Below are 238,902 nucleotides of genomic sequence, written 5' to 3'. Positions count from 1 at the left end.
AAACATGAATAAAAGCTGGATTCCAGAGGTAAGGCAGTAATCGATTGAGTTTGAGATTCAAGGTTCTGATGAGATTGCTGTAAATTGGAATCAAAGGAAAGGTCTCCACTAGATGCCAATCATGTGTAGCATGTGGTAAGAGTTACTGAAACCAGTTATTAAAGACCAGAGTCGCAGGAGTTCTTCTTGGTTAGAAGTGATGCTGTTTGCAGCGATCGTTTCCATTTGTGACACCACAGTTTGTGCAGCAACGCATGTCCACATGCAGTGGTAGCTGCACAGCATTCCATATTGGGATGACAAGAGAAAACTCAAATTATATCACAGGCAATGATCACCTCTAATAAAACAGACTCTGTGTCTCCCTGACATTTAATGGTATCAAAATAATTGAATCTCTCTGCATGAAAATCCTGGGTTGTCACCACTGATCAGTAAGTTAATATGGCTTCAAGGGCAGTTCAGACAGTGGGCATTCTGTGGTGAGTGACTGGCCTCCTGACCTAAAAACTGTCCTCCATCTACAAGGCCTAAGTCAGAACTGTAATGGAATACTCTCCACTTGCCTGGATAAGTACAGCTCCAATACGTAAGAAGCAGATTGCTTACCCATCCACCACCTTCAACATTCACCCTCTCTACCACTGGCATGGTGCGGATATGGTGTATACCATCTGCTGCATGAACTGCGCAACTTGTCAAAGATTCTTTGACAGCCTCCCAAATCTGCAATTCTACCAAGAAGTGCATAGGCAGCAGTTGCACGTATGCGCCGCCCCATGCAAATTCCCTAGTAAGTTGCATACCATGTGACCTGTAAATATTTTTGCTTTTTCATCATTGCTAGGTCAAAATCTTGGAACACCCCACCTAACGCAACTGTGGAATTATCTTCACGATATGGATTGCAATTGTTCATGAATGTGACTCACGATGACCTCAAAAACAACCTTTGCTAGCAATGTCAACATCCCACAACCATTGCTTAACAATTACAAAATACGCAGGTTGTTTGTTAAATTCCAGAAATTTTAAAAAGGATACATAAACAGAAATCTAATCTTAAAGTTTTTGTTTCAAATACTTATCCGGTCATTTCCAGCTTTGTTGACAATATCTGGTTAATTCTTCCCTTCTAAGTCAGAACACAATGTTAATTTTTTTTCCCCTGCACACTGACATTGTTGTTTTCACACGATATGGGTTTTATTCCTCAAGTTGACAAATGTTACTTATTGGAAGGAACAAATCACTCATTTTGGCCATTTATTGTACTTTCAAACGTCAAACATGCAGTTGCCTAACTCTCAAAATCAAAGTAATTACGATGTTCACACAGCAGCCCCTCTATACTTTAGTCTTTGTGCTATTTGTCCAATGTACCATTGGCTTGGTGGGAAATTTGCAGCTAAGTGGTAAAAGCACTGATCCATGTTAATCAATCCAAGTCCCATTCAATGAATCCAAACATGCCATTTTGGCTGGAGTCCCAGTTTTTCATTAAATCTGTCTATGTAAAATAAGTTCCAAAAGGAATAGTTCAAATGTCACAGCTTTAAGTTTCTCCTTTCTGTCAAAAATACTCTGGACCCTGGGGAGAAACTGTGACATACTGTCCTCACCATAAACATCCATCGCATCATATTGCACTGTAAGCTGTAGACCTGTTTCCATTCCTGCAGTGCCCCTTTGACATCACTAAGAGAATCATTATGGCCTTTTTGGTGCCAATGGCGTGACTGCTGATGAGGTGATCAATGGAGCTGCATTGTCAATGCTGGCTAGACATATTCTGAGGAATGCCATTGAGTCACCTCTCACCTTCAATGGCCCCTCTGCCAGCTTCCTGCTTAAGACATCAGCCATTGAGCATTCCCAGCTTCTTCGGCGCGGTCTGGAGCTTCAAGTTTTGTCAACCCAGATTCAATACCCATGGGATCAATGGCAACCACGTACAGGTAGCTATAAGAAAGGGATACAAGAGAAATTGCCAGGAGAGGGCGTTGACTAAGTTTCAGCCCAGCCACAGATCATCACAAGATGTGTGCTTGGGTTTGAGAGAGGGATCCTTGCTGGTTTTAGCCACCTCAGTCTCAGGGACTCTCCTTGACCAGAGCTGGGCTCAGCCGGAAGTGAAGTTGCAGGTAACACCGGAAGAAGATCAGCATGTGACGGCTGTGAGGGGGTCCGGGGATTTGCGGTTTCATTTTCTTCTGTTTTCAATTGAAAACATAAAGAAAAATACCTCCCAGAAGAGCCGTCGTTATCAGAGCGAGAGGTTGAAAGAGCCCACCGGTTGTTCGGTCGGTCGTCGGTAAGGCGCGGGGCCTAGTGCCTGCCGAGGCCTCGGGCTCGGCCCCTGCCACGAGTGATGGGGGAAAGAGGCGGATGGCGGGGCTTTGAGTTGCGCCGGAGCCGCTGGGCCGGATCCTGAGGCCTCGAGGTTCGTACTCATTTTCCTTCCAGCGGCGGACCGGGCGTTGAGAGACGGAGGCACTGGTCGCACCTCCCTCAGCGTCTTGTGGGAATGGCATCTTCCCGCACTGTTCAACCTGACAGTTAATGCCTTCTCCAGGCTGCTGCTGTTGCATGGTAAACTCCACTGCATTCCTCCCTTGTACACACGGTTCAGTACTGAGTTGGTCCATTGAATCGGCACAGGCTCTTCCAGTTAGTTTCTGCTCCCCAGGCTCCTCCCTCCACATGATTATAATGTTGCCTTTTCCAAATGTCTAATCAGTGTTCTTTGGAAAACTATTATCCAATCAGTTTCCCCAACCTTGTCAGGGATTAGGAAATCACCTGTTAACCATCGCTACTTGGAGCCATAAAATGCAACTTTCCATTTCTTTGGTTATAGCAATGCTAAGCTATCATCAATTCCTAACTTTCTCCCATCAGATTTAGAAGTACTGATCACCATCTTTCATCCCTTGCTTTTGGCTCTCTGCTTTCTGCACTGAAGCAAGAAATCAGTGTTTTTCTCAGATACATTCTGTGGGTTTTCCCTGTCACTCTCTTTCCCCCCCTCCCCATCCTTGTTTTTTTCTGCCCAATTACTGCGCATCGAGTCACGAGCCTGTTCTACCAAAAGAATTAACTGGGCTTTTCTACACTGGCCATATTTCTTTTCCTTCTCATAGTTTTCAGTTCAGTTCCTTGGCATTATTTTGAAGATCAGAAACCCCTTGCTGACCTTGGCCAATAGGAAACTTTCTACTAAAACCATTAAGAGAAGTTGCCTGGTTCTTTATCACTTCAGTCCTTTTGGACTTTCCTGTGATCATATTGGCTGCTACGCTTCTTACATTGTAATAAAGAAGGCATTTCAAAAGTCATTTGTGATTTGGAGCAGCCTTGGGGCTCTCAAAGGCATTTATATGATGGAATATTATTTATATCTAACTTGTCTAAACTGAGTACAAAATAAGCTGGACAATAATATTAGAAAGATGCAAGCAGAGGCCCTCAGTCAATCATCCATGTTGTACCATTCAGTTAAATCCTGGATGATGTACACATTTAATCTCATTGCTCAACATCTCTTAATATGCTTATTCACCAAAAATCCTTATCTCAAAGCTTTCAGTTACCCACTGATCTTGTTGGGGAGATGACTTCTGTATTTCAGCTATTTTTGTTGGAGTGCTTCTTGATTTCACTCCTGATTGGCTTAGACCCAATTTCAAGATAACTTCTCCTTGTTCTGAATGTAATCATAATCTCTCAGGTGCTGGCTGTCTTCAGATGTCAACTCTGTGGCTTCTAAAGGTGTGGAAGAATGTGTAGCCCCTCATTTGAATGTCCCGGAATATGAGAGCATCACTTCTGAGATTTGGCTTAATATCTTAGTGTTTTGGAACTGAATTCGATCATAAACAAGGATAAGGTCCATTTGTCTTTCATTCTTCAACGGCACTAAATCCTGGGAATTTTTTGATATATTTGTTAGCACTTTAGTTGATATCCACTATACTTTGTAGAGCTCAAGTCACATGCACAGCCCTGTTGTCACGTGCATTTCATTGTGCAGTGTTGGTTTAACAGCTTTGCTTTTATGTTTATTGTTGCGTTTGAATTCTTTATGTTTATGCAACAAAAGTGGTGCTGAGAGTGGACTGAAGTAGATGGAATCTAGCTTTGAAGGAAATTAGACAGGCTTCGCATTTGAAATGCTATCAATACTGGCACAGGACAGAATATTGACATAAAAGTTTATGATTTTTGAGGATAAAGTATTTCTACGTAAAGTATTTAACCTGCTTTAATCATTAAAGTAGCAGAAGTGAGCCAAATTGACTGAAGCTGTGTTGGATTGGAAGCATGAACAGTAATTTCACATGTTCCCAATTTGTTAGGGCTTGTTCATTCCACCAAAAGAATGATGATAATTCAATGAAGAAATTGAAAATGGAGGATTATTAAAACTTGGCAATTTTTTCCAATCAGTAAGTCAGGCATGGGCTCACTTTTCTTAAAAATTAGTAATATCAGGCATCAACAATCAAGCATCTTTGCTAACGGGTGACAAGTTACTTGACAGATGGGTGGCAGAGAAACAGCTGGGAAGCCGGTAGATAGGCTGCAAAAGCTTGGAGTAGATTTTTCACTACCTTTGAAGATATCTTAACACCACTATTTTTTAAAAGTTACTTAAGTTGCAGTTTATGCTTCCAACTTGCAAAAGTGTTTGTGAACTTTTAATATAGCATGTGCAATCCACAAATCTGTCAGATGTATGTTTCCATAGCAACACAGAAAGCTATGATCAAACAGCAAAAATGAGACACTTACTTAGTATTTTGTAAACAGATACAAGTTATACAGATGCAGAAAGCAAACCACCTTTCCAGCTGACCTAACTCACCTGAAGGTTGTGTGTCTGCTTTGTTCGCTAAACATTTGGGACATGAGGCATATCGTCCATGCAATTGTAATCCTATTTGTGTATGTTTCGAAATGTCACAATAGCGTATCAGAAATCAGGTCTGTCCATAGATGTCACATTTGATTAGTTTTTTTTCCTTGCCATTTTTCATTGTAAATTGATGTGACAGTATGCCCCTTGCGAGTAGTGTAGAACTGTAACCATTGCATGGTTTCATAGAATAAGCTGAATTATCCAATCGCATTATGCTTGTAGAAAAAAAACTTAGTTATGCAAAAGACACTTTTAAGCAATAATACAATTTTTCCCCATGCTGGCTGTGCATTTATTTGCAGGTCTATCCCTTATCAACAGTATTTAAAAACCTCAAAGATACAGTAAGAAATCAATTGTTTAAAATGCTTTGTTGTATGTTAATTTTCATTTCGGAACCAAGTATTAAGTATGTGTATTGACTTTTAACCTCAAGTCGATGCGCACTGCACTTCACCCGTTTAACGATGACTGCATAACTTGCTTATTTGTCTTTAAGCTGGACCATGGGAATGTACAGCACTCGAGACTGTTGTCTAGCTTGTATAGCAACAGTAATTTTTCACAGTAATTGTACCTCATCTCCGTTTAGTTTTTCAGGTTGTTAGCCATTTCTCAGCATCAGTAAATTCAGTGGCCATCCCATCTCTTTCTTACCATGTAATTAAATGCAATCATTTACTTGTAACTATCTAATTTTGTATCAATAAAGTTCCACATTTATTGACACACTGATAATATCCAAGGTAATTTTAAAAATCCAACTCTTACAAAGATGGTGTAGAACAGACTGTTCTCTTGCTGTTAATATATTTGAATGCTTTTATGAGGGTAGTGATAAACTTTGTTATAAATCTTAATGTTGTCCAGCTTGATGTAATTGCTTTATCTTCCTTATCTGTATGCTGCCCTTTAGCAAGAAATGCAAGAATTGGATTCGCTGCCATGCGCTTTCAAGACATCCAACCTCTGCTATCATCCTTGATCCTAGCCTCACGTCGCACAGTCTGATACAAAATCTTGGATATACCATCATGTTAACTCAACATTGAGAAGAAACTATTTTGCTCTTAACTGAAACTTTGCACGTTGGTCATTGCTTTCACTTCTAAATTTGGCTGCTGATTTAAAACTGATTGAGAGTGTACATCCTTGGTGGCCTTGTATCTAGATCATTGCAGAGATCACATACATCTACCTTTTGCTAATATATCCACCTACAAGTCTTCCTTACCCATATTCAGCTATTTTGCTGCCTTGTTCAGCTCCAGTGATTAATTTTCACATCTCTCAGATTTGAGGCAGAAATCATGTTAATTGGTTTCAAAGTCACTTTTCTGGGTTGAAGTCTATTCCAGCCTCGTTCTGCCTTAATTTTGCAACTTCCTTCACCCTGTTGGCGTAGCATCCCCATTCGGTCCATCGAAACCACACTGACTGTCTAAAGACGATCCCGCCCAGACCTCCAACTGCCACCCTCACCCTATCCCTGTAACCTTGCATTTCATATGGCTAATTCACTAGCTTGCACATCTCTGGATACAATGGGGCAACTTAGCATGGCCAATCCAACGAACCTGCACATCTTTGGATTGTGGGAGGAAATCCACGCCAACACCGAGACAGACACCCGAGGCTGGAATTGAACCTGAATTCCTGCTGCTGTGAGGCTGCAGAGCTAACTACTGAACAATCCTGCTGTCCCAATCAATTTTTGACGTAATTTCGTTTGCATTTTCTATTATCTGTTGATTTCACCGTCCGTGACATTGTCTTCAGCAACATTGTCCCTACTCCCTAGCATTCTACACTTCCACTTCTGTCTTTTTAACCTCATTTTCCGTGTGCAATTCTGTTCTTTTCCTCTAATTCTCTCCTAATTGTATATAATTGCTCACCACCCACCCCACCTTCTCTCTTGCATGGCACTTCGAAATGTTTTATGTGAATGATGACAAGGTAACATGGATTATTATAGCCCTGATTGCATGCAGCAAATCTTGGTGACTTTGAATTTAAAACAAACATTTGAAGGGCATGTATCTAGAAATCATGAAATAAAAAGGTGATATATTTCCGTCATCTAGTGCCAGACATTTGAATTTTATCTTTTCTTCTTTGGGCGCACTCAAACAAACTTCTTTTTTGGGTTAGCTGTTTTCATTGAATTTTAGGAAGTGTACACTATAAGATGTAAGTAATAAATTAATTTTGAAGAAAGTAAAGTAAAAATTTATATACCAACTCATATCTCCAATATTAAAAGTAGCACACAATAAATATATTCCCCACGAGCCAATGAAGTAAAATAAGTTCAGAAATATCTGCGCCTTTTGTTATTGGATATTGCAGTGACTGACCCCATTCTGTCAAGTGCTTCTGGTTGAGAGAATTTGTTTGTCTTAACCCAGTGATTGCAAGATTGATGTCTTGAATTGATGCTCTTATTTTGTACCTCTGGTGGCTTTGAAGCAGGTATTCGAGGCCAGATCTACTGATACAGTCAAGTAACCCTTCTTTATTTTCTTGCAGTAAGGACTAACAATGCCGGGGAAGCTGAAAGTCAGAATTGTGGCTGGCCGTCACTTGCCAGTTATGGACAGGGCCAGTGACCTAACGGATGCTTTTGTAGAGGTTTGTACAAATTACATAAAATTTCTTACATGATTAGCATTTAACAGTACCAAGCTATGAAGTGAGGAGTTACATGACAAGACGTGACCATTAATGTGGTGAATTGGCTGCCTTCCACTGTAGCAGATGCTAATAGGCAAACATCAATTGCAAGAGCAACACTGAGTAAAGAAAATAAAACAAAGTACTCAAGAAACAGCTTGGAGAACAAAAAGACTGTAGAGCACTACATTCTGTCCTATGAGCTGAGCAAGAGGCCCATCAGCAAGATGTTGGACATGGGTCAGTTGGTCTTGCATTCATCTCTTGAGCTAGGAGGCCTGGGCAATACTCCAGTGCAGTGCTGAGGGAGTTCTGCACAGTTGGAGAGGCTATAATTTAAATTGAGATGTTGGATCAGAGTCCTTTCTACCTCCTCTGGTGGGTGTGAAAATTCCCATGGCGCTACGGTAAAAGCGCAGACAGGCTTGGAGCTTATGACTTGCCCCTTTCCCAGAAGTTGGATCTGAACTGTGTCCAGCATTCCCAATGTCAAGTTAGATGCAAGTATCTTCCCAACTTCATTAGAATGTTAATGTAGAATTAAGTTGAATACCCTGCATATGATCAGGCCACACAGCCTAACAACTTTGTGTTGATGTTTATAATGTTCTGCACAAGTTTCATTCCATTCCATTAACCTCATCTCAGCTTTGCATGATTTTTTGTTTTACATTCCTTCTTTTCTCATTACTCATCCACTTTCCTTCTAAAAGCATCACTGCTATTGCCTTAATTTTTTGCCTGTGATGTTGAGACCCATATTCTAACTGATCTGAGCAACAAAATTTCTTAAGTCTCTTTTGAGTTTATTATTAACTATCTTGCATTAATGGTCCCAGATTTGGATTGTGCCTCAAATTGGGACATTCTCTTTGCATCTGTCTTTTCCAAACCATTCATGATTTTGAAGACCTCTGTCGAGGTGCCTTTACATTTACTGTTTTGACAGAGCAAAAACCCCACCTGGTTCAATCTTTCACACTATCTGCAAACTCTTGATTTTTGTGCTGTACAGCAAGGTCCTCTCGCTGTCATGCCAACCTTTCAGGAATTCACTTGTCTACATGATACTACTGTGCATAGCATTGTGTATGTGTTCGGTATTGTGTGTGCAATTGTGAAAATCACTGACTGCAATGTTCTCTGTTATTTAATTTTCTGAGAATGATGGGATTTTATTGTACTCCAAATGTGGCCTGACGTTGGCATCATAACTAACGTAATATCACTTCCTTTGATTACTGTAATCATTTTTTGAGTTCTATGCCTAGAAATCAATACCATTGCTTTCTTAATTTTATTTGCTTTGCTGACCTATGATGCTGCTTTTGATCACCTGGTACACCTGTAACCTGAAATTCCTTAGCTGTTCTCTATTCAGTTTATCATTTTCCGAGATGCAGGAGATACTTTGAGTTCAAGCAAACAACAGTATGAGTAACTAGGTGTAAAGAATCAGGGTCCACAGAAAATACAAAGCAATCCTCAGTGGGAAGAAGTAGAACAGAATCCTTCAACTTAGAGTAAAACCAAACAATTGGAGGGTGGCAAATGTTATCCCCTTGTTCAAGAAGGGGTTTAAGGATAACCCTGGGAATTACAGACCAGTCAGTCAGTCTTGTGTCGTGGGCAAATTATTGGAGGATCCTGAGAGATAATATTTGTGATTATTTGGAAAAGCATAGTTTGATTAGAGATAGTCAACATGTCTTTGTGAGGGCCAGGTCATGGCTTACAAGCCTTGTTGAATTCTCTGAGTATCTGACAAAACACATTTATGAAGGTCAAGCAGTGGATGTGGTGTATATGGATTTTAGCAAGGCATTTGATAAGGTTCCCCATGGCAGGCTCATTCAGAAAGTAAGGAGGAATGGGATTCAGAGAAATTTGCCTGTCTGGATACAGAATTGGTTGTCCAATGGAAGACAGAGTGTGGTAGTAGATGGAAAGTATTTAGCTTGGAGCTCAGTGACCAGTGGTGTTCCACAGGGATCTGTTCTGGGACCCCTGCTTTTTGTGATCTTTATAAATGACTTGGATGAGGAAGTGGAAGGATGGTTAATAAGTGTGATGATGGCACGAAGGTTGGTGGAGTTGTGGATAGTGTGGAGGGCTGCTGTAGGGTACACCGGGACATTAACAGGTTGTAGAGCTGGGCAAAGAAGTGGCAAATGGAATTCAACCCGGAAAAGTGTGAAGTGATTCATTTTGGAACATCAAATTTGAATGCAGAATACAGGGTTAATGGCAGCGTTCTTGACATTGTGGAGGAACAGAGGGGTCTTGGGGTCTATGTCCATAGACCCCTTAAAGTTGCCACCCAAGTTGATAAGATTGTTGAGAAGGCGTATGGTGTGTTGGCTTTCATCAGCAAGGGGATTGAGTTTAAGAGCCGTGAGTTATGCTGCAACTCTATAAATCCCTGGTTAGACCACACTTGGAATATCATGTTCAGTTCTGGCCGCCTCATTATAGGAAGGATGTGGAAGCTTTAGAGAGGGTGCAGAGAAGATTTATCAGGATGCTGCCTGGATTGGAGGGCAGGTCCTATGAGGGAAGGTTCAGGGAGCTAGGGCTTTTTCTCATTGGAGCAAAGAAGGATGAGAGGTGACGACACAAGTGTACAAGATGATATCGGCGTAGATAGAGTTGATAGTCAGAGACTTTTTCCCAAGGCGGAAATGACCATTTATGAGGGGGCATAATTTTAAGGTGATTGGAGGAAGTTATAGGGGATATGTCAGAGGTAGGTTCTTTACACAGTGGTGTAAAGTAGTGAGTAATGGGTGCGTGGAATGCTCTGCCAGCAGTGGTAGTAGAGTCAGATACTTTCGGGACATTTAAGCAACTCTTGGATAGGTACATGGATGATAGTAAAATGAAGGGTATGTAGGTTCATTGGATCTTAGTGTAGGATAATAGGTCGGCACAACATCGTGGGCTGAAGGGCCTGTACTGTTCTATAATGTTCTATGTCCTATGTTCTACGTTTGTGAGATCTGTATGCAAATTAGTCCTGCAAATCTTTACATCACAAGAATAATTGTAATTTTAATGAACTTCATTTATGTAAAATTCTTCATCATTTTCGAGGTTGTGGAAAATCCTATATAAAAGCTTTAGTGGTTCATTTGTTAGCGGTTATGCCTGCAAGTGGATAGAAAATGAGTGCCTAAGGATGAGACTGTGGTCCCAAGTCTTCCTCCTGCACTAATTAAATAAAATGTTTGACAGTAATGATATAAAAAATGTGTAATGCTCCTTGTAACCTTTGTTTTTTTGGCAGGTAAAATTTGGTAATACAACATTTAAGACTGATGTGTTCCCTAAATCACTCAACCCCCAGTGGAATTCAGAATGGTTTAAGTTTGAGGTAAGATTTCGAGCAACATCTGCCTTACCACAAAGTAAAGCAAAATAAAATTTGACTAGAAAAGTTAAAATCGTATGAAGTAGGAGCAGAATTGGGCAATTTGGCCCACCAAGTCTGCTCGTCCATTCAGTTAGATCATGGCTGATCTTTTCCTCCTCCGCTCCACTTCCTTGTATTTTCACCATATTTCGTGATTCCTTCACTGCTTAAAAGACTATTTCACAAGGAGAAACAATCTCTCAGACCCCTGACAATCTTGTATGTTTTATTCTGAGGAGGCCCAACTTGAGGATTTGACTCTGTTTCCCTCTTAGCAGATACTACCAGACCCGATGGGAATGAGAAAGAAAGTGTGCTAATCCTGCTGTTTTGAAAGATCTATCTGTCAGATTGTGACTGACTCATTAGAAAATCACAGGGCCATTTCTTATTGTTGACTCTTGTTTTCTGAAGGGATATGTTTGTCTTTATGAACTGAACTGGTGACACTGTGTCTGACTGGAGTCTTTTTAACTAAAGCAGATGCAGTGAACCAGATGTGATATACCAATTGTCAGTAAAATAAAATGTGATTGAGCATAGAGCCAAGCCATGAAAATATCGTACAATTGATTAGATGACAGCAGAGCTGCAGCTGCCATGAACAAGCTCGCCTGAGGTCAAGATTCATTTAAAATCAGGCGATAGCCTTTTTCAGGGAAAACAAGCAAATGTCCCAATGAATAGAGATTGTCAAACACAGTAGATGATAAATTTGTAATTTTTACCAGAGGTCAAAATGATCAGCTGTTGAAGATCGGGTAGTTTCAAGATTTGATCATACTGACTGTACAGAAAGGTGTTGAAGAAGCTGTGCCTCTGAGTAAAAGTTAGCTAGTTCCAGGACGTGAGTCATCTGAGCAACAACTGAAGGTTTGAAACTGGGCAGGCTGATCCTCTGACAAGTTCTTGTAAACCAGGTCACTTACAGTCCAAAAGTGTAAGTAGACTTATGGCGTATTACTATTATTCCAGTATTTTTGTAGCTTACCTTGCTTTAATGAAGAACAATTTGGGTAGAGCCTATGTTGAGACTGCATTGTTTATTGATATTCAGAGTAGGCACAACTGTACAGGGGAAGTAGGAATGAAAACCTACCTATAGACGTTCACTTTCTTTTTAAGCCCTGCACATTTGAGTTTCTGAATAGAAGAAAATAACAATGACAGGTTTCTGGAAAAACTTTACAGGGATTTGATTCGGCGCCTGTCCTGAATTATTAGATTTTCTTGAGTTTTCATGTAGTGCTGACTAGTCACTGATGCAAATGGAATGAAACTAATCATCTGTGAGGTGTTTTATGCATTAGACTGTAACAAAAGCAGATACTAGTGTTCTGCAACTCTGGTCTGGTCACTGCAAATTGGATATTGTGCTGTTTTATAGTGACTGTATTCTTCAATGAAATATGGAATCTGTTGTTCTGCTAACTAAAGCTGTGTCCCTTTGAGGCCATAATGTCTTAAGTGCTGTTTAAGCAGGTCCAAGATCAATTGGTATTAGGTAAAAGGGCACATTTCTTCCTTTTATTATGTGATTGTGAAGTTGCACAGTTATTGAAGAAGTTTTAGCATCTTATTCAAATGCATATCTTTGTTTTCCTCAAATTTTGTGCTGTTTCAGCAGAACAAAGAGAGTGTCGATCTTTTTCAGCTGTACTATACTATCTCATCTGACAGCTCTTGATAATAACACCATTGCGAAACTAGTTTCATTCAAAAGCCAATTACTTATTTTCATGGTGCTGCCTGTTGGTATTATTCACGTAATTTGATATTTCTTCTACCTCTGGATTAGTGTGCCTTTTCCCCTTCTCCTTCCAGTTCCCATTTTACTTCACCCTGTCTTCTTTGCTGATTGTTCTGCAAGCTCTCCTTTCCGTTGCTTTTCCTCCTGAATGGTCCAAGTTGTCTGCTAGCCATAGTAAACCCAATTGCACAGTGGTGCCTTGTCTTTCAAAAACTCTGAGCAAACACTCCTCTTGCTGATTCCTATAAATGGAAGAAGACATACATATCAGGTTGGGGATATATTCCCAGTCTTTTAAGGTTTAGCCATCTGCTCCCCATCCCTAACTACTTCACATCTGTTACAGGTGAGGTAATATCAAGGCCACTCCCTATCTAATGAATAAGAGGAGCTTATCGGATGTTATCATTTGTAATTAAGTTGTGGCTGTGAAGATGCTCACCTTCAACAGAGCAGCAAACCATTACATTCATAATATAATTCATTTATTGGATGGTATAATGCTCTGTCCTTACTGCAGACTTCTGATGAGCAGTGCCACGTATTACTAGAGTAACTTAACTATCGGAAAACCTAACCGAGCCATACGGTAACAACTAATTAACTGTTCCAATTTCATAACATCCCATAAACACACCTTTTGGCAAAAAAGTAAACTCAAACACAGATCCCTACAGGGAGGAGGGGACAACACCGAGAGAGAGATTTCAGAGAAAGCTAGAGGAATCCTTCACTAAAGCTTGAGACACTTCCGGACTCCAATATGTTGTGACTGCCACAGCTTTTAAAAAAAATGATGTCAGTTTTCCTGCTCCTCTGATGCTGCTTGGCCTGCTGTGTTCATCTAGCTCTACACCTTGTTATCTTAGAAAAACCTGAACTGGGGGATCTGGCCACTCGCCTTCTATTGTTAAACTGTTACTGAGTAGACTCTACGATCACATCTGCCTTTACACCCTTTCCTCAAGAAAACCAAGGACAGATTAACCTTTTTAAAGTGACAGCATTGTCACACGGATGCTCAGTTCAGTATGAGGGTATGAGAATGACAACAGTTTTGTAATTATCATCTTATAAACTTAGCTGAGTGAGCATTGCCTTCATTGCTCAGTCCTATGAGTGTAGGTTCTGAGGAAGGGTCACTGGACCCGAAACATTAACTCCCTTTCCTTCACACATGCTGCCAGACCTGCTGAACTTTTCCAGAAACTTTGCTTTTGTTCCTTTGAGTTTAGGCATTGGGAAGTCATGTTGAGGTTGCACAAGACATTGGTGAGGCCTTTTATGGAATACTGTGTCCAGTTCGGGTTGCCCAGTTACCCCCACAGGGATATTATTAAACTGGAAAGGGTTGAGAAGAGATTTACTAGGATTAGGTCGGGTATGGAAGGTTTGAGTTATAAAGAAAGACTTGGTAGGCTGGGAGATTTTTCACTGGAACGTTGGACGTTGAGAGGCAACCTAATAGAAGTTTATAAAATCATGAGGAGTGTAGATTGGATTAATGATCCAACTACAAGGCTTAAAAGATGTTTGGATAGGTAAATGAACAGGAACGGTTTGGAGGGATATGGGCCAGGAACAGGCAGGTGGGACTAGTTTATCTTAGGGTTACATTCAGCATGGACTGGTTGGACCGAAGAGTCTCTTTCTATGCTGTATGATTCTGACTCCAGTTTATGAATACTGCATAGAGTAGAATTCACTGTCCATTAAAATTGCGCATAGGATATGGTTAAATCTCTTCTGCAACTCAGTTATAAATATCCGGAAATGTGTTTACAGGTCGATGATGAAGACTTGCAAGATGAGCCACTACAGATCACAGTTCTGGATCATGATACCTACAGTGCTAATGATGCTATCGGAAAAGTATACATTGATATTGACCCGTTATTATCAAATGAAGCTGCAGCCATTCTATCTGGCTGGTTTCCAATCTATGATACTATTCATGGTGAGTATGATATTTCATGAATTATGATCTGAATTCCATTGGTGTTATATTTTTCTGACATGGCATTTTGATATTGTTCATCACAATATATATGATCATTAGCACAATATTTCTTAAGTGCCTGCATCATTTATATGTTCTCAGGGCAGACCTTCGTGGAGTCTCATTCCTCCTGGACTTGATTAGTGTGTATCTGTTCTCTGTCCTCTAGTATCAAAAGCAGTATTCTGTTTCAGATCATGTTTTGAAAACTTGTAAGCAAAATGTAACCAAACCCTGTTAGAATTCTGAATGGCCTGCTCCTGCACTATCTCTTATATTCTCAGGATAGTTTACACATAGAAAATAGCCTGCTAGAGCCAAAAGAGGCCCACAAAATAAGTCACTTAGCAACAGATTGTCCACATCCCTTTGGGATAGAGAATTCCACAGATTTACCACTCATTGGAGTGAGCAATTCCTCCTCTTCTTAACATTAAATAGCCTGTCCCTTATTTTGAGACCACATTCCTTGGTTTTAGACTTCACAGCCAGGGAAAACCCCCTACCAATTTTATCCTGTTGATTCCTAAATGTATTTTCTATGATTGAATGAGAGTGCCTGTTTAGAATTGATGTCTGATGAAGGGTCACTGGGCATGAAATGTTAACTTTTATTTCTCTACAGATGTGACCAAACCTGCTGAGTGTCTCCAGCACTGCAGTTTTTGTCTTGGATTGCTAGTTCAGTGGCATTACCACTCATTACAACCTCCCTAACTCAAGCCTTTTCTGAAAATGACCGGTCAGCTCCATCAATAAGACCTGATGACTTAACACTAATATACTTTGAACAATAGTAGGATGAGTAGTCTATTCGTTGCAACCTGACTTCCAATTATCATGGTCTGCACCCTGTGGGGATGAGCTGGGAAATAGGAAGGCTATTTCCTAACACCTGATTCTGTGTTACTTTGAAGTCATGCATCCTTTAACTCCACGTTACAGCAGCAAGTTTATTCACTACTACTGATAAAATGTTACATAATATCTTACTGCTTGCCAAATTGGCATTGCTCCCTGCTTTCAGCTCAACAGTAGGACCCCTGTTGTCTCCAAAGAATTCTATCCAGTGAAACCAATAAGGGAATATGCAAAGGAAGATTGAGAATCTTACATCCTAGACAATTCTGTCTTTTTTTTTTGTCTAAGCAAATAAGTCTACAAGCCACAATGATTTGGAGAATTTTGACTTTTCAAAGTGAGAAAATCTGACCACTTCAAGAATTGTAGAAGCACAAGATAGGCAAAGGCTACACAGTCCTTTGTCGTCTTCTATATTGTTCACTTTCCAGAATGTGGCTTTAATTCTGATACCTACTGTGTGAATGTTTGGAATTTGCAAGATCTGCAAAATAACCAAATGATGAAAGCTAAACTTGGAACCCGATTTTGAATGCAAATGTTGAATTATGTTTATTACTATGATGTATTGCATTTGACTTCTGCACATAAAATGTGTTGGAATGTTTTCTTAAATGTGGGAAATACCTTAGAGAATTTTATGGCTTGATGTTTCTTTCATAATGTACAACATGTGTATGCAATAAGTTCATATCTTACATGCAGCCTGTAGATTTTATACTCTGAAATTCTTTTGCATTTCCCCATGTGCTCTTCTTTTCCCCTTCATTGTTTATTGATTTTTACACCTTTTGGGCCATCATACATTTATTGAGAGTTTCACGGAGACTTGTTTCAGACCTCTAGCTACTACATCTGACTTTCAGGACTCTTCTTTCAGTAGTCACTTACCTCATAGGTAATTGCTGACATTAATTACCAGTTTATTGAGAATTTATGTAGTTTGCTCATAAAGACTTACTAATGTAACATGGTTTTAGAATGGCCAAAGTTATGTAACTCGCTACCTTTGCATTAAAGGTAAAATGAAGCTGTAATGAATGAAAGGGCCATTTGTTTGGCAGTTTTGAATTTTTTTTCTGCCATGGAACGTATGTGTCACTGAATGTGCCAGCATTTTTGCCAAACCAAATTGCCCTTGAGAACTGCCTCCTTGGACTGCTGCAGTTCGTTTAATATAAGTGAACCGGCCATGTTATTCGAGGGAAATCCAGGATTTTGAATCCATGACAGGAAGGAAATGGCGAAATGCTTCCAAGTCAGGTTGGTTAGTGACTTGGGGAAGAATTTGCAGACTGTGATGTTCCCGTGTATTTGCTGCCCTTGCCCTTCTTGATGTTAGTGATCGCGGCTTTGGGAAGTCCTGGCCAAGGAGCCTCAGCGACTATCTCCAGTGTAGCTTAATAATGGTGCCAGCTGCAGTTACTGAGCCTCACTGCTGGAGGGAGTGAATGTTTGTCAGTGTTATGCCAAATGGGCTGCCTTGTCTTAGATGGCGTCAAGCTTGCATGTTGTTGGAGTTGCATTCATCTAGGAAATTGGGCAGTATTCTATCACATGCCTGACATGCACTTTTATAGATTGCAGATAGGCTTTGGGAGTCAGGAGGTAATTTACTTGTTGCAGGATTCCTATTCTCTTGTCTTATCCAGTTTAGTTTCTAGTCAATGGTGGAACCCCCCCCCCCCCCCCCCCTTCTCCCCAGGCTTATTGATAGTTGGGAATTCAGCAATGGTAATGCCATTGAATGGCAAGGGAAGACAGTTGGCTTCTGTCTTGTTGGAAATGGTCATTGCCTGTCACTTGTGTAGCATGTGTGATTTGCCAGATATCAGCCTAAGCCTTGATGTTGTTCAGATATTGCTGCATTGGTACGTGGGCTGTTTCAGTATCCGAGTCGTTGTGAATGGTGCTGAACACTGTGCAAATGCCCCCATGTCAGACCTATGATGGACAGAATGTCATTGATGAAGTAGCTGAAGATGGTTGTACGTGGGACCTCCCGCTGGAGATTACTTGAAGCTGAGATCACGGACTTCCAGCAACCACAACAACCTTACTCTGTGCCAGGTTTGACTCCAACCAAGGGAGAGCTTACCCCCAGTTCCCATTGACTCTGTTTTGCTAGACTTTGTTCATGCCAGGTTAGGTCAATTACAGTCTGGATGTCAGGCGCAGGCACTCTCACCTTACCTTGGAATTAAGCTGTCTTGTCAGTATTTGTTGAAATCAAGGATCTAAAACGGCCCGAGGTTGACTAGCCCTCTTGAAACCCAAATTGAGCAGTGGTGAGCAGGTTATTGCTAAGCACATGTTTAAGTCTATTAACAAGAGGTGGACAGAAACATTGGGAAAGGTCATTGAGCCCCATGAGTCTGTTCCACTGGTCAATGAAATGATGGCTGATCCATGTTTTAACTTTATTTATTTGCATGAGGTCCTGTAGCACTCTACATCATTGCTAAACAGAAATCCTGTCAATCTCTGCTTTGAAGAATTCAGTTACTCCCTCTTCTCAAGTTTTTTTTTGTAGGGTGGATGGTGCGTTGGAAATTTGATGTTTATGAGCCTTTTTGCCTTTACATTTTATAAAAGAAGGCCTGCCTGTGAGTGATATCCAATATGTAGTATGTGTCACATTTAGAACATTTTGCAGTAGTATGTGCTGATTGTCATTTTGTTAGTTAACAATACTGAGGTATTGGTATCTTTCAATGTTGCTGACTTGCATCAGCTGCATGGAGCAAATGGGTTCTCATTTTTTTCCTGCAATTTAATCTAATGAAACAGTAATGAACTGAAAGTTAAAGAAGGTGACTCTCATAAGTATGTTGAAAACAAGGAAAATCTGAAATCTGGAAAAAACTAGGCTAAGATTTAGGACATGTTTGAGCTTCATTCACTTCTATTATGTTCAAAAATCCAACAACACTTGAAGCCAGGAGGCAATTTGTGAAGGTCAACCCATACTTGGCTCTATTGCCTTGTTGAGGTAGTCAAGTAAACGGGTCTATTTGTTTTGAAACAGGTATCCGAGGTGAAATTAACGTTATGGTGAAAGTGGATCTTTTCAATGATTTGAACCGCTTCAGACAATCATCGTGTGGGGTCAAGTTCTTCTGCAGTAAGTTGTTTATTTTTTAAATTTAAAAAATCCTGAATTGTTTTTGTTTCTGTAAATTTTGGCAATATACTGATTATCAGCTTAGTAAATTCTGCAAAGATTTTAATTAAATAAAGATGATGTGTCTTTGTGGTGCATAGAACACTTCTGCACTTTCTGCAGTAATTTTCAACATAAGTTCCTGCTATTTCTATCAATATTGTAGAACTCCTGAGTGCATTCTGTATTGTTGATGTTTTGAACTGTCATACCAATGTTATTGCTGAAGGTGTTTACTGCTAAGTTGTCAAGCTCTTTTCAATAGGCAGGTAGCTGCTGAGGTCTAGTTTGGGATGGCCAAAAGTCATTCCCTGTAAGATCCACACACAACCAATTGAGATAGAAACTTTAATCCTCTCAGACTGGATTGAAATCAGATCAGAAAATGGAAGTTTTCACATCATATTTTTACCCTAATGCTTTTTCAAAGCAACCTTTTAACCTTCCTTTGCAGAATAAGCTCTGAAGTCTATGTTTCTCCACAGCTACGTCCATTCCTAAATGCTATAAAGCAGTAACAATCCATGGGTTTGTTGAAGAATTGGTAGTGAATGAGGATCCAGAATATCAGTGGATTGATAGGATACGCACACCCAGGGCTTCGAATGAAGCCAGACAGAGGCTAATATCACTGATGTCAGGTAAAATAAAATCTGATTTTTGTGGAGAATATTTGTTGATATAAGTCTATTTGATGGTGTAATTTTAATTGGTAGTGAAAATGTGACTTTAGAAACTATGTATTGTGCTATGTGCAATATGTTCAGAAATGTTGCTATGGGGAAAAAATTGGTGTTGTTATTGAACCTACACACCAAAATTAGGGCCGTTATAGCTTGGAGTAACCAGCACCTGACACTTCACAAATCTGAGATAGTTGAACGTGTTACAATTTACAAATATTCTGAGCGGCCGATTTAGTTCGCTACATCCTGAGAGTGAAGTTTTTAGGTTGTCTACATTTTCAATAATACAATTTGTTGGATAGATACTTTGGAAATTTCCAAATTTTTCATATAGACTTGATCTGAATTTTAGGTGTCCTTCTAAGAAAGTGACAAACTCTGTAATAATCACGTCAAAATTGTACTGATCTATTCTCAACACATGCTAATTGATCTGTTTTGTAATTCCACCCTTTTGGATCTTATTTTAATTTCAGATTTCTAGAATTTTAAGTTTACTTAATTTGTAAAATTATGATTGTTAATTTTTGGCTGACTTGTTTATATATGTTTGCTTAACCATTGTTGACATGCGACAAAAGACTCGATGTATTCATACTGTGTAAATATGTGGAGCAGGATGCCTAATACTACTGAGAAACCACACTTATAAGTGAGAAAGTTAGTTCTGCATCTTTGTGAAAATTCCAAATTTATTAGTTTGAAATCATAAAACCCCAATTTGTCCTGTCTCCACTTGTTAAACAAGCAGGTTTCTTGCAAAGTGAGTCACAATGTCTTTGTGTTAAAGCAAAAATTCTCCACCATGATTGAGTTTCCAATTAGAGTTACCATTTCCTCAAAGTAAATCTTTTAACAGTGATTTGACAACGGCAAGTACTGCAGCACAGCTTTACCTGTAATGTTCCTTTAATTATGGCACTGTCTGTAATGTGCACTATAATTCATCAAATAATCTACATGCTTAGTTGAAAAATGTTTTTACACATTAGATTATTACTGACTATGGAATGCGATACCTAGTATTGCTGAGAAAGCGCACATTCATGCAGGAAAGTTGGCTGTGCACCTTCGTCAAAATTCCATGTATTTTATTCTAGCTGTTTGTTCTGACCTGAAATTGGAGAAAATCAGTACCAAAACTCATTATTTAATTTACACATCATTGCAGAAAATTTAAACTTTTAGAAATACCTGGGTTGTAGGCCAGTTTCTCAAAAGTTGCTTTACCTACAATGTCATCTTGATTTATATGCCACGGTGCTTGAACACGCAATAAAGTTTGTGTATTTGATCAAATCACCTTGAGTACCAATGAGTATTTAATATTAACAGGAGAACTCCAACGAAAAATTGGCCTAAAGGTACTTGAGATGGGAGGCAATGCCGTAGTGGGCTACCTGCAGTGTTTTGACTTGGAAGGTGAATCTGGTTTGGTTGTACGTGCTATTGGGACTGCATGTACACTCGATAAACTGAGTAATACAGCGACATCACTCCTACCTCCATGTAGTTCCCCATCTAAAGACCTGAAAGAGTAAGTATAAAGTTACAATTATCTGCAGTAGCTTTCTCTGCATTATTTCATATTATGTTGCAATCCAGTTTCATAAGCAGAATTAAGGAATGTGCAAAAGGATTTCTTGGAATTGCTAGTGCTCTAAAAGCACAATCGTTCAAGTGCATGACATAGAAAAAAGTTAAGCACAAGATTCAATGAATTATAAATTGAGACAAAGAAAGTATGTATAATCCCTCAAACCTCTGAGATTACAATGCTACACCTGAATCAGAATTTGCACCTTGTTTTGCACAGTATTTTGAAACTAAAATAATCGTTATGGTTTCATCATATATGTTGACTTTCCCATAGTTCTCTCATCCTGTGACTGAACATTTGCATAGAACATGTTATTTCAGCTGCATAATCAGAAATGCAAGCCTTCATTCAGTCCAATGTTTATATATCTATATATTTAGTATGTTTACTTAAATTACAGAAAAACACAGCCACAGTGTTGTTGTAACATTTTGACAGGCGTTTTCCACTGTCACTATGAATTCAAGTCACTGGTCTTGATAAGGATAAGGAGAAAATCTTTTGGGATTGAGAGCAGAAGAAATTTCTTCTCCCAGAGAGTTGAGCCTTTAGAATTCACTACATAGAGATTGATTGAGGTCAAAACATTGTCTTCAAGAAGGAGATAGATACAGCTCTGTGACGAAAGGCATTGAAGAATATTGAGGCGGTGGGAAGATGGAGGAAATGAGGCTATTGAGTTCATTAATCAGCCAAGGCCATATCCAATGGTGGAGCTGGCTTGTGGGTCGAATGGCCTCTTCCTTTCTTCTGTGTTCCTACGTAACCTATTGGTGGTGGAGCCATCACAGTTCTTGTGTCACAAGGTCCTGTCCATTACCAGCATTAATCACGTGCTACTAACCAAGCATGGATTGCGTCTTCTGCCTGTAGTCCAGGGGACTAACGTCAGTTGTATGGGTTTGCAGCATTTCATCATGCACTTTCCTGACATCCACTTATTTAACAAATAGTGGTTATTAGGTGACCAGGAAAAATGGGCAATCTGACTTTTCCTTTCCTGGCCCAGGGCTATAAAGTCAGTTCTGGCAACTGGAGACACGTATCTAAGCAAGCACAGATTAGGACTGTGGTTTTTCTGCCTTTATAAAAAGCTCTAAGCAAATACCACAACATTTCAAATTTCTACTATGTTTTATGACCAGTCAAGATTAGGCAAGTTCACTCTGTGTCATGGAATTGTAGTCCCATCCATCTACCCCTTCCGTCTGCACAGTGAAGGTCTGGTATGCTTAATTGTCGATGGGGAACTGAGTGCTAATTCTGCTCATACCTGAAAATTTATTAAATGTTATTTTTGTTCCAGTTAGCATGTATTCTTGAGGTCGGCAATGTATAGTGTATTCTGCCCTTCATAGAATTTGTAATTTTAATTTTAAGATATGTAAAAGAAGTGTCTGTAAATTTGAGTGCCATGTTTTGAAATTCTGTGCTACATTGGAGCATGGTGCTTGATATTTTGTTGTTCTAAGAAGTGGTGTATTTTGTTTAAAATAGACAAAGACATGACATCTGGCTTTGCTAACTACTTTGAAACTTCTAAAAGGAAACAGTTTTGGAATGGGAATTAGTAGATCTGTTGTATTTGGACTTCCGGAAGGTGTTCGACAAAACATTCTGTGAGGTACTAAGTCTTAAGACAACAGCCCACTGTGTTGAGGTAGTATATTGACATGGGTAGAAAATTGGCTAATGGGGAGGAAATAGCGATTGGGGAAAAAGGGGCTTGCAACCTCTAACCAGTGAGATTCCAGAGGAAACAGTCCTGGGACTGCAGCTGTTTACGCAATCAGTGACTTCGACGAAGGAAGTGGATGTACTGTAGCCAAATTTGCAGACTCTCGAAATTAGGGGCAAGGCAAGTTATGAGAGGAAACAAAACAGTTAACAGAGATTAAGTGAGCAAAAAGTTGGCAAATGAAACATACGTGGAAAATGTGAAGTTCATTTTCGAAGGGAGAACAGCCCTATGTCAATTAGCAAGTGCTGGCATTTGATTTGGAAATGAATGAAAATTATTGTGAATGCATCTGAGTGACAGTTACCAACAATCTTCTCTTGTTGTTCACCGCCTGTTAATTTAGCAAGTGGATATGTCTGAATGAGTGTTTGGAAGACCTAGCCACTAAAATATCCCATTTACTTCTGTAACGCTGCAAAATCGCTCTGACAAATGATTACAAAGAGTTTGTGGAAATTCCGAGAACGATATCAGTCTTGCGGATCAGAGAACAAGATAATTTATGAATGAGAGTTGTGGGTATTCTGGATGAGTGAAGGATTAGTTACCAAAATATGACTTGTTCCTTTTTATTGTGCCCAAAAGTAAGAGAAACAAGGTGGAAAAATGTCCTAGAAATGGAGGCTATGTTAAGATTATGGTCTTTTTAAAGAGCTGGATTAATGGAAGATTAAACTGAACTGTTTTAACTTCAGTAGTCCAGGAAATCCAGAAATTTTATTGCTGAATTGCAGAAATGAAAATGGAAATGTCAGTAAATATAGGACCTAGTAGAACCCTCAAACTACTTGAATTAGTATCTTAATTTCATACTGGTGTTAATGCATGTCATTTCTGACATCAAACAAGGTCTTGGATGAGGCAATTAAAACGACAATCCACAAATATCTTGCAGAAAGTTCAGAAATTTACTATGTGATGGTACTCCTGTTGTATACTTTATTATAAATTCATTTGAGATGTTTTCAGCCACTCTAAGATTCTCCTTGCTGATTGTCAGCTTTGTAAGGATGATAATATTCGTAATGTTGATTTGAGTCGAGCCAAAAACCCTGTGACAGGTCAAGGTTTAGTGCCAGGCTCATTTGGTATTAACTGAAGCCTTTTTGGAGTACCTACCAAGTTGCTCAAGACATCTGATTATGCTGCTGAAATTCATGAGTTCTTGATATTATCTTGGTCAGAATATAAAAGGAACATCAATATTGTAATTTCCAAGTGTGCTTCTAACTTCTGTGCAATACCATGTGCCCACAGACAATTTCCTTTAATTCGTTTTTGAAAAAAAGTGTGTACTTCAAGCTGCCAGTCAGATCTAGGCAACTTTTTCTCCAGAGCTGTTTTAGTGATGCCAGTGGATGAAAGTAAGGATTACGTGTACGTAGGTTGGCTATATTTGTTTTAAAATAATTTACGCCTTCTGAACAGCATAGCAGCTCTTCTCAAACTACCTGAGATAAAGTGGAGTGAAGTGACTTATTATGATTTGGGCAATGACGGTTAGGTCTCTGGCTTGCATAAAATTCCAGTTCTGTCAAAAGTTAAGAATTGCTAGGATGCAGGTGATTTTTTTCCTACTAATTCTGTAGCGAGCATAAATCTGCTGTTGGGAGTAGTCGTAGAGTCAGACAGCATGGAAACAGACCTTCAGCCCAACTCGTCCGTGCCGAAGAGGTTTCTTTAAGCTAAACTAGTTCCATTTGCCTGTGTTTGGCCCTTATCCCTCTAAACCTGCCCTATTTATGTACCTGCCCAAATGTCTTTTATTTGTTGTAACTGTACCTGCATCTACCACTTCATCTGGCAGTTTGTTCGATTATAGGCACCAATCCTCTGTGTGGAGAAAGTTGCCCCTCAAGTCCCTTCTAAAGCTTTCCCCTCTTGCCTTAAAAATATACCCTCTGGTTTTGAACTCCCCAATCCAAGGGATTAAAAAACCTTTACTATTCATTTGATAATTTTGTGATTTTTATAAACTGCAGTTAGTTTGCTCCTCAACCTCTTATGCTCCAGGGAATGAAGTCCAAGTTGACCCAGCCTGTTCTAACTCAAGCCCTCCATTCCTGGCAACGTTCTGCATCTTTTCCAGTTTAATAATACCCTTCCTATGGTGGGTTGATTGATCCAGGGACACAGGGTGTTCAAAAAACAGTGGCTACAGCTAGCCCCTCATGAGATTTGATGGCATTCAGTTTTTCAACTAGCTTCCACCATCACCACTACGTGCTTTCTGCTGAGGCGAGGACTGGACCAGGTGTTCTCTGGTTGAGGTGCTGGGTGAGGATCTTGTGCGGTCACGATCCATGACCAGGGTTCAAGGACAAACTGGAGATTCGCCTCGGGCCTGGAACGCTGAATTTCTCTGCTATACCCAACTCCATCCCTATCTCTCTGTCTACAGCCCCCTCCCCCTCCCCACCCATCCACTCATGTCTTATCTGGGCTACCTCTGTATCTCTGCCGCACCCGAGGACCTGTGCTTCTCTATCGATGTGTGTTTCTTCCTCTGTCCGTGTATCTCTATCTCTTTCCCTCTTCCGTTTCTCTGTCTCTCTCTTTTTCTCTCTCCCTTCCAGCTGGGGACTGTCAGTGATGAACAATAGGTAGTGTGCAACAGCAGGCTATGTAATAACAAGGCCTGGTGTGTGGGTAGGGGGCTGGGACAGGGTAGTGTTTAGGCTGTACAATTATTGAACTTGATATTGAGTCCGGAGAGCTGCTGTGCGCCCAAGTGGAAGATGAAGTGTTGTTCTTCCAACTCGTGCTGAGCATCGCTGGAACACTGCAGCAAGCCAGAGAGACAGATGTTGCCCAGGGAATGGGGTGGTGTGTTCAAGTGGCAGGCAACAGGTAGTTCAGGGTCTTTGTTTTTTGCGAGCAGAATGCAGATGTTCTGTGAAGCAGCCACCCAGTCTACGTTTTGTGACCACATTGTGAGCAGTGAATGCAGTAGACTAGATTCTGGGAAGTGCAGATGAATTGTTGCTTTGCCTGGAAGGTATGTTTGTGCACTTGGATACTGGGGAGGGAGGAGGGTAAATGTGTAACACCATAGCTGGTTGCAGGGGACCCTGCTGTCCTCTGGACTCAACATTTGAGTTCAGTAATTTAAGCATCTAAACTCCCTTGTCCTAGCCCTCTCCCCCACACACCAGGCCTTGTTATCATATAGAGATCAGAGATAATGGGAACTGCAGATGCTGGAGATTCCAAGATAATAAAATGTGAGGCTGGATGAACACAGCAGGCCAAGCAGCATCTCAGGAGCACAAAAGCTGACGTTTCGGGCCTAGACCCTTCATCAGAGAGGGGGATGGGGGGAGGGAACTGGAATAAATAGGGAGAGAGGGGGAGGCGGACCGAAGATGGAGAGTAAAGAAGATAGGTGGAGAGGGTGTAGGTGGGGAGGTAGGGAGGGGATAGGTCAGTCCAGGGAAGACGGACAGGTCAAGGAGGTGGGATGAGGTTAGTAGGTAGCTGGGGGTGCGGCTTGGGGTGGGAGGAAGGGATGGGTGAGAGGAAGAACCGGTTAGGGAGGCAGAGACAGGTTGGACTGGTTTTGGGATGCAGTGGGTGGGGGGGAAGAGCTGGGCTGGTTGCGTGGTGCAGTGGGGGGAGGGGATGAACTGGGCTGGTTTAGGGATGCAGTGGGGGAAGGGAATCCACAAACCTGCCTGCCCTGGTCGACCCATCGTCTCAGCCTGCTCCTGCCCCACCGAACTCATCTCCACCTATCTGGACTCCATTTTCTCCCCTTTGGTCCAGGAACTCCCCACCTATGTCCGTGACACCACCCACGCCCTCCACCTCCTCCAGGACTTCCAATTCCCTGGCCCCCAACACCTCATATTCACCATGGACGTCCAGTCCCTGTACACCTGCATTCCGCATGGAGATGGCCTCAAGGCCCTCCGCTTCTTCCTGTCCCGCAGGCCCGACCAGGCCCCCTCCACCGACACTCTCATCCGCCTAGCGGAACTCGTCCTCACACTCAACAACTTCTCTTTTGACTCCTCCCACTTCCTACAGACTAAGGGGGTGGCCATGGGCACCCGCATGGGCCCCAGCTATGCCTGCCTCTTTGTAGGTTACGTGGAACAGTCCATCTTCCGCACCTACACAGGCCCCAAACCCCACCTCTTCCTCCGGTACATTGATGACTGTATCGGCGCCGCCTTTTGCTCCCCAGAGGAGCTCAAACAGTTCATCCACTTCACCAACACCTTCCACCCCAACCTTCAGTTCACCTGGGCCATCTCCAGCACATCCCTCACCTTCCTGGACCTCTCAGTCTCCATCTCAGGCAACCAGCTTGTAACTGATGTCCATTTCAAGCCCACCGACTCCCACAGCTACCTAGAATACACCTCCTCCCACCCACCCTCCTGCAAAAATTCCATCCCCTATTCCCAATTCCTCCGCCTCCGCCGCATCTGCTCCCACGATAAGACATTCCACTCCCGCACATCCCAGATGTTCAAGTTCTTTAAGGACCGCAACTTCCCCCCCACGGTGATTGAGAACGCCCTTGACCGCGTCTCCCGCATTTCCCGCGACACATCCCTCACACCCCGCCCCTGCCACAACCGCCCCAAGAGGATCCCCCTCGTTCTCACACACCACCCTACCAACCTCCGGATACAACGCATCATCCTCCGACACTTCCGCCATTTACAATCCAACCCCACCACCCAAGACATTTTTTCCATCCCCACCCCTGTCTGCTTTCCGGAGAGACCACTCTCTCCGTGACTCCCTTGTTCGCTCCACACTGCCCTCCAACCCCACCACACCCGGCACCTTCCCCTGCAACCGCAGGAAATGCTACACTTGTCCCCACACCTCCTCCCTCACCCCCATCCCAGGCCCCAAGATGACATTCCACATTAAGCAGAGGTTCACCTGCACATCTGCCAATGTGGTATACTGCATCCACTGTACCCGGTGCGGCTTTCTCTACATTGGGGAAACCAAGCGGAGGCTTGGGGACCGCTTTGCAGAACACCTCCGCTCAGTTCGCAACAAACAACTGCACCTCCCAGTCGCAAACCATTTCCACTCCCCCTCCCATTCTCTTGATGACATGTCCATCATGGGCCTCCTGCACTGCCACAATGATGCCACCCGAAGGTTGCAGGAACAGCAACTCATATTCCGCCTGGGAACCCTGCAGCCATATGGTATCAATGTGGACTTCACCAGTTTCAAAATCTCCCCTTCCCCCACTGCATCCCTAAACCAGCCCAGTTCATCCCCTCCCCCCACTGCACCACACAACCAGCCCAGCTCTTCCCCCCCACCCACTGCATCCCAAAACCAGTCCAACCTGTCTCTGCCTCCCTAACCGGTTCTTCCTCTCACCCATCCCTTCCTCCCACCCCAAGCCGCACCCCCAGCTACCTACTAACCTCATCCCACCTCCTTGACCTGTCCGTCTTCCCTGGACTGACCTATCCCCTCCCTACCTCCCCACCTACACCCTCTCCACCTATCTTCTTTACTCTCCATCTTCGGTCCGCCTCCCCCTCTCTCCCTATTTATTCCAGTTCCCTCCCCCCATCCCCCTCTCTGATGAAGGGTCTAGGCCCGAAACGTCAGCTTTTGTGCTCCTGAGATGCTGCTTGCCCTGCTGTGTTCATCCAGCCTCACATTTTATTATCTTGTTATCATATAGCCTGCTTATCTTTAGTTAGCTATCGTTAGTCACTAACAGTCCCCATTAACAGCTATTCACCCTCCTACCCAGATCATCATCAACTCCTTTATCTACCCAACTGCTCTACTCTCTTTGGCTCTGTCCCCACCTATCATTTACTCTCTGTCCCCTTCCCCTCCCTCTGTTCAGCGTGAACCAACACTTTTTCCTAGCTATCGTCTTTTTTTTAGGAAGGGTCCCCGGACCCGAAACATTCATCCTGACTTTTTTTCTTCACAGTTGCTGCCAGACCTGCTGAGCTTTTCCAGCAAATTATTTTTATTCCTGATTTACAGCATCTACAGTTCTTTTGGTAACTATCAAAAGTGATACTTCTATCAGAAGGTTCATTGTTTAAAAAAAAGTCATTGCTAGCTTTTGAATTTAATATCTCATTTGGTTAATGGGACAGATGAGTTTACATCTGGTGGGGAACAAAAGTTATTTTGATTGTTTGTAAAACCATGGTCCCAAAGGTGAATAGGCAGTCACCATGAACCTTGTGTATAAATTGCCCATACTCAAACCATTTTAATAAAATGCATTATTTATAAATGTTTCTGAAATAGAAATCCCATATGCAATATCCATTCCATAAATCATTATGGAAAAGGAATGGTCTGCATTTGTCAAACATCTTCCTTGACCTTAGAATATTCCAATGGATGTAGTTTGGTTAAAAACACTAAATGACAGCAGAGCACAGCTGGTACAGTGTCCATTCCTAAGACTGTGAATACAAAGATCCAATGAAATATTACATTTCTATTCTTGACAAGTTGATAACTGGTGAACTAGTCAAAGGCGGAACCGAACCTTGGATTTCTCTTCCGTGAATGTCTGTTGATACAACATTGATTGTAAATTTTAAATCTGAGATTTATAGCTTTCTTTGTCAGATTTGTAGGTTATCCATAGGTATTCTGGGACAGAAGTGGGAATATGGAGTTCAGGAACGGAGCAGCCCTGATTTCATCGGTGTTCAGAGGAACTGAATGTCACTTATGTAAATTAATAATTCGGTGAAAGTATTAATGATCAAACTTGTCAAAAATATTATTAAAAATAAATTGGAAAGAGACATTTTGGAAGTATGACAGATATTTTTCGGTGAGGCTCTCATTTTATAAGTTCTTAATTTTCAAGGGTGAAATAGAGCCTTTTCACGATTAGTGATTTATTTTGAATAATGCCCTTTGCAATTATAGATCAATTCATCTTTTTGAATGTTGTCAACAAAGTGGAGGTATTTTAATTATATGGGAGGATGTGCCAGTGGTGCTTTTTCCTTGCATATGCCGTAACAGCTATCTCAGCAATATTGGCCAAGAAAATAGATGGGTTACTTGCCCTCATCATTGTTTCATAAAGTGAAATACTTGAAGAGAGCCATGCCAACAAAATGTCATCAGAAAAAGGAATAAACCTTTTTAATTTGCTCCCCTAGTGAATAAAGTTCTGCGGATCCCATCGCTGTAAAACTCTGAATTGTTTTTGCTGTTGCAGTGTCTTTATTTCCATATAACGCTAATGTTTGCATGGCCAATTCTAGAAGGCTGGAAAATTGTATGATGTGAAGTACTTTTAAACATGTACAGTTTGAGATCTTCAAGCTTTTGCAAATAATGATCTAAAAACCAGTTTGTAATCTTAAAACTGATTTGAATGTGTGTTAACCTTGAGTTTCACTGTCCATCTCCTCAGCTTTTCATGTCACGTTTGAACGGCTCTAATACGTGCATGCTGGTTATGTCTGCAGATATTTCCTATTGGGTAATTCCATTGTTTCTGGTAATCCTACTTGTATATTATCCCAAAAAGTGAAGATGCTTGCTTTATATCTTTACTCCCTCACATTTGTTTTTTTTTAACATTGACAGTTCTACAGTGTGTATTTTTTTTCTCCTGGCTCCTGCTTCTTTCTGTCAGGTCTCCTTTGGTGCATCAGCCAAGCCATGGATGCCGTTCGACTCACAACAGCCCAATTCACACTGCTACGGGCTCGAGACTAACTCAGAACTTCTCTGTATCTGTTCCTACACTCATCTACACTGGTATGAGACTGCACAGGCTGAGGAGATGGGGATAGACGGGCCACAGGCAGAGGGTTCAGTGAGTAATGCTAGGCAGGTAGTGTAGGGAGGTACCATAAATTTTCAAGCCCTTCTTGGTTTAACTGGTAGTCCAGCTTCCAGAACCAAGAAATATATTGATCAAATTTTAAGTAGATATCAGCGTAGCATTTCTAAAGATAAAGTACAGAGGAAGTTTTGGTTTCTAGTTTACCAGTAACTTGAATAAAACATGCAGAAGCTTCACTTAACAAATCTTTTTTGTTTTCATTTTTAGCTGTGATGCACTATTTTGGTGTTCCGGAATAAGGAAACATGAGTTTCAGTTCCGCATCTTCGAGCTTTCTTTTGTTATCTAGTTAAAATGCATTGTGTAATTTTAAAGTCATATTTCATGCTGTTTTATTTACACAATCATCTTGCTCAGGTTTCTAGTACATGGTTTGATTTGTGTTCCAGAATTTATAACCTGCTTCTTGTGTGTTGTTGACAAACCTGGGTAGCCATATGTTTCCCCACAATCTTCAGTGTATGGACAGCGGTTCTTTGCCTTTTGGCGTTGTCCCCAGCCTGCACGTAGAAGCAACTGCTGTCTCCCCTGTACTTGGATCATTCCATTATTGCTTAGATCCTTAACACAGGGTTACTGAATGTGTTTCCCGCTTCTTCTGGCAGGGTTCCCTTCAGTGAAGATCCCAACCCTGTTACTCATTCATCTGGACCCTCCACCCCACTGAAAAATCAAACCTATTCCTTTTCACCTTCCAAGTCCTACAGTCGACAGTCCTCCTCTTCTGACACAGATTTGAGTTTGACACCTAAAACTGGTAAGGCACCTCCACCCCGCTTCTTTTTTTTGTTGTAAATTTATGTTTCTTTGCACTTGAAACACCTCATTCTGTTTGACTAAACCTTATTCCTCTTGTTGAGCTAGAGAGCAGCAAACTGAATTGAATGAGGAATTATTTTTCATTAAGTCTTTCAATCACAATGAATGAATTCAGATGCTGTGGAAATTTAACTGTTTATGTTAGCTGGACACTTTTTTTTTAACATACAAAAGCTGAGCTAAAGTCTGTCTTCGGGAAAATGATTAAATTGGGTACTCTGTCTGGGTTGAAATAATTTTTCAGACCCCTTAATTTTCAGCTTGAATTGGCTGTAACTTGGCTTACAGACATCTAAAGATTTGAATTATAAATTGTCATTGTGTGTTCATCCTGTTCTATTCAGGTGTATGTGCTTTTTTTGAGTAAAAATGTCTGAGTCATGATCAACAACGTTCAGAAGGTAGTTCAAAAGATACCCAAAGTTTGTTTTGACTGAAGGACTGCTTCTAATTTCTGCATGTTGGAAACCTTTTGATATGTTTGAAATGGTAGTGGGTAAATGGAGTTCTAGAATTATTGTACATTGGTAGCAATAGGAATGTGCCCTTGTGAGATCATGGATGCAGCTACAGACATCGTGAATCTGCTAAAGTACACATATTTCATCTTTAACAGCATTTATTTAGTTTATTATAATTTTCTTAAGACAACAGCAAAAACTGAAACAGTTGGATTTTCCTTTAGCATTTGAGGATTTTTTTTTGTTTTGTTTTTGGTCCAACTAGAGAAACTTGGGCAGTAGTTTTGTCCATATTTTTTGTATGAAACTCTTCATCTAGGCTGTTTTGTTACTTTTCTGGGGTCAGAAGTTGAAGCATTAAAAGAAAATTGCTGGCAAGACTTTGCTGTAAAGGACAATGACAGACAAATGTTTTTGTTAGCATGCTGAAAATCAAAGCATTTTGATTGACTTGGAAAGGAGCAAGGAATTAAATACAACATGCCAAAAAAATGAGACAACCCAATTTTGGGAACTGCAACCTACACAAGAAAAAAGCAGATATTGTTAAATGATGAGAGAAGAACATTTGAAAAAAAAATAGGCCAACACCAAAGTCTGCTTCAACTTTATTAAGGGTAGAAATTGAAGAAAGAGTACAGAAGCCTGAAAATGCGGGTCCACTGTGAAAAATTGAAGTTCTGGAAGTATGTACCAAAGATAACCAGAACAGTGAAGTACATGAACAAGCCATTCTCCTACTTGTTTCACAGTTACCGGTTATTCCCTGACCAGCTTTCATATTTATTAGATCATCTTTATTATCTTCAACATGACTCCCATCACTGAGCACATTTTAATAATTCTGAACCCTTCTATTTTTTCTGGAGGAGTTGCTCCCCTCCATGGGGGAGATTTGTTCATTTATTTCATGCACTAAACTTCCACCTACCCTTACCTAGCAATTTGCTGTGTGATACTTGTCTTTTTACCTCCTCCTGTGCCTTTTCCCAGGCCCCAAATATTTATCTCCCGTCACACAGTAACCTGTGTCCAGTCATAGCCAAAGAGTCATCTGCAATGGCTTCTCTGTTCCTGATCTCATATTGTTAGCTCTTTGTCCCCTAAGGAACTAATCTTGGCCTCCATTATCAAAGCACAGCATTGATTTTCCACTATATGTTGATGCTGTTTAGTTCTATCCCTCCACCTTTCTTGATCCCCCTACAGTTTCTAAATTCTCAGGTTAATTGTCTGATATTTCACATTACTTGAGTGGAACTGTCCTCCAGCTAACCTTTTTGGAAAGACCAAAAACATTGTCTTTAGTCTTTGTGCTCGTCAAAATTCTGAAACTCCTTACCTAACAGTGGATGTTCCAACTGCAGCAATTCCCCACCGCCTTCTCGAGGGAGTTTGGAATAGGTATCAAGTGCTGCCTGGTCAGCGGTGCCCATGCCCTGTGATGTAATTTTTTTAATAAGTAGACATTGCAAACTGGATTCGGTGTGCATGTCAAGGCCATTGCTGAACAATCTTTTTTAAAGGATACTGCATTGTTACTGCCTTCTGTATCAATGAGAGTTGAATAGGTTGATTTTCCCACCCGAAAGACTATGAATGCACTGTTAGTTTTTACTTCAAAAAGTTATGAATACTGGAGACTTTTGGCATTCCACAGATATAAAATTAGGGTCTTTTGGTGTAGAAAAATTGTCCAGTGACACACACAAACTTGAAAAATTGCTACATACCCAGTTATGTCCAATTCAACAAGTTGACCTTTTTCAAGGGTTTCAGTCAGTGAAACAAATGCAGTAAAATTAAGCTGGAAGTCATTCAGGATTTTGCATTCTAAAGATTTCCATTTGTGTGAAGTTTAACATACGCATCGTAGAGAATCTAGGAATCTCTGACAGTTGTAATGAGGGCACACGCTGACAGTTTTGCTATTATTTTAACAGCAAAATATGGAACAATTAGTTTTTACTTTAGGAATAGCCATTTTTTTCTCCACTTTTATGAAAGACACTTTTTTTTAAAGGAATCCAGAGAATGGAATGAGCCAAATTTAGTCTGGACGTTTTCTTTATTGTGCTCACGTTTAAAATAGTTTGTTTGGATTTAAATGTCTACGTGGAATGTCTGTAGTAGTTTGTGAATTTAATATTCACATCCTTTTAGCTAGGTTGCAAGTTTGTTTATGGACACATTTTCAAACAAAAAGCTTGTCCAGAACTACAGATCAATAGTGTAATTAAACATAGGTTTTTGATTTTAAATGCATAAATCATTGGTAAGACAACAATTCTGCTTTAAGAAGGTGTGTTGCATCAGTGTTAAGCAATTATTTCTCGTGCTTTGGGAAGGGCTTTGTAGGTGGAGCAAAACGAAGAAAGAGGTGCTGGAGAAAGATTCTTCATTTTATGCACCCACTGGGATAATGTTATCCATGTATGGGTCAGCTATCCCAAGTATTTAATTGACAGGTGTTCCAAATTGTTTCAGTTAGTTTAAAATGTTATATCTGAACTGTAAGGAAACTTTTTTGCTAATATTTTCTTAAAAAGACCTAAGTTCTAAGAAATTTAAAATCCCAAAGGACTAAACTTTTTCAATTGTACAGAAAATGCTTCATGCCCTTTATAAGTGTATCATTTTATGTCAATATGTAAAAAAGCATTTGTTTTTATCAATTGATTGAATCAGCCTCTGAAGGTTTTCATTGGTTCTTTGTGTAATTTGTGTATATGTGTTTTTTTTTGCCACATGTATATTTAATTTGTTTTGCTTTTGTATGACTTCCCATTGTGATGTTTTCTTCATCTTCTGTGCATGATCTTCTGAATCTCCAACTTCTTTTCATTTTTTTCTGCAACCTTTCTCCAGCAGCACCTTCCCATGAGGGGCCTAGGATTTTCTTCTTTCCCAGTTCCCCTCCTCTCTCTTCCGGTTCCCCATTTCATAAAAGTACACATCTCCTTCGCTTGGAGGCTCTGCACAGCCTTACTCCTCCTCATTCTGGCTATGCGAGTCCAGTCTGTCTGAGGAAAACTGTGTCTTTCAATGAAGAGTTGCTTCTAACTGCCTCTGGTAGGATTGATTAATGTAAAGAAAAACTATTTTTCAGAAATCCAGTTTGCTCAGTGCCTAAGGTGTTTTTGGTTACTTTATATTAAAGCAAACAATCAGAAAAATGCAACTGAATTAAGGGGAAGAAAGCATGCTAAAATGAAAATTGTTTTGATGTTAATTGGCAAGTGAGAAGATATTTAAGAAAAACAAATCAAACTAATGTACATTTCTGTAAATGGCAAATTTAAACTTTTTTTTTTGCTCTGCACTTAAACAGTTACTAGTAACTCAAAAGCTTAGAAGTTATCTACAAATTTGCCCTAGCAATTTTCTGTCATAGAAATTGATAATGGAGATAAAATGGGGGAATTTGAACTAGGAATTGACTGAATCATGGCTATTAGTTATCGGGAATCACTTCATTCATTCATTGCATAGTTCATTAAATATTTGTCTTGTTGAATGTTCTGGTTTCTGTGTGCAGTTCAATGCTTATTTTATTCATTCGTTTATATTGTTAATTTCATTATATACTTACCTGCTGATCAAATTAAGGCTGATTTCCTTATAACTAAGATAACAAGGGGCAGAGCTGGATGAACACAGCAGGCCAAGTAGCATCAGGGGAGCAGGCAGGCAGACGTTTCTGAAGAAGCGTCTAGGCCTGAAACATCAGCCTTCCTGCTCCTCTGATGTTGCTTGGCCTGCTATGTTCATCCATCTCTGCACTTTGTTATCTCAGATTGTCCAGCATCTGCAGTTCCTACTATCTCTTGCTTAAAACTATGTTTCTTTACATAATTTTTAAGTAGTGTGTTTTAATTCTGTATTGTCCTTTCTTCAGTACAACCTCGCATGAGCTCATTTTTCTCTTGTAAAAAGAAATTTACAAAATTGTGTGCACTTTTGCTATGTATTGTTTACTCCTTTTTAAAGAAAATTAGCTTATGTGAACCAAAGGCCTATACAGAAGTATCGGTAAGTCTGCACTGTTTCCTTATCAAAGGCACAGCTAAAACTTTTAACACCAAATTTATATAAGGTTTTTTCATTTTTTTTTTCCCTGTCATTACAGTTTGAAAAATAATTTACGTAAAAGTGTATGTGAATTACAAGAAAGTGATTATTAAAGAAAATGATTTCAGTAGGAAAAAGTTACCATTGTAAAAGTCAGCAACACATTTTAAAATGAATACTAGGTTTTCCATTAAATTTTAGTTGGGACCAAGTCAAGTTCTAGGTGAATCAGGATTGAGGAGATTATTAGACGAGGATCTGAAATTCACATTTTGAAGAGTTGTATTATGTCGATATTTTTATATTTCTGTTTAAATTCCCATCTCCACGGATACAATAGAAGCTGCCTATATGAACTTAACACAGTGTAATTGCTTCTCCCTGCCAGTGATTCTGGAACACTTGCTGAAGGGTAGGATGTAGATATATGTATGCAAAGTTGTGTAAGCAGTTTCTGTTTATTAATATCTAAGCCCAGGAAAATTCAGTAGGTGCAAGCGTTTTAATATATAGGTAATGATTCACACAGAAACACTGTTTGGTTAATAGGTTGCATTGTAAATTTGTAATTAGAACATAAGCCATTTGAAGTTTCTCAATAAACCTTATATGAACATGGCTGTCAACTTCACTTAAGTATTGAATGTAAATACTTAAAATGGTCACAAGCTAACATTTTAAATTTAGAGCTGTTGAAGTGCATCATAAATTCTTCACTTTAAAATGTTTCGAGTGAAAGCATTTCTGGAGTTCAGAATTTGCTTGATTATACCTTACTATTTGAATACCTAACCACTGGTGTATAAAACAGATCTAAATATGTGTATATATTAATAGATGCATTTTAATAATAATGTAGTATTGATAATTAGACATAAATATGTACCTGAGATCTAAAAGATGCAAAAAATAGGCTTGTAAACTCCAGTGCATTCATAATATATATTTGAAGGTGCTTACATTATTTCCGGTTGTCTCAGGTACCAATTGATACCCCCTACACCTGTGTTTCCCAAACCATTTTTCCAGTCTAATCCCATTTTAACATGTACACATGCAGTAATTAGTGCCTTTTGCATCTTGACTCATGCCCACAGCCCCCTGCAAGTGCGCATGTTAGTGCATGCCCCCTTCCACTTGTGCACAATAATCAATCTCTTTCTTGCCCTCTTTCCCTTTTTCTATGTTACCTTCATTGATGTCAGCCCCACTACAGACAAATTGCTCCCTCTTTACACGCGTGCAAGGCACGTACCGTACACACGGCATAATCAGCCGCTCTGGCTGACTTGTGATGTACCTGCTATTACCAGGTTAAGGACCCTATGCTACAGTTACACAGAAGCAGAAACACAATAATTTTGAAGGCACCATTCACAATCACAGCTCAGCTCTATGAATGTTTTTCTCCCACTCCAAGCGCTTTGCCCAGTTGTTGCAGTGTCTCAGATTCCGAAGCTGAAAGTTGTGGGACCAAGTGGAAATAATTTTAGGATAACAGTTTGTTCAGGATTTCAGTTTTGGACAGCGGGATTACAGTGTGATTGGTATGTACTTGAAGCACACATGTTAATGTTTCAGATCAATTTAAGAATTAAAAGGACAAGAAAAAAGCAGATATGAAAAGAAATAAAGTTGGTGATTGAAGAAGGAGTAAGATGAATGAAAAATATCTCTCACATAGCTGAAATTTTTAAAAAATCAAAAAACAAAGCTCAGTATTCTCTTGAGGTTGTTGGCTTACTTGCTGAGCTAGATGGCCATCGTACAGTCGTTTTGTCGCCATGAATGGTAACATGATCAGTTCAGACTCTGTTAAGAACAGACTGGATCATGTAAATTCCAGGCGGAGTAGAACAACATCGCTTCATTGGAGGCTGCACTGATGATGTTACCTAGTATGGTGACAAAGCATCTGTATGATAACCAGCCAACTTGGCGAGCAAGCCAGCAGTCTCATCCACAACCCAAGCTGCAAACCTTCAGAAGGACATTTGTCAACATAGTTTTTCCAGACTATAGTGTGGAGGTGCCGGTGTTGGATTGGGTTTGGATAATGTCAAAAGTCACATGACACCATGGTTATAGTCTAACAGGTTTATTTGAAATCACAAGCTTTCGGGGAACTACCCCTTTTATCAGGTGAAGTCACTTCACTTGACAACTGGGCAGCGCTTTGAAAGCTTGTGATTTCAAATAAAAGCTGTTGGTCTATAACCTGGTGTCATGTGACTTTTAACATTCACTAGACTATAGTGCAGCTCTACCATTACACACAGCTGGTGGTAGTTTAACTTGAGGGTCACCACACCTCAGCGAGACCAGAAGTTGAGAAGGAGAGTCCTTCCTGGCAACCTCTGCCAGTGCGAGAACTGATCCCACTCGTGCTGCATCGCAGGATAGACATCCAGCTAACTGGGCCCCCAAATGTATATACAAGTCTTATACACGTTGATGTTTTGGGTGGAAGTCCCTCTTGAAGCAAAGTAGACATCTGGTCAATTTTCTTGATAATCACTTCTGTTGGGTATTTAACAGTATTTCCATGCTGATTCACTTTGATATCTGTTTGTTATTATAATATGCTTATGCACCTGTCTGATGATGTCTTAGGTATGGGAAGTGGGAGTGGTGGGAAAGATGGAGGTCCATTGAAAACACTCTATCGACAGCAAACTCAGTCTGCTTTTGAACACAGGGTAAGCATTCAGAATGACTTTTACTGGGATCTCATTGTACTTGGTTGCTCTGCAGATACTGTTTCTGAATTATATTGTAATTTATACACTTTTCTGACAAGATTTGACCTCCTTTTATTGTTTATTTTCCTTATTGAATTTAGGGATAAATATGCCTCTGTGCAGTTCCAAGGCTTAAGTAGAAATTGAATTGAAATGTAAAATACTGATGGCTATAGATTCCTCAAACTGGAGTCTGTGAGAGAAATGAAGACTGAGAGGGAACCTGACAGTGGTCTTTAAGATTATGGATTAAGATTAAGATAAATAAATATAGAGCAGACAGTTCCATTTTCATGTCAGGCCATTACTTGGAGCTATAACCTATAAGGTAGAAGACCACCTACTTTGGACCATGGGAAATAAAATTGTGTGCTCATTGGCTACTTCATAATACTGTGTCTAAGGTATGAATGCTTACAATGACATTTATTCAATGTAACCTGTAAGGATTAACTGAATGCGGGCCTTTTAAAATTATGAAGGGCTTTGATCAAGAATCCTTAAAGGCCATGAATATAGAATCCTTAAAGGCCATGAATATAAAATGGTTATTAAGAAATCCAATAGAACACCTCTATACACTAAGTTTACCTTGGGCAGAAGAGATTGATTGAAGATTCATTTAAGTATATCAGATTACAAGGGCCTTGATAGAGTAAATTGAGAGAACCTACTCTGAAGGGATATTTAGACTATGGGTAAGAAGAAGGAAATGTAAAAGGGGCTCAAGAGGCAGTATTTTCACCAAAAGTTTGATAGGCATTTGGGATTCACTTCTTGAAGTGGTTGTAAAGAAAGACTCATTATATTTGTAAATTGCTTAGATGTTCACTTGTTGTAAACTACAAGTCTATGGACTAAAATCCAGAAGTGGGTTTCAGCTGGGTGTTTTTTATTGGCTAAGACAAACGTAAATGGGCCAAATCAGCCAGTAAATTTCTGTGATTTACAAAGAGCAGTGAGAATGTGTAACTCTTGAGTAACAGAGAATCAAGGGGAAGTAGGGTAAAGAGTTGAGGGAGACCGAAATGGAATAATGTACTGATGGGGTAAGATGAAGACAGGTGGCAAAGGCAGTTAGAAGCACAAACTCTGTGGCATGGGCCATTTTAATGCAGTGGCCCATTTCTGTGGCTGTGAGGCCTTTTGATGTAATTCAGTGCATCAGTTGGCTTGTGGAGTCACTTTAGATAGTTAAATGGCCATCTTTGTTTTAATCATAGTTTAATCACCTACACTTTTAGGAATTGTGCCCTGTACTCGAAGATCTAACTCTGTTAGATCTATTTCAGGAAGAGCATGGTTCCTAACGTTAAACACTTGTGAATGGCTCTTCAAACTTTCTGTAAGTCTGAAAATGAACTGGCCTCTGCAATACCTTGTATTCTGTCATTTGGCCAATTTAACATCCATACAACTGTCCATTTCCATGTTTGTTTTCCATGAGCCATAGCTTTGATTGCAATTTTGGTTTTTTGTAGCACTTTATCAAATGGATTTTGGAAGTTCACTTACACTGCACCAAAAGTACTATCCTCCTCAACATACTTAATTTATTAAAAAACACAAGCAAACTTGTTAAACATTAGCCAATCAGTGCTGGCATTCCTTAATTAAACAACATTTGCCCAAGTGACAATTACTTTGTCTGAAATTGCTGAACTTGATAATGATCTGTAATGTTGGAACAAACTGGCATATGAGCTAACAATTGTTTCATTTTGCTATTTGAGTGTCTTTACACATTGATTGCAAGCACAGTTTTGAAAGAAGGAGACCTGACGTACTGGAATGCTGTTTCTCAGCAAGAACGAGTGTGTAATTTAACTCTTCAAACATAGACCTCTCTCTTTAAAAGCACAGACCTCTCCCTAGGTTTTTGCTGGCACATTTATACGTGTAACATTCATCCTTCCTTTCTTTTCTTTAATTATTCATGGGATGAGGGTGTTGTGGTCAGGCAGCATTGATTGCCCATCCTGAAATGCCTAGAGGGCAGTTAAAAGTCAATCTCATTGCTCTGGGTCTGCTCTGGGTCTGGAGACCGGGTAAGGACAGCAGTTTCCTTCCCTAAAGGATATTAGTGAATCAGATAGGTTTTTCTGACAATCTACAATAGATTCAGGGTCATCATTAGACTCCAGATGTTTTATTGAAATCAAATTCTACCAGCAGCCGTGGTAGGATTCGAACCCGGGTCCCCAGAACATTATTTGGGTCTCTGAGTTAACAGTCCAGCAATGATACCACTAGGCCATTGCCTCTCTGGTTGGGGCATTTAAAAGTAGGAAAGCAGTCTCAGGATGAGAAATAAACCATTTAGCGCTGAGATGAGAAATAATTTCTTCATTTGAAGGTGAACCTGTGAAAGCCTCTACCGCAGAAGCATGTAGAGGCCAAGTCACTGAATACATTCCAGAAAGTGGAAGATACATTTTCGATTTTTAAAGGCATCAAAGGGAATGGGAAGAAAGTGAGATTGTCATTTAAGGTAAAGGGTTAGCCGTTATCATGTTAAATAGCAGAGTGGGCTTGAAGGGTTGAACAGTTGTCTTCTCATATTTTCCATGTCAGAAGTCACATGACACCAAGCTATAGTTCAACAGGTTTATTTAAAATCACAACCTTTCAGAGCGCTGCTCCTGCGTCAGGTGGAACAGCATTCGGTGTAACAGCCATTTGGCCTAACAAGCCTAGGTTGGTAGTAATATTCCTAAAGAAGGGACTCTACATGAGTGACTTTTTGTTTTATCTACTTTTATTTTAGCTTTCAGCACATGTTTCCATTTTATTTTATCTCGTACTGACCTAATTTCCTTTTGAAAGTGTTAAGACTATTTGCCTCAAGTACTTTATGTGAGGGCAAGTTCCACATAGTGACTACTGTCTAAAGCCGCTTTTCCTTATTTCCCTGTTTGAAGTATTAGTGATTGTCTTGTATTTATGGCCCTAAGTTTTGGATTTTCTCACAATTGACTTTTTTTTCCACATCTCCAGTGATTTTAAAAGCCTCGAAGTACTCCCGCTGTAAGTCTTCCTCTTTTCAAGGAAACAGTTCAGTCTTGCATAATAATTCTGATCTCGCATTTTTTAGTAGCGTTCCTGTGCGTTCTTTTCACACTTTCTCCATTGTTTCTAAGTCCTTTTTGCAGTATAGAAGCCAAACTTTGCAGAGCATTCCTATTTTGGCTCACGCAAGGTCTTATGTAGGTTCAACAAACCTTACCTATTTCTTAATTTTGCACTGTTTAAAAAAAATAATAAATCCCAGCATTATATTACATTTTTAATTCCTTCATCTTGGTTCTGTGCACTGGATTTTGGGTGGAAGTGTGATGACTTGGCTATCATTTCAGTTTGCAAGTAGATTTACCATTTAATTTCTTTCTCTCTGCAAAGGAGTTCCCCTTCTTCACCCTTACAACTTTCCCACCTGGGTTTCTTGTTCACGTTGGAGGCGTAGTGAGTGCAAGATCTGTGAAGTTATTGGACCGAATTCATAATCCTGGTAAGTGTACTCATCAGATGTGTCTGTCTGTTGGGGAAAGAAAAAGAATTGCAAATTGTTTCAGTTTTATGGATTGAAAATGTATAAGGTTGCTTCGTATACAGCTTGTTCATAGGAAATGAGAGGAGGCAGACAATTAAAGTTACCTGTTAGCAGTTTTATATTGGCAAAATTCATGGAGAATTATTGACAAGCTGATTATTTTTGCACAGGGGATTTTCTTTAACAATGTTTTTATTAGCAAAGGTGCTGGTAATAAATACCCAGGATTCTTTGTCGTGGCACAAAAGTGAAATACTGCAGGTACTGAACATTTGACAGATTCTGGTGGTGGGGGGAGAGCAGGGTGCGAGCCGGGGAGCAAGAGAGTAAATTAACATTTAGGCTCTTGACTTTTCATGAGGTCTGAGGAATGACTGTTCTCATCATGAGACCTTCTGATCAATTTACTAGAGTTAAGGATGGTTTACTCTCCGAGACTGTAAAAACCAAGATGTTGTCTCAGTACCTTTTAAAAATGTTGGATTACATTTCAACTAGACATTGCAGATGTCTCTTTCATCAAATGGTTAGCCATATCTTGAAGGGATCAACAGTGTATGCTTACACTGGGCTTGGCATGTTTTTAAATGGCAGCGAATCATGGAATTATGCAGTACAGAAGGGGGCCATTCACCCTATCGAGTCTGTACTACCAAAAATATAATCTGTTATGCACTATTCCACTTTCCTGCAGTCAGATCATCGCCTTGATGTTACAATGCTTTTAAGTGTTCATCCAAGTACTTTTTTTTAAAATCGTTGTGAGGTTTACCACCTCAACTACCCTCCCAGGAAGTACACTCCAGACTCCTACCTCCACCCTCTGGGTGAAAAATCTTTCCTCAAATCCCTTCTAAACTTCTTGCCTTTCATTTAAAAAAAAAGTTCCCTTGATTTTGACCCTTTGACTAAGGAAACAGCAACTTTCTAAACACTTTGTCCATGCCTCTCAATCTTGTGCACCTCTTAGAGGCTCCACCACCCCCACTCGCTCCAATGAAAACTACCGGGGATTATTCAGCCTCTCTCCATCAGTGCAATACTCCACCCTGTGCAATAACCTGGTGAATCTCCTTTGCGCTCCCTCTTGTACATTCACATCCTTGCTATCATGTGGTGACCAGAGCTACACATAGTATTCCAGCTGTGGCCCAACTACAGTTCCGTACAGCTCCAGTATGACCTCCGTGTTCATGTAACCTGTGCCGTGACTGATAAAGACAAGTGTCCCATATCCTGCCTTAACTAACCTATTAACCTGGTCTGCCACCTTTTATGAATCTCTGCAGAAACCTCTCAAGATCCCTCTGTCTCCCTAAAGTTCCAGGTGTTCTTCCATTCACCGAGTACTGCCTTGTCTTTTTAATTTTTTATAAAGTGCATCTCTTCACATTTAGAACACAGAACATTACAGCACAGTACAGGCCCTTCGGCCCTCGATGTTGTGCCGACCTGTCATACCAATCTCAAGCCCATCTAACCTACGCTATTCCATGTACGTCCATATGCTTGTCCAATGCCGACTTAAATGTACCTAAAGTTGGCGAATCTACTACCGTTGCAGGCAAAGCGTTCCATTCCCTTACTACTCTCTGAGTAAAGAAACTACCTCTGACATCTGTCCTATATCTTTCACCCCTCAACTTAAAGCTATGCCCCCTCGTGCTCGCCGTCACCATCCTAGGAAAAAGGCTCTCCCTATCCACCCTATCAAACCCTCTGATTATTTTATATGTTTCAATTAAGTCACCTCTCAACCTTCTCTCTAATGAAAACAGCCTCAAGTCCATCAGCCTTTCCTCATAAGACCTTACCTCCATACCAGGCAACATCCTAGTAAATCTCCTCTGCACCCTTTCCAAAGCTTCCACATCCTTCTTATAATGCAGTGACCAGAACTGTACACAATACTCCAAGTGCGGCCGCACCAGAGTTTTGTACAGCTTCACCATAACCTCTTGGTTCCGGAACTCGATCCCTCTATTAGTAAAAGCTAAAACACTGTATGCCTTCTTAACAGCCCTGTCAACCTGGGTGGCAACTTTCAACGATCTGTGTACATGGACACCGAGATCTCTCTGCTCATCTACACTGCTAAGAATCTTACCATTAGCCCTGTACTTTACCTTCCGATGACTCCTACCAAAGTGCATCACCTCACACTTGTCTGCATTAAACTCCATTTGCCACCTCTCAGCCCAGCTCTGCAGCTTATCTATGTCTCTCTGCAACCTACAGCATCCTTCGTCCCTATCCACAACTCCACCGACCTTAGTGTCGTCTGCAAATTTACTAACCCATCCTTCTACGCCCTCATCCAGGTCATTTATAAAAATGACAAACAGCAGTGGACCCAACACTGACCCATGCGGTACACCACTAGTAACTGGTCTCTGGGATGAACATTTCCCATCAACTACCACCCTCTGTCGTCTTACAGCAAGCCAATTTCCGATCCAAACTGCTATATCTCCCACAATTCCATTGACAAACAGCTGAGGCAAGGCTCACTGGTCTATAATTACCAGGGTTGTCTCTACTCCCCTTCTTGAACAGGGGAACCACATTTGCTATCCTCCACTGATCTGGCACTATTCCTGTAGACAATGACGAGTTAAAGATCAATGCCAAAGGCTCGGCAATCTCCTCCCTGGCTTCCCAGAGGATCCAAGGATAAATCCCATCCGGCCCAGGGGACTTATCTATCTTCACCTTCTGAAGGATTTCTAATACCTCTTCCATGTGAACCTCAATCCCACCTAGTCTAGTAGCCTGTATCTCAGTATTCTCCTCGACAACATTGCCGTTTTCTAGAGTGAATACTGTTGAAAAATATTCATTTAGTGCTTCCCCTATCTCATCTGATTCCATACACAACTTACCACTACTATCCTTGATTGGCCCTAATCTTACTCACGTCATTCTTTTATTCCTTAAATACCTATAGAAAGCCTTAGTGTTTACCCTGATCCTATCCGCCAACAACTTCTCATGTCTCCTCTTGGCCCTTCTGAGCTCTCTCTTTAGGTTTTTCCTGGCTACTTGTAGCCCTCAAGTGCCCTAACTGAGCCTTCACATCTCATCCTAACAAGCCTTCTTCTTCCTCTTGACCAGAGATTCCACCTCCTTCGTAAACCACAGCTCCTGCACTCTACAGTTTCCTCCCTGCCTGACAGGTACATACTTATCTAGGACACACAGGAGCTTTTCCTTGAATAAGCTCCACATTTCTAATGTGTCCATCCCCTGCAGTTTCCTTCCCCATTCTATGCTCCCTAAATCTTGCCTAATCTCATCGTAATTGCCTTTCCCCCAGCTATAACTCTTGCCCAGTGGTATACACCTATCCCTTTCCATCACTAAAGTAAACATAACAGAATTGTGATCGCTATCACCAAAGTGCTCACCTATTTCCAAATCTAACACCTGGCCGGGCTCATTACCCGGTACCAAATCTAATGTGGCTTCGCCCCTTGTTGGCCTGTCTACATACTGTGTCAGGAAGCCCTTCTGCACACTCTGGACAAAAACTGACCCATCTATAGTACTCGAACTATAGTGTTCCCAGTCAATATCTGGAAAGTTGAAGTCCCCCATGACAACTACCCTGTCTCTCTCACTCCTATCGAGAATCATCTTTGCTATCCTTTCGTCTACATATTTGGAACTATTCGGAGGCCTATAGAAAACTCCCAGCAGGGTGACCTCTCCTTTCCTGTTTCTAACCTCAGCCCATACTACCTCAGTTGACGAGTCCCCAAACATCCTTTCTGCAACTGTAATACTGTCCTTGACCAACAATGCCACACCTCTGCCCCTTTTACCATCTTCTCTGTTCTTACTGAAACATCTAAATCCCGGAACCTACAACAACCATTCCTGTCCCTGCTCTATCCATGTCTCGGAAATGGCCACAACATCGAAGTCCCAGGTACTAACCCATGCTGCAAGTTCACCCACCTTATTCCGGACGCTCCTGGCATTAAAGTAGACACACTTCAATCCAACTTCTTGCTTGCCGGTGCCATCTTGCTTCCCTGAAACTTTATTTCAGACCACCCTACTCTCAACCTTTTCTATAGTCGAACTACAATTTTGGTGCTCATCCCCCTGCTGAATTAGTTTAAACCCACCCGAACAGCCTTAGCAAATTTACCCCCCCCGGGATATCGGTACCCCTCTGGTTCAGATGAAGACCATCTTGCTTGTAGAGGTCTCACCTACCCCAGAAAGAGCCCCAATTATCCAAGAATCCAAAACCCTCCCTCCTGCACCATCCCTGTAGCCACGTGTTCAACTCCTCTCTCTCCCTATTCCTCGCCTCACTAGCACGTGGCACGGGCAACAAACCAGAGACGACAACTCTGTTCGCCCTAGCTCTCAGCTTCCATCCTAGCTCCCTGAATTTCTGCCTTAAATCCCCGTCTCTCTTCCTACCTATGTTGTTGGTGCCAATGTGGACCACGACTTGGGGCTGCTCCCCCTCCCCTTAAGGATCCCAAAAACACGATCAGAGACATCACGCACCCTGGCAACTTGGAGGCAACACACCAACCGTGAGTCTCTCTCGTCCCCACAGAACCTCCTTTCTGTCCCCCTAACTATGGAGTCCCCAATGACTAATGCTCTGCTACTCTTACCCCTTCCCTTCTGAGCAGCAGGAACAGACTCTGTGCCAGAGACCCGTTCCCCACTGCTTTCCACTGGTAAGTCATGTCCCCCCAACAGTATCCAAAACGGTATACTTATTGTTGAGGGGAATGGCCGCAGGGGATCCCTGCACTGCCTGCCGGTTCCCTTTCCGTCCCCTGACCGTAACCCACCTGCCTTTTTCCTGTACTTGAGGAGTGACTACCTCCCTATAACTCATCTCAATAACCCCCTCTGCCTCCCGAATGATCCGAAGTTCATCCAGCTCCAGCTCCAGTTCCCTAACGTGGTTTTCAAGGAGCTGGAGTTGGGTGCACTTCCCGCAGATGTAGTCAGCAGGGACACTAGTGGTGACCCTTACCTCCCACATTCTGCAGGAGGAACATTCAACTGCCCTGACCTCCGTTCCCATTATTCTAAATTCCCTTAAATAAACAATAAAAAATAAACTTCTTACCTTACCAATCAGGCACACAGAACCTTTTTGTTTTGGTTTAGAGGAGGAGGAGGATGGGTGAGAGACATTACCCGGGTAGTGTTTCGGGTATTGCAACCACACAAATATATTACCTCACTCACTCACCAGTCCTGTGTCGGCTCCTGCTCAGCGCACCTCCGCCTATTCACGAGGTAAACTTTTTATAGATTCAAAAACAGTGACTCACTGGCTTCCCGACAGGCTCCTGCTCCAAGCTCCCGCTCACGCTGCTGCTGCAACCAGAAAATCCAGGGTTAAATTCCATCTGTCTATTTGACCAATCTGTTTTATATCCCCCTATAATCTTAACGATTTCCTCCTCACTGTCAATCATCCAGCCACTTTTTCTGTCATGCATAAACTTACTTATATTGCAAACCTGTTTCCACCTCACCCCCAATCCCCCCACTGCCACCACCGACTTGCTGAAATTGATATAAAGTACGTTAACTGCCTGTACCTTTGTCCAAACACTGAGTCATCTCGAAAATTTCTATAAATGTTAGTGGGCATGGCCTCCCTCTGACAAACCCAGGCTGACTATACCTGATCAAATCTTGCCTTTCGAAATTGTAATTCATTTTCTCTGTTAGTTTCCTTAGCACTAATGTTAGACTCACTGGTCTACCTCTGCCACCCTTCTTGTAAAGTGCAACTACACTAGATGTCCTTCAGTCCTCCTGCATCTCCTCCCCTGCAGTCAGAACAGTTTAAAAATGTGGGTCAGAACACTGCTTGGGTTAGTTTGAAGGAGTCTCACTTTCAACGTCTTCCCCTCACCTCAGGTGTGTTGACCCTCAGGTTAAACTACCACCAGTCACCTCTGTCTAATGAGAGAGCAGGCCTATGACCTGGTAAGACAGTGGTGACTTTACCTAAGCGATGTGAACCACAACCTTTCTCTTAACACTCTTCCCACTTCACAATGCCCTGCAGCTGCTCAGCGGCACCAGGGGGACAAGACACTATCCTGGAGTTGTGTATGACTGCAGAAACCCCTATCTGTTCCCCTAACAAATAAACCTCCTGTCACAATTACTCATGCTTTCTTATTCCTGTACAGTCGGGCCGCTTGTGATGCCAGAAGCCTGATTCTGCCTGCGCTCCCTTGAGGAACCAGCACTCTCCTTAACTGCCAGAACGGAAAACCAATTTGTGAACGGGACTCCCAAGGGCCTCCTGCACAGTCTGCCTGTTTCTCCTTGACCTCCTAGTCGTAGCCCATTCATTTCTTTGCTCTGGTGCCTTCAGCAGTGGTGTGATCATTTCTTTTAAGCGTGTTATCCATGTACCTCTCAGGCTTGTGGATGTATTTGCCCATTTCTTTCTTCTTTTCAGGTTTCTTTCAAAATTAGGAAATTTGAAACTACTGCTTTGCTCCAAGTATCAAATATTAGAATAATAAAATTTCACTTCGCAAATAGTGCTCTTCTCAATAAGGAACAAAAATTCAAAACTTGGTTCCTTCCACTTTTTCTTTGAGCATGAATATTATTAAACTTCAAAGCTATATATGTAAAGCATCTGGATCCATTTTTAAAATTATTTTTTGTGATTTGACTATCATCAGCAAGGCTGGCATTCATTGCCCATTACTAGTTATTTCTGAGAAGGTGTTGGTCAACTTGTTTTCGTACCAATGGGAGTTCCATGTGGTGAAGAAGCTCCCACAATGCTGATGGCATGAGAATTTCAATTGTCATGGTCTGATGCAGCTTTCGAGGGCAGTTCTGAGTCAACCATGATGATGTACACCTGGAGTCACATGTAGATTGCCCCAAATAAGGACAGCACTGTTTATTCTCAGAAGGCATTAGTGAACCTGTCAAATTTTTGAAACTGTCTGGCAACATCCTGGTCACTGATGCCAGTTCTCCATTTCCAATTTGTTTTATTAAGTGAATCCAAATTCGCAAACTTGGGACATGTATCCCCTGGATTAGTCTATGAAATGTCTGGATTACTTGACCAATTAATGTAACCAATATACCCATAAACTTTGCATTAAAACGACATAAATTTCGACCAGATTTGTAAGATTTTTTTTGTTGTTGAATGCTTGATTTAATCTCTGAAAAAGTACTTGCTGTGAAAGTAGTAATAGAATTTGAAATTAAGCAAATTAAAATCCTCTACTTCTGATATGTACAAAATAGTAAATTAATGATAGGAAAGAACTAATACAAAGGATTAAAATTTTTATTTTAACTTATTCACCTGAAATTCTAGCCTCATTAAGAGGGATGAATTGCTCATGTTATCTATTCCAAAACAATTCATTGCTGATTTCACTGCGAGTAACAATCGATGCAGTGTGGACTGTCAGTCTTGTATTTTTAGGCTAGGGGTGTCTTTTAAAATGGTTCTTAATTCCATTTTCAGGTTAATGAAACCTGTTTTCTTTGATTCTTCTGTGGAACGTTGTTGCTAATGCCAGCATCTGTTGCCCATCTGCTAATTGCCCTTGAACTAAGTGATTTGCTAGGCCAATTCACTTTTCTGTGGATCTGGAATCACATTTCATCCAGACCAGTTAAAGATGGTAGATTTCCTTTGTGAGTTTTTACAGCAGTCTGTGATAATTTCATCTAGACACAACCTTTATATTCCACATTTATTAATAAAATTTAAATTTCACAAGCTACTGTGGTGATATTTGAACCCTTGATCCCAGTTCATTCATCTGGGCTTTTGGATTACTACTCCAATGACATTGCCACGACACCACAACCTCCCCCATGTATAAGTGACACCATCCAAACTCAGCTGATTTTGGTTGGTTATCTATATTGATGTGTTGCTTGTGTGTTAAGAGGTGATTCCCTCTTCCGTGTTAAATTTTTTAATTTCTTCAATTGTATATTTTAGCAGTGGCTAACTAGGAATATTTGCATGTCGAGGTGTACAGGTCGTAGCATTTTATATGACTTTTCACAGAATTTCTTTTCACATTTCTACACTGTTTTCTATCAATACTTTTTTATATGGAATGGGATTTATGAGCAATGCCTACCTTTTTAGTGCAATAATGCTTTTATTGGGAGAGAAATAAAAGTGCAATGTTTTTAGTTTAAAATATTTTATGAAATCATCTTGAGAATCAGTCTACAACATCCTAATTCCATGGAGAAGGTAATATTGACTAGTCTTTGTATAGTCTAATGTCCTTCCCATTTATCAGTTTATTTGAATCCATTATTAATCTCCAAATAATATCTAAGAGTTTTATCTTCTGAGTGTCCCTCTGTTTGATGAAGGTGATTTTACTAATTTTGTGTTGGGATGACAAATTAGTAGGGTAACTGTTTTGGAAAGATATTTATATTGAAAATTAATGAAGATGTGCATTGATGTACACTCCCAATGAACATGAATATTTGCAACTAGTTTTCAGCCTTTTCTATTTTAACTTATAATGGCTAAAAGCTGGTACTAGATTGAAGTAGTATGGTCCTTACTCTCTCTGGCCTGTCTGGATGAATGAACTTCTATTAACTCTATTGTCTGTGTCTTTCCAGTTCCTGTGGAGTAGTGTTGTCCTTGTTGTGCTCTCTGTATTGCTTACTTCGATCTGCTCCTATAACTGATCTACTAACTTGCTGTTTTGAACTCAGCCTTTGTCGGAATTATGGGTAACACAAGATCTTACAAACTGCTAGACTGGAATAGTTTCAATGCAGGTATTTTATAAACTTCTTCAACGTTACACATACTGACCGAAATTATGGCAGCTCAGTGAAGTAACCTTCCATGGCTTTATCACCATAATTTTATAATCAGCCAAAGTAAATAATTTACAACATTTGAAAGCACTGACTATTGATGAAAGTAGTGATAACTAAATCAAATGTTCTGTGGTTGGTAGAACAAAATCAGTCTTAGGGCATAAATCTTTTATTTAAGATGCAAAGTTTGTTTAATTTCTTTAAACAGCAAAAGTCTAGCGGTTACCTAACAATAAGTTAGTTACACCAGGGACACCTTGCACACTTTTTTTCATATATGTTGTATAAGTTTTTTTTAAAGAAATTCATTTTGTGCATACTTCCTAAACTGCAAGCCCAAGCATAATCTGGCTTAATGTATTTAATAATTCTGAAATACACGACTTCGTTATTAGGCAGTTTTTAAAATACCGAAAGATTTCTTACATTTTAGTCAATTTAATGTACTACCCCACCTTTAATTCAGTTAATGCAGTGAAAGACATCAGGTTAGCTAGCAGAATGGAATCTTATGTCGAAGGATTAGGATTAATATATTAAGTGAAATTTTAAATGTACTTTTATTTCCATTTTAATACTTGTCCTTAGGGAATTTTACTGTTGGAGTATAGCTTGTTATTTGGTCTATCCATCTCTCCTATGTAGTATACTGACATTGTTCTCAAAAGCCCCCTAGAGCAATGACATTTAATATTGGTGAAATAACAGTTTTAAATAATAATTAATCTAGTTTACCATCTTGAATATTAAGAAACAACTAAAGGATTATTTATTCTATTTAAAAGATTGCATTTATTTAGGTGAGTCTTTTCCTATCTTTGTTTGTCATTGTGAATGTTAATAACAAGATGGAGCAATTATAATGGTGCCAAACTTTCTAACCTGATCAAATTAGTTGTTTTTTCTTTAATATAGTGTTTATTAAGAGGAGCGTTTTAGGATCTATGTCACTTGTGTTTTCAGCATCAGGTATTAGCTCAGTCTGATGCAGATGCATTGCAAGTATCTCTCTTACTGTACCCCTCATCCTCAGGACCAATGGAACAGTTACATTTATCTCCTTCATAAACCAATTGCTCTTGGGAATAAGGAGCAATTATGTACTGTTGGCCAAGCATTTGACCCCTTAGAGCGCAGTAGGGAGACATACATTCTGGACAACATTTAAACTAGGTTCCAGCATTAAAGACAACTATGTAATAATGTTAGATAACACGGTGTGAAGCTGGATGAACGCAGCAGGCCAAGCAGCATCAGAGAAGAGGGAAAGTTTGACATTTCAGGTCAAGACCCTTCTTCAGAAAATAATGTTCCCCTTTTCCTTTGGGGCAAATACTTCATTTTTGTTTCTTCAGCCTAAATCTCACTGTTTGATCTGAAATCAGGAACAGCTTGGAGAGATCAAGTTCAGTTAGAGTTGTTTTTAAAAATATCATTAGCTGTTATTACTGTCCTAGAGTTTTGATTGCACCTCTTTTGTAGTATTAAATCTCCAGCCAATTTCTGGGACAGACAGTTTAGTATAGGGGTCAAAGTGAGCTGAAAACGCCTGGTTCTTTCCCAGGTTCTTGTCTTTTTAATGTTGGCTTTGAACAGCAGCACGTGTATGCATCTTTGCTCTGACAAAAGTATCTCAGAAATTAGGCATCAGGTGGAACGAGTGATGATGACTCTTGTGCTTGTACTGAAGTGGCATAGTAAAGACTAAAAGGGAGCAGAAAATGCCATGATATGTAGGTATAGTTAAGACATGGATCAGCAATGACCTGGTTGAATGCGCAGTACGGGCTTTCATGGCTGAGTGACCTACTTTCACAGAAAATGGATTGGGACTAGTCCTTAAGTTTGTGTGGATCGTGGGTAACCTGTGTCTCAATTCTCTTTCTCTGACTTTGCTCCATATCTCTTACCTTTCAAAAATGTCACTTTCAAATTTTTCAGTTGATTGAGTTCCAACATCTCTTTGATGGAGAAAGTTCCAGATTTTTGCCTAGCGTTTGAGGGAAGAAGTGATTCATAACATTGCCTCTCAATGACTAACTGTAGTTTTAAGGTTATGCTCCTGAGTATTGGCCCTCCCACAAGAGTAAAGAAAACATACAAAAAGAAGGGGCAACATAGTTTAAAAGAAGATTAAGAAAAAAATGCAATGAAGCGAATTAGAGAGGAGAATGGAGCTAGGTGTAGAAAAATAAGAACTGAGATTCGGAAAGAAAGGAGGTTTACAACATTCATCAGCCATTCAAGCCAACTGGTCCATAAAGTTCAAAGCTTCACACCAGATTTGCTCTCCCCGTCTTCATTTAACCCTATCAAATGACATCCTTTCCTTTACACTTATGTTTTTAAGGTTTTGGAGTAGATCTGTAGCTCAGGTGTTGAGGTTGGTTGGCTCGCCGAGCTAGTTTGTTGTTCCGCAGATGTTTCGTTACCGTGCCTGGTAACATTCTCCGTGCAGCCTCTGATGAAACATCGGTGTGTTTTCCCGCCTGGTTTTTAAACTCTAGGGTCCGTTGGAATGGATTGCCTCACTTCGGGTTTCCACCGTAGTGGAGTGTCTATGGGGTCAAATTCAATGTGTTTATTAATAGCATGCTTTGTGGAGTGCCATACTTCCAGGAATTTTTGTGCTTGTCTCTGCCTAGCCTGTTCATGAACACCAACTGGCTACAAAAAGACACGACCAATACTTGCTCATCTCAATCCACTTGGACAAGGAGAGCCACGACTTTGACTGGGACAGCACCAAGATCCTAGCACAGGCAAGGCAGAGACAAGCACGAGAATTTCAGGAAGCCTGGCACTCCACGAAGTAGGCTATTAATAAACACATTGAACTCGACCCCATATACATTCCACTACAGAGGAAACCCAGATGTGAGGTAATCCATTCCAATGGACCCCAGAGTTTAAAAGCCACGCCGGAAAACACACCTACACTTCATTAGAGGCTGCACTGAGAATGTTACCAGGCACGGTAACGAAACGTCTACGGAACAACAAACCAGCTCGGCGAGCCAACCAACCTCAGCTTATGTTTTTATCTAGCTTCCCTTAATTGTACATGTGTTACTTCAATCCACTACTCTTTGCGGAAGCAGGTTCCATATTCTCATCACTTTCTCGGTAAAGAAGGGAATTTCTGTTGGATTTATTGGTATGTATCTTGTATTTATGTCCCTGGTTTGATCACCCCAAAAAAGTGAAGAAATCTCTGAGTTAGGAAAAAGATTACCTCTCAACCTCCTTTTCAGTCAAGAAAAAAATTCCAGCCCATTCAGAATTTCCTAATGGGTAGAACCTGTCAGCTCAGTACCATCCTTGTAATTTATTTTTGCACCTTCTTCAGTGTCCCATGACGTTGTTAACATAACGTAGAGACTAAAACTGTGCATATAACTCATAGTGGGATTTCAGCAAGATCTTTACAAGTGCAGAATGAATTTTCTGCTTTTCAGTTTTATCCCTGCAGAAAACCACCTGATGCTTTGAGCTTTTTTTTAATGACTTCCTGTATTACTGCCTTTAGTAATTTGTGTTTCTGTACCATTAGATCCTTCTGCGCTTAAACTCCAGTTAAGCTTAACTTTTAGAAGGCATAGATTCCTTACGCTCCCAACAAAATGCAGTAGTTCCTAGTTACCTGTATTTTATTGTCAAGACTGGGGTAGAATTGGGATATTGTTAGGAGTAGACCTAATTAAGAGGCTGTTTGAGCCATGTGACTATTTTGAGAACTGTTGAATGTGATGCTTTTGTTCAAATTTATTCAGATGACAATTGATCTGAGTGAACCTTCAGTGAAGATATATGTCGATTGCAATATCTCTATCATTATGGAAATAGTTTCTAACTACTTGAATATTGCCTTGTAAATGATATTTTTAAAAAGGATATTAAAGTTATTTCTGATATTCTAATTTGAGTATTTAAAGTACATGTTAAAAGTTTTTAAAGAAGTAAATTCTTTGTTGCGTACATTTGCTATGCTTTTATAAGGATGTCAAGATCATTACTTTGACCATTTCAGTGAGCTGCCATGGTTTTCTGTCTGTTTTGTCCCGTTCAGTGAAGCATGCCTCAACATGCATAGTATTTTTTGACTATTGTTCACTGAGACAGTTCCTGTTGTATTGCCATTTTTTTTAATTTTTACTTTTTTTGCTGCAGCAGATAATATTGCCAGCACTTGTGTATTGTTGAACTTTGCTTGGTGCTTAGCATCATGCGTCCTAAATTATTACCTCTTCAGCTTCAAGCTTATTTATGTGAATATGCATGCCCACTTGAAATTTTGTGGCTTGAACTGTGAAAAGGCTGCTGCTTCTGAAAACTCCCTCTTAAAATTGTACTTTTTCATTTTTCATCACAGGTGCACATTTTGTTTATTTGCATTTTAATCTTCCCTACAATTGTGTTTTTGTTGAAGACTAAAGTTTGCATCCAAATTCCTCACGCAATGAATCAACTAAGAATTTTCTCATGTTATCATACATTAAAATCTTTGCTCTTCAGTGTTACATAGCTTTGCAGACTGCTGAGTAAGGGAAAAAAATGTGAAGTAATCTTTGAGAAGGTTGCATAATTTAACTTTCATTTTGCTGTTTTAGGAATCTAATGGTTTAGAAAGTCTGTGATTGTCTATAAGTAATAAGCAAGGAGCAGATGATGTCAACTTAAATCTGATGAGTTGCAAAATACGATTGATAGTTTTTCTGCAGAAGTGCTACTCCACGTAGACTAACACTATTAAAGACTGCAATTGAGAAATTACAAGAACTGGCTTACAATTGGGAGTAACTAAATCTTTTGCTTTTTGGAATTAAAAATTACACTCAGGAATGCATGAATCAGTATGAAAGCGTGTTAATCTTTATGTAAAGGGAGTTAATATCAAATTTTCCCTGTAAGAGTTTTTGTCAAAAGCAATAAGCATTTTAAACATCTAATCTTGACGTTTTTAATATGTTTGAATATTTGTTGAGGGAAGGGATAAATGTACAATCATATCAGTTAATATGCTTTTTTAAGTTTGTTGACACAGAGGATTCAGCCTTGATTTTTCAACTTTTCTACATATTTCTTAAGTCACTTTACAGCCATTTTCTTGTCAGCCTTCCTTCATTCAGTGCAATGCATGTTTGTGCATCTGTACTAGAGCGGCCTCACCTTACCTTCTGGATTTGCTGGATTGAAGTTCAGTTGTAACATTGCCAAAGATTTTTACTATTGTCTTTTATTGGTCGTCTACAGTGCCTTCACTTGGAAAGTGGGCTAAAGAAGGCACTTCCCCAGGATGTACGCTAACATGCCAAACTCATTTTCCATATTACTGTACCTCACTTGGAAGACTACAAAAGCTGACTTCATGCTTGTAAAACACATTGGCAGGAATTATGGGTTTTTTTAAATAACTAAATTGTATTTGATATATAAAATCCTAATCATCAGCCAACAGAAGTTAGTTCTTTGTGAATTTTTTTAAAAAATTCATTTGTGGGATGTGGTATCAGTGGCTAGGCTAGCAGTTTTGTACACTGTAAATGTCTAGAGGCTCAAAAGTTAACCACATAACTTTGGGTCTCAAGTCATATGTAGGTTAGCTCAGTAAAGAGAGTTGATTTCCTTCCCTAAAGGACATGAGTAAACCAGACAACTTTTCTTTTCATAACAATCCACGAGGGTTACATGATCACCGTTAGACTAGCTTTGAGAGAGGTTTTTTTTAATTGAATTCAAATTTTACCATTTGCTTTGGTTAGTGTTACATGTTTAAGTGGAATCTTTAGACAAACAGTTTAACACCTATCGAATCAGGTAGACATAAAAGATCTCATGATACTATTTGAAGAAAAAAGGGCAATTCTCCTTACTGTGTACTTGCTCCTTAATCAGCATTGTGGATAAAAAATTTGATCATTGACCTCATTGTTTGCACAACTGCGATATGAAATGCTTTGGAAGGCTTTGAATTTGTGAAGGATGCTGAATAAATACAAGTTCTCCAATGCCTACTGTTTAATTTTAAAAGTTCTACTGTTTCATGTGAAACTCATGTATGAAGCTTTATTTAAACTTGTTGATGAACAAGAAGATAAAAATGTAATTTGGTACAAAAATTGAACCCTTTTTAGAAGGTTCAATTGTTGGAAAACAAAACCATTTTAATGCTTATTTCTCATGCTGTTCTTTAGATAATGATTGACACTTCTTCTGTCTAGGCAAAATTATCTGGATGTAGAAATAAGCAAAGTATCAGTGCAGCTAAGGTTTAAAAGTATTTACTTACACAAGCGTTTAACTTTACACACTTGGACTGAATCAAATTTATTGCATCCTAAGATTGTCAAAAAATAAGCAACTGGAACACTGCTGTAGGAAGCGTGTGTGAAGGCGTTGTTTCATTGGAGAGTGTTTAAATGTTAAATTTCATGCTGAATTTGAGTAATGTGCTTAAAATCCTTAAATGGTGAATATATTGTCTTTAATAAAAGATTATTGGTTTGTTTTATTTAAACCAAAAATGATTTGACAGATATGCCATGTGAAGACAATAAGAGACAGAGTTGGTAGGAACAGTGGTTGAGGAGTCTGGAACCATAGGATATAAACGTAAGCTTAATGAGATATGTTTTGCCTGAGATGGTCAGCCACGACCTAATTGAACAAATAAAACAGAAACCAGGGCTATATCTGGGAATAAGTTAGATTAGTGTTTAAAGCAAGGAGTGCACAGGAATAAGGAAATGACGTGGGAACATGGGGTTATGACTCCTCAGAAGTTCCTTCATTTGAGGAGAAATTAGGCATGCTGCTGATATAAAGGATAAACATTTATGCACATGTTTAGAACTGAACAATTAGTGTCTGTGTTGCCATTCCTGTGTATCCAGTAAACTTTGCAAACTCATCTCTAGGGATATTTCAGTATCATTTAAATGGAATTCAGTATTTTTCATTAACCGTTACGTACATTTTAAACATGTATGCTGGCAGTTTGGATGTAATATTATTAATTGTATTGCAATTGCTGGGCAAAAAATCCCAACTAGACAGTGTTTCTGAATGTGCAGTGATTAAATGGACATGCAGATCTAACAAAATAAACCTGTAGAGATTTGATTTGTTAAATTTATAGGATCATCATTATTAACACATTTCGAGTCCTTTGGCCATGTGGAGATATGAGAATTAGGACTGATGCCATTCTATAGATTTTAATGGGCTTACTTAAATGCATTTATTAAGTAATTTTTAAAAGTATTTCCCATTTAAACAGTCTTACATCACCATGAGATAACAAGGTGTAGAGCTGGGTGAACACAGCAGGCCAAGCAGCATTAGAGGGGCAGGAAAGCAGATGTCTCAGATCTCGACATTACTTCTGATGCTGCTTGGCCTGCTGTGTTCATCCAGCTGTGCACCTTGTTATAGCAGATTCTCCAGCATCTGCAGTTCCCACTATCACTAGAAATGTCATTGTTTATTGCCTGTCGCTCATTGTTCTTGAGAGGATGGTGATGAGCCGTCATCTTAAACCACTGCAACCTGTAGTAGGGGTTCTCCCAGAACTGAGAGTTCCAGGATTTTAACTTGACAGCAGCTAATTGTAGACTAAGAGAAAGCTTCAACTCCCTTTTTCTTTAAAAAAAATCAATTCATTGCCCATCAGTTGCCCTGAAAAGTTGATGGTGAACCTTCTTGAACTGTTAGCAATTTGGTACAGCTGAATGGTTTGCTCAGCCAGAAGACAGTTCCTAAGTTAGCCATAGTGTTTCGGCACTGATTGTCATGTGAATCAGACTAACTAATGACACTGGTTTCCTTCCCGTGTGTGTGTGTGTGAGTGAGTTTAGTGGCAGTGCAACACCTTTATAATCACTTTTGGTGATGCCAGCTTACCTCTAGTATCTTTCACCATGATACTTCTTTTAAATGAAGACTATATGTTCTTTTTGGGATGTGCAGTACAGATTGATGTATGTGCTTTTTAAGTTTTTAATGATCCGCAAATCTTGTTTTTAAAAAAAAACCCACCAAGGACGAGAAATATTTCTTCAGAGATTTTTGTGGTTATGTCATGTTGTACTAATAAACTTCCGTGGTCTATTGATATCTTCTTTTTGCTTCCCATTCTTTAGATGAACCTGAAACTCGTGATGCTTGGTGGGCGGAAATCCGACAGGAAATCAAGTCACATGGCAAAGCTCTTGGATGCCATGCAGTGGTTGGATACAGTGAATCAACCAGCATCTGGTGAGTGTAATTTTTCTGTTAAGTCTTTTGTATGTATCTTAGACATGATACAGGTGAATACAGTTACATGCAGTATATTTCTTCTAGTTTGCTATACGTATTTAGACACATCACAGCAACCAATTTTTTTCAGCGTTATTTGAAATATTAAAGTCAAAAACCCAGACTTTCAATGTGTGTATATATAGTTTCTGTATATACGAAAATGCATCTATAGATAGGCAAGTAATGGCACATTCACAAATGTTGTGCCTTTGTTTAACATTAGTTGCCTATTAAAAGAGAAGACCGGTTTCGTTGGGAGGAGAGGCAGGGTATTGTTTTATTTAAAATACTCTTCCTTTTTCAGTTTTCTGCTGAAGAAAATCTGTATGGTAAGACATAGTCGTGTCCTTTTACCATTGCTACCCTTGTCAAGGCGGATGTTTTGACCTGTTGCGTCCCTTTAACTTCCAGTTTGGTTTCATTCTGTATTGGGCCTAAGACAGACTATATAAGCGTATAAAAACAGCAAACAGAATCAAAAACCAGTTAAGGCTAAACAAATGGCTCTTTACTTAACTGCATGTAGTATTAGAAGCAAAAGAAATTGATTCATGGCATGGTCTTGTAGCTTTTACAGGGGCTATTGTTACAAGGACATCAAAGCTGAGAACTAAATATTCAGGGTAGTGAGACTTTTTGAAGGGATAGGAAAGGATGGGGAAGTTGCTTGCTTAGTATGAGATGGAATAAGTTCAGTTGCAAGAAATACAATTGGAAGGGATGATCTTGAATCGGAATGGGTGATGGTGAGAAATAAGTGGAAGAAGACGTGGCAGAGGTTGTCCATCAGCCCTCTAACAGCGGCTGTTCTGTAGGTTAGAGAATGAATCAAGAGGTAATACGTAATGCAAAAGAAAAAAGCCATACGTTAATCATGGTGACTTAGTGCATTTGAGAAAGCGAACTTCACAGAAGTAGCCATGAGGGAGAATTTTGTGGATCTGGACAGTGACAAGGCTGTTTTGGATTAATGACGTGTTATGAGGTCAATTTAAATAATGATCTTGAAGTAAAAGATCTTCTCGGGAGCAGTGACAATAGATGGTAGAATTTGGCATTCAGTTCGAGAGTGAGAAACTTAGGTCGGAAACAACCATGCTGAACTTAAGTAAGGATAATTATGTATGCATGAGTGTGCAGTTGGCTGGAGCGGACTGAGAAAGGAGTTTAGCAAAAGAAAAAGCCAAGTGTTTAAGAATATAGTTCATGACTCTGAGCAAAGATATATCCCTGTGAGGAAGATGATAACCAACCAGGGAGGTTAAGCATAATATCAAATTGAAAGAAAAAAACACAACATATCCAAGATTAGTCATAAACCATTGGTTTGGGAAAGTTTTAAAAGCCAGCAAAAGGTGATCAAAAAAAGGGAGAACATAAACTGGGGGTAAATTACTAGGCAATATGAAATTGAATACTAAAATGCTTCTTTAAATAAATAAGTTGGAAAAGAGAGGCCAAAGTGAGCATAGGCTCTGTAAAGAATGTGGCTGGGGAAATAATGGGAAACCAGGAAATACGGAACTGTTTGTTAAATACTTTGCATCAGTTTTCACCATAAAGGACACAAATGGCATTCTGACAGTACAAAATAATAGAACTAAAGCAGAGGGGATAAAAATAAAAATTATTAGGGAAGCTAATGAGGCTAAAGGCTGATAAGTCCCCTGGATCTGATGAGTTTAATTCTCAGATATTTTTAAAAAAAAATTCAGAGCTAGTGGATGATAGTAATCTTTGAAGAGTCCTTAGACTCTGAAAATGTCCCAGACAATTAGAAAAGTGCTAACTTAACTCCCCTACACAGAATTAGCAATAGTAGTGGTGGAGACCAGCAGTGTTGTGGATTTGGAGGTTGGTGGTCTTAGATCTGATGGTTTTGAGCTTTGATGTTTACACCGAGGTGAAATATAAATCCGATGTGAAATGCAAATCCAACGTTCAACCACAGAGTGACCATGGAAAAAAGATGGTGCCAAAGCTAATGAATGGCATTACTATAGCTGAGTCCCCCACAAGCCTTCGAATCCCAGAATATAGCCTTAACTAAAGGGTTATCAGGATCAGCTACATAAATACATGGGCTAAAAAATGCAGATCAAATACTGCATGTTTGCAGTAAGTCACCTCCCGACTCCCAAAACATTTTTCTTCCTGTCTACGTGGCACAAGTCAGAAGTGTCTTGTCTCTTCGTTTGTTTGGGTGAATGCAACTTATTGAATATCAGCTGTGACAAAGCAGCATGCTTGACTCATACTCTATCCATCACCTTAAATATTCACTCCGTCCACAGTGCCATATATTGAAGCACTATATGCCATCTAAAGTTCAGCTAAAGCAATTCGGCAGATTTGCTCGACAACACCTAAACCTGTGACCTCTACCATCTGGGAAGGCAGGGACAACGACCCATCATTGGAAATACATCACTGCTCCTTCATTATTTCTGTGTCCTGAAATGTAACTGAAATTCCCTCCCTAACAGCACATGGACTGCAATTACTTAGGAAGGCTGCTTGCAACTATCTTCCCAAAGGCATTGACGGTCGGGCAGTGACCGCTGACTTCACTCAGGATGCGTATGACTCGTGAACAAATAAGAAAACAATTGTTTCTACTCAGCCAGCACTGGAGATTGGACAAGCTATCTGATAAATCAGATAAGCAGAGGGGTCAAGAGATGTGTGGGTGCGGGAGAGTGAATGTCATCAGCTTACATGTGAAACTTGCCTTAGTTTTTGTTTCGGTCACTGAGTGGCAGCATTATGGTGGGAAGGAAAGAGGAGGCAAAAGTTTAAGTGCTTTAGGAGAGCCCTCAGAAGTAATGGTGCAGGAGCATAAAGAGAAACCAATGGAATTAGTTCTTTCAGCTATGTCTATATAGATATAAGTGAAGCTGGTGAAGTGCAGACCATCCCTGGCCGTAAGGTAGAGAAAAGGTGTTAGAGGAAAATGGTTGATCAAATTAAAGGTTATGGCAAGACCAGTATGAAGGATCGGTTTATCTTGGCCATGGTCACACAGAATATAGTTTGTGACTGTCCAGGAGTCATTTCAATACTGTACTGTAGAAAGATGGAAAACTTATTAGTGGGGTTTGGACGTGGAATTGCAGAAATGTTGGCACAGGTGTGCAAGGTGACGGTTTTATTGGCTTTGGAAGGGAAGGGGAGGCTCTGCATGGGGCAACATTAATTGCCTGTCCTTAGTTGCCATCGAGAAGTTGGAGATGAGCCTTCTTGAACCACTGCAGTCCACATAATAATAACATGTAGATGGTGTGCAGGCTTTGGAGAGTCAGGAGGTGACTTACTTGCTGCAATACCCCTACCCTCTGATCTGATCTGATCTTGCAGCCACTGTATTATGTAGTGAGTCCAGTTAAGTTTCTGGTCAGTGTAACCCAAGGTTGTTGTTAGTGGGGAATTCAGTGACTGTAACACCATTGAATGTCAAAGGGCAGTGGTTAGATTGTCTCTTATTGGAGATGGCCACTCCTGGTTTTTGTGTGGTATGAATGTTACTTGCCACTTGCCAGCCTAAAATTGGATATTACTCAGATCTTGTTGCGTTTAAAAATGGACTGCTCCAGTATATAAGGAGTCACGAATAGTGCTGAATGTTTTGCAATCATCAGTGAAAAGCCCTACTATGACCTAACGATGGAAGGAAGATCATTGATGAAGCGGCTGAAGGTGGCTGAACCGAGGACACTACCCTGACGAACCCCTGCAGCGATGTCCTGGAGCTGAGGTGACTGACCTCCAACAGCCACAACCATCTTCCTAAGTGCCAGTTATAACTCCAGTGGAGAGTTTGCCCCCTGATACCCATTGATCCCAATTTTGCTAGGGCTCCTGAATGTCACACTTGGTTGAAGGTGGCCTTCATGACAAGGGCTGTCACACTCACCTCCCCTCTGGAATCCAGCTGTTTTGTCCATGTTTGAATCAAGGCTATAATGAGAACAGGAGCTGAGTGGCCCTGGTAGAACCTAAACTGGGCATAATTGAGCAGTGCTGCTTGATAGCACCTTTGACAACACCTTCCATCTAGCGAGTTTTGAGAAGATTTGTAGCTCAGGTTGAGGTTCTGGATGTGAGTTTGCTCGCTGAGCTGGAAAGTTAGTTTTCAGACATTTCGTCACCATTTTAGGTAACATTATCAGTGAGCCTCCGACGAAGCGCAGGTGTTATGTCCCGCTTTCTATTTATCTGTTTAGGTTTCCTTGGGTTGGTGATGTCATTTCCTGTGTTGGTGATGTCATTTCTTGTTCTTTTTCTCTCTTTTTCTGGCTATAGAGCCAATCTACCATCCCCTGAGAAAAAGAACAGGAAATGATATCACCAATGCAGGAAATGACATCACCAACCCAAGGAAACCTAAACAGATAAATAGGAAGCGGGACATAACATCAGCGCTGCTTTGGAGGCTCACTGATGATGTTACCTAGAATGGTGACGAAATGTCTGAAAACTAACCTTCCAGCTCAGCAAGCAAGCTCATATCCAGACACCTTCCATCTCTTTACTGATGATCGAGAGTAGACTATTGAGGGAGTAATTGGCTGGATTTGATTTGTCCTGCGTTTTGTGTAGAGGACATACCTAGGCAATTTTCTCATTAGTTGGGTAGATGCCAGTATTGTAACTGTGTACGAACAGCTTGGCTAGGGGAGCGGCAAGATGTGGAGCACCAGGCGTCAGTACTATTGCCAGAAAATCGTCAGGACCCATAGACTTTGCAGTATCCGGTGTCCCCAACCATTTCTTGAAATCAGATGAAATGAATTGAATTAGCTGATAACTGGCATCTGTGATGCTTGGCACCACTGGAGAAGGCAGAGATGGATCATCTGCTTGCTCCTCTGGTCCAGGATTGCTGCGAATGCTTCTTCCTTTCTTTAAAAAAAAACAAAAGAACTGTGGATGCTGTAAATCAGGAACAAAAACAAAGTTGCTGGAAAAGCTCAGCAGGTTTGGGAGCATCTGTGGAGGAGAAAACACAGTTAACGTTTCGAGTCCAGTGACCCTTCTCAGAAATGATGGTTGCTGGGAAAACGTGGGTTTATTTGTGGAAAATAGGGAGCTCAGTGGGGTAGGGAGTAAACATAGGATAGAGCCCAAAGAGAGAGAGAGATGTTGGACAGACAAAGGAGTTGCTAACGATCAGCCTGGGAGGGTGAATAGTTGTGAATAGAGTGACTAATCACAGCGGGTGTGTAGTGGCAGGCTATGTGATAACAAGGCCTGGTGTGTGGGGTTGGGGAGCTGGGACATGGGAGATTTTAGGCCCTAAAATTATTGAACTCAATATTGAGTCTGGACGTCCCCAAGCGGAAAATGAGGTGTTGTTCCTCCAGCTTGCACTGGGCTTCACTGGAACACTGTAGCAAGCCGGAGACAGATGTTGGCCATGGAGCAAGGTGGTGCGTGGAAGTGACAAGCAACACGTAGTTCGGTGTCTTTTTTTGTGAGCAGAACGTAGATGTTCTGCGAAACCATTGCCAAGTTTATGCTTCGTTTCCCCCATGTAACGGAGACCATATTGTGAGCGGCGAATGCAATAGACTAGATTCTTGGAATTGCGGGTGAAGTGTTGCTTCACCTGGAAGGTATGTTTGGGCCCTTGGATACTGGGAAGGAAGGAGAGAGATGTTGCACCTTCGTCAGTTACAGGGGAAGGTGCCATAGAGCTGTGGGGAGGTATTGGGGGTGAAGGAAGTATGGACCAGCGTGTCCCGGAGGGAATGGTCCCTGCAGAAGGCGGACGAGGGGGCGGAGGGGATTATGTGTCTAGTGGCGGCATCCTTCATCCTTATGTTTTCTGCTCATGTATTGTCGTCTTCTGTCACTGAGGTGGAAATATTTTTGCAGCCTCCTCCTCCTCTTCCATTGAGTTGTTTAATTATCCACCAGCATTCATGATTGGATGTGACAAGACTGCAGAGCTCAGATTTGATCTGTTGGCTGTGGGCCGGGCCTGCTTAGCTGTCAATCACACGTGTCTAATGCTGTTTGGAGTACAAGTAGTCTTGTTTGGTAGCTTTACCAGGTTGACCTCTCCATCTTCAGATATGCCTGGTGCTGCTCCTGGCATGTCATCCTGCACTCTCCATTGAACCAGGGTTGCCCTTTGAATTGATTATGGTTGAATGAGGGATATGTGGAGCCTTTAGGTTGCAGATTGTGCTTGAGTACAATACAGCTACTATTGATAGCCCTCGGAGCCTCATGAATGCCCAATCTTGAGTTGCGCAATCTGTTCCAAGTCCCATTTAACATGGTAATAGTACCACACAACACAATGGAGAGTGTTCTCAATGTGAAGGTAGGAATTTGTCTCCAAGTGGACTAGGCTGTGGTCACTCCTGCTAATGTGGTTATGTACAAGTGTAGCTGGCAGATTGGTAAGGATGAGGCCTAGTATGTTTTATCCTCTTGCTGGTCCCCTCACCATCTGTCACAGACTCTGCCTAGCAGCAAATTTTTTAGGACCCATCCAGCCTGATCAATAGTCATTGTTAAACCCCAAGCAGAGCACATTTTGCTCTCTTCCTACCATCAGTACTTGTCAGGTAAGATGGTATGTAGTAACCAGCAGGAGTTTTCCTTGTCTATGTTTAACCTGAAGTCATGAGACTTCATGAGGTCCATAAGCAACTCCCACCTGATTGTATACTGCTGTGCTGCCATTTCTGTTTGGCCAGTCCTGCTGGTGAAACGAGACCTATCCAGGGATGGTGATAGTGTTATCATTGACATTGTCTGTTTGGCATGACTCCATGAGTATAACTGTGTCAGACTGTTATCTGACTAGTCTGTGAGACAGTTCACCCAGTTTTAATAACCCAGATGTTAGTAAGGAAGACTTTGCAGAGTTGACAGGTCTGTTTCTGCCACTGTCTTTGCCAATGCCTAGGTCGCTGTCAGGTGATCTGTCAGATTTCTGTTTGTTTTTTATTGTTGTTGCGAGTTTATAATGATTAAGACAACTAAGTATCTTACTAGGCCACTTCAGAGGGTATTTATGGGTCTGGAGTCACATGTAGGGCAGACCAGGCGAGGATGGCAGATTTCCTTCTCTGAAGGACTTTAGTGAATCACTTGGGTTTTTCTGATAGTTGATAGTGGTTTCATAGTCAGCATTAGAAATGTACAGCGCAGAAACAAACCTTTCGGTCTAATTCATGCATGCTGACCAGCTATCATCCATTACTCTCGTTCCATTTGCCAGCATTTGGCCCATATCTGTCAACCCTTTCCTATTCATATATGCGTCCAGATGCCTTATAAATGTTATAATTGTACCCATCACCTCTGTCAGCTTGTTGCATACAGAGGTGTCTGAAGAGGCCGCCCCATAGTTCGCTTCTAAATCTTGCCCTCCCACTTTCAACCTATGCCCTCTAGTTTTGGGCTCTCACACCCTGGGAAAAAGACCTAAGCTATTCACCTTATTCATAACCTCCATGACCTGTAAGGTTACCCCTCAGCGTCCGACTCTGCAGGAAAATAGCCTCAACCTATTCAGCCTCTCACGATAGCTCAAACCCTCCTACCCTAGTAACTTCCTTGTAAATCTTTTCTGAACCCTTTCAAGTTTCATAACATATTTCCTGTAGCATTAGATTCTTAAGTCTCTTTTTTTGTACTGAATTCTAATTCCACTGTCTGCCCTGATGGGATTCAAACCTGGGTCCCTGCAACATTAACTGTGTTTGTTTCTGGATTAATAGTCTCGTGACAATACCACTAAGGCCATCACCTCCCCATATTTTCAGGATGGCAGCAAAGTAGTGGGGTTCTGCGTGGGCTCCTGTGCCCAGGGCTTGTCTCCTGCCTTCAGCTTTTTTTTAAACTTGCTTTTCCTCTTTTTTTTTCTCTTTATTTTTCCCCCTTTTTCCTTTTTTTTTTCTTTCATGTTATTTGAAACCTTTTGCGTCAGGGTCATCAGTATCGGCATGGCAGTGAGAGTGGGCCATGTGCAGAGTTACAGCAGCGTCCCAGTGGTCTGAGCCAGCAGCAACAGCAGTAAGTTTGTGACACCTCTCAGCCGTCAGGGTCGGTGGCAGCAAGGCCACAACTCCTGCGGCCAATTGGAGGCGGCTGCAGCAGGGATCCAGAGGAGGTTCCCAAGAATGATCCCAGGAAATGAAGGGCTTCTTATATGAGAGTGGCTGAGGACTCTGAATCTGTACTGGATAGAGTTTAAAAAGAAGAGGGAGGATCTCATGGAAACTTACAGAATACTGAGAGGCCAGGATGGAGTGGACACTAAGAAAATGTTTCGATTTGTAGGAGAGATAAGGAGTCAAGGGCACAGCTTGAGGGTGAAGGAGCTACACTTTAGAACTGGGAAGAGGAAGAATTTTGTCAGTCATAGGGTAGTGAATCTGTGGAGCTCTTTGCCTCCACAGCCTTCTGCAGCAATATTTTTAAGTGCCTTTATGACCGTGATAGGTTTTTGATTAGTAAGGCAATCCAGAGTTATGTGGAGGAGGCAGGAGAATGGGGTTGAGAAACATATATCGCCCGTGTTTGAATGGCAGAGCAGGCTCGATGGGACAAATGGCCTAATTCTGCTCCTATATGTTGTGGTCTCATATCTAAAGGTAATTTTGCTATCTTTTTTCACCATAATTACACCATATGTGGTTAGCTATCCTTCTGTGTCTCACCATTTAAATCAGTGTTATAAGTATTCTGTATTTGAAACGGAGTTTTGTTTTTCTAGGCATTCTTTTGTTTGACGCAACACCCCAGTAATTTTCTGTTAATTTGTTTTCCACAGTGAGGAAGTCTGTATCTTGTCTGCTTCAGGCACTGCGGCTGTACTGAACCCAAAGATGCTTCAAGACTGCAGTATGGAAGGCTGCAGTGAACACAGGTTGTCAAGGCAGCCTAGCTTCTTTTCCACAGGGTCAGAGAAGGGAGAGTTTGATTTTTTTCTTCAGTGCCAGGATAGTGCTTCTATATTAGGGTAGGTTAAACTATTACAGTGAAGGGGGCAGGTCCAAACAATTCATTTCGTTCTACTAACAAAGTTTGAAATTTGGCATCGATTTGGCAAGAAATTGAAATGCTGTTGTTGTTACCTAACAGCTTGCATCAAGGTAACTCTAAAATACTAACAATATTTAATATTGCTCGCTGATTTGTCCATTCATTACTGGTGAACATGTTTTGTGTTTATTGTGATCTTGATCAAAAATTCAGAAAAGTCAAACTGAATTGTGATTTCAATGATGAATTAGCAAAGATCATGCATTTTATGTAAATAACTAATATGCTTGATTAAGCCCCTTTATTTCTGAATGTCCTACAGTAATAAGTCTATTTATCTTTTTAGCTAATTTAAAATAAAGCCAAGTGGCTTTCATTCAGAATCCAATCCTGTTATTACCACTTTGACTAGAATTGTTTCGGATGTATATACTACTGCACAAAGTGTGTTTTATTATTATGGATTGTCATAGTTGGGAATGCCTTGTATGTGGGTGAATAAAATTAACAGCTAATCTTTTCTTTTTAACTGCAGGAAGTTAGCAACAAGATGAAGGTGTATTTTTATTCAAAAGACATGAGAAATGGCTATATTGACTATTTTTAGAACTCTTAAAGAGCCTCTGCATGCTATTTTCCAAAGATTTACAAAAAAAATGTTCATTTATTTGAAGATTGAAGATTTCACTGGAATGTGTCTCCTTTATGCAGGTTGGATGACACGTCGTCCCAGGGCTGCAGTTTCTGTCACATTCCTTATGATGAGTTAAATATGCCTTTCCCTGCACATCTCACATATTGTTATGTTTGTCGGAAGCAGAAAGTTCCTGATGTTCTCTTCACCACAATTGAACCTCCCTTAGAAGCGGCAGTAACTGGAAAAGGCTGCTTAATTCAGGCTAGGTAATGCCCTCTTAGAGTTAAGGTCATTTTGCACTGCCAGTATTTTTGCATTTGATGCAATGATTAGGGTATGGTGATATCTGCTTATTTCGGTGACCTAGGCTGTGTCGTCAAAAGAAGAAAACTCAGGGTGAGGCCAATGCCACAGCAATAAGCAATCTGCTACCTTTTATGGAGTATGAGCTTCACACTCAGCTGATGAATAAACTTAAACTAAGAGGAATGAATGCACTGTTTGGCCTAAGGATTCAGATTACAGTTGGCGAAAATATGTTGATGGGTCTTGCTGTGAGTAAATGTTCCATTGAATCTGACAATACAGTGTTAACCCCCTAACATAAATCAACATTCACATGTTACACTCAATTTTTTTTTACTGTGTTTAAGCTTTGGTTATACTTGTAGGGAGTTTCAGAAACTGAAGTAAAAATCTGTTCATTTTCCTGTCACAAAACTGCAATTTTTATGCCATAGTCTAAAGCAAGTAAGTAGAAAGTCTGCATTGATTCAGGATTGTAAAAAGGTGGAGTAAATATAATAGTAAAATGCTGCAAGTGCTAGAAATATGGCAGTTGAACATAAAACAACAACCTGTGTTTATATAGTGCCTTTATTATAATGAAACATCCTAAGGTGCTTCACAGGAGTTGTTATATTTCACTGGCACAAGTTTTCAGTCCACTGGGAGATGCAGTGATGGAAGGGACTTCACTCTGACTAGTGCGAAGAATGATCCACATCCCATAAAAAGGGGGACCTCGCTGCAAGTCATGGGCATTCCTATTGCAACACGTTTTTTTATTTGGAGAAAGTGAATGGCGACCAAGGAGAAGTTGCTCAATGTAAGAGAAAGTTCAGCTAGCCAGAAGAGCTTGGTGGGTTTATCCTCCATTCAAGGAAGCAGTGGAGGAGATGCAGGGTCGTGAGAGTGGAAGGTGGAGATGTAGCTGGGTTTGAAGGTCTTGCTGCGCAGGAGCTGATGAGGGCTAGAAAGTGGTGAAAGATGTCAAGAGTTTTGTAAGGCAGGAAGAGATTTGAAGATATGAAGACAAAATGAAGTTGAGTTGAATCATAAGACTCCAGTGCCTGATGAGATATAAGAGTTTTTGGGAGATGAGTATGAGAAATGTTTTTACATGAAGGTGGTGGAATACACAACTTGTTATTAACTGTTGCAACAGAAACTGTAACATTGTTCAAGAGTCAGTGCGATAGGAAATAAAAGAATATAGAACAGAGAAAGCAAATGGAGCTAAAGCTATCAATATCAAAAATTAATTACTGTCTAAGTTGAAATTCAGTGTAAAAAAAAACTCTCAATCTGTAGTAAGTCTAAAATCTGTACTTATGGTTCATCAACATTTCCATTTAAAACCCCTATTCATATTTATAATTGAAAACGCTGTGTTTTTATTTTGATTTAATATTTTCCTTTGTGTCTTTGTTCTAGTCTGCAACTGGTGTATATTTGACTGCGTTGCCCTCTCCAGGTGGTATACAGATTGCAGGGAAGACTCCCAGTGACTCTTCTTATGAACAGCATATTTCAAATATGCAGAAAAAGATTAATGATATGATCATAAAGAACAGGGAAATCTATGAGATAAATCCTCCAGTAAGTACAAACATATTTGTGTGAGTAAATATGGACCAAAGCAAAATGGCTTTGACTTTGGTGGGAGCATGTTCCTTTTCGCTGAGATTGCTTTGTACTAATGCAGTGAGGAGAATAACTTTCACAGTCACTTATTTAAAGGTGAACATTTGTTTAGGAAATCTGTAATGACAAGAATCTTTAATTGTGAAATGAAACAATTACAAGCATTTAATGGAAATAGAAGATTCTAAGTCAGTAGTTCCATGCAACATCGTTGCTTGAAATTGAAAACCTTTGACCTGTTCAAGTTCTGAAATATGCAGATGTCTAAGAAGTGAAACAACAGTAAGAATCGCATCTTCCTGCCCAAGAGGTTGCAAGTTCATGCTCCGCAGTTGTAGATAATTGTCAGTTTGACCTTTTGAACCACGTGAGCCAGAGGAGAAGGAGGATGTCGTAGAGTTTGTCTCAGACCTTGGTGTAACATTTGTTGCTTCATGACCATAAAATTGCGTTGGCGCCAATTATGGATGAATAAATGAACCCTTTTACTACCACACCTAACCGAACCCCACCCTACCCAAACCCAGTTGGAGGGCTTCATGTAGAAAGAATGCCATCTGAGGAGTAAAGAGGGCAACTAGTAAAGAGGAGTGAAGTGATAGCAATTTAAAACTTGAGTCAAAATGTTCCACTTTTACACGGTATAAGCTAATTTAAAAAGTAGTATGAAAAATAACTTGAAGTACGCAAATACAATACAGCTGCAATATGTTGTTTTGGATTATTGTGTGTGTTTAGTAGAAACTGCATAACTAGATAGTATGCAGTTAGCATGCACTGCTTGTATGAAATACCCACAAAGTGTCACAAAAATCTGGGCTCTTTTGTCATGCTCCCCTCCCCCACAAGGCTACTAAAGACGGAAATCAGTTGAAAATGGAGGTTGATAGATTTTTGTTAGTTTTTGTGAGTATCCAGTGATACTCGGCAAAGATGAATAAATGAAAGTAAAGTGTAGATCAGCCGTAATCTAACTGAATAATAAAACAAACACAAGAAGTTGATTTGATCTACTCGTGTTCCTTGTGACTGCCAAGCCACATGTAAGCTTGTTACAAAATATTATGTTTCTAATTATAAGAGTAAGTGTTCTCAAGAAGAATAAAGAAGACTACACTTGCTGAAGTATTAATCAAATGTGATGGTGGATATTCTTATGGGGAGGCAGTCACAGTCACTAGACTAGTAATCCAGACCCCTGGACTAGTGTTATAGGTTTGAATCCCACTATGGCAGACGTGAAATTTGAATTCAACAAAAATCTGGAACTAAAAGTGCTAGTCTAATGGTGAGCGTATTACTACCATCATTTGATGTAAGCTCTCATCTGGTTCATCTAAAGACCTTTGAGGAAGAAAATCTGCCTTCCTTGCTTGGTTCGCCTACAGGTGACTTCAGACTCTCAGCAAAGTGGGTCACTCGTAATTGGGATTTGATATGGACAATAAATGCCTAGCTAGTGTCTCCAGCAACTCATGAGTGAATTGTTTTAGCGGTTTTAATTTTGGATACATTTATATTTTGTAATGCCTCATAAAAGGTATAGAAATAATGGCTGCAAATTTATATATTATCCAGTAGAATAGTTGGAGTAATAAATGGTGGAATGGAAAGATGACTAGTTTTACTTGTAAAAAGCAACATTTTTGTATTCAAGTTTCTACTTTATATGGATTGCACACAGCCAGAAATGTCACTGCATGGAGATGCATCTCTGCAATGTGACAAGATTTCTGATTGCAGCCTACAAATCATCTTTAAATTTGCAAAAGATTAACATCATGTACACTGGACTGAACGTGATGGATACCAAACTGACATCACTTGTAGAATTCCACTATTGATATACAGTAAGGGAATCAAGTGTTTCCTTGCTGACCCCAATGTTAGAACCTGTCTCCGAGGGCATTTAACACCAGGGAAGGGAGGTTGCTGAGTGTATCTGAAAAATTGTTTATCAAGCTCGTAAGTTTTGCCTTTTTTTTCCCTCAACACTTATTCCAAGTGGCAACATTTTTTGAAGGTTAGACAACTAAAGCATTGATCAGTCATTCTGTAGATTTTACATTGGTTCGGTGCAGTTTTCATATTACGCCAACAGTCTGCGGGATAACTATATTTGCGTCCAATAATTTAATGGAAACACCTGAAAGCACCTGTTTCTTAAATCAGTTTGGTTTCACACTAGTTTTAATGTAATGAAACCCACCAGGGTTGTGTCTGAAATAAGGAGAAATTGCTGGAAAACCTCAGCAGGCCTGGCAGCTCTGTGGAAAGAAAGAAGAGTTCTGAAGAAAGGTCACCGGACCCAAGATGTTCATGCTGCTTTCTCTCCACAGATGCTGCCAGACTTGCTGAGTTTTTCCAGCAATTTCTGTTTTTGTTTGTCATTTCCAGCATCTGCAGTTCTTTTGGCTTTTGTTTGCTTAAAGCTGTGACCGACATTACTTCCCTAATTTTATGCTTGGTGAGTTAAGTGCTCCCTATAGCTAGCAGGCTTTCATCATTCTCTGACTTTCAAAATGTAAAATTGTCCCCTTCCTTTCAGATTCATCGTGATACTAGTCATGAATTTCAGCACGTAATGTGCCGATTACACGGAGACATGCAAAATCCCCAGAGGATTAGGCCCATGTACTGCCACTTTCTTGCCGAACATGCTAAGAACTGCAGGTTTCCAAAATCCATTGCAAAATGCTTTCGGTTGCGAAATGGTCAATCCATTGGCACCTTCCAAAAATCAGCAACTATATCAATGAAATTGCCACTGCCAAATATCTGCGAAAAATATTTCTGCAAGGCATCATGTAAAGCTTGTGGAACACTGTAAAGATTTTGAAGTAAGCTAAATTAATGTGATCCCTGCAGCAAAATGACACGGCCAGCCAAAATTTAACTATTTTAAATATGTTCAAGAGTTGTAGGAAATATGACTCCGATAACCTGTTTAGTTAAGTGATTGGGAAAACCATACAAATCAACAAGACCTGAGGTTCATGTAAGGTATTCTAAGCTCTGACTGTGGCTGGGAGGTGAAGTTTGTCTCAAAACCTGTTGCTTAGGGAGGGCAAAGTAGCTAAGGTTCCCATTCCTGATTAATTTCCTGTGATCCTGGTGGAAGTTCATGGATATGGATGTTATTTGAAGGCAGGATCAGGTCAAGAGGTTGCGACCTCTTCATTGTTCCAATACCATTTAATGCATTCATAGCCTAGCTTAGCATGAGGTACTGGAGGGCGATTAAAGCCCTTGGAATTGTACCGCTGGAGTACGTAAGAGCTTTCGGTGGAGCAGAGGAGGAAATTATTAGTGAAATATTTTCATAGCAACCTTTATTTCCTGTCCGATACACTTTTGACAATAGGAGATCCTAGAGGAGCTGTTTGGATCCCCAATCCCAGAATCAAGGCAGCGTTCCAGGCTCTTTAGGTCCCAGTCAGAAAGTTCAGATGATGTTTCAGAACTGGATCTTTCACATGGAAAAAAGGATGCCTTTGTATTAGAGGTAAGGAAAACTTTATTAGCTAGAAATAATGGCTTTCCTTCAGAGTATGATGATAATCATCTGTAGATTTTTAAATTTGAACTATTCCACTGATGAAATCAATACTCTAAAAACACCACACCATGTATTTCCCCAAGATGAGACTTTAATAACCCTGGCCCTTAATATTAAAGCACTATATTCCGTTAATCAGAAGTAGAAGAATATAGCCATCGATTTTTATGGACCCCCTCGATCCTGTTCTACAACTCAGTAATATCATGGCCAATATTCCACATTAGTGTTACAATGCTGCGTGTCCTCCATATCCCTTGATTACCTGAGAGACTAAAAGAGTGTTTATCTCATCCTGAAATATTCCAACGGAGCAGACTGCCTCTACCATATGGGCAGGATAATTCAACAGATTTTCAGTCTTGTGAATGAAGACACTTCTCTTCCTCTCATTGCTAAATGGTTGCCTCCTTATCCTAGACTGAGCCTCCCTGACTGTCCCTTCATAGCTTTGGATGTTTCATTTGAAATCATCTCTCATTCATCTAAATTCCAGAGAGTACAGGCTCATTTTACTGAGCCCCCAGTCTCCGGGCACCCCTGTTACTCCAGGATTCAACCTGGTGACCTTCCCTGCAACTTGTTGTATTCTCCCAGAACTATGGAGACTAAAAGTGTTCACACTTTTCTAGGTGCCATCTCACCAGCAGCCCATACAATTGTGGTAGGCTTTATTTCAGTTCTTGCATTCCAATCCCTTTTCGATTCCAGTGTCATTTGGCTTCCTAATTGCCTGCTAACCTTTTTTGTGAATATAACAGTATCTGCCTAAGCAGCAACATTTGAAAGTTTCATGTCTTAAAAGTATTCTGCTTTTTGTTACAATCAGTTGAGGAGGGATCCCCTTTTATGCAACTCCTCAGTTGACTGCAGTGGGTATTGTTTTAACAAAAAGGAGATACTTGCTAATTCAGTGAGTGTTTATGGGCTGTGATCATACAATACACAGTTCGATTGTTTTCCTTGTGCATTTTTTTAAGAAAAGAGGATCATTTTATTGTATTTAATGTAGTTTTGAGTAGATCTGATCTTCTCTTCCTCTCTGGCACGTGTGCGCGCACACGCAAGCATGAACAAATAGATTGCCAATAGTTGGAGGATAAATTAAGCAATTCAGAGCCCAGTAGAATTAAGATTGTGTGGTACTCGAAGGTAGGTGGCTTGGCTGACTTCACACTGAACGTGGTAGCCCTGCTGCTTTCAACACTGAGCTGGTTTTTTTTTAAATGATTTATCTTTCTTCTGAAGACAGTAAGCACTAGATAGATTTTTGAAATACTTCAATCAATATAGCATCTGACTGATTAAAAAAAATCATTGGACGGGGTTCAAAACTAATAAGTTTGCTTGAGAGAAAGGGAATCTGTTCGAGGGCTTGCTTCTTCAATACGCCAGTTTCTTGTCCCATTCTGCAGAAGAAACAGTTGCACAAGCAATTGGTTGGCTTGACATGACCAAATCGTTCTAACTGACCAGTAAACATCTTGCTTTTGTGGATATTTTCCTCATCACCGCCCTGTTCAGGGATGTTAATACACACTTCTAGAGCGGATGAGACTTGAACCAAGGTTGCCTGTTTCAGAGGTGGGGATTCTACCATTGCGCCAGAAGAGCTACGATGTTCCTTTTGTAGCCAAAAACCCACTGCCCTAGTGATATGCCTAATGATTTGTCTCCACACTGTTAAATATTCAACTGATTGCCCAGATGCTTCACTAATGGCATGAAATTAGTCCTCATTCATAATCCATCAGAGCCATTGTTCTCTGTCCAGCCTTTCATATAAGGTGCCTGCATTTCAATCATCTTGAAATGTGAAGTTAACATTAATGCAAATGTGCAGCCACCTTTTCAATCCCGAATGACTGGAATGTGGCCTGTAGTTTGAAGAATTTCCCATGGGGTTTTCAAGTCAGTCAACATAACCATTTTAACATCTTCACATCACACAACTTTGTTTGAAAAAAAATCATACATTCATGTTCAAACAATCACTTGCCAATCTCATACTGCTGTAGCCCTGCTCTAAGTTCAAGTTTGTCATCACTCAAATGACATGGTTTTGACTGAGCCTCTTTTGATATTGGGGTCCGAGTTAGGAAGATGCTATTTTGAAAACCAGCTCCCTCTGATTTATTTTTCCTTCTAAATCCCTGTTGCATATCGTCTGGGAGTTTGGTCTTTGATATCTGGTGTTGGCACTCATGCAATTTTCTTTCTCAGTTTTGGGCTGCATGGAAATTCATGTTTAATACTCAAGCTTTTCAAGGAGCTTGAATTTCTCAGGCTACTATGGACAGAGCTTTTCCTTCAGTCCCTAACACTACACTTACTATGCAGAGTTTTGTTGCTGCATGGTTGTATTGCTTCTAAAAACTTTAGCCCTTTAATGACTGTGTCTAAAGCCCGAGGTTTAAAGTTCAGATTTCAGCACATTGCTAAATATTAATTTGCGGGCCAATGGATTGTAACTTGGTAACAAAGCCAAATACGTTCTCCTCCTGCAGCTTATATTCAGTGTGCTTTGAAACTGAATGACTGACTAGTTTTGGTTGGATTTAAATTTTAAACCTAATGATCTGATCCTTCAGTGGCTAGTTCCACACTGCATGTGTTTCCCTTAGTGTTGACAAGCACTGTTTGTCATGGGACACTTCTTTCCTTAGCACTTTACATTGAGAGAGGTCTGACTGGGAGAAAGCCTATGGCAGTCTGCTGTCCTCTATCACGGCACTTCAGATAAGCCAGGCATCTCGCGCTCTCTTTCTGCTCACTTGTTTAGGAACTTGCTTAGTCTATATTGAAGTTCTGGACAATTTGTTTTTTGCCTGCTACACTTCAGTTGCATTTCCAGTTGTTTTTATCTCAGTATGTTTGCGTTCCCCTGGGCTTGTCTTTGTAGAAGTTCTATCCTAGCCTCCTTAGCATCTGCTGGGTCCATCTTGTCTTCCTTAAATTTCACAGGCTCCGTTGCCTTCTGTGGATGTTCTTGAGCCCATTCAACCCTCTGGACCTATGCAGAAGTTTGCTTAGTTTCCCACAGCCTGAGAACTGCTTTGGATCCATTGAGAATGGCACCACACTACCAGCCACGTAATTAATAAACAGTCCATCATTGTATAGGCAAATTTGAAATCACGCTCCCCATTATTACCAGCCCCATCATTGCATTGTTCTGCAGTTAAATCTTTATTGATTAAAAACGTATACGCATTGTTTGGTGAGTCTTTTAACTAGTATTCATTCTGCTTTCAGCATTGGTTGCAAACAACTAGTGACTCTTAAGATTGCTGATCCCCTTTCCAGTTTTCTTTTTAGAAAATTAGGAGTCATTTATTCTCCTTTTGATCAAAATCCTGTTTAGGTACTCTGACCCTTGACTATGTTGAAATACAGGCTTACGACATCCATAACCAGAAACACTGTCTTGACCTCCAAGCTGTCTTGTGGGTCCTTTGACATGCCAACAGCTCTCCCTCATGTATCTACATTTGCTATGATGAAAACACAGTGGGCATTCCCCTATTCATTTAACAATTTTGGTACCTTTGAAAAGTTGGGGATTGATGTGACCTCCCTTTGTTACACCTCTTTCTCTTAAGTCAGTCTTAATTTCATCAACTGTCTCCTTTTGGTCCAGACCCTGTGAAAATAACCAAATCCCAATTTTCTTTGGCGTTATACGTCTGAGAGTTGATTCATAAATGTCTACTATGGTGGACTACCTGTCTGACTTTGGAGACTCTTTGTTCTTCACATGAGACTTTAAGGCAAAATTGGAAGTGTTTGACCTCCTCAAGGACATTCACATCTCTGAGGTTCCCATTGCTGGGAAACATCTCGAGTGCCCATTTCTACTGCTCAAAAGGAATTCGTTTAACTCATTCACACCCACTGTAAGCATTAAAGGCAGCTTTCGGGTAATTCAAAATTTTGGCAGTATGCCTCTGATTAACTTGTATGAATTCATGATAGCCTTTATAGTCATCTCATAGTTTGTTGAACTTGTTATGGATAATAAGTAATTAACCTAATGGCCTTTTCCTGTTAATCTGCTTTGTCATGGGAAGGTCCAATTTCCTAGCGTTCCCCTTTGTTTGCTTTGCAATTGAACCAAAATGCCCCAGGTTCCCCTCATTGAACTTTGAACTTTGATTTTTCTTGAGATAACTTTAAATTCGACATTTAATCCTCAGATGGCATTGTTTTCCTAACTGGAAAAACTGTCCTTACTAAGTATAATTGACCATTCCTGATCAGTTCAAGCCGTTGTAAATCCATGTCTCGTTTTTCCTCTGGATAGCTCATTCTTTCTCCTCTTGTTCCAGTCTGTCATTTGGTTTTGCAGTGAGTTCTCTTTTTCTGTCTCCCTCTACCCTTTTACATTTCTCTTTTATCTTTATTCTTTTGCTTGGAATTCTCACTCGGGTCTCTGCAGTTCCAGTGATTTTCTTTTGATGATGCAGCTTACCATTTCAGATTTCATACCAGCCTCCTTTTCATCAGGTTCAATTGCAAATTAGATGACCTCATGTTTTACAATTTTTTCTTTTGGTTTCCTAGCTTTTGGATAGCTATGCATTTCTAAATGCCTGACTATATTCCTTAATTCTTCAATGGATAAATTTTTAAAAACTGTATCAAGTTATTTCCTTCTCTTCTGGAAAATTACTGACTTCAAATATAGACTCTTCAAGTCCTCAAGCATTGCATACTCCAAGAAAACCTAGATAAAAATTTTAAATTGATAATTGGGATCATCTGATTTTTCTGCTGTGTTGATCACATGGATGCAGAGCCCCCAAATTTGCATTATGTCACATGAGCCACTGTCCCATGGCTACACTCGTTTTCTTTAAGGTTGCAGTTGTCAAATCGATGACTGTTTACACAGGGGGCAAAAGGAACCCACAGGCTTCCTTCAGTCTTTTTAAAAAAAACAATACTTTTAATGCAGATGACGACATCCAAGTACTTTTTTTCTTTTAAAAAATACTTTTATCTTTACCACAAACACAGATTACAGATAAGGAAGAAAAATTAAGCAATTTTAAACTCCATTAAACGTAGAGGGGCATACAGGTTAGTGACTTGGCTGGTTTCATGTTAAACCTGTTGCCTGCCATGTGAAGCAATTTAAAAATATTGCCATACATTTTATCTGATCTGGATACTGTGGCTGTCCATTGCATTCTTCTTAAAATTTTTGTCTCTGGTACCTATTTGGCCATGATCAGCTGACAGGGATTGAAACTTGAAAATTGCCCAGAGTGTGAGAGAGACAACCCATTTGTCTTTCTCCTTTAACATCTCAGTTGCTTGTCTCATTCTGCAAAGAATCCATTTGCTTCAAGCCCTTTGTGTATTTTTGACTAGTCATATAACTGTTTCCTGCCACTGACAAGTCATTCGAATATGGTCATGCTTAGTGTATTCTAGTTACTTGACTTAGATATTTAAATTATATCTGAGAACATTCCTTTCATAGCCGTAGTGCCATTTTCCAAGCAATTATGACTAAAGGTCTGTCTCACCCAGTTGTTTTGCTAAGGGCATTGGAAATTTTCCTTACTCATACTCTATCAAGGATGTTGTTCATGGTGTACTTTTACAAGCAGGTTGTCTATTTCAGTGGCATTAGGATGTGCAAGGTACAGTGATATAAACGAGTCATTGGTGAATGTAATCACAAATTGCTGATGCATAGCTTCTATTCTTATTAAAAATTAACTGAGGAGTTTCCAACCTGTAAATGCAAAAAGTATTATTAAAGATAAAGGATGGCCTCTTAACATTTCCATTCTTGCCACTAAAGTGAATAATCTCACATTTCTCCACACAGATAATCTCAATTTGTTTCCCATTCTCCTAAACTATCTGTATCTACTTGGAATCACTTTGTGTCTATCTCAGCTTGTATTCCCACCTAGCTTTGTAACACCAGCAAATAGAGAGATTATTTTTGGTCTCTTTGTCATTAACATACATTGTAATTAGCTATTGGCCCATTTTTGTGAAACCTTGCTCATTATTGCTTGCTTCACCTTGAAAGTGCCTCATTTTTCCCTCCTGTGCCTCCTATCCAATGCTACATTATCTCCAACTTCATGAGCCCTTAACCTAATATTAACCTTTGTGTGATCCCTTATCAAATTCATGATCCTTATAGAGATCAATAACTTTGACGAGAACGTGTGAACATCTAGTGACTAACTGGGGGGTCAATAAGATTTTGAGATTTTTACTGTAACGAGCAGATTAAAAACAACATGTAGGTAACCAATTGATCATAACCCAGCTGTATTTAACACTACAATAACTTTCCCCAGTTAACTTCCAAAACAATGGAAAACCTTCTGCCAAACTTACACGTTGTGGTGTCTGTTAAGTAGATTCTTCTACCTTTCCGAGCTGAGTAATTTCTAATTCCAGAACTCTGAAGATTATACTGGAGATTTCTTTCCTTTGGCTCAAGTTCATCATATCTCCCGGCCTTTTTCAAGATGTCCTGAATGTGATCCCTTAATTATGAATGTGACTTCCACTTTGTTCTGACTGACAAGCCTAAAGATTAGCATCTTCTCTGCCTCAGATCCAGGACTTGCTGCTGCTGTTTTCTTCTCTCTGCTGTCCCTCTGATTCTTGCAGCCTGACTCTATTCTGCCCGGTTCAGTCATATTTGGAAAAACCGTGCAATTTGAAACTACAATGTCTTTCCATGAACTCTTCCCTCTCATGACAGTGTGAATCACCATGGGGCATGTATCCACACAGTCTGATTAGCTACTTTAGAGAGACCAAGCGCCATTTATTTCTTTGTATTAAATGTACATTTCGAGAATAATCCTATACAAAACCTGACATTCCTGGCATCTTTGTATGAAACTTGGAGACGATGACAGTTTGCACAAAGCCAGTACAGATGCACTTGCCGTTCCCACAGGTGTGAACATTTTGCATTGTCTTAGTAAGTCTCCTGCCTTTCACCCATAAGACCACAAGACAGAGGAGCAGAAATTAGGCCATTCAGCCCACCGAGTCTGCTCTGCCATTCAGTCATGGCTGATAAGTTCCTCAACCCCATTCTCTTGCTTTCTGTCGGTAACCCTTCATAATCAACAAACTCTCTATCTTAGTCTTAAATGTACTCAATGACCTGGCCTCCACACCCTTCTGTGACAATGAATTCCATAGATTCACCACTCTCTGGCTGAAGTTCTTTCTCCTTATCTCCAATCTAAAAGATCATCTTTTACTCTAAGGCTGTGCCCTCGGGTCCTAGACTCTCCTACCGAGGAAAGCATCTTCCCAACGTCCACTTCCTCCAGGCCATTCAGTATTCTGTAAGTTTCAATTAGATCCCACCTCCCATCCATCTAAACTCCAATGAGTATAGTCAGAGTCCTCAGACTCCTCTTATTGCATCCACGTTTATTGTTGGGCAAAATTCTGAGTAGGCTTTCTGTTCATTCCTCCGTTTTACCTTTAAAAGCAACAGCCTCAAAACACCTCAGTTTTATAAAATATGTATTGATAACAAGGACCCCCCCCCCCCCCCCCCCAATGTAGCATCTTCCTGACACACACTGTCAGACTAATTAGCTTGTTTTATCTCTTCCCTTGTATTGAATAGTGGCGTTATAGTTGCTAACTTACAATTCATTGAGGACATCCTGGAATGGAATATTGTAACTGGTGTATTAATTAAATTTGCAGTTATTCCACTTACAGTCTTTGGCTTAGGGCATCTGCTGTGGGGATCTGTCAGATTTTACTACTTCAGGTTTCTCCATTGCTCTTGACCAGTAAATAATAATTACTTTAATTATCTCTGTCACTCTTTTTCAGGAAAATAGTTTGTGCCTTTGATCTGAAGCTAGGCACAGAATATTTGTGCAATGTCTCTGCCATTTCTTCTTTCCCCAAGATAATTTCTTCTTTCCTTGATATTCTCTTACAACGAATAGTTTTGCCATTGTCCTTTTTGAAGTATTTGGAACATCTTTCAATTGCTTTATATGTTACTGATTAGCTTGCTTTTGCGTGCTAAGTTTTCTCTTTATCAAGCTTTTCGTGACTTTTTGATAGCTTGTAGAACTCTTGCATTCCTCAGACTGAATACTGTCGTTTGCAAGATTGTAAACCTCTATTTTTAAAACTTACATTATCTTTACCTTTCTTGTAGTTCAGATGCATACTTTTTGTTGGGTTTTTGTTTGAAATGGAATATATTTTGTTGACCACTGATTTTTTTTTTAATTTTAATTTTACCCACACTTTATTTACCACCCTACTTTTTTGGATAAATGGTCAGTCAATTTGAGGCAACTCAGCCAATTACGTCATACCTAAGTCTAAGGCTCTTATCTGTGGTTGGAATATGTCATTTCCAAACTTCGGTTGTATTATAATCACTATTCCCCAGCAGACTTTATTATGAGACTATGAATTAGCCCTGTCTAACTGCATTATATTAGATCTGAAGTAGCTTTATTCCCAACTGGATCTACAACATATATTGTTCCAGGAAATTGTCCTGGAAGCACTCCACGAAGTAATCTTTCAGACCACCTTTGCCAATTTGATTGGTCCAGTCAAATGAAGATTGAAGTACCCCACAATAATTGCATCACCTTTGTTGCAAGTACTAATAATTTCTAGTTTGATGTTCTATCCAACAATATAAATATGGGAACCCAATGAGCTACACCCACCATTGTTTTCAGACCCGTTTTACTCCTAATTTCCACCCAGGCTGATTCTACTTCCTGATCATTTTTCACTGATGCCCTTATGTCATCCATTATTACCGGGATGACGACCCGTCCTTTTCTATTTGACCTTTTTGAAATATTGTGTGCCTAAGAGTTCATTTTCCAATTTTGGTCATCCTGTAATTTTTTTTCTGCTGAGGTGATTAGATCTAAACCACTTTTGATCTATTTGTCCTGCTAATTCAGCAGTCTTATCCTGAATTCTCTGTGCATTTAGATAAAGTCTCTTTTATTTTAATGTTCCTAACATGGACTTTATTTACTGATGCAATGCTACCAGTCAACTATGTGCCCCTTTTTGTCCCAAATTGCAATGCAGTTTTATTATCTTGGTGAAGAAGAAATTATTTTGGGAAATGAAGAAATGGCAGAGACATTGTACAAGTATTCTTTCCCAACTTCAGGTTGAAGACGCAAACTATTTTCCTGAAAAAATATGAGTGAGATAATTTAAAGTAATTACTATTTACTGGTCAAGAGCACTGGAGAAACCTGAAGGAGTAAAATCTGACAGATCCCCAGAGCAGATGCCCTAAGCCAAAGCATTTAACTGGAATAACTGCAAATTTAATTAATACACTAGTTACAATATTCCATTCCAGGATGGCCACAATGAATTGTAAGTTAGCAACTATAACGCCACTATTCAATACAAGGGAAGAGATAAAACAAGCTAATTAGTCTGACAGTGTGCGTCAGGAAGATGCTACATTGGTGGGGGGGTCCTTGTTACCAATACACATTTTATAACACTGAGGTGTTTTGAGGCTGTTGCTTTTAAAGGTAAAATGGAGGAATGAACAAAGAGCTTTTTTTCTGGCTTTAATTTTCACGTGACCTCCCCATGCTCCAAATTTAAAACCCTTTCTACGGCCCTAGTTACGTGATTTTGTTCGGGCACTGATCCCAGTCTGGTTTAAGTAGACTCATTCCAACAGAATACCTCACTCTTACTGAAGCACTTGACACCAGTGTCCTGTGAATCATCACTCTCCCTTCCCTTGCTTACTCTCTTTTCTGATTGACCCTATGTCAAGTGGTGACTAACTTGGGTAACAGTCCAGATGTTATTTCCTTTGAGGTCTGTGTTTTAATTTGGACTTGTCAAACTCTCTTACCCAGGAATCACATTCTGATTATACATGAACCTGAATAACTGGATTCTTCTCCACCCATTCCAACTTGTATCCAGCCACAGGGAGATTTTTTTTAATCCCTGACAGAAGGCAGTCATTCATTCCTCCATTTTACCTTTAAAAGCAACAGCCTCAAAACACCTCAGTGTCATAAAATGTGTATTGGTAACAAGGACCCGCCCCAATGTAGCATCTTCCAGACGAACAATGTCAGACTAATTAGCTTATAATTGCTTGTTTTATCTCTTCCATTTGGAACGGCTAGTCAATATTACAGAGAACAAAATCTAACCCACTGACTCTGTTTTCCCTACCACTGTCACATTTGTTTTAATTCCCCTCACTTGTTATCTTGATGTAGCAAGCCATTCACCCTGAAGTTCTTGCTCTCATTCACAAAAGTAGCAGGTACTTTATATCAATTGGTCACAATCCAAGAACTGAGGCTTCTCCATGACAGCTCGGATTCCCGCATATGCCTTACTCAGAGTCAACTAGCTCTCCCTGAACGTTGACCAATTCTAAAATCCTACTTAATAGAAGCTGTGACTACCGTTTGAAATGTGTCCAGGTAGCTCACTTCCTCCCTGGCAACTCCCATTGCCTCAAACTCCAGTTCAAAAACTCTGAGCTGAAATTACTAGAGCTACAGACATTTTCTGTACTCAAGGTTGTAGAAGATTGTGACATTTGTCCAAACCCACAGCTGTTAGTAATACAGCGTGCATTTGACTAGTTGGGTCTATCTGTACTTAATTAATTTCATTTGTTATTTGGCCCTGTTTTAATAAAGTAATAACAACGTACAGTCTTGTCATTTCGTAGTATAGAATTTGAGAGTTGCTGAAAAAAGACTCGTTTTGTTGAAGCTTTTTGTTATGTCCTGATCAGTGCAAATTGTGACACATATCAAAATTAAGGGGATATCATGTGTAATGTACAGGAGAAGAGTGCGGATTTGTTGGCAAATGGAGTCTGGTGTAGGCATTGCCGTGGTGAATGAGCCAGCTAACAACTGACAGTCAATGCCATACTTTGTTTATTGGTCAAGACGCAAGCCTGAGAAATCAGAAATAACCTGCCTGGTTTAAAATTAAAGCAAAGAGGGTTGAGGGGGTAGTTGGAAGGGATTAAAAAGGAGGGGTGAGGCCGTGAAGGGATTTGAAAATAAGTATATGAATTTTAACCTCAAGGTATAGCTTAAGTAGGATTCGGTGTAGGTCAATGAGCAGAGGGTGATAAGCGTACAGAGTGTGATACAAGTTAAGGCACAGTAGGGATTTAGATATGCTCAGGCAATGTAGGGTAGACTGTTAGGTGCTAGCCAGGATTATATTGTATCATTTAAGTTTAAAGTTTACTAAAGAGGATTCAGTAGTTGGTGAACTCAAGCAAAGTGGAGTAGCACAATATTACAGAGCAGGGAATAAATATTCTTCTGCAGACATGAGGTCAAAAGTTCATCTAACATTGTGAACCAGCTGATTCAGCATCAAACATTTTCCAATACTCAGGAGTGAAGTTTATAGCAGGATCAAAAACAATGGCATAGGTTGCCCTAGTATTTAATTAGAGGAAGTTCTGTTCACCCAACATAGATCTGGAACAAACAAAACCATAATTTTAGAGACAGTTGAAAGGGCTGTGAGAATTGGTATTGACATTCCACAGACCTAGATGAAGTTTTAAACAACACTGCACTGTTAGACCACTGAATCAGGTCAGGGTTATAATACAGAAGTGCGATCTAGGCCCGAAACATCAGCCTTTCCTGCTCTTCTAATGCCGCTTAGCCTGCTGTGTTCATCCAGCTCTACACCTTGTTATCTCAGGGTTATAATACAATTGCTCTCTATTTCAGATTGATGATGCTGATGCTGTTGAAGACATTCACTCATTGTTGACAGATACTCCCACACCGGCCGGTAAGCAAATAGAAAAGTATTAGCCGAACAAATTAGTTAACATTGCTTTTTATAACAAAAGCTTTTCTTTATCATTTTCTATTTCTCTGCCATTTCATTTCCTAATAGTCTTTTGCAATTGCTGAGAAAAGACATTTTTTCAAAATTTTTCATCTTGCACTCGTCAGGACAACTAGCAAGGTTCCTAGTGTAAAGGCAAAACAAATTTATACAATACAACAAATGTAGGAGAATAACTGATTGACAAGTGCACTGTGGTTGGCGCATACTGTGCTGTGGAGCACACACCAGTTATATGATGTCTAACAGTTACTCTGAAGCTTTCTTCCAATTTAAGCCAAGAAGGTTGGCACTGATTGGCCATAGCATTGCCCTGAGGATTGAAGGACAGTGGCTGACATGTGTTTTTTTTTTAAGTACGAACAGTGTTTATGTTCTTTATGACTGCAAAGAACAACACCCTGTATATAAGATAAATAGCTTCCTCTAGTTTAGTTTGGGAGTATTGTCGGCCTGGACCAGTTGGACTGAAGGTCTGTTTCTATTCTGTATGACTACACATCTCTGACTTTGACTTTTGACTACAACAAGCTCAACCTTGACAGTTGTAACATTTCTAGTCCATGTAAAAATTGGCCATAGTTCTAACACTAGCATCAAACTAGCACTGACATTCACTACTTCACTCATTTGTGTGATAAGCAGAATGGCTGAAGTAGCCTGGGCATTTTTCAGGACCTCATGGCAGCCTTAGGGTTGTTTGTGAGTTTTTGCAACATATAGCAAGAAATATTCAAACTAGGATAGCTGCTATCACACAGTCTTTTTAATATCTCCTCTTTGAGCATCAGGTTTACAGGGGGAGCCAGTGGTTTGGGACCTCTTTCTGATGTTGCCAATAAGGCCAAATCTTGCAGCACTTCCACTGTAGGGATAATATATATTGACTAATAAAGATGGGGCACTGTAGTAGTCAGTTATAGAGAATTGAAGTAAATTAATCAACTCGCAAAGCAAGGCAAGGGAACCCATTTGACTACTCCATTTCATAACTGAATTTGAACACAAGATAGAGCGCATTAAAATATCCAAGAAAATTCTTGCATGCTGCTGCTGATTCAAATATAGCAACTGTACTATCCACTCACCAGAAAAGAGCAATGGGTAGGAGTTTAGGTGTTGATAAGTGTGAGGTCATCCATTTTGATAGGAATAACAGGAAAATGGGCTATGTTTTAAATGGTAAAAAACTTTAGCACGCTGCTGTGCAGAGGGACTTGGGCGTCCTTGTGCATGAATTGCTAAAAGTAGGATTGCAGGTGCAGCAGGTAATTAAAAAGGCTATTGGAATTTTCTCTGCCATTGCTCGAGGGATGGAGTTTAAAAACAGGGAGGCTATGCTGCAGCTGTATAGGGTCCTGGTGAGGCCACACCTGGAGTATTGTGTGCAGTTTTGGTCTCCTTACTTCAGAAGAGATATACTAGCTCTGGAAGGGGCGCAGAGGAGATTCACTCGGTTGATTCCAGAGTTGAGAGTGTTGGATTACGAGGAGAGACCGAGTAGACTGGGATTATACGCATTGGATTTCAGAAGAATGAGGGGAGATCTTACAGAAACACAAGATTATGAAGGGAATAGATAAAGTAGAGGCAGGGAGGTTGTTTCCTCTAGCAGATGAAACGAGGACTAGAGGGCATTGCCTCAAAGTAAAGGGAAACAGATGTAGGACTGAGGTCAAGAGGAACTTCTTCTCCCAAAAGGTTGTGAATCTGTGGAATTTCCTGCCCAGTGAAGCGGTTGAAGCTACCTCGCTTAATGTGTTCAAGGCAAGGCTAGATAAATTTTTGAACAGCAAAGGAATTAAGGGGTATGGTGAGTGGGCAGGTAAGTGGAGCTGTGTCTCAGAAAGATCAGCCATGATCTTATTAAATGACAGGGCAAGCTTGGGGGGTCAGATGGCCTACTCCTGCTCCTAGTTCTTATGTTCTTACATTAATTCCATTGAAGATTGGGTTCCCTGAGAAACCGATGAAAATTGTTTGTGAGAACTGGGCCTGTAGGGGTTCCAAAGCAGCACCATTTCATTCAGGCATTCACAGTGTTGTTAAAATGTACTCAGCTGCACAAGATGATTGGCTAATAGGTTCAATATATTACTGATCCCCACAATGTATCTGGGTCGCCATGCTATATTGTTGCTGTGCAGTGCCTCTATCAATCAGAATCCATTTGTTAACCAGTCAGTGTTCACTTTTCATTCTTCTGAATGCCCTGATGGTTATAAGACAAAAACAAAGAACAAAGAAAGAGGAACAGGCCCTTCGGCCCTCCAACCCTGTGCCGATTTGAGATCCTGTCTAAGCCTGTCATCTATTTTCTAAGGGTCTGAATTCCTTCGTTCCCTGCCTATCCGTGTACCTGTCCAGATACATCTTAAAAGACACTATCGTGTCTGCGTCTACTACCTCCGCTGGTAACGTGTTCCAGGCACCCACCACCCTCTGCAAAAAGAACTTTCCACACATATCTCCCATAAACTTTCCTCCTCTCACTTTGAACTCATGACCCCTAGTAATTGAGTCCCCCACTCTGGGGGGGCGGGGGGGAGGGAGGAGAGGAGGCTTTTTGCTATCCACCTTGTCTATGCCCCTCATGATTTTGTAGACCTCAATCAGGTCCCCCCTCAATCTCTGTCTTTCTAATGAAAATAACCCTAATCTATTCAATCTTTCTTCATAGCTAGTACCCTCCATACCAGGCAACATCCTGGTGAACCTTTTCTGCACTCTCTCCAAAGTACCCACATCCATTTGGTAATGTGGTGACTAGAACTGTACACTGTTCTCTAAATGTGGCCGAACCAAAGTCTTATACAACTGCAACATGACCTGCCAACTCTTGTACTCAATACCCCGTCTTTTTCCCGCCCTTCTGTACAGCAGAATCAGCCACGGTGCCATGAACCTGGCTACTGGTGAGCCATCTCCCCCAACAGTATCCAGAACGGTTATACCTGTTCTGGAGGGAGATGACTGCAGGGGACACCTGCACTGCCTTCCTACTCTTTCTGTGCCTTTTGGTAACCCATTCCCTTTCTCCCTCAGCAATCCTAATCTGCACTGTGACCAATTCACTAAACATGCTATCCACAACCCCTCAGCATCACGTATTCTCCAAAGTGAGTCCATCCGCTGCTCCAGAGCCATCGTGATGTTTAGCAGGAGCTGCAGCTGTACACACTTCCCGCACGTGAATGAGTCAGGGAAATCAGCCGTGTCCCTGAGCAAGAGGAGCATAACATGGGTCTGAGATCTATCCTTGGACAAATTAATCCTTTACAAGCATTACTCAAGTCTTGTACAACAGACTTTTTTTAATACAAATATGGACAGAAAATGAAGGTTCGCTCAATGTTCCACATAAAGTTACCTGTCTTTGCTCAGCTGAGCCTTTTTAATTAGATTTGTACTTAGTATTCTTGACTTGAGTTTTATGTTTTGTTTATTTCATATTGACAGGCTTTTACAGTTGCAATACAGAAACTATGCCTGGGATCAACAATTGGACATCTGATTTACAGGTAAATCTATAAAGCATTTGAAATAACGAGGAGTGGGTGAAATTAGAATGTGTTCCTTCTTGTTTTGCTCATAATATGGGTGCCAATGACTTCGTTCTGGCACGGTTGGCAGTGACAGGCCTGTTTTACAGACCACTGCTGTCTAGGTGTGATGGCTATTAGTAAGTTTCACACAGGCCATCATAATTTAATTTTGAGAGATTGCATCTCAAAATCCTGCGCAGCTTCAGCTTCATTAGTTTTGGAGGTTGACAAGTCAAGTTAAAAAAACATAGATTACTTGTCTCCGAGAAGGCCACATCCACTTGCAAACTGTGTATCTGCAAGAAATTCTTAACTTGGCCAAAGTTTCTGTTTTATTGTCTGCGTTTTCCCCCTTGTGCCATGTTCTCCATTCTGTTGATTCTGTCCTCGTTTGTACATTGAAAATGAGCTGCATTGAGACTGCAAGTTATTTAACATGCTCACTCAAAACGGTGACTCTGGTGCCTAAGTTAGATGAATTAATAGTAAATATTTGATTTTATTTTAAAAGCCATCCTTTATCCTTCCAGGCTATTTGAGGTCGACTGGGCATTTTTCAGGACCTCAAGTGGTAAGAAATAATCTGACCGGAGTGGCTATCATCTCACTGGGTAGCTTTGATAGACCCTGTCGGGTTTACAGAGTGAGCAAATGGTTTGGGCTGTTTTTCTAAGGTTGTCAGTAAGGCTCATTTTATGGCATTTAGAATTCCAATGTGCCTGTTGACCAGTAGAGAGGCTATTGTGTTAGAAAGTAATAGAGAACCTGAGGGCAGATTGTTTGATGAGCACATCAAGGAAAGGGAGTTAATCTGACTGCTCAGCTGAATCGAGCACAAGACAGACCCTATTAAGATATCTCAGAAAATTTGTGCCTGCATCTAGGCATACAGAATAGGAGGAATATCTTAAATGTTGCTATTTGTAAACAAGAACAAAGTGAAGTTTTGGGACAACATGTTTTTTTGTAAGACATTTTGATAATTCAGCTGGTTGTAGGTACTATAAAAGGAATAATCTGTTATCCATCCTTAAAACAAAATTCCAACTGTTCCTCAAGGCTTTGTATATAGACCATTGCTTTGGTGTGAAAGGTGACAGTTTTGCGTTTGAACAATGTTTGGCCAGTCAACTGTCTACTGCTCTGTTAATGGACAGAATTAGTTTGGTAAATAAAAGCAGACACAGCTAGAAAATTAACTTGGAACACTGTTTGTGATTTTATGCAGTAAGAGCGGCGGATAACCTGCACAATCCAGCTAAATGGTCAGCTCGCACCACGCAGTGGATGGATTTTTTTTAAAGAGTAAACTTGTTATTTTACAACACACCTGTGACAATTTTATTCCATGACTAGCTTTTGAAGTTAATCTGTAATTATAGTAATTTTACCCTTCCTATTTAAAACTTGTCCTAACTCTTCGTAATTGAAACGCCGTCATCCCAGTTAAACGAACTGTGTTGGTTTCTTCAATCCCTCCTCCTACTACAACTTTCTGTAGCTTCTTAGATTCTGCCTGACTCTGCATTCGTGAATAAGGAACATAAATGCTTTTAAAGCAGTGAATACATTGTTATTCAACTCGACATTGAAATATTTCAAAGTTGTCATGAACTGTTGGAAAGTACAATACAGCATATAAACAGAGATGCTACTAGTCTAGAAGAGGGTTCTCTTGTCATTGGAGGACATTTATTGAAATAATGTCTTATTGTTTACTTCAAACAATATGCATTTGACACGAAGAAGATGCAAATAGTCATGTAAAGTTTGTAGCCAACTGGCCTTTTGTTTCTGTGCCAGCTGACAATCAAGCCTCTGAGCGCCTAATCCCACCATCTGGCACTTGGACCATTTATCTGCAAACTGTGCAGTGCTGCAACTCTTGTAATATGACAATATTTTCATAACCCTTACGACGCGCGAATGCAATTTCGATATTTTGTGTTTTGCTTCATGCAGTCTCCTTATATTGTTGGTGAAAGTGTGGCAGACTACAGTAATTGTTAAATATTTTTGCATATTATTTTTTCTTTCAAGCATTCTTACAGAATGAGTGCACCCTATTTTAGGAATGTATTTTCAAATACTAAAGTTTGAAGGCTCGGTGTTTATGAACATGCCATTCATTAGAATGGCAGTAACCATACCTTGAGCAATGAATATTTATGGCCTTTTGTTCATAACTCTCAACTGAATGTACCTGTTACTATTACTAACCTGTTCTTTTCCCTCTCCTTTTGCTTCTTAGATGTTCACGTCAGTGAGAGTGTTCCGATTAAACAATGTTACTAGTCTCACATCGCACGGACTTAATAAAGCTTTTAGTGATCTTTGTGAAAATCTGCTGAAGGTAAGCACCTGGAAATTGTGTGAGGAAAACTACATAATTGCAAGTACTTTAAGATTGAAACACATTTTTGGCATTTTTCTGGAAAGGTGAGGCCAGAAACAAAAGCTATTTTGTTACTATTTAGCCCTGTAAGTACCCCTTGCTTTCTGAAGCTTCTCTACAATTCTCCCTCAATTCCAACTTCTTGTACAACCCCCTTCCCTTTTGTTGGTGGTCGTGGTAGCAGTCTACATTCTGAAATGCTCTTCTAAAATCTCTTCCATTGCCTTGTTCTCTGAAAAGACCTTCCTTAAAATCTACATCTTTGTCCGTGCTTTTAAGGGCAAAGGAAGGGATTTTAAATTTCCGCTCCAAGCTACACACTATCCTGTCTTGGAAATCTATTGCATTCCTTCTCTATCACCGGGTTGAAATCTGGAATTCCCTCCCTAACGCATTGTGGATCTACCTACTGCACGTGGAAGGTAGCTTGTCATCACCTTCTTAAGAGCAAGTAGGGACGGAAAATAAATGTTTGCTAGCCACCAGTGCTCACCATCCACAAGTGAATGAAAGAAATTAAGTTTATCCTGTTTCTACAGGGTGCAGTTGCAACACAATAAACAATAGAGTGATGCTTTAAGGTTCTAAGAGGCTTTACTTGTATATGATACCATATCCGTTTTCTGAAATTTTCCAGACCCTATATTTTAAGCTACGATCCATGGTACCTTGCTGTCTTTGTCACGTGAATTTCAATGTTGCATTACCAGAAGATGAGTTAATCCAGGTACATGACCAGTATACTGCCATTATTTATTACAGTGCTTATTGATTCAATGTATGTAATGTAAATTGTAGTTTACATTCACATTTGTTTGAATTTATAGGTTGCAGTTACAGCTGTTGCAATAACATATGACAAGGACCAAGCCCAATGCATTGCTAAGACTTGTACAGACAGGACCCTCCTGAAAGGTGAGGTATTTCTTAGACAATGATTACTAAATAACAGTTTAAAAATCCAGATTTATTACTACCTCTGGAAATGATCCAGAATCTCTTCTGACGACTGAATATTGGTTCTCAATGCATCATAAAATGGTTTGGATAGCTGATTCTTGCATTTAGAATTCGAATTAGATTTTATTGGCACATGTACTCAAGTACGGTGATACAAGACTACGGTGAAAAGTGTACAAAGTCACCTTTTTTGGTGCCATCTTAAGTACAAAAAAAACAGAATTAGTAGAAACAGCCATCTTAGATACCAAAGTAAAACATCCATTTTGGATACAAAAAAATTGAAGAAAAAAACAAAAACAGAAATACAAGAAACAGTGCGAAGGGCACATATCCGTATCTTGAAGTCTTATCTCCGTAAGGTAAATGGGCCCACATCTCTGAAGCCACAAGTCATTGCTAACTGGCTCCTCAATTGCAGAAGCTTTGTCCGACCCTGCCACCAGCAGCCCCCGAACCCGCTCCACGCCTGATGCTGCCACTGCGTCCTGAACCCGTGCATCAATCCCTGCCTCATTGCTGCTATTCAAATGCCTCTTCCAAGCTACAGAATGCTTCAAAGAAAAAGAAAGAAGAGCAAATATAAATGAAGGAAAATAAAAGAAAAGCAGATGGAAGCAGGTGAGCCCCGAGCTCAGCAGTCCGAGTGGGGCACTGCTGTTCCGCTGCCTTGGAGTCATGAGAAATTTAATGTCATCGCATCAGCATTGAAATAGTATCCACATGCAAGCACCTGTGAAGCCAAAGTTCTGTTAAAACCTTGGGAAAGATGGCTTCCTCCTTCTAATTGTTCAGTTCATCAACTTCTGATTTTGTAGATGAATTTAGAAGTACAACCTTGCCTTTTAGCATTGAACAGTGCTTAAGAAATATCCAACCTGACATTGTACTACCGACCAAAATCAGTTTCCATTTCTGAAACTTCTGGGTATTGAGACTGCAGAGTTTTGCATATAACTGTAGTATAAATTCACATAACTTGCTTTTCTAATGTATTCCTTCAGACACTGTAGCACTCACTCACATTGTGATATTCAGGATTACATTTCATTGTGTTCTGAGTGCAATGTAAAGTTTATTGCCTATAGATTAGGTTTATGCATTTATATAATGGAAGACACTAAGGAATTGTTCAAAGCATTTCCAAAGTGTACGGTGTTGGCCCTTAAATCTTTATTGAGATCACTTTTTTTTATCTTGACATCAGTATACAAAGCATTATTTTGGTTTTTGCAGATGACATGAAATTTGGAATTACAGCAAATAACAACGAGGATGATGACAGATTTAAGAAGACATAGGCAGATACATGTCAGATGTGGTTTAACACAAAAACATGAAGTGATGCATTTTGGAAAACATCAATCACGGCAGTATGGTTCAGTTTTAGTAAGGGTGCAAGATCAAAGGCACCTGGAAAATATGCCCAGAAATCTTTAAAGATACCAGGGTGAATTGGGAAAGCTGTTAGAAAACCATGTGGAATCCAAGGCTTTATAAATAGAGGAATAAGATATGAAAGTGCTTGAGCCGCAACTTGGAGTATTGTATCCAAGTCTGGGCACCAGAAGCTCATTGGATCCTGGGAGTGAATCAAAAGGAGATCTGCAAGAATGCAAACTTCAGGTGTCTGGACTGACTAAAGAAGCAGAGCCAGGCAGTTTAAGGGAAATTTTAATAGAGAGCTTCAAGCTCATGGAAGATTTTGACAGAGTAAATAAAGAGCAATTTCTTCCATTGATCGAAGTAGTGACACCAGCACACAGAGCAGAGTACTTCGTAATAGGACCAGAGACCAGATGAGAAACATTCATAAGTAAACAGTTTTTAATGATCTGGAATGTGCTGTTTGAATGGCTGTTGGATACAGTTTCAGATGTCAAGAAAAGAACTTGCTGGGCTACAGAGAAAATGTGTGGATGTGTGAGTAATTGGATAGGTCCTTTATTAAAGTTAGCATTGACATATGGACTGAATTTCCCCGTTCTGTGTTTTACTATCCAACAATTTTATTATCAAATTATTGTGGAAGTACTCTCAGCCAACAGTGTCCTCTTACATGTTTAAGTTTCTTAATGATCTTTTCTGAATCAAATTTTTTTTTCTCTGTTTTCATTCCTGGCTTAAAGCTTCAACAGAGAATGAAGACCAACTCCAGTTTACTTTGGAACTCTGTATGGAATCACAGTCTAGTCAGCCTGCTGTACACTTTTCCCCGAGTAAAGTTACAGGTAAGGCAGTATACTAGGAATAAGAGGTTTAATGCAAGTTGAAGTGGAATCTTTTTAGTACCCACGTACATGTTAACGGAATGTAATACCATTACAGATCTGATGAAGGGTCTAGGCCTGAAACGTCAGCTTTTGTGCTCCTGAGATGCTGCTTGGCCTGCTGTGTTCATCCAGCTCCACACTTTGTTATCTTGGATTCTCCACCATCTGCAGTTCCCATTATCTCTAAAACCATTACAGTACAGCATTTCATTTCAAAGTGATATTAGAAAATGTGCTTCGATGTGGTCAATTCCTACGTTGGTGAAAGCCAGTTAAGAGCCTTCAGTTCGAGCCCCAGTCTTAATAAATATTTGCTCTCGAATCTTGCACTGCAGGTCAGTGTGGAATGTTGGAAAAGGTGAAGAAAGAGATTGTGTGCCTCAACAATTAAACACATAATGTTAAATTCATGTTGTTCAAGTGAATTGTAGTGAAATTGATGTCACCTATGGGATGCCTGTAGACTACATACAATTATTTGCATTAACACTGCATCTTTAATAGAGCTCTTAAACTGCCTTGCTGAGGGCTCAAGCAGACAAGTGAGGACCCAGAAGCCAAAGGGAGGAATTATTAAAAGCATGGACAAAGTAGTAACGATTAAGGACAGATTTACAAGTAAACAAGAGTGGAGAGATTTTGGAAGACTGTTTTAGAACTTTGGCTAGAGCCGCCGCTGCCAATAATGGGGAAAGGGAAGGAGACTGTTAAAGAGGTCAGAACTGAAGAAATAGAGTTCATGGAGAATTGTAGAACTAGAGAAAGCAGTAGAAATAGTAAGGAATATCTACAGATCTAAATAGCAACAAAATAGTCGTTTCTCTTGAGAAAAATGCCAAAAGTGTTTCAGTGTTAAAGAAGATATAATACTACATGTTGTAGTTGATGTGGTTTTCCTCCAAGTATTTGCATAATGATAAATGCGCATTGTTCTCCTGAACTGTTGTGGAATTGGTATCTACAATAGGATTGTACTATCCCTGCTATTTCCTTTTAGAAGGCATGTGTTTTGGTGTAAAGATGCATTTTATCTTTCAATTATAGCTTTAGAAGATGCTTTCCAGCAAATGGGTGTGCAGCATTCACACTCAAACTATTTTTGTCACATATCATTAAATTAAAATGTTAATGCATCAAGTAGTTCCGTGTGAAACCTGGTGGCAAAAGCTAATGTGTCCATTCTGCATGTTGGAAAATAGTTGGCTACACATTGACAGTCATCTCACTGTAGAAATTACCAAGCCATCTGAAGTGAGTTAAGAATCCAAATGTTCATGATCTGACCCTCCACATACAACCTTGAGAGAGCCTTAAATCTCACTGAGATACCGCTGCTTGTTCTTGTGAAGGAGTATTTGGATTAATATTCTTTGGGAAGTACTTTTTGGTATGCAAAAGCAAGCAGTAGGGATTACCAATAGGTGGCAGTCCAGCAATGTGAATCGAAAAGGTGAATGAATGAATGTATTTTGGAATAGTTATAGTACTTAATTTTCTTTTTCATTCACAGGACATGGGCATTACTGGATTGACAGGCATTTATTGGTATTAATTATCCTTGAAAAGATAGCAATGAACTTGCTCCTTGAACCACTCCAGTCCACATGGCGTAGGTACATCCATGTTGCTGTTAAGAAGGGAGTTCCAGGATTTTGACCTAGAAATGGTGAAAGAATAACAATATAATTCCATGTCAGGATAGGGTGCAGCTTGCTGGGGAATTTCCAGGTGGTGATGTATCTGCTGCCCATGTCATTCTATGTGGCTGAGTTCATTTGTTTCATATATGCTGTCAAATGACCCTTGGTGAGTTCTTGTAGATGCATTACATTGCTGCCACTGTGCATCAACGGTGGAGGAAGTGAATGTTGAAGAGTTACCAGGTAACCAGGCTGCTTTGTCTTGGTGTCGAGCTTGATGGTTGCTCATACCTAAGCAAGTGTGGAGTATTCCATCATGCTCCTGATTTCTACCTTGTAAATTGTGGACAAAGAGTTAAGTAGATAAGTTACTCATCAAAGAATTCCCAGTTTCAGACCTACTTTGTAACTCCAGGATGTAGATCATTTGTCCAGATCAGTTTTGATCAATAGCAACCCCAGGATGTTGACAGTGAGGGATTCGGCTCTGGCAATCAGAGGATGATCGTTGCATTCTTGTTGGCAATTGTCATTACTTACCACTTATCAACCAAGCCTGAATGTTGCCCAGGTCTTGCTGCATTTGTGTACAGGCTGCTTCAATGTCTGAGGAGTCATGAATGGTGCTGACCATTTGCAATAATCAGCAAACATCTCCATTTCTGACATTATTATGGAGTGGAGGGCAATAATAAAGCAGCTGAAAATGGTTGGATCAAGATTACTCCCCTGAGGGCCTACTGCAGTGATATCCCGTGGCTGAGATGATTGACCTCTGACAATGATAACTATCTTACTTTGTGCCATGTTGACTCCAACTAGTAGTTTGGCTGTTTTTCAGTCACATGCTGCCTTGATGTCAAGAACAGTCACTGACCTTTCCTTCTAGGGCTCAGCTCTTTTGTCTATGTTTGGCACAAAACTGTAATGAGTGCTAAATGACTAGTGTTGTAACTGTACTGGAACTAATGGGTACAGCTCAATGAATCAAAATTGGTAATGGAATGAGATCCAAAGGAGGGTCATACACATTGGTCAAAAGAGCAGCTGACCTGAGTATTGGGAGCGGTTTACTTTTTTGTTTAGGAGAACAAAGGGATTGATGAAGATGAGGGAAATAGACAATGAGTAAGATTGAGAGGCACATGCCTGTAGAAGTTTTTACAAGCATATTGTATGTGAAGGGAAAAAGGTTACTTAAATGTAAATCCCTCACAGTCAGAAGTGGGAGGTTTATAGTGGAACATAGTTGGCAGAGCATTTAAGTACATATTCTGGTTTTGTTTTCACAAAGGAGGACACAAGTGGACACAATTCAGTGGCTCGAAGGCAGCTTCCCTCCTCCACCTCGAGGGCAATTAGGGAGAGGCAATGAGTGAATTTAAAAAAGAAGTAACATCTCAAAAACATTGGGCAACACAGGATCCAATGAGAGGGAGGATTAGTTAAGAAATGGTATTGGGCAAATTGGTAGTATTAAAGGCTGCTAAATCCTCTGAGTCCATTAATCCACATCCTAGAATACTTAAAGAAGTGCTCTTAGAATTGATGGTTTTCTTTCAAGAATCTACAGACTCTGGAGCACTTCCTGTGGTTTGGAGGGTAGGTAGTATAACCCCACTGTTTTTAAAAAAGGAGGTAGAGAAAGCAGGGAATTATAGAACAGCCAACCTGTCATTGGTCGTGGGGAAAATGTTAGAGTCTATTATTAATGATTTAATAGCAGAGCACTTCGAAAACAGTGACAAGATTGGACAGAGTCAGCGTGGAGTTATGAAAGGGAAGTCGTGCTTGACCAATTTACTAGGATTTTTCACGAATGTAACTGGTAGAATGATTAGGGAGAGCCAGTGGATATGGTTTACTTGGACTATGAGGAAAGCTTTCGATAAGATCCCACATTGCATTTAAAATTAAAGTGCATGGGATTGAGGGTAGTGTACTGACATGAATAGAGAACTGGTTGGCAGACAGGAAATGTACAACCATTTCCATCAGGGACAAAATACACAAGCTTGAACACACACACCAGCAGGTTCAGGAACAGCTTCTTCCCAACCAATATTAGACTGAATGGCCAGTATAAGTGCAAATAATGCTGATCTTACCAATGTTGATCTTGCCTAGTGCACGCTCTGTGCAATGTAACCTGTATGCTTCTGACTAAGTTTTTATTTCACCCTGTGATCTGTATGTCCTAGCTTACAATGATTGCCTGTACTGCTCATAAACAAAGCTTTTTGCAGTCCTTAGGCACACATGTCAAAAAATAAATCAAATCAAATCAAATCAAATCAAATCAGTTAGAATAAACTGCTATTTTTCCAAGTAGCAAGCAGTGACTAGTGTACTGCAGGGATCAGTAATTGGTCCCCAGCTATTCACAATTTATAGTAATGATTTAGATGATGGAGATATTACATTCAATTCTAAATTTGGAGATCATCCAAAGCTGGATGGGAAAGTAAGTTGTGAGGAAGATGCAGAAATGCTTCTGTGTGATTTGAACAAATTCAGTAAGTAAGCATGGCTGATGAATGTGGGGTTATCCACTTTAGCAGCAAAGACAGTTAGGCAGATTATCAGAATAACAACAGATTGGGAAAAGGGAGGTGCGACAAGACCTGGGTGTCCTTGTGCACCAGTTGCTGACAGCAATCATGCAGGAGTAGCAGACAGTAAAGAAAAAATTACTTTTTTTGGCCTTCATAATGAGAGGATTCGGGTACGGGAGCAGCAATTGTACAGTGCCTTGATGAGACTACACCTAGAATATCATGTGCATTTTTGGACTCTACCTGAAAAAGAATGTTGTGGCTGTGGTGAAAGCGTAGTGAGGGTTTGGCAGAACTGATTTTTGGAGAGAGAGATTGGATTGGTTAGAACTATATTCACTGGTGTTTAGAAGAATGAGGGGGAAATCCCCTAGAAACCTATAAAATTCCAACAGGACGAGAAAGGATAAACGCAGGAAGAATGCTTCCAAGACTGACTGGGGAAACCAAAACCAGGCCTTCGAATTTAAGGGTACAGGGTATGCTATTTAGGATGTAGATAAGAAATTTCTTCATTGGGAGAGTAGTGAGCCTGTGGAATTCTCTGCCACAGAAAGCAGTTGAAGCCAAAACATTGAATGTTTTCAAGAAAGAGTTTGATATAGTCAATATGGGTAAAAGGTTCGAGGATACGGAGAGAAAGTGTGAACAAGGTACCGTGTTGGATGATCAACCCAAATCATATTGGATGGTGGAGCTGGTTCGAAAGATCAATGGCCCACTCCTCGTGTTTCCTGTGTTTCATCCTGGAGCACAGCTCTTCGATACTGTTGTCACATTATCACCTAGTCTCTTAACCTTTGTAGTATCCAGTGCATTCAGCCATTTCTTAATATCATTTAGACTGATACTTTTTATTACCTTGACTTTTGCACTGAAATGCTCAGTTCGGATATTCTTTTCCTAAAGAATATTAATAAAACTGTTCAATTTTAGGTCAGTTGTAAATGAGTCTTTAGTCACCATTTAACCTGTTTTTAATTCTTAATTTGTTATTTGAATTGAGATTTCACTATCTGCCATAGTGAGATCCAAACCCAAGTCCCTAGAGCATTAGCTTTGATTTTCTAGATTACTAGTCTAATGACATTACCACTACACCACTGCCTCCTGTTCCTAGAAGGCATTAGTACATGTGCCATTTATCATTAATATCTGCCTTTTGGTCCCTTTCTGTATCCTTAGTAACTGGATGGTGACTTGTGCATTGATAGGCTGATTTTAATCAAATGGTAACCAATCATTTTGAATCAGTGATTCAAGCTGTGTATCTATAAGCCTTTATAAAAGCACTGCTGAGTAAAATGCGGTATTAAGTATGTAAATAAGGCCCTAATGTTTTCTGGTTTGAGATTACCTTCTTTAAAATGCATATTAATTAAAATTTAACTAGTTTGAGTACAATTTGCTTCTTGATTGCACGTGTCTAATTGTTGAAGTCGTTCCCTGGAATCATTTTCTTTCTCCTGATTAATTCTTTGATCACATTGTAAAGTTCAGAACTGTAGGGTTGTGATTTAAAATTGGAATATGACCTGCAGAGATGACGGTGAATAATTCTGGATATGATGAACGAATCCCTTGATATGCTGTGGCCTGCAGTGCTTTTGTATATTGATCTTCCAATATATATTCATTAAATCTTTCTGGTATATTACAGAAAGTGGCAACTTGCAGCAAGTCACCCCAGCATCACAAAGAGGTGAGCAAACCAGGTTGTTAATTCATTCAGGAGAAGCGTCTTCGTCCTCTTTTTCAGACCCTTAATGTGGTGATGTTTGGTTCATCAGAGGGCATTGCAGTAGGCAACAGACGTCATCCATTTTTCTTTTTCTTTTCTGTGTGTTGTTTTTAGCTACCTCAGTTGATTACAGTTCCTTTGCAGACAGATGCAGCAGCTGGATAGAGTTCATTAAACAGAAAGCTCAAACCGTAAGGCGTGGATCAATTAAAACAAGTAGGCGGAAGTTACAGTTTATCATGGTGATAATAATCTGAGACATGCCTATGATCCGCAGTGGTGAAGGATGGACTGTCCTACCCAATAATGGCATTGCAAATCAATGGCACACGCAATTTGAGTGTGAAAGCTGCACCTTTGTCCAGAGAGTGTTTAACAGAAATTAGTTAACTTTCATTTGGACAGCTTAAACCTGGAGATGAACATGTCAAATAGTGCATTCTGCTAAAGTAACATCTTTCACACTCTTGATCAATATTTCCCTTCAGCAAACAAAAGTTTCCCTTGATTTCTTTTTGTATCGTGGTACTGCCGATGCAGCCATCGCTATTAAAATGCTCCCTTGTGGGGAAAATTCAGCCTTTTGGAGGAATGCCACTCTTTTTTTTTAAAATACCATTCTAGCTATTTATGCCTTTTATTTGCATGTTCTGCATGATCATCCACTCTTCAATGTAGCCCATTGCCTGCTCCATTACTGAGCTTCAGGTGCTGAATATATCACTTGGCAGCTGCTCTGAAAAGGGGTGTCAAAGAGCACATGAGCATCTAAACAAATTGATCTTTCACCACTAAGTGCACTCTACTTTTGTTCTCTGTCTTTTCCACCCATTGTAGTTGCTTCACTTGACAAAGCAAGCCCACTGGCTGAAGCTCATACACGTCATCGCTCACCAATATCATGCACAACCTCCACAGTTACTGTAGTGGAAATGACCCCTCTCTCCTTCATTCCTGGTGCAAAAATAACCAAATATCTCGGAATCATCAACATGTTCTTCATTCGGGAAACCACATCTCTGCGTGAGGTGAGTGACAAATCTATGAAGATACCACCTTTTGTCTCTGTGTCGTGTTGCCTAATAATCTGTGTTTTGCATTTGTACTATGCAGTTCTCCATAAAATTGCTGCCAGCATTGTTCCTTCACTCTTCGTGGATGTGTGGTGGGTATGGTTTGCACATCAATAACAATAATTAAACACTGAATTATTTAATTCAGAAAGCAGCCCTTTGCAATGCCCTTGTTTTAATTTTGTTTTCAAAGGTTACAATAATATCAGAGCATAATTAGGAAAGTTGCTTCTTGTGAAGTGACCGATATCTCTCCTACTGTAGCAATCCATTTATTTACATGGTGCTAGAACCCAGAGGACTGAAGTTATAGGGATGAACTACAGGAGAGGTAGATTGGATGTAATGCATGGCAATTGAGTTAAATTGTTCACCTACCAAAATCTAAAACCTGATTGCCCAAACGGCAATTAATGCCCTAGAAAACACTCACTCACTCCTTTATGCAAGGAAAGATACATTTACAGACAGCTATGAATGTTATTCTTCCCTGATAGCAATTTAAGAAAAATAGTTGATTTTAATGTCACGTTATACTTTTTAAAGTCATATAATGTAAATGAAAGCATATTTCTGTTGGAAGATGATATCTTTGCTTTTCATCATCCAGAAATGCTGGGAACTGTGGAGCTATTTTTATAGTGTAAAGTGCAATAGTCTACTAAATGTGCATTTTCCTTTGCTGGGTGATATCAAATGCAGACAGTAGTATTCCTCATCAATTCACCTTTCAAATGCAATGTGGTATTGCTGTCATCTTTCATAAAGATATGCAGTAATTTATCAAATGTATGCCAATGTCATGATATTCCGCTGTTCTGTTGCACTTGGCTCTTATTGTTGGATGCAGTGTAGTTATTTTGTTTTTCATTGGCAACAGCTGTCTGCTGTCATTCCAGCCGAAACTACTACTCCACGAGTCAGATCCTGGTATCAAGCCAGGTTTGACAGATCACATGTTTAATTTTCTTTAACTGACTCCTTTGACTATCTTTGCCTTGAATTTGGGAGACAATTTGTTGAGTCCCTTCCAAGTCTGGTGACAAGGTTTGACAAATCTGAGAGCATAAACATTGTCAGTTCTAATAAGTTAGATTTCTACACCTAACATTTGGTTTAGAAGTTTGACTAATTAAACCCTCCTGCTGCAGAACCTGGCTCTCTCAACTCTTAATTTGGAGAGAGCTAAACTTGCTTCTGAGCTCTGATACTTTTTGAGCTGAAAACAGAGCTAATGGTTTTAAATATTTGCCCTATCTGTTTCAAACCCTTCGGTATAAACATTTTTCTGTTAAGTCCGCAGGAGTTTATAGTCTGCTGCATTTTGACAAATGGATTTAGTTCACTATTCCAGAAAGCCCTCTGACCTTGTCTTTTTTTAAAAAAAAGTCCTTCACAAGATGATGTCCTTCACTACATTTCCTTTGTCTTTGACTTGCTGATTTCAAGTTATGCATCACCTTAGTTTTAAGTTTCTCATCCTTGTTGTCAAATCAACCACCTTGCCTCTCCCTGTTTCATTAACCTTCAGCCCATAATCCTTTAAGATATTTGCCCTATACAATTCTGGTCTCTTGAATGTCTCCAGTTGTATTATTTCCTTTATTGGTCACTAAACCGTTATTATCCAAAATCCTGATTCTGGAGTTCCTTTTCGCTGTCCATCTGTATCTCTCTCCTTCTTTAAGTTGATTTTTAAAAACTGACCTCTCTTACCCTAATATCTCTCTTTTATTTGGTGCTTTATAATGCTTGGGTTTTTGTTATGTTAAAGAAGTTATATAAATACAAGTCATGAGTGTACATCCACTCAAGACAGCAATCAATGTCTCTAATGTCTCCCTCAGCAGGATAATACTTCTGACAGTGCAGCAGTCCTTCAGTACTCCATTGAAGTGTCAGCCGACATCTCTGTCTCAGTTATCTAGAGTAGAACCTGAACCACGTTGTCACGATTCCTCTAACAGTGCTTCCACCAAGTCACAGCTACTATCTAGGAGCATGCAATTTAGCAATAGAGAAACCATCAGTTGTTTCAGCTGAAAGCATGTCAGTTGGACATGAGTAACATTTCAGGAAATTACCAAGAGAGGAAAGTAAGGATCATAAAAGTAGGTGCAACAAACCTACAAAAGGAGATTTGTTGCTTCAAGGTAAAAATACCAAAGATAAAACACACATTTGAAACAAATTGAGACAGAATGAGTACAGTTTAATTATTGTAACAACAGAAGAGGCTTTACCATTTAAAAGAATGAATGTGTTTCAGAACGCAACTTTGAACTTTATTAAATCCTGGAACCTCACTTAGAGTCGCTTTCATTTTTATAAAAACCCCTTAATAGGAAAGAAAGTGTGACCAAGGTAATTTTTATGGGTAGTGGGCAGTTTTACTGATAACTGTTACATTAACAATAAGCAGAACGCAATTGAAAATAAAGGCAGAAAGTACTGATTTTGAATTTTGAAACTACTTTACTTTTTTGCAGGAAGGCGGAGTTAGTGGATTTCTTCATGCATTCATTGCTGAAGTGTTTGCTATGGTGCGGGCCCATGTTGCTGCCTTGGGAGGGAATGCAGTTGTGTCTTATATCATGAAGCAGTGTGTGTTCATGGAAAATCCCAACAAAAATCAGGTCTGTATTCAAGTTTTAAAAATTTTTCTAATGTTTTATAGAAATATTAACATTATTTTTTTAATACCTTTGTGAAATGCATTAAACTATACCATGTTTGAAGTCATCATTGTTCGGATTAAAGAAATATTGCTTAGGTCAGCCCCCACAGTTTCCCCACAGATCAATTCTTCACCCTTTTCTGTAGAGGAATTTGCTGAAGCAACAAAGAGATCAAGCAAATGTCCTTGGAAATCCTTGCATGCTTAATAACATTTCTGTTCAACTCTGGACTTTAAATGCCTCACTATAATTTATCCTAAAAGGTATTTAACCCAGTTCCATTTTTAACTTGCTGCTAGACAATTTTAGAATGAGGACAAGTAATGATTACCATTCATGGTCTACCTCTTGCTTGAATAGCAGTAGTGGCCAAACAGTTTTTAAATAAGCAGGAATTGATGTTAAATGATTTTACTAAATTAGAGACTGTGCAACCGACCAGTCGTGTGGCCCACCGTGTTTGCCACAACTGATTTGTGTACAGCTTTTAGTGTAATGAAGCTAACTGAGGTGTTTCAGAGGAGCACTGTAAACTAAAGTACGACACCAAATTGCATAAGGAGATATTATGCCAGATCGCCAAAGGTTTTCTTGAAACTTTGGTTTTAAATAGAGTCTTAAAAGACGAAAGTGAGGTAGATAATGACAGAAATGCAGGAGTGGCCATTTTCGGAGTTTGGGTTGAAGCGACTGAGGCACAGCTACTAATGGCAGTGCGATTAAAATTAGTGGTGCACAAGAGGTAAAATCTGGAGTAGTTTATATTTCTGAAAGTTATGGAAGAGCTTTATTTCAATCATGCGAAATGGGTCTCACTGGCTAGGGCAGCATTTATTTCCCATCCTTAGTTGCCCTTGACATGGTGATGGGGAAGTGCCTTCTTCAACTGCTGCAGTTTGTGGTGTAGGTAAACCTGTGGCGTTAGGGAGGTAATTTCCAGAAATTTGATCCAGTGGTACCAAACAAACAGTGACATGTTCTCAAGTCAGGATAGCTTGGGGGAAACTTGCAGGTCGCTGTATTCCCATGTATCGGCTGCTCTTGTTCTAGGTTGTGGTGGGTGAGAGTTTGAGCAGTGCTGTCTAAATAGCTTTGGTAAATTTTGTGCAGTACATCTTGCGACTGGTGCACACAGCTGCTGCTAAGCATCAGTGGTGGAGGGAAAGGATGTTTGTGAAAGTAGTGCTTATCAAATGGACTGCTTTGTACTAGGAGCTGTCTAGCTTCTTGAGTGTTTTTGAAGCTGTACTCATCCAGGCAAGTGAGGAATTTCCCATTCCTGACTTGTGCCTTTTCAAGCATGGGCAGGTCTTGGGGAGTCAGGAGGTGAGTTGCTTGCTGGCCTGCTATTGCAGCTGCAATGTTTATAGGGCTTGTCCAGTTCAGTTTCTCACCAATGGTAAGATGTTGATAGTGGAGTTGCAGCAATGGTAATATCATTAAAAATCATGGGGCAATGGTTAGAATTTGTCCTGGTGGATATGGTCATTGCCTGGCATTTGTAAGGCACAGTGTCACTTGTAAGCCCAAAGCTGTATATTATCCAGGTCTAACTGAATTTGGACATTGACTTCTTTAGTAACTGAGAAGTTGAGAATGGTGGTGAAGATTGTGCAATAATCAATGGGTATCCTTACATCTGACCTGCTGGAGAGAATATTATTCATGGAAGATGGTTGGGCCTATGACACCACCCTGAGGCACTGCTGCAAAGGATTTCTGGAGCTGAGATGTCTTAACTCCATACCTTTATACGAGGTATGACTCCAACCAACACAGAGTAGCAGAGCGCCAACAACATGGAGTGATTTGAAACTTAGAGTGAGAGTTTTAACATCAAGGTGTTGCTTGATCAAGAGTGGATCATCGGTTCAGCAAACCACATGGATAGAGGAATGGGCTTTAATGCAAGTCAAGAAATTGACAGAAGACATTTGGATTGCCTCAAGTTTAAGGAGAGAAGACACTAGGCAGAAGTGCATTTTAATAATCAAGTCTTGAGGCAAGAAGGCATAGATGAGAGCTTTAGCAATAGCGAAGCTAAGACTGTGAACTGCAGTGGTGATGTTTAGGAATAAAAGTTGGTAATCCTATTTCCATAGTCATCGAGGTCTGCAGCGTAGGAAAAGGCCCTTCAGCCCATCAATTCTGTGCCAATCAAACATGCACCTCCTATTCTAATCCTATTTTCCAGCGCTTGGCCCATAGCCTTGTACGCCTTGGCATCACAAATATTTCTTAAATGTTATGACTCGGCCTCCGCCACCATAAGCAGTGAATTCCAGATTCCCACCCTCTAGGTGAAAAAATATTTTCATACTGTAAATCTATGCCCACTGGTCATTGATCCCTCCAACACAGGGGAAAATTCTTTCCTGCCTACCATTATTAATTCCCCAGTCTCATTATATGGGACCAGCATTTACTTTAACCCTTTTTTATTGTTCTGTCATTATTGATAACAGCTCTTTTACTATCTACTTTTGTATTTCTCTGCAACTTTCTCTCAAAATCTAATTTTTTTTTTCCCCCCCAGTTTATTTGAATGTTTTTGCATGTCTGGGTATTTTTGAATAATCCATCCAATCTCCTAACCTGCATTGCACAATTTGTTATAGTTTGATATTAGCTGTTAACCTTTCTACTTAACCATTAATGGTGGGTCCATCACTTGGTAGTTCTTCTTATTCATCAGAGTATATCTGTTCTGTATATTCAGAAATATCCTGGTAAAAGTCTGCTACTGCAGTTTCCATTGACCAATCTTTTGAGCTAATTTGCCAATTCACTGCTGCCAGCTCGGCTTTCGTACCCTCATAATTGCCATCATTTAAGTTCGGGAAAACAGCTTTGCTTCTGCTCGTCTCTGGCCTTTTCACACTCGGGTCATCTGTTTTGTTTTAAATATTCCGTGCATTCAGATACAGAGCCTTTAGTTTTATATTTTTGCTCTCTTTGCAAATTCTACTCGTTATTTATTGGTTGATTCTTGGATTCGTACTCTCTATCCCTTTCTCTTCTAGTCTGTTTATCGTTTCCAGTATTGCCACCTTTCTCTTTTGGTCTTGGCTGTACTGCTACATTTACCACGTTTTCCCAAATTTGATCCCTTACCTTCTTTATTCAGTTTACACCACTGCTAAAGCTGGCTTTATAGTCCACATTTTTCAATTGCATTTAAATTCCATCAGCAGCCGTAGTGGGATTGGAACTTGACCCCAGAGCCCTAAAATAACACAAAGTGCTGAAGAAACTCAGCACATCTTGCACCATCTGTGATGAAAGAAACAGAGTTAACGTTTCAAATCTGATCTGTTCTTCCTCTGAAGAAGTCAGACTGGACTCAAAACGTTAATTGTGCTCCTCTCCCCATAGCTGCTGCCAGGCCAGCTGAGCAACGTTCCCTCGCACATGATGTTCCAGTTCCGGATATCCAAAATTGCACAACTGAAAAGAAAAGTAGAGGGAATACTGCTGCTGAGTTTCTCCAGCCTTCTATACTTGTTTCAAATTTCCAGCCTCTTCAGAATTTGCTTTTATCCTCAGAGCCTTTGTGTAGGCTATTAGTCCATTGACATTACTAATTCATCACTATCTGTTGTTGTAGATGGAATGATTTATGACAGTGTGAGATATGTTATTATGCAGCATTTCACTGTAACTTATCAACAGCAACAAACTGCACTTGTATAATAACTCTATTGCAGGAACACACTCCCAGGAACATAATCCAACAAACGTTGATACTGAGCCATGTGAGATATTAGGAAAGGTGACCCATTATAAGAGGTTCACCTCCTTAAATTGAAAGATAGAATAACATATTATCTAAATGGTTTAAAATTTGCAACTGTAGAGAAGCAGAGAGATTTCAGATTCCAAATACAGAAATTGCTCAAAGGTAGTGGGTAAAGATAATGGAAAATGGGCCCTTATCAAAAGAGCTGGAAATAGAGGGTTTAAATTATGTTACAGGTGTACATGTCCCTGGTTCGACACCATCTGGAATATCTAGCATTCCAAAGCAAATTCTGCACATCAGGAAGCGTATGTTAATCTTGGAAGGAGTTCAGCGCAGGTTCATCAGAGTGATATACGGGCTAAAGCAGTTAATTTGAGGGTAGATTGCCTGGACTGTGATTGTATTCCCTGGAATTTCAAAGATTGAAGGTTGATTTTAAGATGGTTGAAGGATTCAGTAGTTTCTGTTTGTCCAATATCCTCTGATGCAAGAGTCCAGAATAAATAACTAGCATCGTAAAATTAGGACTACTCCATTCACGCAAGACGTAGAGGACATTGAGAACTCCTGTCACCCAAATATCTGTTGAGGTTGGATATTCAGTTTAACACTGGAGATCTGAAATTGGTAGATTTTTGTTAGGCAAGGGTATTAAGGGTTACTCAAGACAAGTAGATGGACTTAAAGTGCAGATTAACCATGAACTGTTTGAATTCAGGAACATACTGAGGTGGCTACAAGGTTTTATGTTCTAATGTCCAAAGAGGTAGGTTTTAAGGAGCATAAAGGAAGAGCGATTGAGGTTTAAGTTGAAAATTTCAATGATGACAAAATAGAGAACTCCTATAGTAATACAGACCAAAATGACGATTCTCCAGGACAAGATCTATATACGTTCAGAAGCAAGTGGACTTATTAGTCATAAACAGCATGGCTTTATGCCGGACAGGTTGTACCTTCCGAAGAATTAAGTTTTTTGAGGAGTTGATCAAGATGATTGATGAGGGAAAGTGGTTGATATTGGCTACATGGACTTCAGTAAAGACTTTGACACGGTCCTTCATGGTAGACTGGTACAAAAGGTGAAGTCACATGGTATCAGAGGTGAGCTGGCAAGATGGATACAGAACTGCTTAGTAATAGCTGACAGAGGGTAGCAGTTGAAGGATGCTTTTCAGAATGAAGGGTTGTGACCAGTGATGTTCCATAGGGATCAGTACTGGGACCTCTGCTGTTCACGGTCTACATTAATGTTTTGGAGGAAAGCACGGCTGGTCTAATTACAATGTTCGTGGACAATACAAAGATTGGAGTTGTGGAGAGTGAGGAGGATTGTCAGAGGATACGGCAGGATATAGATCAGTTGGTAGCGTGGGTGGAAAAATGGCAAATGGAGTTTAATCTTTTCAAATCTAAGGTGATGCATTTTGGAAAGTAAAGTACAGGTAGAAATTATACAGCGAATGGTAGAACCCTTAGGAGTATTGATATGCAGAGGGATCTGAGTGTGCAGCTCCACTGAAGGTGACAGTACACGTATAGAAGGTAGAGAAAGAGGCCTATGACACGCTTGCCTTCATTGGGAGGGGTGTTAAGTGTCAGGATAGACAAGTTATGTTGCAGGTTTATAAACTTTAGTTAGGCCACACTTGAAATATTGCTGACAGTTCTGGTCACCACACTACCAGAAGAATGTGGTGGCTTTGGAGAGGGTACAGAAGAGATTTACCAGGGTGTTGCCTGGTATAAGGGTGTTTAGTGATGGAAATAGGTGGGATAGACTGGGTTTGTTTTCACTGGAAAGCAGGAAATGGAGGGATGACCCAGTAGAAGTTTATAAGATTGTGAAAAGCAAGGATAAAGTGAACGGTAATGATGCTTCTCCCCAGGGTGGAGGTATTAATTACTAGGGCTCACAGGTTCAAGATACGAGGGGGAAAGTTTAAATGAGATGTGCGAGGAAAGTTTTTCACACAGGGTGGTGGGTGCCTGGCATGCACTGCCAGAGGAGATGGTGGAAGCAGACATAAGAGCAACATTCAGGAAGCACCTGGACAAATACATGGATAGGAAGGGAACAGAGGGACACAGATCCTGTAAGTGAAGGCAGTTTTAGTAAGGAAGGGCAAAATGTGTCGGAGCAGGCTTAGAGGGCCCACGGCATATTTCTGTTCTTCGACCTGTTCCTTTTAGTGATCTTGTGATATCAGTCATTAACTTTTACATAAACAAGACGTGGAGCTGGATGAACACGGCAGGCCAAGCAGCATCAGAGGAGCAGGAAAGCTGTTTCAGGCCTAGACCCTCCTTCAAAAATGGGGGAGGAGAAGAGGGTTCTGAAATAAATAGTGAGAGAGGGGGAGGTGGATGGAAGATGGATAGAGGAGAAAGTAGGTGGAGAGGAGACAGACAAGTTAAAGAGACTGGGATGGAACCAGTAAAGGTGAGTGTCGTTAGGGAGGAGATAAGTCAGTCCAAGAGGGACGGGCAGGTCAAGGGGGCGGGATGAGGTTAGTAGGTAGGAAATGGGGGTCCAGCTTGAGGTGATAATAATGCCACAACTCATCCCTCACACCCCATCCCCACAATAACAACCAAAACAGAATCCCCCTCGTCCTCTCATACCACCCCACCAACCTCCGCATACCATGCATCATCCTCCGACACTTCCGCCATCTGCAATCTGACCCCACCGCCAAAGACATTTTTCCCTCCCCACCCTTATCTGCTTTCCTGAGGGACCACTCTCGCCATGACTCCCTTGTCTGCTCCACACTCCCCTCCAACTCCACCACACCCGACATTTTTCCTTGCAACCGCAGGAAGTGCTACACTTGCCCCCACACCTCCCCCCTCACCTCCATCCCAGGCCCCAAGAAGACTTTCCACATCAAGCAGACGTTCACTTGCACACCTGCTAATATGGTATACTGCATCCGCTGTACCTGTTGTGGCCTCCGCTACATCGGGGAAACCAAGCGGAGGCTTGGGGACCGCTTTGCAGAACACCTACACTCAGTTCACAGTAAACAACTGCACCTCCAGTCTCAAACCATTCCAACTCCCCCTTCCATTCCTCAGACGACATGTCCATCCTGGGCCTCCTGCAGTGCCACAACAATGCCACCCGAAGGTTGCAGGAACAGCAACTCATATTCCGCTTGGGAACCCTGCAGTCCAATGGTATCAATGTGAACTTCACAAGCTTCAAAATCTCCCCTCCCCCCACCACATCCCAAAACCTGCCCAGCTCATCCCTGCCTCCCTAACCTGTTCTTTCTCTCGCCCATCCCCTCCTCCCACCTCAAGCCACACCCCCATTTCTTACCTAATAAACTCATCCTGTCCGTCCTTTCTGGACCGACTTATCTCCTCCCTACCTACACTCACCTTTACTGGCTCCATCCTCGTCTCTTTAACTTGTCTGTCTCCTCTCCACCTACCTTCTCCTCTATCCATCTGCCATCCATCTCCCTCTCCATCCCTATTTATTTCAGAACCCTCTTCTCCTCCCCCATTTCTGATGAAGGGTCTAGGCCGGAAACATCAGCTTTCCTGCTCCTAAGATGCTGCTTGGCCTGTTGTGTTCGCCCAGCTCCACAAATTGTTAACTCGGATTTTCCAGCATCTGCAGTTCCTAGCATCTCTGATACAATTTTTACATTCACAGTTTCTTTGAAAAAAAGCTTAATTTTGAAGTTGTGTTATATGGTAGAGTTGATTTGTTGATTGTGCTGCATGAATATTTCATCTTTTGCTGATAATGGTTGCATACTTTGTCTCTTTCTGTAGGCACAGTGCCTTATCAACGTAAGTGGTGATGCCGTGAACTTCTTTAAAGATGCTGATGTGGAGTCAGCATCTTCTCAGCCTCAAACAAGTGGCTTACAGATAGGGAATGGCAGTGGAGACGTTGTCACATGAAATTGGTACAGATGAATTCCTGCTGTTGCTGCCTGGGTTTTTGGAACAGGTCGAAGACCATTTATCTACATTTCCAACCTCATTGGCCATTATTCTCTGTATAGATATGTGTATATCTGCCTTACTGTGTTACACAGTATGTGATGACCTGTATTGTCCTCGATCTGTAGACTTGAAGTCCTGGGTAAATAGTGGTCATCTCGTCTCATAATCCATTGCCGAGAAGTTTAATTTTATTGACCCTGTATCATCTGGATCTTCAGATGAGAAGCGAATGTTTGCTCTAAATGTGGAGATTATATAGAAAATATTGTTAAGAATTGGCAACATTTATATTGTAGAACATTTTTCAGTAAGTTTGAGTTAATACTTAGCACCAAGACCAAATGGAAGGGTATTAAATGGTACTGAACTGTATTTTAAGCCAATGCTGTACCTGTAAAACTGGATGTTTATCTGTTAATCCTGCTGTTTGTAATGACAAATGCAGCCTTCAATGAAAGCTTGAAGTGCCATTATCAAAATGTTATATCAGCATAGAACTTCAGTGCCAGCCTGAGAGACAAATGATGAAACTCTATGTACATCTTTCTTTGATGTTCTAATGTAATAAGCTGCAAAAATGTAAGCTTTCATTTAGTAAGGAAAATATACAGGCTAGCTGGATTCACAAAGATTGTTAAAATTAGAAAATGTTGAAAGGTTTAGGAACACACTACCTAATCAAATTTGAAGTTACCACACCCAGCAAATGGCACTGTATATTTCTGCATATCGAAAAATGGTATTTTTATAATTGACAGGATGGAGCTTTAGGAGGACGAAAGCTTTTAAAAAGCTTCTCATTCTGTGACTTGTAATATTGCAGAACCAGAATGATACAGGAGGCATTCGATTGTGGGATTTTTTTTTGGGAATTCAGTGCATAATTGAAGACTTGAATGTACAGAACACTTAATTTGTAAAAAGGTTTCAACAATTCACTTGCTTTGCACACTTCAGTGCATGAAAATAAAATTCTCTGCTGTAGTTTTGTGGATTGTAACAAGGATACATTAGCATGAAAGAAAATAGTCCCTTGAATTCTGCTGGGAAATAAGTATTTTGTGAATATTTATAAATTGCTTTTTTTAAACCAATACAAGCGGTCCAATTTGTGTTTTCAAACTGAAACTGAATAGGTACTGTGCTGGTAGGTACGTTGATTACTGATGCTTATGAAAGAATGTCCAATGTACAGAGCTTCTAAGTACTATTCACTCTACTGCAGTAAGCTGGACATGAAATTGAGTCATTTCCTGCCTGTATCATTTTCAAAACAAAGTCAGGCTCCAAAGCATTTTAATGTGTGAATATAATGCAAACTGATCAATCAGACATTCAGCTTTTTAAATAAACTGCTGGGCCAAAACCACCTGTTAGACATTTTACCATTTTTTTGATGGACCAGAGTTGTGTGTGAACAGTGCAGTGATGAGCAGGCATTGACCAAAAGCGGAGAATGTTTTGTTGATTAGAGTGAAAAAATAAGCTATTGATAAGATGCAATACATCTGCATGGATTTCTCTAGATCTCTCAACGTAGGCATCTGTTGAAATTTAATGTTCAATTTTAGCACCCTTAAATTAGGATGAAGAAGCAGATTGACACCAGTGACACAGTACCAGTCAAGTTAACCAATTTGTTTGGGATTATGTCAGATTTTACTGCCTGCTGTCACTTAAATGCAGGCCAAGAAGATTATGGAGGAGACCAGAGGAGTGTGGGGCAGGCTGGTGTTATTGCGCGGCAGGCTGGAAACAGTTGGAGCAAGCCGGTGTGACTGTATCTGGGCCTGGGTGTGGTGTGGGGCAGGGCGGTGTGTCTGTGCACCAGGCTGGGGCCAGCGTCACTGAGGCACATCTCATGTTCACTGAAGTGAGAGGAAAGTAAATGATACTGTCATGCCACAGAAAGGCAGCGATTATTGGATGATGCGTATCGTAGCTTGATTTATTTTTCTCAAAGTTAAGGAGTTAGCCTAAAGAGCAGATGAATTATAACTGAAGTTTTTTTTAAAATTTGCTTGTATTTAGTAATAACAAAGAAGATGAGAGGCACCTTTTTACACAGAGTGCGGTTTGTGTATGGAATGGACTTCCAGAGGAAGTGGTGGATTCAGGTCCAGTTACAAAGTTTAAAAGGCATTTGGATAAGTACATGAATAAGAAAGGTTTGGAGGGATATGGGCCAAGTGCAAGCACATGGGACAAGTTGGGCTAAATGGCGTGTTTCCATGCTGTATGACTCAAAAAAGACAGCCACTTACTTTTATAAAGTATATTTTACCTGAGAGAGGAATGGCAGGGCAGCTCCTGATTCTTGGAGTGCACATCCTGACTCATGGGCAACCTCCGTGACATTTCCTATGTTCAGCTAACCACACGTGCAGGAAGTGTTGGGACTTCAGCTGCAGCTGGCAATGCAGGCAGTTGATAGGAGGCAGTTGGTTCAGGAGTCTCCTTAGTACATCTCTGACTCTAAACTGTATTCATTCCTGAATAGTAAGTGATGGTTCACCCGGGGAGTGCAACCCGCCCTGGAACCGCAGCTGCCTCATCTATGCAGTGGGCCACAAAGACAACAGAGATAACAAGACTGATAGAGGACTCAATAGTTAGGGAAGCAGGCAAGTGTTTCTGTTACTGCAGACGTTTATCTGCAGTGATATGCTGTCTTTGCAGTGCCAGGATCAATGACATCTCTGATTCCTAAGCACCCTGAGAGAGAGTGAGAACGAACAGTTGTCAGATATACCCAAATTGATGTACACGGTGGAATGATTTCCTGCAGTCAGAATATAGCAAGCTAGGTGGACTTGTGATCCTTTAACATTGCTTGCTAATCTCTGGATTCCTCCCAGTACTGCATGCAACTGATGTGGAGGTGTCACTGAAATGAACAGATTCAGCAGATAAATGCTAGTGCAAATAGGATTTATATTAATTTGGCGGAGTTGTGGGAACCAGGAGATAATATGGGAGAGCACTGTCATGATTTTAAAAAAAAATGTTGGGAGTAACAGATAGAACTAGAACAGGAAATATTTAGTTGTTAGATGGGGTCAGTGTAAGAAGCGAGTAATAAAATCTACGTTAGACTATGGGGAGGCAATGGCCGAGTGGTATTATCGTTACTGTTAATCTAGAGAACCAGCGTTCCAGGTTCAATTCTTGCCCTGGGAGATGGTGGAATTTCAATTCCATAAAAATGTGGAATTTAAGAATCTAATGATGACCATAACTCCATCATTGATTGTCAGCAAAAACATATCCGGTTCACTCGTGTCCTTTAGGGAAGTAAAGTACCTGGTCTGGCCCACACGTGACTCTTAACTGCCTTTCTGGGCAATTAGGAATACACAGTACATGTTAGTAACACTCTCATCCCATGAATAAATGAAGAAATAGGATATGATGCATGTATGCTGGTGATTCTTTTTGAAGGATATGTGCAGTCATATATTTGAGATAGCAGTTTTGTGCTGTGAATATTTCTCTGATCAAGTTATTCGCACCTCCTGAGGCAGGTATGAACTTCATTGAGTTGTGAATGTTGCTGAGTACTTAACATCAGCTAATGACCACACTTCTGGTATCACAATAGAGTCAAGATCAGCGAGGAACCAGATGAAGATGTTTGGCTGTGGCCTGTTTCCTGTATGTGGCCATAATGAGTGCTTTTGACCGCCATCAACCATGAATATATGCCAATGTGTAAAGTTCAGTTCAGGCTCTGGAAGGATTTCCTCATGGCCATCTCACTCCATTTCATTTATGTCTGGTACTTTTTGGGTACGGCTTTTGTATTGAGGGCAGTTGTGCTTACTACTTCTGGTACAAAAACAAAGTTGCTGGAAAAGCTCAGTGGGTCCGGAAGCATCGTGGAGGAGAAAACAGAGTTAACGTTTCAAGTCTGGTGACCCTTCCTCAGAACAGTTCTGAGGAAGGGTCACCATACCTGAAACGTTAACTCTGTTTTCTCCTCCACGATGCTTCCGGACCCACTGAGCTTTTCCAGCAACTTTGTTCCTGATTTACAGGAGCCACAATTCTTTTGGTTTTTATTTACTACTCCTGGTATTCTGTTATTGTATCTGTGCCTAAACCAAGGCTGGGTGGTGGTCTGCAACTAACGTAGAACATAAGGGCATGAGTAGACCATATGGCTCACTCACTCCACCATTCAATCTGACCATAGATGATCCTCCCTCTTAGTGTCAAGGTCCTTTGTAACAGTGTGTGCAGACCAATGCCAGTCAGTCAGGGATCAACAGTTTTATTAGGGAATGATTTGGCTGGTTGCATGACATATTCCCTAAATCGAAATGGACAATCTAGAGAGTACAGAGCCAGCAGCAAGTAGGAGGAAGGCTGGCACTAAGAAGTTCGGAAACCCTACAGGTGGCAGTCAAACCTGTGAGGTTTGAAGTAACTCAGTAAGTGTCAGCTGCGAGCATACAAAATAGGAGGAGGGAAACCGCATGGCCTTTCAAGCCTGCTCCACCATTCAGTAGCATCATGGCTGATCAATTCCACGTCAACATCGCCCTCTGGTAGCCTTTGACACTCCTGCCTAACAGGAATCCCACCTCTGTCTTAATCATATTCAAGAACATATCTGGACTCAAAAGTCATACAACCCTTTGAAGGAAAGTATCTCTCCTTCTCACTGATCTGTAAAGGAGGTCCTTCATTTTAAAACTTTTTTTCATTTTAAAAAATATACTCAATTCATAAAAAAAACTACATACATAATGACAAATGCATTTTTGTTTGGGTACAGTAGCATGTGAGGAAAACAAGCAAATTTTGGAGCTTCACTCTGCAATAAACAAACCAAAGGCATCTCTCATCTGTACAAGACAATTTCTAAATATGTTTGGGACAGCGGGGGAGTCTGATAGCTGGATGGTCTCCATTTAACTTTGGCAGAATGATCTTAGGCAGTGGTCTTTTCCCCACGGTGCCTTGGCAGCAGTTGCCGCAAGCTTTAGTGTGTCCCTCAGCATGCAGTCCTGGACCCTGGAATGTGCCAGTCTGCAACACTCAACCAGGGCCAACTCCTTGCCCTGGAAGACCAAGTTTCAGTCAGACCAAAGTGCGTCTCTCCCTGAGTTGATTGTTCTGCAACTGCACTCGATGTTTGTCTCGGTGTGTGTTCTGGAGAGCAGACCATAGAGCTCAGAGTCCTGTGTCACAGAGACGCTCATGGCAAAAATCAGCGTTTTCTCCAGACTTCCTTTGCAAAGGTATATTCCAGAAAGAGATGTCTGGCAGTCTCAACCACCAAAAGTCCCCAGCAGCCACTTCCAGGGCAGCATGCAGTGACACACTGGCTGTACATGAGGGTCTCACAGGCAGTGCCCTTACCACCACCAGCCAAGCAGAGCCTTGGTGCCTGTAGGAAAGTTCTGGTGATGGGGCATCCAGCCAAATGACTTTGACAGTCTGCTCGGGGAACAACCCGACAATGCAGCCTCTCCTTTTCCCATAGGGTCCCGAGGGCACTGTGTGCTGACATTTTAAAACTTTTTTAAAAATTTCAAAATATACTTTTTTCATAATATGCATCATATATAAATATATATATATATATATATATATATTCACAGAGTCACAAATGCAGTTTGGTCTGTATGGTAGCACATCTCTTAGTTCTTGACTGACACATAACAGGGAACATCTTTTTCCACATCCTCCTTGTCAAGACCATTTAGGATCTTATGCAGTTCAGTCGTGTCACCCTCATTTCTCTATAATATCCAGAAGTGTAAACACACACAACATGCAGCTTTTCCCACCACCAATCACCTGTGGGAATTTTGACCTATTAGCCACCATTCGTACATCACTATATCTGATGAAGAGTCTAGGCCCGAAACGCCAACTTTCCGGCTCCAATGATGCTGCTTGGCCTGCTGTGTTCATCCAGCTCCACACCTTGTTATCTTAATATATCACCCATGTTTTCAATTGATTAATGGGCTTTGCATTGTAAATTAAGGCTAAGGTTGAGAGAGGTGGCTAAACCAAAATGAATTTGGAAGAGGACCCCTTACTCTTTTCAACTCCAGTAGAAGCAAATTCAACCTGTCCAATGTTTCCTCATTAAACAACCCACTCATTTCAGGTATCAATTCTTTTAAACCTCCTCTAAATCACCTCTAATTTATATCCTTTAAATAAAAACACTGCACACTATACTCAAAGTAGTCTCTGCAGTGTCCTGTATAACTGAATGAAGTATGAGTTCCTTTCTTTTACGTGCAGTTCCTAATCAGAGAGAACCTTCCCTAATCGGGGAAATTTTAGAAAGTTAAAACCAACATGTCAACTATCTCACTAACCAATTCTTTTAAGACCTTATGATGAAGTCCACCAGGACCTGGGGACCTGACAAACCACTGCTCCATCAGTTTGGTCAAAGCCACTTCCCTAGTGATTGAAACATTTTTTGACTTCCTCCCTCAGTTCCGTTTCTTAGTAGACATCTAATCCTGGGATGTTGCTTGTATTGTCCATATTGAAGACCGATTCATTCATATGCCATTTCTTTAATGTCCCATTATTAATTCTCCAAACTCACTTTCTATACAACCAAGGCTCACTTTGTTGGCATTTTTTTTTCAAATCTCCAAAGAAATGTTTGCTGTTTTTACATTTTCTGGCTAATTTTTTTCAGCCTTGAACCATTCTCAACTTTACTAATCTTTCAGTTATTCTTTGCTGCTTTTAATATTTCATGCAATCCAAATTGCACAATCATAGATTTTTTTTGGAGTTTAATACTATCTTTATCCTTTTTAGTTAACTATGGATTGTAGGTCTGCCCTTTGGAATCTGCCTTTCTCACTGGAATGTATCAATTCTGTATATTCAGAATATCTCCATAAATATCCACTTCTGTAACTCTAATGACCTGTCCCTTAATGTAGTTTATATTGGGGTGGCACGGTGGCTCAGTGGCTAGCACTGTGGCTCACAGCACTGGGGACCCAGGTGCAATTCCACCCCAGGGACTGTCTGTATGGAGTTTGCACATTCTACCTGTGTCTGTGTGGGTTTCCTTCGGGTGCTCTGGTTTTCTCCCACAGCCCAAAGGTAGGTTATGGGGGAATAAGGATGGGACTGGGTGGGATGCTGTGAAGGTCACTGTGGACTTGTTGGGCCAAAGGGTCTGTTTCCACACCATAGGGATTCTATAATAATAGCCAAATCACTTTAGCTACCTCCATTTTTAATGTCCTCATAATTGCCATATTTAAGTTTAAAATACAAGTCTTAAACCCATGCTTCTCTCTCTTTCTCCCTCCACTCCAGAAAATACACTCTACCTTCCCTGCAACCCATTGCTTGCCCCTCCACCTTAAGGGGTATATAGAGAGCTAGAGATAAAAATGTGGAGCTGGAGGAACACAGCAGGCCAGGCAGCATCAGAGGAGCAGGAAAGCTGACATTTTGGGTCAGTACCCTTCTTCGTAGGGTTTGTTTCAGTTGTAATTGAGAAACTTAAAATGAGATGATTTACTAATTTTATAATTTAGTTAATGAAAATCAATAAGCAATACACTTTAAATGGATGAGTATGTAGCTAAAAACTATCAAACGATATGGTACACAGTCTGCCATCCAGTTTGATATTATGTATTACTATTCATGAATACCTAACAGCATCTAGGAATAGCCAAGAATGGATAATCTAAGAATAGAATATCCATCAATAATTAAACTTTAAGTCAAATCTGAATTGAATTTGGATCATTTATAGTCACGTGTATTTAATATAAAATATGGTGAAAAGTTTAAACTGTCGCCATTTTAAATATCTTAAAATTATTTTTAAAAACTTAAACACAGTCCAACTTTCCACCACGGTTGATAGCTAACTCATCGATGCTGCCACAAGAGACCCGCTCTGGACTTCACCAGTCCCTGCCACACCACGGCCAGTGTCACCATCATGGTTCACCAGTCTCTGCCACACCACGGCCAGCGTCACCATCATGGTTCACCAGTCCCTGCCACACTGCTGCCAGCGCATGCTCCTGGTTCACAAGTCCCTGCCACACTGCTGCCAGCGCATGCTCCTGGTTCACCAGTTGGCCAACATTGTAGCTATTTTGCCACCAGGACTTGGGCCCACAACACTCCGGCAGCTGAAGCCACCTTCCTACTGACCGAGCTCTTCTCAGAAGGTAAGTAGAGGTGAAAACTGAAACAAAAACAAGAAGAAGGATCAAAGAAGAAAAGCATTCAGAGTGGACGAGCCTCAAGCTCAGGAGTTTGGATGCTGCCAACTCCACCACTGCCACATTGAATCTTAAAACTCGAAGTGAGTAAGGTATCAGCTCCCAGAGAGGAAACAGTAGTTCTGAAGTTTCAGTGAAATTGTCTTATTTTTATAATAGTTGGCTTTCTCCTGCTTTGCAAATGTGGGTGTTTACCCTCTGTTTCAGTTCCTCCCACTTTCATGTGAAGCTGTACCATTTAAGTATTATTCCTGACTTGCTCAGTGAAGATTTCTTTATGACGTTGTGAGCTTTTAGCACGTTAATTTATTTGTGACATTCTCTACTCCTGTATTGATATTCCTTTCATATCACTCTCATTCTTTTATTGTCAAAAGAATCCCCCATTAAAGGTTTATCAGTAAAGGCACTTCATTTCTCTGTCCTTGTGAGTGATGCCTTGGGAAGGATCTGGACCATTGTCAGGTCAGTTGGGTGGTTCCAGGATTCCTTGTGTAAGTAACAATGTTATTTTCACGTCTAGGTCTGATGTTGTTTGTCTCTTTCTAAGACTTCCTTTCAATGATTAAACTATTGTTTGTGCTTTTAGTTTGTTTAATTAATAACATTTGTGCGTCGTCTCCATGTACCCTTCTTGATAAATCATGTTTGCAATGTGGACCTCTTCCTGCTACTCTCTTTAATGGCTAATTCTTGGGTGAATCTTTAAATTCATTGTTTTTTTTAATGTGTGTGACATTACTACCTAATTCATTATGCTCATTTCTCACCAGATATTATTGCATAATTTTTTTTATCCTTTTATTATCTTTCAAACCTCTAGACTTGCTGCTGATTTACTGTTAGGTTTGCATGCTCCATACCTCCCTACTACAGGCTGCCTATCATCTACACTGCCCTATCCCTGCTCTTTCATTTGCCACATTTCATATTTGATCTGTTGCCCTCTCCGCTTAGTTTAAATTCCTCTCTACTTTCCTATTTGTGCAGTTCATCTGAACCCTGGCCCCAGTATGGTGCAGGGATAGACCATTCCATTGATACAGCAACCCCATCTCCCCACCACCACCCCCGTCCCAGTTTCTCAGTACTAGTGCTATTGCCCCATTGACCAGAACCAATTTCCACTAGATATAAATTCACATCTCGAATTTGCTCTATGTCAATTTGCACATGGCGTCTTTTTGATTTGGTGCCAAGCTCCTCATAGTGACTATGGCAAACCCTTTCATGTCCATAATATTGGTACTTACATGGACCAGAATAACTTGAACCTCACGGTCACACTGCAACTTCCCCTCCAGCCCTGAGTACCATTGCACAGTTTTTGGTCTTTGCAGTGGTGAACTGTGCCGGAGTGCCTCACTGAACTGTCCCTTATTGTCACTGCATTGTTTTTTGCTCATCCCACTTGAACTGTTTGCTGAACCATGGTGCCAGGGTTGTTAGCTCATATTTGGAATTAAGGATCTAATCTAATTTACTTCTTCCCCCCTCCACTTTCTCCCAAACCCTATCCTTTACTTGTCACTTTTAGCTGAAGACACCCCCACAATCCTTGTCTGCAAAAGTTAAATACCCACAGATGCTGGATAAAACCAGAAAATACTGAAAATGTCAAACAGAATCTACGGAGATAACCTGGATCTGTATTAGGGCAATGACCCTTTATCAATGTTTGTTTTTACTGGATCCTTGTTTGTTACGCTCCTGTCGAATAGCAACAGATAACAGAAGACAGTTTATGTTCCTACACACTTCACAGATTGGTGTTGGAAACCACAAGTGCTGAAGACAGCTTTTTCACAATCTAGGAGCAAATTTCTGCGGATGCTGGATTCTGTACTGCAAATAAAAAACGCTAGAGTTCACAGCAAATCATGAAGAGACAGCAAACTAATGTTTCGAGTCTGGATGACTCTTCGTCAGAGCTGAAATGAAGTTTTAAGGTAGCAGCATTTATGCTATAGTTGTGGGGGTTTGGTAGTGGTGTGGTGTAGGGTGGACAAAAGATATTTATAGTTCAGAGGAAGTGATCGGAATGTGAGAATGGCGGAACAATGGTGTCTCTAACTGCAGGACTGGGAAGAGCAGATAGTCCCACTGGGTGGGGTGAGACAGGGCTAGTGTGGACTTGATGGGCTCAATGGCCAGCTTCTACAATTCCATGTTTTGCAAGGCTGTTCTATTTCCTATCCAGGAGGTGAGACAATGGGACTCGATGTTCCTGCACGCTCGCTTTTTCCTGCCAAGTGCAAAGCAAGCTGGGTATGGGTTTCGATGTGGTGTCATTTATCGGAGGAAGGCTGTGAAAATATGTCTAAACTGAAAGAAAAACACAACACTAGCAAATAGGCAACACACTGACATCAACGTGCCAGAACGACAGGGAACACATTTGTAAACACGCTTCCTTCTTCAGCTAGTGAATGGAAGACTTTTAAAGAATCGATTTGCAATATTTAACATTTGGCTCTTGTGAAAGCATTTTAATTTCCTGCTTAATTCATCCCTGAGGATAATGAGGTGTAATCCACAAGCCTGGAATTAGGCACTTTCTTACACAGAACAGCATGATGGTGTGGTACCTGCCAAGAAATCCATAATCCAGGGTCTGGGCTAACGCCATCAAGACACAAGTCAAAATCCAACCACATCAGTGTGTGAATTTAAATTCTTTCTGCCTAAGTATATTGGGGGTCCATTCAATTGTCAGACCCTCTCACTGCCTCAAATATAAGTCCTACACGAGTATCAAATGCCTTTGGTCTTTGCAACTGCAGGAAATGTATGATCTAATGGTTGTTTTTCTTGATCTGTAAAGACTGTACAGAACTGCTTTAGTACTTTTTATGAATTAATAATACTTCTGCAAAAATAAAACTTGAAGAATAAGCGGGTTTCATAATTGATTCCATGAGATTATTGTTAAAACCCATCAGGCTCACTGGTTTAGGGAAGGAAATTTGCCAGCCTTACTCAGTCTGGCCTCTGAATGACTTGGGCCCGCAAAAATGTAATCGATCCTTAACTGGTCCCTGAAACAGATGAACAGTTATACCAAACTGCCAACAGCCAGCAAAGAATGAAACAGGATGGGCCAACCAGCATTGACCTATGCACCAGAAGTAGCAATCTGCCCATCTGCCATTGCAAAGTATTCCAAGCCAAGCAACTGTCAAATTGAGTCTTACTCACTGAATCACACCTTTACAGGTAACTTCCCAGACATGGACACTTCTGGGTCTGTTTCACTGTTGGGGCGAGAACAAAGGTAGCACCACAGTGGTATACAGTCAGGAGGCATAGTCCTTGGCACCATCAACCCTGACTCTAGATCCTAAGGCACCATGTCAATCAAAGGGCAGGGAACCTCCTGCTACCCTACATATACAAATGCCTGATGAATCAGTACTCCTTCAATTTGAACATCATATTGTAAAAAGACTGGTGGTAGCTGTTGGGGTAGCCCATGACCAGAGGTAGTGCAAAATGGCTGCCCCATTGGATTTGGCACAAAGATAGCAGCAAAGATTTTTAGTTGTTGTAACAAAAGCAGCTTGTTTAGTTCAGCATTGGAGCGAGATCATAAGTTAGGACAGTGGCAGCTTTGGGAATAAGATAAACCCAAGGCAGCAGATAAAACAAAGAAATTAAAATACAGGAGATTCTGTACAAACTCATAGCAACAGATATCTGACAGAGACAGCCTGATAAGAGATGTTTGGGAACACCAGTTTGTGGCTTTGCAACAATTAAAATAAAATTACGATCCCACAATAACAGGTAGTTGAGTATGAGAAAACAAGACATGCAATCTACACCTAACATTAAGAGATGATGGAAAATAGACTGATTGGCACCATTGGATTTATACAGGATCTAGTTAAACGATTTGGGTGGGTGTCAACATTGGAACTAGGGAAATCTTGACTAGAAAAGCAGTTAGTCTACCCAAGTCTGCATTACTATTGCCAGAAGGTTGACCGGGGGGTCCATTCCCTATGCACTGAGCAGTGCCTTAGCTGTTTCTTCATATCACATGAAGCGAATCAAATTGGTTGAAGATGGCACTTGTGATGTTTGGGACCATGGAGAAGGGCACAGTGGTTCACCCATTCAGCACTTCTGGCTGAAGATTGCTGCGAATGCTTCAGCCTTAGCTTTTCCCACAGTTCCCGTTCATATTTTAGTCCCACGTCTAATTCATTCAAAAGTGTTAGCTGCTTTAAGTTACGCTTACTCAATGGAATTTAAAGCCAAACCTGCAAATTTATGATTTTTGCCTCTGTCCTGGCTTTTCATCTTCCAATAAGTGTGTGTCATGATCTAAGTCAAAAATGTCTTTGAGGATTTTATAGGAATTACTTATTAACTGAATGCACTCCTTCCTGAGCAATGTTCTCTCTCTGCGTCAAGTGATCTGACAGAGACCAGTAATCATACTTCCCAAGTCACAGAAGTTATTAAATCACAGCCTAGACACTTCCCCTACCTCCCATCTGTGTCCGACAACTTTCAGATGGTAGATTTTAATTGGATTTAATTGTAGGCTGTCTATCTGAAAAAAAATCTATAATTCATGTGCTTGAGTCTAAAAAAAGTCTTGAAGCTAATGCACTGTACTTTGAAAAAAAATAAACACAGAAAAATAATGATCCCCCCCTCAATCTCAATGATAATTGAATATGCGGAGGTTATGATTGAAGGCCATCTGAAATCCAACTTGGCTTCAATCTATCATTTCGCATTTGCTGGTTGTCTTGGGAACAAGGTCAGCCGGGTGCAGGAGTCTAAAAGAGCTCCGATATGTCTCTCGTATGAGATGTTTTCTGTGATGGTAGGCCTGATTAGAATCTCCAAATTTTCAATATATCTAAGCCCTGAAAACCGACTCATTTTTGTTTGTAATTTATATTTTTTGGACGCAAGTCGCACAACACAGTCACTCAAACGGAAGCTGCCTTCGGTGAATGACAAAATCCTATTGATCCAAAGAACAGTAAGGAAAGGGGATTAACATCATATATACCAGCACCACTCGTGTGCTGGAGGAACTGTAAATTCTGTGTTCGGAATCCTTACGATAATCGTGGGCTCTGGCAATTATTTGTCAATATTCCTCAGATCAAGTAAGACAAACCAGATGTTGAAATAGAAGCTGAAATTCCTAGAGGACAAAAAGCATGCATTTACGTGAGCGTTCACAGTGAGGTTGGATGACATGGATAAATGAATCAACACAGCTCTTTGAAAAGGACAAAGGGAATTCCAACCAAAGCAACATAGAATTCTGACTACAAGGGGCCTCACCCACCTACAGTGTGCATCAGAGACTTTCCTGTGCATGAGCAGCATCTATTTGAACATTTCAGACTTTTGTTTCTTCTCCCCCTTTCCTCCCTCCTGTGGTCTACTACTCTCCTAAATTCTCAAACTCACAGCGCTCGACATCTAGCCCTGGCCTCCAAAGTGGGCATGCCAGCAACTAGTGACCCAGTGTGGAGTGAGGTGGCAGTGATCCAGTGCGGGAATGTGGATGCAGTGACCCAGTGTGACAGTGTGGAGTCAGTGACCCAGTGTGACAGTGTGGAGTCAGTGACTGAGTGTGGAGTGTGGTGGCAGTGACCCAGTGCGGGAGTGTGGAGGCAGTGACTCAGTGCGGGAGTGTGGAGACAGTGACCCAGTGCGGGAGTGTGGAGGCAGTGACTCAGTGCGGGATTGTGGAGGCAGTGACCCAGTGTGGAGTGTGGAGGCAGTGACTCAGTGCGGGAGTGTGGAGACAGTGACCCAGTGCGGGAGTGTGGAGGCAGTGACTCAGTGCGGGAGTGTGGAGACAGTGACCCAGTGCGGGAGTGTGGAGGCAGTGACTCAGTGCGGGAGTGTGGAGACAGTGACCCAGTGCGGGAGTGTGGAGGCAGTGACTCAGTGCGGGATTGTGGAGGCAGTGACCCAGTGTGGAGTGTGGAGGCAGTGACTCAGTGCGGGAGTGTGGAGACAGTGACCCAGTGCGGGAGTGTGGAGGCAGTGACTCAGTGCGGGAGTGTGGAGACAGTGACCCAGTGCGGGAGTGTGGAGGCAGTGACTCAGTGCGGGAGTGTGGAGACAGTGACCCAGTGCGGGAGTGTGGAGGCAGTGACTCAGTGCGGGATTGTGGAGGCAGTGACCCAGTGTGGAGTGTGGAGGCAGTGACTCAGTGTGGGAGTGTGGATGCAGTGACCCAGTGTGACAGTGTGGAGTCAGTGACCCAGTGTGACAGTGTGGAGTCAGTGACCGAGTGTGGAGTGTGGTGGCAGTGACCCAGTGTGGGAGTGTGGAGGCAGTTACCCAGTGCGGGAGTGTGGAGGCAGTGACCCAGTGTGGAGTGTGTTGGCAGTGACCCAGTGTGGGAGTGTGGAGGCAGTGACCCAGTGTGACAGTGTGGAGGCAGTGACCCAGTGTGATAATGTGGAGACAGTGACCCAGTGCGGGAGTGTGGAGGCAGTGACCCAGTGCGGGAGAGTGGAGGCAGTGATTCTGTGTGACAGTGTGGAGTCAGTGACCGAGTGTGGAGTGTGGTGGCAGTGACCCAGTGTGGGAGTGTGGAGGCAGTGACTCAGTGCGGGAGTGTGGAGACAGTGACCCAGTGCGGGAGTGTGGAGACAGTGACCCAGTGCGGGAGTGTGGAGGCAGTGACTCAGTGCGGGAGTGTGGAGGCAGTGACCCAGTGTGGAGTGTGGAGGCAGTGACCCAGTGTGGAGTGTGGTGGCAGTGGCCCAGTGTGGACTGTGGTGGCAGTGGCCCAGTGCGGGAGTGTGGAGGCAGTGACCCAGTGTGACAGTGTGGAGGCAGTTACCCAGTGCGGGAGTGTGGAGGCAGTGACTCAGTGTGGAGTGTGTTGGCAGTGACCCAGTGTGGGAGTGTGGAGGCAGTGACCCAGTGTGACAGTGTGGAGGCAGTGACCCAGTGTGATAATGTGGAGACAGTGACCCAGTGCGGGAGTGTGGAGGCAGTGACCCAGTGCGGGAGTGTGGAGGCAGTGACCCAGTGTGACAGTGTGGAGGCAGTGACCCAGTGTGACAGTGTAGAGGCAGTGACGCAGCGCGGGAGAGTGGAGGCAGTGATTCTGTGTGACAGTGTGGAGGCAGTGACCCAGTGTGACTGTGTGGAGGCAGTGACCCTGTGCGGCAGTGTGGAGGCAGTGACCCAGTGCGGGAATGTGGAGGCAGTGACCCAGTGCAGGGGTGTGGAGGCAGTGACCCAGTGCGGGAATGTGGAGGCAGTGGCCCAGTGCAGGAAGCTGAGTGGTTACTTTATAGAAGTTTACAAAATCAATAGGGTTTGGGATAGGCTGAATAGCGGTGGTCTTTTCCCTGGGGTGGGTGAGTCCGAAACTAGAGGGCATAGGTTTAAAATGAAAAGGCAAAGATTAAGGTGGGATCTGAGCGGGAGCTCTTTCAAACAGAGGGTGGTGCGTGTATGGAATGAGCTGCCAGAGGAAGTGGTGGAGGCTGGTACAGTTACAGCAGTTAAAAGGCACCTGGATGGGTATACGAATAGGAACGGTTCAGAGGGATATGGATCAAATGCCGGCAAGTGGGATTGATCAATTTCGGATATCTGGTCAGCATAGACCCGTTGGGACGAAAGGTTCTGCTTCCGTGCTATACAATTCTAAACTCTATGACACTGCCAGTTGGTATAGAGTCTCTGCAATACTCAACACCTCTATTGTGATGGATATAGCATGCTCCATGTTGTGTCAGAGAACTTAATGAGTAAGAATTGGACCAGAAAATCAGCAGGTCACAAGATTAACTGTCACCATGATAAATCAGTAAATTAAGTACCTATCCGGGCGTTGCTGGAAAATGACAACAAAGGCTGCTGGATTGGTATAAATTTTCCTTAAGGTGAGTGTAGGTGGCAATTCAGACAAGGTTCACTCGATTGTTTCCAGGGAAAGGGGGGATTCATCTTTTGAAGCCAGATGAAGCAGTTTAGGCCATTATTCTGTGGCGTTTAGAAGAATGAGGTGGTCTAATTGAGGTACAAAAGACGTTAAGGGGGAATTGACAACGTAGACATGAAAACCGTGTTCTTCTCTTTTCTTTTGCTTTACATTCCTTTCCACCTGGTCCTTTTCTCCTTCTGCTCTGTGGAAGTTTGGTCAGCTGGGCCAGCACGGCAGCGAGAGCAGGCCTGCATTTGGAGTGGAGTGGACATTCTCCCTCCGTCCGGGGGCCTGGGGCAGTGAGGGACATTCTCCCTCCGCCCGGTGTCCTGTGGCCGTCATGGACATTCTCCCTCCGCCCAGGGGCCTGTAGCAGTGAGGGACATTCTCCCTCCGTCCGGGGGCCTGGGGCAGTGAGGGACATTCTCCCTCCGCCCGGTGTCCTGTGGCCGTCATGGACATTCTCCCTCCGCCCAGGGGCCTGTAGCAGTGAGGGACATTCTCCCTCCGTCCGGGGGCCTGGGGCAGTGAGAGACATTCTCCCTCCGCCCAGGGGCCTGGGGCAGTGAGGGACATTCTCCCTCCGTCCGGGAGCCTGGGGCATTGAGAGGCATTCTCCCTCCGTCCTGGACCTGTGGCAGCGCCAGCAAAGGTTCACTCGATGCCCGGGGACCACAGCACCAGTGGCAGCAACAGGCTCGTCAAGATGGCAACTGCAGCCAAAGCGGCCGATTGTGGCCCGTCGGTGGCCAGGCCTGGCAGCGGGAGGCCAGGGACGTTTCGTTGGGGAGCGAATGTGGGTTTACCGGCCAGTGAAGTGGGCCCACTGGTGAAGGGCGGCACCTAAAGCACAGTGACTCCTATGTTGGTGGTTGAGGTACAGGAAGCAGCGAGGAGATGGGTGTCTCTCTCCTGGCATGGACTGGATCAGAAAAGTCTGATTTTCTCAACTTTCCACTCCTTTTTTTCAATTTTTAATGCTGGACTACTTATTTCTTTACCTTTCTAAATTTTTTTCTGTTTCCCAAGAATTTGTTCTTTAGTATCTGTACCTAAGATGGAGGTAATCGTGAATTTTTCACCGTACTCATTGGACCATAAAGCTAACGCAGATTCAAATGTTTTCTCATGTGAGGTGATCTAGAGCCAGAGGCCTTAGTTTTAGAGTAAGAGGGAGCAGATTTAAGACAGAGAAGGGGAGGAATTACTTCTCTCAAAGGGGTGTAAATCTGTGGAATTCCCTCTCCCAGAGTGCAGTGGATGCTGGGACATTGGGTCAATATAAGGGGGAGATAGACAGACGTTTAAATTAATCACAAGTTAAAGGGTTATAGGGAGCAGACAGGAACCTGGAGTTGAAGCTAAGATGAGGTCAACTATGCATGTACTAAATGGTGAATCAGCTTTGAGCAACTGATTTTCCTGCTCCTGCTCCTGCTCCTAGTTAATGTGTTCTTGTGTTCATATATAAACCTCCAGCTGACTGGGTAATATCCTTCGGGAAGCTAATCTGCTTGCCGCATGACCCAGAAGTGATTGTAGTCTCACACATGGTTGTTGGTTTCTGATATCTTAGGGCTAAATAGGAGGTAGCAATTGGCCATTTTGTCCATTTGCAGACCTCAACATCTAACCCAAGCTACGCAGTACGTGGGCATTCTTTGCCCTGCTGTTTCCTAGCTTGCATCTTTAGAAAGAGAATCCATGGAAGAAAGGCAAGTTAAAGATAAAGCTGAAATATCTCAAGCTTATGGGATGATTGGCTGCTCCCAGTGGTGGGCAGTTTGGGAGGCTATAATAGACTGCAATATTCTGTCTTTTCATTTTATTGGACAGAATATCATGTTACAGTCCAATGCTTTCTTGGCTCTGACTGCTATCGAGACCATTCGTAAGTTATTACTGTACATGTCTTTACTGTTTTGTACTGTAACCCCACTCGCTGATGGGACCAAATCGAAGTCATTTTTCTGAAACTGGTGCTTCTCCCGCTGACAGCCAGGACTGAAACGGCTGGGTTCATTACAAACATTTCAGTCTTTGTTTCCTGAAACTGAGCGCTTGCTTGTACCAAAGGACTGTCGCTAACGGAGTCACGCCCAAATCGCAAATCTTTAATGAGATGTCATTGTGCCCAGGCTTCCAGGTGAAAGGTCCAGTATGCACAGTATACCAAATCCGAACTGTAAGGCTGAGTGAGGGTTTGGTGCAGACCTGTACTCAGTGTGCAATGAGTTGATAACTAATGCTTTGTGGCATGTACAATTGAGGTGAATGTTCCATCCAACCTCCCATTGTCGTGTATGGCCTGTTTGACAGCGTCATTGAGATCTACAGCACAGAAAAAGGCCCTTTGGCCCGTTGTGTCCATGCTGGTCAAAAACAATTTCCTAACCATTCTCATTCTCTAACCTGCACATCTTTGGATTGTGGCAAGAGACCCACACAGGCACGGAGCGAATGTGCAAACTCCACACAGACAGTCGAACCTGAGTGCTAACCTCTGCATTACCTGCTTAAAGAAAAAATTGTTTGTCTCTAATGCCAGATCAGCTGGCTTAATATCAAGTTCATCAAATGACTGATGCTTTTAAGAGTGTACTGACCGTAGTACCAGCATCTTCTGATAAACAGACCGCACTAATTCTTCAATGGAGCAATTGTCTTTCAGTCCTTTTCCCCCAGGGGCAGTCTCATTTCACTGCTCTCCAAGATTAAAGGGAGACTGACATCCTTACATAGGATCAGGGAACTCCTCTCAACATCCTCAACAAATCTGGAGCCATCCACGTTCTCCTGTTTGTCAGCAATTTGTTCCCTTGGCAGGATCCAGTCTCACCTGATGCTTTGTACGATATTAACCCTCACTTCCATGGGAAGAGGCAGGACCCAGACTTTAGAAGGCTTCCCGTGGCCAGTGTTGCTGTCGAAGCACATCTTTATGCTAGTTTCTTGCAGCCAGTGTTTTGTTTCCCTGGAACAGTTCACTAACTAGAGGCTATAGACTGAGGGAGGCAGCTCTCTATCAAATGTGGCTGACCAGGAAAGTGTCTGACAGTGTCATAAATGTACCTTCCATGACCATCGGGGTCCTGGATGTTAAAAGCTGGTTGCGCATGCTTTTCGAGCCAGAGTTTTATTTTGGGTTCCACACCACAAGCTCCAACAACGCTGGTTACATGATCCCCATCTAGCTCCCCGCCCCTGCCAGACTGATTTGATTATAACCCCAGAGCAGGACTTGCACCCAGAGCGTCTGAATCAGAGGTGGTGATGCTAAAGGCCCCCAGAAAAGGCAAGCCACTAGCAGATATTCAGATAACAAAGTGTGGAGCTGGATGAACACAGCAGGCCAAGCAGCATCTTAGGAGCACAGAAGCTGACGTTTCGGACTAGACCCTTCATCAGAGAGAGAGATGGGGAGAGGATTCTGAAATAAATAGGGAGAAAGGGGGAGATGGACCGAAGATGGATAGAGGAGAAGATAGGTGGAGAGGAGAGTATAGTTGGGGAGGTAGGGAGGGGATAGGTCAGTCCAGGGAGGACGGATTGGTCAAGGGGGCGGGATGAGGTTAGTAGGTAGGAAATGGAGGTATGGCTTGAGGTGGGAGTAGGGGATAGGTGAGAGGAAGAACAGGCTAGACAGGCGGGGATGAGCTGGGCTGGTTTTAGGATGCAGTGGGAGGAGGGGATGAGCTGGGCTGGTTTTGGGATGCAGTGGAGGGGAGGGGAGATTTTGAAGCTGGTGAAACCCACATTGATACCATTGGGCTGTGATAATGGGAACTGCAGATGCTGGAGAATCCAAGATAATAAAATGTGAGGCTGGATGAACACAGCAGGCCCAGCAGCATGTCAGGAGCACAAAGGCTGACATTTCGGGCCTAGACCCTTCATCAGCTCTCTGATGAAGGGTCTAGGCCCGAAACGTCAGCTTTTGTGTTCCTGAGATGCTGCTGGGCCTGTTGTGTTCATCCAGCCTCACATTTTATTATCTTGATACCATTAGGCTGCAGGGTTCCCAAGCGGAATATGAGTTGCTGTTCCTGCAACCTTCGGGTGGCATCATTGTGGCACTGCAGGAGGCCCATGATGGACATGTCGTCTAAGGAATGGGAGGGGGAGTTGAAATGGTTCGCGACTGGGAGGTGCAGTTGTTTACTGCGAAGCGAGCGGAGGTGTTCTGCAAAGCGGTCCCCAAGCCTCCGCTTGGTTTCCCCAGTGTAGAGGAGGCCACAACGGGTACAGAGGTTGCAGTATACCACATTGGCAGATGTGCAGGTGAACATCTGCTTGATGTGGAAAGTCTTCTGGGGTCTGGTGGGGGTGAGGGGCGAGGTGCAGGGGCAGGTGTAGCACTTCCTGCGGTTGCAGGGTAAAGTGCTGGGTGTGGTGGGATTGGAGGGGAGTGTGGAGCGGAGAAGGGAGTCGCGGAAAGAGTGGTCGCTCCGGGAGGCAGACAAGGGTGGGGATGGAAAAATATCTTTGGTGGTGGGGTTGGATTATAGATGGCGGAAGTGTTGGAGGATGATGCATTGTACCGGAGGTTGGTGGGGGGTGGGAACCTCTTCCAGGATGCCTAACCTGAAGAAGTTACCCTCTGGACCAACCTCAGGGGATTTCTCTCCCACTGCAACTCTCTTGTCATCTCTTCGGCCTTGAAGCCCATAACGTCAACTTTTGTGCTCCTGAGATGCTGCTTTGCCTGCTGTGCTCATCCAGCCTCACACTGTGTTATCCTGGATTCCCCAGCACCTGCAGTTCCCATTGTCCCACTAGCTGATATTGTCTGCTGGTCTTCCTACAGCACAGTCTGCAGTACTGAAGCAGGCTATTCAGGCGACTGGGCTATGTCAGTGTACATTCTCCGCACATGCTCCCCCCCAACACTAATGAGCTTATTCCACTCTGAGCCCATTCCCTGCTATTCCTTAACTGTGCACCAAACCTGCTGTCAATGTATCCACGCTATCTACTTTGGTCATTCCACAGAGCAGCATGTTCCACTCCGCACCACTCAGTTTGAAGAAATTCCTCCTAAATTCTCCACATAGAGGTGGCTACTTTATATTTATAGACTGATGAAGTGTTGTTGACCTGAAACATTTGCCATATATCTTCCTACACTGATACTCCCTGATGTAAGGAATACTGCCACCAGTTTCTTTTTTTTTATTTGACATTGATCCCTCTCACCATTTTTCAATCTTTCACAAGTGGAAAACATTCCTCCACATGTATCCCATTAAATCCTATCACGACTTTAAAGAATTTCATCAGATAATCCTTCTAGACAAAAGAGACCCTGACAATTGCATCTTCACAATTCAGGTGAAAAGCTTTAAAATATTCTTTGCATCTTCTCCAGTGCTTCAATATATATCCTCTATGTATTAGAGAGACTAGGGCTTTGTATGGTGAGGGCAGAGCTGCATTCTGTATAATTGTAACCACTCAGATATTGCTGTGTTGATCGTGGATTTGTAGCATGGTTACAACACACGAAGAGACCATGCAGTATCTCAAGTCTGTACTGGCTCTCTGCAAGATCTTTTCAGTTTGGTCCACTTCCCCACCCTTTTACTACAACTTCAACCTTATGTCCCACAGGCAATGCAATCTAGATGTTGGTTATTCGTTTTCTTCCTGCGCTGCCTTTTGATTTTTACAATCATCTTCAATCTAATTCATGTGAAAGCAAAATACTGTGGGATGCTAGAAATCTGAAGCATAAAACAGAAAATGGTGGATAAAAACTCAGCAGATCACAGAGTCATAGAGATGCACAGCATGGAAACAGACCCTTCAGCCTGACTCATCAATGCTGACCAGATATTTTAATTTGTCTAGCCCCATTTTCCAGCAGTTGGTCCATATCCCTCTGAACCCTTCCTATTCACATATCCATCCAGATGCCTTTAAATGTTGTAATTGTACCCCCATCCGCCAACCCCTCTGGCAGCTCATTACATGCACCACTCTACATGAGGAAGTTGCTCCTTAGGGCCCTTTTAAATCTTTGCTTTCTCATGTTAAACCTTTGCCCTCTAGTTTTGGACTCACTCGCCCAGGGAAAAAGACCTTGATATTCAGAATAGCAGCATCTGTGGAAATAAATCACTGAACGAGCACTTTTCTCTATATCTGCTCAAAAAGAGTCCCATGCATTCTGTAACCTTCTGTCTAACTAACATGAAATCTAGTCAATGAATATAACAGTTTAATTTGAGTCTAACCTGTCCTGAAGAAGTCATACCGGACTCAAAAAGTTAACCCTGTTTTTTTCTGTAGGGGTGTTGCCAGGCCCACTGTTGCAATTTCTGTTTTTATTTTAAAGCTGAGCTCTCTGCACCCCTCAGTCAGTGGGTAATTCTATCTGTCTATTCTGTCCAGACCCCTCATTACTTTGAACTCTCCTCCTCTCAACCTCTTCCTGAAGGGGAATAACACTGAGTTACTGTCCCTCATCAATGGAATCATTGCATAAACCTTTTCTGCTCCCTCTCAAAAGCCTTCAAATCTTCCCTAAAATGTGATGCTCAAAATTGCAAAAATTAGCACCACTTTAGTGAGAACCAGTGGTATAAAGATTCATCGTTACTTCTTTGCTTTTGTACTTTATGCATCCATTTATAAAATTGAGGACCTTTTACGTTTTATTAACCATTTTCTCATCCTGTCCTGTTGGCTTCAATGACTGGTGCACACGTTATCTCTAACTTCTTGTTTACTTTGTGTTTCTGGTCACTCACCTAGGAAAATGTTCTTTCTCTGGTTGTGCGCGACAAGGTCTGCAGATCTTGCTCACCCCTTTACACGCTGGTTCTTGCCCTATTAGTGATGTTGGTCTAACACTCCTCAGGAGATGGTTAGCCTGGGGAGCTTTGTTTATTTAAACTAGAAATACATATTACGTGTTATGAAACTAACATTACAGATAAATTGAGTTCAGCGCTCATCATCTTGTTGTGTATATCATCAGATTCTGATCTTTTCATGCATAAACTTCTGGTGGAATATCAGATCCTCAGCATGGTAGCCTGAGATGCGAGTTGTTTAATGCACATCTCTATGAAGCTGTGCCAGTCTTTGTTCTGAAGCCCTACCTCCACCATTGGCCTTTACTGCCACATGCCATCCAAAACCTGGGGATTTCTTTCAAGTTTGTGGAATGCCCCTCCTTCAGCATATCTTGCTATATTCCTGTGTTCTAGTGTTTGTTTCAGTCATCAAGTTTATGCTGAGAATTTGTAAGCGGCACTGAACGGTGAGGTTTATCTTTTTTAAATCCTGTCCATCCTTCAATCACTATTTAATGCTATAACTTTTCAGTTTTATAAGCCAATCATTTTAGAAAGCTCCTGTGGAAATGGATATGATCACCAGCTTAACAGTTTGATTGCTAGCTGCCTGTCTGAAAACAAACCACTAAATGAGCCCTGTTTTCTCCGCATCAGTTCATGAAGCAGTCTATGGATTCTGTCAGCTTCTCATAGGATCCCTGCAGAGTGGGAGCAGGCCATTCAACCCATCAAGACCACACTGTCCCTCTGAAGAGCATACCACCCAGATCCACCCCACCTTCTCTATAACCCTGCATTTTGCCATGGCGAATACACCTAGGCTGTACGTTCCTGCACACTGTGGGCAATTTAGCTTCACCAATTCATCTAACTTGCACATCTTTTGACTGTGGGGAAGCAGCATCTGGAGGAAACCCATACAGATACAGGATGAATGTGCAAACTTCACACAAACAGTTGCCCGAGGATGGAATCAAAGCTTGGGGTCCCTGGGTGCTGTGAAACTGCAATGCTTACCACTGCACCACCTAGCTGCCCTCTTCTGTCTAATTAATATGAATTCTAGTTGAGGAATACAAAAGTTTAATCTGACTCTTACATAATTCTTCTAATGTAATGTATACCTTTTGTGTACCTTTCAGTTCTTTAGCTGTTAAACCTGTTGTCTTAATCTCATGTAGACCTACAATCTCAGTTGTTAAGTGACCCTTAATGGTTTGTTGTTCAACACTGGACACATCTGCATCAAGATCCAACAGCGTGAATGCTGTTTGAACATTTTAAATTCTGTCAGGAGGTCTGCTGTGTCCCAGTTTAAACTCAGGAATTGTGCGGACATTCTGACAGTACGTTCCCATGGCCGGCGACTACCTATCAATGCGCCCACTTTACCATTCACAGCAGGTGCAGACTGGTTGTCCTCAACCAGACCATGCTTACAAACCTTCGCAAAGTTTGTCCACTATTGGATGTGATTTTGCTAATAAAAATCAATTGTTAAATAATCTGGTCTCTGTTAAGAATTACGCCAGAAACAAATTTAAGATTAAGATTGTGATGCATTCGCAAATGCTAGGCACTACATACATTAGCCACACAGGACCCCGTGTTGTGTAGACAAAAGGAATTTGACAAATTCAACTTTGTTGTGAGAAAGAAGGGTCATGGAGGCAGCCTAACCATGCTGCATCCCCATGGCGACATCCTGACCAATCAAAATCTACCTGCCTCCTCTGAGAATTCTTGCTGTATCTCCATGCCAATCAATCAATTCATTCTTCTTATAGGGTCATAGAGACAAAGAGATGTACAGCATGGATTAAAGACCCTTCAGACCAACACATCCATGCTAACCCGATGTCCTGAATTAATCTAGACCCATTTGCCACCATTTGGCCCATATCCCTCTAAACCCTTTCTGTTCATGTACCCATCCAGATGCCTTATAAATGTTGTAATTGTACCAGCCTCCACCACTTCCTCTGGCAGCTCACTCCATACACACACCACCCTCTGCATGAAAAAATTGCTCCTATGGTCCCTTTTAAATTTTTCCCTTTCTCCTTAAGCCTATGCCCTCTAGTTCTGGACCTTGTCTATTTACCCTATCCATGCCCCTCTACAAGGTCAGCCCTCAGCCTCCAATGCTCCAGGGAAAATAGCTCCAGCCTATTCAGTCCCTCCCTATCGCTCAAACCCTCCAACCCTGGCAACATCCTTGTTTATCTTTTCTGAATCCTTTCAAGTTTCCCAATATCCTTACTATATCAGGGAGACCAGAACTGCATGCAGTATTCTAAAAGTTGTGTAACCAATGTCCTGTACAGCCACAACATGACCCTCCCGACCCCTATACTCAACACACTGACCAATAAAGGCAAGCGTACCAAATACCTTCCTTACTATCCATCCGCTTGTGACTCCACTTTCAAGGAACTATGAACCTGAGCTCTAAGGTCTTTTTGTACTGCAACACTCCCCAAGACCTTTCCATTAAGTGTATAAGTCCTACCCTGATTTGCCTTTACAAAATGCAGCATCTCACATTTTTCTAAATTAAACTCTGCCACTCCTCGGCCCATAGGCCCATCTGATCAAGATCCCATTGTGCTCTGAGGTAACCATCTTCACTGTCCACTACACCTCCAATTTTGGTGTCAGCTACAAACTTACTGACCATACCTCCCATGTTCACATCCAAATCATTTACATAAATGACAAAAAGCAGTGGACTCAGCATTGATTCTGGTCACAGGCCTCCAGTCTGAAAAGCAACCCTCAAACCACCATCCCCTTTCGCCTGCATTTGAGTCAGTTCTGTATCCAGATGGCTAGTTTTCTCTGTATTCCACGTGATTGAACCTTGCTAACCAGTTTACCATGAGGAACCTTGTCGAATGCTTTACTGAAGTTCAGATAGATTACATCCACCGCTCTGCTCTCATCAAAGCTCTTTGTTACTTCTTCAAAAAACATAATCAAGTTCATGAGACATGATTTCTCATGCACAAAGCCATGTTGACTATCCCTTATCAGTCCTAGTCTTTCTAAATACACCTAAATCCTGTCCCTCAGATTTCGCTTAAACACCACCGATGTCAGGTTCACCGGTCGATAGTTCCCTGGATTTTCCTTACCGCCTTTCTTAAATAGTGCCACCATGCTGGCCAACCCCCAGTCTTCTGCTCCCCACCTGTGGCTATCGCTGATACGGATATTTCAGCAAGGGGCTCAGCAATCACTTCCCTGGCTTCCCACAGAGTTCTAGGGTACACCTGATCAGATCCCAGGGATTTATCCACGTTTATGTGTTTTAAGATGTCCAGCGCCACCTCTTCTGTAATATGGACATTTTTCAAGATGTTGCTATTTATTCCTCCACATTCTCTATCTTCCATATCCTTCTCCAAAGTAAACACTGATGCAAAATACTCATTTAGTATCTCCCCCATCTCCTGCTGTTCCACACACAGGTGGTCTTGTTGAACTTTAAGGGGCCCTATTCTCCCACTAGTTGCCCTTTTGTCCTTAATGTATTTATCGAACCCCTTTGGATTCTCCCTCACTTTATTTGCCAAAGCTATCTCATGTTCCATTTTGCCTTCCTGATTTCCCTCTTAAGTATATTCTTCATGCCTTTATACTCTTCTGGGGATTCACTTGATCTCTGCTGTCTATGCCTAAAATATACTTCCTTCTTCATCTTGACCAAAACCTCAATTTCTCCAGCAATCCAGCATTCCCTACACCTACCAGCCTTGCCCTTCACCCTAATAGGAACATACTGTCTCTAGACTCTCATTATGTCATTGTTGAAATCTTTCCATTTTCCAGCCATTACTTTACCTGCGAACATCTGACCCCAATCAGCCTTTGGAAGTTCTTGCCTGACACCAAACAAATTGGCCTTCCTCCAAATTAGAACTTTAACTTTTAGATCATAGAATCATAGAATCCCTAACAGTGTGGAAACAGGCCCTTTGGCCTAACAAGTCCACGCCCTCCCACGGAGCATCCCATCCAGACCCATCCACCTACAAATCTACACATCTCTGAATACTACAGGCAATTTAGCATGGCCAATCCACCTAGCCTGCATATCTTTGGATTGTGGGAGAAAACTGGAGCAAACCCATGCAGACACGGGGAGAATGTGTAAACTCCACACAGACAGTTGCCTGAGGGTGAAATGGAACCTGGGTCCCTGGTGCTGTGAAGCAGCAGTGCTAACTCCTGAGCCACCATGCCACCCAATCCAGTCTATTCTTTTTCAACACTATTTTAAATCTATTAGAGTTACGGTCACTGGTCCTAAAGTGATACTTCACTATCCCCTCAGTCACCTGCCCTGCCTTATTTCCCAAGAGAAGGTCAAATTTTGCACCTTCTCTACTGAATCAAAAAATTTTCATGTCCACAATTAACAAAGTCCCCCCCATCAGCCCTTAACACATCATAGTCCCAGTCCAGGTTTGGAAAGTTAAAATCCCCTCCCATAACCACCCTATTATTCCTACAGATAACTGAGATCTCTTTCCTGCTGACTATTTAGGTGTGTAGAGTACAATCCCAGAAAGGCGATCATCCCTTTCTTATTTCTCAGTTCCGGCCAGATAACTTCCCTGGACATATTCCCAGGAATATCCTCCCTAAACACAGCCATCATGTTATCCCTAATCAAAAATGCCACTTCCCCTCCTCTCTTGCTTCCTTTTCTATCCTTGCTATAGCATCTGTACCCTGGAACATTAAACTGCTAATCCTGCCCGTCTCCGAGCCCCGTCTCTGTAATTGCTATGATATCCCAGTCCCATGTTTTCAACCGTGTCCTGAGTTCATCTGCCTTACCTGTCAGCCCTTTTGCATTGAAATAAATGCAGTTTAATTTATCAGTCCTACCTCGTTCTCTGCTTTGTTCCTTCTGGCAGCTGACCGTTTGACTTACTCTTTTTATCAACTATATGAGTCCTAGATTGATCTCTTTCCTCATTATCTCCCTGGGTTCCACCCTCCCATTACTAGTTTAAATCCTCCCGAGCAGCTCTAGTAATTCTCCCCACCAGTATATTAGTCCCCTTCCAATTTAGGTGCAATCTGTCTTTCTTATACAGGTCACTTCTACCCTAGAATAGGACCTCAAGGACCTCCTTTTTAAATTCCTGCCTAACTTCCTATATTCTCTCCTCAGAATCTTGTCATTTTCACTTCCTATGTCATTAGTTTCAATGTGTACAATGACCTCCTGCTGGTCCCTCTCTCTTTTGAGAATATTCTGCACCCTCTCTGAGATATCTCTGATCCTGACTCCAGCGACTCCACCATTCTGATGTCTCACTGTTGGTGGCAGAATAGCCTGTTTGTGCCTCTAACTAACGAGTCCCCTATCACAATTGGCGGCTTGGAATCTGACATACCCATTGATATATTAGAGCCAGTCTTGGAACCAGAAACCTGGCTGTCAGTGCTACATTCCCCTGGGAATTCATCACCCTCTACATTTTCCAAAACAGAATACTTGTTTGAGATGGGGATAGCCACAGGAGAGTCCTGCACTGCCTGCCTCCCTCTCCTACCGTTCCTGGAGGTCACCCATTCACCTGACTGTATCTTCAGTTTATTTCCCTTCCTGTGAGACATCCATCACTCCCCCTAGATCCTGTAAATCCCTCTTTGCCTCTATTTGCCACTACAACCAATCCATGAAATTCAACAACATTCACAAGCAAACACACTGGCTGCAGACATAATCATCTGTAACATGGGAATTCTCCCTGATCTCCAACGTCCAACAGGAAGAGCACATCACTCTATTAAAGGCCATCTTTGTACCTAAATGACCTACAGACCCAGAAAATGGCCCAGTCTCACTGCTCTAAAAACACTGCTCCAGGCTAGCTTGGTACCTATGTTTTATATTTTTAAAGTTTAATCAAGAGACAGATCGCAATAACAACCTATAATAAAAAAAACTCACTCTTCTCACTATTGTAGATTTACAAAAAAACAAAATCAGTAAGGTTGCACTTTAAAAAGCCACTTAGCTGCTCCTTTGCTGTGAGCTCCCAAACACAGGGGTGCCCCAAGGTCCACCGTGAATTTGATCGTTTGAACATTTTTCTTGGAACAAACTCAGATGTCCTTAGATACTTGAAACAGACAGCACAGGAAATAGCTGTGCAAGTTACTGCTGGGTCAGAGAGCAGTGTGAGTTTCTTTCTGCATTGAATCACTGCCCATGGGGTCACTACCTTTCTCTGTATTCCTCCTTTTTGTTGTGTCATTGTTTTGATCTTTCTTTCCCAAAGTTCCAAAACAATGCAACAGCTTACAAAACAGTAATTGCTGCTTCTAGAATTCAAGGAAATCAGCTCCAACACTGAAAATACTTCAAAAGAGGAGCAGCTCTTACATCCACAATTATTTATTTGCTCTATAAAGTGAAAAAAGTTCAAATAAGGATACTAGTCTGTTATGCTAGTGTAACCAAGGAGAAGAGGTTGCCTCATAAGCCTTGCTCTGTCATTTGATCACACTGATTTGTTGTCAATTTTATGTCAGTTGGTAGCCCACTTACCCCTGGATTTCTGGCTATCACACAGTTATCAATGTTCATATTCCTCAGCAGTCCTGAGGGAGTGCTGCTGCACTGTTGAGGTGCTGTTTTTAGGATAAGGGGTTAAACTGAAACCCCGTCTGCCTTCTCGAGTGGATGCTAAAAATCCCGCGGCTGTGTATTCAAGAAGAACAAGGGAGTTATTTCCGGTGGCCTGGTTATTCCTCAGTGATCACACCGCACCCCCCCCAAAAAAAAAGGACATGCTATATGGTTGTGATCATGGGAACTGCAGATGGTGGAGAATCCAAGATAACAAAGTGTGGAGCTGGATGAACACAGCAGGCCAAGCAGCAGTTTAGGAGCACAAAAGCTGACGTTTCAGGCCTAGACCCTTCATCAGAGAGGCATCTGATGAAGGGTCTAGACCCGAAACGTGAGCTTCTGTGCTCCTGAGATGCTGCTTGTCCTGCTGTGTTCATCCAGCTCCACACTTTGTTATCTCGGATTCTCCAGCATCTGCAGTTCCTACTATCTCTTACCAATTGATGGTGGCTCGAAGGTGAACAATAGACGGTGGAAAAGAGGGGGAGACAGTAGAGGGTGCTCTTCTGGAAATAGATTTGCAGGACAAGGTTGAGGTCAGAATGAAGAGGGATGTGGGCTACAGCTTCTGGAGGCAGTGTTTATTGTGTAAAAGTAGAAAGGACACTCCATTCTGTAGCCCAGTAATTCAAACAGGATTATCAAGAGAAATAAAAACTGCAGATGCAGTACATCAGAAGCAAAAACAGAAATTGCTGGAAAAGTTCATCAGGTGCAGAGAGAAATCAGAATGAACGTTTTGGGTCGAGTAACCCTTCCTCGGAACTAGGGATGATAACGAGGCATTGATTTAAAATAAAACTTCAGAGAACATACTGCTGGTTGTGAAAATATCATCCCTGTAATGATAATGATTGGAAAGGGAATAAGCCTTCCTTACATGTAGTTTGCTTTGAAAATAAAAAGCTTCGGAGCAGATGATGTATGGACACGGTGGGGTTTTTGTTTGATCAAGATGTGGGTTGGGGTTAGGGGGCGGGGGGGGCTGCAGGAGAGAAAGGAGAGAAATAGCCTGAATGGAACCCTCCCACTGCCAGCAGACGGGGCAAGAGGCAAGCAGTTGGCGACCGTGGTCGCTGCACAAGGAGGGCTTTGTGCACGGGGAAGACAACATTGCATCTCTTCCTCTCTCTCTCTTTGCTTCATGCATGCAGCAGTCACTCTCTGTGCTAACCTGCATTCCTGATTTATCTCTGCGATTATTTCATATTCCAGGCGCCCTTCCTGCGTTGTTGGCGATGCACTAAGATTAAAGCAGAGAGGGGAAAGGAGAGAGGATCTAATGGTTCCTGAGTCGTCTTAGTAAGAGGGCTTTTTATTTTGTTTGGTGTTACAGTGAATCGATGGGGATGGGAGCTCTCCGTTGGCACATCCCCCCCAGACGCTGCATTGTAGCGAACAGCATCCCCGCCGGGAGGGCACTCAGCCCGGGGACGATGTGAGGTTGGCCCGTTCCCTTAGCCCGTGCCTCCGGCCGCCGTGGAGCATGCCGTGGAGGGGACTATGCCCCCGCTCCCGGCTCCCTCTCGGGCTCGCCCTCTGCGTCTCGCTGCTGTGCTGGCTCTATGTCTACCCGGTCTACAGGATCCCCGACGAGAAGGAGATCGTGCAGGAGATCCTGCAGCAGGCGCGCTGGAAGAGGAATCAGACAGCCATCGCCGCATTCAGGTACAGCAAGGAGAGGGGAAGGGAGGAGGGCTGTCTCACACCGACAGACATAACGGTACAGCAAGGGACCGGGGCTGGGGGCAGCGGCTCAGTCAGGCTGCAACAGCTACACAGATAGCTCACCCACACACATAACATATCACATAAACATATCACACACACATAAACATATCACACATACACATAAACATATCACACACACATAACATCCACACACATAAACATATCACACACGCACAAACATTTCGCACATAACATATCCACACACATAAACATATCACAAAAACACAAACATATCACACATACGTAAACATATCACACACATAACATAACATCCACACACATAAACATATCACACACGCACAAACATTTCACACACACAAAACATATCACACACATAAGCATATCACATATGCATATAAGCATGTCACACACATAAACATATCCCGCACATACATGAACATATCACACGCACACATACACATATCACCCACACACGTAAATATATCTCAAACACAAATAAATATATCGCAAATACACATAAACATGTCACACACACAAACATATCACACACACAAACATATCACACACATAAGCATATCACACATGCATATAAGCATGTCACACACATAAACATATCCCGCACATACATAAACATATCACACGCACACATACACATATCACCACACACATAAACATACCACACACACATAAATATATCACACGCACATTAACATATCTCACACATATAAACATATATCACACAGATATAAACCTATCACACACACAAACATATCATACAAACACAGTCATATCACACACATAAACATGTCTCACATGCACATAAACATGTCTCACATGCACTTGAACATGTCACACACAAACTTATAACACATACACAAATAAATCACGCACACATTTAAACATCACACACGTAAACATATCACACACATATAAACACATAAAGATATCACACACACAAAAATATCACACACACAAACATATCACACACACGTAAACATCACATACACATAAACACACTTACATAGACATATTTCAGACACACATAAACATATGATGCACATAATCATATCTCACACACATAACCATATCTCAAACACACAAACATATCTCATACACATGAACATGTCACACACACAAACATATCTCTCACACATATAAACATATCACACACATAAACATCCCACACATGAACATGTCACACACACAAACATACCACACACAATTTATCACACACATGTCACACGCACATAATATATCACACACACATAAACATGTCACACACACATAAACTTATCATACACACATAAACATATCACAACATATAAATATATCCCACAGACACATAAATATCTCACACAGAGAGAAATATCCTACAAACACAGAAATATCTCATTCACACAGATATCTCACCGATGCACAGATATCTCACAGATGCAAATATCTGTCCCACATACAAGTATCTCTCTCACACACCAGTATCTCTCACACAAATATCTCATGCACAAATATCATACACACATATAATATAAAATGCGCATATAACTGTTTTACACATGCATATAAATGTATAGGACATGTATAGATATCTGTTGCATGTTATAAAGCATTGGTGCTTGGACAGGAAAATACCTAAATATAAATATAATATATTTATTTCAGGCATTTGTATATGAAACACATGTTTAACACTTATCTATATGATATATAGTACATGTACAACACTAATGCATATGACATAAAAAAAATCAGCATGTAATGCATTATCATATATTGATGCTAAATGAAGGACATATAGTATAAAAATTACATGTTATATATCTCATGATATGTAATACACAGATACAAAAGTATAAAACACACTCTGTACGTAATATATATGTTATATATAAAATATGTGTAATGTGTTGATTAATTATGTATTCACGCAAAATTACATATATTGCATTTTAGATTAGGTTCCCTACAGTGTTGAAACAGGCCCTTCGGCCCAACAAGTCCACACCACCCCTTGAAGCATCCCACTCAGACCCATGCCCCTATAACCCACACACCCCTGAACACTACGGGCAATTTAGCATGGCCAATCCGCCTAACCTGCACATCTTTGGACTGTGGGAGGAAACCGGAGCACCCAGAGGAAGCCCACGCAGACACAGGGAGAATATGCAAACTCCACACAGACAGTCGCCCAAGGTCAGAATCGAACCCGGGTCCGTGACGCTATGAGACAGCAGTGCTAACCACTGAGCCACCATGCCGCCCATTTAAGTGTGTGTGCTGGTCTTTGCACAGCCAGAAGTCAGAGGTCATTATCACAGCAGTCAGTTCCCTCCATCCACTCTTTCTCCATCTGTAAGCTTGATCATTCTTTGGCTCGCTGGAAGTCGAGTTGTTTGACAGACAAAGCCAGCTGACACTTACAGTGTGTCTCTGATAGCTTTAATCTTCGTGTGACCCCACAGTTGGGAGCCTTCAGGACTGGTGAGATGAATTGATTTTAGCTTGGTGCTGTGATTCTACCCGCTCCCATCAGAATGTTTAATCCTTCACCCATTCCTTTTGGTTCAAACCGTGTAACTTCATACTCACAGGAAGTCACTGATTAAAGGGTCAGGAAAAAGATAATGACTAGGCTTTTGATTTTTTTTAGTAAATTAGAGGTATCGCCTTTGAATCACCCACTGATTATAAAATGCAAATTCTCACCTAATTCATATTGTGAGTAAACAGGGAGGATGCAGGGTATGTTTTTACTGGGCCTTGTGAAAAATTCTGGAGCCAGCTCCAAGTACACTGAGTGAACAAGGTCCATGTTCTCAGTGCAGTTTTGTGTAGATCATACAATCCCTACAGTGTGGAAACAGGCCCTGCAGCCCAACAAGTCCACACTGACCCTTGGATCATCTGACTCAGAACCATCCCATACCTAAGCTAGACATCCCTGAACACTTCAGGCAATTTTAGCACGGCCAGTCCACCTAGCCTACACATCTTTGAACTGTGGGAGGAAACCGGAGCATCTGAAGTGAACTCACAAAGACACGAGGAGAATGTGCAAACTCCATGCAGGAAGTCGCTCAAGGCTGGAATCGATCCCCGGTCCGTGGCGCTGTTAAGCAGCAGTGCTAACTACTGAGTCACTGTGCCATCTATTGCAGGACCAATGAGTAGTCACGGTATGGAATGCATTACCTGGAAATGGGGTGAAGGCAGGTTCAATTTGAGTCATTTGATTCAGCTCAGGAGTTGTTGGATGATTATTTGGATAGGAATTGTGTGCGGGAACCTGCTCTTATTTTGTCCCTAATAGGTGTGACTATATCATCAAAATGAATGCCAAATTTCTATCCTTTGGGTCTGCTGCTCAGCATGACCAGGCAGCCTTGCTTGAAAGCAAGGTACTAAAATGTTTGCTGATATTGTGTAAGAGCAGGGAGTTGCTGGGTGGTGTGCATTTCACCCTCACAGCTCACCACATCAGCCTATGACAAACCAGGTTTGCTGAAGTGCCATGCCAGAATTTTTAAACAAGTCCTGGGTCTGGTGTGGTCAACAATTAAAGCAAAATTTAAAAAAAAAATTCATTCATGGGATGATGACATTGCTGGCTAGGCCAGTATTTAGTGTCCAAATGGAGAGCAGTCAACTACATTGACGTGGGTTTGGAGTCACATGTAGTCCATACCAGATTAGGACAGCAGTTTCCTTCCCTAAAGGGCATTAGGGAACCAAAGATGCTTTTTCTGACAATTGACAACAGTTTCATGGTCATTATTAGACTCTTAAATCCAGATTTTTACTGAATTCAAATTCCACCATATGCTGTGGCAGGATTTGATCCCATGGGTCCTTAGATAGTAGCCCAGTGATGATACCACTAGGCCATCGCCTCCCTTGAAATATACAATATATAACATAGTGGCCTAAATGGAGCAAATCTAAAAATGGTCAGAATTGTCATATTTCATTTAAGTATGCATTGGACACAGCATAAATTAATTATCATATTACCATTCTGTTCAATCCCATCTCAAATAAATGCCTGTTCAATCATAGGACTGTGCCTCACTTTAGCATTATCACTGTTTTTGGAAATGTTAACTGACACTGTCTTAGATTTATTGAACTCTTGAACAAATTCAACTAAAGGTTTAGCATACGTGTAACTTGATATATGTTATTGCTGCCCAAATTTTGGTCATTATTGTATCCATGTCTCAATTATACAAGTAGTTGTTTGGTAATGCAGATCTTGAGGATTAGAAAAAAACAGAAGACACATTTTGTTGAAGCTTTTCATTTGCATTCATCAGGACATTTGGCAAGAATACCAATTCAAGGGCAAAATGGCATTAGTACTGAGTGCTGATTTGTTGGCAAGTTGACTGTGATTGGCAGAGGCAATGCCATGGAAAATGCATCCATTAACACTACCCAATGGAGACAGCCTCTTACTGAGTGTCAAATGCTGCATATGCCCATGTATCTCTCATAGGAAACTCCAAGGTAGCTTCCAGTTGTTGCCTGCATTTTTAAAATGTGGAAAGTTTGGAATGTTTATAAATAATTTTGTGAGCAGTTACAGAATTCTTCATTTGTAATTGAATGTTTTTTTTAATCCTGTGCAACTGTGAGAGTTTGTTAAAGCAAGAGGAGCGATGGTTGGCTTTAGAACTTAGGAATTTATAAGATTGTGAATGGCGTGGAGAGTGTGGAAAGTGTGAGATTTATTTTCACAGCTTGGAGGGAGCAGTTACTAGGGGACACAGGTTCAAGGTGCAGGGGGGGAAGCTTAAAAGAGATGCGCGAGGCAAGTTTTTCACACAGAGGGTGGTGCGTGCCTGGAACACGCTGCCAGAGGAGGGAGTGGAAGCAGATGCAATAGCAGCATTCTAGGAACACCTGGCCAAATTCATCAATAGGAAGGGAATAGTGGGATACAGATCCTGTAAGTGAAGACAATTTTAGTACACAAGGGGAAAATGCGGTGACACAGGCTTGGAGGGCCAAAGGGCCTGTTCTTGTGCTGTATTGCTCTTTGTGCTATGAGCAAAGGTAACATCCTGGTTGTCAAACAACAATAATGAAGTGGGTGACTTTTCGTGATGATTTCTAAACTCTATTAATTATCCTAAAACAGGAAAGACTGAGACAAGGAAAACCCCACTGGCTTTGAGCTTTGGTAACTGCAGTCACCTGTTCCTTTCAAGCAAGTTATGCTCACCCCACGTTGTGTCTAAAATTCCTCACATGCTCTAACCCCCAAATGTAATGTGCTCAAGAACTCTGTTGAGTTTACATTTGAATAATTTGGTGCTAGTCACTTCTGACATTTCCTTTTGCAGTCTGTTCTGTGGATTAGCCATTCACTCATTTAATCATTCACTCACTTACACACTGAAATAAAACACTTAAATTTTCTGTGCCATGGTAATGAGCCAAAGAGTCGATGTACAATGTGTACACATTTCTAAAACCATGATGGAATAGGTTGGCGCTGCCAAAGAGTGTGATGTACCGTCATTTGCTGCAGCACTGTTGCTGCGCTGCAAATGACCTCATTTGAACTGCAGACTGTTTGTGCTGGTTGCCTGGCCCCTCCCTGCTTACACTTAGCCTTGTTTGCCAATAAACTTCAGTCAAACAATTATTCAAGCAACACCCACTCATGTAGAAAAGTAAAAGTGGCCTGTTATTGACACCAAGCCGCCAAAGAATTTACTAGGAAAAGCCACCGAAATGTTGGTCAAAGATGTCTTCAAAGGATGGAAGAAAAAGGGGCAGAAATGTTCAAGGAAGGAGTTCTGGAGCTTACTATGCAGTTGCCAGGGGTGGAGAGATTCACTTCAGAAACACACAAGAAGCGAGACTTGGAGAGGGCTGAGATCTCAGAGAGTTGTCACGGTCAAAGATGTTAAAGAGTCAGGCAATGAGATGTTTGAAATGCAGGATGAGAGTCATAAAGTTGAAGCACGGCCAGTCTGTGAGTCAGTGGAGATTATTGAGCACTTGAGTAATGATTGAACTGGATTTGATGCAAGATATGGGCATTAAAGTTTGGGATGAGTTTACGTTTGCAGAGGTATAAGGTGGGTCACCTGGCAGAAGTGTAATAGAGTCAAAAGCAGAAATTGCTGGAAAAGCTCAGCAGGTCTGGCAGCATCTGTGAAGCGAGATCAGAGTTAACGTTTCGGATTGAATGACTCTCCCTGAGAACTCGACCTGATACGTTGTCTCTGATTTCTCCCCATAGATGCTGCCATAAATGCTGAGCTTTTCCAGCAATTTCTACTTTTATTTCTGATTTACAGCACCCACAGTTCTTTTGGTTTTTATTTAGAAGTGCAATTCAAGCTCCATCATAACACATCCTAATGACATTATAGGTGTCCCCACACCAGGCAGAAACAGCTACAGTTAGGGATAAGTAACTAATGCCCACCTTGCCAGCAGTACGCATGCCCTATGTGAGAACAAGAACAAACCCAATGAGGGCTCCTGTAGCAGCAGATGATCTGAGACACTGAAGGGCACAGGCTTTGGGCCTGTGGAGATGGAAAGCAGACTCTCTTCGTGATGGAGATGATATAGAGTAATTGTTTCGTGCCAGGGCAGTACGGAGTACAAGTTGGGATGTTTTACCACAGTTTTAAAGAGCATGGATGAGGCCCCATTTGGCATTCTGTGTTACGTTTGTGTCCATAGATTTAAGAAGTTACATCATTGCATTAGAAACAGTTTGAAGAAGGTTCACACAACTGATTTCTGAGATTGGTGAGTTATTTTGAGAGAACATTTGAATGGGTTCCGTCTACATCCATTGGAATTTAGCAGAATGAGCAGTGATCTTATTGAATTGTATATGACCTGGAGATGACTTGATAGATGAATGCTGAGAGGATGTTTTCTAGATCTAAGGGAGACAGTTCAAAACTAAAGGATTTCCCAACTAATTTGGAGGTGAGGCGAATTTCTTCTCTCAGATGGTTTTGAGTCTGTTTCTTGTCTCAAGGGACTGTTGGAGTCTATCGATTATTTTTAAGGCAAATGTAGGCAGATTCCTGACTATCAAGGGTGTCAACAGTGGATAGAAAAGTGAATTACAAAGTACAAAACTCTGGTGCGGCCGCACTTGGAGTATTGCGTACAGTTCTGGTCACCGCATTATAAGAAGGATGTGGAAGTTTTGGAAAGGGTGCAGAGGAGATTTACTAGGATGTTGCCTGGTATGGAGGGAAGGTCTTACGAGGAAAGGCTGAGGGACTTGAGGCTGTTTTCATTTGAGAGAAGAAGGTTGAGAGGTGACTTAATTGAAACATATAAAATAATCAGAGGGTTAGATAGGGTGGATAGGGAGAGCCTTTTTCCTAGGATGGTGACAGCGAGCACGAGGGGGCGTAGCTTTAAATTGAGGGGTGAAAGATATAAAATAGATTTCAGAAGCAGTTTCTTTACTCAGAGAGTAATAAGAGAAGGGAACGCTTTTCCTGCAACGGTAGCAGATTCGCCAACTTTAGGTACATTTAAGTCGTCATTGGATAAGCATATGGACGTATATGGAATAGCGTAGGTTAGATGGGCTTCAGATTGGTATGACAGGTCGGCCAACATCGAGGGCTGAAGGGCCTGTACTGTGCTGTAATGTTCTATGTTCTATGGTTCAGCCTGAGACATTGATCAGGGAGAGGGTAGGAGCTGGTGGCTTGGGAGCCGGAGTTCATATCAAAGATCAAAATCATTTACTTTAGTGTTTCCAATATTTATTTGGAGGAAATTACTGCTCAGTTAATTGGACAAGCTGTGAGATAAACCAGAGGAGCTGAGCGAGGTAGGATTGAGATAAAACTGGGGATTGTTGGTGTACACATGGAAACAGCTTCTGTGCTTCAAGGTGAAATCACCAAGTAGATAGGAAATAGAAGTGGGGATGGGTGGGTGCAATAAACAGATCATTGAAACCCTACAGCGTGGAAGCAGAACATTCAGCCCATCCAGTCTTCACTGACGTTTCAAAGAGCATCTCACCCAGACTCCATCCCTGTATCTCTGTAACCATGGCTAGCCCAGCTAGACTCCACATCCCTGGACACTATTGACCATTTAGCACAGTTAGTCCACCCAACCTGCACGCCTTTGGACTGTGGGAGGAAAGTAGAGCACCCACTGGAAACCCAAGCAGACATCTGGAGAATGTGCAAATAGACAATTTCCCAAAGATGGAATTGAACCCATGGCCCCTGGTGTGATGAGGCAGCAGTGCTAATCGCTGAGCCACCGTTTTGATCCTCTGTGGTCTCTGGAGAAAATGGTGCAGAAAGTGGAAGAGAAATCGTTGTAAGCACACCTATGGCTGTGTCTACGTGAATAAAAAAGCCCCAATCTCTGATCCCGTCCCTTCTGAAGTCTCACCATTGTGGGGACATTGGGAAAATTATTCTACAGATTGATCATCCTGGTGTTGAGAACAAAATGGAACATTTAAAGAACTTTTATTCAGTGTAATGATGAGGCAGTTGAGAATCAGAGTTGGTATTAATTCAGTTGAGAACTAAACAAAACATTGCATCCTCTCATCAGAGGGATCTAGGCAAATGAGACAGCTTCTAAAAATTGAACTTCCTTACAGTCAGTAACACAACAGATGAAGTACACACCTTCTCTATTCACAAAACATTCTGTCCTTTCAACAGTAAGCATCATTGCTGGAAAGCGTCCACACTCAACCCCAACCTATCGATGAATAGCAATGCAGCAAGGAATGTAGACAAATGCCAAGAGGCTGGCAGTGGTCACACTGTGTTGAGTCAGAGTGTCATAGAGGTTTACAGCATGAAAACAGGCCTGCTGACCCAACTTGTCTATGTCACCTAGTTTTCACAATTGATCTGGTCCATTTTGCCTGCGTTCAGTCCATATCCCTCCGTACCCATCCCATCAATGTAGCTGAACAAGTGTTTCTTAAGTGATAAAATTGTTCTTGCCTCCACCACTACCTCTGGCAGCCTGTTCCAAATGCTTATCACCCGCTGTGTGAAATAATTGCCCCCCTGGACCCTTTTGTATCTCTTCCCTGTCACCTTAAACCTATGGCCTGTAGTTTTAGACTCCTGTACCATGAGAAAGAAGCTGTTGGCTATCTACCTTATCTATGCCTCTCATGATTTTGTAACCATCTGTAAGGTCACCCCTCAGTCTCCCGTGCCTCAGGAAAAATAGTCCTAGCCTTTATATCTCAAGGAGAGGTTGCTATTTAAACAGTGATGCATAAATAGTGCAAATGTTGTTTGCTTCTGCAACAGCACCCTGAACTGAAATCTACATAAAAGAGACGGACTTGAATTTACAAGGTGTGGAGCTGGATGAGCACAGCAGGCCAAGCAGCATGTTAGGAGCACAAAAGCTCCTGTTTTCTGATGAAGGGTCGAGGCTCGAAACGTCAGCTTTTGTGCTCCTAAGATGCTGCCTGGCCTGCTGTGTTCATCCAGCTCCACACTTTGTAAATTCAAGTCCATCTCTTTTATGTTATCTCGTATTCTCCAGCATCTGCAGTTCCCATTATCTCTGGTCCTGAATTTACGTATCTTTCATGGGCATGGGATGTTGGAAAGCACTGAAGAACCAGTTGAAGCATAACATCTGCTACCCTGGAATAAAAACCGGGCGCTAATTTTTGCACAGCAAGTTCCACAAATAGCAGTGCGAATAAAATGTTTCTGAACAGATAAATGTTGGTCAGGAGAGTACGGCAGCTTTTCTTTGAATTAGTGATGCCCATGTCCCAAGTGAGAATAAAACAATAGAATGTGACTGTAATCCCCACACAATGCTTGTAAGTTACGGCCTACTCTCAGCAGATCTGTAACCTTGTTGGTAAACTTCAGATCGTTCTCAAAGTTCCAGCAGGTTTGTCCCTTCCTGCTGCAGCAGGGAGATGCCTTCTAATGTCCTCTTGAATGGCTTTTCACTCGATTTCCTTAGCTACCTTCTGGTGACTCCTTCCTTCTTAAATTTAGATACGTTCCTCTCATCACCAATTCCCACTCATATTCTACTTAGCCCCAACAAGAATAGTAAGTCGTTAACACCTGCGGTTGAGTCTCTGTGTGTTTGAATCTAGGCCTATGTCCTCATGACAGCACTTGGACCTGTCTCTAGGAAGAATCTGATATAATTTCACTATTCCCCATTCTACAACATGCTGTTTTACCTTCAGTTTAAAGCAATAGTTTAAAAAATAAATGTCTTAGAAAATTTTATAATCATTACACTACCACCTACACATAATGAAGTGCAATTAGTGTATATTTAAGAGATCCCTTCTCTCTACTTATGTTAGTGTTCATATGCGCAACCAAAACTTCATAATAAGTGAAATTGAAAACTCCATATTCAGTATTTGTTGCCTGTTGGACCACCAACAATTTCTTCAATTCTCGTATTTCATTTTGTAAAATAATCACAACAGTTAATGCCTTGCATCTTTGTTGATTTTAAGGGGACTCCTTTTTCTTCAGAATTCGTTTCAAGCCGGCAATATCAATCTGTAACCATTTCTCACTTGACTGTTTTTGAGTGTACACTGTACCATAAGAAAGGATAGTAATTGTAAATGTTTTAGCTTCAGCGTGGCAATTGCACTGATTCTCAGTCAAAATATTTGACAAACATAATTTCATATTTCTTGTATACAAGATAATGAGAGGCATAGATAGAGTTGATAGCCAGAGACTATTTCCCAGGGCAGAAATGGCTAGCACGAGGGGTCATAGTTTTAAAGCTGGTTGGTGGAAAGTACAGAGGGGATGTCAGAGGCAGGTTCTTTACGCAGAGAGTTGTGAGAGCATGGAATGCGTTGCCAGCAGCAGTTGTGGAAGCAAGGTCATTGGGGTCATTTAAGAGACTGCTGGACATGTATATGGTCACAGAAATTTGAGGGTGCATACATGAGGATCAATGGTCGGCACAACATTGTGGGCTGAAGGGCCTGTTCTGTGCTGTACTGTTCTATGTTCTACTGTTCTATATCAGTGCTTCCACAGAAACCAGCATCAAAAGTACTTATAATAGACCTTCCAGTTACCTAGTTCCTAAAGTATAGAACACTTCCCAATTTTGCAGATATGAAACATTATAAAAACAGCTGTACTGGGAGCCCCAGCAACATGTGAAGCATATGAAAAACCATTGGTTTCACATTCCTTGGCTCACTTAAGGATTGAACCTTTTGGTATGCAGTTATACAGATCGAAATGTTTTTAATGCTTTATTTGCCCTTAAAACATTTTCTACTTTAGTGTGTTCTATTGTCGTACTTAGCTCTAACAATCTTGTCTAAGTGCCTAACCTGTTCAAGTTTCTCAATTTCTCTGTCTCATTAGAACCACCTGAGATGACTTGATGTAATTATTTATGTTGGGAGTAACACTCTGTGGATAAGATTGTTGATTTAAAGTTATCCCAGACCTACTTTGTGGTCTTGTGGTCCAGTGGGTAGAGTCCTTGTCTCTCCGCTAGAAGCTCCTAGACTGAGCCCCACTCCAAGATCTCGATGGCCGGAGCACGTGTGTTCGTAATGTGATCAAGGAGGCCGAGTAGCGTCCAGTACACCTGCCCAATGTACACCAATGACAGATGGTAAGAATGGGAGAGTCCCCTGATTAGCCATGTTAATGTAGGGGGCATCCCCTCAAACTGTATCCACCATCACGAGGAGACAGTGACTGCAGGACTTGAACATAAGTGTGTGCATTTTCTGACTCATGCGTCAGTGGATGTAGAAATCTGCTGTGTTTAGACTCTACTTTGGTTAGTATCTAAACCAATATGTTTAAATTCCCCACAAGCCAATTTCCCATCTTAAACGTTTCCATTCTAATATTTTTAAGATTCTCAAATCCCCGGTGAAAGTAATCACCAACATGCATCATAACGGCACCCAAATGTTCCCTTTGTGACACCAAAACGTCACAGGATGTGCATTTCATTAACCACAGCCTATTGTCGGCAAAACAGAGCCCGCTGAAGTTATGACTGAGTTTCACTTGTGTATCTGCTGCCTTTTGAGTGGTGGTTGGGTGCAGGAAAGGTCTTGTTTTGTGTGGGGAATGGGAGGAGGTGGGGTGGACGGATGGTGGGCTTTGTAGGTCTTAGTTTCAGAAGCATTTCCATCTAAAGGTTATTGCCCTGCAGAAATGTGGTTTGAATTTTGGATGATCTGCACTCCCATGAATATGTAGCCGAAGGAACTGTAAATGTTTTGAAGATAGAGTATGCAGTTGTGGGAGAATCCATTCTAACAACTGTATAACCCAGTCACTCTTCCAAACCTTGAGCTGTTAGCTGCACTTTAGCATTGTGAATCCCATCCACAAATAAATTTTCAGTTCAAATCCATCTGTTTGACCAGTTAACTCCTCGTGTTTGCCTCTTATTAGTTTATCTTCATGGCCTCGAGGACTCCTGTAATCATCTGGGTCAAGACTGCTTTGCTGCCTTCATTTCATTATCTAATCTGTTCAAGCTGAGGCTTCTACTTGTATTTTTCGGTGTGTCAAGGTTACTACTGAGAGATAACTCTAGTCACCGTCAAGTGTTCATTCTCCATTATAAGCACTGAAAATCCTGGAGAAAGCCAGCAGGCCCATAGAGTTGTACAGTCTTAGAGCTAGAAGACACGGGAACAGAACCTTCAGTCTCACATGCCGATGCCAGATATCCTAAATAAATCTAGCCCCATTTGCCAGTATTTGGTCCATATCCCTCTAAATCATTCCTATTCACATACCCATCCAGATGCCTTTCAAATGTTATAATTGTACCAGCTCAACCACTCCCTCTGGCAGCTCATTCCATACTCTCTGGCAGTATCTATGAAAAGAGAAATAAAGTTAGCATTTTGAGTCTGATGTGACTCTTCTTTGGAAGACGTTCTAAGGAAGGGTCATACTGGATTCGAGATGTTAATTCTGCTTCACTTTACACAGATGCTGCCTGACCTGCTGAGTTTCCCCAGCATTCTCTTTGTTCATTTCAGATTTCCAGCATCCATAAGACCATAAGACATAGGAGTGGAAGTAAGGCCATTCAGCCCATCGAGTCCACTCCGCCATTTAATCATGGCTGATGGGCATTTCAACTCCACTTTCCTGCACTCTCCTTTGCCTTTGGTTGAATGTCTAATTCTCCACCACATGCACTTCTGTAGGTCAATGAGCCATTTCCAGATCCAGTATCTGAGCTTGCACCACTCTTTCTTACTCTTCATTCTTCCGGCCAGTTCTGCCAGTCCATGGATCTCACTTCTTAGCCATCATCCTGGATTGTCAACTGGTATGTAAACTGTCCAATAACATTCACTGCCATGTGTGTCAATGGAGCATGCAGCCATCGCTATTTTGCTTGTGGATTTGTTAGCTCTGCCCTGATCGCTCACATTATTGCACCCAGCCACTTATCTAATGCATTTGGTTCCTCAAGACCTTCATCATAAAACCCAAGAACTTTTGAGGCACCTAGTGCCTCATTTACTTCATTACCTTTTCAGAGTTCAGAGTTTGTAATTCATACTGATTACTTGATGAATGAACTTGGACAGTTCCATTTCGTTTTAGATAATCTGGTTTGTAATCATACCTATCATTTTACCAGGGTCTTTCCATTCTCTCTGACCCCTCTATTTTAGACTGTACCAAATTTCCTGAATTGAAATCTATTTCACATTTTCATATAGGATCCCTCATTGATTTGCAAATCTTCTCAGTGACTTCAACCTGGATAAAATTCTGTCTCTTTGCTTCTAATACATTCATGTCTGGAGAATAAATAGAACTGCTTGCTGAACCTTCTACAGCAGGAGGACTATTGTGCAGAACAGAAGGCAAGATTCATTGTTAGGGTTAATATCATCCAACCATCTGGAGTGAACTCTGCATGAACGGTATTAAGTAATACTCTAGTTGATCAGCCATGAACTTATGCACCATTTTGTCAGTCACCGTATGATTCATTTTCTGAAGTCTGTAGCTGAGAGGACTTTCAGATGCAGTGTTCAGGAATATAATGTTCCTGTTTTTATATAAGTCACAAAAAACTCATTCCATGCAAGTTCTTCTCCATTAACAGTAATATTCTAATATTCCAAACCTGTTCATTTCTGTGTGATTTTGGATGCAATCACCCTTTAGTATTTGCTAAATACTATTGCAGGAAGACTATCTCTGGTAGCTGGGTGAAAAAGATTGTAGCATTGAATGATTTCTATCGTTGTTCCAGTCCATGACAATGACCTTGTTAAAGTCATATACCAAGAAAAGGCTTAGGAGAGGACTTGGTGGCACTCTGCAGTAATTTTTGTAGATTTCACAAGTTCTTTTTTAATTAATTACTGGAATGTGCATGTTTCTGTCAAGATCAGGATTGCTGCCCATCCCTAATTGCCTTCAGAATGTGGTAAGGAACTGCCTTCTTGAACTGCTAAAGCCCTTGAGACTTAGAGGTGCCCGCACTGCTACTAAGGTGGCAATTGCAGGATTTTAACTCAGTGACAGTAAAGGAATGGTGATATATTTCCAAGTCAGGATGATGAGTGATTCAGAAGAAGTGTTGCAGGTGGGGGCGTTCACCTGTATCTGCTGCCATTGTCCTTCAAGGTGTTAGAGGGCACAGGTTAGAAGATGGCATTGGAAGAAGCTTGCAGCGCAACCTGTAGATGGTACACACTCTGTCCAATCAGACCGTGATGATCTGATACTCTTCAATTTCACTTACCTGCCTTTTCCCCAAAACTACTGATTGCCTTACTGGTTGAATATCTGTCTCTCAGCTATGAGCATACTTTGCAACCCAGTCTTGGTGACTCTCAGTGGTAAAAAGAATTCCCCAGGTGCACTTTCCTCCTCATTCTCTGTCTTAAATAGGCAACCCCTTACTCTGAGATGATGACCTCTGGTTCTAGACTGTCTCAGAAGGAGAATCAGCCTCTCTATGATCTCCCTGTCAAGTCCCCTAGGAATCTTTAATGTTTCAATAAGGTTGCCTTCCATTCTTCTAAACCTCAATGAGTACAAGCTTAACCTGCTCCACATCTCCTCATGAGAAATCCCTCCCATACCTAGGGTCAACCTAGTGATCTTCTCTGGACTACCCTCCCAAAGTCAGTAGATCTTTCCATTGATAAGGGGACTAAGACTGTCCACAATATTCTAGCTGTTACCTGACCAAGGCCCAGTTTAGTTTTAGCAAGACCTCCATGTCTCTATGCTCCACTTCCTTTGAAATCACGGCCAACAGTCCATTTTGTTTCCCTATTACCTGCTGAACTTGAATGCTATCTTTTTGTGATTTCTGCATGAGGACAAAATCACTCAGCTCTGCAGTTTTTTGCATCCTTTCCCCATTTAAATGATATTCAGATCCTTTAAACTTCCTGCCAGAATGTATAACTTCTGATTTTTCCACATTATATTCCATTGCCAAGTTTTTGAGCACACACTTAATCTATCTCTGTGTTGAATATTTGTGTCATCTTCACTTCTTGTCTTCCCAGCTATTTTGCTGTCTCCCTGAAACGTTATATCTATTAATAATTGGGATCTCATCTTTATTCTCTAGCTACGACTAGCTACAGGTTGCCATCCAGAAAATGTGTCCCCTTATCCCAGCTCTCTGTCTTCTAGTGGCTAACCAATCCTCCACGCATGCTAATACTGTACCTCTAATATTATCCTAATAAGTAACTTATTGAATGTCTTTTTGAAGTACAAATATATTATGTCAACTGAATCTCTTTTATTAGCTCCTTAAAAAATTGTAGTAAATTTGTCAGGTATGATTTCCCATTCATGGATCCAGGCTGACTCTGCTTGATTATATTTTGCATTCTAAGTGCTCTGCTTTTTCATCCTTTACAGTAGACTGTAACATTTTCCCAATGGTGTATGTTAAGAGCCTTTTAGTTACCTGTTTATTGTCTTCTGTCTTGTTGACCAAAGACATTAATGCTAGCAATTTTTAATCCTTTCCGGGATCTAGGGATTCCTGGAAGATTACTTCTAGTACATCTGCTATCTCTGTAGCTACTTTCTTTAAAATCCCAGGATGCAACCCCATCAGGTCAAGGGGACACATCTACCTTTAACCCCGCTAGTTTCCCCAATACTTTTCTCTCTAGAGGTAGCTACTGTACTTATTCCTTTCCCACTTTTGCTCTTTGATATATTTGAAATTATGTTACTGTCATATGTGGTGAAGACCAACATAAGTATTTATTTACCTCCTATGCCATTCCCTGCTTCCTCAATATTATTTGACCTGTCTGATTCTCCAAGGGTCCTATGTTCCTCTGTTCTTTAGGGGTCTCTCACTTCTGTTTTATCCATTTAAAGAAGTTATTCCTATCCGTTTTCATATTACTTGCTAGTTTACCCTCAAAGTTTATTTTCCATCTCTTAGATTGTTTTTCTGGCCATTTTTTGTTGGTTTCGAAAATATTTCCAATCATCTTGGTTACCACAAATCCTTGCCCCATTTTATGTTTTTCCTTTCAATTTTACAGAGTGTTGGGGTCATACATCACAGAAACAGACCCTTCAGTCCAACCAGTCCATGCTGAACATAATTCCAAACTAAACTAATCCCACCTCCCTGCTCCTGGCTCGTACCCCTCCAAACCTTTCCTAGTCATATACTTAGTGATAATGGGAACTGCAGATGCTGGAGAATCCAAGATAATGAAATGTGGGGCTGGACGAACACAGCAGGCCCAGCAGCATCCCCTCTGATGAAGGGTCTAGGCCCGAAACTTCAGCTTCTGTGCTCCTGAGATGCTGCTGGGCCTGCTGTGTTCGTCCAGCCTCACGTTTCGTTATCCTAGTCATATACTTACCTAAGTGTCTTTTAAATGTTGGAACTGCATCCTCAGGAAGTTTATTCCACATGCGAACCACCCTCTGTGTAAAATACTTGCCCCTCATGTCTTTTTTGAATCTCTCTCCTCTCGCCTTACATTGTAGGTTTATTCATTCCTACCACTGTTTGTTAATGTACGGAATGAATGTTTAAGATGGTGGATGTGGTGCCAATCAAGTGGCTGCTTTGTCCTGGATGGTGTCAAGCTTCTTGAGTGTTGTTGGGGCTGCGATGCTCCAGGCAAGTGGGGAATATTCCATCACACTCTTGGCTTGTGCCTTGTAGATGGTAAATAGGCCTTGAGGAGTGAGGAGATGAGTTACTCGTTGCAGTATTCCCAGCCTCTGACCTGTTAGTGTCACCATAGTATTAATACAGCTGATCCATTTCAGCTTCTATACAATGGATTTGATATTGAGTCTTAATGAGGGTAATTGAATGTTTAAGGGAATGGTTGATTAGTTTCTCCTTTGTTGGAGATAGGAATTGCCTGGCACCTTTCTGGTGCAAATGTTACCTCACCACTTAATAGCTCAAGCTTTAATATTGTCTAAATTATGTTGTACATGGACATGGACCACTTTAGTATCTGAAGGGCTAATGTGCGTAATGTGGTGTAAATGCCCCCAAAATACATAATGTTGGAGGAAAGGTGATAGCTGAAAATGCTGAAGACGCTGAAACTGAGATGGTTCACCTCCAATAAATCCTTTGTAAACTTTTCCATTGGTTACATGTAATTGTTGACCACATTCTGCACCTTATAGCAGGATTTATAACTTTTGACTAGTAGGGTGAGCACGTTGTCTCCATAAATTTTCAATAAATTGATTTTTGTCTTGCTAATTCCTATCACTTGATGTTATTAACACTTGTCTAACACTCAGTTGAGAAACATCAGTTTTTTTTAAAGAGCTACAACAATTTTCTGACGGAATAATCTATCCATCATGTTTCCAAAAATACTTGCCTTATTGTGTCTCATGTCAAGGTTTATTTGTGTCTTTCTCATTGAAGTTTTAAGGCATTGAAAAATACATCTCACTGGAGGCTACATCAGTATTTACAAAGTGGCTTAATCCAGCTATTTTATATGAAGTTACAACTGTCTATAGGGATCTCAATTTACTGTCATTGCCAAATCTGAAGCCAGTGGTTCTTGTATGCTCCTTAGCCTTGCGTTGATCCTGACTAGTAAGTGATTTAAATACTGTCTAATACTGCAGAGTTAAAGGAGATAACAAAATGTGAAGCTGGATGAACACAGCAGGCCAAGCAGCTTCTTAAGAGCACAAAAGCTGACGTTTTGGGCCTAGACCCTTCATCAGAGAGCAAGGGTCTAGGCCCGAAATGTCAGCTTTTATGCTCCTAAGATGCCGCTTGGCCTGCTGTGTTCATCCAGCTTCACACTTTGTTATCTTGGATTCTCCAGCATCTGCAGTTCCCATTATCTCTGATCACAGGAGTCTGTGACTTACCTCATAGGACTAAAGCTTATTGTGACCATTATTTTTTGTCTGGGTTCATTATTGTTTTCATCTCCGTCCTCAGGACTCTGTTTAGCATGAGTCATTTTGAGAACTTTGTTTTGTTTGAGTAGCCCATTGCATAAAACAAAAGTTTAGAGTCCCTATTAACTGTGGCATGGTCATTCCTTGGATTTACTCGTCTATCACTGCTGATTATTTTTGTCATTTGCTGTAAAAGGCAGAGTTTGTAAACGTGTGTTTATACTCATCACACCTGAGTTTAATCCTGCCAGTAGTTAGTGCCTGCATTGGCATAGTAGCATTTCACATCACTACAGAAGACCCCATTTTCACCAAGAAGTAAGAAGACTGTTTCCTCGTAACATTTTTCAAAGCACCAGATGCTGAATCCTTCCCAGAGAACTGAACAGCAGTTAGAACCAATCAATTAGCACAACCCAGTAATTTAAATACCCAGTAGCAATCCAGGGACCCCCAAATTAATTTTGATCAATTTTTTCTTTAATCTTTAATGTTCAGTGAGAATCTAGAGGCCAGTAACGGACGCTTCGATCCAACTCATCAATGCCAACCGAATATCCTAAATTAATTTGCCCACATTTGGCCCATATCGCTCTAAACCTTTCCTATTCATATACCCATCCAGATGCCTTTTAACTGCTGTAACTGTACCAGCCTCCACCACTTCCTCTGGCAGCTCATTCCATACACACACCACTCTCTGTGTGAGAATGTTGCCCCTGAGGTCCCTTCTGAATCTTTTGCCTGTCTACTTAAACCTATGCCCTCCTGTTTTGGACTCCCCTACCCTGGGGAAAAGACCTTATCTATTTACCCTATCCATGCCCCTCAACATTTTATAAACCTCTATTAGGTCACTCGTCAGCTTCCAACACTCTGGGGAGAATAGCCCCAGCCTATTCAGCCTCTCCCTGTAGCTCAAATCCTCCAACCCTGGCAACATCTTTGTAAATCTTTGCTGAACCCTTTCAAGTTTCACAAAATTCTTCCTGAAGCAGGGAGACCAGAATTGAATGCAGTATTCCAAAAGTAGCCTGACCAATAGACAACAGACAATAGGTGCAGGAGTAGGCCATTGGGCCCTTCGAGCCAGCACCACCATTCATTATGATCATGGCTGATCATCCACAATCAGTACCCTGTCCCTGCCCTATCCCCATAACCCTTGATTCCACTATCTTTAAGAGCTCTATCTATCTCTTTCTTGAAAGTATTTAGAGACTTGGTCTCCACTGCCTTCTGGGGCAGAGCATTCCATATATCCACCACTCTCTGGGTGAAGAAGTTTTTCCTCAATTGGTCTAAATGGCCTACCCCTAATTCTGAAACTGTGTCCTCTGATTCTGGACTCACATCAGTGTCCTTTACAGCTGCAACATGACCTATCAACTCCAATACTCAATGCACTGACACATAAAGGCAAGTGTACCAAACGCCTTCTTCACTACCCTGTCTGCCTGTTCCTATTTTTCCATGCAGTGGTCACCTGACATCTGAGATTGATCCAAATTTAACCCTGCCTGGTACGTGTTGAATAGATCAGTCTTTGAGTAGTCACATCCAGGAACTCCTTAGAAGGTCCAAAACTTGCACTGTCAGACGTATGGACCTTCATATAACAAGGAACTAACTTCTAATTGAATTCCAAGTAGGAAGCAATTAACCCACTTGCCCAGATTTCCACTTCGTTCTTCTACTCATGATATGGTTTAGATTCAGGGAACAGAAGAGAATGATCAAACCTCAACAAGGTACGCATGTTGTTTACCCTTTTGTTACAGCACCCACTAGGATTTTAGCTTCTTCGCTTCCAACCTTCATCCTTTGTTGCCATTTAATATTCCAGCGACCTGATGGTGAAGGATGGAAGTGGAGTCAATCTTTGTGCTTTCAACGAAACACATTACAAGCATGTGCCTCCCCACACATAACTACAGTTTCACTCAATTCCTTTTAATGGGGATCCCCAGATAATGCTCAGCACTTGATTAGAATTGGAATGAACAATTAATATACAGCAACGCCTAGTACCTTTCTTACTCTCTATATAGACTCTCCTGAACAATTTTTCCCCTCCCAACTATGTATCTCATTTTTTGTGAACATCCCCGCAGTTCTCTCTAACAATGTCCAGTTTGTGCAAGATCTTTCACATCACTTGAGCAAATGTAATTGGCAAATCTGTTGCACTGCTATACCTTTATTATTTTTAACCTCTCCCATTTACATCGCGACAATTTTTATCAACAACAAAAACAGAAGTTGCTGGAAAAGCTCAGCAAGTTTGGTAGCATCTGTGAAGAAAAAGTCAGAGTTAACGTTTTGGGTCCGGTGACCCTTCCTCAGAACTGGGTTGGATCTGAACAGATGGCGTGCAGTCAGTTCAGAGGGAGATAGGTTGGATTTGGTGAGGGGGGGTGTGGCATAGAGAAATTGAGGTGACCAATGTGATGTTGACAGTTCTCAATGAACAGATTGAATGCAGGTAAAAGGCCGGACGGAGAGCGTTGGAACCGGGCGAAGGGGTCTGTGGGATTGGAAGAGGACTCTAGTCCAAAGAAATCAGACAGAAGCGAAGATGGCGGAAGTACAGTTTGGCGTCATGTTGTGCCTGAAATTCGTTAAGGAAGGGCCGCAGAGGGATAAAGCTGAGGCCTTTGCTGAGTACAGAATATTCAGCATCGGATAGTGGAAGGCTAGGAGGGATGGTGAATACCTGACAGGGGCTGGGGTTGGGAGAGGGAATGGAGTCAGAGGGAAAGGGGCAAGTGGAAGGTTTCAGAGGGCCATGGGTATCTCTGAATTGTTGCATCTTATGGGCCTTAATGCCTGAAAGAAAAAGAGAACATTTCTTGTTAGCATGACGAATGCGCCGGAGGATGAAGTGGAACTGCAGAGTGGTGCAGCCCTGAGTCAGTGTGTTGTGATGCTGTTGGAGAGAAAGGTCAAGAACGCGCATATGGCACTGCATGGCACTGGGTGTGGATCTCAGGGTGTGATGAGAGCAGCTGTCTGTGGCACATTGAATGTCACGGAGATATCTGTGACCTGGGAGGATTCAAAGCATGAGGGATGAAACTTCAGTTGGAATCCACGTGGGGTGAGTCTGAGCTGGAGGCAGTCACTGAGAAATGTGACATGACTGTAGAAGCGAATTTTAGCAAATACCTGGTCAAACAAAAAAGTGAAATTAATGTCGGTGGGCAAGAAGAGAGATTGGAACGGAAATCCCATCGGAGAGAGGAGCAGAGCTTCTAAAGGTGGGCAAGCCTGGAAGAGATGTGGCAGTGAGTTAAATACTAAATAAAAACCAAAAGAACTGTGGATGCTGTGAATCAGGACCAAAAACAGAAGTTTCTGGAAAAGGTCAGCAGGCCTTGCAGTGAAGAAAAATTCAGAGTTAACGTTTCAGGTCTGGTGACCCTTCCTCAGAACTCTGATTTGTTTTCTTCACTGATGCTGAGCTTTTCCAGCAACTTCTGTTTTTGTTCCTGATTTACTGCATCCGCAGTTCTTTCGGTTTTTATGAAATTTTTCTTTCAGCATTAGAATTAGGCTCATTAAATTTTGTTTTGTGTTTTCGTTTATACACCTTTGAGGTTTGGTCTGCTGTTTCTCCAGTTGCTACCAACTGCCTAAAGGTAGGGAATTTTGGGAGGACTGTTCAATCGCTGAGGTCAGGCACAACGTTTGCATAAGACCAAGAGACTGGCAAGGAGAGGAAGAACAGAATCTGAACGTAATCTAGCAAAATGGACTACAAAAACTTCTACACATTCATAAAAAAGGCAGCAGTTGGTGAAAATCATTGTGAACCCATTTGCACGCAGAGTCAGAATTTATAATGGGAAGCAGGGAAATGGCAGAGAAGCTAAATGATGATTTTGTGCCTGTTTTCACGAAGGAAGTTACAAGGAATCTCCTAGAATCAGAGATTTAAGTGACTAGGAACAGAGTATATAATTCTGTTATATTGGGGAGGTTATGGCCCAGTGGTATTATCTTGGAACTGTTAATCCAGAGACCCAGGGAATGTTCTGATAACCTGAGTTCAAATTCAACCACTGCAGGTGGTAACATCTGGAGTTAAGGGTCTAATGATGACCATGAAACCATTGTTGATTGTCAGGAAAAACCGAACTGGTTCACTAAAGTCCCTTAGGGAAAGAAACTGCCACCCTTATCTGGTCTGGACAAAATGTGACAGAAATGTGGGGTTGACTCTAAACTGCCCTCTGGGCAACTAGGGAAGGCCAATAGGTGCGGGCCTAGCCAGTGTTGCCCACATCCTCTGAATGAATGCAAACAATTTGAATTGACAAAAACTTTCGCTGTTATGCTGCTAGCCTTGTTGTATTGATTGACTGATGTTTATTATCACACGTACAAAACACAGTGAAAAGTTTGACAATGAAAGCTGAAAGAAATTAGTAACAAGGTTGTACTGGAGAAATGAATGGAGAAGTTAATAAGTCCCTGGGACTTGATCGTTTGCATCCCAGAATGCTGAAGGAAGTGGCTAAAGAGAAAAATGATGCATTGGTGATCATCTTCCAAAATTCCATGGATTCTGGAATTATTTCGCCAAATTGGAAGCTTACAAATGTCACCCCACATTTTAGAAAAGAAACAAGAGATAAAACAGGGAACTGCAGACCTGTTGGCTTCATATCAGTAATAGTGAAAATGTTAGAATCTATCATTAAGTACTTGATTTAGGGACACATGGATAAAATTTATCTGATTGGGCATAGTCAGCATGGATCTACGTATGAGCAATTGCATTTTTGAGGACGTTGCTAACAAAATTACTAACTGCTACTAACAGACCAGCACAGTGGCTCAGTGGTTAGCACTGCAGCCTCACAGTGCCAGGGACCTGGGTTCAATTCCAGCCTCAGGTGACTGTCTATGTGGAGCTTGCACATTGTCTGCATGGGTTTCCTCCCACAGTCCAACAACATGCAGGCTAGGTGGATCGGCCATGCTAAGTGTTCAGGGGTGTTTGTGTTATGGGGGATGGGTCTGAGTGGGATGCTCCAAGGGGCAGTGTGGACTTGTTGGTCCAAAGGGCCTGTTTCCACACTGTAGGGAATCTAATCTTTTTAAAAAAACTTGCTATAGAGGAGTTGATGGATGTAGTAGATTTGGATTTTCAAAAAGAGTTTGATAATGTCCCCACAGAAGATTGTTTGGCAAAACTAAAGCACATGGATAGGTTACAGATTAATGATTGGCTAACAGACAGAAAACAGAGAGTGGGAATAAATGGTTCAATTTCATATCAGCAGACTGTGACTCGTGGGGTACCACAAGAATATGTATCAATGATTTGGACACGGAGACCAAACATGATATTTCTAAATTTGCAGAAAGCTGAGCATGAGTGTGTGTCATGAAGAAGATGTAAAGCAGTTTCAGGAGGATTTAGACAAGCTTAGTGACTGGGCAGAACATGGAAGATGGAATATAATGTGGAAGACTGTGAGACTATCCACTTTGGTATGAGGTACAGATGCACAGACAATTTCATACATGGTGAGAGGTTGCAAAGTGTAAGTAGGGAAAGGGATTAAGATCTCCTTGTTAATAAGCACTGCAGGCTAAAATACAGTGCATCAGATTATTGGGAATGTTAGCCTTTAACACAAGATTAGAGTATAAACATAGTGAAATCTTTCTTCAAGTGTTTAGCAGAGCCTTAACCAGGGGACACAGTTTTTTAAAAGAAAGGGGATGCCCCTTAGGTCTGAGAAGCGGCGGGGGCGGGGGGGGGGAGTTTTGTTTTTCATACAGAGTTATGAACCTTTGGATTTCTCTTCCATGGACGCCGTAGAAGGTCAGTCTTTGAGCATTGAGTCTTGAAGATTGATAGATATCTGATTACTGATGGCATACAGAGTCAGGGGAATAGTATGGGTAAAAGTGTTCAATTAGCTGTGAACATATTGAATGATGGCATAGGCTAGATGGGCCAAATGGCCCATTGCTATTCCCACACTCCTATAAAGATTCTTACACGCATTCAGAGCGGAGACCCAGGAATCTTCTAATATAATGAAGTCTTGTTGGAGCAATTTTGCTGAAGGCTACCCTTTGTTGAGTAGTTCCTTGAGTTTTGCATTATTCATTCAGACTAGTGATAAAATGCTTCAGAGATAGTAGGAACTGCAGGTGCTGGAGATTTCTGAAGAAGGGTCTCGGCTTGAAACGTCAGCCTTCCTGCTTCTCTGATGCAGCTTGGCCTGCTGTGTTCATCCAGCTCTACACCTTGTTATCTTTAGTGATAAAATGCAGCTATTTTAACTACAGTTAGTTTGATTCCTACATCTAATTGTGATTAAGGTACAGCAAGGCCACAAAGGAAAGGCAGATAATGATTGCTAAAACACCAGGCAGAATCCCGTTAAAAATGCCTGCATTCCTATTGAAAACTTAAAGGCCGAATCCCTAGCCACACTTTGAGCTTCATTAGCATTGAGCTGAATACCGTCAGCTTATCCTGGTGCAGGTTTCTGTAGCTTTGACGTCACATGGACAACACCATAATGGATTAACCAAAATGGTCATTTCATTCAGAAAGCTTCTTTGTACATGAATATAAAAGAAGAAAAAAGAATGCACTTGAGCAACTTCCACAACCTCCATACATTCCAAAGAGATTCATGGTCAATTGATTGCAATTGAATCATAGCCAACATGGCAGCCAATTTGCAAAGGCCCATAAACAGCCTTAACCATCACTGAGCTTAGACGGCATGGAGTAAAATAGCATGGACAGAGAACCTTCAGTCCAACCAGTCTGTGACAAACAGAATACCAAACTAAACTAGTCCCACTTGCTTGCTCCTGGCCCATATCCCTCAAAACCTTTCCTGTTCATGTACTTACAGAAGTGCCTTTTAAACATTGTAACTGTGCCCACAATTTTCAGGCTGCTTTGCTTTCAATTAATCTGAGAAGAATGCCCTTTGCAAGTTAATTGAATCAGGAAAAACATTTGGCCATACGTAGATGTTAACTTGCCAGAGGTCTCTATATTAAAGAGAGTATGCTTTAAATGGAATGATGACTTTTACACACAGGAGCACACACTCTGGCAGAGATGTCACATTTACTGAACAAACCCATCTTTCCGTTCAACCAAAGGCAAAGCTAGTTAACTCTGTAACCTCTGGGCTCTGATAGGAATTATTGTACAATTGATTATCACCATTTTGAAAACAGTATTTAATGGAAAGCTAGGTAAGTTTACGAGACTGAAAAGAATAGAGGAAAGCTAATGTGCTATATAGAACTGATGGGCTGAGTAGCCTGAGCGTGTGTTGAAAGTAGTTTGCAGTACTTAGTAATTTTGTTGTCTATTCATTCATGTGTTTTTTAATTGTGGCTTGTTGTATCCCCATGTGTCACCTGACTGGGGAGTTCTGCTATCCACCTTCTGTGTAGATGAGATTGCAGGGATTTGGCACTGTGTGAGTCAGTTCACCCAACAAGAGCACTGTGTTTCCATCCCTGGGTCTTTGCTGGATATCAGGCAGGCAGGCAGGTTTAGGATGAGAAAGGACTTTGAGAGCCAGTGGTGTGGGTGGCTGGTAGAGGTGAACTCCACAGGATGTTGAATGTAAAAGGCTAGCAAATTGCACAAAGACCAGGAAAATATGAACAAAATGCATGCTGGTATACACACTCAAATCCTGCAGTCAAACCCAGGCAGTAATCACAGACACTGGAAAGATCATGGTCCATGTAGGACCCTCTTTAATAACTTCTGGGTCTGTTCCTCTAGGGTATAATGGATGACCGATATGAACAGGTTAGTGCAATTCTCAATCAGTGTTCCTGGTGTGAAGGTGAATTCCCCAAGAGTGGTGATACTGCAACCTCCAACCAGCCACAGATTGATGGAGCTCTGATGGGATTCTCAGCACTTAGAATGCATGATGCCAGAATGACGAATTGGAGAGGTCTCCAGCAGTCTGGCAATGTGGTATATATTCGGTTAACAACAGCACAGTGTATCTCTGTGCAGGAATGAACCCCTGATATGCGTACTTGAACATGGGCTCGTAACTGCCCAAACCCAAAAGGAAGTAAGACAACACAGTGTCTCAGCACTTAGCACTGGCAGCACCAGGGACCAGGGTTTGTTTGGGCGACTGTCAGTGTGGAGTTTGCACATTCTCACTGCATCTGTGTGGGTTTCCTCTGGGTGCTCCGGTTTCCTCCCACAGTCCGAAGATGTGCAGGCTAGGTGGATTAGCCTTGGGAACTGCAGGGTTATAAGCGTAAGGTGGCGGGGAGAGGGGGTGTGGCAGGTGATGCTTTTTAGAGGGTCAATGTGGATTCAATGGGCCAAATAGCCTGCTTCCACGCTGTAGGCCTTCTATGAGAGTAAGTGCTTAAACTTGTAACAATGTGCCATTTTGCAAATGCAACATTAGGATAATGTAGTTTGATCCGGTCAACGTGCAAAACTGGGAATAATAATGTAGTGCTATCTTACTGGAATTATTAATTCAGAGGAAATATCTCATATCTTATTGCAGCCATTTGAGAACTTGAATTCCAGTTTGAGTTACAGGTACATGAGGTTTGACACAAAGGACCCAATTCTTTCACTAATGTATAGTAGCATCGGGTTTCTGTTAGCGAGAGATGATCGGTAGTGACTTAACCTAAGGGTCACTACGCCTCAGAAGAGGTATGAGATTGTGAAGGAGAGTCCTTCATAGTAACCTCAGCCAGGACCATGCATATGAGCACATTGCTACTAGTTTAAATATCTGCGTTTCTGTTTAAGGTCCTTTTGTATCATTATTCAGGTTCAGGGTAAGGACCATTTAAAGGGTCCTCATTGTTTAAGCAGAACCTACTGATGATATCAACTGCTGTTTAGGTGCTACCAGAATTCCTGCTGTAGAAAAGATGTTGTGAAACTTGAAAGGGTTCAGAAGAGATTTACAAGGATGTTGCCGAGGTCGGAGGGTTTGAGCTGTGGGGAAAGGCTGAGTAAGCTGGGGCTATTTTCTCTGGGGCGTCCAAGGCTGAGGGATGACCTTATAGAGGTTTATAAGATCATGAGGGGCATGGATAGGGTAAATAGACAAGATCGTTTCCCCAGGGTGGGGGAGTCCAGAACTAGAGGGCATAGGTTTAAGGTGAGAGGGGAAAGATTTAAAAGGGGCCTAAGGGGCAACTTTTCATGCAGAGGGTGGTGCATGTATGGAATGAGCTGCCAGAGGATGTGGTGGAGACTGGTACAATTACAACATTTAAAAGGCATCTGGATGAGTACATGAATAGGAAGGGTTTAGGGGATGTGGGCCAAACACTGGCAAATGGGGCTTGATTTATTTAGGATATCTGGTCAGTATGGACGAATAGGTGGGTCTGTTTCTGCGCTGTAGTCGTCTGTAATTCAAAGTAATACTTTCCATTAAAGACAATTTTTAAAAGATATTTCTAGGCATCCAGTAAAGTTAAAATCACAATCTAATAAGATAAATGCTGATGATCTGAATGTCCATGGTACAAAAGGATATTATCCGAAGCTGAAATATTGTCATGCCAAACTGTTTACACGCAATCGATTAGTTACATGTTGTTTTCCTTCAACATGCCAGCCAATAAAACCTTCCTTGTTATCCAATTTTTAAAGGTTTCCACACAAGCAGAAACATGTAGGGAAGAATTGAAAGGAAGTTGAAACATTCAAAAGGGAAATTTCTTTTGATTAATCAAATCCCAACAATGTTAATTTTTTTTGCTACATCAAGGCGTTTCTCCTTTAGTCCCTGCAAAACAAAAGTGCTCGATATCAGGACAATCAGTGAGGATTTATAGCTTTTAAACTTCACTAATGCAGACATAGTGACAATATTTCCCAGAACTCTGACACAAATTGTATTAGTATATTGGGGGGGTAGTAGGTTTTGAATCAAACATTCCCAATATTGCACAAATTACTGTAGCTGTGATTTACACAGAAGGGGAAGGCATAAATCAAATAAATAGAAGACGCAAAAGGTCCATAATTCAGGTTGTACAATCTTGTCATGCTACTTACACCTTCAGCATTGAGTAACTTTTGTTTTCCTCAATTGGTGACATGATTAATGCAACACTAACCTTGTAATGTCATTGACTAGCAAAACAAAGCACAGAAATCTAGTCAGAAAATACCTAGGTTACCATAAAGGACTCTCTTTCTCAACTTCTGTCATCACCTGAGGCGCAGTGATCCTCTGGTTAAACCATCTCCAGTCATCTCGCTCTAAATAGATTGAAAGTGTTTGAAAATAGTTTGGCAGATTTTCATCAGATTTCAACTCCCTAAAATTTTGCTTCATTCGCTGTGTAATAGTGGTGATGAGATGCAACATTTTCTAACCCATCTTGTCAAGACTTGAACATGAGATGCTTTGGAATATCTCAAGGTTCTGAGAAGTATTTCTCAAATAAAATCTTTTTCTTCTCCTTTGACTCCAAATCAAGACGTTTTCTGATGAAGGGCCATTGCCTGAAACATCAGCTTTTGTGCTCCTAAGATGCTGCTTGGCCTGCTGCGTTCATCCAGCTCCACACTTTATTATCTGTGGTGCAGTTTCGGTTTTTCTTTTCAGTGCCAATTGCTTTGAAGAAATGCCTACAGACTTTGTTTTAGTCTGTTGCCACGGAAATGTTACTTTCCAGCAGCTACCTGGTCATGCTGTGCTAGCACGAGGCTGTCCACCAGGTGGAACAAGAGCTTGGAGACTACAACTTGGCTTCCCCAATTGCCCTTAAGTTGAGCCGCTGTCGCAGCCATCATAGCAGTCAGCCAAGAATTAGCCACATTGCTGAGTATCTGGAGTCCTATATAGACTGAACCAGAATTTCTTCCCCTAAAGAAAGTTCATTAGTGAACCAGAGAGTTTTTGCAACAGTTGATGATAATCGTCATGGCTGATTATCAATGAAGTGGGATTTGAACTGTCTCCTCAGAGCCATAGTCTCTTGAGGAGCAAGCCTAGTGGCATTACCAACCTGGCTCGATGTGCAACTGCTATCCAGGAATGCAAAGTCTGGGAAATATATGCCTCCTTTAACCATTGTGGATTGCAGTTCAGTTTGCAAGCAAAGGCTTCGATCATAATCCAGAATGTTCTTTGCGGGTTGGAACAGAGATAGGTCAACAATGCAGACATCATGTTTTAAATCCTCTTCTCCTTCGGTAAGAGAACGAGGAATGGAATGAGATGGGGCTGCACAACATAGGAGTTAAAGCAGACGTGGGGTGAATCATGTAAAACACATGGGCACGGAACTGGCGGTACTCAGCCTCCTGGAGATGGAATGAAATGTTGGAATTCCTTTGCCAGTGGAGTGAAGCTCCCGTAGCGCGCGGCAATCCCATAAAAGATGCATTGAGTTGCTGCTGATGTGGAGTGGGCTCTCGATGGCCTTTCCCATGCAATTCTCACCAGAACCCACATTATTCAGGCCCCGACATGTTTTGCACTTTGAAATGTTGAAGATGCTATGTAAATACAAGTTCTTGTTATTGTTGACAATTCCCTTTGGAATGGTACTGAAATTTACTGATTTTGGGATTGGGAATTTTCACCTCAGCTTCCTTTCTCCCACCTGCTGCAGTGTGTTGCTGAATCCACTTAGTGCTCGAGCTTCTGATTACATTTTGCATACATCTGAAATTTTTTAATGAGTGAAAGAGTGAAAAAATATTGCAACAGGGCAAATTTTTATTGAGAATAAAACACAGTATTAAAAGTTAAACCTGTAAATACCAGGGTAAAACATCTCAGAAAGAACGGTCTCAATGTGGACTTTACCAGTTTCAAATTCTTCCCACCACCCCCCCAGCCTCATCCGACGACCAACCCTCGCTCTCATCCCCGCCTCCTTGACCTGACACAACACGCCCGTCTTCTCTCCTATCTATCCACTCCTCCCACCTCACTGATCAATCCTCTCTACCTGCACTCACCTATCACCATCCCACCTACCTTCCCCAGCCCCTCCCCTCCTGTCCCTATTCATTTCTGAGCTCCCTTCCCCCTCCCCTATTTTTGAAGAAGGGTTCCAAACTGAAACACCAGCTTTCTTGCTCCTCTGATGCTGCCTAGCCTGCTGTGTTCATCCAGCCCCACCTCAGAAAGAACCTTCCTCTACTCTAGGAACACAACTGATTTAAGATGAGCTTTTGGAACAAACAGCCTAATTTCTGCTCCGAGCCAATGCACGCGAATAGAAAACCTAGCCCAGAGAGTTCAACAGGGTAATTTGGTGCATTGAAAAATTCTTGGGAAATCTGGGAGTCAAGGCCGTTGAGCCCATTATGTCCGTGTTGGCTCTATGCCAGGGCTATCGAACACATTTTTTAAAGTTACTTGGACCACGTGGGTATCTCTGGCTGGGCCAGTGTTTATTATCCATTACTTGTTGCCCTTGAGAAGGTGGAGGTGAGCTGCCTTCTTGAACCGCTGCAGTCCGTGTGCTGTAAGTAGACCCACAATGCCTTTGGGGAGCGAATTCCAGGATTTTGACCCAGTGATATTGAATAAACATGGATATATTTCTAAGTGAGGATGGGGGGAGTGAATTGGAGGGGATTTCGAAAGTGGTGATGTTCCCATGAGCTGTTGCCTTTGCCCTTCTAAATGGAAGTGGCCGTGGGTTTGGAAGGTGCTTGTCTGAGGATCCTGATAAATCTCTATAGCTCATCTTGTAGCTAGTACACATTTCTGCTACAGAGTGTCGGTGGTGGAGGGACTGGGCGTTCCTGGTTGTTGTGCCAATCAAGCAGGGGCTGCTTTGCCCTGGATGGTGTTGAGCTTCTTGAGTGTTGCTGGGGCTGCACACCCATCCAGGCAAATGGGGAGTATTCCATCACACTCCTGACTTGTGCCTTGTAGATGATGGACAGGCTTTGGGGAGTCAGGGGATGAGTTACTTGCTGCAGGATTCCCAGACTCTGACCTGCTGTTGTGGCTGGTCCAGTTCAGTTTTTGGTCAACTAATCCCACTCCCTAACTGTTCCCACGTAACCCTGTAGAAATTTTACCTTCAGGTATTTATCGAATTGTCTTTTGAAAGTTAATATTCAATTTGTTCCTCCATCCTTTTAGGCAGTTCATTCCAAACCACAGCCATTTGGCCTAAAATGTGGTGCCCACAATTAAATGCAGTACATCAGATGAGGACAGGCATGTGCTTTTTTTTATGGAGATTTCATTCCTTTATTAATAATGACAAGGCCGCCGTTTTTTTTAACAGCTTGCTTTAAGTATTTTTGTACTTCCACTCCAGTTTTCAGCTCCAGTGTGTCTTTTAAAATCGTACCATTTAGTTTCTGTCACTGTTTCTTAATCCTCTTTGCCAAATATGTCACTTCATACTCCTCTGCATCGTCTGTCATGTGTGTCTGCTCATTTCTGCAGTTTGTCTATACCATTGGAAGTTTGCTACTGTCCTCCCCATTGCTTGTTACAATTTTAAATTTCACGTCACCATAAACCTTTGGAACTGCGCATGGTATAGCCAACTCCACTTCATCAATGTATGTCAAAAAAATCCAGAGTTCCTGGATTCAGTATAGAACACAGCTATTTGCCACTACCCTCGACTTCCTATTTATTATCTTGTATCTATTGTACCGTTGTCCTTTCAGTCAGGTGCAGAATCTTAAACCCTGTCTTTTGAAGCTCAAGGCTGCAGCAGGGAGTTATGTGGAGAGATGTGGTTACACCACAGCTCTAGCGCTTGGAGGCAGGCTGGGAATGAGTGACCACCGGGCCGTCTAGCAGAAACAGGCAGGTGGTGCAAGATTTCCCTGGGGTCCTGCTCACAGATCGCTTTTCCATTTTAGTGGCAGCTGGGTGTGTTGGTTCCTCAAGAGCATGCAGTCGGAGACACATTTGTGCTCCTTGCGAGTGGCATGACTATGCAGGAAGGGAGGAAGGAATAAAAGGAGGGACAGCAAAAGGAAATTAGTCAGAAATTAGTGAGGGGAACAGGCAGGCATTTCGGTGATTCAACGTGACTCCAGGATGGTACGTTGCCCCCTGGTGCCAGGATGAAGGATGTTTTGAGGGAGGGCTAACAACCAGAGGTCATGGTCCATGCTAGTATCAGTGACTTGGGTAGGAAGGGGGAAATCATTCAATTACCACAATGTGGAAACAGGCTGTTTGGCCCATCGAGCCCACACCAACCCTCTGAAGCGCATCCCACCCAGACCCACTTGCTACCTAACCCTGTAACCCTAAATTTCCCACGGCTAATCCTGCATAATCCTATCTTACACATCCCTGGACAACATGGGCAATTTAACATGGCCAACCCATAGAAAGTACACACCTTTCGACTCAGAGAAAACCCACACAGAAAAGGGGAGAATGTATAAACTCCACACAGACAGTTGCCCAAGGATGGAGTTGAACTTGGATCCCTGATGCTCTGAGGCAGCGGTGCTAACCACTGACTACATACAAAGAGGATGTTCTGGAGGGTGCAAGGGCAGAATTAACCCATGCCGAGGACATAATGTGTGCAGTTACATTGGCAGGTTTAGTCAATAGACCACCAGTTAGTGGGAAGCTACAAAGGAGCAAATCCACAGGCAAATTACAGCATCGTAGAGGAGTCAGAATGAGGGCTTCAGTTACACAAATATGAACTGCGATACTCATCCCGGTAAGGGGAAGTGAGTGTTTCTGGATTGAGTGCAGTAGAGTTTCCAACAACATTTCGTGTTCAGTCCAACAAGGGAAGATGCATTAATGTAAAACAAAGAACTGCAGATGTTGGAAATCTGAAACCAAAGCAGAAACTACTGAGAGAAACTCAACAGGTCTGGCAGCATCTGTGGAGAGAAAGCAAGGTTGACATTCCGAGTCCAGCGACCCTTCCTCAGATAACAATGCAGAGGAGAATTGAGATGCCGAAGGAAAGATGCGCTTATGACATTGAGAACCATGAGGTTTATAAGGGAAGTGAAAAAGCAAAAAAGAGGAATTAGAAGAATGGACTAGCAGCAAATGTAAAAGGGTGTTCCAAAGCCTTCTACGGCCATGTAGGTATGAGGAGGGTTGTAAAAGGTGGGTTGAGGCCTATTAGGGACCAGAAAAAGGATTTATATATGGGAGTAGGGGATTGGCCAAGTGGATACTGTGCATCTGCCTTTAACTATGAGGCAGATGCAATCCAGGCCACAGAGGGGACAACTCAGTGTTCAAAATTGATAATGAGGATCGGCTGCTGGTGTTTAAAGTTGATGAGGCGAAAGGTCTGAAGGAGATGCATCCGAGGATACTGAAGGAAATGAGAGTGAAAATTCTGATGCACTGCACACTCAAGGGAGGTGCCTGAAGACTGGAGAATCACAGACATTTTGGCCTTGCTCAAGAGTTTGTAAGGAAGAACCCAGCAACTACACACTAATCAGTTGAACTTTATTACTGGGTTAACTTCTAGAGACAACTACTCAGGATAGAATTAATAGTTACATGGAAAAAGGAAAGTTGATTTAGGAGGAGTGACCTTGGATTTCTAAAGGGGACATCATGCTTGACTAACTGACTGGAGTTTTTTGAAGAGGTAACAAACATACTTGATGAGAGTAATAATGTTGATATGGAGTACATGGACTTCCTGAAGGCATTGGATACCGTGCCACAAAACAGTCTTGTGAGGAATGTTCTAGGACACAGAATAAAACAAGGATAAAAACTGTGATCAGAGATAACTGGGACTGCAGATGCTGGAGAATCCGAGATAACAAAGTGTGCGGCTGGATGAGCACAGCAGGCCAAGCAGCATCTTAGGAGCACAAAAGCTGACATTTCAGGCCTGGACCCTTCATCAGAAATGGGGGAGGGGAAGAGGATTCTGAAATAAATAGGGAGAGAGGGGGAGGTGGATCGAAGGTGGATAGAGGAGAAGACAGGTGGAGAGGAGACAGACAAGTTAAAGGGGTGGGGATGGAGCCTGTGGAGGTGAGTATAGGTAGGGAGGTAGGGAGGGGATAGGTCAGTCTGGGGAGGACGGACAGGTCGAGGGTGCGGAATGAGGTTAGGAGGTAGGGATTGGAGGTGTGGCTTGAGGTGGGAAGAGGGGATAGGTGAGAGGAAGAACAGGTTAGGGAGGCAGGGACGAGCAGGGCTGGTTTTGGGATGCAGTAGGGGGAAGGGAGATTTTGAAGCTTGTGAAATCCACATTGATACCATTGGGCTGCAGGGTTCCTAAGCAGAATATGAGTTGCTGTTCCTGCAACCTTCGAGTGGCATAGATGGGATAACAAAGTGTGGAGCTGGATGAACACAACAGGCCAAGCAGCATCTTAGGAGCACAAAAGCTGACGTTTCGGTCCTAGACCCTTCATCAGAAAAAGATGTCAGCTTTTGTGCTCCTAAGATGCTGCTTGGTCTGCTGTGTTCATCCAGCTCCACACTTTGTTATCATGGATACAAAACTGATGGAGTTATAGGAACCTGAGAACAAAGGCCAGTGGTTTTTTTTATGTACTGAAGAATGGTTCATGTGGAGCTCCTCAGCAGTCGATATTGCTTTTCCTGATGTGCATTAATGACCTCGATCTTGGTGTGCAGGAGGCAATTTGAAAGTTTACAGAAGGCAGGAAACTTTGAAGAAATGGGGTCTGTGAGGACCACAGTATGGAACTCCTGAAGATCCTGGACAAGTTGGTGAGCGGATGGAAGGGTGGCAGATGGGCTTCAATGCAGAAGAAGTGTGAGGTGATACATTTTGATATGAAGAGCTTTGGAAGGTAATATAAAATATGGGGCACAGTTCTGTGGGGAGGAGGGAGAAACAGAGGGACTTGGGTGTATATGTTCACAAAGCATTGAAGACGGAGAAACCATTTGAAAAGGCATTGTGTTCTTGGCTCTATTCAAAAGAGACATAGAGTATGGGAGCAAAGGGCTGATGTTGAACTTCTATAAGAAACTTGTTAGGCCTCAGCTGGGCTATTTTTCACAGTTCTGGGTGCCACATTGTAGGAAGGATGTGAATGTATTGGAAATTTTCCAAAACAGGAAGGGTATTAAACTGGAGAGGGTTCAGAAGGGATTTACCAGAATGTTGCCAGGAATGGAGGATTTCAGTTATTGAAATAGGCTGGATAGGTTGGGAATTTTTCCCTGGAGTGTAGGAGGGGTGATCTTATAGAGGTCTATAAAAATCATGAGGGACGTAGATAAGCTAACTGACAAGGGCCTTTTCCCTCGGGTGGGGGGAGTTCAAAGCTAGGGGGCATATTTTTAAGGTGAGAGGAGAAAGATTTAAAAAGGACGTAAGGAGCAACTTTTTTATGCAGTGGCTTGTGTGGGGAATGAATTGCCTGGGGGAAGCGGTGGTTGCAGATACAGTTACCACATTTGAACGGTATTTGCATAAGTTCATGAATAGGAAAGCTTTGGAGGGATATGGGCTAGTTTAGTTTGGGAATATGGTCAGTGCAGACTGGTTGGACCAAAGGGTCTGTTTCCATACTGTGTCACTGTATGAGGAATTTCAGGCATGAGGATAGTTTGAAGAAGTTGGGACTGTTGTTTTTGGAGAAAAGAAGGCCGATAGGAGATTTGATGGAGGTTTTCGAAACCATGAGCCGCCAGATAGAACAGATAATGAGAAACTGCTTCCACTTGTTAAAGGAACTAGAGGGTGTCAATTTAAAGTGATTTACAAAAGGAGCAATGTAATGTTCAACCAGGCAGTAGCTAGGTATGGAAGGCACTGCTTGAAAATATGGTGGAGGCAGGTTCAACTGAGGCATTGAAGAGGACATTGGATGGTTATTTGGGTAGAAAGAGCACGGAAAGATTTGGGGAAAGGCAAGTGGTTGGCACAAATGATGCTCATTTGAAGACATGGTGGGCAGAATGGCATCCTTCTTCACCATAACAATTCTGTGATTCTGTTATAAACTTGTACATTGTCAAATACCTTTCAAAAGCCTTTGACGTATCGACCTATCTGCCATTGGAAACCATTAGGTCTCATCAGGGGACTCATCAATAGATACATTAGGACTGAAACAAGGAGAAATAGGTTCACTTGGAGATTGGAAGCCTATAGAATTCACTGCCACAGGAAGTGTTTGAGACCAAACGTTGAATGCTTTTAAGAAGGGGGTAAGACTTAGTTCTAGGTGAAAGGAATCAAATGATGTGGGGAGAAAGTGGGAACAGGGGACTGAGTTGGATGATCAGTTATGATCATATTGAATGCTGGATCAGGCTTGCAGGGCTGAATGGCCTATTCCTGCCCCTCTATTTTCTATATTAATTAACTTCACAAAAACCATGCAAGATCCCGAACATCATTCACTTACCTTCTCTGGTCTGAGGATCTAGACTCTAGTCTCTTCAAATAACTTAAATTCCTCATACCTGGTATCATTCACTCACTAATCCTCTCTGTTGCTTCAACCAAGAATTTAATGACATTAATTAGACATCTGCTCTGTGTTTTTCTATTTAGTCCATTATGCAAGCTGCCTTGCTTTGGTAACATCCCCTTCTTGAGTGAAGATTGGTACAAAGTACTCATTCAGTACCACAGCACCGTCAAGCCGAGATCCCTTTTTTTGATCCCTTCTCTTACCAGTCCTAACTATCCTTTAATTACCTTTTGTATGTGTAGAAAAGAGCTCCTTTTAAAATTAACAGTCCAGGATAATCCTTGACCCAGGAAATTTGTTGCCAATTCTCTTCCATTTAAAATGGCTCTTCTTTTATCGTAGGAGACTGCTTGAGCAATGTTGTGATGCGCAACGACTGTTTGCTGTGACAAAAGTGAACTCACCCTTGGGAAAGAACCTCAAGTTTGATGGAGAGTTCCTCTACTCACTTGCTGTCAACAATGAAATCTTCTCCATGTTTCCACAGGTTAACACTCAATGCTTTGACTTCAGTCCTAACCTCAGTCTCAATATCATGTGAGAACGCAATAGACTATGAGCTAAAGTAGATGTGAAAACTTTACGTATTTAAGTTATTGAAGATTGCAAAATTTAATGGTCACTGGCCTGTTTTAATATGGACAATTGGGCACAATCCTTTCTATTGTATAAAATAGGTTTTAAACAAATGAAAGTTTGGGGGGATCTCAAACTAGTCTAGTGCATGAAATATTTTAAACTGTTGTAGTTTGCATTTTAAAGCCAGGTCTGTTGTCTAAGGGTTTTAATTCTTGTATCGTGCATGAAAGATCTTTATCATTGTGTAATTTTTGAAGGATAAAAGAAGCAAAAGTAATCTTTTGTAAGCCAATGGCCTAAGAAACTATGTGAAAAGCTACCAGACCTTAAAGGTCAAGGGAGACTAAACACTTAGAACAGGACAGGTTGAATCCATTAATTGAAAGCAGCTCTCTTTGTTGCTAGGATACGCCATTCCAGTTGCCACTGAAAAAGTGCTCAGTTGTGGGAAATGGCGGAATATTGAAGGAAAGTAATTGTGGCAGTCGGATCGACCAGGCAGATTTTGTCATGCGGTAAGAGACCTTTTTAATGATCTTTGCAGTTAAGAAATAACTCCTGCTGTTGAGATTCAACTCGAAGCCTTGCTGTGTTTTGCCTACTGCACACCAAAGTGATGGCTCTGTTATAAATATTCCACACTGAACCATTAATGCCAGCCCTCCTGAATTAAAATGACAATGAAAGAATGTATGGAAAGGGATTGGGGAGGACTGTTTCATTGGCAGTTAGAATTAATGTAACCTAATAAAGTCTGTACTTGTCGTGTACTTTCTGTTTTATTTTTAATATCTGTAATGTACTGTGGGACACTGGAAATCTGACATGAATTAAAATTTGTTGGAAATATTCAGTCAGTATTTGTTGACAAGAAACAAAGTTAATATTTTAGGCCAATGAGCTTTCGTCAGAACTCATAAAAAAGAATACTTGAAGCAAATATAGAGACAGGGAAAAGGATGGAATGTCTGTGATAGGATACTGGACAGAAGAGATTAAATGGTGATATTAATGTGGTGAGTACAGAAACACAGTATGGACCTAAGTGGGCTTTAAATGGGAAAGCAGAAACATTGTTGAGAGCTGAATTTCAGAAACATGGAATCAACTCATTTCGTTCCAAATGGTTCAACTCAGTGTTGAATCTGGAAGACTTTGAAGACTTGATCAGAAGATGTGGGCTGTTTCTTGAACTACTGTTGAGCTTTATTAAAAGGACGTGGAAGGCCAAGTTCAGGGAGGTCAGAATTGGAATCAGGAAATGAATGAAAGTGACAAGAGGTGTTAACCTCAAAGTCTTGCTTTTGGGCTAAGTGGAATTGTTTAACCTGCATTCCTGTTTTTGTTTAAAATCCTGTTTTTTGTAACTGTTCAATGGTTCAGTAGAATTTGGGGCAGGCAGGTTCAATTGAGGCAGTTAAGAGGGAATTGTAAAGGGAGAGGCAGGTGATTGGCATTTGGCACCTTATGCTGATGGTCCTCCTGTGCTGTACTACTTCTGCATGTCCTAAGCCCCGATCACATTCCGTGCCTTGATTCCATAGAGAAGGCCTCCATGTTCCTCTTGTGAACGCACAACCCCAAATTCGCCAGCCACTAACACTGTGGAAATTTGTAAATATCTTCCTCTATTTTGTTGCAGTCATAGAGTCATACAGCATGGAAGCAGACCCTTCAATCCAACCAGTCTGTGCCGAACATAATCCCAACTCCTCCTCTGTTTAAACATATCCCTCAATTAGATGTGATCCACAAATTTCAGAACTAAAAAATCCCCGAATCCCAATTTACTTTACATATATATATGGTGAGCAACTGTGCTCCCAAGCACCAATCCCTGCGGGACACGCTTCCAATTATCTGCCAGTATGACTGGCCGTTTTTGTATTGATTGGAATGAAGTGAGCCAGGTGGACCTCATAGAATATGAGTTCCCTGATTCGGGCTGTTAACCGGTTCCAATCAGGGAGCCCTGGCTGACAGATATAAACTGGAGTGCCTGGAACTCTGCTCACTCTGAGACCGGGCTCTGATGGAGCTGGATCAGTGCCAAAAACTCTCCACATGTAACTGACAGCTGACTTGGTGATGTGATACTGGACTCTGTGGAGTTATTTCTGTCCTTCAGCCCTACCTTCTGTTTTGCCGTTTTGTAACCAGTTTATCATCAGTTACTTGTGCACAGACTCCATATTCTAATCACAGACCATAGACGTGTCCACTGTGTGATAGCTCAGGTAAACTTTTTCTTTTCACTTTTGACTCTGTAAAGACTTTAGTTTTCACAATGTCTTTTGTAAAAGCACAAATTACACTCAGTTGTTGCGTTGATTTTATCCTTTGCACGCTGAGAGTTATCAGGTGATGAACAGTTTTGTTTCATTTCGGTGTTTTCTTCTTGCTCTGACCAGAAAGTTGCCAGTTCGAGTCTCATTCCAGAGACCTTGGTATAAAAGCTAGGTTTAGCTCTTTGTTGCAGTGCTGTGGGGCTGTTGCATTGTAGGAGATGCTATATTGCCCATGGTAGTGTGAATCAGTGTCCTACCTCCTCTCTTGGGTGAGTGTAGATTACTCCATGGCACTGTTGGGGAGAAGAGTCATTGCGTAATAGTAGGTGACTATTCTCTGCATGGTGGCTCTCTGTAGAGTTATCCAGTCAATCCATTTTCCCTGGTCTATGTCTGTAGCCTGGCAAGATTACTTTCTTCAAATGCCGATCCATTTTCTACGAAATAATTGATTGCTTCTTCTTCCAGCATGCACATGGGCAGGGGCTTCCAGGTCATTATCCCGCCTCTGGTCTATCTCGTATTCTCCTCTGCATTTCTACCATACAACTATACATCTGCAATGCCCAGTCCTTGTTCGGTCACCTAATGTTTTCTTTGTTCTTCTCACTAATACCTCTCAGGATCTAGTCCAAATCTGTCAGATTGTCCCTCAATCTCATGTTCTCCAAGAAGAATACCCAGAGTTTCCAAGCTTCATAAATAAAGCCCTACACCCTGGAACCATTCGGGTAAATCTCCACTGCATCCTGCCTAAGGGCATTGTGGATCAACCTATAGCACACGGACAGCAGCAGTTCAAGAAGGCAGCTCACCCCCAACTTCTCAAGGGCAGCTAGGGATAGGCAGTAAACACTGACCAGCCAGCGACGCCCATGCCCTCTGAATATAAAGAAAACGCCAATGCTCATTTAGAGTGGTGTCATTGTTTCGTTTCCATCCACCTTTAGTTGGGGTATTGTATGTTCAAACCCCATACCTTACATAAGTATACCAGGGTAATAAGACAGAATGCAGAATATAGTGTTACAGCTGTAGGGAAGGTGCAAAAAAAACAAAGCAATGAGAGGTCTCATCATAAGTCTGATAACCGCAGAGAAGAAGCTGTATGTGAATCTGTTGATTTGCATTTTCAAGCTTTTGTACCTCCTTCCCAATGGAAGAGGGTGGAGAGGATATAACTGGGGTGGGAGAGGTCTTTGACTATGCTGGCTGCTTCCTTGTGGGCAGCAGGCAGTGTGGATGGAATCAATGGATGGAAGGCTGGTTTTTGCAATGGACTGGACTGTATTCACAACTCTTTGTAATTTCTTACAGTATTGGGCAGAGCAGTTAAACATTGAGACTGACACTGAGCACTAAACAACGCAGACCTGGGAAGGGATAGTAGCACTGCAGATGCTGGAGAATCTGAGATAACAAGGCATAGAGCTGGATGAACACAGCAGGCCAAGCAGCATCAGAGGAGCAGGAAAGCTGATGTTTCAGGCCTTGACCCTTCTTCAGAATACCCTTCTAAAGATGGGTCTAGGCCTGAAAAGTCAGCCTTCCTGCTCCTCTGATGCAGCTTGGCTCTACGCCTTGTTATCACAGACCTGGGAAGATTTCCCTGGCGTTTTTGGTCTGTGTGAACGCTTGTCTGCTCCCATATATCCATATATAATTTCAATTGGTGTTCCATTCTCTCTAGGTTTCCCCTCCCCATCGATCCCCAGGGGTGATTCCCAACCCAGTCCATGGACTGTCCCACACAGAGCTTCTCTTACATTGGTCCCTCTAGGTATTTCCCTGCTTAGACGTCCCCTGCAGGTTTCTAAGAGGAGAAAGAATCTTGTACTTTCTGAAATAATGGTTATTTGGAGAGGTTGATTACAACCAATTGGGCTTCTCCCACATTCTGTTAACATTGTTAGAAGCTTTCCCCAGCCAGATTTAGTGAGAAATTGTCATACCCCTATGCCAGGTCACTCATTAACAATGCCATGGGAATCCCCCCCATTATGATAAAACCACTGGGCTAGGGGAAAGTTAACAGGAAGATCTGCTCCTTGAATGGTCTGGTGACATGAATACAGTTTCAATTAGTGCACCAACTTTGATCGCGGGAAATTCCATCAGTTGCAGCAAAGTCTCTTGCTATTTCCTTGTTTAAATTATCGGATTTCTAAATTCATTCATTCATGGGACCAGAGTGCTGCTGGGAAGACCAACATTTATTGTCCCATCCCTGGAGAAGGTGATGGTGGATCAGCTTCTGCTACAGGGTCTGTGTTCTAGCTACACCCACAGAGGAGTTTGAACCAGTGACAGTGAAGGGTGTAGTCCCAAGACCAGATGGTGTAGGACTTGGAAGGGAGCTTGTGGAGGTTGCTTTCCCAATGCATTTCTTTTTTTCCATCTGGGTGTCTGTCCAGTGACAGTGGATTTAGGAGAAAAGACATCTTTATATGGCATGCACTGTGCATGGCTTGTTTTATGTGATGGACAGATTGCTGATTAAACAGTCTGCTTTATTTTAAAAGGTTTCCTGCTTAAATTGCTGTTTTGAGAGTATCTCTGTTTCTAGCTGTAATTGTAGTTTGTGTTCCATTTAATTTGACTGAACTGATTAATTGAGTCTGATGGCATTAATTAATTCTCTGACAGCTGTGGCTCAATACGCAACATGCTCACCCCTGAAGCACAGGGTTCCCAGTTCAAAGTCCCATTCCTGGAACCTGAGCACAAGAATCATAGCCAGCCCTTGCGTTGTATAGGGCACACTGAGGCTCCACCTGTCTCTTCAGGTGTGTGTAAATATCCCATGGCCTATTTAGAAGAAGAATGCCGCTGATATCATGACCAATATTTATTCATCAACCAACATTAGAAACTGCTCATTACCACATCGCTTTTTGTGGGATCTTGCTGTGCAATAATTGACTTCTCAGTTAGGGCGCAGCAATGGCTGCACTTTGAAAGCACATCATTGGTTGTAAATGCTTTAAGGTGACCTGCGGTTATGAAAAACAAGTTATGAAGTTATATCTTCTCTTCTTGACTTCCAGCGCTTTCAGAACTCGTCAGAATTCACTAATCTAAATGGATATTTACACTTGAATATTGCTACAGTAATAGAGTTAAACAGCACAGAAAAAGACCCTTCAGATTAACTCGTCCACACCAACCATAATCCCAAACTAAAATAGTCCCAACTGCTTGTGTTTGGCCCATATTTCTCCCAACCTTTCTTATTCATGTACTTATCCAAATATCTTTTAAATGGTATAACTTTACCCCCATCCACCACTTCCTCTGTGTATAAAAGAGTTGTCCCTCATGTCCTTTTTCAATCTCTCTCCTCCATTCTTAAAAATGTGTCCCCTAGTTTTGAACTCCCCTAGGGATTCACCTTACCCCTCATGATTTTATAAACCTCAATAAGTTCATCCCTCAACCTCCTACACTCCGGTGAAATAAGTCCCAGCCTATTTTTATAACTCAAACAACCTCCCCATTCCTGGCAACATCTTTTCTGAACACTTTCCAGTTTAATAATATCCTTTTTGTAACAGGGCGACCAGAACTGGACACAGTACTCCAGAAGAGGCTTCACCAACAGCGTGTACAGCCTGAACAAAACTTTTGCAATGTCAAAGATTTTTACATACTTTCACATATCCCTGCCAAAGCAATCATAAAATATGAAGATAAACACTGTGAAGTGGAATCATGAAAATTTTTCATCACTAGAAGTCTTGGCTGAGGCTGTGAAACTGGTTGAAGAGTCAACAAATGCATTTAGAGCAAGATGATGCCTTTGGTCTCTTGAAAGATTCAAATAAATGAAAGATGTTCGGTATTCAAACTTACCTGGTGACCTTGAAACTACTATGTCTCCTCAATTTATTATATCAAGGCCATTTATAAATAAATAAGCCGGGAATTTTCATGGAAAATGGAACAGTGCCACACAAGAACAGGCCTTTTGGCCCACTATGTCAGTGCTGACCATGAGCAATTCTAAATTAATCCCATCTGCCTGCACATGGTCCATATACATCACCTTCTTCAGCACCTGCCTATGGAACCAGGTTATCCCCAATGGACTACAGTCCACACTCATGCCTTCCCAATTTGGCCCCAACCTTGACCATCCACATTGCGCCCAGCCGAATTTTCACCATCCCCCCAGACCTCCCCCTGACTGAGGACAAATGGTCAGTCCTCAGCAAGGGGCACCTTTGTCCCCGTCCACCCCACATCAACGAATACCAGTCATTGAGCAGTTTTTCCGCAGCCTCCTACCCGGACTGATCTATCCCCTCCCTTCCTCCCCACCCATACTCTCTTCTCCACCTATCTTCTCCTCTATCCATCTTCGGTCAGCCTCCACCTCTCTCCCTATTTATTTCAGAACTCTGTCGCCATCCCCCTTTTCTGATGAAGGGTCTAGGCCCGAAACATCAGCTTTTGTGCTACTGAGATGCTGCTGGGCCTGCTGTGTTCATCCAGCCCCACACTTTGTTATCTCGGATTCTGCAGCATCTGCAGTTCCCATTATCCCTGTGTTCCCTGCCTGTTCATGCGTCTATCTAAATTATTCTTTCCCAAACTTTGGTAATGTATCTGTTTCTACCACTTCCCTTAGCAGGCATCTACTACTCTGTACAAAAAGTCTTGCGCATCTCCCTTAAACGTTTAGATTCCCTCACCCCTAGCTTAAACCTATTCCCCTGAGTAATAGATGTTTTCACTCTGGGAAACAGACATTGACTGGCCACCTTATCCATGTACTTCTATCAGGTCACCCCTCAGTCTCTGACTCTTTAGTGAAAACCAACCAAGTTTGTCTAGGAAATAGTAGGAACTGCAGATGCTGGATAATCTGAGATAACAGGGGGGGTGTAGAACTGGATGAACACAGCAGGCCAAGCAGCATCATAGGAGCAGGAGAGCTGACATTTCAGGCCTAGACCCTTCTTCAGAAATGGGGGGAGGGGGAGGAGGTTCTGAAATAAATAGGGAGAGAGGGGGAGGCAGACAGAAGATGGATAGAGGAGAAGATAGGTGGAGAGGAGACAGACCGGTCAAAGAGGTGGGGATGGAGCCAATAAAGATGAGTGGAGGTGGTGAGGTAGGGAAGAGATAGGTCAGCCCATGGAAGATGGACAGGTCAAGGGGGCGGGATGCGGTTAGTAGGTAGGAGATGGGGGTGGGGCTTGAGGTGGGAGGAGGGGATGGGTGAGAGGAAGAACAGGTTAGGGAGGCGGGCACGAGCTGGGCTGGTTTTGGGATGCGGTAGGGGGAGGGGAGATTTTGAAGCTTGTGAAATCCACATTGATACCATTGGGCTGCAGGGTTCCCAAGCGGAATATGAGTTGCTGTTTCTGCAACCTTTGGGTGGCATCATTGTGGCACTGCAGGATGCCCAGGATGGACATGTCTGAGGAATGGGAGGGGGAGTTGAAACAGTTCGCGACCGGGGGATGCAGTTGTTTAGTGCAAACCGAGCGTAACCTTTCCTTATAGAAAATACACTCTCATCCAGGCAGTAAGTTGCCCCCTCTCCAAAGCCTTTACATCCTTCTCATAGTATGCCCTGACCAAAGGTTTATACAACTGTGACATGACTTTCCAACTTTTATTCTCAATGCCCTGACCGACGAAGGTAAACATACCGTTTGCCTTCTTTGCCACCTTATCCACTTGTGTTGCCACTTACAGAGAGCTATGGACTTGCATGCTATGAATATCAATATCCCCATATGTCCTGCCATTTACTGTATACTTTACTCTTGCATTTGACCTCCTAAAATTTGTCACCTCATCCTTCTCTGTATTAAACTCCATTTGCCATTTCTCACCCAACTTACCAGCTGGTCTATATCCTGCATCCTTTGATAATTTTCCTCATTTCTACAACTCCATCAATTTTTGCGTTGCCTGTAAATCTACTAATCAGACCATCTGTATTTTCATCCGAATCATATATATTAAAAACAGTAGAAGTCCTAGCACTGATTCTTGTGAAACACCACTGGTTATGGACCTCCAGCTAGAAAAAACAGCCCTCCACAACTACCCTCTGCCTTCTGTGACCAAGCCAATTTTGTGTCCAATTTGCCAAATCACCATTGATCCCATGTGACTTCGTCTTCTGGACCAGCTTACCATGGTCTTATCAAATGCTTTAGTGAAGTCTATGTGGACAACATCCTCTGCCTTACCTTCATCAGTCCCTTTTGTCACTTCCTCATAAAATCCCATCAAGTTTGTGAAACAAGACCTTCCCAGCAAAAGGCCTTGCTGACTATCCCTAATAAGCCCATTCTTTTCCAAATGTGAGGATCTACCCCAATAATTTCCTTACCACTGATGTAAGTTCATTGGCGTATAATTTTCTGGATTATCTCTGTTGCCCTTCTTAAACAAAGGAGCAAATTGGCTGTTCTCCAGACTTTTGGGACCTCACCTGTGGCCAAAGAAGATACAAAGATCTTTGTCAAGACCCCAGCAATCTTCTCCCTTGCCTCCTTAAGGATCTTGGGATAGATCCCATCAGGCCCTATCTATCTTAATGTTTTTCCAAGACACCCAAAATCATCTCCTTTTTAATATCAACATGCCCCAGAGTATCAACAAACTCCTACCATCATCTGTGTCCTCATTAGTGACTAAAAATGCGATGTATTCATTTAGGACCTCGACCACTTCATCTGGCTTCCTTTGGCCTTGAGTGGACCTACCCCTTCCCTAGTTACCTTCTTGCTCCTAATATATGTGTAAAATGCCCTGGGATTCTCCTTAACCCTAGTTGCAAAGGATACTTCATGGCTCTTTCTAGCTCTCCTAATTTCTTGTTTAAGTTCTTTCTGCTTCCTTTATACGTTTCAAGGACCTTGTTTGATCTCAGTTTCCTTAACGCAACATATGCATCCTTTTTCATTTTTTGACTATACTTTCAATATCTTGGAGTTGAAATGCCCATCAGCCATGATTTAAATGGCAGAGTGGACTGAATGGACCGAATGGCCTGATTTCCACTCCTATGTCTCATGGTCTTATGGTCTAATCCTTATCCGTTACTATATGATACTATGAAATTATGATCACTCTGCCCAACGTTATCCTCTACTGAAACTTTGATCACCTGGCCAGGCTTGTTTCTCAGTATAAAGTCTGATATGGCCCTGTCCCTCATTTGACTATTGACATATTGTTTTGAGAAGTTCTCTTGGATGTACTTGACAAATTTGGCCTCATCGCCCAGTCAATACTGGGAAGTTGAAATCACTCACTATGATGTAGCAGCCTCCTGGTTGCGGAAACATAGCATCCCTGGCTGTTTGGCCAAGTTGGCAGGGGTCATTGGCCAAGTGAAACTCTGAAGTCACAAATCCCAGATACCAGACACAAACAGCAACTGGGTGCTAAATATATTAACAAAGTGAAAAGAATGTAGCCTGTCAAGTGTCATCCTGGATAGACATATCTCATCAACTAAATGAAGCAGGGATGCATATTAGCAACCAGGAACCAGACACTCAGTGTCAATGTAGCAAACATTAACGGGACATTTAGCATTTAATAGAGCTATCCAAACCATCAGTAGCCGTAAAGCAGGAACTCCTGATTGGCTAATGTTAGAAAAAAATCCAGAAGCTAGGGGAAAACATGTGAAAATAGGACTTGCCTGTCAATCAAATAAGAGACAGTGTGAAGAGACCAGCATTCCAAAAGGCAGAGGCCAGCTGCACACCCAGAGAGAGAGAAAAAAGAGAGAGACAAAGCAGCTTTGCAGTCCCACACAGAGAGAGAGAGAGAGAGAGGACTGTGTAAATCTATACAAGACTCAGGCAATATTGTAGGCCTAAGTGTCAAATAGAATTAAAGATAGTATCGTTTAAGTAGTAAAAACTACAGAATCTTGTTTCCTAATATAGTTGGGACTAGGGATAACAAGGTGTAGAGCTGGATGAACACAGCAGGCCAAGCAGCCTCATTGGAGTAGGAGAGCTGACATTTCAGGTCTAGACCACTGCTTTGCATTGGTACCAGCTTGTGTTCATAAGGATGTGTCCGCTTTGATATTGTGGGACACCTGGGCAAATTCATTCATACCATTCTGTTCGGCTTTGTCTGACATGCTTAAGGAGGCACAGGCAAACTTGGACACATTTAAGGAGGGACTAGACTGTGCTGTTTTTACATCTTTCCCTGACTTGCTTTCGTATCTGTTCCTTTATCTTTCACTGGCTATTGGGAGGCATATAGTCTAACCCCATCATAGTGAGTGCACCTTTCTTATTCTTAAGACCTACCCCTAAGGCCTTGCTGGATGAGTCCTCCAAAATGTCCTCTCTTCATACAGAATCTCCTTAATCAGTAATACAACTCCACCAACTCCTTTCATGAGGGCCCTGTCTTAAACCTTTGCTACAAATTTGGCAAGAATGTGATCAATCACTGTGTGAGAGATCATAAATGGCTGAAAATGAATTATAATTAGCTTATCAAGTATTTTAAACTAACTACTTTGCAAAATAGTACAAGCTATCTAATTTACTGATGGTGTCTGAAAGCTAGACATGCACCACATTGTGAGGATGCACTTATTTGAGTTATTATTTGATTCTACTGTTGCAACCTTTCATTTGTTTTTGTCAGCTTTAGACAATGCATCTCCCCGCTCTCTACATCGGGGCTGTATCAAAGTAATAACCCAGTCTACTACTCTGACAAGTGGCCAACTAACACCTTACTAATGTTGTGGTCTGGATCAGAATGGACCAGTTTGCATTTGGGGTGTTTTACAAGAGACAGGACTGGGAGGAGCCTGCAATGAGCAGATAGATGTTCTACATCAAAATGTCGATGGAGTAAGGTTGAGCTGTGAGTGGTCATAAATTCACTGCTTTTCTTTAAATTCATTCATGGAATGAGGGTATCAGTAGGCCAGCATTTATGGCCTATCTCAGAGGGTAGTTAAGAATTAATCTTGTTGCTGTGGGTATCCCTAAAGGACATTAATGAGCCAGATGGATTTTTTTCCCCTAATAATTGGCAATGGATTCATGTTCATCATTAGACTCTTAATTCCAGATTTTTATAGAATTCAATTTCCACCATCTCCTGCGGTGGGATTCAGATCCAGGACCCCAGAAAGTTTAATGGGTCTCTGGATCAACAGCTTACTGTTAACACCGCTAGACTAATGCCTCCCTGTGTGATGGTGATAGAAGTGGAGACAATCAAGGATTTCAAAAGGTAGTTGGATGCCTATTGAAAGAAATGAACTTGCAGAGCTTTGGGCACTGAGCAGGAGAATGTGGCTAATTTAATAAATCTACAGAGGTCTGCCATGAAACATAGAAACTAGGAGAAAGAGTAGGCCATTCAGCCTGCTGGGCCATTCAACATGATCGTGGCTGATCATCTAACTCAGTGCTTTCTCAGTGTATCCCTGGATGCCTTTAAAATCTGAAAAAAAACTATTAGCTTTGAATATATTTTGTGCCTTGTCCTTCACAGCCATTAAAGTGAATAGCCTCCCTCGACGTCACAGAGTCATAGACTTGTACAGCATGGAAACAGACCCTTCAGTCTAACTCACCCATGCCAACCAGATATCCTAGGGTAAATCTGGTCCCATTTGCCAGCAATTTGCCATATCCCTCTAAACCCTTCCTCTTCATGTACCCATCCAAATGCTAATTGTATCCCCCTCACCACTTCCTCTGGCAGCTCATTCCATACACGCACCACCCTCTGCATGAAAAAGTTGTCCCTTAGGCCCCTTTTAAGTCTTTACTCTCTCACCTTAAACCTACACCCGGTCGGCTTAGACCCCTCCACCCGAGGCAAAAGACCTTGTCTATTCAGCCTATCCATGCCCCTCATGATTTTATAAACCTCTGTAAGGTCATCCCTCAACCTCCAACACTTTAGGGAAAGTAGTCCTATTTAGCTTCTCCCCATAGTTCAAACCCTCCAATCCTGGCAACATCCTTGCAAATAGTTTCTGAACCTATTCAGGTTTCACACCATATTTCCTATAGCAGGGAGACCAGAATTGCACCCATATTTGAACAAGGGCCTAATCAATGTCCTGTACAGCCGCAACATGACCTCCCAACTCCTATACTCAATGCACTGACCAATAGAGGCAACCGTACCTAACACCTTCTTCACTATCCCATCTACCTGTGACTGCACTTTCAAGGAACTATGAACCTGCACTCCAAGGTTTCTTTTTCATCAACACTCCCCAGGACCTTACCATTATGTGTATAAGTACTGCCCTGACATGCCTTTCCAATATGCAGCATCTCACAATGATCTAAATTAAACTCCATCTGCCATTCCTCGGCCCATTGGCCCAACTGATCAAGGTCCTGTCGTACTTTGAGCTAATCCACTACACCTCCAATTTTGGTGTCATCTGCAAACGTACTGACCATACCTCCCATGTTCACATCCAAATCATTTATGTAAATGACAAAAAGCATGGACCCAGCACTGATCGTTGTGGAACACCACAGATCACAGGTTTCCAGTCCGAAAGGCAACTCTTCACCACCGTCTTCTGTCTTCTATCTTCAAGCCAGATCTGTATCCAGATGGCTACTTCTCCCTGCATTCCATGTGATTGAACCTTGCGAAGCAGTCTGCCATGCAGTACCTTGTCAAACGTCTTACTGAAGTCCTAATTGATCACATCCTCCGCTCTGCCCCCATCAATCCTCTTTGTTACTTTTAGCTATATAATCCCTTGATTCAACAACACTGCAGCAGGTGCAGTGTGTACAACAGCAATGTTCAGGCCATACGAGAGCATTCAATTTTCCCAAGCCAGTGGATATGCTAAAGGCACATTGAGAGCATCTGGCAGAGTGAGTCGGCTCTTCTGAAATGAGTAGATTTGCAGCCTTTTCTATCACCTCATAAGAAAAATTCCCAGAAACCTTAAAGGGATCAGGCAGCCTCAAGGTGCTTGTCGGCCTTTTGCAGTGTGGTGACCATTTTAGCGTGGCAGCTAAGACAGGCCGTTGTTGCACATTGAGCTCTAACAAGCGACATTGTGGTTTGTTCTTTGCTGATGTTGACTTGGTAAAGCAACAGGAATATACAGACCAGAACTGCCAGCAGCCATCATGGAAATGAATGACCTTGCAACAAGCTTATAGACTAACATTGCAAAACAGACACTCTTCATTTCTGCCATTCTGTCATGGACAGAAGGTATGTCATTCCCCCCACTGTCTGTGATCAGGTATCTTTGGTTTGAAAGACTGTCTTTTCTTGTCCTTGTTGTATGCGTGTAATTAAATGCTTCCGCAAGTAGTGATGTGGGTTTTAATATAAGGGTTATTTATTCTTAACCACTGAATCTAAATTTAAAACACATCTCACACACTGATTCCTGTATATACATACATGCATATACACGTACATACACACACTCTGTCCGATACATAAACACACACACACACACGCACACACACACGCACGCACGCACGCACACACATACACACACACACACACTCTCACTAACACACACACACACACACACACACACACCTTCTCTCACACTCATTCTCTCTGTCACACAGAGACACTCACTAATGCAAACAAACACACTTTCTCTCACGCATACATACACTCTCTCACACACACGTTCACTCATAAACACAAACACCCTCTCTCTCACACACGCACATATATATTCTCGCTCTCTCTTGCGTGCACACACACACACACACACACAAACATGTTCACACAAAGATTGATTATAGATCAAGTCAGTAAAATTGTACAAATGATGACTAATTTGCTGTCTAGCTCACAGTCATCAGTCCTTGTGTGAAGTTGATGTTTTAAGTTTGAAGTGAGGGCCATGTAGACAACAGGGTTTATAGCAGTTGTGAGGATTCCTGTAGTTGAATTTCAGGGAAGTTGGCTGTCTTATGAAATTGAAAGTGGAATATTTTGGAGAGTCTTTTCGTCCATCCAAACGTCCAGTTTTAAGGTCATGCGGTTAATTGCCTTAGCTGCTTGACAATTTGCATCTAATGAATGCAGTAATGTCCAAGTTCAGACACTGACAACAATGAAATGAAAGGCAGGAGGCCCAGCTCTGCACCTAATAAAATCTACTGAGGGAGCTCAGAGATCGGGCAGCATCTGGTAGAGAGAGAAAACAGAGTTAACGTTTCGAGTCCAAAATAATTCTCTTCTGGAACTAAAAGCTGCTGAAAAACTACATTTTATCCTGTTAACACATAAGGAGGAAGAAGTGGAACAGTGGAAGGTACTGAGCAAAAGTCAAAAACAGTGTTCATTTGTGCAGAGGAGTGGTATAGATGGAAGCTGGTGTTAATGGTCGGTGGTCGTAGGAGAAATAAATCAAAGATATGCAAGCAAACGTTGGGGGGTTGGAGAAGGCAGCTGTGAAAGGGGAAGATAATCTTACTAGCTCAGAGAGCTGGCTTTTCAACAGATCCCCACCATAACTTGTCATAAGGTAATGCATAAAAGCGATTGTAACCTTTTAATCTTAACAGAAATAAGACTGATTCAAGCTTCCGTTTATTTATGCAAATACAAAGGTAGAGAAGAATGATCAGCAAAGCATGGTTTGCTTTAGATCTTTATCATCAAGCCAACTTTGTAGCTTCTGTTTTTTTATTCATTCGTGGGATGCGTGCATCACTGTCCTGCCAGCATTTATTACCCGAACCTATTGCCCTTCAGAAGGTGGTGAGTTGAGATAACAAAGTGTGAAGCTGGATGAACACAGCAGGCCAAGCAGCATCTTAGGAGCACAAAAGCTGACGTTTCAGGCCGAGACCCTTCATCAGAGAGGGGCATGGGGAGAGCGTTATGAAATAAATAGGGAGAGAGGGGGAGGTGGATTGAAGATGGATAGAGGAGAAGATAGGTGGAGAGGAGAGTATAGGTGGGAGGTAGGGAGGGGATAGGTCAGTCCAGGGAAGATGGACAGGTCAAGGAGGCGGGATGAGGTTAGTAGGTAGGAAGTGGAGGTGTGGCTTGAGGTGGGAGGAGGGGTAGGTGAGAGGAAGAACAGGTTAGGGAGGCGGGGATGGGCTGGGCTGGTTTTGGGATGCCATGGGACGAGGGGAGATTTTGAAGCTTGTGAAATCTACATTGATACCGTTGGACTGCTGGGTTCCCAAGTGGAATATGAGTTGCTGTACTTGCAACCTTTGAGTAGCATCATTGTGGCACTGCAGGAGGCCCATGATGGACATGTCGTCTAAGGAATGGGAGGGGGTGTTGAAATGGTTCGCACCTGGGAGGAGCAGTTGTTTATTGCGAACCGAGCGGAGGTGTTCTGCAAAGCAGTCCCCAAGCCTCCGTTTGATTTCCCCAATGTAGAGGAAGCCATGCCGGGTACAGCGGATGCAGTATACCACATTGGCAGATGTGTGGGTGAACATCTGCTTGATGTGGAAAGCCATCTTGGGGCCTGGGATGGGGGTGAGGGAGGAGGTGTGGGGACAAGTGTAGCATTTCCTGCGGTTGCGGGGGAAAGTGCCGGGTGTGGTGGGGTTGGAGGGGAGTGTGGAGTGAACAAGGGAGTCTCTCCAGAAGGCAGACAAGGGTGGAGATGAAAAAATGTCTTGGGTGGTGGTGTCAGGTTACAAATGGCAGAAGTGTCGGAGGATAATGCTTTGGATCCGGAGGTTGGTGGAGTGGTAGGTGAGGACGAGGGGGATTCTGTTTTGGTGGTTATTGCGGGAACGGGGTGTGAGGGATGAGTTGCGGGAAATGCGGGAGACATGGTCAAGGGCGTTCTCAACCACTGCGGGGGGGATGTTGGGGTCCTTGAAAAACGAGGACATTTGAGATGTATGGGAGTGGAATGCCTCATCCTGGGAGCAGATGCGATGGAGACGAAAGAATTGGGAATAGGAGATGGAATTTTTGCAGGAAGGTAGGTGGGAGGAGGTGTATTCTAGGTAGCTGTGGGAGTTGGTGGGCTTGAAATGGACATCGGTTTCTAGGTGGTTGCCTGAGATAGATACAGAGAGGTCCAGGAAGGTGAGGGATGTGTTGGAGATGGTCCAGGTGAACTTGAGGTTGGGGTGGAAGGTGTTGGTGAAGTGGATGAACAGTTCGAACTCCTCTTGGGAACATGAGGCGGCACCGATACAGTCATCAATGTACCGGAGGAAGAGGTGGGGTTTGGGGCCTGTGTAGGTGCGGAAGAGGGACTGTTCCACGTAACCTACAAAGAGGCAGGCATAGCTTGGGCCCATGCGGGTACCCATGGCCACCCCCTTTGTCTGTAGGAAGTGGGAGGAATCGAAAGAGAAGTTGTTGAGGGTGAGGATGAGTTGGCTAGGCGGATAAGGCTGTCGGTGGGGGCCGACTGTTCGGGCCTGCGGGACAGGAAGAAGCGGAGGGCTTTTAGGCCATCTGCCTGAGGAATACAGGTGTATAGGGGCTGGATGCCCATGGTGAAAATGAGGTGTTGGTGACCAGAGAATTGGAAGTTCTGGAGGAGGTAGAGGACATGGGTGGTGTCACGGACGTAGGTAGGGAGTTCCTGGACCAAGGGGGAGAAAATGGAGCCCAGATAGGTGGAGATGAGTTCAGTGGGGCAGGAGCAGGTGGAGACAATAGTTCGACCAGGGCAGGCAGGTTTGCGGATTTTGGGAAGGAGATAGAAGCGGGCGGTGCAGGGTTGGGGAACAATGACGTTAGAGGCTGTGGGTGGGAGGTTACCTGAGGTGATGAGGTTGTGGATGGTTTGGGAGATGATGGTTTGGTGATTCAAATGCAGGTTATAGATGGAAATAGATATCCTTTTGATTCATTTGAAACGGGATGGAATTTTCCCGAGCCCTGAACAATGTGGCTAGATATTTTTCAAGTAAACCAGTTCAGACATGTTATTACACACCTCTGGAGCAAATTGGATTTGACTCCAGGTTTACTTGGGTCGGACGTAGGCACACTATTACTGCACCACAATGTGAAAGGTTTGGGAGAATAGCGTGACGAGTCGATGCAGCCATTCTTGGCACCAGGACCAGCGAGTCATGTTTTCCAGCCATGTTCCATGTCCAGGGTGAGATTCGAGAGGTCTATTATAGGAGTTATCATTCGTTTTTACTGCGTCACATCTTGTTAATGTGTAGTCTCCCATCCTCCCATCCCCTGAATAGGACATGGCACTGGGTATTGCTGGCATGGAGGTCCGAGTGGGTACCTGATGACTCCAGCTCACCGCTTGCTCCCCGAGCCTCTGTCTTGTCACCATTGCCTGAGGGCACACTCCATGGAACATGGCCGCGCACATCTCATGTCCATGGACGCTGGCATTCCTAGCCCTCCGCGCCACGGTGGTACATCTCCACTTACTCTGCCCCGCGTGCTGCACCTGGGGACACACTGGGCACTATTGTTGAAAGGCTGCTGCGAGGGCATTTTGAGTAGAGACAGGCAGCTAGCTGACTGATTGTTTGCATCTGGGCATTGCTCACCGGTTCAGAGCACTCACTGACTAGCTGCATGTTTGCAGCTCTCTGTCTTATTTGGCTTTTTTGTCATGTTTTGCACCCCTCAGCCACACTCTAAAGGCTCCCAATATTTCTTTCACACCTTGCAGAGTAGCGCAAACTCAATAGGGTTCACACACAATCAGGGGGCCATCTGGAGAGTAGGCCAAAATCAGCCCTGTAGGTCTAATCCAACCAGTATGAGGAGGGTGACAAAACAGTCAGGGAGACGTATCAGGGGTCTGATCATTTTGGAGCTTTCTGCCTATGTCTCTCAAGGAGTTGGGCCCTGCTCAGTCCGGGGGATCTGGACACTGAAAGCCAGGTCAGGTTATCCGAGTGCGAGGGAGGCTGGGTAACGTAATTGTGGGAGACAAGGGAACTGTAGATTCTGGAATCCAAGGGAGACAAACAGGAGGCTGGAAGAACACAGCAGGCCGGCAGCATATGGAGGAAAGGAGCAGTCAACATTTCAAGACCTGAAGAAAGGTAATACCCGAAACGTTGATCTCACCTTTCCTCCAGATGTTGCCTGCTATGTTCTCGCAACCTTCGTGTTTGTCTAACTTAAATATAGGGTCTGGAGTCCGAATGCTAAATACCAGAATGTGAAATACTGAGGGGGGTGGTGAATCAATATAAAGGGGAAAGACACTAGAGCAAGGGGTGGCAGGAAATGTCAGTGTTCAGTAGCATCCTTCCTTCAGCCAGGGGAGGCTCTGTGCAGGGGCAGTGTGAGAGATCAGGCCATTTGGCCTAAGTCCACACTGACTGTCCAAAGAACATCCCACCCAGACTCACCTCCATCCCTGCATTTCCCATGGCTAACCCACACATCCCTTGACATTATGGGCAACTTGGCATGGCCAGTCCACCTAACCAGCACACCTCTTTGGACTGTGGGAGGAAATTGGAGCACCTAGACACAGGGAGAACGTGCAAACTCCACACAGACAGTCACCCGAGGGTGGAATTGAACCTGGGCCCCTGGTGCTGTGAGGCTGCAGTGCTAACCACTGAGCCACCGTGCCGCCTCTATACCTGCTATGTTTTACTTGATATGCCTGATGCTGGTGCAGTAAAGTGGGCAGATAAAGACTCCGAGTTGGGTGGGCACTTGGGTGGCACAAAGCCGATGGGGTTGACTAGGGACAGTCAGATGGGGATGTTTACATCTGACAGTTTCCTAAGATGAAGAGGCAGAGCACTGAAACTCACTGTTTGTGGAGGGGCCATTGCTACTTTCCATCTTACTGTAATGAATGAGTACGCGATGGAGATGAAAATAGCTGTGCTCACACCCAGAGTGGGTAGAAGGGGGAGGGGAGGGAGTTTTGGGCATTGAGGGATTGGGCTTCAATCTCAAGTAATGTGAGGACCTTTCAAGGTAACACCATTACACACTGAGGCTGAAATGTTCACTATGTGCTGTGGGTACCTGAGGTATTAGCCTACAGTGCGCAGCCCAGAGCCTGGGCCCAAGCCCCCTTGACCACATCATTCAACACAAAATTGACCCATTTATTTTTCTGTGATATAATAGTAGTGTTTACCTGTCTGGAAAGATTCAAAATAGGAATCACATGGTGCAGGAGCTGCTCACTTCACACCATGAGCCATAAAACATTGTGTAGCACCAATAGGCATGTATCTTCAGTGTTAGATTTGGGGCTAGACAGAGACTCACACATACAGGAAATGGTGACTGGTTAACATATATTTATAAGGGTGGTACCATCTTTTGAAGTTATTTGATTTATTTATTGGTCAATGTATTTGGTTATAAAATACAGTGTAACGTATTGGACTCTCCAGCACCATCTTAAAACACAGAAAAATAAACCAAAATATAGAATATAAAGACAGAAAAATAAAGTGTTCACTTGGCAGTCCTTCTTGTTGTAAGTGGGCCTTGGACCTGGTGGTGAGGTACGAGTCCCCTTCGCTGTGCTGTAGCCACTGGAATGAAAGCTGCCACTCTTTGGTGCCATTTTGAATGCCCAACGCTCTCACTGCTATGAGTCCTCGTTGGACGATGCCAATGCAGACGCCCCCGTTTACCACACCAGCCCAAACTTGACTCCACAGCCGCCAGGAGCCCGCGTCAGGCCTGATGTAGCCTCTGTCGATGCCGCCGAGTCTCACACCGGGCCTAAACCCACCCTCCGTGACATGTCGTCTGTGCTACCTGTATGCCCTTAGACGGCCTTCTTTATCCCCGCCCTACTACGCCCACTTTTGCTTCAGCTACAAAATGGAAAATCCCAGCCTCAGACTTTTCAGAGCAAATGGCCAAATTTGCTGTATCACCTTATCTATTGTGCACCTAGACTTTTACAATGCTGTGTGGTTAAAGTGACTTTTTATTTCTAAAGGCTGTGTTCCCAAGTTAGCATGGCATAGTTTTACATATGTATCTAAAAGACGGTAAAGGATATATTTTTTAAAACTACAGCTTACTTTGGATGTTTTAATCATCAAACCTGCCCTTCACTCTTTGTTCTACTGGTTGTTTAATCTGTATTTATTTGAGAAAAGAAATTCCTGAAGGAGCATGCAAAACAATTGATTCTGCTGATGTCTTTACCAGAAAGTGGCATTTTGTTTTTTTTTTCTCACTTGGCAGCTTGGCAAAGTAAATTCGGCTGAATTTGGGAAAGGTTATGGAAAATTCGAGGCATCATTTAAAGGTTCCATTCCCTCCTTGGTTTCTTCATTGCCCAGCTTCCACTAACTGGTTGAATGGAGCAGTATGGTTCATGTACACGCATGGCTAGCATGAGGAAGGAAAGAGCAGGCAGCATTGAGGTCTTCAAACTGTGTAAAAGACAGCATTCCTGTTTGCATCCACAATGTCTACAACATAGTCACAGTGGTTGATCAAGTGGGTGTGCAGTCAGCACTGGAGAAACTTGAATGTCAGCTCTTCATATCACAAATGTTTTGGACTCCAGAGTTTTGTAGCGTTGAGCAAGTCACATGATGGAGAAAGGTGCACATTTCAGTCATACAATACATGCCTGATGATGATGATGATAATGACAGTCTATGAAAGTGCCAGCTGTATGTCCCAAGTGAAATTAACATCACTCGTGTCTCCCTTTTCATCAGCACAGATTCAACACCATTCACATTCAGTCAAACCAGGGCAAACAAATGGATTTCTGAAGGGTCTATGTCCGAAATGTCAGCCTTCCTGCTCCTCTGATGCTACCTGGCCTGCTGTGTTCATCCAGCTCCACACCTTGCTATCTCATTCATTTCAGTATCGAGCTTTGGATCTGTGGAGATGGGCAAAAATGCCACCACATCTAAAAAAGAACAAAAAAAATTACAGTACAGGAACAGGCCCTTCGGCCCTCCAAGTCTGCAGCGATACACTGCCCGTCACAACTAAAAACCCCCCTACCCTTCCGGAGAACATGTTCCTCTATTCCCATCCTATTCATGTAATTGTCAAGACGCCCTTTAAAAGTCACTATAGTATCTACTTCCAGTACCTGCCCTGGCAGCAAGCTCCAGGCACCCACCACCCTCTGTGTGCCCTCATGTTATCTTCAAGCGATAAGCTTTCACAAATACCTGGCCAAAAGATCTAATCGTATGCAAATTTGGAAAGGGTCGATTGATGGATATTTGACCAAAGACTGGTTGTGAGCTTGTGGCCCCTATTTCCATTATGGGCACAGTGTTCGCTGGTCTTCATTTATAGCTGGCACTGAATGTCATGAATCAAGGCTATCCTGGGTGACAGCAGCCCAGACCTTATCATTATTCCCAGGAGAGTAGCGAGGCAGTTACCAGTGATGGATGTCAGCTGCAGCATTTAAACAGCAGATGCACAAAAAGCGAAACGAGTGACTCTATCCTGGCTTTTACCCCATAAAGTAATCAGGTGACATCAGATGTTTTGTTCACTGATCCCTGGATCAAAGAAGCCTAGGACCTACTTAAGCCGGGCCCTGCCTCTAACTGTCTGTTGCCATGTCCCACTCTCCCCACTTGCAATTCCCCAAGTTTAATCACATTTGTAAAACACCATCCCACCATTGGCATCCAGGCTGTCAGCTGCTTACCACCACTGCCCAGCGTGAGCTGTGAAATGCTGTTTCTCGTTTAAGAATAATCTAAATAAAAGAACAACTTTAATAACAGATAACAAGGTGTAGAGCTGGATGAGCACTGCAGGCCAAGCAGCATCAGAGGAGCAGGAAGGCTGACATTCTGGGCCTAGACCCTTCTTCAGAAAGGCCCGAAATGTCAGCTTTCCTGCTCCTCTCATGCTGCTTGGCCTGCAGTGTTCATCCAGCTCTACACCTTGTTATCTCAGAGTCTCCAGCATCTGCAGTTCCTACCATCCAGGAAACAACTTTAATAACGTGGTTTCCTTCATTCTCAGCTGAACCTAGCATGCAATGTGTTGAGAAAGCCATTGTCACCAGCTCCCAGTAACTCCCTGCCAGTTGCTGTACACTCCCTGCTCAGTGGGGTCCTTCCGTCTTTGCGACTCATCACTGAGCTTTACCTCTCTCTTTCTCTCTATCTCTCCCCCTTCTTAATGCTGCTTAAAACCTAGGACTCTGACCAAGCTTGTAGTCATCCATCCGTCTGTTTCCTTGTGCAGATCAGCATTATATTACTTAATATTCTTACTGTGTGAAGCACCATGGGATGTTTCATGATAAGTAAATGTTTTTGTTTAGGCCTTTTCTAAGTTGTTCTTGAAAATGCTCATGGATCGTCCAGTCATACAGAACTGCTTGAACCCCAGCTGACAGTAGCTACTAATGACCCTGCCAGCTAATCAGCCTTGTATCAGCAGCTAAACAACTGGGAAGACTGAAACCTTGGGCTCTCTCCATCTGCTCCTTATGTTGAACGCTGATTGTTTTAGCCTCACAGGCCACAGTTTTAGGTGGCACCGTATTGTGTGTGACCTGGACAATCCCGAGCTGAATTCCAAAATCCAAACTTTCTCCGTCGCAAAGATAAACCTACTTCCACTTTTGTAGCATAATCACCCTCATCCCAAGTCACTCCATCCATTGTTGAAGCTCCCATCCATGCGAGTGTGATCTCCAGACAGTCTGGTGCTGTTCTCCCCAGTCTCTCATCCCCTGCCCTGTCTATAATGCAGTCAGTCTGAAACCCTGTTGCCTGTACTGTAACTCACATCCCGTCCTATTCAATTGTCATCCTTGTCCTCACTCGCCTCCATGGACACCTAATGTGCCAAAGTCATAAATCTGCAACGCTCAATCTCATGTTTTGTACACTATCAGTAATTTCTGAATTGCCTTCCCTGATGGACTCATCGTTCCCTTGTGGGTGACCCTCACACCATCTGACTTTTGATGTGGGAAACACCTCCCTTCAGCCCTTGACTATGTTTACCTCCGTCTCCTCCTTTCAATCCGACCATGAAACTCATCTTTTTAAGAAAATGTTTGATCTGCACATCCGCTAGTGTGGTCTATTGCATCTGCTGTTCCCGATGTGGCCTCCTGTGCATCGGTGAGACCAAGCGGAGGCTGGGAGACCGCTTTGTAGAGCACCTGCACTTGGTTCATGACAAACGACAACACTTTCCAGTCGCGAACCACTTCAACTCCCCCTCCCACTCCCTGGGCAACATGTCCATCCTGGGCCTCCACCAGTGTCACAGTGACTTCACCCAGAAACTGGAGGAACAGCACCTCATATTACACCTTGGAACCTACAACCCAATGGTCTCAATGTGGGCTTTACTAGCTCCAAAATCTCCCCACTCCCTCGACCTCATCCCGTGACCAACCCTCCTTCTCATCTCCACCTCCTTGACCTGTCCATCTTCTTTCCTACCTATCTGCTCATCCCACCTCACTGACCAATCCCCACCATTACCTACCGACACTCAACTATCACCACCCCATCTACCTTCCCCAGCCCCATCCTTCCTGTCTCTATTTACTTCAGAGCCCCTTACCCCCTCCCCCATTTCTGAAGAAGGGGCCCGACCCGAAATGCCAGCTTTCCCGCTCCTCTGATGCTGCCTGGCCTGATATGTTCATCCAGCTCCACACTGTGTATCGATGTGCCCTGCTTCCACCTTATCAGCCCCTCAGAATATCGTTAGCTCTGAGTCCTTAAACCTGACACTTTATCCTATTTTAAGGATGTTATAGATTATAATTATAAAGCAATGTTGATGTTTGCCCACCAGTTTGGCTGAGAAGCCTTTACTATTTTAATGGTCATTGTTTAATAATCATCAGGCCCAATGGTTTACAGACCAAGGTGACAGAAGCAATAGTATTAAAGGCAATATCACATCTGTGAATGTTATAGAGAAGATTCATGATCTATCACACTTTTCCTTTATTTTTGTTTGGACCATCTAAATCAGATTGTTTAGGTGCTTAGGGTTAAAAATCGGCATGTGCTTTAATGGTATATGGAATTATTAAGCCTATCCATATAAAGCTGTAGCCAATCTGCACCTGTCTGCCATTCTAAGTTTGTGGATGTTTTGTTACTTCCTCTTTAGCAGGTTTTGGATTCCTTAAAGTATGAAGGACTCCATTCCGGAACTAGTCAGGCATGAGTGGGACCAAACACTTTAGGATTCCTCACAGTTAACAATGGAATATTGTTTTCCTTAAAACGATAGTCCTCTGTGAAATAACTCCTCAGAGATCAGCATCCCATCACCAATCAAGCTTCATTTGCAAATGCATAGCCTTTGACCATAGCACGGTATCTCACTGAGTCAGGCACTCCGGGCTCTTTATCCCTCACGTTCACCCTTTTATGTCAGCCAGGGCTCCCTGATTGGACCAGACTAACAACCCCAATTGGGAACACAAATTCTGTGAGGTCCAGCTGGCTTGTTACACAGTGGCTCAGTGGTTAGCACTGCTGCCTCACAGCGCCAGGGATCCGGGTTCAAGCCCACCTTCGGGTGACTGTGTGGAGTTTGCACATTCTCTCCACGTCTGCATATGTTTCCCCTGGATGCTGCAGTTTCCTCCCACTGTCCAGGGATGTGCCGGTTAGGGCCATGTTAAATTGCCCATTGTGTCCAGGGATGTGTAGGTTAGGTGGGTTAAACATGGGCCGTGCAGGGGTGGGAGAATGGGGCTGGGTGGGAGGCTCTTCAGAGGGGCCGTGTGGTCTTGCTGGGGCGAATGGCCTGTTCCCACACTGTAGGGATTCTATGATAATCACTGCACTCTGAGGTGAGGAACGACAGGGATGCACCGTGCTTCCACCTTATCAGCCCTTCAACCTGCCCAAAGGCAAGCAGGGCAGTGTACCCAGCACTGACTTCCCTGATCGAGCCCGTGGCTGCAGCTCTGTGTGTTCAAGGACCTCACGAAATAAGGGTAGACAGTATCTTTTCATGGGTGTGGACAAATAGAGAGCTCACAGATCTCAATGATTTAAAGACATCTGTTTTTATTTTCCCTTTGCAGGTGTAACCTCCCCCCTCTATCTAATGAATATACCAAGGACGCAGGGTATAGGACACACTTAGTGACTGCAAATCCCAGCATCATTGAGAAAAGGTAAGTGCAGTGTTCCCAAATGACTCAAAACACAAAGTCAGAGCGGTGGCAAAATCTAGCTTGTTGAGGCTTTTCTCCTGTGCACCAGAACACACCCAGTTCACAGAACTGGGCAGTGCAGGAGGTGACCATTCAGCCCATTGTGCCGTCCCAGCCCTCTTCCCACGTGCCAGTCTCCTGCCTCTTCTTCATATCCCTTTACCCCATCACTATCCAGATTGTTCAGGCCTCCAGGTAACCTTCAGTAGGATAACACCAATACTAAGGAGGAGAAGCACAGTAGCACTTATGGTGCACACCTTTAACTCAGTCTGCGCAGTTAAAGTACCATGTCATTCACTAATAATCATCGTGCCTTTCGCACATAATTCTAAACACTAAGTATTAACAACCTGAAACATTCACTGAGAGCAAACGGTAAAATGCCTTCAGGTTAGCTTATTTCCAAAGGATAGCCTTTGCTTCTTCATATTTGAAGAACAATGGGTGCTGTCACTTAGCTAATGAGATTTGATTATGTTGCTTATGTGTTAGAGCTTTTATTACCTTCCTCCCCATTTTCAGGAACAGAGCAGTAGAAAATTGATCAGCCCCTTCCACTCATCATCAGTAGTTTCTTTTAGAAATGGAATTAAGCTGGCGTTCAATTTCTCTCCTCTGCCCAATAGTCCAGAGAAATCAGAGTTCACGTTTCAGGTCTAGTGGAAGGGTCACAGATGCTCTCCACAGATGCTGCCAGACCTGCGGAGCTCTTCCAGCAGTTTCTATTTTTGCATTGCAAGCCTGCCTCGGTGCTTCTTATTTTGGCAGATTGGAGTTAGGGTCATTGACTTCTTTCCTACATTTCTGTGCACTTGTCCAGATTGGCTGAAGCTGCACTGATCTGGGCAACCACCTCAGGGCAGGCTGGCATGGTATACCATGGCATCCTCTGCAGATCAGAAGGGAAGAGCGTTTTCTGAATCTGTACCAGCCTGATCTAGAAGAGCTCCAGGTTCCTGCCCAAAAGACACGGTGCCAAATTTCCCTTCTCTGACCTGTCCAGGGCAAATATCAGGGAATCGTGCATTGCAGCTTGAGACTAACAGTCCTCGTCTAGTCGCACAATGGGCTTTTAAAGCTGCAACAAGAGACTCTGGTTTAACTCTGGGATATCTCCAGCGGTGAATTGTTTCGGGAATGACGCATAGTAAGAAGGGGTTAGGTGAGAGGGACTGTATTGGAGAGGGAGCGGTTGGTAGTTTAGTAAGATACAATGAGGAAAAGCCACTAGCCCCTACAATGAAAAGTCCTCCAAAGGAAACCCAACACAACTGGAACTTTGATATAACAAAGTGTGGAGCTGGATGAACACAGCAGGCCAAGCAGCATCTCAGGAGCACAATGCTGCTTGGCCTGCTGTGTTCATCCAGCTCCACACTTTGTTATCTTGGATTCTCCAGCATCTGCAGTTCCCATTATCTCTGGTACAACTGAAACATTTCCCACCACCTGCTGTATTCAGTCTGTGAACCAACTTCCAGGGCTTGCCTGATCTGTTATCATTTATTTATGATCCGGTTTCCTTTCTCATGTAAAATTGTACAGTTTCACAAAGATTCAAATTTTGAGATTGTACAGGGGTTTTGAGTGGGAACAGTTGACTGCAATATAGCTGTGTGCTCTATAGCGGGACATCTCTTGTTTATTCTAAAGTCCTAGAGAACACACCTTTACAGCATGCCACAATTTTATGTCACTTGAAGAAACTGCTGTGCTTCTGCAAAGCACTTTGGGAAGATTGGCTCAATTGACGACTGCAAATACCCTTCTGTATTTACTTTACACTATTGGGTTGGATCACCTCCAAGTCTAAACAGCAGGCCGAGCTGAAAATACCATTAGTTTAGTCTGAAATATTAAACATATCTGACAAGAGCTCTCAGCTTTCTGTCAGCTGTGCAAAACAGGAATGCTGACTGGGCTGCCCTATAAAAATGATCATTATCATAAAAAGTCCAACTGATTCAATGGTCCTGAGGAAAGGAAACCTCATGATGTTACTCTGCCACTCTCGTCCCACATTAGCATGGTTGACTTTTAAATGGCTACTATCCTCCCTCAGCTGATGATTCAGAATGCAGGTTGAACAACACTTAGAGGAAGCACTGAGGTTGGCAAGGGCACAAAATGTACTCTGGGTGGGGGTTTCAATGTCCACCACTAAGAGTGGCTTGTCAGCAGTACTACTGATCGAGTTGGTCGGGTCCTCAAGGACATAGCTGCCAGACTGGGCCTGCAGCAGGTGGTGAGGGAACCAACAAGAAGGAAAAACACACTTAACCTCATCTTTACCAATCTGCCGGCTGCAGATGCATCGACCCATGACAGTATTGGTAAGAGTGACCATCGCACAGTCCTGGTGGAGACGAAGTCCCGCCTTCACATTGAGAATAACTCCCATCGTGTTGTGTGGCACTATCACCGTGCTAAATGGGACAGACTTCGCACAGATCTAGCAATTCAAGACTGGGCATCCATGAGGCGCTGGGGACCAGCAACAGAATTGTACCCCAGCACAATCTGTAACTTCATGGCCCGGCATATCCCCCACTCAACCATTACCATCAAGCCAGGGATCAACCGTGGTTCAATGGAGAATCTAGGAGGGCATGCCAGGAGCAGTACCAGGCCTTCCTTAAAGAAAATGATGTATCAACATGGTGAAGCTACCTAACAAGACTGCATGCATGCCAAATAGTGTAAGCAGCAAGTGATAGACTGTGCTAAGCAATCCCACAACCAATGGATCAGGCCTAAGCTTTCCAGTCCTGCTACATCCAGTCATGAATGGTGATGGACAATTAAACAACTCACCGGAGGAGGAAGCTCCATAAATATCCCCACCCTCAATCATGGAAGAGTCCAGCACATCAGTGCAAAAGACAAGGTTGAAGCATTCACAGCAACCTTCAGCCAGAAGTGCCGAGTGGATGCTCTATCTCGGCCTCCTCCAGTGGTCCCCAGCATTATAGATACCAGTCTCCAGCCAGTTCGATTCATTCCACATGATACCAAGAAATGCTTGGGGACACTGGATACTGCAAAGTATCATTCCGACAATAGTACTGAAGACTTGTGCTCCAGAACTTGCCACTCCCCTAGCCAAACTGTTCCAGTCCAGTTACAACACTGGCATCCTCCCAATACTGTGGAAAATTACCTTGGTATGTCCTGTACATGAAATTCTGGGCAAAGCCTAACTGGCCAGTTCCTGCCCAAAGAGTCAACTCTCGATTATCTGTAAAGTGATAGAAGGTATCATCAACAGAGCCATCAAGCAGCATCTGCTCAGCAATAACCTGCTCAGTGATAATAAAATGTGAGGCTGGATGAACACAGCAGGCCAAGCAGCATCTCAGGAGCACAAAAGCTGACGTTTCGGACCTAGATGCTGCTTGGCCTGCTGTGTTCATCCAGCCTCACATTTTATTATCTTGGAATTCTCCAGCATCTGCTGTTCCCATTATCACCTGCTCAGTGATGCCCAGTTTGGGTTCTACCAGGGCCACTCAGCTCCTGACCTCATTACAGCCTTGGTCCAAACATGGATCAAAGAGCTGAATTCCAGAGGGGAGGTGAGAGTGACAGCCAATGGGTGCAGCTGCCACAATGCTCAAGAAGCTTGACACCATCCACACAAAGCAGCCCCCTCTTGATTGGCACCACATCCTCAAGCTTCCTCTCCCTCCACCCACTGATGCTCAGTAACAAAGTGTGTTCCTTCCAAACCCATGATCAACATCCATCTAGAAGGACAAGGGCAGCAGACACTTGGGAACATCACCCCCTGCAAGTTCCCCTACAAGCAACTCACCGACCTGACTTGGAAATATGTCCCTTCACTGTTGTTGGGTCAAAATCCTGGAACACCTTCCTTAAGGACTTTGTGAGTCCACCTACAGCAGATGGACTGCAGCAGTTTAAGGAAGCAGGTCATCACCACCTTCTCAAGGGCAACTAGGGATGGGTAATAAATGCTGGTCCAGTCAGCACGAGTGAATGAAATGGGAGAATAATTGTTGTCCTTGCCATTGGTGCCCTGAGAATGACTAAGGAAGTGAGTGAATGGAAGCCCGTTGGTTGTGCCAGACCTCACATGCGAAATGCTATGATTGCATTACTCACCGGCACACAGCAGGATGACTTTGAATGGATAATCGCTATTTTTGTGCTCACCCTGAGGTCTGTAGTCTGCAGTGGTTCACACGGACTGCCCTTCATAAAGCTGCCTCTCACGTTTTTGTATGTGGTTGGGTCCTTTCCAGCAGCTTTTGTGAGTTGCAAAGCTCGCACAATGCTCATTAACATTTCGGTCAGACAATGTGAGTCTGGAAGAGGGATATTCTGTGCCACTGATTGACTATCACGTCTGCTTGTAATGGAAATACAGAAGTGCCATTGAAGTGTTCAAATTGGGGAAACAGATTTCTTTTTGTCTCAATTGAATTAGAATGTTTTCAGGGAATGAGCTGAAGACATGGGCAATTCGATTGCGAGGAGAGTTTTTGTTTGAAGAGGAACAGTAGATGGTGATGGATTTACGTGGTCCTGAATATTTCTTACCTTCGTCATCTGTCATGAATCTTTTATCAGTCCCAAAGGCAACACTTTCTGTTAGACAACTTGCCAGGCAGGTTTAACTGGCTGAGTATCAAGTCATAATGTTAAACCTGTCCTCAACTTACCTCAAGGAACAGAATTGCTGGCAGTTGCCCTGTGAAAAATATCAAAATCCCGTCTCCCTAAATTTCAGTGCTGATTTAATAAAAAAGACTCCCTTGGGTTAGTTAATTGATGTCTGATTTAATCAGCTCATTCCAGAACATTAATATGCACTAATTTACTGATGTTTTATTCTTTCATGAGATATTGGCATCACTGGTAAGGCTGGCATTTGCCACCTGTCCTTCATTGTCCTTGAACTGGTTTAGAGGAGACTTAAGAAGATTGTTTTTCATCCAGAGGATGGTGTTGGGGGTGTGGGGTATTGGAGTTCGCTCCTTGAAAGGGTGGTAGAGGCAGGAACTGTTACAATATTTAGATGGTCGCTTGAAGTACCTTAGCAAACAAGGCTAAGAATAAGCGCTCGAAAATAGGACTGGAGTAAACAGGCGTTTGATTACTAGTATGGACATGATGGGCTGAAGGACCTCTTTCTGTGCGAAAATGTTTATGGTGTCAGTATATAATGGTGCGTGGTGTGTGTGCAGCTTTCAGAGAATAGGTGAAAGATGATATTGCTGGGGCTAGGAACATTTTCACCCTCATTAAGCATCTTTGTGCCACACCTTTACATGGATTAGATAGGAAGCGAAGATTACAAGCTAGATGCTCATGATACAATCTCACTGAGAGGGAGAATGGCTGAGACTGCTATCTGTAAGAATTAAAACATTGAGTCTATTGTCTTTGGAATTTTCCAATCATCAGTGAAGTAACAGGACAATAGCGAAGGATATCAAAGGGCTCATTCAAAACCTATTTGGCCCAATCGATACGTGAGATGCCAACTTTCCAACCTTCTCCCTAAATCCTTTGAATTACTGAGTTTGCTTGGTCCCTTCATAAGACCATAATCATAAAAAATAGGAACAGAAGTAGGCCATTTGGCCCCTCGAGCCTGCTCCACCATTCAATAGGATCATGGCTGATCCCACACTCCTCACTCCCACTTTCCTTATAACTCCTGTTTCTCCTCCTCAACAAGAATCTATCTCTCTCAGCCTTAATTGTATGCACGGTCTCTGTTCCCATCTCTCTCTGTAGCAAATGAGCCTAGATCATTCCTCACAACTGTCCTCATTTCACCTGTTGCTAACAGTGCTACCCCAACATCTTCTCCTTCTCTCCTGTCTTTCTGAAAGATCAAATGTTAAGTTCACAGCTTTGACCCCCTTTTAGCCATGTTTCTGTAATGGCTAAGAGATCATATTTATTTTCCTCAATTTGCACCATCAGTTTGTTGACTCTATTCCAAATGCTTTGTGCATATTACACAAAGCCTTTAGGCTTGGCCTTTTGCTATTTTAACCATACAAACTTTTCTTTTGCCTCTCACCATTGGTTACCCAGTTTTTGTATTGTACTGTTCCAACTTTTATTGCTGTCCAGGTTCCCCTCTTCTTGTCTCCCTATAGGATCTCATTCCCTTGCTAATTTAGTTTAAACTCTTCCCAGCCACACTAACAAGTACTGCCCACAGCAATACCAGTCCTGCCCAGGGGTAACCCATTCATTTAAACTGGTCCCACCTCTCCCAGAACAGGTCCAAGTGTCACAGGAATTACTTCCCCAGAGCACCATCTATCCAGCCTCATATTCGTCCAATATATCCAGCTATGTCTATTGTGATTAACATTGCACTGGTAGTAATTTTGAGATCACTACCTTTGAGGTCCTACTTTAGACTTACTTCCTAATTCCCAAACTTTTAGGACTCCATCCCTTTTTTTTAACCTACATCTTGGCACCAGTTTGTATCACAGCCACTGGCTGTTCACCAGAGTACCCACTTTGGAATGTCCTTTCGCCCTCTGAGACATCCCAGCCCAAGCATCAAGGAGGTGATGTGCCATCCTGGGGTGTCATTTTGCAGTCACACAGATTCTTGTTCATTATCACAGATTTGTCCAGCTTGATTGAATCCTAGAACAGCACACCATTGCTGGTAACTGCCCAGCTCTTCATGCCTTTGTGCATGTAGCTGTGGTAGTCTCCGACCTGGCAAATCTACGATCGCAATGTGATGGGAGACGGGCGGATTTTAATTGTTCCAAAATGTTTTTCCTGTAAAGCCCCCTACATTTTGCTAAAAGATCAGTGCTAAAAATAATATTTGACATGACTATATACGCAGCCTCCAGTGATTCCTCTTTATCACACTCGCTACATCATCAAAAATTCCAGTATATCTGTCAAACAATTTCCTTTTCATTTTCAGTCTGTCAAACAATATTAGAATTTTCTTAGTGCCCTACTACCCATTTTTTTTTAATGGTTTGAAAGGGGAGGTGATGGCTTAGTCATATCATCACTGGGCTGTTTGATCCAGTGACTCAGGTAATGCTCTGAGGAAGAGATAGTAGGAACTGCAGATGCTGGAGAATCTGAGATAACAAGGTGTAGAGCTGAATGAACACAGCAGGCCAAGCAGCATCAGAGGAGCAGGAAGGCTGATGTTTCGGGTATAGACCCTTCTTCAGAAATGCTCTTTTGACAGAGAAATCTGGACTGGAGAGAGAGGTATTGGAGATGGCCCAGGTGAACTTGAGGTTGGGGTGGAAGGTGTTGGTGAAGTGGATGAACTGTTCGAGCTCCTTTCGGAGCATGAAGCGGCACCGATACAGTCATCAATGTAACGGAGGAAGAGGTGGGGTTTAAGCGCAGTGTAGGTACGGAAGAGGGACTGTTCCACATAACATGCAAAGAGGCAGGCGTAGCTTGGGCCCATGCAGGTACCCATGGCCACCCCCTTTGTCTGTAGGAAGTAGGTGGAATTGAAAGAGAAGTTGTTGAGGGTGAGGATAAGTTTGGCTCAGCGGATGAGGGTGTCATGGGAAGGGGACTGGTCGGGCCTGTGGTACAGGAAGAAGCAGAGGGCCTTTAGGCCAGCTGTATGGGAATGCAGGTGTATAGGGACTAGACATCCAGCGTAAAGATGAGGTGTTGGGGACCGGGGAATTGGAAGTTCTGGAGGAGGTGGAGCATAGGTGGTGTTACGGATGTAGGTGGGGAGCTCCTGGACCAAGTGGGAGAAAATGGAGTCTAGATAGGTGGAGATGAGTTCAGTGGGGCAGGAGCAGGCTGAGACAATGGGTCGACCAGGGCAGTCAGGTTTGTGGATTTTGGGAAGGAGAAAGAAGCAGGCGGTGCAGAGTTGAGGAACAATGAAGTTGGAGGCTGTGGGTGGCAGGTCACCTGAGGTGATGAGGTTGTGGATGGTTTGGGAGATGATGGTTTGGTGATCGGGGGTGGGGTCATGATCAAGGGGGCTTCAGGGGGAGGTGTCGGAGAGTTGGCACCTGGCCTCATTGACATTGAGGTCATTCTGCCATACTACAACTGCGCCTCCCTTGTCTGTGGGTTTTGTGATGAGGTTGGGTTTGGAGTGGAGGGCTGCCCATTCTGCGGGGGAGAAGTTGGATTGGGTGAGAGGGGTGGAGAGGTTGAGACGGTTGATGTCTCGACGGCAGTTGGAAATTAAGAGGCTGAGAGAGGGTAGGGGGCCCTGGGGTGGTGTCCAGGAGAAGTGGGGTGTGTTGGAGGCGGGAGAAGGGGTCAGTAGAGGGAGGGTTAGGCTCACGGTTGAAAAAGTAAGCGCAGAGGCGGAGGTGGTGGAAAAACCGCTCAATGTCCAAACGTGACTGGTATTCGTTGATGTGTGTGTGGAGGGGGACAACGGTGAGCCCTTTATTGAGGACTGACCGTAAGGGGCAGGTCTGGGGGTGTATGGTGAAGACCCGGCAGGGCTGGGTGCTATGGTCTCCTCTGGAGCTGCTGGCCGTGGAGGCGATGGGTGGAGTGGCATCGGTGGTGGGCCACGCACCGTCAGCTATGGGCGGAATTGTGTTGGCGGTGGTGGACGGAGATGAGTCCCATTTCTGAAGAAGGGTCTAGGCCCGAAACGTCAGCCTTTCTGCTCTTCTAATGCTGCTTGGCCTGCTGTGTTCATCCAGCTCCACAACTTGTTATCGCTAATATTGTGCGGACCAGGGTTCAAATCCCTTCACAACAGATGGTGGAATTTGAATTCATAAAAAGTGTGGAATTAAGAGTCTAACAATGACCGTGACTCCATTGCCAATTGACAGGGAAAAACCTGTCTGGTTCACTAATATCCTTTCGGAAAGGAAACTGCCATCTTTACCTTACTGGACGACACGTGACTCCAGACTCACAGTAATGTGGTTGACTCTTAACTGCCCTCTGGGCAATAATGTTGGCCTAGCCAGGAACACCCTCATCCCATGAATGAGTTTTAAAAAAAATACCTTTTCTTAATAACTGATTAGTGGACTAACTGACCTGTTGCTTTCTGTCTGCCTCCTTTCTCAAAAAGTGTAGAACTTTTGCTAACTTGCAATCTGTTGGAACCGTTCCAGAATTTGAGGAATTTGGGAAAGTTAGAACCATTGCATCCAGTATATCTGTAGCTACTCCTTTTGGAACTCTAGGATATAGGCTGTTTGACACAGGGAATTTACTGAATTTTAGCCCAATTAATTTCTCCAGTACTTTTTCTTAATTGATATTATCTTAAATCACTTCAGCTTTCAGAATGATCCGCTATTTCTAGTAGATTTTCGGCCTTTCTACTGGGAAGGCGTTTCGTGATTTCCTAACAGCAGCAACATCAGTAACTTATAAGTATGTAGTGTCTTAAAGGTTATAAAATGTACCCAAGGTACATCACAGGAAACAAACAGCCATGAGCCAAAAAAGGAGACAGTAGATGAGATTACCTAAAACTTGACTGGAAGGTTTTAAGGTGTCCTAAAGGAGAAAAGCAAAGTTAGAATTCACATGTGCTCAAGTTACAAAAGAACAGGAGTACAGTGAAAAACACACAATGTCACCATCACACAGTGCCATCTTAGATACACAGTACGGAGGTACAAATCCTGGGTACAAGAAGTAGATAAAATAAGGAAAAAACGTTACACTACATTACAGATATACAGAGTGTAAGTTAGGAAAATAAGAAATAAAGCTAACAAGATAGATACAGTCTTTCTAGAAGGGCTCCCGCATGGTCTGGCCTGGTTCCACTGTTTCCCAACCGTCATCTTCGCTCTGGGCCACTGGGTCCTCCCCTCCACAGAGGAGGAAAAAGACAGAGAGAATAGAAAGAGAGAGCAAATGTACAGGAATGGACGGAGCAGACGAGCTCCGGCTGGAACGTCCTGCCCTGCCACGATCTTGGACCAAAAAGTTGGAGAGGCAGCGAGGCGTTGAGAGGGAATTCCAAAACCTGGAACCCAGGCAGCCAGGAGTGCGAAGGAGAGGTGGTGGCTGAGTGGTATTATCACTGGACTGTTAATCCAGAGACCCGGATAATGGCCTAGGGACCTGAGTTCAAATACTGCCACAGCAGATTGTGGAATTTGAATTCAATGAAAAAAATATGGAATTTAGAGACTGATAATGACCATGAATCCGTTGCTGATTGTTGGGGAAAAAATCTCATCTGGTTCTCTAAAGACCTCTAGGGAAGGAAACTGCCATTCCTACCTGTTCTGGCCTACATGAGACTCCAGACCCACAGCAATGTGGTCGACTCTTAACTGCCAACATAGCCAGTGACACTTTCATCCTTTGAATGAATTTTAAAAATACATTAAAGGTGGAGATGTACAGGAGACCAGATGCAGAGGGCTGTTGTTTGGAGAAGATTACAGAGATGTGGGGAGAGCAGGACGCAAAACCTTAAAAACAGATCAGTATTTTAAAGCTGAGGAACAAAAACAGAAATGGCTGGAAAAACTCAGCAGGCCTGGCTGGATCTGCAAAGAGAAAACAGAGTTAACGTTTCAGGTCCGGTGACCCTTCCTCAAGTCTGAGTTTTTGATTTACAGCATCTGTGGTTCTTTTGGTTTTTATTTGGTTTTTAAAACTGAGTTTTTGATTACTTTAGTTTTACACAGAAAAGAAACATTCGGGAAACTAGCCAGGAGTTTCATGGAATAGTCTGGCCTAAATGAAACAAAGGCACATCTGAGATTTTCAGCAGTGGATGAGCTAATACAGAATTAGAATTAGATTTAGCAGCAGAGTGAAAAGTGTATAAAATTGTCAGTCCCAGTACGATCTTTGGTACAAAGGTTCATAGGTATAAAATCTTAGGTTTAAATCAGTAATAAACTTAAAAGTTCAGCATTACAGCCCTTCTAAAGACAGAAAAAGAGAAAAAAAATAAAAACAAATGGAGCAGATGAGTCCACACTGGGCTTCGACTCGAGGCTGGGAGTGTGCACTTGGCCTCACCTCGAGGCCTGGTGTCTGCACTCGGCCTCACCACGCGGCCGGGAGTCAGCATGGGCCTCACCTTGAGGCCAGGATTCTGCACTGGGTCTCAGCTCGAGGCCGGGAGTCTGCGCTAGGCCTCACCTCGAGGCCAGGAGCCTGCGCTAGGCCTCAGCTCGAGGCCGGGAGTCTGCACTGAGCCTCACCTCGAGGCCAGGAATCTGTGCTGGGCCTCACCCTGAAGCCAGGAGTCTATGCTGGATCTCACCTCGAGGCTGGGAGTCCATGCTGGGGCTTCCTCTTGCTTTGTGAGTTTGCAGAAATGGAAAAAAACAGTCTTAGCGACGGCAGAAAATTGAGATCAGAATCTTATTCTGGAATCAGCTAGGACACTGAGCTTGTGATTAGACTGTTTAATCTCAGACTGTTGTCAGGGAGAGTGATAGACTGAAAGCTAAAGAGCAAAGTTTTGGTTTGGGACCTAAAAATAGTAGCACCAGTTTTTCCAATGTGTGGCTGATGGGGATATTTGTTCACTCAGTAATCGATGTCAGGTAAGAGCCTGATAATTTGTCATTGGTGGAGGAATTCTGAAAGGTGATGGTGAGGTAGTGTTGGGTCACCATTGCACATGTGCCAACTAACACTGTACTGTCAGATGTTGTCACTGAGAGGCCGTAAGCAGATTAGAAATTGGAGGCGGTCAAGGGATTCGCAGAGGTAATGGCATACGAGCAAGAAGAAAAGTGCAAACTCACCAAAAAGAAACAGATAAGGATGGAAATCATACAGGGGCAACTTCACCTCATTGGATGACAGTGCAGAGGCATTGGAGGAAATGCATGTAGTGTAGTGTGATAGGCTACAGACAGGCCTGGGGTGGGGTGGTGTGGGATCGGGGGGGTGGGGAGGTGTGGGGATGCAGGTTTATGTGTGACATAGTCACTTGATGGTTACTTGTAAAAATTTCTTTTGTCCCAGCACTAAGCGACCCAGATTTACTTTTGCTGCTTCCATCTGTCTAAGATATTTGTAGCCATTACAACTACTTGTCTCAATATTTGTTGCTGGTTAGTGCCCTTCTAATGTCTCATTCTATCAAGCCACTCCTTTTGAAAGTGTTGCCAATCCACGGACTTACTAATTGCCTTGGCAGGGTTACAAGCCCGTCCTTTTCATTTAATACTATCCTTAATCTCTTAGCTAGCCCCGGTTGGATCAGTTTTCCTACAGACTGCTCAGTAGTATGCATGCTCAATGAGAATTATGAAATGCTTACTTAAACGTTTACTGTATCTAGCTTTGCAGTTAGATGAGATAGCAAATCTTTATCCAGAGGTGAAAGGTCAGTTCAGTACTCACTGCATTCATATCTTTCAATAAACCATAAATTACCTGGATACAATAATGTTTGGTAACCCATGATGCAATAAATTGGTGTTCTACCAAGAGTGAAGTGTTTGCTATTTGTAAGATTGATAGTTTAAGAGAACTTCCATCAGAATCTGACGGATAGTGGTGAAAATTCAATTTTTCTTTCATTTTCTTCCAGATTTCAGAACCTTCTGTGGTCCAGGAAGTCCTTTGTGGAAAGTATGAAAGTGTATGGCCGTAGCTACATTTACATGCCTGCCTTTTCCATGAAGACAGGGACAGATCCTTCCTTCCGCACCTACTACACATTGTCTGATTTCAGTGCCAATCAAACCATTCTCTTTGCCAATCCGGATTTTTTGCGCAACGTCGAGAAGTTCTGGAAGGGCAAGGGAATCCATGCCAAACGCTTGTCCACGGGCCTATTCCTTGTCAGCGTTGCCTTGGGCCTCTGTGAAGATGTGACCCTTTATGGTTTTTGGCCCTTTTCAATGGACCTGCAAGGGAGGATAATTAGCCACCACTACTATGACAATGTGATGCCTTTTTCGGGCTACCATGCCATGCCAGAGGAGTTCCTGCAACTCTGGCTCTTGCACAAAAGTGGCATATTAAAGATGCAGATAGGCAAATGTGAGGACAATACAAAGCAGTGAATTGCAGAAGTGTGGAGGGGCATAACATACAGGTCTCTGACGTAGCCCTTTCGGGGTAAATCTGCTGACTTGCACAGACGTTTCATTTTGATATCGACCCGTATCACCTGAGAGAAATAGTGACCAAACATGAAACCAGACCATTCTCTCTCCATTGCCATAAATTGTGAATGCATTTACTGAAATAAGTGTCAGAGTGATCCAGATCCGTACTGACGTCTACTTCCAACATTTCACCTGCACTGTGCATGGAATATCGTGTTGAAAAGAGTGTAGAGAGACTGATAGAGTTGATGGACTGTGCCAATTTATGCCAGTTCGTAGGCACATCCATGGTTAATGAATGCATAGGCCTCCTGAGGCTTAGTTTTATAAATGATTGCCTGTAAATATTGTCTTAGTTGCTGTTTAAAGATTCCGTGGAAGCAGCTGATAACAAGATCTCTTTTGTCCCAGGATTTGTCTATGAATTATATTGGATCCAGACTAGTAGACCTGGTCAACTCCATAAACAGGTTTCTAGCAATTCCTTACTCACTTTAGTTCAATTCTTTTTGCAAGCCTCAGTGCAAAGCAATTAGCTTCATACATTTTTAAACTGAGTGGGTTTTGTTTTCCCAGAGCAACATAAACAAGTCAGTTTTTTTTGCCTTAACTTTGTAGATACAATATAGGCTTCCACCTCCTGTGTTTGTCTTTTAACTTTGTTGCATCTCTCCGTTGTCATTTTTTTTCCCCTTCCTACACTGTGGTCGATGCGAAATGTCAATGAGGATAGCTACTTCTCCCATTGTGAGGATTCCATTGAACATATAAATATGGGCAAAAGTTCAATTGCAGCAAAGACTTACACAAAACTGACAGCAATTGAATGCACACATTTACATAATAGACTGTACAGCATAGAAGGTCTTTATTTGGTTACAAATCCTTGGGCTTGAAACTTTAAACAAAAGATTTTAGTTTTAAGTGTCTCATGTGCGGGATTGGCAAGTTTTTAGTGCTAGCTTGGAAACTCATTGGATGGAAATTCACCCCAAGGGATTGCTGGTGAATGTGATGCTCTGCTCCCCGCAGCCAAGTAACCAGAGCCATATTGAGTGAATCACACAAATTTACTTCTTGCAAGTAGCAATAGTATGACATTTTCAGAAAATTGCCTTTCAGGCCAAGAATGGTTCATATCGTTGCCATCGATTTGCGAGACAGATCTGACTTTTCTGCTTTGCTGTTGTGAGAATCTTGCCTTTGTTTTCTGCCTCAGAAAGAGCTTGAGGAATGGGATACCAGGAAAGAGAAACATCTTTCGTCGATGTTTTTTCTAACTCAGGTTTAAAACTGTTTCCAGTGCTGAATTTTCTCTTGGCAACATTTTGGTGCCAGGTCGATGTTTTGTTTGAAGCAAGTTCATGTCAAATCTTGGGAAAGTAGAACTCCTGGAGACTTGTGTTCTGTCTCCAGCTGGGAAAACTATTTGGGGCTCATTATCACAGTTTTCAAGGTATAATGTAGTGACAGCCAGCTCTGCAAGTTTGGGACAATACTGACACTGGCCCTGGCAAATACTTTTGCCTGGATATTTTTTCTGGAGCTTGTGTCGAATTTAGGAAACAGGTTTTGAATTTGCAAAATTTGTTAATGCTTTTTGTACATTAGTAAGGAAAATAAGGTTGACTGAGTTCACTTCATAACGCAAAAACGTGTGAACTGTATGAGCAGCAGGATTCCGTTGCAATCTTCGCACTTAGACAGTTAATATTGGTTAGTGTCAATGCCATGTTGCCATTCAAGGGGACTTTCAACCTCAGTTGCAATTGGAAGGGATTGTATGCTGTTGGACGTTGAACTCAGATGGTTGCAAGTTTATTCCAGTTGTGGGTTTAAGATTGCTGTAGCTTCATCCCAGAGGCAGCCATCCCCATCCCCGCTTTGATGTTGTTCAGTTGTATTCAGCGAGCTGGGTTTTGACTATTGGTTAGAAAAGAATGCTTCCCTTACAGGGCAAAGGTCAATCCCACCCTATGGAAGCAGTTTCCTGTACGCTCATTGCAAGGCGGAAATTGATGAAATGTTGGAAAGATGGATCTAACCCAGCCCAAACCTTCATTCCCAGAATGGGTGAAATCTGTAAAAACAGAGAAGCAGGAGCCCCTATGTTTAAATGTAAAATGTACAGCAGTCAATTGTGACCAATGTGTTTAGAGAAAGTGAAAGATCTGTCTGTGCGTGTTGCAAATCCAGCGGTGTGGATATATTAATCTTAACACAGATAGCAGGTGTTAGGTGGGTATCTGTGAATGTGTTGTCTATGAAATGCTGTAGCAAACTGTCATCGATTACCCTGTCCAAACTCTGCATATGTTTATTGAAGGCTTTAGAGTAGATCTTGTAGAACCCTAGTGGAAGAATTGCATATTCTGTAAGGTTTTGTTGATTTACAGTGTTTTGAAAAAGTAGGAGAAAACCTTTGCCTCCTTATTACTGTTGTAGCTGCCTGTTAACACAGGAACTGCAACTCCCTCAGTGAGGTCCAAAGGTTTCCATTTGGGATTGCAGTATTTTTAAGGTGCCAACCACCATTTCTGTGTGATATTTGTTATTTCTTGATCTTTTAAAAGGGGCAATGTTGTGTGTGCTGTGTGCGCAGTATGTGTATAAGCCAAATGTGCAGCAGGGTTTCGTTGCACTGTGAGAATATTTCAGCTAGCTGGCCTGTCCCTTTATCACGAACAGCAGATTTGATTTCACCTGATTTCATATTTGGCTACCTCAGGTTTGTATCTGACTACTGGCTGCCTTAATTATTCTCCCATCAGTCAATGAAAAGGGACACAAGTCTGAATAAAAGGATAGAGGATAAATTTGAATCAAAAGATCTTTGTCATTGTAATCCAGTTAATTTACATTGTGGTTGCTCACAATCTGTGAACCCTGACCTTTATTATAGTACCCATTCCAATAGTATCAAGTCAACACCCCCTTTTTTACGTGCAACAATACTGGATCAACATTATATAAGAGTGAATTGTTAGCTTTTTCACAATCCCTTAGATGAATCTTTTATTGGACTTGTAATTTTTCTTGGTGCTATTATCGTAGCTTCAGATTAATAATTTTATTTTTGGTTTCTCAAACATTTCTTCAAAAATATGTAGATCAAACATAGTTATAGTTTTTGATGTGTGCCCTTCGGTTTTAGTAGATTATTACATATTGTAACAATTACTGGCTCAATCAGTTTCACAGAAATACAAGTCAATAGTGACTGATTTTTGCACACGTATACATTAGTGATCTCCTTATCAAGGTGTTCATTATAGGACAATGGAGCTTTTGTCATTGTAATGCATTCGTTTTGTAAATCAGACAAATGGTATTGTATTTAGTTCAGTTTGTAGAAACTCTGTTGCATACATTGAAATCAATTGTGGACCTGCATATGTGTGAAATGGATGTCCAGTCATTGGGCACAATTGTTTTTGTGAATGATGCAATCACTCTTTGATTGTTAGCATTTTAAGTGTAGCATGTGGATAATAACAAGATTGCAGAATTGCATGAAGACATGATTAGTTAATAGTCACCACTCATTCATTCTGTCTTCATTTATGTTTCTGAAACTTTATGCACTTCGCAGCTTTAATTGCTTCTGATATTTCTGTCAATGCAGACTGTTAAGAAGTATGTGCACTTGGAATTGAAACTGTGATTCCACAAGTAACTAGGCTGAACACACCACTGAATAAAGTACAATTCCAGGGGCCTGAGCTGCTGTAGTGGATACGGAAGGGGGATGATGCATTTACTTGCATGCAAAATTCAAGGAAGAATAATGGCAAAGGTTTTTTTTGTTGCTGCAATGATGTTTTAATGATGTTTGACTTTTGACATTTTACACGCAATGTTGCTGGTGTCAGAATACATTTTGACAAAATTTTTATTTTTCGTGGGCAGAACTATTATTTCAAAGCCAATGTCTGTATTTTAAACTTATTCTTTTGTGAGCCTCAGGTTTATGACTATTCCTCACATACGTCCAGCAGCCCCACTGAGGGCGGTCAGATTTCCCAGCATTCTATTTGAGGGTTATGGTAACTCACTGAGTATTTTACAGATGGTTAATACATGAGGGCAGATTTTTCTAAGTGTGAGCCTTGAGCTAGGGAGTTACTGGGAGTAAGGAACTCATCCCGTTTTCCTGTTTAATCACAGACAAGGAGGAGCCATTCCACTCACTTCGTTGATCCAGAAGATCCTACATTCCCTCAATGTGGCATCTAACTGGCTGAACACTGACCCCAGTTTTTATTCTGGAGAGAGTTTCCTGATGTAATATCTAAATCTGCCTCTCACCAGTTTGGACTGTGTCAGCTTGTCTAATCCTCTCAATTTAATGAAATGTTCTAAATTTCCTTTATCCGTGGATCAGAAACATTGAAATAGGAGTGGGCTACTCAACTCTTTGAGCCTGTTCTGCCACTAATTTACATCATGGCTCATCTAAATCCAAACTCCATTTATCCATGTTGATCCCATAATGTTTAATGCCGTTCCCTAATGAAAATGTATTGAGCTTAGCTTGAAGACTTTCAGTTCCTTTGGGGAAAGAGTTCGAGGTTTTTAATGACTCTGTGCGACGGAGCACTTCTTGGCATCACCTCTGAATGGCCAAACTCAAATGTTAACACTGTGACCCTTAATTCTGGGCATGCCTTTAACTATGAAACATTTAGGATCAATTTCTACTCCTTGCTCTGTTCCTGGAGGAGCTAACTCATTTATTTCAAAGGGTTTAGATAGCCCATGATAAAATAGGGGAGTTTGACTCTAATGAGCCAAGCTTGTTATTTTACTGAAAAGAGGAACGTGTTGCAAAATTGTTTCTCTTGCACTCATCAGGACAAATGCAAAAGTGCCAGGTTTCAATTTCTCATGATAATTTATACAACAGATTTAAAAATTTGGCATTCAGGATAAATGCAAGAATGACAAATTTAAAATATGTTGTATGAATGGTTGTGATTAATTGAAATTTGGCAGTCAAGCGTTTGCCCTACAAGACGAAAAACCTCAGCAACATGTCTCTCAGTAAGCTCTGTGTCCTGACCTACAAACTAACTGCACATTAATGTTGCTCTGTTACTTCCAGGCTCAGTTCTGACAGTGCATGAGACAATGTACCCCATGCACCTGTGTGGTTGACAGTCAACTTCAACAGATCTCAGCTCAACACAGTGGCTAACAATGTTTATTGACTAACTTTGTAATGAGAGTTTATAAAAGATTCAGAATTCTTACTGGTTTAGGCCTTGTAGCTGTCAGTAGGCCCCATGTTGTGTCAACATGCAATAAATTTCTGCAAGTTAAAAGATGTGACTTTTGATTGTCTTATTTCTTGTCTCTATATCAAATAATTGTGAAATTTACCACCGTCTTCATGTGACATAGAGGTATATCTCCCAAGACACCATAGTTGTATTCTTGTACGACTTCACACTATAGAAAATCGCCGTGGTGTGATAGGGAAATCACTGTAGAAAATCACTACACCTGTACAGCAGAAAGTTTGCCTTAGCCTTGCAGTGTTACAGCCAATTTGCATGAACAAAACATGTGTTACAACAGAACTAGATTGTATCAGAGATAATGGGAACTGCAGATGCTGGAGAATCCAAGATAATAAAATGTGAGGCTGGATGAACACAGCAGGCCAAGCAGCATCTCAGGAGCACAAAAGCTGACGTTTCGGGCCTAGACCCTTCATCAGAGAGGGGGATGGGGTGAGGGTTCTGGAATAAATGCATCCATTGTACCCGGTGTGGCTTCCTCTACATTGGGGAAACCATGCGGAGACTTGGGGACCGCTTTGCAGAACACCTCCGCTCGGTTCGCAATAAACAACTACACCTCCCAGTCGCAAACCATTTTAACTCCCCCTCCCATTCTTTAGATGACATGTCCATCATGGGCCTCCTGCAATGCCACAATGATGCCACCCGAAGGTTGCAGGAACAGCAACTCATATTCCGCTTGGGAACCCTGCAGCCCAATGGTATCAATGTGGACTTCGCCAGCTTCAAAATCTCCCCTTGCCCCACAGCGTCCCAAAACCAGCCCAGTTCGTCCCCTCCCCCCACTGCACCACACAACCAGCCCAGCTCTTCCCCTCCACCCACTGCATCCCAAAACCAGTCCAGCCTATCTCTGCCTCCCTAACCTGTTCTTCCTCTCACCCATCCCTTCCTCCCACCCCAAGCCGCACCTCCATCTCCTACCTACTAACCCCATCCCACCTCCTTGACCTGTCCGTCTTCCCTGGACTGACCTATCCCCTCCCTACCTCCCCACCTATACTCTCCTCTCCACCTATCTTCTTTTCTCTCCATCTTCGGTCCGCCTCTCCCCCCCCTCCCTATTTATTCCAGAACCCTCACCCCATCCCCCTCTCTGATGAAGGGTCTAGGCCCGAAACGTCAGCTTTTGTGCTCCTGAGATGCTGCTTGGCCTGCTGTGTTCATCCAGCTCCACACTTTGTTATCTTACAACAGAACTACCTTTGTCTCATGTGAGCCTTCTCCTATTTTATGCCATCCACACATATCATCATATCCTCTGCTTCTTCTTCTCCCCTCATGTGTTTATCTAACTTCCTCTTGAATCAATCTATATTATTTATATAAACTCCACAGTCTCAGCACGCACAGGATCAAAGGTTAACTCCTGGACTCCTCATCACTTTTATTAGCTTATATTTATAGTCCCTAGTTTTTAACTTCCCTGAAACATGATTCAGGCCTAATAAACCCATAATGTTATTTTTCTTAAAGATTTAGGTCACCACTAAGCCTTTCCTTTCCTAAAAGAATAGGCCTGCATCTTGTGTTCAGCTTGGATGCTATCCTCACAAATTGTTCTTTACCCCTTCGGCACTTTTTCCATATTCTGTCTGTGATGTGCAGACCAAACCAGCTCTCAGTACACCAAGAATCATTTATCCAAGATTCTATGCATTGGAACTTCCGTGCTTTTCCAATTTTGTCCCTCTTGGAATGAGCCTCTATGCTTTATACATTTTTATGAAGAAGGGGCAGGGAACCCCCCACCTCTAGCTTCCATGTCATCATTACACCCTGCTGCTCCACCTATTCATCAAATATTTTTGTTACCTATTGAGGAACATACAAGAACTGTCCCAGGGTTGGCAGTGTTGTTTTTCAGATGCAATACTTTGGTTAAGTGCTCCAGGATTGAAATACCCTCTGACGTAGTATTGTTATTTGAGTTGGCCAATGGGGCAATGTAAGACTTATCTGCGATCTGTAGCCTGTTCAATGGATAGTTACCTCTGTAAAACATCATCGACCTACACATGAACAAAATGTACTTTGGAACAAAGTATGAAGTCATGATTAGAAGAGAGACATTGGGTCAATGCAGATATCAGGGTAAGCCTGCCTCTCTTGGTTGACAGCCAGTGAATTGCTGCTGAGCTAAACATTGACTTGAGACGTGCCCTCTGCCCCCATCTGGGAGGGAGTCCCATCTCCAGAAGTTGCCAACCAATTTTATTTTCCCCCCTTTCTACATTCACAGGATGTGGGCATTGCTGGCCAGACAGCATTTATTGCCAATCCCTAATTGCCCAGAGGGCAGTTAAGAGTCAAGCACATTAAGTGACTGCTGGACATGCACATGGACAGCAGTGAATTGAGGGGAATGTAGGTTAGGTTATTTTATTTTTGGGTTAGGATTATTCCACAGCACAACATCGCGGGCCAAAGGGCCTGTACTGTGCTGTACTTTTTTATGTTCTATGTTCTATTACTGTGGGTCTGGAGTCACATGTAGGCCAGACCAGGTAAGGATGGTAGTTTCCTTCCCTAAATGACATTAATGAACCAGATGGGTTTTCCCCCCCAAGAATCAACAATCACAGTCATCATTAGATCCTTACTTCCAGGTATTTATTCTGTTCAAATCCCACTATCTGCTGTGGCAGGATTGGAATCCAGGTCTCCGGGACATTGTCTAGGTCTCTGGATTAATAGTCCAGTGATAATACCACTAGGCCATCACCTCCCTGGCCAGCAGCCCTCTTGTCACAGCCAGGCATAGTAACCATTCCCAGGTGGAAGGGTATTACAATGGAACCAGACTTCAAGGTAAGCCCAGGCCTTCTGACTGACAGTTCGAATAGCCTGCTGTTTGTGGGACCTCTTTTTCTAGTGTCTCAATGTTTATTAGCAGAAGAATAAGAGAGTTTAGTATTTGAAGCCTCTCTCTTTTTGCTATTTTCCTGACCTCTTTGATTGCTGCTTTTACAGGATTGCAGGAACAACAGTTTCTATCTTCAAAAGAAGATTTGTGAAACTTTTTTCCACTGAAATTGTGACGATAAGGTTCTATTCAGAGTCTATACTGGCAGAACGAGCATTGAAAGGACGTCATTTTGCACGCTGCATTTGAGGGGGTGATTAGGAGGTGGGTAGGGGTTTGTGAGAATGCACTGAGTTAGCATAACAAGAGTGATTGGATGGTGAGCCAAATACCTAACAGGTTTTACTGCAAATAGACCAGAAGCTCCAGAAGACTGAGATGATTTAACAACCCCATCTTAACCCTCAGCCATCCCTGTGGCTGCCTCTGCTCAGTCTCAGGTATAATTCTTCCCCACAGCTCTCATTCATGGAGTGAAAAGCATGTCATGTGGGTTACCCACCTTAACAGCAGAAATCAGGCCATGAGGGCACAGTCATGTCAGAAGTAGACTATAAATGACCTGACAGAAGTTCATAAATTCATGAGGGCCATAGATAAGGTAAATAACCGAGTAATTTTTTTTCCTAAGGGAGGGGTCTCCAAAACTAGAGGCCATATGTTTAAGGTGAGAAGGGAAAGATTTAAAAGGCACCTCAGGAGCAATTTTTTCACACAGAGGGTAGTGCACATACAGAATGAACTGCCAGAGGAAATGGTGGAGGTGGGTACAATGACAACATTTAAAAGACATTTGGACAGGTACGTGAATAGGAAGAGTTGAGAGGGATGTGGGCCAAATGGCAAATGTGACTGGTTCAGTTTAGGGAACCAGGTTGACATGGGCAGACTTGGACTGTAGGGTCTGTTTCGCTGCTGTATTATTCTTGTGACGGGTTTGTTTTCCTTAGAGCAAAGAAGATTGAGAAGGGATATGATTGAGATTGAGACATAGATAGGGTAGATAGGAAGAAACTTTTCCCCTTAGTGGAGGGGCCCAATGACCAGGGGATATAGATTAAAGCCAAGGGGCAGAAGGTTTAGAGGGGATGTTTTCACCCAGAGACAGGTGTGAATCTGGAACTCACTGCCTATAAGGGTGGTAGAGGCAGAAACCCTCATAATATTTAAGACGTGTTTAGGCGTGCATGTGCAATGCCAAGGCACACAATATTATGGGTCAAGTGCTGGAAAATGGGATTAGAATAGGCAGGTGGTTAATTTTGACTCGTGTGGAAGTGATGAGCTGTAGGGCCTTTTTCTGTGCTGTACATCTCTATGACCTTAGGCAGCAGTTATTCAAGGCCAGGAATCAGGACCAGTGATAATGCGAACTGCAGATGCTGGAGAATCCAAGATAATAAAGTGTGAAGCTGGATGAACACAGCAGGCCAAGAAGCATCTCAGGAGCACAAAAGCTGACGTTTCGGGTCTAGACCCTTCATCAGAGAGGGGGATGGGGTGAAGGCTCTGGAATAAATAGGGAGAGAGGGGGAGGCAGACCAAAGATGGAGAGAAAAGAAGATAGGTGGAGAGGAGAGTATAGGTGGGGGGGTAGGGAGGGGATAGGTCAGTCCGGGGAAGACGGACAGGTCAAGGAGGTGGGATGAGGTTAGTAGGTAGGAAATGCAGCTTGAGGTGAGAGGAAGGGATGGGTGAGAGGAAGAACAGGTTAGGGAGACAGAGATAGGCTGGGCTGGTTTTGGGATGCAGTGGGGGGAGGGGAAGAGCTGGGCTGGTTGTGTGGTGCAGTGGGGGGAGGGGACAAACTGGGCTGGTTTAGGGATGCGGTGGGGCAAGGGGAGATTTTGAAGCTGGTGAAGTCCACATTGACACCATTGGGCTGCAGGGTTCCCAAGCGGAATATGAGTTGCTGTTCCTGCAACCTTCGGGTGGCATCATTGTGGCACTGCAGGAGGCCCATGATGGACATGTCATCTAAAGAATGGGAGGGGGAGTGGAAATGGTTTGCGACTGGGAGGTGCAGTTGTTTATTGCGAACCGAGCGGAGATGTTCTGCAAAGCGGTCTCCAAGCCTCCGCTTGGTTTCCCCAATGTAGAGGAAGCCACACCGGGTACAGTGGATGCAGTATGCCACATTGGCAGATGTGCAGGTGAACCTCTGCTTAATGTGGAAAGTCATCTTGGGGCCTGGGATAGGGGTGAGGGAGGAGGTGTGGGGGCAAGTGTAGCATTTCCTGCGGTTGCAGGGGAAGGTGCCGGGTGTGGTGGGGTTGGAGGGCAATGTGGAGCGAATAAGGGAGTCACGGAGAGAGTGGTCCCTCCGGAAAGCAGACAAGGGTGGGGATGGAAAAATGTCTTGGGTGGTGGTGTTGGATTGTTGATGGTGGAAGTGCTGGAGGATGATGTGTTGTATCCGAAGGTTGGTGGGGTGGTGTGTGAGAACGAGGGGGATCCTCTTTGGGTGGTTGTGGCGGGGGCGGGGTGTGAGGGATGTGTTGCAGGAAATGCGGGAGACGCAGTCAAGGGTGTTTTCGACCACTGTGAAACCCTCACCCCATCCCCCTCTCTGATGAAGGGTCTAGGCCCGAAATGTCAGCTTTTGTGCTCCTGAGATGCTGCTTGGCCTGCCGTGTTCATCCAGCTTCACACTTCATTATCCAGGAATCAGGACAGTCTGCTTCAGTGATGTAGAACACCTAGGCAATGTCTTTTCCTTAGTTTGTCCCCCAGATTTGGGTCTTTTTGAATCTCAGTTCCCCTGTATACTGTTCGCATTGTGTCACTTGGTTTCAGTGCATGTCATTTCTGATGACCCAAAACCATCATATTTCTGGCTGTACATAGAACATAGAACATAGAACAATACAGCGCAGAACAGGCCTTTTGGCCCTCAATGTTGCGCCGAACTGTAAACTAATCTAAGCCCCTCCCCCTACACTATCACATCATTATCCATATGCTTATTCAAGGACTGTTTAAATGCCCCTAATGTGGCTGAGTTGACTACATTAGCAGGCAGGGCGTTCGACACCCTCACCACTCTCTGACTAAAGAACCTGCCTCTGACATCTGTCTTAAATCTATCACCCCTCAATTTGTAGTCATCATCTTTGGAAAAAGACTTTCACTGTCCACCCTATCTAATCCTCTGATCATCTTGTATGTCTCTATTAAATCCCCTCAGCCTCCTTCTCTCCAATGAGAACAGACCCAAGTCCCTCAGCCTTTCTTCATAGGGCCTGCAATCCAGACCAGGCAACATCCTGGTAAATCTCCTCTGCACCTTTTCCAATGCTTCCACATCCTTCCTGTAATGGGGCAACTAGAACTGAATATTCCAAATGAGGCCGCACTAGCGTTTTGTACAGTTGCAGCATGACGTCATGGCTCCGGAACTCAATCCCTCTACCAATAAAACCTAACACACTGTGCTCCTGAGATGCGGCTTGGCCTACTGTGTTCATCCAGCTTCACACTTTATTATCGTGGATTCTCCAGCATCTGCAGTTCCCATTATCTCTGACACCATAAGCACTGTAGCTGCTCTATCTTCTCAGGTTATCCCATGCTGATAGAGCATCTGTATCATTTTTCATGCATGCTGATTTTACTGCTAAGTTGGTTCAGTCCAGGTTTCCTGGTGTTGGATTCAGTAGCCGAACGATTTTTATCCCTGGATTTTTTCCTCTCATATTTCTCCTGTGACAACAATGGAGATGGGTTATCTGTCAGCGCCACTTCCCATCCGTGAATCATAGAATCCCCACAGTGTAGAAGCAGGCCATTTGGCCCATTGAGTCCTTACCAACCCTCCTAAGGGCATACCACTCAGACACAACCCCCTGTTCTATCCCTTTGACTCTGCATTTCCCATGGATAATCTACATATCAAGTGCATCCCTGGATACCAAGGGCAACTTAGCGTGGCCAATGCCCTGAACCTGCACGTCTTTGGACTGTGCAGGGAAACCGGAGCACCCGGAGGAAACCCACGCAGATATGGTAAGAATGTGCAAACTCCACACAGATTGTCACCCGAAAGTGGAATCGAACCCAGATCCCTGGTGCTGTGAGGCAGCAGTGTTAACCATTGAACCACTGTGCTGCCCTTCACGATACTTAAGGGTGAAATCTTAACTCGAAAACACCAGTTTGTGGAGTTTCAGACTTTTTTTTAATAGATCTCCTGCAGTGAATAACGATCATTCCCACCGTGAAATTTGCTCACGTTGAAAAATATGCAGCTCCTCTCATACCCATGCACAACTGACAAAATCCTCTTTCTGCACTGGCTGGTGTTTGAGCTTTGGATCCAAATGATATTGGCTTCCACACTTTGTAACAGGGCTCCACTTTTTGTAGAAACCTCTGTTTGCAGAGTGGCAGCTTTCAATCTGTCACAGTATGACCTGACCAGCCTCCTTGCATGGCAGTTCCTTGAGTTGGAATTCCTCTCACATGAGTCTGACCCCTGCACTCAACATGTTCTCTCATCCACTCTCGGAGGCTTGTTGTGAGGGATGAAAGACCTCATTTCCTGGGTCAATCTTAACATGACTAGGACTACAGGAAGGGAGTTGTGATTGTGTTGTTAAATGGGATGGATTAAGTACATTCGTAATGGAGAACCTCTGATCAGAAAACAATGTGTGGAATCTGTTTGGGCGCAAAGAAATGGGAAGGGGTAGAAGGTTGGTTGAAATGATTTGTAAGCCACCAAATAGTCATGGTTTTGTAGAAATGGTTTTAATCAGAAAGTGAGACAAACATGAAACGTGTACGATAGTTATCATAGGTGATTCAACTCTGCATATAGACCAGGTGAACAAACTCAGCACTAAAGCTATCCAGGTCAAGTTTTTGTAGTGTATAAGGGATGGTTTTCTAGAGCAGGACATTGAGGAGCCAATGAGAGGACATGCTATTTTAGATCTAGTGTTATGAAATGGAAAAAGAGCTCATTAGCAATCTTGCTACCACAACATATTAGAATTTTAAGTTATGTTTGAAAATGAGGTTGGTTATTCTGAAGCAAGATCAGAATATTAAAGTTGAATAAGAGACATTATGAAGGCACAAATTGACCGAGGTGGATGACGAGTAAACATTAAGAGTTGGCAACAGGAGGGTTGGAGGATTAGTGAATGGGCAAAAACATGACAGATGGAAAATTACTTGGAAAAATGTGAGGTAATCCATTTTGGTGGGAAGAACAGATGTGCAGGGTACTTCTTAAATGGTGAGAGGTTGGAAAGTGTGGATGTGCAATAGGTCCTAGGCGTCCTAATCGATTAGTCACTGAAGATTAAAGGGCTCAGCAGCAAGTTATTAATAAGGGTTAATAGAATGTTAGCCTTAATCACAAAAGTGTTAGAGGACAGGAATTGTGAAGGCTTGCTGCAGTTGTATAGGACCTTTCTTAGATCTGGGATACTATGTGCAGTTTTGGTCTCCTAATCACCACAGAGGGAATGCAATGATACCTTCCCAGACTTGTTCCCAGGATTGCAGGACACTCCTAAGGTGAGTTTGGCAAACTGTACTTTTTTTTTCCCCTTTATTGACTCACAGGATGAGGATATCGCTTATTGACTGTTCCTCAATTCCCAGAGGGCAGTTAAGCGTCAACCACATTGCTGCAGGTCTGGAGTCATGTGTCGGTCAGACCAGGTAAGGGTGGCAGTTTCTTTCTCTAAAGGATATTACTGAACCAGATACATTGTTCCTGATAATTGAAAGTGGATTTATGATTATCATTAGACTCTTAATTCCAGATATTTTTACCGAATTCAAATTCCACCTTCTGATTTGAACCCGGGTCCCTGGATGTTATCCGGGTCTCTGGGCTGACAGTCCAGTGATAACACCACTGGGCCATTGCCTCTCTGGTGCTTCAAGCAATGAAAGGCGATTGGGTTGAAACATTAAAAATACTTAAAGGGATAGACAAGGTCGACACTGATAAGATGTTTTCCTTGGTTGTGAAGTCAGGAACAAGGGGACACAATTTAACAGGAATAGGGATGCCAATTAGGTCTGAGATGATGAGTATTCTTAAATTCGGATTTGTGAACCTTGTGAATTTTCTATCCCACAGAGAGCTCTAGGGGCTCAGTCTTAGACTATGTTTGAGGTGGACGTTGATTTCTGATTACCAATGTACACAGTTAGGGCATGGAGTAGGTTAGAGGCACTGAAGTGTTCAACGATCCATGATCATTTTGAAAGAAGGGGTGGGGTCAAGGGGCTGAATAGCCTACTCCTGCTCCCATGTACTCAATCATCTTAATGCTTTCCTATCATTTAAAGTTTACATCTCAGCAATAGTTATGTCTTTTCAGAACAATTGTTGTGATCAGCAATCCCTCACTGATAAGTATGATTGTTCACCCAGGAAATTCCCAGTCACTGGTCATGCGGTCTGCGGGGCCTTCTGTGGCTGATGAGCCTGATCTTAGAGCCACATTCTCAACCTCACACTTGGTAGCTACTGCCAGGGGATGGAATTGACCTTTGGTCTTGAGATTTTTGGCATTTCTATCTCCAGTATCTTTTCAATACTTCCTCTCGGTGTTCTTGAAGAATTGTGTCCTTTCATACAGGAGCTTCTTCGGAATGTGAGTCTCTATGACATCTTTTCACAGATATGTACAGCATGAAACAGACCCTTCAGTCCAGCTTGTCCATGCCAACCAGATAACCTAAATAAATCTCATCCCATTTGCCAGCATTTGGCCCATATCCCTCTTAAACTCCTCCTATTCATATACCCTTCGAGACGCCTTTTAAATGTTGTAACTGTACCAGCCTCCACCACTTCCTCTGGCAGCTCATTCCAAATATGCACCACTCTTTGTGTGAAAAATAGATCCCTTTTATACCTTTCCCCTTAATCATATGCCTTCTAGTGCTTGGACTCCCCTCACCGAGGGAAAAGACCTTGTCTATTTACCCTATCCATAACCCCTCATGATTTATAAACATCCATAAATTCACCCCTTAGCCACTGACAGTCTAGGGAAAAACAGCGCCACCCTATTCAACCTCTCCTTATAGCTCAAACCTATTGAAGGAAGCCTTCAGGGAGTCTTTGAAAGGCTTCCTTTGTCGTCCTCTCTGTTTGAATGCCCCCCTTGTGCTGGACGAAGAAGATTTGCTTTGTCAGTTGGAACTCAGGCATCCGAAGCATGTGGCCAGCCTGGTGGAGTTTCAGATGATCATGACCTCAATGCTGGTGCTTCATCAAAGACACTGAAGTTAGTAAGCCTGACCTCTCAATTGATGCGGAGAATCTGTCTCAAACAACATTGATGGTACTTCTCAAAGACCTTAAGGTGGTGGCCATATGTAGACCAAATTTTGCAACCATATAGAAGCGTCTACCTTATATTCAAGGATCTTGGTATCAGCATGGATGCCATAGTCATTGAAGATTCTCATCCTTAGGTGTCTGAATGTAGCACACGTAGATTTTGGTGTGATCTTGAATCTCTTCATCGATGTCACACCTTAGTAGAGAGGTATCTCCCCAGGAAAGGGAAATATTCCACACTTGGGAAGATTTTTCCGTTGATCTTAACACAGGGATTGACCAGAAGATGGCCTGGAATGGACCAATAAAGGGTTTGAGACTTCTTGAGATTGTGGCTGAGATCAATTCTTCGATACGCTTCTGCAAAGGTCCTCTTCCAAGAGAACAAAGATGACATTGCCGTCCATGGATGGAAGTTCCACAAGTGAGATCTGTGTCACTTTCTTCTTGGATTTCAACTAACGGTTGTGGTTAAACAGTATTCCATCCATCCTCTGGACAATGTCCACACCAATGGAAAGCTTGTTCTTGATGAGATGAAGAATGGTGGTGAAGAAGATGGAGAAAAGGGTGGGGGAGATGACACATCCCACCTCAAAAGTTTCCTGTCATATGACCATTGGTGATGACCATCTCTAGCATCTTGTCATAGAGGAGGAGCAAGATGCCACTGAATTTCTCTGGACAGCTGCGATTTGAAAGAGTCTTCCTTTGCAATTCCCAACTGACTGAGTGAAAAGCCTTGATCAGGTTGATGAAGGCCATGTAGCATGGTGGCCCTGCTAGGAGTTGGGAACTGCCAATGGTATTGCTCTTGGGATCAACAGAATGTTTGAGCTTCCCACTGCAGCAACGTAGCCATCCACAGAAAGTTTCACAACAGCATAAGCTGCATAAAAGATAAGTACAACATTCTTGAATGTTACTTGATACCCTAAATGTCACATTTTGCTCTCCGCTGGACCTACGGTTCTCTCTCTTAACCCAACTATGCCGAGTAGGATCTAGGATCATCTTGATTAGGATGGATAAAAAAGTGAGCAAATGGCTCTGGAATGATCTTTCCTATGGGCCAAGCAGATAAAAACAACATGAATGGGATGAATTCACAGTTGCTGGCGTGGTGATGGTAGCATTGGGAGGGTTAGAGTCAGGTCTCACAGCACGGGGTGATGCCCTATACTCCTTCAGCCCGGCACCAGTCATCAAACTCCTATCTACTCTTAGTCCTACTTCTCAGCACTTGGCCCATAACCTTCTATGCTATGGCCTTTCAACTGTTCATCAAAATACTTCTCAAATATTTTCCTGGTGTAAAGGGGGGCTGTTTGAGGGGCCTCGGGGGAAGAACTTCTACAAGGTTCTGGTCCTGTCCACTGGCCCTAAGGTTGAGTTCACCTAACCATAACAAAGTTCATCTCACTGTAACATAATCATTCACAAACCTGGCATTGGTTATGAATGGACATGAATGAGAAAGACTTGCATTTCTAAGTCTTGCAGCTTTTGTGTCTTTTGATTATTACTTGAAATCCATGTGCTCTCGTTCTCGATCCTTTCATGGGTCAGGACACATTCTCCCTATCTACTATGTACAGGCCTCTCATGATTTTGAATTCCTCAAGCAAATCTCCCTTAGCCTCCGCTTCTCCAAAGGATACAGTATCAGCTTCTCAACTCTATCCTCATAATGAAACTGATGCTTCTTCATTACTGGAATTATTCATGTTAATTTTTTCTGAACTTTCATTAATTACTTAACATGTCTCACAAAGTGTGGTGCCCAAACTGGACGGTTTACACCTGGCTGAATTAGCACCATCTATAAACTTAGCTTGACCTTCTGATTTGAATCGATTTGTTGTAGTCACATGTACCTAAGCACAGTGAAAAGTTTTTGTTTTGCCAGCAGTACAGCCAGATAATAGCAAACAAGGACTTACAGATTATCAGGTGGTTAGACAAAGCAAGTCATGACAGGAGATGCATCAAAGCAAGGTCAACATTACATTGAAATTAGAGAGTTCCATTCAGCATTCTACCAATGATGTGGAGGTGCCAGTGTTGGACTAGGCTGAACAAGGTCAGAAATCACTAGGTTATGGTGCAATAGGTTTATTTGAAAAGTTTATGTTTTCACATGAACCTGGTGGGCTATAACCTGGTACTGTGTGATTTCTGACCCAGTCTAACAACAGCAGAGACGAAGCTGTTCTTGAACCTGTTGGTGCATGTGTTCAAGTTTCTGTATCATCTGCCTGATGGAAGAAGTTGTAGGAGAGCATTACCAGGGTGGGAGGGGTCTTTGATGATGTTGACAGCCTTTCTGCAGCAACAAGAAGTGTAAATGGGCTCCATGGATGGGATAACAAAGTGTGGAGCTGGATGAACACAGCAGGCTAAGCAGCATCTTAGGAGCAGGAAGGCTGACGTTTCAGGCCTGGAGCCTTCATCAGAAAAAGTTCATCCAACTGCACACCTTGTTATCTCAGATTCTTCAGCATCTGCAGTGCCTATTATCTCCAAGGATGGGAGATTGTTTTCCATGATGGTCTGGGCTGTGCACACAACATTCTGTAGTTTCTTACAGCCCTGGGCAGAGCAGTTGCCATTCCAGGCTGTGGTGCATCTCCTTCCTCTTGAACTTTCTGCCCCTTCTGCTAAACCCATGGTTGTGTTTTCTTTATCACTGTGTTTTCAATGTGTCCTACTACTTTTGATTACTTTGGCACATTTACACCCAGGTCTCTCTGCTCCTGCACTGTCTTTAACACTGTGCCCCTTGTTTTTAGAGATAATGGAAACTGCAGATGCTGGAGAATCCAAGATAATAAAATGTGAGGCTGGATGAACACAGCAGGCCCAGCAGCATCTCAGGAGCACAAAAGCTGACGTTTCAGGCCTAGACCCTTCATCAGAGAGGGGGATGGGGTGAGGGTTCAGGAATAAATAGGGAGAGAGGGGGAGGCGGACCGAAGATGGAGAGAAAAGAAGATAGGTGGAGAGAGTATAGGTGGGGAGGTAGGGAAGGGATAGGTCAGTCCAGGGAAGACGGACATGTCAAGGAGATGGGATGAGGTTAGTAGGTAGATGGGGGTGCGGCTTGGGGTGGGAGGAAGGGATGGGTGAGAGGAAGAACAGGTTAGGGAGGCAGAGACAGGTTGGACTGGTTTTGGGATGCAGTGGGTGGAGGGGAAGAGCT

The 238,902-nt window shown here is 42.2% G+C and overlaps 2 protein-coding genes across 17 annotated transcripts; both read left to right on the top strand.

Moving 5' to 3' along the window:
- Positions 1 to 2,045: 2,045 nt before the first annotated feature.
- On the top strand, positions 2,046 to 114,135 carry c2cd5 (C2 calcium dependent domain containing 5). 15 transcript variants are annotated; one of them, XM_048553764.2, is made up of 28 exons: positions 2,046 to 2,443; positions 7,454 to 7,555; positions 10,884 to 10,970; positions 14,545 to 14,716; positions 18,648 to 18,743; positions 19,268 to 19,423; positions 20,804 to 21,005; positions 31,252 to 31,403; positions 34,798 to 34,998; positions 38,611 to 38,696; positions 42,138 to 42,246; positions 51,031 to 51,096; positions 59,283 to 59,397; positions 68,237 to 68,425; positions 69,160 to 69,351; positions 69,453 to 69,639; positions 70,802 to 70,966; positions 74,376 to 74,516; positions 86,342 to 86,405; positions 89,925 to 89,986; positions 92,262 to 92,363; positions 93,043 to 93,132; positions 93,233 to 93,320; positions 95,495 to 95,596; positions 101,494 to 101,535; positions 102,412 to 102,602; positions 105,137 to 105,283; positions 112,860 to 114,135. In XM_048553764.2, the coding sequence occupies exons 2-28, from the start codon at positions 7,466 to 7,468 to the stop codon at positions 112,989 to 112,991; spliced, it is 3,426 nt and encodes a 1,141-aa protein (XP_048409721.1). In that variant the 5' UTR covers positions 2,046 to 2,443; positions 7,454 to 7,465; the 3' UTR covers positions 112,992 to 114,135. The 15 variants fall into 15 exon arrangements, with proteins under 15 accessions (XP_048409721.1, XP_048409723.1, XP_048409720.1 ...); XM_048553766.2 differs by having other exon boundaries at positions 34,795 to 34,998; positions 68,237 to 68,332; XM_048553763.2 differs by having other exon boundaries at positions 34,795 to 34,998.
- Positions 114,136 to 143,725: 29,590 nt separating this feature from the next.
- Positions 143,726 to 225,537, top strand: st8sia1 (ST8 alpha-N-acetyl-neuraminide alpha-2,8-sialyltransferase 1). 2 transcript variants are annotated; one of them, XM_048554505.2, is made up of 5 exons: positions 143,726 to 144,344; positions 181,554 to 181,698; positions 182,196 to 182,305; positions 207,042 to 207,134; positions 219,691 to 225,537. In XM_048554505.2, the coding sequence occupies exons 1-5, from the start codon at positions 144,163 to 144,165 to the stop codon at positions 220,166 to 220,168; spliced, it is 1,008 nt and encodes a 335-aa protein (XP_048410462.1). In that variant the 5' UTR covers positions 143,726 to 144,162; the 3' UTR covers positions 220,169 to 225,537. The 2 variants fall into 2 exon arrangements, with proteins under 2 accessions (XP_048410462.1, XP_059510683.1); XM_059654700.1 differs by lacking the exon at positions 207,042 to 207,134.
- The last annotated feature ends 13,365 nt before the right edge of the window (positions 225,538 to 238,902 follow it).

This window comes from Stegostoma tigrinum, chromosome 25 (assembly GCF_030684315.1).
Source record: "Stegostoma tigrinum isolate sSteTig4 chromosome 25, sSteTig4.hap1, whole genome shotgun sequence".
Classification (NCBI taxonomy): domain Eukaryota; kingdom Metazoa; phylum Chordata; class Chondrichthyes; order Orectolobiformes; family Stegostomatidae; genus Stegostoma; species Stegostoma tigrinum.
Note: the sequence above shows the minus strand (reverse complement) of the source record. Positions and strands in the feature narration are given on the sequence as shown.

Bases quoted from the DNA above. Each gene is read 5' to 3' on its own strand.
- c2cd5 (XM_048553763.2), top strand. From the start codon at position 7,466: ATGCCGGGGAAGCTGAAAGTCAGAATTGTGGCTGGCCGTCACTTGCCA. The intron at 34,999-38,610 runs GTAGGATTGATT...ATGATGTCTTAG, and splicing joins GTTGCTTCTAACTGCCTCTG to GTATGGGAAGTGGGAGTGGT. The intron at 69,640-70,801 runs GTGAGTAAATGT...TCTTTGTTCTAG, and splicing joins ATATGTTGATGGGTCTTGCT to TCTGCAACTGGTGTATATTT.
- st8sia1 (XM_048554505.2), top strand. From the start codon at position 144,163: ATGCCGTGGAGGGGACTATGCCCCCGCTCCCGGCTCCCTCTCGGGCTC. The intron at 144,345-181,553 runs GTACAGCAAGGA...CTTTTATCGTAG, and splicing joins ACAGCCATCGCCGCATTCAG to GAGACTGCTTGAGCAATGTT. The intron at 207,135-219,690 runs GTAAGTGCAGTG...ATTTTCTTCCAG, and splicing joins CCCAGCATCATTGAGAAAAG to ATTTCAGAACCTTCTGTGGT.